The following is a 263,326-nucleotide window of genomic DNA, read 5'->3' as shown; positions in this document are numbered from 1 at the left end:
ATAATTACATGGTGATGAGGTGTTTTTAATTATGTGGTGGTGAGGTGTTTTGAATTAGTTGGTGATGAGGTGTTTTACATTATGTGGTGGTGAGGTGTTTTGAATTACTTGGTGGTGAGGTGTTTTTAAATCACATGGTGGTGAGGTGTTTTGAATTACATGGTGGTGAGGTATTTACAATTACATGGTGGTGAGGTGTTTTTAATTATGTGGTGGTGAGGTGTTTTTAAATCACATGGTGGTGAGGTGTTTTGAATTACATGGTGGTGAGCTATTTATAATTACATGGTGGTGAGGTGTTTTTAATTATGTGATGGTGAGGTGTTTTTAAATCACATGGTGGTGAGGTGTTTTTACATCACATGGTGGTGAGGTGTTTTTAAATCACATGGTGGTGAGGTGTTTTGAATTACATGGTGGTGAGGTATTTATAATTACATGGTGGTGAGGTGTTTTTAATTATGTGGTGGTGAGGTGTTTTGAATTAGTTGGTGATGAGGTGTTTTACATTATGTGGTGGTGAGGTGTTTTGAATCACGTGGTGGTGAGGTGTTTTTAAATCACATGGTGGTGAGGTGTTTTGAATTACATGGTGGTGAGGTATTTATAATTACATGGTGGTGAGGTGTTTTTAATTATGTGGTGGTGAGGTGTTTTTAAATCACATGGTGGTGAGGTGTTTTGAATTACATGGTGGTGAGCTATTTATAATTACATGGTGGTGAGGTGTTTTTAATTATGTGATGGTGAGGTGTTTTTAAATCACATGGTGGTGAGGTGTTTTTAAATCACATGGTGGTGAGGTGTTTTTAAATCACATGGTGGTGAGGTGTTTTGAATTACATGGTGGTGAGGTATTTATAATTACATGGTGGTGAGGTGTTTTTAATTATGTGGTGGTGAGGTGTTTTGAATTGTTGATGAGGTGTTTTACATTATGTGGTGGTGAGGTGTTTTGAATTATGTGGTGGTGAGGTGTTTTTAAATCACATGGTGGTGAGGTGTTTTGAATGACATGGTGGTGAGCTATTTATAATTACATGGTGGTGAGGTGTTTTTAATTATGTGATGGTGAGGTGTTTTTAAATCACATGGTGGTGAGGTGTTTTTACATCACGTGGTGGTGAGGTGTTTTTAAATCACATGGTGGTGAGGTGTTTTGAATTACATGGTGGTGAGGTATTTATAATTACATGGTGGTGAGGTGTTTTTAATTATGTGGTGGTGAGGTGTTTTTAAATCACATGGTGGTGAGGTGTTTTGAATTACATGGTGGTGAGCTATTTATAATTACATGGTGGTGAGGTGTTTTTAATTATGTGATGGTGAGGTGTTTTTAAATCACATGGTGGTGAGGTGTTTTTAAATCACATGGTGGTGAGGTGTTTTTAAATCACATGGTGGTGAGGTGTTTTGAATTACATGGTGGTGAGGTATTTATAATTACATGGTGGTGAGGTGTTTTTAATTATGTGGTGGTGAGGTGTTTTGAATTGGTGATGAGGTGTTTTACATTATGTGGTGGTGAGGTGTTTTGAATTACTTGGTGGTGAGGTGTTTTTATTACGTGTTTTATGGCTGTTACGTGTTTTTATTACGTGTTTTATGGCTGTGAGGTGTTATAAATTTTGTGGTGGTGAGGTGTTTTTATTACGTGTTTTATGGCTGTGAGGTGTTTTTATTACGTGTTTTATGGCTGAGGTGTTTTCAATTTCGTGGTGGTGAGGTGTTTTTAATTTTGTGGTGGTGAGGTGTTTTTAATACGTGTTTTATGGCTGTGAGGTGTTCTAAATTACTTGGTGGTGAGATGTTTTGAATTACTTGGTGGTGAGGTGTTTTGAATTACTTTGTGGTGAGGTGTTTTGAATTACTTGGTGGTGAGGTGTTTTTAATTACTTGGTGGTGAGGTGTTTTGAGATAGGTGGTGGTGAGGTGTTTTGAATTACTTGGTGGTGAGGTGTTTTGAATTACTTGGTGGTGAGGTGTTTTTAATTACGTGGTGGTGAGATGTTTTGAATTACTTGGTGGTGAGGTGTTTTGAATTACTTGGTGGTGAGGTGTTTTGAATTACTTGTTGGTGAGGTGTTTTGAATTACGTGGTGGTGAGGTGTTTTGAATTACGTGGTGGTGAGATGTTTTGAATTACTTGGTGGTGAGGTGTTTTGAATTACTTGGTGGTGAGGTGTTTTGAATTACGTGGTGGTGAGGTGTTTTGAATTACGTGGTGGTGAGGTGTTTTGAATTACGTGGTGGTGAGGTGTTTTGAATTATGTGGTGGTGAGATGTTTTGAATTACTTGGTGGTGAGGTGTTTTGAATTACGTGGTGGTGAGGTGTTTTGAATTACGTGGTGGTGAGATGTTTTGAATTACTTGGTGGTGAGGTGTTTTGAATTACGTGGTGGTGAGATGTTTTGAATTACTTGGTGGTGAGGTGTTTTGAATTACGTGGTGGTGAGGTGTTTTGAATTACTTGGTGGTGAGGTGTTTTGAATTACTTGGTGGCGAGGTGTTTTGAATTACGTGGTGGTGAGGTGTTTTGAATTACGTGGTGGTGAGGTGTTTTGAATTACGTGGTGGTGAGGTGTTTTGAATTACGTGGTGGTGAGATGTTTTGAATTACTTGGTGGTGAGGTGTTTTGAATTACTTGGTGGTGAGGTGTTTTGAATTACGTGGTGGTGAGGTGTTTTGAATTATGTGGTGGTGAGATGTTTTGAATTACTTGGTGGTGAGGTGTTTTGAATTACGTGGTGTTGAGGTGTTTTGAATTACGTGGTGGTGAGATGTTTTGAATTACTTGGTGGTGAGGTGTTTTGAATTACGTGGTGGTGAGATGTTTTGAATTACTTGGTGGTGAGGTGTTTTGAATTACGTGGTGGTGAGGTGTTTTGAATTACTTGGTGGTGAGGTGTTTTGAATTACTTGGTGGCGAGGTGTTTTGAATTACTTGGTGGCGAGGTGTTTTGAATTACGTGGTGGTGAGGTGTTTTGAATTACGTGGTGGTGAGGTGTTTTGAATTACGTGGTGGTGAGGTGTTTTGAATTACGTGGTGGTGAGGTGTTTTGAATTACGTGGTGGTGAGGTGTTTTGAATTACGTGGTGGTGAGGTGTTTTGAATTACGTGGTGGTGAGGTGTTTTGAATTACTTGGTGGTGAGGTGTTTTGAATTACGTGGTAGTGAGGTGTTTTGAATTACTTGGTGGTGAGGTGTTTTGAATTATGTGGTGGTGAGGTGTTTTGAATTACGTGGTTGTGAGGTGTTTTGAATTACTTGGTTGCGAGGTGTTTTGAATTACGTGGTGGTGAGGTGTTTTGAATTACGTGGTGGTGAGGTGTTTTGAATTACGTGGTGGTGAGGTGTTTTGAATTACGTGGTGGTGAGGTATTTTGAATTACGTGGTGGTGAGGTATTTTGAATTACGTGGTGGTGAGGTGTTTTGAATTACGTGGTGGTGAGGTATTTTGAATTACTTGGTGGTGAGGTGTTTTGAATTACGTGGTGGCGAGGTGTTTTGAATTACTTGGTGGTGAGGTGTTTTGAATTACGTGGTGGTGAGGTGTTTTGAATTACGTGGTGGTGAGGTGTAATCGTCCCAAACTTCCAGTCTGCACCTACCCCTCCCCTATGTATGTGCTGAGGGGTTCTTTCTTGAAAAAAAAAACATTGAACCTGAATCTTCAACCTAAATTGCCTATAAAAATGTAATATCACAAACACAACAAATACAATTGTGCAAAATAATTGTTTGTATTATGATTGGTGTAAATCATGACAACACAGCAACTCAGGTACAGTCATTATCCTCAGCTAAAACAAGCCCGTTCCTTAGTAACGGCTCTTGGTGAGGCGAGCGCAGCGAGCTGAGGCACGCTCGTATATATAAATATATTTATATATATAAAAATATATTTATATATATATATATATATATATATATATATATATATATATAAATATATATATATATATATATATATATATATATATACATAAATACATACACACACACACACACACACACACACACACACACATACATATAGTATATCAATCATTGTAAAAGGACTGTAATTCCAAGCTTATGACACTTTTGTTCTCTAAAGCAGAGACATTTAGGCGGCATGCGACTCAGCAGGAAAGGTCCTCTCACCTCCTTACCCCTCATTACCCTCCATGCCACCGTCATCTAACCTCCCCCCCCCCCCAACATTCCCATCAAGACCCCCCCCCACCCGCCCCCCCCCCCCCCCCTGACAGTTTACCACTTTCAGCGGCATTTATAGTAAGGCTTCTGGTGACCTTCGATCTCATGCCACGCACACCATTTTGAATAAAGTCATATACTTATTAACGACGGTCACAAACAGGACTGCACAGTCTTATCATTATTTGCTCGTCGTTTGGAGTGAAAATAATTCCAAGTTGTCGTAAAACACGTGGATGGTACCAAACCAAGCTGGTATTATGAGGACTACCAACCCTGGTAAGTAGGTGATTGATATACTAATGACATACCAGGTTGGGTTTTGATGTGCTCTTTCTTAGCTATCTAATCCTAATTCAAATGCGACAAATTTATACATTTGATTAAGACTGCTACTTGGGCCAGTGCCAACAGGAGGTGTTGCACAAAGTCACTCTCAGGGTACAATCTTAGCTTGCATGTCACCTTCACTTACAGTAAATCTTGAAGATCCCACAGTCGGCCATTGCTGTTGTAACCCTGATCAAATACTTTTTTTGTATCAGTCGAGTCCACGCAACGACTTGAGCACATTAATCGGACTCCACAAATAATGAATCTTCAAACAGAGTATCAGATCGGACGCCTCCGTATGGTACACAGCAAGCTGCAGGTCGGACGACCGGGATTTCGCTGCAACTTCAGTCGACGTCAGGACAATGTCTTATGGGACTTTAAAAACGCCGTTTGTTGGCTATGGGAAGCGAAAAGAGAAATATACTGCACGCCGCAAACGATGCGCTGTGGCCAGGGATCGATTCCCGCGCGGACACTTCACACCACTCCGAACCCTGCCAGCAGTCCACAAAGGCCTTCAGCGGTGGGTAATTGAATTTCGGACATGCCGTCTCGGCAGCCAAGGCGACCCTAAATGATTTTTCCCACCCTGCCCGTCGTCCTGCTGTCCAGCGGCCCGACACCATGTTTTCAATCTCGACCGCTGAATCTGGCTGTAAATCTGTGCGAGGGTGCGCCCGTGTTAGTGGGATTGTGCACCACACCCCTAACCCTAACCCCCTTGAACGGTACCAATTTCTAATTAGCCTGTCAGTTATTGGTACTTTGGCATTTAAATCCAGTAATATCTCATCCACACCTGAGGAGACTGCATAATGATAGAGTACCAAAGGTTGGACAGGAGAGATAGCGTCCCCTAACGTTAAATTTCGGTGGCCTGTTTAAGGTTCTCATCTAAACTCAGCTGGCTCATGATTGCATGCACTCCAGCAAACCAGGTTCAAATTCCATATACCAGATGTCTGTCCATCTACCAATGTGCTTGTAGAAGTACACTGATGTCCACTAATGTATTTGTCCTGCATGTGAGTTATGTGCAACTTCCTCCATTAGCCTTGGATCACTTCAAATAAAAATTATATCCAAAATCCCTATTTCTTGAGAATCCGGGCCAAGCCAGAACCTGATTGATTACGTAGGCAAGTATAGCACTATTATTGAACCCCACCCTCAAAACCAATGTACGAAGTTCACTTTGGAACCTTGTGTGGTACAGTACCCCCATCCCTCTGCCAGGCAGACAGCAGCTGAATCTCCCTCTGTTGATCAGGAAATGAATTGATGCTTCATCTGGTCTGATAAATGAAACAAAGGGTTAAGAGAAGTGTGGATCCATTGTGGAATAGCGCAGGAGAATCGGTGGACGATGAGGGTGAAATGTCAGGATTATTAGATCATTTATTTGCTTCCACATTTACACAGGAACAAACAGGGGACTTCCAATAGCAGAGAGTATCCATCACCAAGGTGAGCAAGGGCTTTTAGAAGAGAATAGAGATGCAGGTGAGAGTGTAGGAAGTGCAGAAGCAGCTATAAATATAAAGCGATGACAAAGCTTCAGAGCCAGATAACATACATCCAAGAGTAATGAGGGAGGTGGTAGCTCGAGCAGATAAGCAAGATATTAAAGGGTACCTTTAATGGCTCGTTGGAGTCAGGACAGGTGCCAGAGGAATGGAGAGTAGCAATTGTAACACCGTTATTTAAGAAACATGCTGGAGAACAATTGGGGAACTATCGACCTGTTAGCTTGACTTCAGTTGTGGGAAAGGTGTTGGATAGATTAATTAATGAATTAAGGAACAGAATAATTAAATTATAACTGGAGCACAAAAATTGGGCAAAGCAAATACAACAATTTGGAATGTCTAGAAAACGAAATAAATCACTAATGTACTTAGCAATAGACAATGTCTAGGCGGGCCAAGGAAAACAACTGCAGTCAATGGTTGCTGGAAGTCAGGGCAGCATGTACAATCATACTAACAAAATAATAAGACTTTAAACAAACAAAGAAAAAAATACCTATAATTACCCCCCCCCCCCCCCTCCACCCCCGTAGACCCCCAAAATGGCAGATTTTTTTTAATGCCATCAGCAAACTTTGGTACATCACGGGTGGTGAAGGTTGTGGTGAAGTTTCATCGAAATAGTGTGTGTAGTTTCTGGGAAGAAAGCAAATACCTATTTTGGGGGTCAAACCTGGATCCACTTTGACCCCGGTAAACCCCCTTACACCCCGATTTTTTTTTCATGCCGTGAACAAACTTTAGTCACAACACAACAAATATAATTTGTGTCAAATTTGGTCGCAATCCCATAAGCAGTTTCGGAGAAGAAGTTTCAAGTGTTTATGGACTGACGGACTGACGGACTGACAGACAACGCGCCATCGCTCCCTTGAACTTCGTTCCAGGTGAACTAAAAACCGATATGGACCAATCGCTCAGGAAGAGAAAGATGGACCTGCAAAAGCAGGCAACCTATACGAGCTACCACCACCAAATCAATGGGAATGGGAACAGGACCGAGCAGATGTAACGATATGTTAAGCCGCCCTGTTCTCTTTGCTCACAGTGTCACGGTACAAACAGATGTAACATCAAGTCACGCAGACGGTGTGGGGCGACAACGTGTTGTCGTCCACCTGCTTCCCTTTGGGCCACTTTTTATCCCGCGCGCACGCAAGGTGAAAAGCCGGGTTAAGCAATATTGGTTCACTTCTGTCTGTCTGTCCACAAACGTCAGTTTATGATGGAGCAACAACTTGATTTCAACTGAATGTTATATTTTGGAAACAAATTGGAATAATAATCGGAAAGCAAACCTGCAGATTACCAACTACTTCAGCTCTGAATTTGTTGCGATCGCATATGTGCAGATAGGAGCGAGATAAAATAAACTCCTCTGTCTACCTGTCTGGCAGTCAAACAAAATTGAAAATCAATCCAAACAAGAAATGTAGTGTTTTAAAGGATGTCATAAAGGACACAAACACCAGGCACGAAGTATTGATAGAATGTGTTAAATAAGGTGGTGTGAAAGACGCTGCATTAGCAGCATGATGTAAAAGCTAGAAGACAGGGCAGCATGTAGAATCATACTAACACAATCATAAGACTTTAAACAAACAAAGAAAAAAATACCTATTTTGGGGGGCAACCCTCCCACCTCTTCCCGCCCACCCTCAACCCCATATACCTCCTCAGACCCCAATTTTTTGAATGCCGCAAACAAACATTGATACATCACGGGTGGGGAAAGTTGTGGTGAAGTTTCATCGACATAGTGTGTGTAGTTTCAGAGAAGAGAGCAAATATCTATGTTGGGGGGGGGGGGGGGGGGAGGGTCAAAACTGGACCCACTTTAACCCCCCGTAGACCACTAAAGAGGCAAAACAATTTTAATGCAGTGAACAAACTTTGGTGCATCACTGGTGATGAAGGTTGTAGTAAAGTTTCATCGAAATAGTGTGTGTAGTTTCAGAGGAAAAAGCAAATTCCGATTTTTGGGGGTCAAACCTGGATCCACTTTGACCCCCGGTAGAACCCCTTAGACCTCAATATTTTAATGCCATGAACAAACTTTAGTCACAACACAACAAATATCATTTGTGCCAAATTTGGTCGCAATCCCATCGGCGGTTTCGGAGAGGATGTTTCAAGTGTTTACGGACGAACTGTCGGACTGACAGACTGACGGATGGACGACGCGCCATTGCATAACCTCCCCTGAACTTCATTCCAGGTGAGCTAAATATCATCAGAGCTGTGAAGAAAATTCCGAAAACAACTGTCAGTGACATCACCAACAACCTCCAGAGTGCAGGGGTGAAAGTATCACAATCTACAGTTCACAGAAGACTTTAACAGCAGAATTACAAAGGCTACACCGCAAGATGCAAACCACTCACCAGCACCAAAAATAAAAAGGCCAGATTAGAATTTGCCAAGATGTACAAAGGTGAGCCAGTAGAATTCTGGAACAAAGTTTTATGGACATGTGAAACCACGATAAACCTTAACCAAAGTGATGGAAAGGCGAAAGTGTGAAGAAAGAAAGGAACTGCATATGATCCAAAGCATACTATCTCATCTGTGAAGCATGGTAGAGGTAGTGTCATGGATTGGGCTTGCATGACTGCCTCTGAAAGTGCTCACTCATCTTTATTGATGATGTAACTAATGATGGCAGCAGCAGAATGAATTCGGAAGTGCACAGAAACATTTTGTCTTCCTATGTTAAAGAAAATGCCTCCAAACTCATATGGGCGGCACTTCACCATGCAGCAAGACAATGACCCAAAACACACTGCTGACGCAACCAAGGATTTCATCAGGGGGAAAAGGTGGAGGTTTTAGACTGGCCAAGTCAGTATCTTGATTTAAATCCAATGGAGTATACATTTCATGTTCTGAAGAGGAGACTAAAGTCAGAGTCCCCCCAAAACAAACAACTACAAATGGCTGCAGTAAAGACAAGGCAAAGCATCTCAAAGGAAGATACCAAGAGTTTGGTGATGTCAATGGGTCACAGACTCGATGTGCAGTAGTTATTGCATTCAAGGGATATGCATCCAAATATACTACTTTAACTTACTTTCAGTTCATCTGTTCCAATACATATGCTTACCTAAAATGGCAGGGGGGGGGGGGGCTGAACATAAAAAGTGCTATTGTTCTACAATGGTAACACATACACTACCAGTCAAAAGATTTAGAACACCTCAATTTTTCCAGTTTTTATTGAAATTTAAGCAATTCAAGTCCAGTGATTAACCTGAAATGGTACAAAGGTAAGCAGTAAACTGCTCGAGGTTAAAAAAAAAGTTTAGGCTAGCAAAAACGGGAAAATAATGTAAATTGCACAGTTATATTGTAAAAAAAAAAAGGCCTTCTTCAGGGAACAAGTAATGCGTTAACAACTTACAGCTGTTCTGCAGCAATGTAAGTAAATTAAGCCTTGAAAGTTGATGCAAACAATTCCTCCAGGTGTCCCAATCTCTGCTGATCACTTGATTACAAACCCCCTGTCTGTTTTAAAGCAGTATTGTAACAGACTGTTATTACAGCCTCTGAAGCATTATTTGGACAATATTGCACTGCAGGAAGTAGTATATTGCTATCATAATGGTGAGAAAAAGGCAATTAACAAAGGAAGACAGGCAGACCACTATAACCCTTAAAAGTGTAGGTCTTTCCTTTAGAGAAATTGCAAAGAAAGCCAAGGTGTCAGTGAGTACAGTTTCCTACACCATCAAAAGGCACTTGGAAACTGGAGGAAACTGACAGGAAGAGGTCTGGCAGACCCAAAGCCAAAACAGAATCAGAAGACAAGTTTCTGAGAGTCAACAGCTTGCATGATAGGCAGCTCACAGGACAACAGCTTCAAGCACAGCTTAAGACTGGTCGAAATAAGCAAGTCTCAGTTTCAACTGTGAAGAGAAGACCTCGAGCTGCAGGTTTGACTGGTCGAGTGACAGTAAGAAAGCCATTGCTAAAATGTCAAAATAAGAAAAAGAGGCTTGCCTGGGCCATGAAGCACCGCCAGTGGAATAATGAAGACTGGAAGAAGGACTTATGGACCAATGAATCAAAATTTGAAATCTTTGGTTCATCACGCAGGGTTTTTGTATGCCGTCGAGTAGGCGAAAGGATGGTTCCTGAGTATGTGACACCAACTGTGAAACATGGAGGAGGAAGCGTGATGGTCTGGGCTCTTTTGCTGGATCCAGAGTCGGCGACTTGCACAGAGTGACTGGCACCCTGAACCAAACGGGCTACTACAGCATTTTGCAGTGCCATGCAATACCCTCTGGTATATGACCAGTTGGTCAGGGGTTCATCCTACAGCAAGATAATGACCCTAAACACACCTCCAGGCTATGTCAAAACTACCTTCGAGGAAAAGAACAAGACGGTAGGCTTCAAATCATGGAATGGCCAGCACCGTCTCCAGACTTAAACCCATCGAGCTGGTTTGGGATGAACTGGACAGAAGGGTGAAAGCAAAGCAACCTACAAGTGCAACACATTGGTGGGAACTTCTGCAACAGTGTTGGGAAGAACTTCCCGAACAATATTTGATTTCCATTGTAGAAAGAATGCCACGAGAGTGTTCGGCGGTTATATCTGCAAAAGGTGGCTACTTTGCTGAGTCAAAAATTAAAATTAAATTTTGTTATACAAAATGATTCTATGATTTCTTTTTTACCTCCAATTGTTTATTTGTTCTATGCTTAATTTCAGAGTACATTGAGACATTAAACTGCGTAAATTTCAATAAAAACTGGAAAAATTGAGGTGTTCTAAAACTTTTGACCGGTAGTGTATATGTTTAAAATACCAAGAAATAAAATCAGACCTTTTCTACTTTTGCCGCATATTCATCTTTGTATCTCAAATCAGCTCTCAATTTGTATCTCAAATTTGTATAAATTTATTGAGTATGCAGCAATAGTAACAAATTTGCTTCACTTTTCCAATACTTATGGAGGCCACTTCAGGAGGTTCTTAGCTAAGGTGAGGCTTTGTAATGTGGTGAGTCGGGTCACTAACTGGATTGGAAACTGGCTTAGTGATAGGAGGCAAAGAGTGGTTGTGAGTGGGAGGATGGCTGGCTGGGAGGATGTAAGTAATGGATCAGTACTGATAAAATTATTGTTCATAATTTACATGAATGATTTGGACAGTGGTGTTAAGAGTAGGTTTTCTCAATTTGCAGATGACACAAAGCTTGGAGTTAAGGTGTATAACGGAGAGGGGGATGATCAGATTCAGGAAAGTATTGATAATTTAAGAGATTGGGCAGAAATTGGTAGATGCCATTAAACATAAAGAAATACAAGAAACACAATCTGGATCTGGACCTAAACCAAAATCTAATCGGCTTGTTCCTGTCAACTACCTAACTCATCCATCAAGTTTTGTCATAAGTCGTCCGCAACTTTTTTGAAATATCATGCAATGTATCCTTTTTGGCCCCATCTCTCAACCGTTTACAAGGAACTTCAACACAGAAGGAAGCTATTAGGCCCATCAAAGTATGTGCTTTGGTTGTCAGCATGTGGTTGTTTCTCAACGGAAATGCATTTTTGTTTTTGACATAAATGACTCATTCTATAAAAGCAGCATGGTATACTTAGATGCACTATGCTATCCACATCGTGGTAAGAGAGGTGCTGCAACCACTCACAGTTATGAGTAGTCCCGTCAAGCTCTCATGACAACCCTAGTAGAATATCCAAAATAGGTCGATGTTCTGCACGTGCATTGTAGTTGTTTGGAGGACATTTTATTGTTTTAAAAACTAATTTTCTCAATGACTGCAGAGGGCTTTACTCCTACAAATGTCTTCTTCCTCCTCGTATTGACTTCTTCCTGATGTTGAGTATGTTGGCTTACTGACAATTTATATGTGTACATGATGGGAGAAACAAAGATCTGCCTTGCTACTTGTGGCATCCCGTTCTTCCACCTCCAAGAGAGCAGTTGAGGAATGAAGACATATGCAAGAAAGCTGAAGTTGCAAGTATCACAGAAATTATTTGAGAGACTAGGTTGTGGTTGTTTGGACACGTGATGATGAAAAAAGGATGAAGAATCAATCAATAAAGCATGGAAAGAGCCAATTAAAGGGAAAATATCAAGAGGACGACAGAGATTAAGGTGGAGGGAGGTCATGGCAGGAGATTTGAAGAACTTGGGATTCAGAGAGGAAGGTGCAGAGGACAGAGGGGAATGAAGAAGGCGGAGTCAAGTGTCCGACCCCTAACTTTTGGGATTAAGAGGCAGAGAAGAAGAAGAAGTTATTGCACCTCTTGATTGCTCATCTCGGCGGCGTTCACTCACCTTTTTGGATCCATAAACTATTGAAAATTGCAATGAACGAACGAACTTCCCATTCTCCAATCTGTATGTGTGCGCCCCCTGGTGACATTTTGATACATTCCAATCATGGTCGCAAATCTAGCTCTTTTTCTCTGATGAAGGTCTCGTAACGCCAAAACGTCAGCTGCACCTTACTATCGATGTGGTTAACAAATTCTTAAATTAACTTTTTGTTGATAAATCCATTCTTCAGAGAGTAGGTGATGCATGGAATTGTCTTCCTGGAAAGATGGTGGCGGCAGCAACAGTAGATAGGTTTTGAATTGGAATTATATAGATGCCTAGAAACATTGTATAAAGAGGGGTACATGGATATGAACAGGACTCGTAGGTAGCTTTGGTGTATATGGGTGATTGTGACTGATTGAGCACAGGCATGGTGAGCCAAATGGCACCGTCCTGTAACTAAGAGAGAGAGAAAGAGAAAGAGAAAGAGAAAGAGAAAGGGAAAGAGAAAGAGAAAGAGAAAGAGAAAGAGAGAGAGAGAGAGAGAGAGAGAGAGAGAGAGAGAGAGAGAGAGAGAGAGAGAGAGAGAGAGACTTTTTTAGACTTTTTATTACAAAAATATAAAAATACAAGCCAGTCGGTGAAGATACTATTCAATACAGGCACAATAATCAAAAATACAGAAAAGAAAAAGAGATAATGACAGGAAATCAAAACAGTACAATGAACTAGAAAAGAAAAACAACAACAGAAAAACCGACCACACACTGATTCAATCCAAACAAACCTACAAATATATCATTACTTAATTCTCCTGCACCATGCAGATCCCATCAAAACACCAGATGTTCATAAACTCATCAATACATTTCGTTCTTTCAGAAACACAAAATTCAAGTTTGAGTCTTGCAGATGTCAAGGCATTAAAAAAGAACAAGACATCACATTGCCCAATCGGCTTTCCTTTCAGTTTTTCCCTCCTCGATAAATAAATTGCCATTTTCGCCATGGCCACTAAAAACAAAAACAACATATGTACATGTTCTTTCATATCATTGAAACCAAAAATAAATGATCGCAGAGAAAAAGTGATCTTCATTTTTCCAGCCATGTAGTTCAGCCATTGAAATAAAGGCACAAGCCTTGCACAATCAACATACGCATGGAACACATCCTCTGTGTAAACACAGAACGGGCAACACGTAGATGTGGGCGCGAAATGACTCACTAATTTATTAGACGGAATGATCCAGTGTATCATTTGCCACTGGAGATCACCTGTCCTTTTGCTTACCAGCTTACTGTATATGGATTCCCATGCAGGCTCAGATGGGAGTCCTTCCAGCATTAGCCCTTTCCACCTGGCCACTCCATTTAATGGTGAGTTCCCAAGCAGAACTGCAGTGCATAAACGATACAGGTCTTTACTAACTGCATTTCTTAAAAATGTTTTGTCCCTCACTAATTGGGGGCAAGTCTCCGTGACTAGGCTGTACCAATAAACCAGGAAAATGCCAGTCATTGGATGTCACCAAAACTTCCTGGGTCCATCTTAGTCCAAGTTGGAAGCTTTTCTTTACTATTTCCTTTAGGACTCTTCCGATTATTCTGTTTGACCATATTCCAGTCATATCAGCTATCTCTTGCACCGAATTCCACCCCCAACCAGAATCATGGCGGAGGTCCAACACTTTGATTATGCCCGCTGTAATAAAGTGTTGATAAAAGTCTCGGCTTCTTGGAATTGCAGGAAAAAGCGGGTTGTAAAAAAGGGGTTCTTCCACAAACATGTGTGTAGCATAGGTTTCTTGCTGGCGACTAGTCGAAAGGCTTTGCCAGGCATTCAGAAGGCTCTGATAGAATGATGGTAGATGAGATGTGTCGACATGTTGGAGTTGGACTAAGAAAGGTTCAAGGCCGTATCCGAGCCCGCTTGCTTTTCGCAGCACGTGATAGGCCAGAAGTCGGCTTGGCAGTCGTTCCTTGTACAGCAACTGCTGTATGGTACACAGCCGAAAAGCCATTATACGACTTTTTATGTCGATCAATCCCTGGCCACCTTCAGACAAGGGGCTACATATGACATTTGGTAGCAACCAATGGTGACCACTCCAAAAAAAATCCACGAGTAGCCTCTGCACTGCCTTTAGTAGTGCCTCTGGCGGCTGAAGGCAGATAAACCTATGCCACAGGGAAGAAGCCACCAAATTATTAACCACTAGAACCCTGCCTTTGTAGGAAAGGTGGGGCAGAGCTCGTTTCCACAGTTCCAGTCTTTTTTTGACATGCTGAACAATCCCGTGCCAATTTTTGAGGACGTAATGTGGAGATCCCAGAAAAACCCCAAGGTATTTGACTCCGTCTTCCACCCATTTTAACTTTGTTGGTAGATGCACAGGTGGTACCAGCACTCTTCCAGGTGGAATGTTCTTGAGACAGGGAATCCATAAGGCCTTACTCTTGTCCCAGTTGCACTTCAAAGAAGAAGCGAGGCAAAAAAGATTTAAACATTCAACAAGTGCTGGGATATCACTCTCCTTCTTAACAACCACACAGACATCATCTGCATAAGCCGATACAACCTCTGAAGGACTCCCAGGGGATACAGTCACTCCTGAAATATTTTTCCCAAATAAAATTAGGAGTGATTCCATTACCAAGGAAAATAATAACCCAGAAACCGGGCATCCTTGTCTCACCCCTCTTTGAAACTGTACCGGAGAGCTGAGTTCGTTATTTATTTTAAATAAACTAAATATATTGTTGTACAACAAAGTCACGTAGGCCCTAAAATTGACACCAAAGCCACATGCTTCTAGCACACGATACAAAAAAACATGATCCACACTGTCAAAAGCCCTTTCCAAATCAAGGAATATTAACCCAAAATCTTTTTCCAAGCAATCACATTCCATTAAATCTCTAATCAAAAAAATATTATCATAAATAGATCTGTTTGGGATGCAGTAATTCTGATCATGGTGGACTAGATCACCGATTACCGTCTTCAACCGACTGGCCAACACTTTTGACAATATTTTATAGTCCGTACATAATAACGAGACCGGCCGCCAATTCTTTATCTGTCGTAGATCCCCAGTCTTTGGAATCAGCGACACCACTGCTCTTCTGAAGCTTAGTGGGAGTTCTCCAAGCACCAAGGATGATTCCAGGACATTCAATAATTCAGGGCCCAAAAGGTCCCAAAAAGCCAAGAAAAATTCTGCCGGTAGGCCGTCAATCCCAGGAGCTTTCCCCGAGTCCATTTCACTTAGGGCCTGCGTTAGCTCAGGCAAAGTAATTGTTGAATCCAGGCCCAGGCACTGAGGCTCAGTTAGAGATGAAAGGTGAGAAGTTAAAAATTCCATGGTTTGCTCACAAACATTTTGTTTTGCATAAACTTTTGAAAAAAACTCTCTAATGCACAACCTTACATCTCCAGGGTTGGCAACCATGTTTCCCCTAAAGTCTTGTACAGAGAAAAGGGTTTTGGGTGACTTATTTACAAAATCCATTTGGAAAAAAGATTTACTCGGGGTGTCTGATACCTTTAAATTGTTTATTCTTAATCTGATTAACAGGCCTGCTGCTTTCTCCTGAATCAGCTCTCTCAGTTGAGCCTTCTTTTCAACCAATAACCTGTGGTCTCTTCTGTTATTATCTTTAGCCAGTTTACACTCTAACCGTATAATATCAGCTTCTAAACAAGCCATTGTTATATTTTTTTTAACGTCAGTTTCATTTGAAACAAACTGCTGACAAAACACTCTAATCTGAGCTTTTGTGTTATCCCACCATAATGCTAAAGAAGAGAAAGAGGGCTTTTTTGAAAGTTGGATGACCCAAAAAGCGCGGAAGGCGTCTTTAAACAAAGCATCTTCGAGAAGACTGGTATTGAATTTCCAGTATGCACTTTTGCGTAAGGGTTGAGGGACAAAGAGGCCCATGGTAACTAAATGATGGTCAGAAAACAAAGATGGAAAATGATTTGGAGAGATAACCGCATTCCTGAACCGTGAGTTTATGTACCAACGGTCAAGTCTAGCGAAAGTCATTCTCCCATTGGCACATCGTCCCCAAGTATACTCAGATTTGTTGGGGTAATGCAGTCTCCATGCATCTAGCACACCCACTGCCGAAAAATAATTTAACAAATCAGTACTACCTTCGGATGATGTTCTGCTGTATTTCGGTCTATACTGGGTTTAAAGGTGCAATTAAAGTCACCCCCCATGCAAATACAATTATTGAGATCTATCGACTGCATGTGTCGAATTAAAGATGAAAAGAAAGCTCTTCGTTCCACACTCTCACTTGGTGCATAAACGTTGAATAGTGTAAACCGAAAATTATTAATGACCAGTTCCAATGAAATAAACCGGCCTTTAATCACCTCCTGGAAGAGGCATGACTCAGGTACTAGGCCTGGTCTGAGTAAAAAGGCTACACCAGCAGAAGAAGAAGACAAGTTACTAAAAAAAATACTGCCCCTTAAACTGGATTTCTCCCATCCCTCACTTCTCCCATCTATGGAACCACCTTCCAGAGGGTGCTTTGTCGCACTCTTTGTTCCAGTGCTTAAGCAGGCAGTGCACCACCACCTCGTGGCATCCTCCATCCTGAACCATGATCTTTATGACCACATTAACCCTTCCCAAGTCAACCCTCTTACTTGCTGATTTCACTGTTTCCTCCATTCCACTTCTCTGTCTCTCTCGCTTTCTCTTTCTCTTTCTCTTTCTCTTTCTCTTTCTCTTTCTCTTTCTCTTTCTCTTTCTCTTTCTCTTTCTCTTTCTCTTCTCTCTCTCTCTCTCTCTCTCTCTCTCTCTCTCTCTCTCTCTCTCTCTCTCTCTCTCTCTCTCTCTCTCTCTCTCCTCTCTCTTCCTTTCCCGTTCTTTATCTCCTTGCCAGTTGTAGCCAATTGTTGCTTCATTACTCCACTGTCAATTTAGCCTTGCTCTTACATGGGCCTCGCTCTTGTAGGGGAAAAAAAATACTGTTTGAGGTGCAGAGTGAAACAAGACTGCACTGTGGTCACAGCCTGCGACAAAATCCGGTAACGGGCCGATTGGGAAACGCACTTTTAAAGCACTCTTAAAAGATGAACAGCACGATTGGGAAACACATTTAATGCACTATTAAAACATTAACTCAACACCTCTCATCCATGTTACCCTCCCCAGGGTTATATCAGATTAAGCTGATTCATCACATGGTAACGGGTTGCTTAACCCCAATATAGGGCCATTCAAAATTACTTAATGCTTTTGTTTTTAGTAATTTGCAAAATGTAAGGCTTGATTACGGTGCGTTCTGACATACCATGCGTTCTGACGAGCTTGATTAAACCTAACTATTATGCAACATATTATTTGAATTTTGGGGCCCCCTCATCATAAATGACTAAATGACACTCGACCCAAACAAAGCAAATAGATTTAGTAATTTGCATGACGTAACACTTGATTACGTAAAGTAACGTAATGCTATATTACTATGCATTCTGACATTCCGTGCATTCTGATGGGTTTGACCTTAAACCTTACTATTATTCGACATATGCTAAGATTTTTCAGGGTTCCTCATCGTGAAAAACACTTGACCCAAACGAAGTCAATGGAAATTTGATGCAACAAAGCTGCACAGTGTATAATCAGCAGATGCCTACAGGCCTATTGTGTTAGGCCTACCAGAAATCCAAGATGGCAGCCAAATCATTTGGTCTCTGTGCTATGGTTGGTGGAGTCAAGCAACAGATGTGGGTGTGGTCCAGCAGCTGTCCGAGCAACGGGTGCGCAATTCAAAAAACGATCCACAACAAGAACCCCAACAACAGTAGCAACACAAAGCTCTTGTAGACGTACCGACTCTGTGACCATCCGCAATGGGCCAACATATGTGGATGCAACAATGGGGATTGTACTTTCCATAATCTATATATATATATCTGTGCAGTGTCTGTGTTGTGTTGTCTTGTCACTGAACTACTCCCTCAAACTTTTGTGAAATCGTACCAAACTTCTGGTATGCACTTATCTCTCCCGTCGGTATGTCCTCAGGGTATTCTTTTTGAAAAAATTTCCATTTTGTTTTTATTTTTTGGGGAATTTTTTTGGTAAAATGTTTTTTTTTCAACTTAGGTTTTCAACTTCATTTGTTTATAAAAGGTAATATGACGTATATTACAAATACATTTGTGCAAAATAATTGTTTGAATTATGATTGGTTTAAACCATGACAAAACGGCAAATCGGCTATGGTCATTTATCTATATATCTACATATCTGGGCAGTGTCTGTGTTGTCACTTAACGACTCCCTCAAACTTTTGTTTCCGTGGTTGTGAAGTGTTTTTAATAACGTGGTGGTGGTTTTGAATCACGTGGTTGTGTGGTATTTTGAATTATGTGTTGGTGAGGTGTTTTTAAATGACGTGGTGGTGAGGTGTTCTTAAATCACGTGGTGGTGAGGTGTTTATAATTATGTGGTGGTGAGGTTTTTTTTTTTTGGTTTTTTTTTTGTATACAGAATCGAGGCTCGTGAAAGAGCTAACATTTATGACACAAACAAATCAAACAGACAAACAAAATATATAAAAAGAGGGAGCGGTAGACAAGATGGGGAGAGAAGGGGAAGCACACAAACACAACATTTGAGAGCAGGGACATCGGGAGATGTGTGGGAGGGAGAGGGCTTGGGGGGAGGAGGCGTGGGAAGGGCTGGGGGTGGGAGAAGTATAAAACACAAGGACACCAAGGACTTCCAGGAAAGAAGTTGGTATTTCAAAAAAGTGGATTTGGGGTGACATTAGCGGGGGTAGAAAAGATCAAGGTTTTGGATGGGGGAAGATAAGAGATGGTGGTGAACAGCTGTTTTAAAGACCTGGAGGGAGGAGTGGGATTGAAGAGAGTGAGGGAGTTTGCTCCAGAGGTGGGAAAAAAGAGGAATGAAGGGGTGAAGGTGAGCAGAGAGTCTTGATTTTGGCAGTTTAACCATAAGAGGGTTGCAGGCAGATCTTGTGGTTTTTAATTATGTGGTGGTGAGGTGTTTTTAATTATGTGGGGGTGAGGTGTTTTGAATTAGTTGGTGATGATGGGTTTTGAATTACTTGGTGGTGAGGTTTTTAAAATTACGTGGTGGTGAGGTGTTTTAAATTATGTGGTGGTGAGGTGTTTTAAATTTGGTGGGGGTGAGGTGTTTTAAATTACTTGGTGGTGAGGTGTTTTGAATTACGTGGTGGTGAGGTGTAATCGTCCCAAACTTCCAGTGTGCACCTACCCCTCCCATATGTATGTGCTGAGGGGTCTTTCTTGAATTTTATATATTTTTTCAACCTAAATCTTCATCCTAAATTGCTTATAAAAATGTAATAGCACAAACACTACAAATAAATTTGTGCAAAATAATTGTTTGTATTATGATTACTGTAAATCATGACAACACAGCAACTCAGGTACAGTCATTATCCTCAGCTAAAAGTAAAATAAGCCCGTTCCTCAGTAACGACTGCGCTCGCCTCACAGAGCTAGTTTGATAATATATTTTGCAATTCGTTGCATTGTATCTGGCAAACTGGTGTTTTATTAAAGTCTGAAAACTATCTTTCAGATTTGCTTTTTCTACATTGTTCGAGCGTTTACATTGTGGTGTTTGGTTATTTTTAAGTTTGCTTCTGTAACATGTGTAGTGACCATGGCAGTAAAATGCGTGGCTGAACAAATATTTTTCTTTTTTGTAACGACCGTCTTCCTCTCAGCTTTTTCTTCCTCCAAAGTCCAAACTCTGCCGAGCCTATTTGACTGAATATTTCAGAGGGTTAGCGTTACAGGTCTGAAAACTCCAAAAGTAAATTTAAAATAGATTAATTTGTCTGGATCATATGGAGTAACAAATAATTTCAGAGATGAGAAGAAAATGATGAAAAGCAATATAAAGAATAAGAAGTTCAGAGTTGCAGAAAAAGAAGTAGAAGTAATCAACAACGGAAAAGAGGAGGAAGGTGAACTGGTGAATTTGTAAATTGATGAAGAAGAAGAAGAAGGGGAGGAAGAAGAAGCATAAGAGGAAGTGGAAGAAGCGGAAGAGGAAGAAATCGTTACTATGTACTTTGAGAAGAGGCGTGTATAGTGGGTTAAGTCAGACAAGAAAACGGGTGATTGGAATATTGCAAATGTAGTGAAAAATATTTCGAGTTGAGGCTCAAGCAAGATACCTTCGGTCTTTACGGCTTCTCGGCCACGAATCTGGGTCTGGAGCCCGAAACAAAGGCCGAGGTTGAGTCGGTGTCCGACTCCGAGCAACATGCCGCGAGCCTCGGCCTTGACGTTTCTTCAAGCATGCTTCGCCGCTGTCTTGCGGCTCTTTGCTACGGATTCAGTTCGTTCCTCATCGTCGTACTCAACAAGAACGTGTTATCGGGATACAGGTAGGCTTGTCCAGCCGGGAATGCTTCATGACGTACCGGTAGTCGTTTTGTACAAGCTCACGGTGCGTGGGAACCGTTCGTGGCAGGTATATACTATAGAATTGGAATACGTGTCACCTTAGCTTTAGCTTAGGTGAGCAGATGTTGCGATGAGAGGTAAGGAGGGAAGAGCAAGACCCGAAGGAGTCACCATATCGTTATCCTCACGCCGGGCGATTGTATTTGTAATCGGCTCTGTCTGTCCCTCTGTAAACTGTTGGGCAGAAATTCTCCAAACTTGGTACTCATGATCACCACGTGGCGAGAAGAAGCGGGAGCGGTGTCATTTTTTGGCGGGACGGGGCCAAAAATTCAAATAGCAAAAGATGCAATGGTTTGCTCCCCTCCGTCTGCCCGTCCCACCTGTGGTTTTCTGCACTTTTCCCAAACCCTTTAACATCTTCAATTGCTTGGGACAATAACATTCTTTGGTACTGGTAGGGGACATGTAAATTGCAAAGGTTGTGGTGTTGGAAAGGAGGAAGATGTTAGGGGTGTGGTACATAATTGCATGAGAGGTGTGACTGAGAAGAGTCAAAATCTCGGCCATTGTGGCGTACGTAATTTGTAGATTTCCCATCCTCCCCTCCATCCCCCAATAAAGTGATGCATGTGCAACCTCTGCTATATCAGCCGCTGATGTGCTCCTGCCATTACGCGTGATAATCCAGAACATACCATTCTCTGATTGTTCCCAGTTTGTTGTAGGTGATGATACGATTCGGGAAGTTTTCATGGAGAATTCTTGATAATCGTTTCATCCATTCCTTGTTTTTCAGGTTTCCCTCATCATTATGCCTTGGACTTGGTCAGGTCAGTGGAATATTTTGACGGAACTTATTGCACAAGTTTTTTTTGGTCTGTTGATACAAGTCTTGCCCGTGTTGTTTGCGAGAGATTGCTCTTTCTGGATCGCTGCATGGCTGAAGCGCATTTCTGCAGAAGGACCACAATAATAATAAACGTCATTTTCCGTCACTTTTTTTTTTTTTTTTTTTTTGTATACTGAATCAAGGCTCGTGAAAGAGCTCACATTTATTTCACAAACAAATCAACCAGACAAACAAAATATATAAAAAGAGGGAGCGGAAGAAGATGGGGAGAGAAGGGGAAGCACACAACCACAACATTTGAGAGCAGGGAGAAGTGTGGGAGGGAGAGGGCTTGGGGGGAGGAGGCGTGGGAAGGGCGGGGGCATTTGTACTGTCTGTCTGTCTCCTGTCTGCCTGTCTGTCTCCTGTCTGTCTGCCTGTCTGGCTCCTGTCTGTCTGTCTCTGTCTGTCTGTCATACTGTCTCCCTTGTACTGTCTGGATTTTTCGTATCTACTCGAATCAACACAGGCCTCACCTGTTTCAGAATTTTGCTGCATTTTGCCACAACATTGTGTTTAATGGATTTCTCTTTTAAGAATTTGTTTGCGGGTTGTCTGTTGGGCAGAAATTCACCAAACTTGGTCGTTATGATCATCGCATGGTAAGAAGGCACAAGAGCGGGGTCAGGGCCCAAAGGTCGTTAAAAAAAATCCAATTTTACGGGCACATTTTAAGACATTTTTTAATGAAACTTTGCGTAGGTAATCAACACTGGGGGATGCATGAAATATGTAATGCTTTTTGTTTTTTTACTTGTATTTGCTCCCCGGTTCATGCCCCAGTGGGTGGAGACAGCGTCACGGGTCAAAACAGGCAAAAAAATTTAACTCAAAATTTAGTATTGGTTCATTCCTGATGGAACTTTTTGCCATCTTTAAATTTTGCTTTTTTAGGGAAGTGTGGGGATTTGCGATGGCGCACCATCGACCATTCTAGTTGTTGTTGTTGTTGTTGTTGTTGTTGTTGTTGTTGTTGTTGTTGTTGTTATTATTATTATATGGTGTTCTTTACAATCTCTTGTTGCAGATGTTAGCCACACTGGTGGTCTTGTACTCAGCCAAGCAGGTCGGTGCTGTCGCATTTGCAGACTTGAATGTAGACACGTCCCGCAAGGTAGGATTGCCACCTGCTTCCTTCAACCTCTTCATTGCCTTCGGCTGAATAATTGGTTCATAACCACACAAAACGATAGCGAGCTTCATTTGATGGCCTTTGGCGTTTCCTCAATCTGGCGGCTTCTCTAGTCTGTCCAAATTAGCCTGGTCCACCACCCTTCTCATCCTTCGTCAAGCTGGCATGCTAGAATATTCATCTGGTTTATTTCTAATGAATGTAAAATGCATGGATCTGTCCTTGCCTCCACTTTTTTACGCTCGCCAGAGGAGATGGTATTGCATTTGGGTCCGTTATTTTTTTTTTTTTTTTACTTGCAAAATCGAAGATTTCTTGGGTATGTTGCGTTTGTTATTCTGTTTATTTGTTTGTCTGACTGCTCCTCGCCTACAGGTCAAAATTCTAAACCGATCGTCATGAAACTTCAAGTTGTAGAGGTTGTCACAATTGAGAAGCCTTTTGATTTTGAGGTCAAAGGTCATCTGGAGGTCAAATTGATAAAATCGCCATTTTTCATCCGATTGACTTGAAAATTGCACAGCATTTGTAGATCAAGTCACAAAAATAGGAAGCCAACTAATTTTGAGGGCAAAAGGTCAAAGGTCAACTCGAGGTCAAACCTCCAAATTCATCCATTTTATCAGAAAAATCATAAATTTTCATCCGATTGACTTGAAAATTTAACAGCATTTGCATAGTGCCTCACTGAATTGGGAAACCAACTATTTTAAGGTTAAAAGGTCAACTCAAGGTCAAACTTTCAAAATCAACAATTTTCATCTGAAAAAATCATCGCTTTTCATCCTATTGAACAAAGCTTTGATCAAGATCGTCAATTTTAATCTTGATGAAATGGACCATTTGATGGATCAATGGCAACATTTTTTGGGGGGGAGGGGGGTAGATTTTGCAAGTATCATTCTCTGCATGACAACGTATTGTTTGTATGTTTGTCTGCACAGAATAAATGGCTGTTTGTTCTCACCGTTGGTCCAATTGACAGGGGATTTTCATCATAGGTGCAACTCCGGCATAATTTTATTTTAATGCTAATTTTGACATCATAGGTCAAGTTGTACGGGCGCCATCTTGGAAAAAACGAAAAACTTTGCACCTCTTAATCTCCGAAAGCACTGCATCGAAAAAAATTAAGACATGGCTAATTGTAAAGAACTCTCCATGGGGAATAACATATGTTAATGATGATGTCATAGGTGCCTCCATTAAGACGTCATTCGACAAGTACAAAACTTCTTCCGATCAAGATGAAATTTCTTTAGCATCATCTCTGGATAAATTGGTGGATAGGAAAAAATAATGACATCGGTCACGTGGTTTGGCCGCTATGTTTGTTTTAACACAAAAGCCTTAAAAACCACAAACATGTCCTGGTGAGGGTCTGCAATCGGATTGCTCTTTCTTGTTATAATAGTATTTTAAATGCTTGCCATGTTTTATTTATTTATTTATTTTTTGATTGTTTTGGTTCACCATCATTATCTTTCTTCCACCAAAGATGTTTTTTTAAATGAACTTATTTTTTACAATTCTCTTTTTAAAATAACAAGAACGGAATGTTCTTTTTTAAATTATTATTTTGTCCAGAGTGGTGTCCGTCGCATTGTCGATCTCGTGATCGATAACACAAGATGCTTGATTGTTACAGTACCAGCGACTAAGGTCGGCATGTGGTCCAACCTCGTAATATCAATTTTATTTTGCGAAGTACTTAACATGTACCACAGAGTTAAGGTGCACTCGGAGCAATCTCCTCACACTGGTGATGGTTCAATTGTGAGTCAAACCCTTGTTTCCCATATCTAGAACTCACTTCCACTGTAATGAATTCTGGTCCAATCATTAAATAGCTACCAAAAATACATTTTGGAATTACCTCACCAGTACGTCTGGAAAATCGCCGCAAAGTGTACTATGCCTGCTTTAAAGCAATTCCATCCTCCTTAGGAACTTGGCAATTAAGGAAGTGGCACGATTGCTTGCCTCCAGAATACCCCTTCGAATCTAACTGGAAAGTGTATTATCATGTGCTCATCCCTAAGAAAACTGCCGACTGGTCTCGGAGGTTGGCACTGTGTATTACCCACCAATAACCTCTTGCATGTTGTTTTTTTTTCTTCTGGAATATCTGACTAATGTCCTTCCTGTGGAGCTCTCGAGACCTTGTCGCATGCTTATGTTGAATGTGCATTAGGCTTGGGCGATGATGTAAAAACCCATATCACGATAATGGGCCTGGTTATCATGATTATTGCGATAATATCACGATCATATAATGGAATTTGTGATCACGACACAAAGGTGATCCTGGGAGAGGAGGCTGTTTCACAGCACCACTTGGTTGTCTGCGACATAAGGGTGAAAGGTGCGAGGCGAGCTCGGCGGATGAAGTACCAACCGAGAATGAAGATGTGGAGGTTGAAAGAGGTGACAGTAAGGGAGGCATTAAAAGAGAGGATGGTGTGGTTGAGCTTGAAAGTGGTTGGATGTCGATGAAAGATAGTCTGTTGGGAGCCGTTTGTGAGGTATGTGGATGGACAAAAGGACCACCGAGGCATTCGGAAACATGATGGTGGGATGATGAAGTTGGAAAGAGGATTGACGAGAAGAGGAAGAAGTTCAAGGAGTGGCAGAAGGCGAAGGGTACGGGGGCAGAAGAGGCAGATCATGAAAGTTATAAGGCAGCCAAGAAGGCTGCAAAGAAAGAGGTAGCAAAGGCACAGGAGGCATGTAGGCAAAAGTTCGGAGAACGCTTGGATTTGGAAGAGGGTCAGAGAGCGGTATTCCGGATTGCAAATCAAATGGTGAAAGAGGTGCGATGTGATGGGGGTGAGTTGCTTGAAGGATGAAGTGGGACAAATCGTTGTGGACCCAGATGGAATTGAAGCAAGATGGAAGAGATATATGGAAATGCTGTTGAATGCAGAGAATGAATGGGATGGCAACATGGAGTAACTCAGTTTTAGGACCGGCAGAGCAGATCACTGAGAAGGAGGTTGAGGAAGCGATAAAAGCAATGAAGAGTGGAAAAGCGGGAGGGCCGACGTGAGTTGTGGGAGATGTGTTGAAGGCAGCGGGAAATGGGGGTGTGAAGAGAATGACAGAGATCTGTAATCTGGTGGTGAAAGAAGGCTGCATTCCAGTGGATTGGGAACTGAGTACCCTTGTAACTCTATACAAGGGGAAAGGTGACCCTCTGGACTGTGGCTCGTATAGAGCGATAGTTATTAGAGCATGGAATGAAGGGATTGGAAAGGGTGTTGGAGCAGAGGATAAGGAAAAAAGTGAAGATCGACGAAATGCAGTTTGAATTTATGCCAGGAAGAACAACAGACGTGCTTTTTATTGTAAGGCAGTTCCAGGAGAAGTACATGGAAAAGAGGAAGAGGTTGTTTCTTGGGTTTGTTGATCTGGAGAAAGCATTCGATAGGGTTCCACGCGAAGTAGTGACATGGGCATTGAGGAAGTTCGGAGTGGAGGAATGGTTGATCAGAGTAGTGATGGCAATGTACAAAAGAGCGCGCACAGCTGTAAGGACGAAGGACGGGAACAGTGGTGAGTTTGAGGTGAAGGTGGGAGTGCATCAGGGGTCGGTACCAAGTCCACTACTATTTGTAGCTGTGATGGGGGTGCTTGCTCGGAACGTAAAGGAGGGTTTACCGTGGGAGTTGTATGCAGATGCATACAGATGTATGCATACATACAGTTGTATGCAGATGTATCTGCATACAGTTGTATGCAGATGCATACAACCGTGGGAGTTGTATGCAGATGCATACGATGTTGATTGCGGAGAGTATGGATAGACTGAAGGAGAAGATGAACAAATGGAAGGAATGTATGGAGGCAAAAGGTCTGAAGGTGAATATTGGAAAGACGAAGGTGATGGCAAGTGGTAAAGCATGTGGTGAGGTGGAAAAAAAATTGGGAAGTGGCTATGTGCTGTGTGCAGGAAGGGTGTTGGAGTGAACTCGATTCAATGTACAATGTGCGCTGAGTGGGTTCATCAAAAATGTAGTGGTCTGAGAGGGTCATTAACCAGTGTGGCTGCTACATTCAAGTGTAAGGTATGCACAGAGGGAGCTGCAGATGGAGGAAATGTTGAGTTGGATCTTGGAGACGGCGTGAAGCTGGAAGGTGTGAAAACACTTTGCTTCCTCGGAGACATGCTGAATGGAGAAGGTGGATCAGACTCGGCAGCGGTTGCTAGAGTGAGATGTGCATGGAAGATGTTTCGGGAACTGAGTGGCGTGCTGACGAGGAGGGGAGTCGTTGAAGCTGAAGGGAAAGGTGTATGCTGCATGTGTGAGAAGTGTTATGATTTATGGGAGCGAGACATGGGTAATGAACGTAGAGCAGCAACGAAGGCTGGAAAGGGTGGAAATGCGAATGGTTCAGTGGATGTGCAGAGTATCGTTCGTTGAGAGAGAGGAAGACAAATGATGAATTGCGAAAGATGATGGGAATAGAGCCTGTGATGGATGCTGTGAAGAGAAACAGGTTGAGATAGTTTGGTCATGTGTTGAAGAAGGATGAAAGTGACTGGTTGAGAAGAGTGATGGAAATGAATGTAGTGGGAGGTGGAGGACGGGGAAGACCGAGAAAGACTTGGGTAAAGGTGGTGGAAGAAGAAATGCGGTCAAGGGGGTTAACAAAGGGAGATGTAGAAAATAGGGCAAAATGGAGAAGATTGTCATGGGGACCGCAAGGCTAACCCCCGCTCCAGCAGGGGAAATGGCTTTAAAATGCCTGTTGTTGTATATAATATAATTGGTGCGCTGAGAAACATGTACCATATTAGAACAAGTTGAATAGCCACAGAGTTACGTGTGCGTTCATGCTCTTTATTTCCTTAATTCTGTTGCATTTTGGTTAAAGTTAAACCTCATTTTTCCTCGACGAAATTGCATGCTCCATGGTCGAGTGACAAGCCATGCAGTTTGCAATGTGGTTTATACGGAACGTCTGGCTTGGCAAGAGATAGAAAGCTGCTTGGTAGCTGAAAACACCTGTAACCTGCTTGCTAACGCAGGGACCCCACGCATTTCTTATGAAATAATTTTCGATTTTTCCAGGTAAAATTTTCATTTTTCTAAAGAAAATACGGCGAATAAGTTATTACCATCAATATTCCAAGCTCGTGACACAAACAGTAACACACACCATAATAACATGTTGATGCACAAGAAGAGGTTGACGAGGCGCACGTTAACATTAACAGTTCAAAGTATCGTTCCTGAGGTAAATATACTGAAACGCAAAGAAACTTACCACTTGTTTGAAATGTAATAAAATTGTAACAGTTCAAAATAAAACAAACCAACAATTGCTAATTAAAACATTGGCATTTTATTGATGACATGTCAAGTTTTTGACCAAGATACACCATCTCATCAGTTTGTTCTACAGTACAGAACAGCACAGGGTGCAATGTCAGTCCCCTTTCAATAGCGTGTGTGGCCACCATTGTTTTGGATACAGGCAGTGCATCGTCGGCGTATACTGCCTACCAGTCTTTGGATGGATTGCTGCTGGATTCTGTCCCACTCAGTCCTCTGTCTGAAGCAGCTCTGCCCGTGTCCAGGCCCTGCCAACTACGCGTCTCCCAAGCTCATCCCACAGGTGCTCTATGGGATTCAGATAAGGGGAGAGCGCAGGCCACTGCATGGTGTTGATGTTCTCGCCTTGGAGAAATGCAGTGGTAAAGCGAGCAGCATGGGGACGAGCGTTGTCATGCTGAAAGGTTCTCAGTTCTGGGTGGTCTAGCAGGAATGGCAGCAGATGAGGTCGCAGGATGTTATCCACATACCGCTGGGCGTTAAGATTCCCATCCACAGCCACCAGTGGCGTCCTGTACCGGCCTGATATGGCGGCCCACACCATCACACGTGGGCCACCCCACCTGTTGGCTTGACACACGCAACAATCGGCATATCGCTCGCCAGTTCTTCTCCAGACACGCTCACGCCCATCAGGACTGTCCACACAGAACCTTGACTCATCGCTGAAAGCGACCTCGTTCCACTGCGCCAAGGTCCACCGCTGATGCTGCTGGCACCATCTCTGTCGGTTGCGGCGATGGGCAGCCGTCATCACGGGGCCTCTATGGTCTTCTGGCAGTCAGACCATAGTCATGCAGTCGTCTTCGTACAGTATCATTGGAGACCCGTGGGTTTGCACGCCCCGGAGTTCCTGCCGCAGTGCGGGATGCTGGACGGAATCGATCCCGCAGGTGACTTCGGACCATCTGCCTGTCCTGCCTTGCAGTGGTGACTCTTGGCCTCCCTGATCGAGGTCTGTCATCTGCAGAGTTGTGGAGGATGTCTCTGTACACCAGGGCCGATATCATCTGGTGTGAACAGCCAAGGCGACGTGCCACCTCACGGTAGCTCAGTCCGCCTTGCAGCATGCCCAGGGCACGCTGCCGTTGATCCCTTGACAATCGTGGCATGTTGATTGAAATGCCCATTTTGCACTGGCCTTTTTAAAGCCAATATCAAGACATCACGTGCAGCTCATTAAAATCATCCTGTACCCCTTGGCTAATCACTGACAGTCAAAACGGCTGTTCAACAGCTGTGCTATGAAGTGACCATTGAAGGTTCAAGTGACCATCCGTGACCATTTTGTCTGACAGTGAGGACACTATTGTCCACAAATAAGTTCACACATTTACTACCCGCAGTGTTATTGTTGATATTTAAAGGTTTCAAAGGTGGTAAGTTTCTTTTGCGTTTCAGTCTACATAAACGAGGTAGTTTTGCCTTTTTTCATCAAATTCACCTTTACGCTTGTTTCTCTGCTTCAAGTGAGTCTTGGGCGAGCTGTTGTTGCTAATCCGCCAAGATAAAACTATACACGTGACACTTGATTAATGCATACATTATTAAAAACAGCGACATGAAATACAATGTCAAGATTTAAGTAAATGTTGCTCAGCTATGAAAATTTACCACAGTTCGACAAAAACGATTTGCATCGAAACGTTAAGTCAACACTGTGCACATCTTCCAACACAAAATTGTCTGAACTTGCTCGGTCTACACATACGAGACCTCAAGGTAAGAAATGATAATGGGAAACGAGTAACATTCTTGATTATCACCATCCATATTCCTTCTGCACTCTGTACATAATAATGAATGCACAAACAAGTCGAGTCAAGTCACTTTATTGTCATGTGTTTAAAAACCAGGGTTTATAAACAATGAAATTCTTATTCACAACCAACCATCTCGCTTTATCCCCACATCTATACAACAATAGTTATCAGCTTGCTTATAAATTATAATTTTAAAATTGTATTGAATTAAATTTTTAATTTTTACATTAAATATATAAATAAACCACTGTAAAACTTCGACTATAACGCGCACCCCCAACTGGGACTTTTGTTGCGGTGTAAAAATCTATAGACCTATATATAATACGCACCCCCATTTCAGAACGCAAATGAAGAAAATATCGACGTAAAACATGTTATTACATGTGTCAAATACAGCGAAGTCCATCTCAACCCAGACTGTCGGCCACGATTTCGTAATAGTTGAACAGAGCGGCGCTAATGAAAGGATATCGCAGCAGGTCAAGGAACTAAATTTACAACAGTTGTAAATCGTATGAATCTCAATCACGATGTTGATTGCGCAAAGTTTAAACATAGCAGCACATATTAAATAAACTGCGGAAGTCTGATAGCAATCCAACGAAGCAACCCATAGCCTATTGTTGGATGACAATCATGAGGTTGTAGTCGACGTTTGACGTTTCAGTCAAACGTTATAGTCGAAGTTTTATGGATGGTATTCATCGAGTACTTCCCCTGCGCAACCTGGTGCGAGCCAACTTGTTTTTGAAGGTTTTTTTTCCTTTGATCCAATATAGCTACCAGACCACGTGACCGATGACATCATAAATTTATATTCTCTAATACAATTGATGCATAGATCACGCTCAATAAATTTCAAATTGATCAGACCAAGCGTTGTCCCTGTGGAATTATTACGTCATAATTACAGAACCAATGACGTCGTTAACAAAACCTATTCCCCATATGGTGTTCTTTTCAATGAGCCACATTTCAATTTTTTCCATGGAGCGTTTCAGAGATAGAGGTGCAACGTTTTTCGGTTTTTCCAAAATGGCGTCTGTACCACGTGACCCATGACGTCATAATTATCATTAAAATATACAGGAGGAGGAGCTCCTATGGTGAAAATTTCGTGTTCATTGGACTAACATTTGCAGACAATTTTTTTTTTTTCATACTGAGCGGTGTACTTGTCGAATTATGGCGTGATAATGAAGGCACCGGTGATGTCATCATCAACATTTCTTATTCCCCATGGGTTGCACTTCACAATGGGCCTTGTTTCAAAATTTTCCATTGAGTGGTTTGGGAGACATGGAGGTGTAAAGTTTTTTCCCAAATGGCGTCCGTACCTGACCTATGCCGTCATAATTATGAATAAAAAATTATATAGGCGGAGGCAATTTCGTGTCAATCGGACCAATTGTTGCCGAGAAAATGAATTTTTAAAATGCAGACACACACACACCACACGTACGCACCCAACCGAATGCCTAACCCTGCTTTGCGCTTCACGAGCGCAGGGTAATTAAAATTTCAATTCTACAATTTACAAACAGTATGACATAATTGCATGCGTAACACAAAACAGCAACAGCAGCAAAGTCCAATTCAGTGGCTGTTCAAAATGCGGACAGCCTTGGGGAAGAAACTATTGTTGAACCTGGTGGTTTGAGTTGGAAAACTACGGTTCCACCTGCCTAATGGCAGGATTGAGATCAGATCGAGTGTGGGGTGGGTATAACCTATTATGATGCAAAGGGCCTTTCTATGGCAGCTGCCTGAGAAAATAGAGGCGTTGTTGTGCTTTTGTTATAATGGATCAGTTGTTGTGGGAGCATGTCATATAATCAGAGATTTGAATGCCCAGAAATCAAAACCCAGATTTCATAAAACCTCATTTATCCTGACAAATCTCACACTCCTATGTCTTTCCGAAAAGACTGACTGGACAACCCTCCCATATACTTTCTCAACAATCCTCTACAAGAAGTTCTGTCACTCAAGCTTTTGGGTCTCACTATCTGCCATGATCTTTCCTGGGAAAACCACATTTCCAAGCTGGCCTCCAAAGCCAGTCGCCGACTGGGCATCCTCCGCCGTGCAAAGTCCTTCCTTGGCACACCTGAGCTCCTCACCACATACAAGGCTCTCATCCACAGCTCAATGGAATACTGCTCTCCCCTCTGTGCTGGTGCACCTGTCTCACACCTAGCTCGGCTTCATGAAGTTGAAACCAAATCTTTCAGAATCAATGGAATCTCCCATGATGAAGCTGATTGTGAGGGCCATCTTTATTCACTCACTCACCGCAGGCAGGTAGGTGGTCTTTCACTCACTCACCGCAGGCAGGTAGGTGGTCTTTCACTCACTCACCGCAGGGAGGTAGGTGGTCTTTCTGTCTTCTATCGACTCCTATCCGGCCTAGCTCCCCCAGCTCTATCTGTGCTCTGTCCCCAAAATACTCCTTCAGGTCGCACAAGATCTGCCAGCAACCCTCTTCTGGTGAAATTGCCAAAATCAAGACTATGTGCTCACCTTCACACTTTCATTCCTCTTTACTCCCGCCTCTGGAACAAACTCCATCACTTTCTTCAATCCCACTCCTCCCTCCAGGTCTTCAAAACAGCTGTTCACCACCATCTCTTATCTTCCCCCATCCAATACCTCTGATCTTTTCTACCCCTGTTAATTCACCTCAGAACTACTTTTTTGAAATACCGACTTCTTTCCTGGAAGTCCTAGCAGTGTCCATGTGTTTGATATCTCTCCCACCTCCCTCCCCCCCTTCCCATGCCTCCTCCCCCCAAGCCCTCTCACTCCCACAGATCTTCCGATGTACCTGTTCTCTGCTGTTGTACTTGTGTGCTTCCCTCTCTCTCTCTCTCTCTCTCTCCCCATCTTGTCTCCTACTCCCTTTATTGTATATTTTGTGTATTGTTTTTTTTTGTGTGTGATTAATGTTAGCTCTTACACGAGCCTCGATATTGTATACAAAAAAGAAAAGAAAACCAAAAGTTGTTCACAACCTCCACAGCTGTCCCATCGATGGTGATGGGGAGATGGCCTGTGCTATTCCTCCGAAAGTCAACAATAAGTTAATTGGTCTTAACATTTAGAGCCAAATTGTTGTTTTGGCACCTTGCTGGATCTGCTCACACTGCCAGATCCTGCACCTCCTTCCTGTAAGCGCTATCATCATTGTCGGTTGTCAAACTAATCACAGTGGTATCGTCAGCAAATTTTATTATACAATTGGTAATTTGCTTTGCTATACAATCACAAGTGTGCAGAGAATAGATTAATGGGCCGAGTACACAGTCTTGTGGGGCACCAATGTTAAGAATAAGTGTGGATGAAATAGCATTGCCAACCTGCACAACCTGTGGCTTGCCTGTTAAAAAATCACATCCGACACGAGCTGAAGGCTCGGTCTATCACTTTTAAATTGGGCGATGAAGACTTGCACAAGAAATCAAGGTACGACCTGGAAAAGGCAATTAAGGCCACAGAGGAACAAGAACGGCACTCAGGAGAGAGCATATACCTCCGCCTGGTTGGCCATATCACTCTATGGTGAAGAATTACTTAAGAAATTCTACTAGCTGTATCCGGTTCTGGATCTTCACCAAAATTGAATCGATTCTTGTCACACACACAACCTGTCCAATAAGTTTCGTCCAAATCCGTCCACAACTTTTTGAGAAATCCTGCTATGTATCGTTTTTGGCCCTATGTCCCAATGGTGAAGAATCGCTTAAAAAATTCTGGTAGCCGGATCCGAATCCGGATCTTCACCAAAATCTAATCATTTCGTCCTTGTCACATATGCTAAATCCCTGCCAAATTTCGTCCGAATCCGTCCACAATTTTTTGAGATATTTTGTTCACAGACAGACGGACAGACAAACATAACCTCCATCCACTTTTGGTGGTGGAGGTAATCACACTGAACGAATGGAGAGGAAGTACAACGGACCCGATGCGTCACACATGGCAGGGACTACAAATCCAAATCCCAGGGAATTACCAACGCAGCCGTCGATTTTTCCAGATGAGTTGAACACTTTCTATGCACGTTTTGAGATGAATAACGGTGAGATATTCTTCAAGGGCCCGGCTCCCCCGAGGACTTTGTGCTAAAACTCACGGAGGCTGATGAGGAGAACCTTCAAACGACTTCAGGCTCGCAGATAAAACGAAATCAAACAAGTAGACATTTAAACGTGAATTTTAGAAATTGGATGAATTTAATGAAAATTGTATTCAAAATATAAACTCACCTCCTTTATTTTATAGCGCTGCATTTAATACGGGCATATCTTTTGAGAGAAGATAAACGCAGTCAATGTGCTTCAATATCCGGATTCAAGGTGTGATTTACCGACTACATCATGAGCAGCAGTTATCGCGATAATTAATCTCCATTACATTTGCAGACAATTTTGTTTTCATACTGATCGGATCAAGTGGTGTACTTGTCGAATTATGACGTGATAATGAAGGCACCGGTGATGTCATCAACATATCTTATTCCCCATGGGTTGCACTTCACAATGGGCCTTGTTTCAAAATTTTCCATTGAGTGGTTTGGGAGACTTAGAGGTGTAAAGTTTTTCCCAAATGGTGTCCGTACCTAACCTATGACGTCATAATTAAGAATAATATTTATATAGGCGGAGGTGCTCCTATGGTAAAATTTCGTGTCAATCGGACCAATTGTTGCCGAGAAAATGAATTTTAAAAATGCAGACACACACCACATGTACACACGCAAAAGAATGCCTAACCCTGCTTTGCGCTTCACGAGCGCAGGGTAATTATAATTTCAATTCTACAATTTACATACAGTATGACATAATTGCATGCATAACACAAAACAGCAACAGCAGCAAAGTCCAATTCAGTGGCTGTTCAAAATGCAGACAGCCTTGGGGAAGAAACTATTGTTGAACCTGGTGGTTTGAGTTGGAAAACTACGGTTCCACCTGCCTGATGGCAGGAGTGAGATCAGATCGAGTGTGGGGTGGGTATAACCTATTATGATGCAAAGGGCCTTTCTATGGCAGCTGCCTGAGAAAATAGAGGCGTTGTTGTGCTTTTGTTATGATGGATCCGTTGTTGTGGGAGCATGTCATATAATCAGAGATTTGAATGCCCAGAAATCAAAACCTCATCAAAACCCAGATTTCATAAAACATCATTTATCCTGACAAATCTCACACTCCTACTATGTCTTTCCGAAAAGACCGACTGGACAACCCTCCCATATACCTTCGTCCAAATCCGTCCACAACTTTTTGAGATATCCTGCTATGCATCGTTTTTGGCCCCATCTCCCAATGGTGAAGAATCGCTTAAAAAATTCTGGTAGCCGGATCCGAATCCGGATCTTCACCAAAATCGAATCATTTCGTCCTTGTCACATACGCTACATCTCTGCCTAATTTCGCCCGAATCCGTCAACAACTTTTTGAGATATTTTGTGGACAGACAGACAGTGGTGAAAACATAACCTCCATCCACTTTTGGTGGCGGAGGTAATCACACTGAACAAATGGAGAGCAAGTACAACGGACCCGATGCGTCACACGTGGCAGGGACTACAACTTATCACGGACGACAAAGCCAAATCCCAGGGAATTACCAACGCAGCCGTCGATTTTTCCAGATGAGTTGAACACTTTCTATGCACGTTTTGAGATGAATAACAGTGAGCTATTCTTCAAGGGCCCTGGCTCCCCCGAGGACTTTGTGCTAAAACTCACGGAGGCTAATGTGAGTAGAACCTTCAAACGAGTTCAGGCTCGCAGATAAAACGAGATCAAACAAATAGACATTTAAACGTGAATTTTAGAAATTGGATGAATTTAATGAAAATTGTATTTAAAATATAAACTCACCTCCTTTATTTTATAGCGCTGCATTTAATACGGGCATATCTTTTGAGAGAAGATAAACGCAGCCAATGTGCTTCAATATCCGGATTCAAGGTGTGATTTACCGACTACATCATGAGCAGCAGTTATCAACAACAACAACAACAACAACAACAACATGCATTTTAAGGCCATTTTCCCTACTAGAGCGGGGGTTAGCCTTGCGGTCCCCATGACAATCTTCTCCATCTTGCCCTATTTTCTGCATCTCTCCTTGTTAACCCCCTTGCCCGCATTTCTTCCACCATCTTTAGCCAAGTCTTTCTCGGTCTTCCCCGTCCTCTACTTCCTTCTACATTCATTTCCATCACTCTTGTCAACCAGTCACTTTCATCCTTCCTCAACACATGACCAAACCATCTCAACCTGTTCCTCTTCACAGCATCAATCGCAGGCTCTATTCCCATCATCTTTCGCAATTCATCATTTGTCTTCCTCTCTCTCAACGATACTCCGCACATCCACCGAACCATTCGCATTTCCACCCTTTCCAGCCTTCGTTGCTGCTCTACATTCATGACCCATGTCTCGCTCCCATAAATCATAACACTTCTCACACATGCAGCATACACCCTTCCCTTCAGCTTCAACGACACTCCCCTCCTCATCAGCATGCCACTCAGTTCCCAAAACTTCTTCCATGCACATCTCACTCTAGCAACCGTTGCCGTGTCTGATCCACCTTCTCCATTCAGCATGTCTCCGAGGTAGCAAAATGTTTTCACACCTTCCAGCTTCATGCCGTCTCCAAGATCCAACTCAACATTTCCTCCATCTGCAGCTCCGTCTGTGCACACCTTACATTTGAATGTAGCTGCCACACTGGTTAATGACCCTCAGACCACTACATTTTTGATGAACCCACTCAGCGCACATTGTACATTGAATGGAGTTCACTCCGACACCCTTCCTGCACACAGCACATGGCCACTTCCCAGTTCTTTCCACCTCACCATATGCTTTACCACTTGCCATCACCTTCGTCTTTCCTATATTCACCTTCAGACCTTTTGTCTCCATACATAAGTTCCTGCCAAACAGGAAATTAGAGCAGTCTCCCTTGACATATCACGTGCCTTCGATACGGTCTGGCACCCTGCTCTGCTCACCAAACTCTCCTCTTTTGGTATCCATGGAAATCTCCACGCATGGCTGGCGGACTTCCTCTCTAGTCATAGTCAACGTGTGGCCCTGAATGGGTTTCTCTCATCTCCTCTTCCTGTTCAGGCTGGAGTTCCACAAGGCAGTGTTCTGGGCCCTGTGCTTTTTCTGGTCTTCATCAATGATCTCTCTGACTCTCTTGAAAATCCTCTGTATCTCTTTGCTGATGACTCTACTCTCTGTCGCTCCATTCTTCATCCCTCAGATCAGCAGTCTGCAGCCTCCTCACTCTCTGCAGACCTGGACAAAATCAGACTGGGCAAACAAGTGGAACATGTCTTTCAATCCTGACAAATCTCACACTCTTACGATGTCTCTCTGAAAAGACCGACTGGACAACCCTCCCATCCACTTTCTGAATAATCCTCTCCAAGAAGTTCTGTCACTCAAGCTTTTGGGTCTCACTATCTGCCATGATCTTTCCTGGGAAAACCACATTTCAAATCTGGCCTCCATAGCCAGTCGCCGACTGGGCATCCTCCGTCGTGCGAAGTCCTTCCTTGGCACACCTGAGCTCCTCACCACTTACAAGGCTTTCATCCGCAGCTCAATGGAATACTGCTCTCCCCTCTGGGCTGGTGCTCCTGCCTCACACCTAGCTCGTCTTCACGCTGTTGAAACCAAAGCATTCAGAATCATTGGAATCTCCCACGATGAAGCTAACTCCAAGGGCCTCTCACTCACTCACCGCAGGCAGGTTGGTGGTCTTTCCGTCTTCTACCGACTCCTCTCTGGCCTTGCCCCCCCAGCTCTCTCTGGGCTCTGTCCCGCAAATATTCCTACAGGTCGCACAAGATCTGTTTGCAAACCTCTTATGGTCAAACTGCCAAAATCAAGACTCTCTGCTCACCTTCACTCCTTCATTCCTCTTTTCTCCCGCCTCTGGAACAAACTCCCTCACTCTCTTCAATCCCACTCCACCCTCCAGGTCTTTAAAACAGCTGTTCACCACCATCTCTTATCTTCCCCCATCCAAAACCTTGATCTTTTCTACCCCCGCTAATTTCACCCCAATTCCACTTTTTTGAAATACCAACTTCTGTCCTGGAAGTCCTTGTGGTCCTTGTGTTTTATACTTCTCCCTCCCCCCCCCCCCCCCCCACCTTCCCACGCCTCCTCCCCCCAAGCCCTCTCCCTTCCACACATCTCCCTGCTCTCAAATGTTGTGTTTGTGTGCTTCCCCTTCTCTCCCCATCTTGTTTTCCGCTCCCTCTTTTTATATATTTTGTTTGTCTGGTTGATTTGTTTGTGAAGTAAATGTTAGCTCTTTCACGAGCCTCGATTCAGTATAAGAAAAGAAAAAAAAAAAAAAAAAAAAAAAAAAATGAAGGTGAGCAGAGAGTCTTAATTTTGGCAGTTTAACCATAAGAGGGTTGCAGGCAGATCTTGTGGTTTTGAATTAGTTGGTGATGAGGTGTTTCGAATTACTTGGTGGTGAGGTTTTTAAAATTACGTGGTGGTGAGGTGTTTTAAATTATGTGGTGGTGAGGTGTTTTAAATTTGGTGGGGGTGAGGTGTTTTGAATTACGTGGTGGTGAGGTGTTTTGAATTACGTGGTGGTGAGGTGTTTTGAATTACGTGGTGGTGAGGTGTAATCGTCCCAAACTTCCAGTGTGCACCTACCCCTCCCATATGTATGTGCTGAGGGGTTCTTTTTTGAATTTTATATATTTTTTCAACCTAAATCTTCATCCTAAATTGCTTATAAAAATGTAATAGCACAAACACTACAAATAAATTTGTGCAAAATAATCGTTTGTATTATGATTACTGTAAATCATGACAACACAGCAACTCAGGTGCAGTCATTATCCTCAGCTAAAATAAGCCCGTTCCTCAGTAACGACTGCGCTCGCCTCACCAAGCTAGTTTGATAATATATTTTGCAATTCTTTGCATTGTATCTGGCAAATTGGTGTTTTATTAAAGTCTGAAAACTATCTTTCAGATTTTTCAGAAAAAAAATAAATACATTCCTTCCACTTGTTCATCTTTTCCTTCAGTCCATCCATACTTTCTGCAATCAACACCAGATCATCTGCATACAACAACTCCCATGGTAAACCCTCCTTCACGTTCTGAGCCAGCACCTCCATCACAGCTACAAATAGTAGTGGACTTAGTACTGACCCCTGATGCACTCCCACCTTCACCTCAAACTCACCACTTACAGCTTACAGTCCTTCGTCCTTACAGCTGTGCGGCGTGCGCGCTCTTTTGTACATTGCCATCACTACTCTGATCAACCATTCCTCCACTTCTAACTTCCTCAATGCCCATGTCAATACTTCGCGTGGAACCCTTTCGAATGCTTTCTCCAAATCAACAAACCCAAGAAACAACTTCTTCCTCTTCATGTACTTCTGCAACTGCCTCACAATAAAGAGCGCGTCTGTTGTTCCTCTTCCTGGCATAAATCCAAACTGCATTTCGTTGAACTTCACCTTCTTCCTTATCCTCCTCTCCAACACCCTTTCCAATACCTTCATTCCATGCTCCAATAACTTTATCGCTCGGTACGAGCCACACTCCAGAGGGTCACCTTTCCCGTTGTATAGAGGGACGAGGGTACTCGGTTCCCAATCCACCGGAATGCGGCCTTCTTTCACCACCAGATTACAAATCTCTGCCATTCTCTTCACACCCCAACTTCCTGCTGCCTTGAACATATCTCCCACAACTCCCGTCGGCCCTCCCGCTTTTCTACTCTTCATTGCTTTTATCCTTCCGAGGTTGGCTAATTGAGTACCAGTTCACTGGTAATTCCCTGTTTGTCGTTAAAGGCGGCAAAAAGGGTTGGCGTCAGGAAGGGCATCCGGCCGTAAAACATTGCTTCAAAAAGGGGACCAAAAAACAACAACCACGGTTCCCGAAAAAGGCCAACCCCCGCTTTGTGGGGAAAAATGGCCTCTAAAGGTGGTTTTTTAATTGCTTTTATCGATGAGCAGCAGCAGTTATCGCGATAATTAATCTCCATTATCGTCACTGCGATAGTAAATCTGAAGCACGATAATTATCTAATGTGTATGTTTGACTCCTTTATTAGTTTCCTACCCAGAGGGGCCTATAGGTTTGCTGTCCGTTCGTCCATCTGTCCCACCTGTGCTTTTCTGCACTTTTTTTTCCCCGATACCCTATAAATAACATATTCACTGAAACCTGGTACACGGCTTTATTATGATAAGTTACACAACAAGTTTGAGTTTCGGGGCGTTTTCCAATTTTCCACAGTTATGCCCTTTATGCTTGGAAGAAAAACTAATTTGGAGCAGCATGGGACATGTTAGTCAGGTTCACTATGTTAACAAATATAATTTCGTTCAAAATTTTGGGAGATTAGCAAACCTGTACATTTTTGTAGTCATCAGAGCATGGAGAATCCGACAGCTGCATGGCCGCCATTTTGGATTTAAAAAATGGCCGCCATAAAATACATATTTTGCGCTATCTCGGCTTCTAGTCAACCTAGAAACTTAATTAAATATGCTAATACTATATTTTTTGGGTCAAGGAATCCAATATCCAATAAAGGCCTCAAAATAGTGCTCAGGATTATAGAAAAGCAACAAACAAAGGTAATTGAAAACCATTGTCTTTATATTTGTGATATAACTGTATTACATAATACATGATATTGCAAGTCCTTTGAAGTTATAGGTATGGGTTTATAAAGCAAGAAAGCAGCCTTGTTAGTATCAGATTGAACTATAAGTCCGATACACAGGATCTACTCGGTCTATACCGTTCAGGAATATGCTTTTACAGATCTTCATCAATGTCCTGAGTGTCATCTGGAAAGTCCTAAAAGTGAAGCAAGTGTTAGGATTAGAAGTCTAATGATCCCACCAATGGTTTTCTTGACCCAGAAAACATAGGATTAGCATATTTAAATAACATTCTAGGTTGACTAGAAGCCGAGATAGCACAAATTATGTATTTTATGGTGGCCATTTTGAAAATCCAAAATGGCGGCCATGCAGGCGTCTACGCAAATGCCAACATTAATTTTTGGATTCCTCATGCTCTGAATATTCCAAAAATGTATAGTTTTGCTAATCCAAATTTTTTTTACGAAAAAATATAGTGAACCTGACGATGTATTGCAAAGCAATTCTCTCTCTTGTTTAGTTTGCTTCATGAAATGTGCACTAAGCTTTCTTTAAAATTCACTTTCAAAGTTTTTCTTTTTGGTTTTGTCTCTAATACACATCCAATAGAAGTGTTTTTAGCCAACTTTCTAAGCGAATGTTTTCAGCCACAGCAAAGAGGGCAATACATCGTACAAGGAAAAGGCAAATTTAAAATCCTTTAAGGTGTACAGATAACCATTTATCCTTGTTTAAGGGATTTGTATTCACCTGTATTAAAATGTAATTTGGTTTCTATACATCATCTAGACGACCCATGACCCGTTGGGTCAATGTTATTATATATAATTAAGGGGTTACCATGGTTACAGTGGGGGTCAACGGTCAACCTATGGCAAAGATATATAATTTTCTCACACTTTCTAATAGAGAGGCAAAATGCCATATAAAACTAAATTTACTGGTTCTAATTGCTTTTATTTATCAATCCTCACAAAGAAGAGCAGTTTTTAGTAATGAGCAGTGAGGAGAAGACCCCTCAGCCAATGATGCCACCCCGCAGCCAATGATGTCGCCCCTCAGCCAATGATGTCGCCCCTCAGCCAATGATGTCGCCCCTCAGCCAATGATGCCGCCCCTCAGCCAATGATGTCGCCCCTCAGCCAATGATGTCGCCCCTCAGCCAATGATGCCGCCCCCTCAGCCAATGATGTCGCCCCCTCAGCCAATGATGTCGCCCCCTCAGCCAATGATGTCGCCCCCTCAGCCAATGATGCTACCCCTCAGCCAATGATGCTACCCCTCAGCCAATGATGCTACCCCTCAGCCAATGATGCAACCCCTCAGCCAATGATGCTACCCCTCAGCCAATGATGCTACCCCTCAGCCAATGATGCTACCCCTCAGCCAATGATGCGACCCCTCAGCCAATGATGCTACCCCTCAGCCAATGATGCTACCCCTCAGCCAATGATGCTACCCCTCAGCCAATGATGCTACCCCTCAGCCAATGATGCTACCCCTCAGCCAATGATGCTACCCCTCAGCCAATGATGCTACCCCTCAGCCAATGATGCTACCCCTCAGCCAATGATGCTACCCCTCAGCCAATGATGCTACCCCTCAGCCAATGATGCTACCCCTCAGCCAATGATGCTACCCCTCAGCCAATGATGCTACCCCTCAGCCAATGATGCTACCCCTCAGCCAATGATGCTACCCCTCAGCCAATGATGCTACCCCTCAGCCAATGATGCTACCCCTCAGCCAATGATGCTACCCCTCAGCCAATGATGCTACCCCTCAGCCAATGATGCTACCCCTCAGCCAATGATGCTACCCCTCAGCCAATGATGCTACCCCTCAGCCAATGATGCTACACCTCAGCCAATGATGCTACACCTCAGCCAATGATGCTACACCTCAGCCAATGATGCTACCCCTCAACCAATGATGCTACCCCTCAGCCAAGATGCTACCCCTCAGCCAATGATGCTACCCCTCAGCCAATGATGCTACCCCTCAGCCAATGATGCTACCCCTCAGCCAATGATGCTACCCCTCAGCCAATGATGCTACCCCTCAGCCAATGATGCTACCCCTCAGCCAATGATGCTACCCCTCAGCCAATGATGCTTCCCCTCAGCCAATTATGCTACGCCTCAGCCAATGATGCTGATGATGCTACCCCGAGACGACCCATGACCCGTTGGGTCAATGTCAGTTTGAATAGCTATGAGAATAGAACTAAAGCGAACGCTGGACATCAGGGAGATTATTTGGGCCAGCAAGCCATAAGGCTCGGCTCACCTCTCCAGCGTTCTAAATCACTTACCTGTGACACGTGATTTCGGCCCTTATCTCCGATCACGTTGACGGAAATCACCACAGCATATCGTCAAGATCCCTCCAAAAGGCTCGTCGTTGTCACATACATCACGCAACGTGCGATCCACAGCCTCGAAACTCTCTCTCTCCTGATCATAGGACACTCATCCCACACGATGAGTTTTGTACTTCGAAAGAGGTCTGCGATAGTGGAATTTTTATCGATGTTGCATACGCCATCTTCCCTCGGTGTCAGAGGGATTTGGAACCTTGAGTGCGCTGTTCTTCCACCAGGCATGAGGGTAGCAGCTATGCCAGATGAGGCCGCAGGGGGCAACTTCTCCACTCGCTCTCACTTTAGAGAGAATCAGGTTAATAAGAAACGTTTTCCCTGTGCCTCCAGGCGCGTCAATGAAAATCATTGATGACTGATTCGTGCGGATGTTGCTATTCGTGTGCATAGACGTGAGGTGTGATTCGTTGTCCGCGTCCGTAGCGCCGTCGGAGGGTTGATACGACATTCTTCCTGCAAATAGTATTGTGTTTGTGCTATCGTTTTGCCGATCATCAAATGACAAATAAATTACATTGTGAAAATTAAAGATTTCAAATAAACCTATTTAAAGTGTATGCGCATATAAATAATAAAAAAAATCGAAGAAATATCTCTCGGTAATTTCCTGAAACATATTTTACTTCCGGGTAATAATGTTGAATGAAATGACGAAGATATATACTGTATGCCTGTTATTTTAGGCGGTGTATTTTCGTATATCAACGTGGCGCGATTTTTAAAATATATCTCTGCAATTTCCCGTGTGTGCATGAATGTTCTCAATTTCTTTTACCGAGTCTAAAACCATCGATAAAAATGAAATCAGATGGTGACTTAGATTGAAGATAAAGGCGTGAAACAGACTCAATGGCCTTGAAGATACAAGCCTTTCAGAATTCATTTCGTTCTATAAACGGAAACTTTCATTGGATTTTCTTCCCGTTTTTTTTCAACTGAGTCTAAAACTATGTTAGCGACTGTGAAAAATGAAATGATATATCGAATTTGATTTGAAATAAAACTGAGAGAGAGAGCAAGACACCACGGGCCTACAAAACAGGCCTCAAAGCTATGCGAGTTAATAAAATGGTGGATATTACTACTCTCTCAAAGGGGTAAGCCACGCCCCCGGACCGATCGAATGTTACATACAAACACGCAAGATTTCAATTTTATAATTATATAGATGGATAAAAAGCTGATAAAATATATAAATATGGGTGTTAAATAATGCACTTTGCACTGTTCAAACGGTGTATTTGATTACATAGTGATCACTTTTTTGAACACATTATGTAATTTCGTCTTTGCATATGTAACGTTTGTCTGTTTCACCACTTTTGCTTTTTCTACTGCTTTACAATAAAAGATACAAAAGTCTCTCTCCTCTCTTCTACCCTTTCCCCTCTCCCTTCTCTGTCTGAGGAGTTGTGGGAAGGAGATTTGAAGGCTTGGAGTGGGGAGGGGATTGATGCCTTCGGGTTGGGAGGGGAATGGGGATGGTGATGACTTGGGGTTGGGAGGTGGAGGTTTATAATTGGGGTTTTGGGAAGGGGGTTGATGACTTGGGGTTTGTGAAAGAGTGGACGGCGGGAGTCGAGGACTTGAGGTCGGTCACATTTCACCTTGCGTGGATGTTCTGCAGATCCCTGCTAGTACCAAAATGAAACAATGTGACATGATTAATGGGGAAATTAAACTTTCACAGCAATTTCTGCAATGACTGTCTTGGCTTACTTTTGTGGGCCCCTGAGTGTCTGTCTGTGATGAGTGTGTGACGTTTCATGGCATTTGAGGCATTGTTTGGAAATCTTTGCTTGTATAATCTCCTGTTTTATGTCCAGCTTGGTAATATTCCGTGTGCTCACTGCTTCCAGGCTCCAGAGATTTGGCAAAACTGTCAGGGTTGCAACTTGAAAGCCTGAAATGGAAGGAGGCAACTCACATGTGGAGTGAATTGGATAATGATGATCACATTTGCCAAATTTCACTTTCTCTGGAATTTTATTTGTTGTTTCTGTTTGTAGTTCAGCACATGGAGGTATGAATTTGTTAGCATAAGGATGAACTGCATCCCTAATGTTTTGAAGTTGCAATGGTGAAAACAGTCATGTGCACAAACCTAAACGTGTTAATTTGTTGCCGTTCAGATATTTCCGTTGCCATTGATTTACGTTGGGAATCTACTTACCGGTCTCCTCAGCACCAAGAAGCTCAGGTGAGCTCCAAACTCGGCGTGTATGTTGTTTTCTTGACATTCTCGTGCGCCGTGAACTCGGAAAATGATGCAATATGAACTCGAGGAATAAAGCAGCGATCCGATCTCCACCTGGGTGAAATTGCATCGGACTTGCTCAGGCCATCATAGTAAATAAAGCACGTGACCTGATGTGGCAATCATTGGGTCATTTGTTTTGTTGCTTGCAAAATCTAAGATTTTTCAAATATATTCGTTGGTCTTGTCACTCTTGTGTGTTATTAGTCCCCTACCGGTGTACACTGGAGGGGACTATAGGTTTGCACTCCGTCCCTCCGTCTGTCAGTCCATCAAGCAAAGAACAGTTTTCCGGCCTTTTTTTCTAAACTCTTAATGCTAATGATTTCAAACTTGGTACATGGTTTCCTCATGATAAGTTACAGATCAAGTTCGAACTTCACGACGTTTCGATCATTTTTGACAAAGTTATGGCACTTTGAACTTTGGGAATTTCCCCAACAGTTTTCCGGACGACAGAATGCCGGTAGGGGACATGTATTGCAGCGCAATACTCAGAATGCTTGTTCTGTCTGTCTGTCGTTTGTCTGTCAATCGCCTGCCTGCAGGTAACAATTTTAAACCGATCTTCACAAAACTTCACCAGATGGTAGAGTTGGTCATAAGGAAGAAGCCTATTGATTTTGAGGTCAAAGGTATTGAGGTTATATTTATAAGTTATCTTTTATCTGATAGACTTGAAAATTGAACAGCATTTGCATACTGAGTCACTAAATTTGGAAGCCAACTATTTTTGAGGTCAAAGCTCAACTCAGTCAAACTTCCAAAATCATAAATTTTCATCTGAAAAATAAATTTTCATCCGATTGACCCGAGCTTTGGTGAATTATAGTAAGATAATAACAATGATTCTTGGATTTTTTTTTTCCCGGCATTTTTGACTGTCTCTGGCAAAGGTGAAAGCCAACTATTTGTAGGATTTGGGAGTCATTCTTGGTCACAGGCTGACAAAAATGCCAGTGCCACAACACTGCCTCTGTCTTGCCATAGGCCACAAAGAAGCGATTATTTTGAATCCTCGCTGGCAATGACAGAACAAATATTGTGTAATTCGCAACCGACCTGAACCAGAATGTCTAAACACAAAATAACCACGGCGGTTTCTTCATTCAAAAGCATCCAAGTGGGTCCCAGAAGTTTTATTTGCTTCCGGGAGCGTGGCCAGTATTTCCCTGCACGTGACGCGTTGTTTCTTGTCTGTCCCACAGCCTGCCCATGTTTACAGTGTTGCGCCGTTTTTCGATCCTCTTCACCATGCTCGCCGAAATGCTCATCCTGGGGTCAGTTTATTTATTTTTGATTCACAGTGCTGCTATCTGTCTGCTTACCATTTACACTGTCCAGAGTGCTTTAACTTACTCCGTCTTGTTTGTCAGAAACCGCATGAGCTTCCCGGTCAAAGCAACCGTCTTCACAATGATTCTGGGAGCACTTGTGGCAGCCAGGTAAACAAAAAATTGTGCAGTTGTATGACAAGACGATGGCTTCATCTGTGTGGAAGGATGACTAGATACCGTAGTCATGCGTTTGCGTTTAAGCCACCCTGTCCTCGGTGAATTTCCTACTTGCATTCATTTATGGACTTTTGAGATCCCATCTCTCTTTAAAATTCATTTATTTATTTATTATTTTATTTTATTGTTGAAGAGATTGGTTTTGGGTACATCAGCACCTTCACTGCCATTTCTTCTAATTTTCCTGTTCACCATCTCGAGTTGCAGATGTATATTTATCTACTATATCCTGTTGCCCACCCTGTTGTTGTTATCTACCATATCCTGTTTATATATTTTTATAAATTCCAAAATGGGCAGCGAGCTATTTTATGATGCTAGAGTAAAGCCTCCACTTGGAACGTGATTATGGTTCGGTTGTTTACTGTCGTTCCTTGAGAACTTTCTGCTGACTGTCCCATTTGTTTTCCTATTGCCTCCGCAGCTCTGACCTGGCGTTTGACCTGTTTGGCTATGTGTGCATCCTGCTGAATGATGCATTCACTGCAGCCAACGGTGTTTACACCAAGCAAAAGCTCGAGGACAGAGTTCGTACTGCGACGGCAATGTGCACACATCTGCTTAGCTCGATTGTTTGATGTATACCTTTAAAACAGTGTGTTGTGTCAGTCATGCATTAGTTTTGGACTCCAAGGAGAATTACCAAAGGAAAGGTTCATGGGTTACTTCAAGGGTCTCATTTTCCTGTTCCTTTTTATTTATTTATGGTGATCTAAAGCTCATGGTGGAGCTCGTATACATTTCGTACACAGGACAACAACATTTCGTACACAGGAAAAGGATATTAATTTTGTTTATCTTCCTCGTGCTATTTGGTGCATGAGTCTGCCGAAGCTTAATTGTCAAGTAGTTGCAATACTGGACACGTCAATCTTCCGACATGAGGTACTCAACTGAGTGTGCAGGAATTGGGAATCTTAGCAAAGGACACCATGGGATCTTTAACCTCAACCAACTCATGCCAGCAGGTGGGACACCCAGTTTATTTTTTTATTTTTTTATTTACAAGATCCAGGCTCGTGTAAGAGCTAACATTAATGACCAAAAAAAAAAACGGACACATACAATAAGACAAAATAAAGGGAGCGGGAGACGAGATGGGGAGAGAGGGGGAATCACACAAGTACAACATTTAGAGCAGGGACATCAGGAGATCTATGGGAGGGAGAGGGCTTGGGGGGGGGGGAGGAGGTGTGGGGGTGGGGGTGGGAGAGGTTAAAAAAAACACATGGACACGGCTAGGACTTCCAGGAAAGAAGTCGGTATTTCAGAAAAGTGGATCTGCGGTGAATTAACGGGGGTAGAAAAGATCAAGGTTTTGGATGGGGGAAGACGAGATGGTGAACAGCTGTTTCAAAGACCTGGAGGGAGGAGTGGGATTGAAGAGAGTAAGGGAGTTTGTTCCAGAGGTGGGAGAAAAGAGGAATGAAAGGGTGAATGTGAGCAGAGTCTTGATTTTGGCAGTTTCACCAGAAGAGTCCAATGGCGGCGAGCTTTACACCACTCCAGCTGACGCTTGGCATTGCGCATGGTGTTCTTCGGCTTGTGCGCAGCTGCTCGGCCATGGAAAACCAATTTCATGAAGCTCCCGACGAACAGATGTTGTGCTGACGTTGCTTCCAGAGGCAGTTTGCAACTCTGTCGTGAGTGTTGCAACCGAGGACAGACTATTTTTATGCGCCTCAGCACTTGGCGGTCCCGTTCTGTGAGCTTGTGTGACCTATCACTTTTGCGGCTGAGCTGTTGTTGCTCCTAGACGTTTCCACTTCACAATAACAGCACTTACAGTTGACCGGGGCAGCTCAAGCAGGGCAGAAATTTGACGAACTGACTTGTTGGAAAGGTGGCATCCTATGACGGTGCCACGTTGAAAGTCACTGAGCTCTTCAGTATGGCCCATTCTACTGCTGATGTTTGTCTATGGAGATTGCATGGCTGTGTGCTTGATTATATATACCTGTCAGCAATGGGTGTGGCTGAAACAGCCAAATCCATGAGAAGTGGTGTCCGCATACTTTTGGTCATGTAGTGTATCTGCACTATAATACTCTCCTCCAATCTGTCCAACCTTCAGGTGGGGCGCCACCCATTCAGGGAGTGACTTCAAAATCGAATCGCCTTTTTGTTCGCTCTGCATAGTTCTGACACTCCATAGGCCTCTGGCGTCTACTTGAAGACAGAATCAATGCTTCTTTGATCATAAAATAAGAAGTTACCTTTTGAAGAAACAAAGGTACATTTTGCTTACAATTCATGCAAAGGAAACAAGTTTTCTAAAATTTATCAACGCAATTATGATTTGCAGTTTCCACCCGGACGAAGCTGCTCGCTCTCTCCTCATATAAACTCATTCACGGGTTCAGCTTTAGCAGTTTGGACACTTGACGAATGTGGAAAAAAATTCGCTGGTTCGGTATTCTCAATACAATTGAGATTTTTAGTTTACACCCGTATGTCGCCGATCTTTCTCCCAAAGGTGGGGGGAAAAAAGATAAAGAATGCAGTCTATCGAGAAATTTTGCAGTGAATTAAATTGTTCACGTGTAAACACATCAGGGGGTTCGGTATACATTATCCGTGTATCGACTTTAACGTCAACAGCACACCACCGTTCCCTTGAGATTTTTTGCAATTTTTCTGTAATATACAATTTCCTTCATCATTTCACTTAAGAGGCAATAATCCCCCTTCCGTAGCCATCACCGTCATCATTGTCTTCAGCTTAACCATCATTATTAAAGGTACATTGATTTTACACAGTTTTTGGGCAGCCCACCAAATTTCCTGTGCAGCTTTTGGGGTCTATCCATGTGTCTTAAAGTGGGTGGGAGTTTTCATAAAATTTCTCAAAACGTCTTTTTTTAATTTTTTTAATTAGAGCTCGGATATGTCACCAGCACACATAATTATATATATATATATATATATATATATATATATATATATATATATATATATATATATATATATATATATATATGTATATATATGTATATATGTATATATGTATATGTATATATATATATGTATATATATATATATTGTTGCGGACGCGGTTAAAGATGTTATTTACCGAGCGGTTGGTATTACCGCGACCGAACAGTTCCCCCGATTCTTCCCCAACTCACCCGATTCCCCCAGACGTTGGCCAAATCACGCTATGCCAAATCAATGAGAAAGGACACGACGACTGGGAAAGAGGAAACGACGCAAGGGGTACAGTTCTCAAGACCTCCGGAGGAGGGTATAATTACAGTGGTGGAGAAAAGGGGTAGATTACAAGGCAGTGAGGTAAAGACACAGAAGAGATGGGCACTTAATTACCGTCTTATCTTAGCCCAGACAGACCACAGACAAACGGAACAAGGCTGTCTTACACAGGGATTGATGGCAGGAAGGGACAGGTAGGTCGATAGCACAAGGTGCACCTTGGCTCGGGGACAGGATAAAGCACGGTCCAGAAGATGCGGGGAGGCCTCACAGCGCTCGGAGGGGACGTCTTTCTTGCTTCAAGCTCAGCGCGCATCTGACGTCACCTCCCTCTCACCGCGCATGCTCAGCGGGGAGTGACATGCCCTCGGCTGGTTGGTTCCGCCCCACTGGGGCCGGTCCGCCGCTTCCATTGGGTGCGGGGGTTACCGGGCTCCGCCCTTGACGAGGAGCTGACAGGGAGCCCCTATTTGGTAACCCCGTCGAGCACATGTTTGATGGCGGCTCGTTGGGAAGGCCTGGTGCCCTCCCAACACCCCCTACCAACCAAGCCGGAGTGAGGACGTGCACTTCCTGCGCTCGTTGTTGTTGTTGAACTGTGAGGAAGAGCTGCGGGGAGGTATTGGGAGGTCCTAAACTTCCTAACGGTGCCATACAATCACATTCTGGTGCAACAAAGGGTCAGAATTAATGGAAACCAGTCCTTAACTGACATAGACTAAGAATAACTAGCAAGATGTCCTATAGTTGTCTTACATGAGATGCGGTGAACCTGGGCACGACATTTAATGGGGGAAATAGGGGGAGGTCGGGTCGACAGAGTGTTGTTTACAGAAAATGGGACTAGGGAATGGGGAATGGGGGATTGGGGATAGTTGGGAAGTATTGAGGAAATAGGGGAATATTTACAAGCGGATATGGATGGATGCAAATCCCATATCCGCAACAATATATATATATATATATTGTTACGGACACGACTTAGATGTTGCTTGACCGAGCGGAATGGCCGGCGTGTTCGCACAGTTTACCCGATTACACTCGAACGTTGGCCGAATCGCGCTATGCTAAATCAATGAAGGAAAGGACACAACGGCTGGGATTAATACAACGACACAAGGGGTACAGTTCTCAAGACCTCCGGAGGAGGATATAATTGGTGATGCAGAAACGGGTAGATTACACGGTAAGAGGTAAAGCACAGAAAAGATGGGCACTTAGACACAGTCTTATCTATCCCCGACAGACCACAGACAAACGGGACAAGACTGACTTACACAGGGATTGATGGCAAGGAAGGGCAGGCAGTCGATAGCACAAGGTGCACCTTGGCTCTGGGGCAGAATCAAACGCGGTCCGGTCCAGAGATGCGGGGAGGTAGTCAGCGCTTGGAGGTGGCGTCTTCTCTCTCCGTGGTGTGGGCGCATCTGACGTCACCTCCCTCTTCCTGCGCATGTTCAGCGGGGAGTGACACGCCCTCGGCTCGTTGGCTCCGCCCCAGATGGAATCGGTCCGCCGCTTCTATTGGGTGCGGGGGGTTACCGGGCTCCGCCCTTGACGAAGAGCTGACAGCGAGCCCCCGCGTGGTAACCCCGTCGGAGCACATGTTCAATGGCGGCTAACCAAGCCGGAGTGAGGACGCACACTCCCCGCGCCGCCGCCGCTGTTGTTGCTGTTGTTGTTGTTGTACCATGAGGAAGAGCTGCGGGGAGGTATTGGGAGGTCCTAAACTTTCTAACGGTGCCATACAATCACATTCTGGTGCAACTAAGAGTCAGAATTAATGGAAACGAGTCCTTAACTGACATAGACTAAGAATAACTAGCAAGATGTCCTATAGTTGTCTACGTGAGATGCGGTGGACCTGGATGCGACATTTAATGGGGGAAAAAGGGGGAGGTCGGGTCTACAGAGTGTTGTTTACAGAAAATGGGACTAGGGAATGGGGGATTGGGGATAGTTGGGAAGTATTGGGGAAATAGGGGAATATTTACAAGCGGATATGGATGGAGGCCAATCTCATATCCGCAACAATATATATATATATATATATATATACACACAGTGAAACCGACTTACGAGTGCACCAACTTACGAGTTTTCCGAGATACGAGCCGTCGCTCGGTCGATTTTTTGCATTGTGATGCGAGCCGAGATCTGAGTTACGAGCGAGCGAGCTTGCATATAAAACACGTAATCGTCGAAAAACATGAGCGAGGTGTGCGTGTTGTCGACTTGGCGAGGCAGTACAATCGTAGTACTTATACGATATGTACGATTTTGAAGCAGAAGGAGTCGATAAAGGCTATAACGCCAGCCAAGGGCGTTAAGATTATTTCAAAGCTCCGGACCTCTGTCCATGAAGAGATGGAGAAGTTGTTGTTTGTGTGGTTGACGGAGAAGTAGCTCGCAGGAGATACCGTGACCGAGAGCATCATCTGTGAGAAGGCACGAGACATTTACGGGGATTTGGTGCAGCAGACGGCGGGAACATCAACGGACGAGGCATCGGAAGAGTCATTCAAAGCCAGTCGGGGATGGTTTGATAATTTTAAGATGAGGACCGGCATTCACTCCGTCGTCAGGCATGGTGAGGCAGCAAGCTCGGATGTGAAGGCAGCTGAAGATTTTATTATAACTTTTGCCGAACTGATAGAAGCCGAAGGATACATCCCCCAGCAAATCTTCAACTGTGACGAGACAGGGCTCTTCTGGAAAAAGATGCCGAGGAGGATGTATATAACGGCAGAGGAGAAGAGCATGCCAGGCCACAACTTGTTCACAGTCCCTGCGATAGCTCGCCTTCTCTTTGTGGAAGACACGGTGAGATCCTTAACATCCAACAACTAATGGGACGCAAACGGGGCGCACAGTTTAGCGTTACACACATTGATGAATCGCCCTGCCTGTGAAACACCGACATGACAGGTTATAGCTGGGTCGGGATTCAAACCCAGGCTGGACAGTTTAGAGTCAAGTGTGCGTACCTCCAGTCCAGGCCATCCTGCCAACTTGTATGCTGCATACAGGTGAAATATAAAGCGTGAGATATTTTTATATATATATTTCAAAAAAATTTGGTGTGGTTTTTGGGGGGCTGGAACGGATTAATAGCATTTCAATTCATTTTAATGGGGAAATTTAATTTGAGAAACGAGCAAATTGAGTTACGAGCTCGGTCACAGAACGAATTAAACTCGTAAGTCAAGGTTTCACTATATATATATATATATATATATATATATATATATATATATATATATATATATATATATATATATATATATATATATATATATATATATATACAGTGGTACCTCGGCTTACGAGTGCCCCAACGTACGAGTTTTTCGGGATACGAGCCGTCGCTCGGGCGGTTTGTTGCTTTGGGATACGAGCCGAGATCCGATGTACGAGCTCAAAAAATTTATTTTTTTGAATTTTCCGGTTGTGGCTTCCGGTTCCGGTCACGTGGTTATCTTGCCGTGAAAGCATCTCTGCTTGGATATAAAACACGCAATCGTCGAAATACATGAGCGAGGAATCTCCTTGCTCCAGCCGGTGACGTTATCGGCGGGGATCCCCGCCTCCAGAGTGGCTGGTCACGTGACCGCCAAAGCGTGTCGCGCGTGCGGGTATAATGAGCTACACCTGTGGATCACGTGACCACGGAAGCACACCTCGCTTGAGAGGCATGGCTTTCGGTTTGCGTTTTGCTTTATAAGGCGCGATAAATGGGCTTTTGAGTGTTAGCGGTTCATGGCGTTGACGGTTCATGACGGTTCATGACGGTTCATGGCGTTGACGGTCAAAAACCCATTACATCAATTTTACCAGGCACTGTACAGTAAGTACAGTGGACACCAAATGCACGGTGGAAGGCTAGAAGTAGAAGATCGTCCAAGACAAGTGAGAATAAGCCATACTTTGGAGATGACGTCATTCGCTGGTCCGATAACCAAAGATGTGGTATAAAAAACCAGGTGAGCTAACAATGCAGCAATGAAGGAATTCGGCCAAGGCACCGGCACACAACGACCTACCTACATCGAAAGACTCAATGCCAATGGTGACAGAAGCCAAGACGGCCGGCTTAAACACCGCCGAAAGACCACGGTGTACCAACTTACGATGCAGAACATCTTGCACTTAATATGATGACAACAGGTGCCATCCTCTGACGTACCATTACAGGTACAGGTACAGTACACGTGAGCACAGAGCAAAAGTTCACTGAAACCGAGATTAAGAAAAAAGAAAAAACACCTCGTGGTCCGTGCTCGATATCCGAGTTTCAATCTTTTCAAACACATGATGCTCTCGGTCACGGTATCTCCTGCGAGCTGCTTCTCCTTCAACCACACAAACAACAACTTCTCCATATCTTCATGGATAGAGGTCCGGAGCTTTGAAATAATCGTAACGCCCTTGGCTGGCGTTATAGCCTTTATGGACTCCTTCTGCTTCAAAATCGTACATATCGTAGAAGGAGTACGATCGTACTGCCTCGCCAAGTCGACAACATGCACACCTCACCTGGCATGCTCTTCTCCTCTGCTTAATAAAACCAGTTTATTTCTTTACATTCTCTTGTATTATGTACAGTATATACGAGGTCGTGCTTGTTTATACATTATTTGTTATTTATAAAGTACATTTTTGTTATTTAAAAGCACCTAACAAAAAAAATTGGTGTTTTTTTTTTGAGGCTGGAACGGATTAATAGCATTTCAATGCATTTGAATGGGAAAATTTGCTTTGACTTACGAGCGATTTGGCTTACGAGCTCCGTCACGGAACGGATTAAACTCGTAAGCCGAGGTACCACTGTATATATATATATATATATATATATATATATGTATATATGTGTGTATGTATATATGTGTGTATGTATATATGTGTGTATGTATATATGTGTGTATGTATATATGTGTGTATGTATATATGTGTGTATGTATATATGTGTGTATGTATATATGTGTGTATGTATATATGTGTGTATGTATATATGTGTGTATGTATATATGTGTGTATGTATATATGTGTGTATGTATATATGTGTGTATGTATATATGTGTGTATGTATATATGTGTGTATGTATATATGTATGTATGTATATATGTATGTATATATATGTATATATATATATATATATATATATATATATATATATATATATATATATATATATATATATATATGTATATATAAATATATATATATATATATATGTATATATATATATATTTTTTGTGTGTCGTGTGGTTCCCTCAGTTAACACTGAAAGAACCACGGAAGGCAAACGAGCGTTAATGGAGGCGTATTGAATCCAACTATGTGGCGGATTATACGCAAGGAGGTAGAAGAATACCGACTTACCTGGACGGGTCTTGCCGACGTCTTCACCCTGCAAAAATAACTCGAACGAAAACGGATTTACAAATGTACAGAAAATAACGAAAGGATTTATTAAAACGGAATGCCGGGACAAAGAAAACGTGACTATAAACTAAATTCCTAAATGGAGCGCTCCCTCGCCAGACTTAGAAACGCAGACACAGGGGAATATAAACTGGATGAAATAAATTAGGTGGTGTGTAACTTAATTGTGGCACTTAGCTCAACTCGCTCGGTGCGTCGTTAGCAATCATCAGGCCCCGAGTGCGCAGTCCGGACGCGGCTCCGGTGTTAGCGGGAAACCGCTCGTCGTTTGGCGCGCGCGCACAAAGTCAGTCCTCCGTCCTCCTCGCACGCCAAAGGATGGTGTCGGCAAAAGTGTTGAAGACCAGGGGTGAGCGAGAGGCAGGAACGTCGAGGGCAAGATCAAAGCGTGAAGGGTGAAAGGTAAGCAAAAAGCAAAAGTCCAGGGTCAGCGAGCAAGAGAGAAAATGTCCGTCCTCAAGTTATTTTATCATGGGGGTCGTGACGTCATCAGCGTTTCTCCACCAATCAGCGCGCCCCCTTCTTGCTCGCCTCTGATGTCCTCGGTAGTCCTTGCCAATCGGCGCTCTGCTTCCTCCTCGACCTTCCTTCCACCAATCGGTGGGTAGCTTCTTGCTCTGCCCTGGCCAATCACAAGTCCCTTCTTACCCCGGCCTTTCTGTTGGTCAATTCCCGCCCAATAGCGAGTCGCTTCTTGCTCCGCCCTGACCAATCACGGCTCCTCGAGGCGTGTCTTCGGCCTGCTTGTCTTCCGTGGCGATGTAGCTGGTGCTTCCAAATGGCAGTGTTCAGAACTAACTTCTGGTTGGTTTTATGGTTTATTATTTAGTGCAATTAATGGCCATTTCTCACCATGTCTATGCTACAGTGCCAAAAAGGACAAAGGATAGATCACATAGGGTAAGACTTACAAGAGATAATTATTTATTCTTATGCCCTAAGGTAGTTAACATGCCCCGCCCCCTCATGACGGGGCCGAAGATACACCTTACTCCGACATTAGGCGAAACAGAACTTATTACATGGTGATGGTTCTTACCCAACATCCGGAGCATGATACCTACACAAATCTACCTGACTCTACATAACACTACCCCCACAAACATAACAATATATATTGTTATGGATCCGGGGGACGGCACTCCCGTTAGCAAGGGGGGGGGTTAGTCCCCTTGTCTTGTTAAGCTGGCCGTCCGACCGGTCCTGGTACTTTTAACGCTCTTTTGCGGGGTGGGATTGATCAGGGTTATTAGTCCAGGTATTAGCCCGAATACCGTTATCAATCCCTCCGCAAAACAGGGACACAAGTACCGCTCGAATCCCGGACAAGATGGAGTTTGCCGAGCGGTTTAGCAATCCGGAATCCGAGCCGTTAGCAATTGACTAAACCCGATTATAAAGCGGTTCGGCCAAAATCGTGCCACAGGTACTCAATAGGGAAAACACGAAGACGATCGGACGAGAATGAAAACCAAAGAATAAGGAGGAACAGGTATTTATTATTAACTATACAAAAACCAAAGGAAGAGAGGAAATAAAAGTAATATACAGGAAAAGAAGACACAGTGCAATGCTTAAACAGGCTTACTTATACCCACAAGACAATACAAACAGACTCACACGACTAGGGAATTGCAGGCAGGAATATATATATATTGTTGCGGATCTCCGAAGCCCGTTCCCGTTACAAAAGGGGGATTAAACCCCTTTTTCCCCCCTGGGTCTTCGGGTCCACGAGGCCGAATCGCCATTTCCAGAGCAAACATGAAAAAGGGTATCGGGTCAACGTCGCACGTACCTTTAACCCACGCTGCCACGAAAGCGGGGACCGAACTTCGCACAAGCCATGCTCAAACGAGTACGCCGAGCGGTATGCGTATCACGTGACTCGTGCCGTTACTTTTATGGAACCCGATTCGAGCGGTTCTATTCGTACCATGCGAAGCCAATTGATGGAAGGGACGAGAACGGTGAAATCAAAGGAATAACACGATTTATTATTTATGTACAATGATTCGCAGAAGCCTGTGATTGATGCTGTGAAGAGGAACAGGTTGAGATGGTTTGGTCATGTGTTGAGGAAGGATGAAAGTGACTGGTTGAGAAGAGTGATGGAAATGAATGTAGAAGGAAGTAGAGGACGGGGAAGACCGAGAAAGACTTGGCTAAAGATGGTGGAAGAAGAAATGCGGGCAAGGGGGTTAACAAGGAGAGATGCAGAAAATAGGGCAAAATGGAGAAGATTGTCATGGGGACCGCAAGGCTAACCCCCGCTCCAGTAGGGAAAATGGCCTTTAAAATGCATGTTGTTGTTGTTGTTGTTGTTGTTGTTGTTGTTGTTGATTCGCAGAAGGAAAGGGGACACAGAGCAGAAGCTTAATCGATCTTAACTTATCGCCAGACACAGGGCCCACTCACGCACACGGGGAGAAGAAGTTCGCGCGCCAAACGCGCTTTGCCGTCGGTCGCTCCGGGGCAGCTCGCCCGGCGTGGCTCTCTGGCGGTCACGGCACGTATGCAGGTGAAGGCAGGCAGGAGGAAATTGCGCGTCTGTGGCCCGGCACAGGTCGTCCTCTCGAGCACGCGATTAATACAGCGCATGGCACGGGGAAAGTTCGTGTACAATCTCGATAATCGGCAATTCAATACACTCGTTCTGTGGCGCGTTCTCGTGCGTTCTCAAGCTCAACTCGACTCCACTCACTTTCACAGGGAACTTCACTCTCGTCTCACAGGGAACTGTAACTCAGAACTTGAACTCACGATACTCCGGCTCTGACTGAGGTGGGTGGGGGGGGGGGGGGGGGGGGGGGGGGTTCGGAGCAGGGTGTTATGGCCCCGCCCCAGAGTCTCACTCGAATGTTCCAAACCCCACCTCTCATCGTCGTGGTTAGCCACTCCCCTCGAGCTCTGATTGGCGGCTCATGCTTACCGGCCACTCCCTCCTGCTGCGCCTCCCTTCGGCCTTGCCAGACTTGTTCAGGCCTGCCACGTGGCATGCTATCGCCAAGGACCGCCCTACTCATGGGCCTGCTCAACACAAAACTAACACAGGACAGGACTACGCTTACATTCACGAAGAAATAACAACTATCGCGAGGCTTAATGTTGTGGTGCATCTACCTACGAGGGGGGAATTATCCTTTATTCCAAAATCACATATATATACAGTCACGTGAAAAAGTAAGTACACCCCATGTAAAGTTTTGACTTTTTCAACATATTTCAACATACAGATATTTGATCTTCATTTCAACAATATTGACAGATAAAGGTGATATGATATAACAAATATGATGAAACATTTACATTTTGTAGTCCATTGTATAATTTAAATAAACATAAATGCAAATTTCGCATGTGGAAAAAGTAAGTACACCCTTGGCTCTAATAGGTGGTATTGCCCCCTTTGGCAGAAACAACCTCAAGTAGTCGTTTCTTATAACTGTCTACCAGTCTCTGACATCGACTGGGAGAAATTTTTACCCACTCCTCCATGCAGAATTCTTTCACTTGTGCGATGTTTGAGGGGTTTCTTGCATGCACAGCTCGTTTCAAATCCCCCCACAACATCTCGATGGGTTTTAGATCCGGGCTTTGACTTGGCCATTCCAGAACCCTCCATTTCTTTCTTTTCAGCGATTCCATGGTGGATTTACTGGTATGTTTAGGGTCATTGTCATGTTGCAAGGTCCACCTTCGGTTGAGCTTTAACTTTCCGACAGATGGCCTCACATTATCCTCAAGCACCCTCTGGTACAATGAAGAATTCATAGTGGATTTTATGATTGTGAGCTGCCCAGGCCCTGATGCAGCAAAGCTGTCCCAAACCATAATATTTCCACCACCATGCTTTACAGTTGGTATCAGGTTCTTGTGGTCAAATGCTGTCTTTGGTTTTTGCCAAACATGTCTTCTGGTACTGTGGCCAAATAGCTCTACCGTTGACTCATCTGTCCAGAGCACATTGTTCCAGAAGTGCTGGTCTTTGCCGAGGTGTTCATTAGCAAACTTTAGTCTTGCCCTGATGTTCTTTCTGGAGAGCAAAGGTTTCCTCCTCGCACACCTCCCATGTCGATCAAATTTGTGCAGCCTCTTTCTAATGGTAGACCCGTTCACTTTGACATCAACAGTGGTAAGAGCTACCTGTAGGTCCCGTGATGACATTCCTGGGTTCTTCGAGACTTCTTTCAGCATCTTGCGGTCTCCTCTCAGGATGAACTTGCTGGGGCGGCCTGGCCTGAACAAGTTGGCAGTTGTTTGGAATCTTCTCCACTTGTAGATGATCTTCCGGACAGTCGAATGATTGATTTCAAATTGTTTGGAGATATTTTTTAATCCATTCCCAGACTCGTAGGCATCTATAACCTTCTTTCTGAAGGCCTCAGAGAGCTCTTTTGATCTCGGCATGGTGACGCCGCACACTTCAACAACAAAGAGCAAACCAAACGAAATGTCTGAGGTTTAAATAAGACAGGTTCCTCCAAGATCCTCTCTAACGATGTTCTAATCATTTGCACCTGAGCTGGTGCACCTGATTCTAATTTTAGGTATTTGAAGTAGTGATAAATGTAGGGGTGTACTTACTTTTTCCACGTGCAAAATTTGCATTTATGTTTATTTAAATTATACAATGGACTACAAAATGTAAATGTTTCATGATATTTGTTATATTATATCACCTTTATCTCACAATATTGTTGAAATGAAGATCAAATAGCTGTATGTTGAAATATGTTGAAAAAGTCAAAACTTTACATGGGGTGTACTTGCTGTATGTATGTATGTGTATATATATATATATATATATATATATACAGTCATCCCTCGTTTATCGCGGGGGTTACGTTCCAGAACCCCCCGCGATAGGTGAAAATCCGCGAAGTAGAAACCATATATTTATTTTATTATTTTTATATATTTTAAGCCTTTAAAAACCCTCCCCATACTCTTATAAACCTTTCCCATGCTCTTATGAACCCTTTCTACACTCTTAAACACACTTTTGAGACCCATCCTTAGTCCTTACGTATTAGAAAAATATTTGTACGTGTGTATATATAGCTGTACAGTACATTGATGCAAGTTCTTTTATAATTGCAATTAATTAACAAACAAACATACACATATGATCATGGAACTACACAAGTACAGTACAACAAAGTATTTACATTGATGCAAATTGTGTTTTTGAAAGCAAAAGGCAATAATTGACAAAAGTGCCTTTAATCAAACCTGAGGCCTAAGCATAAAGAAGTCTTCATGAGCTATTCAAAATAGAGATGATGATTAATTTTGAAAATTAATAAGAAATGCATTAGCTTCCTCTTGCATATGCAGCAGCTTCCTGATGGTTAATATGTAGGAAGCAGTGGGGGGTGGAGAGGAGGTGAGGGTGGTTATTCCTGATCTGATGCAGTGATGAAGCAGATATCTCATCTGTATCAAAAGGTAATGACCGAAAAATCCCATCCTCCACAACCTCGGTCATTCATGTTACTCAGCGACTTCATTTAATTGCAGCTTTAGACAACATCATCGAAATCGTCATCATGATCATGTGTCTCTAAGTTGTAAACATAAGTTATTGTAAATTAGAGGTTACCCAAAGTATGATGACTCTTAAAACCATATTGATCATTAAACTGCAGGACACAGTTTGGCATCAACCTTGCAAATTACTTAAAGTAGCGAAGAACCGTCCAAGAACCCTCCTTACGGATGGGTTAATTACCCCCAGAATCATGGACAAGTTAATTACCCCCAGAATACGGGACTTTCAAAATGCGCGATTCTTTGTCTACTCATTTATAATGCGTATTTTATTTCGATTTACTGTAATATTCTTTTAATATAGGTTTTAATTAATGTGTTATATTTTTATTTATATTATTATTAATTTTTTTAGGCTAGAAAATGCTTATTTTACCGCAAAAATAATTAAAATCTAAAAAAATAAAAATACCTATAGGCCGCAGAATCCCGCTATATAATGAAAAATCCGATATATAATTTTACATATACTAGCGAGAAAAACCCGCGATGTACCGAAGCCGCAAAAAGTAAAGCGCGATATAGAGAGGGATTACTGGTGATCCCTCGTTTATCGCGGGGGTTACGTTCCAGAACCCCCCGCGATAGACGAAAATCCGCGAAGTAGCGACCATATTTTTATTTTATTATTTATATATATTTTAAAGCTTTATGACCTTTCCCACACTCTTATTAACCTTTCCCACACTCTTATTAACCTTTCTCACACTCTTATTAACCTTTCCCATACTCTTATAAACACTTCCTATACTCTTAAACACTTTTTACACTCTTAAACATACGTAATTTTAACAACATATAAAATTATAATGGGTACTCACCATTGAAGATACTATAGCGACCCATGGGTTCCCCAAGCAAGACCAGCATTAGAATCTCCTTGCTCCAGCCGGTGACGTCACTGGCGGGGATCCCCGGCGCCAGAGTGGCTGGTCACGTGACCACCGAAGCACGCCACGCTTGAGAGGCGTGGCTTTCGGTTTCGGTTTCTGGTTGTGCTTTATAATGCAGCCCGATAAATGGGCTTTTCAGTGTTCCCGAGTTGGTTTTGAGAATAAAAAGCTTCTCGGACGAGTTTGTGTCTTGCCCGTCATTTCGTCCGTATCAAGCAAGAGCCCCGGCTCTTCAATACTACAACTTGCGTGATGAAGATGATGAATTAGCTGTGCAGTACTGATGACGATGAAGGTGATGACGATGATGAATGTACTGCACAGCCAGAAAGAGCATTACAGTTACCCATTACGTGGGTAACTAGCGCAAGTGGAAGCTGCCGCATCTGCGTTTTCCATACGCACGACTCTTTGTCTCTTTGTCTACTCTTCTACTGTATACTATGTACAGTATTTTATTTCTTGTAATATGTTTTAATCACTGTATTTTTCTTATTTTTTTACGTTTTTTAATTTTTTAGGCTAGAAAATGCTTATTTTACCACAAAAATATTTAAAATAATAGTATATAAAAATACATTTATACCGCAAAATCCCGCGATATAGCGAAAAATCCGCGATATAATTTTACATATACTAGCGAGAAAAACCCGCGATGTACCGAAGCCGCGAAAAGTGAACCGCGATATAGCGAGGGATGACTGTGTATATATATATATATATATATATATATTGTTACTGTCGCGGTTAAGATGTTATTTTTTGACCGAGCGGTTGGTATGACCGCGACCTAACAGTTCCCCCGATTCTTCCCCAACTCACCCGATTCACCCCAAACTTTGGCCGTATCGCACCGCAGCTGCCCAATCTGGAAAACTCTAAAACGACCGAATGCAAAGAGGAAAAGGAATAAGACGAGAAGACGGACAGAAGAGTAATTGGATTTATTATACACACAAGCAAAAAGAAAGCAGTCACGTTTATTTACAGACGAGATTAGATACACAGTGCAACGCTAGCTTACCTACAGTCTTAATTAACCCAGGGACAGAACAAACAAAAGACAGACTCACACGGGGAATGATGACAGGAATTGGCTGGAAGGAGAGGATGGCTTGGAGTTGTATTGTGCAGCACGATCGGCGCGTTTAGCAGCCGCCGTTCCTTCGCGGCCCTGCTCAAAACCGCCGTCCAGGCCCCATGCGGCTGTTGAGTGTGGTTGCTGCTGTGGCCGCCGCTGCTGCTGCTGCTGCTGTGGACGTCGCGTGCTTTTCCAGGATTACAGCAGGCTTTGTGCTTTCTGGGATGTCCTCTCCTTGGATGTTCTCTATGTTCTCTTGGTCCAATCACTCCTCACCACCGACAACTCAACGCAACCAACGCAACCACTGACCACCACAACGCAACCACTGACGACCAAAACCACACAACTCAGCTCTGCTTCTTGGACCCTCTCTCTTCTCGACGGCTTGGGCTCCCTTTTCTCTGCCGGTAAAAGCTCATCTCCCTTGGGGGCGTCTTGCCTTGGGTTATATATAGCCCCACCCTTGAACCTTTGCGAACCTCCCCGATCGCTCTTCCTCCGCCCTCTCAAACCAAACCCCTCGTGCTCGGTTGGTTGTTTGGGGCTGGCTCACTCCTCCCCTCTATGACGAGGTGGAGACACGCCTTTCTTCTCCGACCCTGCCTCGTGGTCAATGGCGGTAATTGGAGCGGAGGTAGTTTCTAATCGACGAAAAGGGGGAATGGAGGTTTTGGGAATGGGAATGAAGGGAATCTATCTCTTTCACTGGTGCAATGGAGTATTTCAATTAATGGGAGACACAGCCTTACCCTAAAACACAGAATAAGATATAACTATTGAACAGGGGTATTCTATGATTGGCTGTGGTGTGGATGCTTTATGGACTAATTATGGGATGCCCTTTTACCTTTACACAGCTCCGGAGGCAGGAGGCGCAGAATAAACAATAATAATAATTCACACAATCAAAAAAATATACAGTCCTCATATCCGCAACAATATATATATATATATATATATATATATATATATATATATATATATATTTAAATTATACAATGGACTACAAAATGTAAATGTTTCATGATATTTGTTATATTATATCACCTTTATCTACCAATATTGTTGAAATGAAGATCAAATAGCTGTATATTGAAATATGTTGAAAAAGTCAAAACTTTACATGGGGTGTACTTACTTTTTCACGTGACTGTATATATATATATATATATATATATATATATATATATATATATATATATATATATATATATATATATATACATACATACAGTGGAACCTTGACTTACGAGTTTAATTCGTTCTGTGACCGAGCTCATAACTCAAATTGCTCGTTTCTCAAATCAAATTTCCCCATTAAAATGCATTGAAATGCTATTAATCCGTTCCAGCCCACCAAAAACCACACCAATTTTTTTTATAATATACAGTATATATAAAAATATCTCGCGCTTTATATTTCACCTGTATGCAGCATACAAGTTGGCAGGATGGCCTGGACTGGAGGTACGCACACTTGACTCTAAAGTCTAAACTGTCCAGCCTGGGTTTGAATCCCGACCCAGCTATAACCTGTCATGGGTGAATCACAGGCAGGGTGATTCATCAATGTGTGTACCGCTAAACTGGGCGCCCCGTTTGCGTCCCATTAGTTGTTGGATGTTAAGGATCTCACCGTGTTTTCCACAAAGAGAAGGCGAGCTATCGCCGGCACTCTGAACAAGTTGTGGCCTGGCATGGCATGAACATGAAAACATGAACATTGAACATGAAATGTTCGACATGAACATGAAATTTTCCAAAATAACCAAAATGCGAAAACAAAAATGCAGCGCTATACGACAGAGATACTGTACGTGCACGGCAAGATAACCACGTGACCGGAATCCACCTGGCGGCGTAAACTCAAAATAACCAACATGCGAAAACAAAAATGCAGCGCTATACGACAGAGATACTGTACGTGCACGGCAAGATAACCACGTGACCGGAACCCACCTGGCGGCGTAAACTCAAAATAACCAACATGTGAAAACAAAAATGCAGCGCTATACGACAGAGATACTGCACTTGCACGGCAAGATAACCACGTGACCAGAACCCACCTGGTGGCGTAAACTCAAAATAACCAACATGTGAAAACAAAAATGCAGCGCTATACGACAGAGATACTGCACTTGCACGGCAAGATAACCACGTGACCGGGTGGCGAAAGCTCGTAACTCAGATCTCGGCTCGCATCTCAAAGCAATAAACCGCCCGAGCGACGGCTCGTATCTCGAAAAACTCGTAAGTTGGGGCACTCGTAAGTCAAGGTTCCACTGTATATATATATATATATATATATATATATATATACATACATATATATTGTTACCGATCGCGGTTTAGATGTTATGATGGGCCGAGCGGATGGTCCAACCGCGACCGTTACAGGATCCCCAATTGGCCCGATTCCACCCGACGTTGACCAGATCGCACCACAGATATTCAATCGGGAAACCTCTAAAGCGACCGAAAGAGCAGGAAAAAGAGAAGAAGACAGAGTACGGAGGAAGAACAGATTTATTATACACACACAAGCAAAAAGAAAGAGCGACCAAAATTATTTACAGCAATGGATGGAAGAAGCAGTCACACAGTGCATCGTTAGCTTACACTATTCAATTTACTTAACCCCAAGACAACGATTAGGACAGACGACGTTCACACTTACACGGGGGATATTGCAGGCAGGTATGGCTTGAGGTGGATTGCTGGAGAGGGAGGCAGGGTCGGAGGCAGCAGCTCTCAATTCCTCGCGTTTTTGGCGGGAAAACCCTCCGTCGCGTATCCGCTGCCGATGCTGTAGACGTCACGCGCTGGCTCGGGCACACCTGCTCCTCTCCTTCTGGTGGAGCCGTCTCCCTCCTTTCAGCGCGTCTTTTTAAAGCTGGTTTCCTCTCCGAGTACCTCTCCTCTTTGGCTTGGAGCGTCTCGCATCTCACCGCTCACAGCTCAGCTCACAGCTCCTCTCGTATGTCACCTCTTCGCTCATCTGCTGAAGCAGTCCCTTCCAGTCCCTTTTATTACTCCGGGCGGAATCAAGCCGCCGGCTGCGAGGGCACGCCTACCGGGTCGCTCACCGCGGTGCTGATTGGCTGTTAGGGCTGTCCGATTTCCCCCTTTGATCATGACGACGTGCCACGCCTGTGAGTTGGCGGCTCCTACCCCCCTCTTCTCCGAGATTAGCACATGGGCAATGGCGGCTTGCGAGATTGAACACCACTCGCACCGCTTTTGAAAGGAACTTTGGGAGAGCGGAGATGATTGGGGAAATTGAAAGGGCCTACGCTTATTTTGTTTGATACAATGCAGAGTCAATCTAGTGGGAAACACATATTTAACCTACATAGAATAAGGAAATAAACTATTTAAAAAGATATATCGTGGCCTGTGTGTAAGTTTCATGGAATTAACTAGGAGGACGGCTGCGACCATTATTTACATTACGAGGGTGTTACACATAACAAAACCATACTTTTCACATTCGTTACACTTCCTCCAAAATTGTTACACTTCCCAAAAACCGTTACACTTCTCAAATTCGTTACACTTCTCAAAACCGTTACAATATATATATATATATATATATATACAACAATATATATATATATATACATATATATATATATATACAGAAATATATATATATATATATGTATACATACATACATACATACATACATACATACATATACAGTTTCACTCCAGTGCAAGATTTAAGCACCAAACAGGCCATTTAGCTTTCCATAATGTTGTCCAGTCTCGTGTTGGAACTGATTAAATTAATTGCCCTTCCATAGCTTGCTGATTCTCACTGTCTTGTAAATTAGGAAAATATATCACAGGGTATGTTTTGCAGAGCTGGCCATTGTGTATCAGCACATTGGCCGTATTTCCTGCTTACGGTTGGGTGAATAATTAGTACTGCCTGCAGTCGGTGAAAGTGCTGGGATGCGGATTTGGAATGGGCATTATGAGCTCGGTGACCTTCCTGCATCTTTCGCTTATCACCTGTGAAATTGAAAATTTGGCACTCTGCCAAAGCCAGTTTTGTGGTGATTGGTTCGTGGGCCATCGTGTCTAACCACAAAATTTCTGAAGCACTACATTTGACAATTTTCTCCTTGCTTCGTCGTCCAATTGATGCTCCATTTGTTCACTTGGTTAAGAATGCAGTGCACTGTACTTTTGTTGCAATCGTTGTACATTATGCAGTACACTTGGATATCATAAAATTGCCAGCCATTTTGTTTTCATATAATGTTCTTTTTTTTCTTATTTTTAAAAAAAAAGGTGGAACTTTGTTCTGGCTTTTTACCTTCGCAAAAGCGGAAGGTTATGTTTTGATCGCTGTGTATTTATTTGTATGTCTGTGTGTGTGTGTGTGTGTGTATGTTATTCGCATAACTCAAAAAGTATTCAACCGAATTGCATGAAATTTGGTGGGATGATTGGTTATTATACGGGACACATTTGATTAGATTTTGGGAGCAATCGGGTCAAAGGTCAAGGTCAAGGTCACGAAAAGGTCAAAATCGTATTTTTACCATAGCGCGGTCAATTTTTATCCAATTGGCATGCAACTAATGCCAAAATGTTCAGAATTCAATGCCCGATCTTGTGATATACGACATGACCCAGTGAAGACATTACCCTTGTTAGCGGTTGGGGGTCAAAGGTCAGGGGGGTCACGACCTTGCAAAATGTGCGTTTTTTGTCATAACTCGGTCAATTCTTATCCGATTTGCATGAAATCAGCACCAAACTGTTCACTGTTCTGTTCCCTACACTCCCATGCCAAGTACAGAACAGTAGCTGCGGCGAAGGTATGCGCTCTACCGAGTGCCCGTTCTAGTTTCTGTTATGTTACGAAAATGGTTTCATATCAGCTGCAACTGTTTGGTGTTATGCTGTCGCAGTTTTGTACAAGTGAATTTGCATGATTTTTTTTTTACGTGGTACTTCGTGGTACAACTCTGAAAGCAGTTGTGTTTGTACTCCATATTTGTGTAAAAAATGTTGTTGTTTTTTAGTTTGAAAATGATCTCTGCTCCTTGCCAGGTGGTTGCAGAATATTTGTGTGGATTTGGGAGTGTTACATGTTCCATCCTTCTCTCACCGACAGGACCTAGGGAAGTATGGGTTGTTATTTTATAACGCTCTGTTCATGATCGTTCCTACTCTGGCCATTGCCTACTACACAGGGGACTTTGCCAATGTAAGTAGTAATGAAATGAGGTTCTTTGATAATTATTAATTAATTCTTCCATCCGATGTTTGTTAGTTTTTGGGGTTTTTTCCATGATCGGTTCATTTGGCATTTTCAGGCTGTGAACTACGATGGCTGGAAAAGTCCAGGATTTTTGCTGCAGTTCATTTTGTCTTGCATTATGGGGTGAGTATAGGAGGGAATTTGAGAAACGGCAGGTCATTTGCATGTATGGTTGTTCAGCAAGCCTATTACTCGTTTATTTATTATTATTATTATTATTATTTGTTTTGGAATGGTGTGGAAGCTCAGTTCGTTGGTGGCATGCTTGCCATTGAGCTGTCAAGTCTGGGTTCAATCCCCAGTCAAGCCAGCCTTGGTGCGATGCTATTGGATTAAAAGAAATAATAAATGATCGCAAAGCATTCCTTGATTGAAACATTGTCAAACTTTTTAATTTGTTATCTTGTAAGGAAAAATGCACTTAAAAGCAATATATTTATCCCAGAATTAATTTCAATTTGTCTGATTAATCATGCCGCTGGAATGTTCGTCATTCAGATGAATTTGCTTGAGCGACACTGAGTTATCTATTTGAATCTCTCAAAATACGTTTATTTATTTATTTATTTTTGTATACATGGTCGAGGTTCGTGGAAGAACTAGATTACTCGAATTAGCACATTGAATGGATCAGACCAAAAGGATCAGTTGAGAGGGAGGGACATCAACAGCAGAGTTGAAGGCCAAGATAAAGGTAGACTTGCACAAACCATGGGTGTGAGGAGGAATGAGGGGCAGGAGAGGATGCATGGGGGGGTGGACAAGATTGATACAGAAGGAAACGCTCAGGAGGGAAAACTGGAAATTTGGAAAGAGGTGGAGTTTAGCGGGTGTAGGAAATATCATGGTTTTGGATGGGGGTGATCTGGGATGGTGATTAACAACTGTCTTGAAGACTTTGAGGGAAGAATGAGATTGAAGAGAATGTGGATGTTGGTTCCACAGGCAGGGAAAAAAATGAGGAATGAATGAGTGGAGAGGTTAGTCGTGATATTGGATTTGATGAGTCTCACCAGAAGGAGGTTGATGGAGCACCAGGGTGCACCCTGTGGATTCCACGTTGTGCCGGTTAATTTTCTACTATTTCGGCATCCAGTACAGCTGATCTTGATGACTGTAAGCACGTAGATGATTGTATTTCTGAACATTAAAATGGTCCTGAGTATCGAAACCATGTTGATACAGTGCATTCTGCAAAGGGAAGTGGGTCGCATTGACTCCAGAATTGGTGAAACAACACAACCGGGAACAACTTTTACTGGCAGCCTGTACTGTATTTGAAGAGGAATTGTTGCATACAGTGCTTTCAGAAAGTATTCAGACCCCTTGACGTTTGTCACATTTTTTTGTTACAGCCTGAATTTAAAATGGATTAAATTGAGATTTTTTTTGTCATTGATCTACACATAATACATGATAAAGTCAAAGTGGAATTTTTTTCATACATTTTTACAAAATTATGAAAAATGAAATACAGAAATATCTAATTTACGTAAGTATTCAACCCCCTACAATACTGTACTTCGTCGAAGCGCCTTTGGCAGTGATTACAGCTTCGAGTCTTAATGGGTATGTCTATCAGCTTTGCACATCTAGATTTGGGGAGTTTCTCCCATTCTTCCATACAGATTTGCTCACACTCTGTCAAGTTGGATGGGGAGTGTCAGTGAACAGCAATCTTCGTCTTTCCACAGACTCTCAATGGGTTTCAAGTTTGGGTTTTGGCTGGGCCACACAAAGACTTTCACATTCTTGTTATGAAGCCCTTCCAGTGTTTCTTTGGCTGTATGTTTGGTGTCATTGTTCTGTTGAAACGTAAATGTCCACTGTAGTCTAAGGTCTTTTGCACTCTGAAGCAGGTTCTCCTCAATGATTTGCCTATATTTGGTTCTATTCATTGTTCTCTCTATCCTTACAAGTCTCCCAGTTCCTGCCGCTGGAAAGCTCCCCATAGCATGATACAGTGCTTACATGATACAGTTTTAATGTCTTCTCAATAACCATTTCCTCTAGCATCTTGAATCCCACAGTCTTCTATCTGACCATCAATATGGCCTTCGCAAGGGAATATCTACCGGTGATATCCTTTCTTGCATTACAAATGTCTGGGCCTCTTCTCTGAGAGACATTGGGGAATCCTTTGTTGTAGGCCTTGATATCTCAAAAGCCTTTGAAAGAGTTTGGCATTGGTGTCTGATATCCAAGCTTCCCTCTTTTGGCTTTCCTCCTTCACTCTGCACTCTCATATTGAGCTTTCTCTCCAACCGCTTTATCTCTTCTTGTCCATGGCTCAATATCTCCCTCTTTCCCTATCAACAGCGGTGTCCGTCAGGGCTCTGTCCTGTCTCCAACACTCTTCCTTCTTTTTATCAATGACCTTCTTTCTTCTACAAATAGCCAAATGCACTCATATGCTGATGACTCAACGTTGCATTCCTCCATGTTTTTCCCATCTGATTCATCTTCCCTCAATCGATCTTCATCTCGTTTGATCACAGCCACCTCATTAAATTCGGATTTGCACAAGATTTCCCAGTGGGGCAAATGTAATCAGGTTAAATTCAATTCATCTAAAACTAAATTTCTTCCCATCTCTCTCTAAAACTCCTCTCAACTCTCCAATCTCCTTTGAAAGCTCCACAATTACACCATGTGATACAATAAACCTACTAGGTATTACCCTAACTTCAAATTTATCCTGGAATCCGCACATTACACAAATAGCTAAATCTGCCTCGAAGAAACTGGTAGTCCTGTTCAGATGTCAAAGATTCTTCTCTCAACAGTTGCTTCAACTATATAAAGGATTGATTCGTCCTTGTATGGAGAACTGCTCTCACATCTGGGGAGGTTCTAGCTCCACATACTTAATGGACAGAATTGAATTCAAAGTAATTTGACTTATCAACTCTCCCAATATGACCTCAACTCGACCCGCTCAAATTACGTCGCAAAGTTGGCTCTTTCTCTTTTCTACAGATATTACTTCGGTTTCTGCTCCCAAGAACTTGCTGCCTGTATACCTCCGCCATTAGCCCGATTTAGCCTGTATACCCCGATTCAGAATAGGCACACTGTATCCCTGCGCATCGTAAGAGCGTGACCAAGGGTTGGCGTCAGGAAGGGCATCCGGCCATAAAAACATTGCCTCAGACAGGGAACCATGATTGTCATGAGGCCCGCAAGGCTAACCCCCGCTTTAGCGGGGAAAAATGGCCTTAAAACGATCATTAATTCATTCATTCATTAGCGAGACCACGGATTACTCGACAAGCCACTACATCTCATGATTATTGTGTGGCCATTGGCAACTCAAGGGTGGGCCGTTATGATGTTTGTTTCTTCCCCTCCACTGCCAAACTCTGGAACTCTTTACCTTCCCATGTTTTTCCAAACACTTATGATCTCCCCCTTTTCAAAAAGCAGATTTTCTGCTTTCTCAAAAACTTGGACTATTCTCTCCTTCACTTTTCTAACAATGCAGCTTTTATTTAGGACTGGCCTCGATGAGGACTATATAATCTGTGCCTGGAGCCTTCGACATAAAAAAAAAAAATGATGCTGCCACCACCATGCTTCACGGTAGGGATGGTGTTCGATGGATGATGAGCTGTGCTCTGTTTTCGTCAGATGTAGCGCTTTGCATTCAGGCCAAGGAGTTAAATTTTCGTCTCGTCAGACCACAGAATCTTTTGCCTCATGCCCCGAGTCTTTCACGTGCCTTTTTTCAAACTCCAAGCGTGCTGTCATGTGCCTTTTTCCTCAGGAGTTGCTTACGTGTGGCCACTCTCACATAAAGCCAAGATTTGTGAAGTGCTGCAAAGACCATTGTCCTTCCGGCAAGTTCTCCGATCTCAGCCAAGGAACTATGTAGTTCTGTCAGAGTGGGCATTGAGTTATTGGTCACCTCCCTGACCAAGGTCCTTCTTACCTGGTTACTCAGTTTGGTCAGATGGCCAGATCTAGGAAGAGTCTGGGTAGTTTCATATTTTTTCCATTTCCTAATGACGGAGCTCACTGTGCTCTTGGGAACTTTCTACACTCTAGCAATTGTTTTATACCCTTCCCCAGATCTATGCCTCCTCACAATTCTGTCTCGGAGTTCTACGGACAATTCCTTGGACTATGGTAGAGTTTCTGCTCTGACGTGCACTGTTAACTGTGGGACTTTGTATAGAAAGGTGTGTTTCTTTCTAAATAATGTCTCGTGAATTGAATTGGCCACAGGTGGACTCCAATCAAGTTGTAGACATCTCAAGGATGATCAAAGGAAATTGGATGCACCTGAGCTCGATTAGGAATGTCATCGCAAAGGATTGAATACTTATTGACTCGAGACATTTCAGCTTTTCATTTTTAATTATTTTGTTAAAATTTATTTTTAATAATTCCACTTTGTGATTATGGGGTATTACATGTAGATCAGTGACCAAAAAAATCTCAATTTAATCCACTTTAAATTCAGGCTGTAACACCACAAAACGTCAGTCGAGGGGTGTGAATACTTTCTGAAGGCACTGTAAGTGAAAGTTATTGGCACAAAAGGGAACTACAATGGTGTGAAACAGCGTTTGTAAACTGATGAAGAAAAATCGGCACAGACATATGATTCACTCAATAAGGAATAATCGGTGTCATCTCAATGTCGATTCCAATGAGCTGTGGAGGGTGAGGGAGGGTGGGATTAGTTTTTAGAGTTCATTCGTAACCGTGCTCGTGCACAGTTCCAAAAAAACTGATGTGTTAAAATCAGAATACATGTAAAAGGAAGATGAAGAATCCTTTTCTATTAGTGCCTTGTTGTGCTTTGGTTTGCAATTACAGCAAACCCTTAAGTATCATTGTTTACAATGATGGGGTTTTGACCAATCGTGGACAACCTCTATGTACTAATTGTGACCAAGCTCGTTTTTTGAGCTGAGCTGTGATTGCTTTCACGCACCATGAATTGATTGAAGGGTGCCCAAGTGTAAAACAACAGATAAAAGCGATTCTGTGATTCTTTTAATTTTATTTATTCGCTGGTTTATGGAGCTGCAGGGCTGACAGGATGACCTAGAGGTAGGCACATTCGCCTCTAAGCTGTCTAGCCTGGGTTTGAAATCCTGACACAGCTATTATAAACTGTTAGTTTGGTGTTTCACAGGCACGGTGATTCATCAATGTGTGTGCCATCCCTCGGATGGACGTCAAACTGGGAGTCACGTCTGCTAGCATGGGTTGGTGGACATAAAAAATCACATGGTGTTCTTCGCAAAAAGTAGGCGAGTATTGCCGGCACCATGGCCAAATTCCAAATTCTTGCCTTAACAAGGCGAATGTCAGGCCTGGCCAGGCCAGTTCGTGAAAGTTTTGGGCCAAGCTTACCCCGGCTGACCCCACAGGGTGGGAACAAGGTGGCTGATCCCATAAGTGGCCGTTAAAGAGCAACATTGCTGGAGCAATGCCCAAAAGTTGCATTTGCCCAAAGAGCAACATCAATCTTAATTTTTATATACCTGTGATAGTCAAGGGTTTGCTGTCCTATTTCCTGCTGTAATATGATTTTGGTACCCAATTTGGGCTTTGTCTTGATATTGGTGATCACCTCCCATGTGCTGTATTGTAACAGTAATGGAAACCACATATGTATCCTTCTTTTTTTTCTTCTTTTTTTTCTTTTTCCCTACAGATTCATTCTCATGTATGCCACGGTAATGTGCACCCACTACAACTCTGCCTTAACCACCACGATCGTGGGCTGCATTAAGGTTTGTATCCGGCTTACTCGAGTGGCTCGGACTTTGAATAAGCCTTTTCTTTTTTGGTGACCTCTGTGCATTCATTGGTCCCACAATCTGTGTTGCAGAATGTCTTGATAACGTACGCTGGTATGGTGCTTGGTGGAGATTACATATTCTCTTGGACAAATTTCTTTGGCTTGAATATCAGGTGAGATGCAATGTTTCATGTGCTTGGAAAACTCTCAAATTTTGCTCTTTGTTTGAGGGTCGATGTTTTCCTAAGAAATGCTATTCCGATTCGAATAACTACTGTACTAATGTCAGAACTGGTACCTCTGAGGCTATTATTATATAACTAGCCCCAGATTTAAGTTTAGCAATATAATCACTATTGCATCCACAAAACCCCCTGGGTTGGCATCCTATGGAATGAGGAGAGAGGGGAAATTGTCACTTCCTCGTTTCCCCCACCCAAGGCTAGCAGCTATGTTTGTCTAAAGTGAAGTCCTGTCTCATCCCATGCATTTGTCTGCACGTGTGTGCATGAATTTTGTTGTAGCCACAAGCCTTTGACCAAGCAAAGTAAAAAAGGCTCTTCGTATACTTTGGGTCACAACAGCCTAAAACCGATGGATGTAATGGGGTACGTTTTACATGATCATCATATGTACCAGGGTTTGAATCTTTGCTGGGAAAGGTCATGTGAAGGGCCTCTCCCTACAACCTGAACCACCTCTTGCTGTGGACATTTTGCTGGTCAATGTCTTTGTGACTTGCAAGAAGTTGCTGCGTGGGGAAATTCCACTATATTTGGACTTTAGCTCAGGTGTCTGTGTACGAGGAGCAAAATATATCGTGAATCATGAATGTACACAAATGATTGCCAAAGTAGGACAGCTGGATGAGAGCGGTGTAATTCCCCCATTACCCATGTTCTCTAATGCACAATACCTGGCAAGTGAAGCTCCAGGATGACAATTTGTAGGCCAATCCTATTCTATTGGGACAACTCGCATCTCCAGCGACTTGAGATTCATAAAACAGGCCCAATTTGTTACTTGTCATGAAGAGACTTTTGGTTTAAAGGTGTAAACACCAGCGCAAGCATTTCGTGTTTTTCTCCACCAGATGTCGAATAAATAGCGCATTACTTTGGCAAAAAAGAACATGTTTTATAATGTTGCGTTGACGTAAAAAGCAGTGGACCACATATTATTTTATAATCACATCGATCAATATTTTAATACCATTCGGAACTGCATCAATCAAAACGCTGATGTGCTATCGGCATCGGTGCCATGACCACGTACCGCTGCATGTGAGAAGATTATGGGAGAGCGGTTCGGGATACCCCGCATGACATGTTGTTGAATTTTAAATTTGGGACAGCCAGGATATTCTGGAGATATGCACACTTACCTCTGAGTTGCTTAGTTTAAATTGTATTTTCCATCCAGCTATAAAGTGTCAGACTGGCATTTTGCAGGCAGGGTAATTACCATACGCATGCGAATCAAAAAGCGGGGTTCAGCAATTGGTTCACTTTGTTGTCCCCCGTCGCACAGCGTAGTGAAAGGGGGACTATGGCTTTCCCCTCCGTCCGTGGGTGCGTGTTTGCGTGCGTGCGTGAAGGACCGCATTCGAATTTGGTGTGTGGGTGCAACCCACGTCAAAATCCAAGATGGCCGCCGCCATGTATGTCTGATGCCATGTATGTCTTAACCTTGAGATGAATATCTTGAAAAATAAGCGAAGTACCAACTTCTAATCTGGTGTGTGGGTGTATCTCGGCATAAGGAAGAACGCTATTGAAAATTGGGCCGCCACGTCAAAATCCAAGATGGCCGCCACCATATATATATATATATGTCTGAAACTTGTGAGCGAAATATCTCGAAAAATAAGCTAAGTACCAACTGCTAATCTGGTGTGTGGGTGTATCTAGGCACAAGGAAGAACGCTATTGAAAATTGGGTCGCCACGTCAAAATCCAAGATGGCCGCCGCCATGTATGTCTGAACCTTGTGAGATGAATATCTTGAAAAATAAGTGAAGTACCAACTTCTAATTTGGTGTGTGGGTGTATCTCGGCATAAGGAAGAACGCTATTGTAAATTGGGTCGCCACGTCAAAATCCAAGATGGCCGCCACCATATATATGTCTGAAACTTGTGAGCGTAATATCTTGAAAAATAAGCAAAGTACCAACTTCTAATCTGGTGTTTGGGTGTATCTAGGCACAAGGACGAACGCTATTGAAAATTGGGTCGCCACATCAAAATCTAAGATGGCCGCTGCCATGTATGTCTGACCCTTAGGAGCGGAATATCTTGAAAAATAAGCAAAGTACCAACTTCTAATCTGGTGTGTGGGTGTATCTAGGCATAAGGAAGAACGCTATTGAAAATTGGGTGGCCACGTCAAAATCCAAGATGGCCGCCTCCATGTATGTCTGAACCTTGTGAGCGAAATATCATATCATAGCATGTTTTCTGCGTCTTCCACTTTGTCAACTCACATCACTTCACCGACGGTGGACCTAGGCGTAACGCTTGTTTGTCTTCAAATGTCCGTTTATGATCGAGGAAGAACCTGATTTCAATTGAATGTTATATTTTGAACACAAATAGGAAAATAAACTTGTAGTTTAGCAGTACTTTGGCTCTGAATTTGTCCCAATCGCACATATGCAGAGGAGTGACGTGTTTACTCTGTCTGATTGGAAGTTAAACAAAATTGAAAATCATTGCAAACAGGAAACCTACTCTTTAAGGATGTCATAAAAGACACAAGCAACAGGCACAAATAACTAACGTAATGTGGTGTATAAGATGCTGCATCAACGGCGGTAAAGTTCTGAAAAATAAAATTCTACAACCTTTAAAATATTTTATTTCAGTTTAATTTGATACTTGAAGACGAGAGCACAAATCGCCTTTTTGGCACTACCAAAGTCCTTCCGTTTAAGCTGTACTCGGACAAAATATCACAGCATTTTGCATCATCGCGATTGGTCAAATTTTCCGCTTGCACACCCTGGCCATGTCCTTTCACAAGACTGCGCAGGGTAAGGTGTTCTATGAACTCTCTGGTTCATTAGTTCGTGCTGTGCTGTCTCATTAGTTGGTGGACGTTACCCCTAATGTGACCACTGTGTCCTTCACGAATAGCAGGCGAGCTATCACTGGCACCATGAAAAGCAGTGTTGCCCTCCGCCTCCCCCTATCCAATCAAATGATGTACCCACAGCCATGTACTGTGTAAGAAAGAAGAATCTTAAATTTTATTTTGTACATTTCAAAAAGATAAATAGCTAATTCCAAACTTTTCAAGGCTTATGATAAAAAATACATAGTGTACATTGTACAGCATTGAAGAGATTTATCTTGGCCTGGGACCGGACCGGGGCAGGGCCAGGCCATGAAGGAGGGGTGGGGGGGGAGAGGTCCTGGCCTAGAAGGGTGGAGGGGTGGGGGTCCTGGCTTTCATCTCCATCAAGCTTTCTGTGCAAGATGAAGGTAACTGGACATTTTTGTAATAAGTGTACCGAGACATAGACATCTCTCACTCAGGTGTTGAGGGAGATGACTTAAAACTGCTTTTGGTCACCGTGAAAGGAACGGCCTTTAATATGTATGCTGATGTAAAGTTGTAAAAAAAAAAAAAAAAAATTGCCATTACTGTTCCTCTGTCGACTGTAGGGTTTCACATTTAGCTCAGAGCAATTTTGTGCTTGTTGATATTGGCTCGACCGCAGGAGTTACTGCACAGGTATGGTAATGTCCCCTTGAGCTCGTGGGTGTTGCTCTTGCAGTGTTGCCGGGAGTCTCGCTTATTCCTACATCACCTTCACAAGCGGGCACACACCGGCTGGCAAGAACCACGCACGCTCGTTGGTGTAAGGCTACCGGGACGAAACTCAAGGTCTATATCCATGCCCGCTGGCTGTGGACATGGTAACGCTCACAACGCTATCAACCGAAGAACCAAACAGCCATTGGCCCGTGCTCCAGATGTTGCAACGATGCAGGGTGAAAGAGCGACTTCTTCCTGTCGGAACTCTGATGCGCTTTTTTTTCTCTTTCCTTGGCATCGCCTCTTGCTGCCCACCCAACTCGGCAATGTTATTGAAAACATAACTGACACTTCAGTAGCATTCTCACAATTTTTAAGTACAAAGTTGAAATGTGTGAGCTTCGTTACTTGGGCCCCAAACCAGAAGGTCAGATAAGCAAAATATTTGTAATGCACTTAAAAAAAAAAAAAAAAAAAAAAAAACATTACTGCTTTTAGTACCTATTCATTGGGCTCACCTCATAGCACTTGCAAAAAAAGGTTGACTCATTGCCCTCATCATTTTGTGGAGGTTGTGTTCATGTCAACAATGTTTCTTTATAATCGGGCATTTTCTAATTGTTATTACAAATGTCATGGTTATTAAATTTTGTTCAAATACAGGTTTTCTACTTTGGTTGACATTTCTCAAATAATATCTTGCCCAAATATACGGCGAAGTCTCCCCATCAAGTCATGTGCTCTCAAGCGAGGAAAGGAGCTCGCAGGATAGCCTTGACGTACAGGTCAGGTGAGACGTACAGGTCAGGTGAGACGTCATTGTGTGCACTGTCCCTTAAATTGATGTTAAACTGGGCGTACCATCTGCCAGCATTACATTAAAGATCCCATGGTGTCCTGCGCAAAGATTGGTGGGCCATCACTGGCATCCTGAAAAATTACTTTTAACCTTCAAGGGGCACTGTGCCGTATGCTCTATATGGAAGAAGCATCAGGAGTAGCCAAAGTCAGAGGGAGGATGGGATTGTCATTTTCAATACTACCAATCCACAACTTATCTTGGCCACCAAAGATGGACATAGTTTGTTTATACCAATGTTTGTATGAGCAGAACAGGATATCAAAATAGTTACCCTGCACTCCCGAAGTGAAAAGCAGGGTTAGGCATTTGGTTGTGTACGTATGTGTGGCGTGCATGTCTGCATTTTAAAAATTTATTTTATCGGCAACCATTGGTCCGATTGACACAAAATCTTTCTGTCGGAGCACCTCCACCTGCAGACATTTAAAATTCATAATTGACATCATAGGTCATGTGGTACGGATGCCATCTTGGAAAAACTTTGCACCTCTATATCTGAAACCGCTCAATGGAAAAAATTTAAACATGCTCATTGTCAAGTACTCCCCATGAATAAGATATGTTAACGTCATCAGTGCCTTCGTTATGACGTCATAATTCGAAACGTACAACACTGATCTGATTTATAGTATGAATTTTTTTTTCTCTACAACTGTTGGTCTGATAACCCAAAATTTTCACCATAGGAGCACCTCCTGCAGCATATTTTGATAATTATGACGTAATACGATAATTATGACAACAGGTGCCATCTTGGAAAAAACAAAAAAACATTGCACCTCTGTTTCCAAAACGACTCTATGGAAAAACATTGAAATGTGGCTCATTGTAAAAAAAACTCCCCATGGGGAATAAGTGTTCTTAACAATGACGTTATTGGTTCCTTAATTATGTCATAATTTGACAGGGACAACGCTTAGTCTGATCAGTTTGAAATTTCTTAGCGTGATATACGCAACAATTACATTAAAGTATAAAAATTTATGTAATCGCTCACATGGTCCGGCAGCCATATTGGATCGAAGAACCCCCTCCCCCCCCCCCCCCCCCCCCCCAATTCAAAAACAAGAGTTGTCACACAAAGTTGACTGCCCAGGGTAAGTATTCTATGAGTACCATCGAGTTTTGGATGGATTAACGAAACTTGGTGGACAGGTTCACGGTATGTCAAGGACGAATTGATTTGACTTTGGTGAAGATCCAAATGCAGATCCGGCCTATCAGTGAAATCTAAAATATAAACTTCAACATATCGAAGTTATGCGCTGTATCTACCAAGTGCTGTTCTAGTTAATTATAAGGCTACCATATTTACAAATGAATGGATTTCTTATTGCACTGAGGATTTAAGGAATTTTGTTTTATCTGTCCATTGGAATACAGGCAAAAAAAAAAAAAAATTGACGGTTGTGAACGTTTTAATCAACCAAGATACAAAACAGGCAGTCAGGTTTACAATATTACTGGCAGTGTTTGTCAGACAAACAGCTGGTGTACATAAAATGACTTTCCTACACCGTTCAGATTTAACTTGCAATACAAAATCAAATTTTGTAATATTCTTTTCCCCGCCCCAAATGGCATAGCTCAAATGTACAGAACAAACAAGCGGTGGAATAAGCAGAAACAACTTTTGCTTAGTGTCACGATGTGAGCGGAGGACGAAGACAACTTAACCCGACCCGGCCTGACGATATACAAAAACCTCTAAACATATAGGGGTGGAAACAAGAGCCAAATGTTTGTTTAAAAAAAAAAGAAAGTGCACGAAGTAGAGAAAGGAAACTTCAAGAAAAGGAAACCGGGATAGATTTGCCGGCTTGCACATGTGCTCGCACTCAAATATATTCCGTCCGTACTCGGAACATCGGGATCCGTGAAAATTACAACTTGGCCCTAAAACCAATCAAGTGCTCTTCCAAAATACGATTTCGTTGTGAGCAAATAGCTTGCCAGTGTCAGACACCACAAATAGACACTGGCAAATTAAAAATATCAACATCCTGTGCAAGGAGAGAATTGCCACGTTTTCTCTTGCTGGTAGGTTAATTGAAAGTCTGACTCCACTAGGTCCTCCAGCTCCAGGCACAACCTTCCGCCTTGTACATGATTTTGAAATACATATTGAAAAACCAACAGGTGATAGTCATTGATTTTTTTTTTAAAACAGTCCAATTTCAATTCATACTCATCCAAGTGTCAGATCGATAGCAGCTAAAAAATGGGTGATTCTCCACAAAAAAGTGAAGCATGCAATATGGGATTGCATGTGCTCAAATCGAAATGTATGTGGCCGTTTTGGCCTTGCCCGAAGCAATTGCAATGAGAAAAAAATACCTGCAAAGAGATCATTCCAGGGTGAGCTAAGAATAATGACAAAGATGTGCTGATGGTGAGATGTCAACGATTGCCGTTACGGTCACGGTACGAGCAGTAGTTTGGAATTGCAGAGTTCTGGATGTACACTTTTACGTTGGTGCACACCTCGTTTTCTCGTGAGCCCGGAGGAGTGATCTAGAGACTGGGCATTCCAGCCGCCAGGTCAGCGAGCTGGGCAAGTGCCGACACACCTTGCCAAGAACAGGGAGAGATGGACCCTGACGATGGCTGCTGCCAACACAGCGTGCCGTCTACTACGCCCCCTTCGAGCCTTTTGATTGGACCGTGAGCAACTGCTGCTCCTTGCCTTTTCCCCCAGCGCCTGCAAGCAGCAGACATGATGGAAAAAACTAGTTAAAAACAAATTATGGATCCAAAAACACAACAAAAACAAACACGGGACTTGGCAAACTTCACATCTCATACGATACTTGTGAAACAGAAGTGGTTCAATTCAATTTCATGATTTTACTATTCACCCCCCATCAGAAAACATCTTCGTAACGTAGTTGGTATTTTAAAACCTTTTTTTCCTTTTTGTATTCAAGATCGAGACCCAACATCAATCACAAAAAAAACAAACGGACACATAAAACATAATAAAGGGACCGGGAGACAAGACGGGGAGAGAGGCGGAAGCACAGAAGTACAACAGTAGGAAACTGGGACATCGGTAGATCTGTGGGAGGGGGCAAGGGAAGAGGGGAGGGGTGAGGTATGAAACAAGTGGACACTGATAGGACTTCCAGGAAAGAAGTAGGTATTTCAAAAAAGTGAATACCAGGGTTCTGGAATACCAGAACGGCTTTACTGGAGGCAATGATCAATATGGATTTTACTATCAAACGCGGGAAGAGGTTCAAGATTTCCGTTTAAAATTTGAAATTTCTGGTTCAAGGTTTCCGTTTCCGGTCCGGTCCCTCGAGCAAGGAAGCGACTTCGACCTATGCACGGCAGCAAAGTTAAAGTATTTTCTCCATTCGTGTCTTCCTCAAATTTCTTCTCGTTATTTTATTGTGCATGTGTTGCAGTGTTTTCTAGTTGATGTTGATTTGCAATTCATGCAAACTTTTGTAAAATTAATCGTTTTCTGTTACCACCGCGTGCGCGGCCTGGTTTCTCTCGGCTTCCCTCCCCCCAGTGTTTTGTGAATTTAAGTTCTTTCCTTTGCTGTATTGCTTATTTCTTAGATGTTCTCTTCTCCCTCAAACTTCCCCGAACATCGACCACTTGTCTAACGTTTTAAATACCGTCTGGCAAATGTCGTAATTAATCGTGTTCTGCTCCTCGTGTGCGGCCTTGTACCCCCGTCGGTGTTTAACTGAAGTCCCCTACTTCGTGTTTTTCTTGGCTCTTAAATTTTTCCCTTCTACCCCAAACATAATACTCTTTGTCTAACGTTTTAAATCCCCACCCCAAAAAAAAAAAACAAACAAAAAAATCCCAAAACATTTATTTTCCTTTCTCCATGTGTGCTGTTGTCTCATCCTGTACTTCTGTCCAGGTGTGCTGTTCGCCCCACCCCCATTAACTCCTTGCCATCCATCTTTTGCCCTGTTCACGTGACGGGGTTGTCCCTCTCGGCCGTCCCCCCGTTGGTATTTTGTGCATATAAGATTGTTCACGGTTCTGTTTAAATATTATTTAAATATGTTTAAACTTTCCCCTTCAGTGTTTTATTCAGTGGTATATTACAACATGCTGTTTTTCTTCCTATTTAAAAGGCTTTTTTCAATTTCCTCTCCAACTCATTCCACTTAAAAAAAAAAAAATTCAATCTCTTATATGTCTCCCTCACTACATGTTCTAAATTCACATTCATTCCATCCCTCCTCCATCGTTCTTAATCGGATTGCTAACTTGAACATCACAATAAACCCAATTTGTTATCAATGTTCGTCTTTCATTAATCATCCACTTTCTAAACTCCCCTCTTGCCCCTCCCCTCCAAATCCCCCCTTGCCCCTCCCCTGCAAATCCCCCCTTGCCCCTCCCCTCCAAATCCCCCCTTGCCCCTCCCCTGCAAATCCCCCCTTGCCCCTCCCCTCCAAATCCCCCCTTGCCCCTCCCCTCCAAATCCCCCCCTTGCCCCTCCCCTCCAAATCCCCCCCCTTGCCCCTACATTCCGAAACTCCCCCCTTGCCCCTCCCCTCCTAAACTCCCCCCCTCACTCCTCCCCTTCAAAACTCCCCAACCCCTCCCGTTCAAATCAACCCCCATACCGTTCCTTTCCAATTCTCCCTCCTCCCCCCACCTCCTCAAAGCTCCCTCCTCCCCACTTCGTCTCCCTTCGTCTCTCATACCTCCACCTCTCCCAACCTTCTACTTTCCTCTGCCCCCCCTCAAACAACCCCTCACTGTACCTCATCCCTTCACCATCAAACCTTTCGTTCTCCTCATCCTTCCCTTTCTTGCAACTCTTCTGTAATCTCTGACACTATCAACTGCTCTCCCTACCCCTCCCCTGTTCTGTACCCGATGCTCCCCCTCTCTCTTCATTAACGGTATGGACCTCAAACATCCGGGGCCTTCGCTCAAACCTGACTGATCTCTCCATACAGGTTGCTTCTGACAATCCAGACTTGATCTGCTTAACATAAACTTTCCTCCTTCAAGATGTCTCTGATTCCTTAATATCTCTTCCTGGTTACTCCCTCCTCCGGTATGATAGACCTGAGCCTCGTCCTGGTGGTGGGGTGGCCATCTTTATCAAAAACTCTCTTCCACACTCTCCTTGCACTGCCCTCTCTCCACCTCACCCCCAGGAGTACCTCTGGCTATGGCTTCCTCTCCGCTCCCACCTTTTGTTCATATGTGTTCTGTACCGTCCTCCAAACAGTGATGACTCCATTTACATTTCACTGTCTGACAACATGGACCAACTTCTATCCACTCATCCCAACTCTCTCTTCCTCATATGTGGCGAGTTCAACTGTCATCATGCCAGCTGGCTGGGTGTGGGTTCATCTCTCACCAGCCATGGCACCTCAGCAAAGGACTTCTGCGACTCACTGGGATTGACACTGTCAATTTCCCGACCCGGATCTCAGCCAATGGTGTATCTTCTCTTCTAGACTTGGTTATGACAAACTTCCCTGCTAATGTCTGCTGCTGTTCTTCTGCTCCAATCGGTTCTTCTGATCATGTGCTTGTTAAAGTGGACATCTCTCTGGCCATTCTCAGCGTCGACGAGTCTGGCATTTCACTCAGGCCGACTGGCACAGTCTTCAAGCAGCCATCAATCATCTGGACTGGTCTCCCATCTCCACTGCCTCTGACATCAATTCTTCCTGGGAATTCTTCCAAAGCAAACTGCTCTCTATCATGCACAGATTTATCCCATCTCATCTTCAGTTGTCTTACCCTTCCTCCCATCCATGGTACACTGAATCTTGTGGTGAGGCAGTTGCGCTGAAACAACTTGCCTTTGCCTCTTGGAAGGCTAATCCAACTGAAGGCAATCTCAGTTCCTTCCACCAAGCTCGGAACAAGTGTGTCTACCCTCGAGTGCCAGGAAGCACTATCTCTCCAAACTCAAACCCGTCTCCTTCCTCCAAATCCTGGTGGCGTCTGGTCAAATCCGTTTCTGGTGTTTGTTCCCCCTCCATCCCCTCCCTTACCTCAAATGACTACACAGTTGACACCGCACGTGACAAAGCCGAATGCCTCAACTCTGTGTTTGCCTCAATATCTTGTGTCCCAAACGAACCCATCTCTCTGTTCCCACCTTACCCAGTCGAACCCAACTGCTCCTGGACTCTTTGTCCTTCTCTCCTGACAAGGTGGAGGAGTTTTTGTCAAACCTCGACTCTGATTCTGCAACTGGACCAGATGGCATCAGCCCACGGGTCCTAAAATCCTGCTCTGCCGCTCTATCTCACCCTCTCTCTGTTCTTTTCATCCTCTCTTTTTCTCAAGGTCATCTCCCAGCATGCTGGAAATCAGCAAACATTACCGCTTTACACAAAAAATGTGCAAAAACAGATCCTTGCAACTGCAGACCAATCAGCCTGCTCCCAATTATCAGCAAAGTCATGGAATCCATCATTGCTTCGGATATCAAATCTTTCCTCTTCTCCAATGGCTTGATCTCCGATCATCAATTTGGTTTCAGACCAGGTCATTCTACTCTGGACATGCTGCTTCTGCTGTCTCAACAATGGGTGGAGGTCCTCAATGCCAAACAGGAAATCAGAGCTGTCTCCCTTGACATATCACGTGCCTTCGATACGGTCTGGCACCCAGCTCTGCTCACCAAACTCTCCTCCTATGGTATCCATGGAAATCTACATGCATGGCTTGCGGACTTCCTCTCTGGTCGTAGTCAACGTGTGGCCCTGAATGGATTTCTCTCATCTCCCCTTCCTGTTCAGGCTGGAGTTCCCCAAGGCAGTGTTCTGGGCCCTGTGCTTTTTCTGGTCTTCATCAATGATCTCCCCGACTCTGGAAAATCCTCTATCTCTTTGCTGATGAGTCCACTCTCTGCCGCTCCATTCCTCTTCCCTCAGATCGGCAGTCTGCAGCCTCCTCACTCTCTGAAGACCTGGGCAAAATCAGACTGATCAAACAAGTGGAACATGTCTTTCAATCCTGACAAATCTCACACTCTTACTATGTCTCTCTGAAAAGATCGACTGGACAAACCCTCCCATCTACTTTCTCAACAATCCTCTCCAAGAAGTTCTGTCGCTCAAGCTTTTGGGTCTCGCTATCTGCCATGATCTTTCTTGGGAAAACCACATTTCCAAGCTGGCCTCCAAAGCCAGTCGCCGACTGGGCATCCTCCGTCGTGCGAAGTCCTTCCTCGGCACACCTGAGCTCCTCACCACATACAAGGCTTTCATCCGCAGCTCAATGGAATACTGTTCTCCCCTTTGGGCCGGTGCTCCTGCCTCACACCTAGCTCGGCTTCACGCTGTTGAAACCAAAGCTTTCAGAATCATTGGAATCTCCCGTGATGAAGCTATCTCCGAGGGCCTTTCACTCACTCACCGCAGGCAGGTCGGTGGTCTCTCTGCTCGCTACTGACTCCTCTCCGGCCGAGCTCCCCCTGCTCTGTTCCCCAAATATTCCTTCAGGTTGCACAAGAACTGCCAGCAACCCTCTTCTGGTGAAATTGCCAAAATCAAGACTCCCTGCTCAACTTCACTCTTTCATTCCTCTTTACTCCCACCTCTGGAACAAACTCCCACACTCCCTTCAATCCCACTCATCCTTCCAGGTCTTTAAAACAGCTGTTCACCACCATCTCTTATCTTCCCCCATCCAAAACCTTGATCTTTTCTACCCCCGCTAATTCACCCTAGATCCACCTTGTTTGAAATTCCAACTTCTTTCCTGGAAGTCAGTCCTGGAAGTGTCCATATGTTTTGTACCTCTCCCACACCCCCCCCCCCCCCTTCCCATGCCTCCTCCCCACAGATCACTCGATGTCCCTGCTCTAAAATGTTGTGTTTGTGTCCTTCCCCCTCTCTCCCCATCTTGTCTACCGCTCCCCATGTTATATGTTTGATGTTTGTCTTTCTGTGTGATTAATGTTAGCTCTTTCATGAGCCTCGATCTTTTATACAAAAAAAACCCCCAAAAACGTGGATCTGGGGCGAATTAACGGGGTAGAGAAGATCAGGGTTTTGGATGGGGGAAGATAAACGATGGTGGTGAACAGCTGTTTTAAAGACCGGTAGGGAGGAGTGGTATTGAAGAGAGTGAGGGAGTTTGTTCCAGAGGTGGGAGTAAAGAGGAATGAAAGAGTGAAGTTGAGCAGGGAGTATTGATTTTGGCAATTTCACCAAACGAGGGTTGCTGGCAGTTCTTGTGCAACCTGAAGGAATATTTTGGGAACAGAGCAGGGGGATCTCGGCCGGAGAGGAGTCAGTCGAAAGCAGAGAGACCACCAAACCTGCCTGCCGTGAGCGAATGAAAGGCTCTCAGAATCAGATTCATCGCGGGAGATTCCAACGATTCTGAAAGCTTTGGTTTCAACAACGTGAAGCCGAGCTAGGTGTGAGGCAGGAGCACCAGCCCAGAGGGGAGAGCAGTATTCCATTGAGCTGTGGATGAAAGCCTTGTATGTGGTGAGGAGCTCAGGTGTGCAAAGAAGGACTTCGCACGATGAACGATGCCCAGTCGGCGACTGGCTTTGGAAGCCAGCTTGGAAATGTTGTTTTCCCAGGAAGGATCATGGCAGATAGTGAGACCCAAAATCTTGAGTTACAGAAACTAGCAACGGTACCCGCCCTACAGGCGGGGCTTCAATTAGGAAGCCCAAATGAAAAGGCAAAATATCGGAAATTTAAGGCTTTTTTTATTTTAAACGATTTATATAAACATCCGTTGAATCATATCACACGCAAGTCATCAAAATCTAAACGGTATTTGTAGAATTTCAATAAAAGCCACATCACTGTTCATATCGGTAAATATTATTCCGTCGTGTTTCAAATTTGGGCAATGGGCTCTCCAATATTCGATGTGTTCACGGTTTGAATTATGTAACGTAACGTTTGTGACTGTTTTCATTGTGACGATGTTTGTGTTCAAGGTAGTGTTTGATGTGACGGTGTGAACGTAATTTCGTAATGTTTTTCGTTTTTATTTTCGTAATCGTTGAATGAACGTTTCATGTTTAATGAACGTTTAATGAGCGTAATCATTAAATGAAAAAAAAAAAAACCAAAAAAAAAAAATCTTTAGAGGCCATTTTTCCCCGCAAAGCGGGGGTTGGCCTTTTTCGGGCACCGTGGTTGTTGTTTTTGTTGGTCCCCTTTTTGAAGCAGTTTTACGGCCGGATGCCCTTCCTGACGCCAACCCTTTTTGTCGCCTTTTACGACAAACAGGGATTTACCAGTGAACTGGTACTCAATTTGCCGACCTCGGAAGGATGACAGGCTGAGTCAACCCCCCTGGCGTTAATTCAGCGATCGACCGGGATTCGAACCCAGGATCCTAAGCTGGCACCCTAGCCGCTAGCCCAACACCAGGCTAAATCATTAGATCATTAAATGAATGTGATGAATAATTTGATGCGAAGCGAAAGACGCCTCAGAGCTGTCACATTCACAATCGCTATGTCGTATGTACTCCCGATACATGTTTCCTTTACGTATGTACTCCCTCCCGATACGTATGTACTCCCGTTCCTGTCATAACGAAAAACATTACGAAATTACGTTCACACCGTCACGTCAAACACTACCGTGAACACAAACATCATCACAATGAAAACATCGTCACAATGAACGTTATGCAAACGCGAATGTTATGCAGGAGTCCAAACCTGAGAATGCTGGAGACCAAAGCTGAAATCGGAAAAATGTAATAGCCTATTTTACTCCTGGAGATCCCAGGATTATCCACCCAAAATATCGTTGCGATCAGTTCAGCTGTTTTTGCGGTACCTTCGAACGGACAGACAGACAGACAGACGGACGGACATTTGGTGAATTATAGTAAGATTATTCATGAGGATTGTTGAGAAAGTATGTGGGAGGGTTGTCCAGACGATCTTTTTCAAGAGAAAAGTGAGGGTGTGAGATTTGTCAGGATTGAAAGACATGTTGCACTTGTTTGACCAGTCTGATTTTGGCCAGGTCTGCAGAGTGAGGAGGCTGCAGACTGCCGATCTGAGGGATGAGGCATGGAGCGGCAGAGAGTGGAGTCATCAGCAAAGAGATAGAGAGGATTTTCCAGAGAGTCGGAGAGATCGTTGATGAAGACCAGAAAAAGCACAGGGCCCAGAACACTGCCTTGGGGAACTCCAGCCTGAACAGGAAGGGGAGATGAGAGAAACCCATTCAGGGCCACACGTTGACTATGACTAGAGAGGAAGTCCGCAAGCCATGCGTGGAGATTTCCATGGATACCATAAGAGGAGAGTTTGGTGAGCAGGGCAGGGTGCCAGACCATAATCGAAGGCACGTGATATGTCAAGGGAGACAGCTCTGATTTCCTGTTTGGCATCGAGGACCTCCATCCATTGTTGAGACAGCAGAAGCAGCATTATTCAGAGTGGAATGACCTGGTCTGAATCCAAATTGATGATCAGAGATCAAGCCATTGGAGAAGAGGAAGGATTTGATATCCAAAGCAATGATTGATTCCATGACTTTGCTGATAATTGGTAGCAGGCTGATTGCTCTGTCGTTGCAAGGATCTGTTTTTGCACCCTTTTTGTGTGAAGCGGTAATGTTGGTTGATTTCCATGCTGATGGCAGATGACCCTGAGCAAAAGAGGGTTAAGAAAACAGAGAGATGGTGTTAGCGGCAGAGCAGGATTTTAGGACCCGTGGGCTGATGCCGTCTGGTCCAGTTGCAGAATCAGTCGAGGTTCGACAAACTTCTCCACCTTGTCAGGAGAGAAGGACACAGAGTCCAGGAGCAGCTGGGTATGACTGTGTAAGGTGGGAACAGAGAGAGATGGGTTTGGGACACAAGATTTTGAGGCATTCAGCTTTTTCACGTGCGGAGTCACTGTGTAGCCATTTGAGGTAAGGGAGGGGATGGAGGGGTAACAAACACCAGAAACATATTTGACCAGACGCCACCAGGATTTGGAGGAGGGAGACATGTTTGAGAGGTCACATGTTCTGAATGTTTGTGACTGACGCAGCTTTGACTGCATTTAAACATGCAATACTTAAAATATGCACCAACACTGTACACCATCAGTGAATGATAAATGTTTACAACTTCCAACCGCTCACTGTATATCATTCATTAATGACAAAACCCACAGACACCTTTTTAATTATACCCACATAAAATCGAGAAATGCCAGCTCCGTTGCCATGGTCTTCAGTCACACGAGCAGAGCACGGAAACAAGGGCCTGGTCCTTGTGTCGATATTTTTTTTTCTTCTTGGAATTGTGGTTTCAAATTAAATCAGTATGCTAAATTTTAAATATTTTTTTATTTTACTAAACATTTATTTGAGTGAGTCAGTGAGTGGTTAGAACGAGCTTTACATATTAGCAAAAGTACATTGATGTGTCGTAATGTCTTCTCGGAATGGCCGTGTGGTGTATGCACTCCTTTGAGCTGCATTGGCTGGGTTTGAAATCGGATAGATGCTAAGTGGGAGGACCTGGGTTCGATCACTGGTCGTTGGTTGACGTTAAAGATCCAATGCTGTCCTTCGTGAAGAGTAGGTGAGCTATCGCTGGCACCCGGAACAACTTACAAATACAAATGCCTGCCACTTCCGCTCGAGTATCCTGCGACTATGTGCGGACCTGTCCATGACTGGTTCTAGCCTGGAATCAGGTCTTTGTGCTGCATGCTCTGACATCAGTGTCAAATAAATAAATTACCCCCCAAAAGCACACAATAGGCCATTCTTTGCATTCTGGTGACACCAATGGTTTCTATGACATGGGCAACGTTTAATTGTGCGAGACTGAAGTACAGAAGTTTTTTTTGTGTTAAGTCTATGGCGAGAATGTGCCCCCACTGCTGACCTCTCACTCAGTTCATATTGATCCATAATCGGCTGTTTAGTAAATGTTGAGGTTCACACTATCCTCAAGTTTTGATAAATCTTGGAAGATGACCCAGAACTGCATGTGAGGAAATTTTGAGTCATCCTGTTTGGCATTCCCATCTGAACACCACTCATGATGCTGGGATCCTATGTTCCAAATCTCATATACTGGTGTTTTGTCCAATGTTGATCAATGTCCTTGTCATTCACATGTACATTGATGCCTCCCAATTTCCTCGTCCATGCACACGGCACACCTGGATGCTGATTGCTGGGTAGCAGTAGTGCCTGACGGTAGGGTTAGGACAAACGGATCGTTGAGGGGCAAGATTGTGCGAAACTCGCATGAATGGTTAACGTGTGCACGAAGCGGGGGTACGGGGTGGAGGACGCGAGAGGTGCGCCGTCATGTGGACCCCCCACAAGTCTGACAGCACTGAAAAAATATATATTTTAAATCCTCATTCCTGGAGCAGGAATGAATGCCTGATGATACTCACGTGTTGAGCCAGGGTGCTGCATGGTTCTCCTGATTGGCCTTTGGGACATTATCTCGTCTCAGCCGAGCCAGCGGGTGGACAGGGCAATGCCTATTGGCGTGAGCAAAGCGGCTCTTGCATCCTGGAAGGGAAGGACGGGGAGAGGAGGAGGTGACGTGATCAACGTAAAAGTCTTAACTATCACTGAACGGGCAGTTCGCAGGTGCTTCGAAACATAACCATATTCTGATTCCAGAACATCGGCCTACAGCATCCATGACAGGGTGTGAACATTTCCATTGCTGAGAACAAACCCTGGACAGGGTACTGTAAGTTAGGACAGGAATTTTTATTCCTCCACCTGTTTCCCCAGAGGGGACTATAGGTTTGCTCTCCGTCTGTCCGTCCGTCCATCCATCCGTCCATCCATCCATCACACCTGTAGTTTTTCAGACATTCTTCCCATACCCTTTAACATATTCAACTGAAACTTCGTACATGGCTTTATTATGACAAGTTACAGAACAAGTTCGAGTTTCAGGGAGTTTCGTCATTTTAACAGTTGTACCCTTTCTGGACTTAAAATATCACACTGGTAGGGACATGTATTGCAAAGCAATTCTAGCTCTTCTTATTTTGGACAGGGTACTCGAACACTGTGGCCCACTCTTTTTGAAACGTATTGTGAGATCTTTAAAGTCATCCCGAGAATATGGACAGGTGGGGCACATTGCTCGATGCCCCTCAGAAGGTATACGCACGCACTCACTGGTGTAATGCCTTGCCTGCGAAACACCAGTCCGACCGTTTATAATCATAACTTTTATAACCAGACTCGGTGACAATGTTGAGAGCGTCCGCTCTAGGTTTGGGAGGTCGGAGGTTCATACTCCGGCCGCGTCGTATCAACGACTTAAAATGGTACGTGCTGCTTCCTTGCTTGACGCTCAGCATTTAAATAGGATAGAGCATGGACAAACAACCATATGTTGGCAGCAATAACACAGGTGTTGATGGGCCTCATGGTCTCCTCCACCATTTAGGTTTCTGGTGAGGGAACTCCTATTATCCCGGGAATCAAATCCGCACTGGGTAGCCAAAATGTGAACGCTACCTCATCATGTCATCATGTCAGCAAATAATGCAGAAATTCAAAAACAAAATATGAAACATTTCACGTTTTCACTCCAGTGGAGGTGAGTTTCCATTAGATTGATCTTATATGAGTTGCGGAGGGAGATGACGACGAATAAAGATGAAAGAGGTACCTTGCATGGAGCACATGAAAGGTTTTTCCCCAGTGTGGAGCCGTTTGTGAGTTTTCAGCTGCCCACTTTGTGCAAAGGCCTTTCCACAGTTTGGGAAGTCACAGCGATAAGGACGTTCCCCTGCACAGAGATTGGGAAGGTAGGTAATGTCTGAGATGGGGAGCAGTTGGAAGATATAAACATAGGGGCAATATCCCAGCCGCTCACCTGGTAAAATAAACAATATACTGCACCGACTAAAGGTATTTTAAAACAATTTGAATGGTTGCGAGAAGACAGGGCAGCATGTAGAATCATACTAACATAATCATAAGCCTTCAAACAAACAAACAAAATACCTATTTTGGGGGCAACCCCCTCCTTTCCCCCCACCCCATGTACCTCCTCAGATCCCAATTTTTATTATGGGGGCAAGCTACCCCCCCCCCCCCGCCCCCATAGACCACCTTAGACCCCGATTTTTGAAATGCCAGGAAAAAACATTGGAACATCACAGGTGATTATGGTTGTGGTCAAGTTTCATCGACATGGAGTGTGTAGTTTCAGAGGAAAAGGCAAATTCCTATTTTTGGGGGTCAAACCTGGATCCACTTTGACCCCCGATAGACCCCCTTAGGCCCCGATTATTTTAATGCCATGAACAAACTTTAGTCACAACACAACAAATATAATTTGTGCCAAATTTGGTCACAATCCCATCAGCGGTTTCGGAGAAGAAGTTTCAAGTGTTTACGGACGGATGGACGGACGATGCGCCAAACTTCGTTTCAGGTGAGCTAAAAATGAATTGAGCTCCGAAAGGTGGAGTTTTCTTCCATCAAGGTACTGTGCAAGGTATAATCTGTCGTGGATTGGAGTAAATCGTGAAGCTCTTTTACTCTGAGGAAGGGTTCATGCCTGAAACGGCAGCTTCTCCACGCTTCACATTGTGCTTGGCATACCTCAATCAATGTCCTGTCAATTCCATCCAATAACCTGTCATGGCCCACAAGCAGAAAAAGTGGACACAATACGGAGGCATACCCATGCAGACAGATAGGAGACGACACATACCTGTGTGTGTGCGGAGATGTGCCTGCAGGGACTTCTCCCGCGGAAACACACGACTGCAGACAGAACAGCGGATACGGCTCGCCGAAAGAGTGCCTTCATTGATGAGTTCCCGGATCGAGTCTTGTGGGGGACGACCTCGTCGACTACTATCTGCAGCTTGTCCACCCTGGAGAACAAACACCCTTCTTACAACACAAAATGACAAGACTGCACCCTTCCTGTTTTATTTTCCAATTGGCTCAATGTTGATGTAATTCTACTTCAACAAAATCCAACGCTATCCCATGATTATTTTTTTTAGCTGCGACGAGCAGCTCTATGAGAGGACCGCGTTGTTGTTCATGTTGTTGGGGTGCCTTTTTGAATAGCGCATGCGCATACACTCGGACGTGTGTTGGTATGAGGTAAGAACATCGCTGACTAAAATCGCGATTTGTTTGAAGAAACCAGAATAAATTTAGCAACAAAGACAACATGAATGTTTTCATATCAATCTCGTTTCACAGAACTTGACACAAATTAGGTGTAATTATTGAATAGCGCATGCGCATACACTCGGACTTCCCTTACCGACCAAGCCGTTTCAAATTATCCCTCTGCCACCCAGAATTAACATTAATAAATAACATTGATGAATTAACATTAACAGAAATAATATTCACGTCCATACATTATATGTAATCAGTTGATGAAGCATGTTGCGTCGCAAAACAAAGGACAAGATCAGAACTGAAAGACAAAAAGACGCCAGTGCATGCGTATAATTTAATGACTGGTCGAATTTGGTAGCGCATATTGCAACGGATATCCTCGTGATTCTACACGTCGCAGCTGGTGACCACACTGGTCATTTTTCTGACCAAGCCTGTGGAGGGACACAACATGTCTGTCTCCTGCAATCTACCAGCTGTGCCACGCCGGCACAGCTCGGGTACTTCCTGTCTCGTCTGCCTCTTATCTGTGTCTCTATCTCCTGTGGTACGTGTGTGGGCCCATTTAAGGCCTAGGTAATTAATGTTCCTGATTGTTCATTGGCACATATGATCAGTAGTGGGTAAGGGGCTGAATCGGATGGCACAAATCTGGAGATAGAGCTGCTGTATTTATTTATTCCATACTGGTTATTACCTCCCCAATCGAAGGTGGATGAAGGTTATGTTTTCACCCATCTGTCTGTTTGTTTGTTTGTGAACAAACAAACCTCAAAATCTCAAATGTGATATCTCAAAAAGTTGTGGATGTATTTGGACAGAATTTGGTGGAGAGGTTGGGTATGTAACAAGGCCAAAATTATTAGATTTTGGCAAAGATCCGGATCTTTTTTGATGTGATTCTTCACCATTCAAAGATAAGGTAAAAAAACGATATATAGCATAATAATTCAAAAAGTTGTGGACGGATTCAGATGAAACTTGGTGGATGAATTGGGTGCTCAAGGACGAATCGAGTCGATTTTGGTGAAGGTTCAAATACTGATCTGACAGTTTTTTTTATTTTTAAGAGGTGAAGCTGCTTCAACATTAAGATCGGGCCAAAATTCACCATTAATCTTCATCATTAAGAGATGAGGCCAAAAACAACATATAGCAGGATATTTCAAAATATTGTCGACCAATTTTTACAACTTGGTGGATGAGTTGGTTAGGTGACAACAAGAAGCCGATGAGATTTTGGTTGAAGTCCGTCCGGATCCAGATCCTGCCTATCAGTGGGATACAAAACGTTAACTGTTCAGCCTGACGGAGGAAGCCACTCTAGCGAGTGTCGTTCTCATTACCCTAGCCTGAGGAGAGGGTATTGCATTTGCGTCCATTTGTTTGTCTGTCTGTCTGTCTGTTTGTTTGTCCGCACAGAATAAATATTATTTCATCTGAAACCGTTGGTCCGATTGACAGGAAATTTTCATCATCGGTGCAACTCCACCTGTATAATTGTTTAATGATAATTATGACATCATAGAGCATGTGGTATGGGCACAATCTTGGACAAAACGAAAAACTATGCACCTGTATATCTCCGAAAGCGTTGCATAGAAAAAATTGAGACATGGCTCATTGTAAAGAACTCTCCATGGGGAATAAAATATGTCAATGATTACGTCATAGGTGCCTCCATTATGACATCATAATACGACAAGTACAAAACTTCATCCGATCAAGATGAAATTTCTTGAGCATAATCTAGGAATAAATTAGTTTTGAAAACAAATAATGATGACGTCATCGGTCACGTGGTTCGGCCGCCATCTTGGAAAAAACGAAAAACTTTGCACCTCTATATCTCCGAAAGTGCTGAATAGAAAACATTGAGACATGGCTCATTGTAAATAACTCTCCATGGGGAATAAAATACGTTAATGATGACGTCATAATTCGACAAGTACAAAACTTCATCCGATCAAGATGAAATTTATTGATCGTCATCTCGGGATAAATCGGTGGAGAAAAAAAAAGAAAAGGATGACGTCATTGGTCACGTGGTTCGGCCGCCATATTTGTTTTACCTCAAAAGCCTTAAAAACCACTGAAAACACGTCCTGACAAGGATCTGCAATCTGATTGCTCTTTCTAGTTTGTTCTTGCTTTTGCTTTGTGTAATCCTTCCCCTTGACCATCGTTTCTTTTATTAAATGTACCTGGTCTCCGGGGTGAATTCTGGCTGTGGTGGCTGCTTTAATTGGTGGTTCGAAAGACCTGTTAAGGGCAACAATTGGTTGCGGTTTCCACACTGCATAGAAGACAGCGTCACATATCTTAGGTTGCTCGGCCTAATTGCATTAAGACATGCGACACCTATCAGTGTGACACTGATCTGTTTTGGGGCTCTTAATCTGTGCGGCAACATGGAACTTAGACACGAGATCTGAGAGGGGGGTCTTCATAACAGTCAACCCTTGCAGTGGCTTTGACACGTCCCACTGGATTCAAAGCAGGCGACTGGGACGAGTCCGACTGCTGCAACAATACCTTTACATGGATGACAAGGCCCTGAAAAGATCGACAAATGGATACGGTATTTTAGAGGGCCATCTATTTATTACATACGCACGTATTGTGGAATCTTCATCTAATCTATTCCCGTTCTCTCTCCCTCTACTGCGTTAACTTAAATTGTCTCAAATTAAATTTATCCCCCTTAACCTGCGTCGGGGCCAGAGTGCGTACGTAATAAGTAAATTGCCCAAACAGGATATTTGACTTCAGGGACAGTATGCTCTTTAAAGTTGCGGATACTGTAGAGCAAATGCAGTGTCGGTTCGAATCCGACGTCGTTTACGTAAACGTTAATATTTCCACAATGGAGATTACATTCAAAAGTTCGAAGACGAATGGATTTAGTTGATATTTAAAATTATGCTTCATCGGTGTGGACTTTCCGTTTCGATTAAACTGAAATAAATAAATATATATTTTAATCCGTCATTGTACAATTTTACATACATATATATATATATATATATATATATATATATATATATATAATAATAAAACACGGGAATAAGAGTCAATTAAAGTTTATTTCAATAAATAGACGAATTCGGCAGATTACCTCAAGCCCAAAGCCGGAAGCACGTGGAGCGCGTTTAAAACCCAACTTTCCCGCGCTTTGACCTCCTTCTCCAAAGTCACGTGACGCAGTGTTTAATCCTCGGTCTCGCAACAACAAACACCTTTACTTGTGGACGCGCGCCTCGCCAAACACGTTTAACCCGAACGGTCCGACGCAACAGGTAAAGCACCGAGACGCACCTGCGCGATCGGGGAGCCTCACCTGCGTATCGCTCGCGCGGACCTGCTGCGGCGATGAACTCGGGCTGATCGAAATGAGCTGGGCACTTTCACCCCATCGCCACGGATACACCACGAAGTCGCTGAGACCGGGACTCACAGAGCCGCTGTGCGCGGTTCGCGGCGCCGTGCGAATCACCGACACCACGGCTGCCTTACGAGGAGTCTGAAACTGTGACTCCAACTCCATGACTCGTCCTCACGCCGCTACAACAAACGTCTTCACGCTGTCCAGTGTCCACCCAACCCAAACGTTCAACCGATACGCTTTCCCGCTTAATTGTTCGCGCCTTTTCCTGGTGCATTGTGGGAAACCGTGTAACTTTTTTCGCCTTTTTCCACCCATGAGGTAAAAACTTCCTTGTGGTAGCGATTTTTTCCTTCAAATCTTTCTACTTTCAGTAATTCGTAAACAAAGTTTAAAAAAAAAAAGCTTTCACGTTATTGAAACGTTTAAAGAGAAACTGCGCCAACAAAGTGCGGTGACGTCACTTCCTGAAAGCACTGATCTTATTGGTGAACTGTCACTGGTTGTTTCTCGGTTGTTGCTGTTGTTTGCTGTTGTTTTTAAACAACTGCTGCTGTTGGCTATATCAACATCTGACACAGCCCAGTATTTGTTTAAATGTCTTTTTCAATGACATTAGGACTGCTATATTCAAATAAACTGTTATAAAGCTCAACACAACCGGTTTGAATTTACGAAACAAAAGCTGTTGAGTGAAGATATTGCACTCAGCTTGTATTAAAAAAAAGTAAATACAATAATTAATCTGGAGAATACAATACTTTATCCATCACCATATGTAATTATTTATGACCAAAATGTTAAAACAGCGTATTTTCATAGACCAGCCCAACTGAACGGAATAATATAAATACACCACTTAGACCTGACCGCGTCCACTTTGGAGGAAGATCAATTATTTAAAGGGAGTTGAAGCTGTTAAGAGTGAAACCGATGATGAGATCAGTAAACTAGAACGGTACTCGGTAGAGAGCATACCTCTGGTAGGGTGAACAGGTTACCGGTACGTGTTTTGTATCTCACTGGCAGTGATACTTGATAGGCCGGATCTGGATTCGGACATGAACCAAAATGTACCTAATGTAATGGGCTTGTTCTTCCCGCCGAACCAACTTATTATCTGTTTTATCAGAACCCGTCCACAACTTTTTGAAATCTCGTGCTATATATTGTTTTTACTCTCATCTCTCAATGGTGAATGGTGAAGAATCACTTAAAATTAAAAAAATTCTTGCATCCGGATCCGTTTTCAAATCTTCACCAAAATCGAATCGATTCGTCCTTGTCACACACCAAACCTGTCCGCCAAGTTTCGTTGGAATCCGTCCACAACTTTTAAAGGCACCTACTCAGACAAACACACAGGGGGTGAAAACATAACCTCCGTCCACCTTCGGTGGCCCAGGTATAGGCCCCATAAAAAAAAGTATTATGTTATCACGTAACGCTACGCTATCCAAGCTAGAGAAGTGATGAAGGAGGGCGTTTTTTTTTGTTTTTTTTTAACACAAGGGATTGAACAGTCATTATGGTAACTGCGCATGCGCATAAAGTAAAAACTTCGGAGCGCGAAAGGAATCGGTCGTTGTTATTCGGAAGGAATCGTCCAATTTTCGAGCAAAAAAAAGTCCGAAAAGGCGATCGAAAAAATATATATATATATATCGGAATTCTACCAAAAGTGATGCGCGCGAGGGTGATAAGCTAATACTTTTTTATGGGGCCCAACTACTACTAGGTCTTAATACGAGGTTTGCCGTGCAGTCCTTTCAGAGAGATCGAGTGAGAGTGCGAAACCTATCAGGATTGAAGGACAAGATTTGGACAAAGATTGGATGAGGAGGAAGATTTCATCAGTTGGGGTGAGATTGGGATGCAGAAAGAGGGAATATGAAGTGTGGGGATGCTGAAGAGGAGGACACGTAGAAAGGGTGGGATTGGAAGGATGCATGTGGGAGTGGGGCTGGGTACTGACATGAAGGGACCTGTCACCTGTAAAATAACATCAAGGAGATTTAATTGTCATGTGCAGCCAACCTCTGCACACTGCAGGACTTCTTAGAATTCCCAAATTTAACATTCTGAGGTAAAGATCACGGGATGGCTGGAAGGAATTGTTGTTGAAGGTACGGAAAAGGTCATGCTGTATGAAAGGGACTAGGGTTGATGTGCAAAGCGCTTCGGTGAGAGCCATGTTTGCAAAATATGCATTGTGAAGAAGAAGAAGAGGAGTAAGAATAGGACGTCATGAAGAAGAAGAACATGTGTAGTACCCATGACGGAGAAATAAGGAGAGTGAATCATTTTGATGTTTGAAAAAACTTTTAAAGGAAGATGCGTTTCCTTCAATGAAGATTCAGTTTGGAGCTGTTGAGAAAAGGCAGAAATAAAGAAAGATACCGGAAGTAAAGGTAGAATGTAGAATGATATCGTGCTTGGAGGGAAATTGGGGTTTTGTTTATTTGTTTTTGGAAGCGAGGAGGAGGAATCGCAATCGGAAAACGTCTAAGATGTAGAAAGGACAAAATTTGGAGGGGGAAAAAAATGGTACCACAAATAACCTCAAAAGCGAGACGACTTTGCAGGTTAGCAGGTACATAAACCTGTACAGGTACATTGGAGCGACCCATGGGTCCCCCAAAGCTCGAGACCAGCAACAGAATCTCCTGGCCCAAGCCGGTGACGTAACCGGCGGCCAAACCGCGGCGCCGAGGTTATAATCCTTTGCACCTGTCGGTCACATGACCACCAAAGCGTGCCTCGCCTGAGAGGCGTGGCTTTGGTTCTGATGTATGCTTTTTGGTTTGGATATATATATGCGAACCCGATAAACGAGCTTTCAGACTTCCCGAGATGATTATACAATAAACATCTTCTCGGACGATTTTGTGTCTTGTCCGTCACTTCGTCCGTCTCAAGCAGGAGCGCTGCTCCTTCACTGGTGACCCCGAGTTTACGACACGCGATGGACACGGCAGTGTCCCTCAAACTGCCCACTTTCTGGGAAGCACATGCCGCCGTCTGGTTCGCTCAGGCGGACCCACAGTTCGCCCTGCGTGGCATTACGTAGGACACCACGAAATACCATTACGTGGTCGCCGCGCTCGGCTCCGTGACCGCCGCCCGCTGCCTGAGCCTCCTCCAGAGCCCGCCCGCTGACGGCAAGTACGACGCCATCAAGGCACTTCTTCTGGGCGCTTTCGCCCTCTCCCCGGCTGAACGCGCACGACGCCTGCTCGACCTTCCTGAGCTCGGCGATACGCGCCCATCCGAACGTATGGACAACATGCTCGCGTTGCTCGGCGAGCATCCCTCGGATTTCCTTTTCCAAGAGCTTTTTCTCCGCCAGCTCCCGGCCCAGGTCCGGGTCGCCCAGGCAAGCACGACCATCACGAACCCCCGCGACCTCGCCAGGGAGGCCGACAAGATCGATTCGGCAAGCCAGCTCGTCGGAGTGGCGAGCCAGCTCTTCGGGGTGGCTGCTGGGAGCCCGCCCGCCGCCCAGATACATCAAAGTCTCAAAACAAGACATGGTTTTGGGAATCTGAGAGCAGGAAGTGAATGATCCAACAATATATGTTAGAGGATTAAGAGACCATACATATTGTTGCGGATCTGTCGCCGGCCTTCTCCCCTTATCAAGGGGGGATTAATCCCCTTGTCTTTACTGACCTGGCGCGACCCAGGTCAGTAAAGACCCGAGACCTATTACGTCCCTTCCAGACAGCGCCAAATAGGGTTTCGGGACCAAATTCGCTTGTACCTAAGTACTAGCGTTGCCCTGGAAGCGAGGAAATAAGCCTCGCACGAACCACGTGTGATGGTGATACGCCGAGCGGTTTGCGTACACGTGATCCGCGCCGTTATAGATAGTGGAACCCGATGCAAGTGGTTTTATTCGTGCCACGCTTAGTCAATGGAGAAATCACAAAGACGATCGAATTCAGAAGAAAAGGAAGAACAAATAGATTTAATTATTATGGCACATATATACAGTACAGGACGAAGAGACACAGGGAAGCTTAGACAGCCTTATTTCTTAATACCCAAGGACAAACGGGCCCGTCTGACACACTCACACGGGGATTGCAGATGGGCAGGAGTTCTCCAGCGCCATGGTGGTCGTCCAGGATCGGCCCCGTCTCACTCTCCACGGTCCCCGGCACGTCCCGCAAAGATGGAGGTAGGCAAAGGCAGGAACTCGTATTGTGTCGCTCGAACAAACGGGTAATCTCGGGGCGAACGGTAGAGGGCGGACTTAGCGCGGCTGGCGGTTATTCAGCCGCGTTCACTCGCTTTGGCTGAACCGCGCAAGTTATCAACGCCCTGGCTGTGCCCACGTATCCCTCGTAACCAAGTTCATACAGTGCGAGTGATCCTCTTCAAGCGCGTCCTCTCTCTCCTCTGCCAGTCCTTTCAAGCGCCTCTCCCTTCTCAGAACTCAGAGCTCGTAACTTCTTTCAGCGCACCTCTCCAATAACTGGGGTGGGGGCTTCGCGCAAAGGGTTTTATTGCCAACCCTCTTATCCCGATCGATGTTCCAACCACGCCCTGTGAATCAGTGCTGCAGCCACACGCTGTGAACCCTGATTGGTGGCTCATTCTTACCGTCATCGCCTCGCCGCTGCGCCGACCTCAACCCTCCACCTTCCGAGGCCCACCTCGTGTTAACTCGTGCCCAGCATAACCAGGGCTTTTAAGCCGCAATGGATCGAGCCTATGGACGTGGAATGGTTTGTAGAAGTAGGGCCTATCCTCCTGTCTTTACACAACGCAGGATTAACACTGGAAGGGGCCTACTCTCACATATACTAAGACATAACTATACTACAAATGAGGCTACATGTTGCTCGTGTGACTAACTATGGGGGGCAAACCTTTAACCTTTATTGAGTTTACTGTACAAATCTCAAAACCGTAGCAATATATACCTGTTGGAAGGAGACCAGTTTGATTAACCTGTTGGGGGTGAGAAAGCAGCAAGCCCAGTGCATTGGCTGTTGGAGACAATAATTTGCAGAGTTTTAGATACTGGCTCCCTCCAGGAAGCCATTATGGAGGACTGGTCAGTCCTTTTATTTATTACTTGCGAAAATCGCAGATTTTTCAAGTACAGATTTGGCATTTAATATGGGAATTTTTTTTTTTCTTGACTTGGGTTTACTTTCTTAACTCAATATATCAATCTAGTGAGTTTCTTTTACACTTTGGTGATTTATTTGTTAAAAGAACCATGTCACTGATTGTCTGTCGCAGCAAGAAGTCAACAACAGGATTATATCACAGGTGGCGTGGCAAAATGTACGGACAGGTGCATTTGATGATTGGCTTCAGTCGGGTATACAAGGGTTGTTGCGTTCTGTATTAGTGGAAAACAACTGCTGCACGTCTTCAAAAGTTATTTCCGGTTCCTCTGGAGATGGTCCGTCAACTCGACAATGCTGTTTGTCATGGAGTGGTGGCTTTACGAAATTACGGCATGAAACAGCGTGCTATTGCTCGGCAGTATGGCATCACTCAAGGTCAGGTGTCAAAGATCCTGAAACGAAATGCTCAGAGGGGTGTCCCTACTCCAATACCGAGGCCAGGACGTCCCCGCAGAACCACAAGGAGGGATGATCGCCAGCTGCACCGGTTAGTCCGCAATGGCCGTACCAAGTCAGCTAATCGGCTTAGGGCTGAGTGGCAGCAACTGACAAATGTGCCTGTATCCAGAAGGCTAGTCAACCAACGACTGGTTCAAGCAGGCTATCGTGCCAGGCGTCCCCTGAGAAAGCCATGCCTGACCAGACAACACCGCCAGTGCCGATTGCAGTGGGCCAGAGAGCACCGTCAATGGCAGCCAGGACACTGGAATCACGTGATCTTCAGTGATGAGTCTAGCTTTCTGGTCTATCGTCAAGATGGCCACGTCCGAGTGCGCAGACAAGTGCATGAAGCCTACAACAAAGATTGTATGGAGAATCTAAGAGTCCAAGTGCTAAGAGTCCAAGCTGGAGGTGGTGGGGTGACCGTTTGGGCTGCTTTTCATGCAGGGGGCAAAACTGACATGGTTGTTCTGAATGGAAACCTGAACCAGTTCAAGCACAGGGCCATTCTGGAAGAAACATTGCTTCCATTTGCTCGTGCAGCCTTTCGAGGAAACTTTGTCTTCCATGATGACAATGCACGCCCTCATCATGCTCGCATGATCCAACACTTTCTTGCTGACCGTGGTGTAGAGCATATGGAGTGGCCTGCCATGTCCCCGGATATGAATCCGATAGTGAAGTTGTGGGCAGAATTAATGCGTCAAATCGACCACTTGGACCAGCAGCCGACCTCTGTGCGTGAATTTCAGCAGGCTATTGTCACTGCATGGCAAGTGATTCCTGTCCAAACCTTGGCAAATCTCGTGAACAGCATGCCTTAACCGTTAAGGCTTAACGTGTACGTGCTCTCCTGAATGCTCGTGGGGGTTACACGAAGTACTGAACTGTAATTTTACTGTCCGTAATCCCAGTCGTAATTTAACTTTTGTTTTTGTTAAAAAAAAATTTGGCTAATGTGCAAAATAAAGAGCTACTTCTGGAAAACGTACAGAAGTTTAACACTGTTCTGTCCATGAATTGAGTTCGATATCAGTTTACATCACTTTCAAGGATCAATTTATTTGTTTAGAAATGTCAAATGTGGTTTTTGTTTCTTTTAAAGGTCACATTAACAAAATCTAGAATAATTTCAACATAATTCCAATGAACTTTTGGTTCTAAGACATCTTGAAAAGTAAGTTCACCCCCACAAAAAAAATATTCCATATTAAATGCCAAGTCTGTATATTGGTTGGTCTTGTGTGTCTGTCTGTCTGTCTGTTTGTTTGTCTGTCTGTATGTCAGTCGCCTACAGGTCAGACTTTTCAACCGATCTTCACGAAACTTCACAAAGTTGTAGAGGTCGTCACAATTGAGAAGCCTATTGATTTTGAGGTCAAAGGTCATCTGAAGGTCCAATTTCTAAAAATCCCCATTTTTTATCCGATTGACTTGAAAATTGAACAGCATTTGTATATCGAGTCATTAAATTGGGAAACCAACTATTTTTGAGGTCAAAGGTCAACTCAAGGTCAAACTTTCAAAATCATCAATTTTCATCTGAAAAACCATCAATTTTTAATACAATTGACTTGGAAATTGAACAGCATTTGCATAGCTCCTCATTGAATTGGGGTACAACTATTTTTGAGGTCAAAAGGTCAAAGGTCAACTCAAGGTCAAACTTCCAAAATCATCAATTTTCATTTGAAAAATCAATTTTCATCCGATTGACTTGAAATTTAACTGCATTTGCAAGGTGCCTCACTGAATTTGGAAACCAACTAGTTTTGAGGTCAAAAGGTCAAAGGTCAACTCTAGGTCAAACTTCTAAAATCATCAATTTTCATCTGAAAAATCATCAATTTTCATCCGATTGACTTGAAAATTTACCAGCATTTACATAGTGCCTCACTGAATTGAGAAACCAACTATTTTTAAGGTCAAAAGGTCAAAGGTCAACTCTAGGTCAAACTTCTAAAATCATCAATTTTAATCTAAAAATCATTCCTTTTCATCCAATTGACCTGAGCTTTGATCAAGATCGTCAATTTTGATCTTGATGAAATGGACAATTTGCTGGATCAATTGCAACCTTTTTTCGGGCTTTAAGGGGGTGGATTTTGCAAGTATCATGCTCTGCATGACATCTTCTTGTTTATTTTTTTTTACAGGAGCAAGGCTAATAGAAGAGCAAGGTAGAACTGACAGTGGGAAAAACATCAAGGGAATAAATTAACAGGAAAAGAGGAGAGGAAACTGAAACTAGCAAGTAAGATTTTTTTTGATTTTTTTTTGGTATACAGGATCGAGGCTCGTGAAAGAGCTAACATTTATCACACAAAAAAATAAAACAGACACACAAAACATATAATAAGGGGAGTGGTAGACAAGATGGGGAGAGAGGGCGAAGCTCACAAACACAACTTTTGAGAGCAGGGACATCGGGAGATCTGTGGGAGGGAGAGGGCTTGGGGGGAGGTGGGAGAAGTATAAAACACAAGGACATTTCAAGGACTTCCAGGAAAGAAGTCGGTATTTCAAAAAAGTAGATGTGGGGTGAAATTAGTGGGGGTAGAAAAGATCAAGGTTTTGGATTGGGGAAGATAAGAGATGGTGGTGAACAGCTGTTTTAAAGACCTGGAGGGAGGAGTGGGATTGAAGAGAGTGTGGGAGTTTGTTCCAGTGGCGGGAGAAAAGAGGAATGAAGGAGTGAAGGTGAGCAGAGAGTCTTGATTATGGGTTAGGAAAGATGGCTGGGTTAGGAAAGGTTAACTGGGATAATAAAGATCTTGGGTCAGAATTGGGGATGACAAGAGATTGCACTGTTTGGTTGAAGTCCTGGAGGGAAGAAGAGTGAGATGGAACAGTCTCTTGGAAGGTGGTTCCATAAATTGGAGAAGCAACGCGTAAAAGAGTTGAGGTGTGCAGTGGGTTTGAATTTCGGAAGTTTAACCAAAAAGGGGTTACTGGAAGAACAAGTCTGTTGTTGGCTTAACTGTTAAAGTAGCTGGCTTAATATCTTAGGGTCTTGAGTTTGAGCCCCTGTCGTGTCGTTGAAATAACACCAGGTGGGTTGACTCAGCCTGTCATCCTTCCGAGGTGAGCAATGCATGAGTACCAGCTTACTGGTAAAAGAGCCACAGCCGTGCTTCCAGAAATGATTCAACCAGCAGCCAGGCCAAAGGTTGCATACAAAACAGCAATTGGAAGAACGTATGTATCCAGAGGATGTGTTCCATTACCAAGAAGGAGAATTGTTTTGCAATACATGTTCCCTACTACCGGTCCCCATGCGATTGTTCTTGTTCCAAGTAAAAAGGGCATAACTCTGCGAAAACTTGGCGGAACGCCGAAAACTCAAACTTGTTTTGTAACTTATCATAATAAATCCATATATCATGTTTCAGTTGACAATATGTCAAATGGTATGTAAAAAAAAAACTCTAGAAAACCACAGGTGGGACAGAGGAACGGACAGAAGGTCAAACGGAGAGCAAACCAAGAGTCAGTCCTTTTTGGGTCGGGGACTAATAAGCCTGTGGAGCGCTCGCCAAGCGGCTTAAGCACTCCAATGAAACTGTTGATAAGGGACGGCCTGCTTGGCAAGCGATAGCAAGCTGCTTGGTAACTGAACACACTCCTCGAGTTGCTGGGGAGGATTGGAGGACCGAGAGAGCAGAGATGTTAAACATTAGACTGTAAATAAAAACAGCTTGTAATTGGTATCCTATGGTATGGTATGGTATGGTATGGTATGGTATGGTATGCCAGAAGCAAATGGTAAGTCAATAGTTTAGTCTACGGTACAAAAAAGGAACTTGCCCATTGTCAATGGTACCGAATGGTTTACCCAAGGTAAACATTTATGGTAAATCTTTATGGTAAATCTTTATGGCATATTTGTGCCATTGGGCCCTTGAAACCTGAGCACCGCTTGCCAACCTATGGTTATTTTGTTTGCTCAAGTCGTTCATGTTCACTCGGCCGGGGTTGGAACCGCGTCCGTCGCAGACTCGGGGTGAACACTTCAGCGATGAAGTCCCCGAGGCTGGTTACCTGGTTACTTGCCATTTTGTGTTCACGACGCTGAAATGTACATTGTACAGTCACCAAGTACAAGTCAACGGGTTATTCGGTGCAACCAACAATTAAAATAAACTTCCCATCACCTCAAAGTTATCAATTCAAGATAAGAATGAAGTTAAAGGAACAACAACAACCAAAAAATCTCTCTGAGCAATCAGAAGCCCAAACCTTTAGTGCGATCAAAGTCAAATCGAGGCGAAGAACAATCCCAACGTAAAGTTCGCAGCGATCGTTAAAGCACTTTTTAAATGTATCGATAATACCCAGAATCCCCCGCGCACGTCCCTCCCTCCTCCTGGCGCCGCCATCTTGCGACGGACCAAGGAAAGCGCGGCGTTTAGCCGAACGCGCTGCATCGGAGCGCAATCCGGTGTTTTAGCGAGGCATCATGCCGGGAAACATGCAGGAAGGCTTCGGCTGCGCCATCACGAACCGTTTCGACCAGTTATTGGACGACGAGTCGGACCCCTTCGACATCCTCAAGGCCGCCAAGGCCAAGAAGGAAATTAAAGCGGCGAACAAGGCAGCGGCCGCAGCTAAACTGCCTCCGAAGAAGGAGTCGCAGAAGGACAGGAAGGTTCCTCTACCGAGTCCCGTGGTCGAACCGAAGCCGCCAATTCAGCCCGCCCTACCTGGGCCCAGGAAAGAAGGTACGTCGTCCCGATGTGCCGTGTGCTTGTGTTGTGGGTCGGTGCGTCGTTTCGGGCATGGCGGCGGCGAGCACGTTGTTTGTAATGGGGAGGCCTAACGGGGCACGGGTCTCCGAGGCTTTGGGCCTGGTAAGGAGGTCCTATTTTGGCGGGAGTGCGACGCAAGGGGACGTCGGGGTCGTTGTGCGATGTTTTAGTGGTCTGACGTTCATCTCGTGGTGCGAACTTTACCCGACCCTCGAACACCTCGTCCCTCCCGCTCCTCGTGCTCTTCGAAACTTTCAGTAGGGTCAGTGTTTGTGAGTAGTTTCGGAAGGTGGGAGGGTGTTTGGCGTACCGCTTCGCCATCAGGTAAATGCGATCGCACGAGGAAAGCGAAATGTTCCTGTGCTCGTGCTCGAGTTTTGGAGGGAAAAAGGTCGTTCGTGACACCTGGTCGTGACTGACGTGCTGCTTTAATACTCGAATCGATGTTTCCAGAAGCGAACGAAAAGTTATCCACATGTGACGTCATGGCTCTGAATGTCCCTTCAACAAGGTTCAAGTGTTCACTCGGTATAAAGCACATTAATTAATTAACTCCGAAGCACGTGTCTGCTAGTGAGTGGCGTTGGCGAAGGGGACGTCTATTTATTACGTACTCCTCAAATGTAACATCACCATCTCCCCTCCCCTCCCCCACCGCCGCCGCCGCCGCCTCCTCTTCCTCTTCCATTTATTTTGCATCGTGTCTGAAAATAAATAAACAATGGCGGTTCCTCCTCACTCAAACAACTTTCGCGTATTTAACCCCATTTGGCATTAAGTGTTTACCAGGCACTTGCTGACTGCGTGCTCCGTGATGCAGCACCCTGCGTGCACGATGACAGGAAGCCTTCGGACGGAATTTTATTCTCACTTGTCTGGTATTCTTCTTCTTTTCCCCACCTCATCTGTCACCTTGCAGTTCTGAAAGGTTGATCGGTTGGCCAAGGTGAGTCGTTCCTACCTCGGAAGACCATCGGTTTCTGTCTGACCACGACATATTCGGTCGTTACTTATCCAATCGCAACCAAATTTGAAAGGAGGACTGAGGGTCGCAAGATGGGGGTTGTAGCGGCTTAATTTGCCCCCCATTCCAAAGGGGGCTTCTGTCTTGGTAGAAAGCAGTGTTAAGGTGTTTATCCGTATTGGGATAAGCTGTTGTGTGCGTTTTTCCAATTCCACTTCTAATACCAAAAGTAATAACGCTTATGTTATGATGACAGCACGATATGAGCCAATAATCTACTGTAATCTATATACCCCACAGAGGATAATAACATACCCTTACCTGTCGTGGGGATTTGGTGTTCTGGTATATGAATATACAGATCGAACTAATTAAATAAATATAATAGGTATATCGTAAATAAATATTTGTCGAATGTAGAAGAGTACTGGAGGTTCTGCGTCGGTACCTGCGCTCGCCTGTGGTTGAACGTGACACGTGAGCTGGGAAAAGCGTTTGGCGATCCATTATTTAATTTGTTAAATGACGCTTGTTTTAAAAGTTTGTGCCTCGGGGCCACGCCCATTAGCAATGCCATTCGACGCTGGTGTGCCATTTGTTTTTGCTTTGTTTATTTACCTTTTCCCGATTGCATCCCAAGTAGGGGAAGCTGGTGAGAAGCAAAAGGAGGGTTTGGACCAAATGGCAATTTCCATTTTTGACTTTGATCGAGCATGCATGCCCTAAGGTTTCGAGCACGGTAGCTCGTTTCCCCTACTCAAAATGGCGTTTTTAATTGTTTTTTATTACCTGTAAGTGTTGTTTTCGTACCCTACTTAATGCCGGGGTTTTGCGTAGTTGTTAAAAGTAGGATGAGGAATACTTAAAATTATCCACTTCTAATTGTTGGTGAAACGTTCTCCACTGAGCCCTGTCGCAACAGCCGCCCCCCCCCCCCCTCCCCCGAGTAGTCCCATGAAGCGTGGATGTGCCGAAGAGCGTTCCAAGACTACGAGGAACACCATGCAGCGAAGTTCAAGGCTTGTCGACTTCTTATTAGTCAATGTAGTGTCACATGACATCGAACGGTTTTTGTTTGAAAAATCTTTACTTTTTCAAAAACTTTTTTGAAAAAGTCGAAAATATAATGAAAGTCGGAGGCCAAGTTTGCCTCTGAAATGCCTGAGGAGACAATCCTGACCTCTTGTTTGAGACTTGCGGCCTTCGTCCATGGCTGAGTAAGAGACGGCAGTGTTGCCGTAGTCGAGTGACCAGGATGGAATGCAAACGAATGCTTAGAGATCCGGTTGCTTCGTAAGAGGAAAGACTGAACTTGCGATCCAGAGAAGTAATCCCATTTTGTTGCGTTGCTGAATGGTGGCCCTTAACCCCGTCATCCATCCACAGGCCGACAGCCGTGCCCATCCACCCGCCCCCATTCCTCCCTCCCTGACAGCTTGGATCACCCACCAATAGTCCATGTTCTAATGTTACTGATCTCTCGATTCATGTTATTGCTGCTGCTCCAGTATACATTGTCCTTAACAGAAATGTTCCTTCCACACGATGTCTCCGATTGCGCTGCGCATCTCCCTAGCTATTCTCTTCCGCTTTGACGGACCCCTCCGCTGTCCCGGTGGTCCAGATGGTATTGCTGTGCATGTCAATAACTTCATTCCTCACTGTCCATTGTCCACATTGGAATAGTTGTGGCTGTGCAACCCTCTGTGCAACCACCTCTTTATTTGTATGTGCTGTACCGTCAACCTCATAATGGTGACTCCGTGTGTTTCCCATTTTCTGCTCACACGGATCAACTCCTCACCATTCATCACAACTCTATTCCTTAAATACATGACCATGCCAGCTGGCTGACAAAGCCCTTGCTCCACTTGTCCTTCAAACTCTACATTTCTTTGAAATTGCCGTTTTTGGATTGGTTGCTTTGGCTTCGGTCAATTCATCAGCCTGTTCTGTAAATTGGTGGCCATACACGTGGGACTAGTCACTGGGGGCAGGTCCAGGCTGGAAAACAGCGATTCATCCGCTCAACGCCACGGGCACACGTGGTTGCCTGCCATCACAAATGGCCGTAATGAAAAAGCGAGCGAGCGCGCACACACACACACACCCGTCGGTGTTTGTCCTTGATGGGATGCCACAGTCTTTAGGATACTTGAGATGTCCTTCACTATGCACGGGCACCAAATGGGTAGCTCACCTTGAACGAAGTTCAGGGGGGCTTATGCGATGGCACACCGTCCGTCCGTCAGTCCGTAAATGCTTGAAACCTCTTCTCTGAAACCGCTTAAGGGATTGCGACCAAATTTGGCACAAATGATATTTGTTGTGTTGTGACTAAAGTTTGTTCATGGCATGAAAAAAATCTGCCCCTTTGCGGTTCTAGGGGGGCTCTCTCCTCCCCCCAAATCATTTTTTGCTTTCTGCTCAGAAACTACACCCACAAGGTCGATGAAACTTGACCTCAACCATAATCACCCATGATGTACCAATGTTTGTTCAAGGCATTAGAAAAATTGGAGTCTGAGGAGGTATATGGGGTTGGGGGAAAGGTATATGGGGCAAAGGGCTGTGGCCTTTGCGTCATTACCTCCCAAATGGTGTTGGCTGGTTAGTTTTCTTCCTTCATTCACCAGAGGGTTTAGATCTAGTTGCCTGTACTGCACTTCCCTACATGTGGAGCAAAAATAGTATAACTTTATTTTTTGCATCAGTTCTTAACAGACACGACACCCTATATTTGAACCTGTTCTGCCGGCTCAAAGGAACTACGCTATGTTGCCCTAATTTCACCTTGACGGAAAGAAATATTGATGGTTTGTTAGGGTTCATATGGGGAGCTTTGTACTTTTCACTTGTGCAGGGTGAGGATCAGTGTGCTTTTGTATGGATAACCAGAGGATATTTTGGTGTTTTTTTGTGTCTGTGTTTGTGTATGTGGGATTTGAACCTGTGATCACTGTCATGATCCAATTGTTGTGATGGGAATGCCAAAGCACTTTGCTTTTGTTCGTTTTTTAAAAAACATGGTGGAAGGCTCTTAGTTGTGCAAAATTCATCATAAATGAAAAGTGAAACGCTGGAATGCTAATGCACCAGCAACAATATCGACATCAAAAAGGCACCCCTGCTCTGCCAGCTGCAAATTGGTGTGTGTGTGTGTGTGTGTGTGTGTGTGTGTGTGTGTGTGTGTGTGTGTGTGTGTGTGTGTGTGTGTGTGTGTGTGTGTGTGTGTGTGTGTGTGTGTGTGCGTGTGTGTGTGTGTGTGTTATTGATTGTGATTGTGATTTATCTGCTAGTATGTACAGGGTTTCCGCTGGCGTTCACCGTCATGGGTAAAATATAACTATTGCCAACACTCCCCCCCCAACACCATACACCCACACCCTAAGTAATTTTTGGCAAAAGGTTAATGTCACTACAGCTTTCATTTTTGTCTAATTTAGCAATAAATTTGTTTATTATTGGAATGAGTCATCAGAATCAAAACACCTGGTCTTTTAAAATGTTGAACACTACTTTGTTCTAATGTCATCCTAATGCAAGGTAGATGAATGTGCGCACTGTCAAAGTCAGTCCAGCGCTGAAGTTAAGCTTTTGTTACGAAAAGTGTGCTCGTCTAGATATAAAGTATACGACAGTAAATTATTCCATGTGTGGTATTTCCGCCGCTATTCTCAAGATTGTTGTTGATATTTTGCCCTTCCACCTTGAGCAACGACGTTGAGATGAGTACATTAGGAAGACAGACAAAAGTAACAAGGTTTATAGAAAAAAAAAATTTTTTTAATTTTATAATTTTAATATTTTAATAATAAATATGTAATAATAATAATTTAATTTTTTTTTTTTTTTTTTTTAAATTATACTTCTAAAAATTTTTTTTAAAATTTTATAATTTCAATATTTTAATAATAAATATTTAATAATAATAATTTAATTTATAATTTTTTTTTTTTAATTATATATATATATATTTTTTAAAACATTTTTTATAGAAAATAGTCTGTCTGCAGTCGGATGAAGTCTCCTGTACTGAGAGCTTTCAGGAACCGGACAAAATGGGGTCCTAATAATTGCTGGCAGATACTTATCGAGGCTCATTAAGTGTGAGTGAAAGCCATTTTTGCAAAAAAAAAAAATATTGATTAACACTGATGTTTCTTTGATAAAAATGATTGTCATATTGAAAGAAGAAAAAGGAAGCCACAACTAATTACTGAGAACAGGTCCTGTCCCTTGGGCGAAGACTGGTCAGATTTGTGTGTGTGCACGTGTACATTTGTTTCCAGACTTTTGACTTGTGCTCTGTATATGCACACACGCACGCACACACCCAGTAAAACAATACGGGAGCTGGACAACGAAGCACAGCAATACCGGAGTTATCAAAACGAGGAAACTCCTCACGGTCCACAAAATGTTCTGGAAAAATCGATGTACCGGCCGAGACGAGGAGGTTGCGGCCTAATGTTGCACAGAATGACAACTGGAGGCTTGGCCGAGTATGTGAAAAGTGCAACAGACTATAGAATCCAATTTGTGCACAAACACAAATACAACAAACCAGAGAAGGTATCCTGAACCTAATGAGCAAAAAAAAAACTTTCCAAAGACAGGTGTGCATGGAAAATGTTCCACAAGAAACCAAATTTTGATTCTGCAACTGGTCCTGACGGCATCAGCCCACGGGTCCTAAAATCATGTTCTTCTGCTCTTTCACTCCCTCTTTCTGTTCTCTTCACCCTCTCTTTTGCTCAAGGTCATCTGCCATCTGCTTGGAAATCAGCCAACATCACCGCTTTGCACAAAAAAGGTGCAAAAACAGATCCCAGCAACTACAGACCAATCAGCCTTCTCCCAATTATCAGCAAAGTCATGGAATCCATCATTGCTTCAGATATTAAATCTTTCCTCTTCTCCAATGGCTTGATCTCTGATCATCAATTTGGTTTCAGACCTGGTCACTCTACTCTGGACATGCTGCTTCTGCTTTCTCAACAATGGATGGAGGTCCTCAACGCCAAACAGGAAATTAGAGCTGTCTCCCTTGACATTTCACGTGCCTTCGATACGGTCTGGCACCCTGCTCTGCTCTCCAAACTCTCCTCCTTTGGTATCCATGGAAATCTCCACGCATGGCTGGCGGACTTCCTCTCTGGTCGTAGTCAACGTGTGGCCCTGAATGGGTTTCTCTCATCTCCTCTTCCTGTTCAGGCTGGAGTTCCCCAAGGTAGTGTTCTGGGCCCTGTGCTTTTTCTGGTCTTCATCAATGATCTCTCTGACTCTCTTGAAAATCCTCTCTATCTCTTTGCTGACGACTCTACTCTCTGTCGCTCCATTCCTCATCCCTCAGATCGGCAGTCTGCAGCCTCCTCACTCTCTGCAGACCTGGACAAAATCACAGACTGGTCAAACAAGTAGAACATGTCTTTCAATCCTGACAAATCTCACACTCTTACAATGTCTCTCCGAAAGGACCGACTGGACAACCCTCCCATCTACTTTCTCAACAATCCTCTCCAAGAAGTTCTGTCGCTCAAGCTTTTGGGTCTCACTATCTGCCATGATCTTTCTTGGGAAAACCACATTTCCAAGCTGGCCTCCAAAGCCAGTCGCCGACTGGGCATCCTCCGTCATGCGAAGTCCTTCCTTGGCACACCTGAGCTCCTCACCACATACAAGGCTTTCATCCGCAGCTCAATGGAATACTGTTCCCCCCTCTGGGCTGGTGCTCCTGCCTCACACCTTGCTCGGCTTCACGCTGTTGAGGCCAAAGCTTTCAGAATCATTGGAATCTCCTGCGATGTAGTCAACGCCGAGGGCCTTTCACTCACTCACCGCAGGCAGGTTGGTTGGTGGTCTTTCTGTCTTCTACCGACTCCTCTCCGGCCTTGCTCCCCCAGCTCTCTCTGTGCTCTGTCCCCCCAATATTCCTTCAGGTCGCACAAGATCTGCCTGCAACCCTCTTATGGTTAAACTGCCAAAGTCTAGGCTCTCTGCTCACCTTCACTCTTTCATTCCCCTTTTCTCCCGCCTCTGGAACAAACTCTCCCACTCCCTTCAATCCCACTCCTCCCTCCAGGTCTTTAAAACAGCTGTTCACCACCATCTCTTATCTTCCCCCATCGAAAACCTTGATCTTTTCTACCCCCGGTAATTCACCCCAGAGTCCTTGCAGTGTTCATATGTTTTAATCCTCTCCCAAGTCCTCCCGATGTCCCTGCTCTCAAATGTTGTGTTTGTGTCCTTCCCCCTCTTCCCCCTCTCTTTTGTGTCCTTCCCCCTCTCTCCCCATCTTGTCTGCCGCTCCCCTTGTTTTTTGTGTTTTGTGTGTCGGTTTGTCTTTTTGTGTGATTAATGTTAGCTCTTTCACGAGCCTCGATCTTGTATACAAAAAAAAAAAAAAACAACAAAAAAAAAAACAGCAACAACAACGAATACAACCCAAACAATTGGAAAAAAGACAAAATAAAAATATAGAACGAAATATCAACAGATATACACAGACAACTGAGCAAATGACAAAATAGCAGCGAGGTATACAAAAAAGAATTGGACAGAATGAACATGGACAAAGAAGGCCCTTTAGAATGGATAAGACGTCAGCTCACCTGCGATGGAGAACAAATCTAAATGCCCAAGGATACTATATGAATGACTTTATAAAAATGGCGGGGCTGAGTCAATCGGATAGGTGTAGGTTCCGCAAGGTAGAAAACAAAGTACGAGCCACCTCGTATCAGGATCAGAACAGCTGTACGCACAAAGACACAACAATGTATGTGGAGTAATCCACTGGCACATTTGCAAAAGTCTCAATATTGCAGTTGCAGAAAACTAATCGAAACATGAACCAAAGGCAATCACTGCAAACAAGGAAGTAATGCTCACGTATGACCTAATGATCCCATCAAGCGCGAACATAGAAAACAAAGCATTGTGAACAGATAAATTACTGACGTACAAATAAAAAGAAAATAAGGCATTGCTAATTGAGGTGTCTACCCAACAATTTTGTCGGTGCATAACTCAAGAAAATGACCAAATACCAAGACCTAAAAAATGAAGAGAAAAGATCTTGATAGGTGAAGAGCACCAAACTAGTACCAGTGATTTATTGGAGCAACAAGAATGATGAAGAAGAACCTTGCAGAGATCTTAAAAACCATCCTTGGGAATATTACAATAAAATAACTGACATCGAGGTTGTTGTAGTTATTAATGCTTGCTTAAGGAATGTGAAAAAGGTCTGTGTTATTCTTGCATTGTACTTCTATCCCATACCCCCTCCAACCTCTCCTTACAGAGTACATGCTGCCGACCACCCTCTCCTCACCTCCCCTCCCTCCCCCCCCCCTCCCCACTCAAACCCACCTCACAGAGTACATGCTGTCGACCACCCTCTCCTCACCTCCCCTCCCACCCCCCCCCCTCCCCACTCAAACCCACCTCACAGAGTACATGCTGTCGACCACCCTCTCCTCACCTCCCCTCCCTCCCCCCCCCCTCCCCACTCAAACCCACCTCACAGAGTACATGCTGCCGACCACCCTCTCCTCACCTCCCCTGCCACCCTCCCCCTCCCCACTCAAACCCACCTCACAGAGTACATGCTGTCGACCACCCTCTCCTCACCTCCCCTCCCACCCCCCTCCTCCCCACTCAAACCCACCTCACAGAGTACATGCTGTCGACCACCCTCTCCTCACCTCTCCCACCCCCGTCCACCCCTCCCAAGTTTCTTCAGGGTACATGTGGTGTGTTGGCAACCAACCTCTGAACCTCCCAAAATCCAGGCTCACTGCTCACCTCCAACCATTTGTCCACCCACACTCATGATATTTTCGTCCCTCCCCTCTCTCTCCCACCCCTACTTTTCAGGTTATTGTGCTCTTCTCCCTCACTTTACTTTTCTTTTTTTCGTCCATTGCTCCTTTATCCATTTATTTTCCTTCCTTCCTCTTGTATATCAGCTTCCATTTGACTTGTCTATTCTTCCTCCATGTTTCCCTCTTTCCTGCTGTTGGGTGTTTCTCCCTCTTTCCACAAGCTCTCCTTGTTCTGTGTTCTAGCTCTTCCACCCACATCGACTTGGTGTCCAAAAGAAGAAATGGCTAATTAACGTCCTGAACTCTGCCCTGCCTGGTCCACGTGTACCCATGGGTTCACCTTTACGACTGGGATTATTGGGTCAGATCTGTCTCACAGCACAATTACACATCTTAAAATATATTAAATTTAATCCGGAGTTTAATCCTCCCCTCCCCGCCCCCTCTCCACCCACCAGAAATCGATATTTGCTCTCTTCGCCAAAACTACACTCACAATTTCAATGAAACTTGTCCACAACCTTCATCACTAATGATGTACCAAAGTTTGTTCAAGGCATTAAATAAATCGGGGTCTGAGGGGTTGTACGAGGGGGTTGATCCCTCCCCCCACCCCCCAAAATAGTTATTTGCTCTCTCTTCAGAAACTACAGACACACTTTCAATGAAACCTGATGATACCCTTCATGATTTTGTGCCAAAGTTTGTTCACTGTATTAAAAATAACAGGGTCTGGTGGGGTTTGCGAGGGAAATAAGTATTTCCTTTCTTCTCCGAAACTACATACATGATTTTGATGAAACTTTACCACAATCTTCATTGTGGAGGGGAGGGGGGGGGGGGGTGGTTGAGTGACTATTGCTCCTGATCCACGTGAGCTTCAGGAACCGCGGTCATATTTTTGTTGCTGCGATAACTTGAGAACAGTTGAAGGGATACAAGTCAAACTTAGTAAAAGTATGTATTATGATGCAAAGATGAACTGGTTATATTATGGGGTCAAGAGGTCAGAGGTCCTGTGAGGTAAATATTTGGTTACCAAGTTAACTCGTGAACCAGTTATGGGATTTTGACCAAACTTAGCATGTGTATATATTATTATGCAAAGATGAACCGATTAGATTTTGGCATCAAGAGGTCAGAATACAAAGGTTAGTGTCTGAAATAGGTTTTTGTTACTGCGATAACGTAAGAATAACGGCTGAAGGGATCCAAGTCGAACTTGGTAACAGTATATGTACAATGATTTAAAGATAAATGGATTAGATTATTGAGTCAAGAGGCCAAAGGTCAGAGGTCCCGTTGGGTAAAAATTCTGTTACTGTGCTAACTTGTGAACTAGTGATGGAATTTTGACCGAACTCGATACGAGTATATACAGTATTATGATGCAAATATGAATTGATTACATTTTGTCATCAGAGGTCATTTCAGATAAAACTGATACTTGAGAATAGCTGAAGGGATTTAAATCAAAGTTGATTCAAAAAGTTAAGTCACTTCCCCAAGCTCATCGACCGTGTTTATCTGAAGTCAAGTTCTGTGTTGTCATGTGTATTTTTTGTGTGAACGCAAGATTTTTGTTAAAGCTTCTTCATGAACCCCTAGTGTTGGTGTTGGTGTTGGTGTCTGGTTGGTTTACTGGCAGCCTGGTGTTGGCTTAGCGGTTAGGGTGCCGGCTTGGGATCCTAGGATCCTGAGTTTGAATCCCGGTCGATCGCTGAATTAACACCAGGGGGGTTGACTCAGTCCGTCATCCTTCCGAGGTCAGCAAATTGAGTACCAGCTTGCTGGGATGAATGATCACGGTGTGTACCCCGGTTTAGGGTAGGTACACCGTATCCCTGCGCATCGTAAGAGGCGACCAAGGGTTGGCGTCAGGAAGGGCATCCGGCCATAAAAACATTGCCTCAAACAGGGAACTATGATTCCCGCAAGGCTAACCCCTGCTCTAGCGGGGAAAATGGCCTTAAAACGATCATTCATTCATTCATTCATTCATTCTTCATGAACCCCACATTAATTTTCTGAACGCAGGATGGTTCAAACTTGATGTGCCCTTGTATATGTATACCTCAGCTTGTGTGTACCTACGCTTAACGTGGGTGTTGTTTTTGTGGGGGTGTTGTTTTTGTCTGTCCGAGTTTGGGGAATAGCTTGTCCCTCCCATCAGGGTGGCATACTTGTACCCTTTCAGCTGCCGTAGAATTATTTTATGATGTCTGCTTAACCAGTGTAAGAAATTATATTGCAAACGGCCTTATTTGTCAAATTCATCCTCCCAAGGTGCTCTCTGATAGCGATGTGCTTGACAGGTAAACATGACCGCACCACAAAGCCAATCGTCTAAAATTACAAGAAGTCATGGATGTATTTAGGTGCCAGTCGGTGGTCTTTTTACCCGCCAAGTTTGTATGTTAGACCGGCAACTTTGACGGGGTTGCGTTGGGGGTGGGGGGAGGGGGAGTTAAATGCAAGGGGAGATGTGGGATGTTGGGAAAAAACATTTTTTCTGACTAAGATTTTATTGAAACGTTGTACGATTTATATGAAAGCCCCATCGACATGTAATCGACAATGATGCATAACTTGCCTTTTCCAAATGGTCCTCCTCTGACACCCGCTTGCATTATTATTGAGATAAGTCCCGAACGTCGATTTGTCCAATCAGAAGCCTTCGCCAAGTCAGCCCGCTGGCTGACTAAACTGTTTAAATAATCGGTTGACACCAAAGCTAGCTGCGAAGTAAATGTTTCCTGGGTAATGGATAACCCAGTTATTGAATGACAACAAACATCACAGAGTGAAATCCAATTATGAATTATTTTATACAGTATATGTAACCCTGGTGTTGGGCTAGCGGCTAGGGTGCCAGCTTAGGATCCAAGGATCCTGGGTTCGAATCCCGGTCGATCGCTGAATTAACGCCAGGGGGGTTGACTCAGCCTGTCATCCTTCCGAGGTCGGCTAATTGAGTACCAGTTCACTGGTAATTCCCTGTTTGTCCTTAAAAAGGCGGCAAAAAGGGTTGGCGTCAGGAAGGGCATCTGGCCGTAAAACATTGCTTCAAAAAGGGGACCGAAAAACAACAACAACCACGGTTCCCGAAAAAGGCCAACCCCCGCTTTGCGGGGAAAAATGGCCTCTAAAAGGTGGTTTTTTTTTTTTTATACAGTATATGTCAAGTTCAAAAACGAAACACACTTGAACACATGTCAGATTTACAAATGAGCCAAAAACTGCACAGGTTTAGAATGCCATCGTCAATTTTTGCATTCTTCTCTTTGTTTTCATGTGGTATCCAAGACATGTTATTGTTAAAGCGTTGTTGAAACACAATTTTGTCTTTTAAAATTAGATTATGTTTAAAAAAACACACCCGTATTTGAAGGAAGCGGTTCAGTTTGGTATTTTAATACGAAATAGGCGAAGCCTAGAAATTAACAAAACTCATTTGAATTACCCCCTTAGAATTACCCTTTAGAACCCTCTAGAATTACCCTTTAGAGTTACCCTATAGAACCCTTTATAATTACCCATTAGAACCTATTATAATTACTCTTTACTAGGGCATGCCCGTACGTGGGTGCAATGCCCGTACGTGGGTACGTGGGTACGTGGGTGCGAGTACGGTGACAATCCCCCCCCCCCCCCTCTATTTACATGAAATGGTTTGGTCCATGAAATGGTTTGGTCCATTCGCAACGCCAAAGCGAACGGCGAACGGCTTGCGAGTACGGTGACAATCCCCCCCCTCTATTTACATGAAATGGTTTGGTCCATTCGCAACGCCAAAGCGAACGGCGAACGGCTAAATCGCCATAGCTCGGTAACTACTTGTCCGATTAATTTCAAACCTTGAAAAGGCACATCCTCGGGTCCCCAGCAATATACCTGGCAAGTTTCAAGTATATCGGACCGGTAGTTGTCGAGAAACAGCGGTCGCATACAAACATACAAACATACAAACATACATACAAACACACACACAGAGATTAGTGGAATTATAGATAGATAACACATTGGAATTACCCTTTATAACCCTTTACAATTACCCTTTAGAACCCATTAGAATTACCCTTTAGAATTACCCGTTAGAATTACCCTTTAGAATTACCCTTCGGAATTATCCTTTAGAATTACCCTTTGGAATTATCCTTTAGAATTATCCTTTAGAATTACCCTTAGAATTACCCTTAGAATTACCCTTAGAATTACCCTTAGAATTACCCTATGGAATTATCCTATGGAATTACCCTTTGGAATTATCCTTTAGAATTACCCTTTAGAATTACCCTTTGGAATTACCCTTTGGAATTATCCTTTAGAATTATCCTTTAGAATTACCCTTTAGAATTCTCCTTTGGAATTACCCTTTGGAATTACCCTTTGGAATTACCCTTTAGAAATATCCTTTAGAATTATCCTTTAGAATTATCCTTTAGAATTACCCTTTAGAATTACCCTTTAGAATTACCCTTTAGAATTCTCATTTAGAATTCTCATTTACAATGATGCTTTACAATGATCCTTTGGAACCTATTAGAATTACCATTTAGAATTACCCATTGGTAGTGGGGCAACTTAGCATAACAATTGTGCATTTTGTGAGGAAAGCACCAAATTTGGCACACTAGTAGACTATCATATTATGAAAAGATCTGGATATTGGGCCATCTCAGATTCAGAGATTTGATTTTTGCAAGATTTCGATTCGATTGGGATCGAAGAGAACACCTTCTTCGTCTTCTGTACAGTGAAGTTGCCAGCCCTGAATTCTCTGGCTACATCTGGGTGCTTCATTGGGAGTGCAACCATGTCCCTCAGGTGAACAGGGACCCACCTGGCATAGTGTGTGTGGTCTAAGGCATGGAACCATGGGACCAGTTCCGTCAGGGCATCAAGGTACATCGTGAATGAAGCCTGCCGCAGAGAACGGACGTAGACCAGTACCAACATCTCTAGTTCCAGCACAGTTGCCCAGTACTGAAAGTTGGGAATGTCTTCTCCTCTCTGGTGACCCCAGTCTTCGAACTCAGGCAGGTCTTCTGCATCATCAGCATATGTCATACAGTGGCGTTCATACGCACTGTGTTGCAGGATGTGCAGTGCCGCTGCAGTGATTTGATGAGCTCTTCTTGTGCGGGTGACGTGGGCAGCTCGCAGTAAGGAGTCGGCCATCCCTGGCGTTGCAATCTCAGCTTGCAAATCTGCAAAATTTGCAAATCTTGCAAAAATCAAATCTCTGAATCTGAGATGGACCAATATCCAGATCTTTTCATAATATGATAGTCTACTAGTGTGCCAAATTTGGTGCTTTCCTCACAAAATGCACAATTGTTATGCTATATTTAGCTTAGCTGCCGGACTATGGAGTTATCCTTTATAATCCATCAGAATTACCCATTAGAACCCATTATAACCCTTTATAATTATCCTTTAGAATCCATAAGAATTACCCTTTGGAATCCTTTAGAACCCTTTAGAAACACCCTTTAGAACCCCCTAGAATTACACTTTAGAATTAAACACGGTGGATTAGAAATGTTCTTCCTCTTCATTTTTGACGGACGGATGGACAAAGCCAAATATGGAAGCGGCTTCACTGCTTAAAAGTATCATAATGTTGGCATAATTAAAGTCGTTTTCACCATCAGAAATGGCTGAGAAAATGTGGGATCTGGCATCTGGGCACCCTTATGGCCCCAGATTGCCGGGCTGTCGTGGTAGGATCCTCAACCGTAAATATTCAATTTAGATCCGCAACTGAAAATACTGAATACATCACTGGAAGCTCCATAATATAGGTTTTGCGTAGTAATACCACGAATTTCCGCACTATTACTCCACATTTGCTTTACTTTGTGTTTCATAAGCAAAAGCCTTAGTCAAGCTTGCACCACTTAAAAAGACAATACCTAACTTGTGCTCAGCCGTAATAATGCTTCTGGTATGTTGCTTTGATGGCGGGATGATCATTTCTCTTTGCGACAGGTCAACGGCGCCTTCCTCGGCGGCCTGACCAGCAGGTATCTGGCACTACAGCAGGGCCTCCCATTGGTCCTGACAACAGGACGGAGCGCGTCTTCACTGAAAGCCGCCCGGAGCGGCAGTCCGACGCTCGTTCTGACAGGCGCATTGAGCGGCCAGAGCGGAGAGGTTTTGGGCCCAGGCCTGAACGTCGGACCTTCGAGCAGCGTCCGATCGAAGACAAGGGTGAAGGGTCTACAGAGTTCTCCACTGACAGGTGATGTGAAGCATTATTGTATGTGAGCCCTTTGCTCATTAACTCTATGGGTACATCTGGAAGGCGGCACATAATTGTCGCAAAGCATTTGGTTGTTTTCTATATTGTTGAGAAAAAAATAGAAAGTTGAGGTCTTATTGCCTGCCAGCTAAATAAAGGAATTTAAAACCAATTAGTAAAATATAATTGCTTAAAATCTGGAGAGTTCATTTCAGACATTACCCCGCATAGTTTTTTGGAACAAGGACATGAGCCGATTCCACGAGCGGCAAATTTGATTGGTCGTGATCATTTAAAATGCTGTAATATTTTGTCGAAGTACTGCTAAACAGAAGGGTTTTAAAAGTGCCAAAAGCCGATTTGTGTTCTCCAGTGTTCAAGTATATTATTTGTCGTAGAAAAAAAACATTCTCGAAGTTTACCGCCGTTGATGACTCACACCGAGTCTTTTACACCACGTTGTTTAACACGTTACATCAGATGTTCGTGCATGTTGCTTGTGTGCTTTATGACGTCCCTAAAAACAGTAAGTTTCCTGTTTGGAATGATTTTAACATTTTGTTTGACTACCAGACAGGCAGACGAAGCAAAAAAGTTTTCTCACTCCTTTCTCACTGTGCATGTGTGATCGGGCCAAATTCGGAGCCAAAGTACTGTTAAACTGCAGGTTTTCCGATTCATATTCTGATTCGTGTTCAAAATACAACATGCAATTGAAATCAAGTTGTTTCTCGATCATAACGGTATGAGTCGAGAAACCTTCAAAGATTAGATTGAATATGTTGTTATGAAAACCTCTTATACAGTTGGCAAGACTGCAAATTAATGTCAAGATTGTTTGTGCCAAGCTTTGGAAAAGCCATATGCAAGCACACAATTATCATAAGGAAACACACCAAGCACTCGCTTCAATGCCTCCGCGAGCATCTGGGCATGTGTTGGCGTGCTTTAACAATTATTGCGTAACCTGTTTTTAAATATATATAAATAAGTTAAAGCTTTGCTTGCCTGCATCAAAGTTTGATGTGCACTTTGCGTTAAGTTTGCTTTCATCATAATTTGACCAAATGTTGTTCCCATTTTAAATAATGATGTAGGTGACGGGGATAGGCAGTCGGCATGTTGATGTCTTTTTATTGCTGAAGGTATTTGAACAGCCTTCATAAAGTGTAGCTAGTTGGTAAGCTTCTTGCAAACAGTACTTTAAATGTACATTTTTGGTTGCTCGGTCTGTCTATTGGCGTTGACAACCAAAACTTTAAAAAACAAATACCAAGAACCTCTAATTTAAGCTGAGCGTCAAGCTTTATCCAATCCGTTTTGTTGCGACAAAATGAAACGCAATTTCTTCCTCATCCGATGGGACGTTGAGATGCGGAGGAAGCAGGTGGAAGTCTTTGCTTGCATATTGTGCCAAAGGAACACACCCAGCAAGCTGTTTGCTAACAGAACCCGCCGAACAAGCTTCTTGCTAATGGATCACACAGAGCAATCTGCTTGCTAACGGAACACATCGAGCAAGCTGTTTGCTAGCTGAACACACCGAGCAGGCTGTTTGCTAACAGAACCCACCGAGCAAGCTTCTTGCTAATGGATCACACAGAGCAATCTGCTTGCTAGCGGAACACATCGAGCAAGCTGTTTGCTAGCTGAACACACTGAGCAGGTTGTTTGCTAATGGAACGCACCGAGCAGGCTGTTTGCTAATGGAACGCACCGAGCAGGCTGTTTGCTAATGGAACGCACCGAGCAGGCTGCTTGCTAATGGAACGCACCGAGCAGGCTGCTTGCTAATGGAAAACACCGAGCAATCTGCTTGCTAACGGAATGCACCGAGCAATCTGCTTGCTAAGGGAACGCACCGAGCAATCTGCTTGCTAACGGAACGCACCGAGCAATCTGCTTGCTAACAAAACGCACCGAGCAAGTTGCTTGCCAACGGAACGCACCGAGCAAGTTGCTTGCCAACGGAACACACCGAGCAATCTGCTTCCTAACGGAACGCACCGATTAGGTTGCTTGCTAACGGAACGCACCGAGCAAGCTGCTTGCTAACGGAACGCACCGAGCAAGCTGCTTGCTAACGGAACGCACCGAGCAAGCTGCTTGCTGACGGAACGCACCGAGCAAGCTGCTTGCTGATGGAACGCACCGAGCAAGCTGCTTGCTGACGGAACGCACCGAGCAAGCTGCTTGCTGACGGAACGCACCGAGCAAGTTGCTTGCTGACGGAACGCACCGAGCAAGTTGCTTGCTGACGGAACGCACCGAGCAAGTTGCTTGCTGACGGAACGCACCGAGCAGTTGCTTGCTAACGGAACGCACCGAGCACGCTGCTTGCTAACGGAACGCACCGAGCACGCTGCTTGCTAACGGAACGCACCGAGCACGCTGCTTGCTAACGGAACGCACTGAGCACGCTGCTTGCTAACGGAACGCACCGAGCAAGCTGCTTGGCACCAAGCTGCAGGCTGTTTGCTACTGCAACACACGCCAGGTTCAAACTTAATAATCTGCGTGGCTTTTGCAAATATTCAACCAATGACTTTTTGAAATCTATGTTGTGCAATGACTTCTTAAATGTTTAATGGGGACGTTTGTGAAGAAAGTCATGTATGACTATCTTCAGACATTAAAAAAAAGAAGCTTTTGATGTGTAACCTTGTAAGTAATAAATGCCAGGCAATCCCATGATGTGACAAATGGGATAAACAACTAAATAAATAAATGAAACATTGTCTTGCCCGCTCTGTTTGGCCCAGCAAGATCATTAAGAGCAGAGAGGAAAGAGAAGACCTGCTTGTCCTTGTACTTGGTGCCAAAACTCCACACACCGATGACACTCATCTTCTCAATCTTTGGACGAGGACGTTCACCCAGGACGCTCATCTATGATGTTGCCTTGAGTGATTAACTTTGAGCACAGACAAATCACAGTCAAACGGATTGCCGATTTCAAACCCGGAAGCACTTTTGGCGCCTTGAGTAGTTGGTTTTTCTTTGATTTTTATTGCTAAACAATATACTTGTACCATTTGAATTGCATCTTGGAGAATATGCATTGCATATTATAACACTTGCTTTATTTTATATTGCTCCATTTATTATGGGTATATATTTTGAGTGAAATTAAACGCTAAATGCAGCCGATATCCGGTAACTATATGGGTTCAAGGTGGATTTACCTACTGTGCATACGCAGTGGTTAAGTAAATTTCATTGTTGTCACAATAGCAACTGGAAAGCACGATAATTGTTCCATCACGATTATCGCCCCTGGCCTAATGCACACCAAAATAAATAACCACTACTTTTCAACATACCAGTGAGTTCGGAGTGCATAAAATATGGAGAATGCATCGTACATTAGCCAAAAGTTTTCAATTCTATCAGGTTTACATTTTACATGGAGATACTATTATATTACAATAAGATAAACCGCTGGGAGTTGTAATACATTCTCCCACTGGGAGCAGCGCTACACAATACACATTTACAAAGAGAATTTGCATCCATCTCCCTCCCCAACCCCGACTATGGATTTTAATGCCTAAAACTGTTCAGTGGACACGTAAAGTACAACCCCCAAATTTCAACTCATTCTGTCCACCAGTTTAAGACAAACCAAAAAAGTCAAACCCACATCACCCACGCGAAATTATATGTAGTTATGATGATCTATTTTTTAAGAAAAGGGATTGCAAATGAACGATAATTGAACAGTACTGGAAACATCGACCCCCTAGGATAGAGATTATTGGAGGCCGCTTACCTTCAAGTTCAACCTGAAGCCCCATATCATACCTGGATTAGCTGTTGTTGCCGCTTTCCGCTACACTAATTTGCCGAGCAAGCTTAATTTTGTTTGCCAATGTGAGGTAGGCACTTGGTCCAGTTTACGAGTGACATTTGCTTTCATCGGAAGTCGAGCGAACCCCAGCTCAATTATTCTGCCATCTCTAAACAGCTACATGTGCCCGTTGAGCTAATCAGAAGAAGCGTAATACAGTATAACCGGTGCCCTATAAACCCAGCAAACTCGGCTAGAAATCAAATGTATGGCCTAACATCAGGACATTTGAGAAAAGGAAGGATTTGATGTCAACTGCGATAGTGGTTTCCATCATTTTGCTTGCATTTGGAAGTAATCTCATGGCTTGTTGGTTAAGAGGATCTGTTTTTGCCCATTTTTGTGGAACGCAGTGATGTTGGCCTTCTTCCAAGTCGACGCAAGGTGACTCTGTTGAACAGAGCAGAAAGAGGTGTGTAGGAGCAGTCGAGCAGGTATTCAGAATGCGGGTGCAGATGCCCTCTCTGGACCTGTTACAGAGATAAGTTTAAGGTTGGCAGACGCTCCCACCACCATCTCGGTTGAGAAAGACATGATATTTGGAAGGAAACGCAGAGTTGAGACAACAGGCTTTCGTACCAGTAGATTCCACTGTGATGCTGTCAGAAGTGAGTGAAGGGATGTTGGGGTAGCACACACACCAGAGACAGATGAAGACAGCATATGGTAACTGTGGTTGGATGGTCTCTAACGACCAACACCCGCCAGGCAGATATGGGACGGGAGGTCACCACATCCGCCCTGTAATTTGCATATGCCTCAGCGATGATGACCATTGGCGAGTCCGCCTGTTGAAATGGCCGGGCAAACCGAGCATCTTAATGTGTGAATCCCAATCGGCCCTTCTACGGGTTCATGTGCCTATTAACTATGAGCGCCCCGGAGCTTCCCATCCCCCCCAAAGGCCACAAAACATTCTCATTAACAAAGATGATTTTATCAGTGGATACAAAACGTAAACTGTTCAGCCTGGCAGAGGTATGCGTTCTACCGAGTGCTGTTCTAGTTTTGTACCTGTTTTATAGCAGCAACACCTTGTGGTATATCAGGGGACATGTACATTTTGGGTTCTTGCTTTTATTTTTGCACACCTTAAACTTAGAGGCTCAGACACTTCACAACATGTCGGCCTGTCGTTTTCTTTCATTTTTATTTCCCGTGTACATCAGCTTTTTTGATGCTTTGCAAAACTCACGTTACAAGATATATCAATTTTATTTTTTAAGAAAAAAACTTTAGATTTAACCGGCGCAGTTGCAACTCTGCACTTTTGTGTGCCGCCATGCCCTCAACGAGATCGAGTGGTTTTGCTGATTTATCATCCCAATTTATTCCTGCTTCAAATGCATATTATTATTTTTTTACCAGCAAATTTTATGAAGCTTATAGGTACTCATCCCAAAGTAATGCGACATTTTTTATTTCTCACTAACTGAAATCCAATCATATATATGTATATAATTATATAATATAATTAAAATTACAGGGAACATGCGCACACATCTAGATGGTAAATTGAAGTAATAGTTCCGCACATTCTCCATCAACTTCAATGCACTTTAATGAGCGCATCAATCAGGCTCTTGCTTTCTGGTGTTACTGCGGTTACAGACCGACCATTTTGAGGATTGTCATTGATAGCGGTTTCCCCACTCTTGTAAAGCTTTGCCCAACGTTTTAAAGGTACTCACCTCAATGGTAGAGTGAATATCCACTGGAGGAACCTCTTCCGCAGTAAGAAATTCAATAACTGTTCTCTGCTTCGTACGCACATCTCGTGGGGTAGCCATTTTGAAAATGTGGTGTGATGTTGTCGCATGACCGGTAACAGTGCCGCTCACCTTGAAATGGGTGGGAGATGCAAACCTTTCATTGTGATCTCACACAGCTTTCTTACGACGCTTTGGTTACAAACTGAAAAATAAGAGGTATTACTTTCATGCCAACCTGTGTAGTTAGACCGTTAAATAACGTCGAGGTGCATTACGCTGGAAATCATCTGGCATTACGCTGGAAATCAAACGGGTCATATGTGCCATTGTAAGTATGCACTCTTCCTTCAGGGGTCGTATGCACCATTTTGAGTGTTAATGAATCCCGTTTTCCCCGATTTCACGACATCTTGAAGTGTGAAAGTGGAAATGCTAATATGTCTTCCTTTTCACATTTCCACAAGGTCTTGATCTCCAACAAGTTTGAATGTTTTTCGCAGGGCGGAATCTAAAATACCCCCTTCCTGTTGGTATCTTCATATATATGCAACAGTTGGAAAGAGTCAGATTCCTGCGAGCTCTGTTATGATATTGTAAATATTGATACGTCTCGGAAGTTGTAGGGATATATGAGGGAAGTTGAATCTTTGTGCGGACTTACGCACGTCATACAGGGAGGGGCGTTAATAAAACTTGACTTTTCACCTTTTGTTCAAGGTATTTCTCTGCGACACGTACACACTTGTTTCCATTGATCTGGTAGCCCTTCAAGGCCATTTGATTAGCTGCTTCAGGGTGTGTTTTGACGTCTTTTTTCTTTTTTCTTTTCTTTTCTCAAAACTTAAGTCTGTAATAGGTCTATAACTTGAGAACGGCTGAAGGGATCCAATTCAAACTTGGTCAAGGTATGTATAATGATGTAAAAAAATAACTGATTTGATTTTGGGGTCAAATGTCAGACGTCCCGTCAGGTAAAAATTCTGTTACCGAGCTAACTTGTGTACCAGTCATGGGATTTTCACCAAACTTTGGATAATTTTAAATTATGATGCAATGATAAACTGATTCGATTTTGGGGTCATGAGGTCAAATGTCATGCGAGGTAATAGTTATGTTGCCACACCAACTCATGAAGCAGTGATGGGGTTTTGAACAAACTTGGTATAAGTATATATGATGCAAAGTTGGACTGATTGGATTATGGCATCAACAGATCAAATGTCAGAGGTCATGTCAGGTAAAAATGTGATGACTTGAGAACAGCCGAAAAGATTTAAATCAAACTTGGTACAAATATGTATGATGGTGTAAACATTATCTGATTGGATTTTGGGGTCGATGTCAAAGGTCAGAGGTCATGTTAAGTAAAAAGTATGTTGCTGCACCAACTTGTGAACCAGTAATAGGATTTTGAACAAATTTGGTATAAGTTTACATGATGCAAAGATGAACTGACTGGATTATGCCATCAAGAGGTCAAAGAGCAGAGGTCATGTCATGTAAAAATGTGATAACTTGAGGACAGCTGAATGGATTTTAATACAAGTATGTATAATGATGTAATAATGTGGGCGGAGACATATCGGTCAACGTCTTGAGGTCGAAGAGTGTCGTTCTAGTTTTGTGAGGGGTCTTTGACTGTCTCTACTCCCTGTTTGACTCACTTTGGGTGTGGCGTGAAATGATGGACCGATATCTCATCTGGTGTCACAACCTTCAATAAATCGTCGTTTATTTTCCTCTCCTGTCCCCTCTCTTGGTAATGTTCCAGGAGTTTGATTACAATGACCACACTTTTCTTGCTTTCTTTCTCTTGGGATACAGAGCCGAGGCTTCTAACCGACGTCCAATTCTTCGGCAATTTTTTGTTGGGTAATCCGGCATTTCTCCAAAATGCTCTGCTTGCCACGTTTATTCTTTGTTCAAGTCACATCAATCTGTTGCATGCAAATTCAACCTATTTGTTGCATGCAAAGTCACAGCAATCCGTTTCACACCTATTTTGAACTATCTGTACTATTTAAACACATGACTACATAAAACACGTATGCATCAACAAACTGCCAATCGTCTACTGTGAATTTTAGCTGCTTTTGATGTGTGCCTTAATTTAGGAACTTGAAGATCCTGAATATCATTTCCACAGCACATATTATTTGTTGTCTGCCGTTTGTTTTACCCTGAATGTTTTGACCAGTATTGACGTCACTTCCTGTATATAACTTGCTCAGGGCGGAATTTCAAGATCAAAATTTTTTTGCCCACACCCTCAGCAAAAAGTCCATGTCATCGATGAATTGCCCATGCATTTCTGATGTGCGGCCGGTTTGTGTGTTTCACTTTCTGCTTGTTTTATTGCAGTGGTAGGAGGGCGTGCGAACTCTTCATCTTACTATAATTCACCAAATGTCCGTCTGTCTGTTCGTAGGTACCGTAAAAACTGCTGAACCGATCGCAAAGATATTTTGGGTGGGTGATCCAGGGACCCCTGGGAGTAAAATAGGCTATTTAGTTTTCCCAATTTCAGATTTGGTCTCCAGTATTCTCAGGTTTGGTCTCCCGCATAACATTCGCGTTCACATAATGCTCATTGTGACGATGTTCTCATTGTGACGATCTTCTTACAATAATTCAGCAAATGTCCGTCCGTCCGTCTGTTCGTAGGTACCCTAAAAACTGCTGAACCGATCGCAAAGATATTTTGGGTGGGTAATCCTGGGATCTCCAGGAGTAAAATAGGCTATTTAGTTTTCCCAATTTCAGCTTTGGCCTCCAGCATTCTCAGGTTTGGACTCCCGCATAACATTCGCGTTCGCATAACGTTCATTGTGACGATGTTGTGACGATGTATGTGTTCACGGTAGTGTTTGATGTGACGGTGTGAACGTAATTTCGTAATGTTTTTCATTTTGTAATCCTTTAATGAACGTTTAATGTTTAATGAACGTTCAATGCCCTTCGATGTCCGGGGCCGCACACGCGCCACACTGGACGGGCCAGCGTGTACCTTGCCCTTCGCCGTCAGGCTCGGGTAAACCGCTGAGCCCCATCCGTGATGGGGACTGGGGCTTGAGACAGTGTCCCACGAACGAGGAATTCCCAGTAAGCGCGAGTCATCAGCTCGCGTTGATTAAGCCATTGCCCTTTGTACACACCGTCCGTCGCTACTACCGATCGGACGGTTTGATGAGATCCTCGTTTCAGCCCCTGCACGGGCCGTTCTTGGCTCGTGCCGGTGCACCGAAAAGATGAGCGAACTTGACTGTCTAGAGGAAGTAAAAGTCGTAACAAGGTTTCCGTCGGTGTACCTGCGGAAGGATCATTATCGGGAAAACATGAGAGCGAGCGAGACGCGAGACGTTCGTGGTACGTGATCGTCCATGTACTGTTTAGCCATGTACTGTTTAGATTTTGTTGTTTTGCATGTGATATGATTCAACGGATGTTTATATGAATCGTTTAAAATAAAAAAAGCCTTCAGTTTCTGATATTTTACCTTTTCATTTGGGCTTCCCAATTGAAGCCCCGCCCGTAGGGCGGGTACTGTTGCGAGTGAGCAAAATACGGGAAGATAAATATTGATGAACTGCCCATGTATTTCTGATGTGAGGTCGGGTTGTGTGTTTCACTTTCTGCTTTTTTTATTGCAGCGTTAGGAGGGCGTGAGAACTCTTCATGAGCAAAATACGGGAAGAGAAATCGTTTCCTGCGATGTGGTTAAAAAAGGCACCTGCGAGCCCTTAACACAAGGAGAAATTATTCCTCAGGTTTTGTTCTTGAGGAGATAGAGGGAGATGGACCCATGTGTCAATAAATGAAGTGAAGCTTCTGCCAGCAAGGTACAGTATTAAAAAGAATGAGGTCCACTAACTTCCCTGAAAATGTCTGCTGCTCTTCTTCTGCTCCAATCGGCTCATCTGATCATGTGCTTGTTAAAGTGGACATCTCTCTGACCATTCTCAGAGAGCCTCCTCAGCATCGACGAGTCTAGCATTTCACTCAGGCCAACTGGCATGGTCTTCAAGCAGCCATCAATCATCTGGACTGGTCTCCCATCTCTACCGCCTCTGACATCAACTCATCCTGGGAATTCTTCCAAAGTAAATTGCTCTCTCATGCACAGATTTATCCCATCTCGTCTTCAGTTGTCATACCCTTCCTCCCGTCCATGGTACACGGAATCTTGTGGTGAGGCTGTTGCCCAGAAACAACTTGCTTTCGTCTCCTGGAAAGGAGACGGAAGGAAATCCAACGGAAGGAAATCTCATTTCCTTTCACAAAGCCCGAAACAAGTGTGTCTCCTCCCCCAGGAGAGCCAGGAAACAATATCTCTCCGTTCTCAAGACCGAACTCTCTTATCTGTCTCCCTCTTCCAAATCCTGGTGGCGTCTGGTGAAATCTGTTTCTGGTGTTTGTTCCCCCTCCATCCCCTCCCTCACCTCAAACGGCTATACGGCTGACTCCGCACGTGAAAAAGCTGAATGCCTCAACTCTGTGTTTGCCTCTAAATATTGTGTCCCAAACCCATCCCTCTCTGTACCCACCGTACCCAGTCGTACCCAGCTGCTCCTTTCCTCCTGACAAGGTGGAAAAGTTTCTGTCAACCCTCGACTCTGATTCTGCAACTGGACCTGACGGCATCAGCCCACGGGTCCTAAAATCCTGTTCTTCCGCTCTTTCACTCCCTCTCTCTGTTCTCTTCACCCTCTCTTTTTCTCAAAGTCATCTGCCATCTGCTTGGAAATCAGCCAACATCACCGCTTTGCACAAAAAAGGTGCAAAAACAGATCCTAGCAACGACAGACCAATCAGCCTTCTCCAAATTATCAGCAAAGTCTTGGAATCCATCATTGCTTCAGACATGAAATATTTCCTCTTCTCCAATGGCTTGATCTCTGATCATCAATTTGGTTTCAGACCTGGTCACTCTACTCTGGACATGCTGCTTCTGCTTTCTCAACAATGGGTGGAGGTCCTCAATGCCAAACAGGAAATTGGAGCTGTCTCCCTTGACATATCACGTGCCTTCGATACGGTCTGGCACCCCGCTCTGCTCACCAAACTCTCCTCCTTTGGTATCCATGGAAATCTCCACGCATGGCTGGCGGACTTCCTCTCTAGTCGTAGTCAACGTGTGGCCCTGAATGGTTTTCTCTCATCTCCTCTTCCTGTTCAGGCTGGAGTTCCCCAAGGCAGTGTTCTGGGCCCTGTGCTTTTTCTGGTCTTCATCAATGATCTCTCTGACTCTCTTGAAAATCCTCTCTATCTCTTTGCTGATGACTCTACTCTCTGTCGCTCCATTCCTCATCCCTCAGATCGGCAGTCTGCAGCCTCCTCACTCTCTGCAGACCTGGACAAAATCACAGACTGGGCAAACAAGTGGAACATGTCTTTCAATCCTGACAAATCTCACACTCTTACGATGTCTCTCCGAAAAGACCGACTGGACAACCCTCCCATCCACTTTCTGAATAATCCTCTCCAAGAAGTTCTGTCACTCAAGCTTTTGGGTCTCACTATCTGCCATGATCTTTCCTGGGAAAACCACATTTCAAATCTGGCCTCCAAAGCCAGTCGCCGACTGGGCATCCTCCGTCGTGCGAAGTCCTTCCTTGGCACACCTGAGCTCCTCACCACATACAAGGCTTTCATCCGTAGCTCAATGGAATACTGCTCTCCCCTCTGGGCTGGTGCTCCTGCCTCACACCTAGCTCGTCTTCATGCTGTTGAAACCAAAGCGTTCAGAATCGTTGGAATCTCCCGCGATGAAGCTAACTCCAAGGGCCTTTCACTCACTCACCGCAGGCAGGTTGGTGGTCTTTCCGTCTTCTTCCGACTCCTCTCCGGCCTTTCCCCCCCAGCTCTCTCTGGGCTCTGTACCCCAAATATTCCTACAGGTCGCACAAGATCTGCCTGCAACCCTCTTATGGTTAAACTGCCAAAATCAAGACTCTCTGCTCACCTTCACTCCTTCATTCCTCTTTTCTCCCGCCTCTGGAACAAACTCCCTCACTCTCTTCAATCCCACTCCACCCTCCAGGTCTTTAAAACAGCTGTTCACCACCATCTCTTATCTTCCCCCATCCAAAACCTTGATCTTTTCTACCCCCGCTAATTTCACCCCAAATCCACTTTTTTGAAATACCAACTTCTGTCCTGGATGTCCTTGGTGTCCTTGTGTTTTATACTTCTCCCACCCTTCCCACGCCTCCTCCCCCGAAGCCCGAAGCCCTCCCACACATCTCCCTGCTCTCAAATGTTGTGTTTGTGTGCTTCCCCTTCTCTCCCCATCTTGTCTTCCGCTCCCTCTTTTTATATATTTTGTTTGTCTGGTTGATTATTTGTGAAATAAATGTTAGCTCTTTCACGAGCCTCGATTCAGTATTCAAAAAAAACTAAAAATTTTTGGCACTGTTTTGAGAAGATAAAAAAAGGAAAACAAAAAAGGTTGGCTCACGCAGCTGCCTGTATAACAGAAGGCAAGACAGCCTGTGCTTGTAGTCTAGTAGGAAGACTAGGTCCCCCTGCACCCCCCGGAGATATACTTCTAATCAGTGTTTCTAGATTGGAAAAAATGTGTAGAAAATGACTAGCTATGGCCCCAAGCTGAAAAAATGTCCCACATACCATTTTTATGCAAATTACTGCTGCCATTATCAAAAAAACGATTTTTGACATATCTCAGCCAATATTGCAGATAATTGAAAAATGAAGGTGTCTAGACCCATGTTTTGAAGGGCATAGATCATGATAGAACTATTCATAACATGATTACATGTGTCTATGGTATACTAGTATGCATATTAATGCTGTAATTACAAAATAATCAGTTTTACAAATGATAAGGATACGTTAATACTGCAGATAACTTAACATGGTACATAAGGGGTCTAAACCCAGGTATTTTCAAGGTTAAATGTCAACAAGATGCTCCTGAGTCTTGCATAGGGGCGGGACATTGGCAGTAACATTGGTACCACTCAACTTTTCTTCCCACCATTGACTTTGTATTGCGAGAGATTTTCACTTGCTTATTTAAAGGTTTCTCACCCAGCCCACGTAAAATCTACCAACTCCTGCTGTTAACTCCCAAACATATTTTTTTATGTTATCCAATCACAGTGCAGAAATGACAGACTAGAGATCCAAATTAGTGCTGCTATAGCTGCCATTTTACATTTCCATCCATGTAACATGCGCGCTCGCGCGCTCGTATCAATTGGTAATGTCGCGCGCTCGTATCAATTGGTAACGTTGATGTTATTGAATACCTCAGTTGAAAGTTCAGTCTTCCATTCCATCTGTGTGTTGTTCTTGGTATTCATCCTCCAATCTAGCCAGGTAAGATGCTAACTATAATGTTACTCACACTCTTGACTTCAGTTTCTGCATGAAATCATAAACAGGCAGAATAACAGCTGAGCCAGCTAGCACCATGTTAGCTAACGTTAAAGCTAGCCTCATCTATGTACAGTATGTTCCTAATGTCGGTGTAACTTAAACTTTTGTTAATGCCAAACATGAGACATATCTGTTGACTTCTGTATATGAATTGAACCAGAAAGAGGCACGACAGCTGAGCTAGCTACAGTAACTTAGCACAATGTTTCATTGGCCTAGATAGCTAACGTTAGTGTGGAAGAATTTAGATGTTTTAGCTATTAGCACTTTTGATGCCACTAAACATGGTTTAGTCAGCTAAAAAGTACCCTAGTGTAGAACATGACTCAGAACCTCTGTTACCTCACTGAAAACTCAGAGCCTCCTTTCACAGGCACTTTTAACATCATTCGTGATTTCTTATTTGTCATTTAACAGTGATGGTAGACATCGACAGCAAGCATGCCCAAAAGAAAACGGAGTGTAGAACCTGCAGCCCAAAGCTCTCCTCCTACATGCATCCTTCATGTACCATCCATGTCTGATCATGGGGATTTCACGCCCCTCCGTAAAATTAAAGGATCTGCTTCAGAAAAACTGCAACTGCTTCAAAAGATCCGGGATAGACGTCTCAACCAACCGCATGACTCCCCATGTCGTATGCAATCAGTATGTGATCAGATCCCGGCAACTCTTCCTGATGACCTAGAAAGAGTTCCTCCAGCACTGTTTACAATGTTGCTGCCGTGCACACTGGTAGTGGTTTTATTCAAGTTGTCCCACTCACAGTGGAATACAAGGTTGCCCTCTCCTGTCACAATTTGTGGTGTACGATAAGTTGAGACTTCATCCAGGACCTTGGCGAGAGCAGTTTCCAACTCCAAGGCGAAATCGTAGCTCTCAGAGTGTCCAAGCCTGTGTAGTATTGTGGTGAGCTGTTTGCTTCGGAACAGGTGCCTTACAGTCACACAGAGGAGAATGTGCTTTGGTAACTTCCATTTTCCATCTGACACTGCACGGCACAGATCTTGTCCAATGGAGAAGACCAGACGCTTCACCTTTTCTGTCTCGATGCCCTCCTTGCCAGTCATTAGCACGCTGAGAAAGCGGACAAGGTCTGGAGGTAGGATGTCTTCAGGATTGAGCTCCATGTCTTCAGCTGTTGGTGGCCATGGTTGGTCTTTACACTCTCTGAAAGCCTGTAGAATACCCTGGCGAAGTTGGAGGGCAACATTTTGGTTCTTGTTTGTGCTTCCGAGTGTGAATGCTCGTGCGAGAGCATTGGAAACTGTTATGTTTGAGCTGTGCACAAGCCAGAAAGAAATGACATCACATTTGTCATGATCAACCTTCGTGAAGTGGATATGCTCCTTGATTGGGTCATTCTGTAGGCGTTTCAGTAGTTTCTCTGACCGATAATTTGAGTTCTCATATCCATTCAGTTTCAGTTCCTCGACATAGAGCAAGCGCAAGGAAGAAAGCTGTAGAACTTTATTCTGCTGGATGACCTGGGTTTGAATGTGTTCCAGTACTGAGTTGAATGCCTTTTCATGGGCGGCTGACATGCAAGCCTGCTCCTTTGGTGCTTCGGCTCTGTGAATCGCACGCTCATAGTTGTAGAATGCTGTGCGGAAAGCTTTAAAACATGACGGATGGTGTTTGGCCTCACATGCAAAGAGGTCTTTGTTTTTCACCTTTCGATGGAGTCGATAGAGACCCATTTTCTCAGCCCGTGTTTCGATTTGCTCCCATGCATTTTCTTTGTTTTTAAAGGATGGGAAGGTTGTAGGCCTCTCAGTATTGCGATGAGCATCTTTGGTCTCAACTTTCTCACAAAATATACACTCTGGCGGGAAGATGGGTTCAGCAGAACCTCCTGGTTTACGAGGAGAGTGATGCCATGATGAGGTTGATGGCCCTGGTTCTGTATCATCTCCCAGACGATGAAAGTGGCGGACAAAGTGCTTATAACACTTGCTGTGATATCCTACTCTTTCTAGGTCATCAGGAAGAGTTGCCGGGATCTGATCACATACTGATTGCATACGACATGGGGAGTCATGCGGTTGGTTGAGACGTCTATCCCGGATCTTTTGAAGCAGTTGCAGTTTTTCTGAAGCAGATCCTTTAATTTTACGGAGGGGCGTGAAATCCCCATGATCAGACATGGATGGTACATGAAGGATGCATGTAGGAGGAGAGCTTTGGGCTGCAGGTTCTACACTCCGTTTTCTTTTGGGCATGCTTGCTGTCGATGTCTACCATCACTGTTAAATGACAAATAAGAAATCACGAATGATGTTAAAAGTGCCTGTGAAAGGAGGCTCTGAGTTTTCAGTGAGGTAACAGAGGTTCTGAGTCATGTTCTACACTAGGGTACTTTTTAGCTGACTAAACCATGTTTAGTGGCATCAAAAGTGCTAATAGCTAAAACATCTAAATTCTTCCACACTAACGTTAGCTATCTAGGCCAATGAAACATTGTGCTAAGTTACTGTAGCTAGCTCAGCTGTCGTGCCTCTTTCTGGTTCAATTCATATACAGAAGTCAACAGATATGTCTCATGTTTGGCATTAACAAAAGTTTAAGTTACACCGACATTAGGAACATACTGTACATAGATGAGGCTAGCTTTAACGTTAGCTAACATGGTGCTAGCTGGCTCAGCTGTTATTCTGCCTGTTTATGATTTCATGCAGAAACTGAAGTCAAGAGTGTGAGTAACATTATAGTTAGCATCTTACCTGGCTAGATTGGAGGATGAATACCAAGAACAACACACAGATGGAATGGAAGACTGAACTTTCAACTGAGGTATTCAATAACATCAACGTTACCAATTGATACGAGCGCGCGACATTACCAATTGATACGAGCGCGCGAGCGCGCATGTTACATGGATGGAAATGTAAAATGGCAGCTATAGCAGCACTAATTTGGATCTCTAGTCTGTCATTTCTGCACTGTGATTGGATAACATAAAAAAATATGTTTGGGAGTTAACAGCAGGAGTTGGTAGATTTTACGTGGGCTGGGTGAGAAACCTTTAAATAAGCAAGTGAAAATCTCTCGCAATACAAAGTCAATGGTGGGAAGAAAAGTTGAGTGGTACCAATGTTACTGCCAATGTCCCGCCCCTATGCAAGACTCAGGAGCATCTTGTTGACATTTAACCTTGAAAATACCTGGGTTTAGACCCCTTATGTACCATGTTAAGTTATCTGCAGTATTAAGTATCCTTATCATTTGTAAAACTGATTATTTTGTAATTACAGCATTAATATGCATACTAGTATACCATAGACACATGTAATCATGTTATGAATAGTTCTATCATGATCTATGCCCTTCAAAACATGGGTCTAGACACCTTCATTTTTCAATTATCTGCAATATTGGCTGAGATATGTCAAAAATCGTTTTTTTGATAATGGCAGCAGTAATTTGCATAAAAATGGTATGTGGGACATTTTTTCAGCTTGGGGCCATAGCTAGTCATTTTCTACACATTTTTTCCAATCTAGAAACACTGATTAGAAGTATATCTCCGGGGGGTGCAGGGGGACCTAGTCTTCCTACTAGACTATTGTAAGAGGAGGTAAGAATGATCTGCCCATGCAAAAAGGGAATAGGAGTGTTGAGGGGTAGGGCCCTCCCATTATGTAAAAAGGAGGGGGTGAGGGGGAGTGGTGTCTGCGACTGTGCGAGAAGGGAGGGGGTGTTTGCCTGCATATCGCAAGACCTGTGCTGCTTGTCCACTGTAGTGAGACTGAATGGGGAGGGGTTAAGGGGGTAGATGGTTGAGGTTTGCAGGCCTATGAGTGTGGCAAGATGATGGCTGGCCGTGCGTATGGGATGGGAGGTGGTGGTCTGCCTTGTGGAGAGATGTGGCTGTGGGGTGACTTCCATGATTATTTCTCGAGGTGGTCAATGTCCAAGTGAGAATGGTGGTTTTGGCAAGCTGGCATCATTGGAACCTCTTACAGGCTGCCTGGGCTGAACACCAGCTGCCGCACCGTACTGCTCAGTTGTTCACATATGCTAATCCTCCACCCCACAACCCCCACTTCCCTCCCCCCCCCCCCCCCCCCCCCACACCCTCCAAGTCCACCTTCCAGCCACAGGGCAAGCATATAACTGTATGGATAAGTGTCTCGCCAGAAGAAACAGCTCGGTGCTTCCTTGACTTTCTCTGTGCTATTCCCTTTCCTTACATGTCCTGGAATTTTTCCAACCTTTACCATCCAAAGGGAGGGGGTAGCTTAGCAGCATATTTATCTAAAATGGGGAACGGCTTGACAAAAGCGCCATTTTTATTTTGGTGGTCCATTAGACCATATACAATAGATTTAGGACCGGAGGCAAGAAATATACAGTGTTACTTTACAAGTCACTTTACAAGGCTACCACTGGCTGCACTGCCAGATGTTCGTGTAAGAAGGCAGGCTGGAGCTGCACAGAACTATGTAGTTGTAAATGTGAAAAGTGACTCGTTCCTTTCATAACCAATCTTGAATGTTCAATGACAAAAATATTACGTATGTATTTTCAAGGAGGAGGCTAACTTTTATTTCATTACATGCAGTGTTATTTGTAAAACTTATGCATGCCTGCATAATAAATCTTACGCTTCCATGTAATAATAATTGGTAATATAATACCGAGTGTTTATACAAATGTGTTATACTTGTGACTCGCGCACCTCTCATATATCTAACATGTATGCAACTACAAGGATGTAATGACAATATAGCTTTAGAACAGACAACATGTTGTTCAAGGTAATTTGTCCAGCAATTTATGTATTTACGATTTTAGTCTAACTCCAATAGCTGATGATTTATTTGCATAAATGTATTGCTAGATATTATGCTGTGCGAGTCGTATTTGCGCAAAAGTGCGATTTTTCGTTTTTGTCCAATAAAAAGATGAAAAACACTGTATATGTCTTGCCTCCAGGTCCTAATTCTATTGCATATGGTCCAATGAACCACTAAAATAAAAATGGTACTTTTGTAAAGTCGTTCCCCCAAAAATTGCTAAGCTGCCTAACTAGGGCAGTGGGTGGAAGGGGGATGAAGGTTGAGGCAATAATACACATTTAGAAGTCATGATAACTTATGTGCCTGCTTCCTGGTATTCACATACTTGTTCCAGTTTGAAGCGTTAACTTAATTGTGCAAGATATCAATAACGCAAGACATAAGACAAAGTGCACTTGTATTATAAAATTACTAACAGATGAAGACCCATACACAAGTTGCACTGTTTTTCTCTTCCTATGCTCATTGCGGCATGTCAAAGTTTGTCCCAATTAAGATTGAACTGTATCATAATTTGTGCATTTTGCAGGTCTGAGCGACCTCCAAGAGGCCGTGGGGTCTTCCGAGGTGCGCGAGCCCGAGGCAGGGGTTTCAACCGCACAGATGGCTTTGACATCCGCGGAAAGCGAGAGTTTGATCGGCATAGTGGAAGTGACCGCATGTGAGTTTATCATCACATTCATAGCACATCACGGTGCATAAATAGCATGGTCGAGTGTTTATGCCTTGTGTCCATTAACAAGCTTGTGTCGGCCAAGGTGAATGGGCAGTTCAAGCCCTACACATTGATTCGTATTCCCAACACCTCTCCCCCATCCCCCCACCGTCCCTCGTGCCTCTTACAACTCCGCCACCTCAGGCCGATCACCTTGAGGCTTATACTCTTGTCCATGTGCGTTGTTGAATTTGCTGCATTTCTTTTGGAGATGTACATATTTATTCCAGTGATTGTATAATTCAACACAAATGTTTTTTTAGGCGTCAAGTATAAAAAGAATGAAATAAGTACGTAAACGAATCCCGTTTGAGTTGCTAGATGGTTGGATCAAAAATGGTCATGGAAGGCGATCGATCAAACTCGCCCGACAAAGGGTCTTTGGCATACATGGGTCAAGCTCGTAATTTATTTCGCGAGTTTCCGTTGTGCGAATTGTGCTTCAATAATTTATCGTTGGAATGGAGAATTGTACAGTTGATGAGATAATTGGAAAAATAAAATTGGCCGCTGTGGTAGTTGAAAAGTCATGCCCACCAAACAAACACTGAATCAAAGCATAGACTCGAGAGCTGGAGGGGCAAACCTCCAAAGAATGGAAATTAGTTGATCATTGAACACAAAAGGCCCTTTGTTTGCAAAGTTGTGCGATAACATGTGGACAAGGAAAAAGGTGTTGGGCCTATGTGAGTGCAGCTGTGTTTGTCCAACATCACCAGGCAATGCAGAGTTTGCAAGGCTTATTTATTAGCTGTTTTGCGTACTTTAGGGTGCACGCGTCTCAGTTGAAACGAGGACCCCTCATGCACGTGGGAGTCACAATTAATGGTGTACAATCTGCTCGTACTTCAGTGTGTGGCCAACATGGTCGATAGCCAAAAGGATCAAAGGAAGGTCGAGCACTGACATTCACGACACAAACGTAATGGTGTCATCAAATATGCCATCTGAGAGCAAACCCAAACGCTTGGTCCTGCTCGGTCTCACGGACCAGCTTTTTGTTATGCATATATGTTGCTGAAAATATATATGTATGTATGTATTGCGAACTAGCTCGCGCAGCCATTCCGACGAGTCGACACTACTGAGCCGTACACACGACAGGAACCTCTGCAAACTTGCTGGTGGATACAAGGCATTGTTTTGCATTTGCTTGGACTAACCCATTGTTATTTCAACATACTTGAGCATTGTTTTCTTTTGTTTTGGAAACTCATCCAATCGATCGGTCATCCTGTATGGGTGGAAAATGTTCTAACCGGCAAATGATTTGCAGACTTGCGGCATGGGAGTTTGTGCCGTTATTTGGCCGATTGGGATGTGCCAAACGGGAGCTTCGTGAAATTGTGTCGAGATCGCATTTGGTTTGCAATGATGTTAGCCATAACTCCAAATGTAACAGCTGCCTCCTATTGTGCTTTATTTTGGATAAAGTGATGATCCTTCAAAAGAACTGATTGGTGTAATTTGACTCCTTGCCGTCTGAAGTCTTGGTTTGTCAAGGTGCTGTTTTACTTTTTTTTTGTCGGGGTTGGTAAAGAATCAAACTTTAGGGGGTTTTTATTTGGCATTAGCTCCTGTTCCAAGGTTATGGACATGCCACAGATTAGAGGAGGATTAGAGGATTTGGATGGGCTCGAGTAAGCAGAACCGAGAATGAAACCGCTGTGTTTTGCCTCCCTAGCGGGCCGAAGTTGGAGGAGAAGCGTCGGGGCAACGGGCCACACAACTGGGGCTCTGTGAAGGATGAGATGGGGTCAGTGGGGGTCGGTTCTCTTTTCTGTTCTCATCCTTAGAAAGCCACACTGCTTCCCCACAATCCTCACCCAAGGCTATGAAACAACTGATTAATTCCATTTTAGCCCCATCTGTGAAGGCAGGAGATGTTAGACCTGTGAGCTGGGTGGAAGTTTGCTTGAGCCATCGATTGGTGTGTCGGCATTTAATGACTGTAAGTCATCCATGCCGCTTCATTTTGGTGTGTTTCTTGTTCGCTCCGAAACCCAGTTTCACGTGTTATCTGGATTTCCATCCAAAGGACCGTGCCATTCTTCACAAATGTTTCGTTACCTCGAACATTGCACCACCACCAGCACCACCTCTGCGATGTGATGCAAGGCATTTGGCCATATTTGTGTGGGCTATTTGCCCACACCGTGCCGTGTCGTTTCTGATGGTGTCAGCCAAAGGAGATCCGCATATAGATCCCCAACACCTGACTAGTATGTCATCCACTCTAGGGCAGCTGGGCTAAGGTCTGTGATGGTTTCGGTGCATCTCTTTGTGTTTATTAAATCTGTTACATTGACACTGGCCTTCTCCTTTCCCCTGCTTTGCCAACTGACCTACGCTGCTATCTGAGCCGTACACGCGACATTCCCTTGGCTCTCTTGCCACACTGTTTCTGGAAGTGCCATGTTTTATTTTTCTGCTCACGGCTGGCGTCACTCGCGTTTAATAATTTGAGAAGCATGACCGTTTTGACGAAAGACATCAGATAAACAGCCGAGTTGATTGTGGGTTTTGTAGTCCCAGGTCGAGAGATTTTCTCAGCATAAGTATGTCTTTATTTTCTTCGAGATTCTCGGCAGCAGTCGCTCTTGCACACGTCTTGCGTCTTTACTGCGTCTGCTACCGAAGGTGGACGGAGGTTTTGTTTTCACCTCTGTCTGTCTTTGTCTGTGAGCAAGATGTAGCAAAAAGTTGTCGACGGATTTCGACGAAACTTGGTGGACGGGTTGTGTGTGTGACAAGGACGAATTGATTTGATTTTGGTGAAGATCTGAATCCGGATCCCGATACTATAATTTTCAAGTGATTCTTCATAATTGAGTGATCGGGCTAAAAACGATATATAGCACGATATCGCAAAATGTTGTGGATGGATTATGACGAAACGAGGTGGATGAGTTGGTTAGGCGACTAGAACAAGCCGATTAGATTTTGTTTCAGGTCCGGATGGAGATCCGTCCTATCTGTGGGATACAAAACGTAAACTGTTCTGCTTCACAGAAGTATGCATTCTACTGAGTGCTATTCTAGTTTTCTGTGTAATTTGCTCATGAGCATGAATGGTCGTCTCACGAGACCACCCCAGGGGTCACGTGGTTGTGTCTTTGCTGGCAGCAAATGTTTGCAAGCCTCGTGCTTTAACACCAAGCACTCACCGTGTTTTGCACTGTGCATGGATACCTTGATAGTTCTGTTAATGGGAAGGTGTTTGCTGTGAAGCAGACTATTTGTGTTTGGCAAAGCATGTGTGGTGTCTGCTTGTTTGCTGTTATTTCTCAATCCATTGCATGTGTGCTCTGGCTGTGGTTGCCCTTTGTGCCCGTCATGCGAGGTGGTGAAACCATACCTCTGCTGCTTTATTCATGACTCTAGCTCTCTCTGACCCCCATCGCCACCACCTCCCTGCCCTTGGGCTTTCTCCCCTTTGCTCTTTCCAGTGGCCTGAAACCGGAGGACAAGCGTGGAGGGAGTGGATCCCACAACTGGGGCTCCCTGAAGGATGATATCGGGTCAGTGGGTTTCCTTTGTACATTATTTTGAGCTGGCCGTTACAAATTATTGATAGTTTGCAAAAAAGGAAATCGCTGTCATTGCAAACCTCTACATGGTTTACATATTCTGATTTGTACGTTTAACTTGCAATGCATGGACATGATGTTGGTTCTTCTGCTTGAGTGACATCTTATTTACTTGGTTTTGTTATATTACGTTTATGGGGGAGGATAGAGATTACCTTAGAAGAGATAGAACTGTGTAGGAATAGCATGGACCGCGTGCGAGTAGAAAGCCAATCTCGATGTAAAGGAAGAATAGGAATTTGTTAGCTTAAGGATTGTGTTTGAATGTGCACGATAAGAGGGTCGTGCTTGTGATAAGATAGAGAGGGATTAGAGTTAAGGAAACGTGTGTAAAACCTCATGTAAACTTCCACCGGGTGTGCCGGGTGACATCTCTTTTGAACAATATTCACAAAAGCCCAGAAAATCGAGGCGAAAAGCCATCGCACTGAGAGAGGCAAGGAGATAGGGGGGCGGAGCTGTAATCATTCCCTGGATGGAGGTGGAGCCAAGCATTGTCAAGGGAGACGAGGGAGGAGCAAACATGAGTCGGTTCTTTGAGAAGAATTGGGCAGGAACAGTGTGGTGTGGAGCTCGCTGTGTTTTGTGGAGAGGCTGTGAGGAGTAGCCAGGGCGAGCGGAAAGGGTGCAGATGAGCTCTCAGGAGAGGCTGAAGAGGAGAAGGAAAGAGGTGTGTGAGGAGAATGGTGGTGTTCACAGCATTCCTGAAGAGAACTTAAGGAGTTGTGAGGGGAATTGAAGCAGGAAAACTTTAAGGAGGCCATCCTGTCTGCCTGCCTTTGCCTCCCCCCCCCCCCCCCCCCCCCCCATTGCTGGTGGTTCCTCCAGCTGGCTCCTCACCTTTCCCATTGTCCTGCCCATCTCAACACCAGCTCCGTGACCATCCTCCCGCTCCCCCGCTGTCACACCACAGATAAGTTGCTCGGTTTTGTGTCCCTCACCCCGTCTGTGTTTGTGACTGAGAGTGCCGCGCCTTCGTTTTAATAGGATTTATTTCACCCAGGTTTACCTCATTATATATCGTGGTAATTGATTTTATTCTCCCTTGTTGTTTGTTCGTGAATAAACCCGTTTGGTTTTAGTAAAAGCTTTAAGGTTGTTGTGATTCTCCTCTGCGGCACGCGTGAGCTTATATCGCTACATTTCGGAATGCCTGGGCCCATCCGTTCACGGGTCTCGGTGTTAACCACCGTGAACACGACAGTTATTTTCAAATTTTTATATGACAAATTAATGTTTTTCATGCTCCATGCAGGATTTACTTTTTGAAACCATCATGAAGATAACTTTATGGCATAGCAGATTGTACTGATGAATGCTGCCATTTTTTCTGTTTGCAGAGAAATGGACCACTCAGCCGTGAATGACGAATCTACTGAACACGATGATGCTCAACCCACTACTGATGACACAAAGTGAGATGAAGGACTTTTACTTGTGGCATGCTTGTGGTGTATGGCTGTTGTAAGCATTGCATATGGGTCACATTCACATAATCCGAAGATAGTTTAATGTATTGCAGCATAATTGTTATTTTTTTTCAATTTGCATGTATGGCTAGTTTGTAAGAAAATATTTCAAACTGGCGGAGTAATTTGTCAACTTGGTGACGAGAAAGAATGGCATTTGAGGGGACCGGAGAGCCAAAGAAGAAAAAGAAGAATCCCATGACATAGAATAAAATGAGGTCATGATGCCATGATGCTTCCCTCCCCCGCATGATGCTTCCTTCCCTCCCTTTCAAATCTGGCCTCCAAAGCCAGTCGCCGACTGGGCATCCTCCGTCGTGCGAAGTCCTTCCTTGGCACACCTGAGCTCCTCACCACATACAAGGCTTTCATCCGCAGCTCAATGAAATACTGCTCTCCCCTCTGGGCTGGTGCTCCTGCCTCACACCTAGCTTGTCTTCACGCTGTTGAAACCAAAGCGTTCAGAATCATTGGAATCTCCCACGATGAAGCTAACTCCAACGGCCTTTCACTCACTCACCGCAGGCAGGTTGGTGGTCTTTCCGTCTTCTACCGACTCCTCTCCGGCCTTGCCCCCCCAGCTCTCTCTGGGCTCTGTCCCCCAAATATTCCTACAGGTCGCACAAGATCTGCCTGCAACCCTCTTCTGGTTAAACTGCCAAAATCAAGACTCTCTGCTCACCTTCACTCCTTCATTCCTCTTTTCCCCCGCCTCTGGAACAAACTCCCTCACTCTCTTCAATCCCACTCCTCCCTCCAGGTCTTTAAAACAGCTGTTCACCACCATTTCTTATCTTCCCCCATCCAAAACCTTGATCTTTTCTACCCCCGCTAATTTCACCCCAAATCCACTTTTTTGAAATACCAACTTCTGTCCTGGAAGTCCTTGGTGTCCTTGTGTTTTATACTTCTCCCACCCCCCCCGCCCACCCCCCCCCCTCCTTCCCACACCTCCTCCCCCCAAGCCCTCTCACTTCCACACATCTCCCGATGTCCCTGCTCTCAAATGTTGTGTTTGTGTGCTTCCCCTTCTCTCCCCATCTTGTCTACCGCTCCCTCCTTTTATATATTTTATTTGTCTGTTTGATTTGTTTGTGAAATAAATGTTAGCTCTTTCACGAGCCTCGATTCTGTATACAAAAAAAAAAAATCTGACATGTCGAACACTTTGACAAAAGTCTGACTTTGTATATGGAGCAGTTGGAAGTACATTTTGATGCCGTAAGCAGAATTGGAAGACACTAGCAAAGAACCCAACCTTATTGGCTTATTGAGGGGGCCAGCTCCCCCACTTCTACGATGTCTAGATGCATACACAATTTTTAGATGGTCACGTATTAATGTGGTTATATGGCCCTCTGGGCTTTCGTGAGCGATCGTGGACTTGTGATGCACACACATTCGGTAGATGTATGCACAACTTGTAGATAGCTGCATGAGCAAGTGTGTTCTCCAGGATGTTCAAGAATTATGTACAAAACTGACAGATATCTTTTTGGGGATACCATTAGGGGCTTAAGTCATGATCTAGGTGGTCAGGTTAAACGATCCCACTCCAACAAGGCGGTGTCGATACACATTTCCATAGAGAGGATAGGGGTCCTCTCCCCACCCTGAATCCCTGGGACTATTAATTTTTTTCAAACCCCCTGAAACATTATTGAGCACCACTCTGCCCACCACCCCCAAGTACAACCACCAGCTTTCATGTCATTCTGTCCAGTGGTTCAGGAATGCATATAAACCAAAAAACACATGCAAACATGCACGCATAAACACACACTTCCTAAATTATATGTATTATTATTCTTAATCGTGCTTTTGAAGTTTGGCAGTGATGTGAAAAGCAGTGAATGTGGAGCCTATGTTCATCCAAAGAATGTGGTTTTGATGAGTAAACAACAGTTTTAACATAGCCCCATAAATGGGAACAGGTCTTGCATTGCAAATGAGGTGTTCAAGCAATACGGGACTTTCAAAAGAATGCGATCGCCCCGCAACGCATGGCCGCACGGCGGCATGCGGCGCCCCATAACGAAGTATTGATGGCTGTTTAAAAAGCATGAACATTACAAAATAGACGATTTATCCTCATCAAGAACAGTGATCCAATCCACTATGTCAGTTCTTGTATTACCAAACAAATCTTGTATTACCTTGACATGATCCCCTGCCCGCCATCCTCCTCCCCCCCACCCCACCTATAAAAAAACAATCAAGTACAATAGCCCGATACTAATTATGGAGAGGAAAGTTACCACATTCAATGAAAAAATAATATGGCTAATTTTCTCACCTCTAACCCTCTGAGGATTTGTGGGCTGCTCCAAATCAACTTCTTCAGCCTGACAAGTCATGGAAATACAACGATCCTTCCCAGTCGGCATAGCATGAGTGTGATCCGCCATTGGCATTTATTGACTCTGCCGGCAGCAAAGCATTGTGAAAGCTCACTAGTTTTTCAGCAAGCTGACTGCATATTTGCGATTTCCAATGGCTGAAAGATCCAACGTTTGCCAGAAATTGGACGAGGTTTGTACAAAATACCTGAGTGTGGATAGGGCCTACAAAATGTTCGCTTTTGTGCTCGGAACATTTTACAGAGCATTGTTGTGAAACAACAGAGGTGGCTGTAGATCTTGTGGTTATCCACCACGATAGAATTAGGTTGCCATCCCCACGATTAAGCAAAAGAAACGGCCCTTGCTCTAAACTACAGGGCCATCTCTACCAAGCTACCAGCATATGGACATGGGCCACTTGAGCAGTGAATCAAACACCTGCATTTGCCTGCCGGTGCTCAATCTCACCTCGCCCCACCCCTCCCTTTCCACTCCACTGGGGTGGAATATCAGCACAACACAGCACAGATACGACATGGACACGGCGGTGCGTCACGGCACGGATATGACACAGCATGACGATTTATCCTCATCATAGCATAGACCACAGTTGTTGGGCTAGTTGTTGGGCTGATACATCAACACAACACATCAACACCACAAACCCTGGTGTTGGGCTAGCGGCTAGGGTGCCGGCTTAGGATCCTAGGATCCTGGGTTCGAATCCCGGTCGATCGCTGAATTAACGCCAGGGGGGTTGACTCAGCCTGTCATCCTTCCGAGGTCGGCAAATTGAGTACCAGTTCACTGGTAATTCCCTGTTTGTCGTTAAAGGCGGCAAAAAGGGTTGGCGTCAGGAAGGGCATCCGGCCGTAAAACATTGCTTCAAAAAGGGGACAAAAAACAACAACAACCATGGTTCCCGAAAAAGGCCAACCCCCGCTTTGCGGGGAAAAATGGCCTCTAAAGGTGGTATAGCATAGACCACAGACACAAATGGCGTCCCGGGATAGTATGAAACTGGGCAATCCTGTAACATACAGGACACCGGGTAAGCCTGCTTCGGAAGGATAAAGCATTCGTCTCCCATTTGGTCATTGGTGTCCAAGTGTGCCTGGGCATCGTCCGTGCTGTGTCGTGTCCATGCTGTGTCGTGTCAGTGCCGTATTTCTTCTGCAGGACAACAACAACAACAACATGCATTTTAAGGCCATTTTCCCTGCTAGAGTGAGTGGGGGTTAGCCTGGCGGTCCCCATGACAATCTTCTCCATTTTGCCCTATTTTCTGCATCTCCTTGTTAACCCCCTTGCCCGCATTTCTTCTTCCACCATCTTTAGCCAAGTCTTTCTCGGTCTTCCCCGTCCTCCACTTCCTTCTACATTCATTTCCATCACTCTTGTCAACCAGTCACTTTCATCCTTCCTCAACACATGACCAAACCATCTCGACCTGTTCCTCTTCACTGTTCCTGTTCCTTGTTTCTGCAGGAGCATAACTGATTTATCAATTCATCCAAAATTCCTGATAAACCGTCAATTGAACGGAAAAACAAAACCTGCCAATCATTAGTGAACACGTGACCTGCATTTTCATCTTCACAAACACTCAATTGTCGCCATATTCGTCTGAATTGCTCACATATGGCTCAAAATGATACTGCTCCATAATTCCCCCGAAAGCGTTTCTATCACTAATTTTGTCTCCAATAGTTTCTTCAAAATCCCACTGATCCGTTTCAACATACTGAGAACCTTCACAGAGTTGCTAATGACGGATGGATCAGTATCGGAATCCGAGCTAGACATGCACTGTTTCTCTATGTAAACCACCATTTGGATCAAGGTTGGGTTCATCGTGTGGCATCACTGATGAAATAGAAAATCGACAGTTTAGGGCTCTTTTTGTCCCCCGTCACACAGCGGAGCGAAAGGGGGACTATGGTTTTCCCCTCCGTGCGTGTGGCCGTGCGGGCTTGCGTGCGTTAGCGAAGGACCGCATTCGAATTTGATGTGTGGATGCAACCCACGTCAAAATCCAAGATGGCCGCCGCCATGTATGTCTGATGCCATGTATGTCTGAACCTTGTGAGATGAATATCTTGAAAAATAAGCGAAGTACCAACTTTTAATCTGGTGTGTGGGTGTATCTAGGCACAAGGAAGAACGCTATTGAAAATTGGGTCGCCACGTCAAAATCCAAAATGGCCGCCGCCATGTATGTCTGAACCCTGAGATGAATATCTTGAAAAATAAGTGAAGTACCAACTTCTAATTTGGTGTGTGGGTGTATCTCGGCATAAGGAAGAACACTATTGAAAATTGGGTCGCCACGTCAGAATCCAAGATGGCCGCCACCATATATATGTCTGAACCTTGTGAGCGAAATATCTTGAAAAATAAGCGAAGTACCAACTTCTAATCTGGTGTGTGGGTGTATCTAGGCACAAGGAAGAACGCTGTTTAAAATTGGGTCGCCACGTCAAAATCCAAGATGGCCGCCGCCATGTATGTCTGAACCTTGTGAGATGAATATCTTGAAAAATAAGCGAAGTACCAACTTCTAATTTGGTGTGTGGGTGTATCTCGGCATAAGGAAGAACGCTATTGTAAATTGGGTCGCCACGTCAAAATCCAAGATGGCCGCCGCCATGTATGTCTGAACCTTGTGAGATGAATATCTTGAAAAATAAGCGAAGTACCAACTTCTAATTTGGTGTGTGGGTGTATCTCGGCATAAGGAAGAACGCTATTGTAAATTGGGTCGCCACGTCAAAATCCAAGATGGCCGCCACCATATATATGTCTGAACCTTGTGAGCGAAATATCTTGAAAAATAAGCGAAGTACCAACTTCTAATCTGGTGTGTGGGTGTATCTCGGCATCAGGAAGAATGCTATTGAAAATTGGGTCGCCACGTCAAAATCCAAGATGGCCGCCGCCATGTATGTCTGAACCTTGTGAGATGAATATCTTGAAAAATAAGCGAAGTACCAACTTCTAATTTGGTGTGTGGGTGTATCTCGGCATAAGGAAGAACGCTATTGTAAATTGGGTCGCCACGTCAAAATCCAAGATGGCCGCCACCATATATAGGTCTGAACTTTCTGAGTGAAATATCTTGAAAAATAAGCAAAGTACCAACTTCTAATCTGGTGTTTGGGTGTATCTCGGCACAAGGAAGAAGGCTATTGAAAATTGGGTCGCCACGTCAAAATCCAAGATGGCCGCCGCCATGTAAGTCAACCTTGTGAGCGGAATATCTCATAAAATAAGCGAAGTACCAACTTCTAATCTGGTGTGTGGGTGTATCTAGACATAAGGAAGAACGCTATTGAAAATTGGGTCACCATGTCAAAATCCAAGATGGCCGCCTCCATGTATGTCTGACCCTTGTGAGCGAAATATCATATCATAGCATGTTTTCTGCGTCTTCCACTTTGTCAACTCACATCACTTCACCGACGGGGGACCTAGGCGTAACGCTTGTTGACTGTGATTAGGAAAATAATTTCAAAATATTTTCCCCTTCAAATTAGAACATGGTTAATGATTTTCAATGGTTTTCAGGAAAAAAAAAAAAGTGTTTGGGTTCCCCTTTAAGGATGCCGCTATATACTCGGCCTTTGTAGCATTCCTTTCAGAACTGCTTCCCATTCTGCTGGCGAGGTAGTGTTCTTCCAAGCTCTCCATGTCATCAAAGTTAAGAATTTTCCCGTTTGTGTTTTTTGAAAACTGTACACTTTATTAGTCCCCTACCGAGGGGACTATAGGTTTGCACTCCGTCTGTCAGTCTGTCAGTCCGTCACGCAAAGAACAGTTTTCCGGACTTTTTTTCTAAACTCTTAATGCTAATGATTTCAAACTTGGTACATGGTTTCCTCATGATAAGTTACAGATCAAGTTCGAACTTCACGACGTTTCGATCATTTTTGACAAAGTTATGGCACTTTGAACTTTGGTAATTTCCCCAACAGTTTTACGGACGACAGACTACCGGTAGGGGACATGTATTGCAGCGCAATATTCAGAATGCTTGTTTTACTGTGTATGTGTCTACTGTGTGTTTCTCGTAAGATCTCGGTTGTAAATCGTGCATACCTGTGTGTAAAAGTCGTGGGGACATGTATTGCAGCGCAATATTCAGAATGCTTGTTTTACTGTGTATGTGTCTACTGTGTGTGTGTTTCTCGTAAGATCTCGGTTGTAAATCGTGCATACCTGTGTGTAAAAGTCGTTTTTTTTTCCGTGCCGTATTTTGCGCCTGGTTCCTTGAGGCTTCCCTATCTCCTTGGTGGTCGTTTGTTGTCGATTTACTTTGGTTCTCTGACTGTATTGCTTTTTTTTTTGTCTTTCTTTTCAACCCATACTTCCCCCGAGCATCCTACCCTTTGTTTAAAGTCTTAATAAAAAAAGAAAACGAAATTTAAAAAAATATTAATAATAATTTCCTTCTCTCCTCGCCCCACCTGTTTTCTCTCCTTCCTTTATATCTCAACCCTCTCCAGGAGATACCTTTCCAATTCTAGTTTTCACCATACTCCTTCAACCTCTCTCCTTCTTCCTCGGGTCCACTTTAACCTCACCTTCAATATATATATATATATATATATATATATATATATATATATATATATATATATATATATATATATATATATATATATATATATATATATATATATATATATATATATATATATATATGTGTATGTATGTGTGTGTATGTATGTATGTATGTATGTATGTATGTATGTATAGTTACGGGTTTCCACCGCCCTTCTTACCCTTACCAAGGGGGGATTAAGCCCCTAGTTCTTTCTGGGCCTGGTGTAACCGAGACTTGAAACGCCTCTTCCGGGCAAACGCAAGGTATGGTTTCGGGACCAAGTCTCGCTCGTACCTAAATACCTGCGCCACCACGGAAGCGGGGAACCAAGCCTTGCACGAGCCACATGTAATTTGAGTACACCAAGCGGATTGCGTGCCACGTGGTCCGTGCAGTCACCGTTAATATTGGACCCTGATTAGAGCGGTTCTATTCGTACCACGCTTAGTCAATGAGGGAAAACACAAGGCGGTTGAATAAAGAAATAACAGGATTTTATTATTATTATTTACACAATGTACAAGTCGGTAGAAAGCAGACACAGAGCAGAACTTAATCAATCTTATAATAACCCAGACACGGGCCCGATCGCACTCACACAGGGAAATTGCAGGTAGGCTGGTGTCCACACGCTGCCTTGGTCGTCCAGGAACGGCTGCCCGGCGTGCTCTCCACTGTCCCAGCACGTCCCGCGAAGATGGCAAGCAGGCGGTGGAAGGATCCTCGTAGCGCATCTCAAACAAAAGGGCAGCAGATGAGGCAGGAAGGAAATGTACGCGTCTCTCAGCGCGGCTGGGCGGTTCCACAGCGCGTTTAGTAACCAGCGCACTATCACGCACGTAACCCAATGCAATATAGGCTCGGCCTTAAGCTCAACCGGGCGCCACTTTAATACGAGCGCGTATCTTGGTTCATGCGCGTCTTTCTCCGATCTCGTAACTCTATACTCTGCCGCGCTCTTCAATGCCAACTGCTCGATGCTCTCCAAAATGCCAACAACTCGAGAGTCCTTTTCAAATGCCAACAATTCGAGAGTCCTTTGTGGGGGGGCTTCGCGTGAAGGGTGATATTTGCCATGCCCTGAGCCTTCTCGGACGTTCCAACCACCCCTGTGACGCATTGCCGCAGCCACTCCCTTTGAGCCCTGATTGGCGGCTTGCGCTTCCCGTCAGCTTCTTCGCCGCCCTCATTCGGTCCCGACCCGACCCGCCAGGCCTGCCTCGTGCTAATTCGCGCAAAAAGCCAAAGGCAGCACAAAGAGGCGTAAGGCGGCATAAGGCAATGGAAGTATGAAGGACCTATTCTCATTATTCTACTCAACGCAAGACTAACACAGGAAAAGGACTATTCTTACACATACATGTTATGAGATAACTGAACTACCACGAGGCTACATGTTGTGTGACTAAACTACAACAACAACAACAACAACAACAGGCATTTTAAGGCCATTTCCCCTGCTAGAGCGGGGGTTAGCCTTGCGGGCCCCATGACTATCTTCTCCATTTTGCCCTAAGTTTTTTGCATCTCCCATTGTTAACCCCCTTGCCCGCATTTCTTCTTCCAACACCTTTAGCCAAGTCTTTCTTGGTCTTCCCCGTCCTCTACTTCCTTCAACATTAATTTCCATCATTCTTCTCAACCAGTCACTTTCATCCTTCCTCAACACATGACCAAACCATCTCAACCTGTTTCTCTTCACAGCATCCATCACAGGCTCTATTCCCATCATCTTTTGCAATTCATTATTTGTCTTCCTCTCTCTCAACGATACTCCACACATCCACCAAACCATTCGTATTTCCAGCCTTAGTTGCTGCTTTACGTTCATTACTCATGTCTCGCTCCCATAAATCAAAACACTTCTCACACATGCAGCATGCACCTTTCCCTTCAGCTTCAACGACACTCCCCTCCTCGTCAGCACGCTATTCAGTTCCCGAAACTTCCTACATGCACATCTCACTCTAGCAACCGTTGCAGAGTCTGATCCACCTTCTCAATTCAGCATGTCTCCGAGGTAGCAAAATGTTTTCACACCTTCCAGCTTCATGCCATCTCCAAGATCCAACTCAACATTTCCTCCATCTGCAGCTCCCTCCGTGCACACCTTTCACTTGAATGTAGCTGCCACACTGGTTAATGACCCTCTCAGGCCACTACATTTTTTGATGAACCCACTCTGTGCACATTGTACATTGAATGGAGTTCACTCCGAAACCCTTCCTGCACACAGCACACGGCCACTTCCCAGTTCTTTCCACCTCACCACATGCTTTACCATTAGCCACCACCTTTGTTTTTCCGATATTCACCTGCAGACCTTTTGACTCCATACATTCCTTCCACTTGTTCATCTTCTCCTTCAGTCCATTCATACTTTCCACAATCAACACCAGATCATCTGCATACAACTCCCACAGTAAACCCTCCTTTACGTTCTGAGCCAGCACCTCCATCAAAGCTACAAATAGTAGTGGACTTAGTACCGACCCCTGATGCACTCCCACCTTCACCTCGAACTCACCACTGTTCCCGTCCTTCGTCCTTAGTCCTTACAGCTGTGCGCGCTCTTTTGTACATTGCCATCACTACTCTGATCAACCATGTTGTGAAAATCAATCAAGTCCACAACTTTGTCCCATAGGTAGGTTTAATGACAATCAGATCTCTGGCATCATCCTGTAAAATACAATCATGCAATATAAATCAGGATCTTGGCATAATATAGGAAGGATCGATAATATTAGTCAATGCAAGCAAGCCTAGAATATGAGCGGGTACGTACCATCCGAGTCTACATGTCATAGTATAATGTCGCAGGAGTGGCCGAGAGTCGCGGACGTCCGAGATCTTATAGACGCCTCTCAGTGGTTTAAGTGAGCATCACACCTGGGTTCAACTTTGATACATTTTCACTACAAACCATTCCTCCACTCCTAACTTCCTCAATGCCCATGTCACTCCTTCGCGTGGAACCCTATCGAATGCTTTCTCCAGATCAATAGACCCAAGAAACAACTTCTTCCTCTTCTCCATGTCCTTCTCCTGCAACTGCCTTACAATAAAAAGCGCGTCTGTCGTTCCTCTTCCTGGCATAAATCCAAATATATCTTCTTCTTATATCTATCTATCTATCTATTATCTATGTATATAAAAGAAAGTTTTTGTTTGTCTGCATGCGCTAATCTCCTGAACGGTGAAAGATAGGAGGAAACCTCTGAAACAAAAAATGTCGGGACGGGCCCCGGGAAGGTTGTAGGCTCGGTGGCAAGGCCGGTCGAGGCCGCCTCGGCCGGGCTGGGCCCATTTCGCAATAAATCTTCTTCTTTAAAAATTATCTTGAAGTACAACTTATGCACTTAATAGGAATATCTGACTGATTGCAACACATGCTTTCAAAATTTTCTCTCGCGGGGCCCGACAGAAGAAAGAACAAGGAATCGTTGAGCACTAACTGATACTGGGCTCGCGTCAGACCTATGTACAGAAGATTAAATTCATTCAAAAAGAACCCGGGCAACGCCAATTCAGCTGGATGTAGTCGAAAGTATTCAGCTGATGGCTTGTGCTCAGAACCGAGGTTCGAATCCCAAACACTGTGTATTTGCCCATTGTCTGCTCATGCCCTAGTAATTCGCATTCAGCTGCACTGATCGCTACGAATTAATTTGTTCTGCATGTGATTTGCATAAAGCCCGAGTATGAGCCTGAGATCAGTTTATTTAAATGAAAAAAGACGCCCTTGGCTTTGTCGATTTTTTGGAAGAGGTTTAAACAGTCCCATTCCTTTAGCTTTAATGATTCGCATGATTTGATATTGATGCATCAGTTCGTGAAGTCATGCTGCTATTTGATGGCAGAGAGAATTTCGTCGGTCATTTTGTTGCAATTATAAATTATGCTCTCATTCAGTTAGTAGATGCATGCCGGTATCATTTGATTTCCAGGGAAAACAAGCCTGAAGAGTTGAAAGAAGAAGAAGACGATGGGGCTAAACAGATGACACTAGATGAGTGGAAGGCCATGCAAGAAAAAGTGCGCGTTAAGGCTGCATTCAATATCCGCAAGCCAGGCGAGGGCTGTGACTCACAACAGTGGGGCAAGGCCTACATGGTGCAGAAGACTAAGCCCAAGGATGAGGTAATAATGTTTTGAGCCTCTAGGGGGAGCATGTGCCATTGAAGTGGGTTGTGTTGACAGTGAATTATGTAATGCTCTGTAATATATGGTGAGTGATAGCCTGATGGCACACCAGACGTTGATTGGTCAATGTCATTTTGCTCTGCAGATCCCGAGCGGGCTAATTGGTGAGCACCATGTGAGACGCCCAGCAAATGACATCACTTCACAACTCGAGATCAACTTTGGCGAGCAGTCTAGACGTGGCCGTGGTGGCCGTGGTGCAGGGATGGGCCGTGGACGAGGCATGGTCGAGAGTCGTGGAGGAAGAGCCATGCCCCGTGGAAGTTTTGGTCGTGGAGAGAGGATGGTGAGTGGTCTTCCATATCGTAATTGATGGATTATTTAGGCAATAACTTTGAAGAGGATGCGACCCTCTTGTTTTTCTTCCTCTTCTTCCTCCAATAATGTTATTTTTATTTTTTTTCGCAGAATGCCACTTCCGCACCTAACTTCGATGATCCTGAGGCTTTCCCGGCACTCGGCGATGCCAGGCCCTGAGGCCTACGGCCCATTACTGCATGCTTGTCATTCGCCAAAATGCACCGTTCTCGATTTTATTTCTCCTTTGGTTAAATACGCCCCACAGAGCTTGTCCAGCAATTTCCCTGGTTACCTGTTCCCCGTTTTTTAAGTACCGTCAAACTCCGACTTCAACAGTGACTGTCAGCTGTGCCTTGTGGCTAGCTTAACCGTATACTCAAGTGGAATGCAATGCGGTGGTATTTTGTTTCTCCCCTCTCCCCTCTTTCCTTGATATTTTCCTTTCTGAAATTTGGAGTTAGTTTTTTTTTTTTTTTTTTTTTTTTTTTTTTGGCTGGCAAAGGCACCAGATGGGAATAAAGACATCATAAGGTGGGTTTGAGAAATGTTTGTCACGTTTATAAAAGTGCAGCTTACCTGAATGGAGGCTACAGAGCTGGTTTGGTGGTGTTTTTTTATTTTATTTTAACTAGCTCAAAAAGTAGTCGACATTCGAAAGGACGTGGCCATTTTTGGTGCCCTAGGCACCCGCCTACTCTCACCATGCTGTGCTTTTGGGTGTTTTATTTTTTTGTTTTGATGAGATGCCCTTTATTGGTTGTAGCACTGTGGTTGACACCGAGTCGGAAACTATCCGGCTATTCTCTAGTGAAGTTTTTCTTTAGTCGCGTACTTCTTTGGAGTGAAAACCGGACGACTTGTCATCGGTTTTATTGCCTCCATCAGTTTCCCTGCAAGCTCGTCATGGGCACGTTGGTTAAAGAGAGTGGTTTGATACCGGGATCTGTTGGAAAACGACGCTGTACATTTGAAGCTGCTACGTCTTTACGTTCTTGTATTTTTTTTTTCCTTCCTGGTGCTTTGTCTGCTCTCTACGTCCGTGCATTTAGCGTGAAAATGGTGCGCTGCCTTCGACCCAAGTTGTGCTATTGGACCTGCAAATCTGTTTGCAAGCACGTGTGAAGGAATATTGTTTTTCCACTCGAAGCCTGTATTGAATACCAGCCACGAGATATGAAAAGCAAACCGGTAATTTTTCATTTTCTTTTTTTCTTTCTTCTTCTTCTTTGAGATTCTCAAACTGTCAGATTATAATGGAAAGGATTGTTCTTATTGTCCCTTTTCCTCCTTTCTTCCATAAGTATGTACAAGTGAAAAGTTTTTTCAGGCCTGGATACTTGCTGCGAGTTCTGTACGGTATTCAACATCGCTATTCTGGACTTCTGAATGGAGCAAAGTTTCGGGAATAAAACCTTGCTATGGACAAGTGGGTGGAAATAAAGGATGATGTTGGTTGAACATTTGAGCAATAAAGCGTCCAAAGGCCCTTGCCACACCCTTTCCACTTTTGATTACATTTTGGAGGACTAATGGTGGTGATAGAGGTAGGTGGTAGTTTGGTATTTGATAACAATTGTTCCATTATTACCAACAACTTCCTCTAGCTTTGTGCTTTCATTGCTGTTTTAATTTTAATTTTGCAACCATCATTGTTGGGCTGAACACCTCTGAGCTCTCTCTCACCTAAGTTAGTCCATTTGTCACCTTGGCGTTTTGTATGCAAGGTGAGACATCCATGCATCGTCCATTACAAGGATGTTAAAGCTGGAAGACCTGTCTGTCGGCACTGGGGACTTTGGTTCCTGTTAAAAAAAAAACTCTCGGCTTCTTTTGCGAAGAGTTGTCACCGGAACAAGGAGGAACCCTGAGCCCTCAACAAATTAAATTCCTGCCACCAACTGAATGCCAGGTCCAGTCATCTGGTTCATGTGACATGTGGGAACAACAAAATGTTTCCTACACCACCATAAGATGTGAATAATTGGGATCATTAAATAAGGATTCATTGGATACAACAACAACAACAGGCATTTTAAGTCCATTTTCCCTGCTAGAGCGGGGGTTAGCCTTGATGGCCCCATGACAATCTTCTTCATTTTGCCGTATTTTCTCCATGTCCCATTGTTAACCCCCTTGCCCGCATTTCTTCTTCCAACACCTTTAGCCAAGTCTTTCTCGGTCTTCCCCATCCTCTACTTCCTTCTACATTCATTTCCATCGCTCTTCTCAACCAGTCACTTTCATCCTTCCTCAACACATGACCAAACCATCTCAACCTACAGTCACGTGAAAAAGTAAGTACACCCCATGTAAAGTTTTGACTTTTTCAACATATTTTAACATACAGCTATTTGATCTTCATTTCTACAATATTGAAAGATAAAGGTGATATAATATAACAAATGTCATGAAACATTTACATTTTGTAGTCCATTGCATAATTTAAATAAACATAAATGCAAATTTCGCATGTTGAAAAAGTAAGTACACCCATACATTTATCACTACTTCAAATACTTAAAATTAGAATCAGGTGCACCAGCTCAGGTGCAAATGATTAGAACATCGATAGAGAGGATCTTGGAGGAACCTGTCTTATTTAAACCTGACATTTAGGTTGGTTTGCTCTTTGTTGTTGAAGTGTGCGGCATCACCATGCCTAGATCAAAAGAGCTCTCTGAGGCCTTCAGAAAGAAGGTTAGAGATGCCTACGAGTGTGGGAAGGGATTTAAAAAGATCTCCAAACAATTTGAAATCAATCATTCGACTGTCCGGAGGATCATCTACAAGTGGACAAGTTTCCAAACAACTACCAACTTGTTCAGGCCAGGCCGCCCCAGCAAGTTCTGCCCGAGAGCAGAACGCAAGATGCTGAAAGAAGTCTCTAAGAACCCCAGAATGTCATCACGGGACCTACAGGTAGCTCTTGCCACTGTTGATGTCAAAGTGCACGAGTCTACCATGACAAAGAGGCTGCACAAATTTGATCTACATGGGAGGTGTGCCAGGAGGAAACCTTTGCTGTCCAGAAAGAACATCAGGGCAAGACTAAAGTTTGCCAATGAACACCGAGGCAAAGACCAGCACTTTTGGAACAATGTGCTCTGGACAGATTAGTCAAAGGTAGAGCTATTTTGCCACAGTACCAGAAGACATGTTTGGCGAAAACCAAAGACATCATTTGACCACAAGAACCTGATACCAACTGTAAAGCATGGTGGTGGTAATATTATGGTTTGGGACAGCTTTGCTGCATCAGGGCCTAGGCAGCTCACCATCATAGAATCCACGATGAATTCTTCATTGTACCAGAGGGTGCTTGAGTATAATGTGAGGCCATCTGTCAGAAAGTTGAAGCTCAACCGAAGGTGGACCTTGCAACATGACAATGACCCTAAACATACCAGTAAATCCACCAAAGAATGGCTGAAAAGAAGGAAATGGAGGGTTCTGGAATGGCCAAGCCAAAGCCCGAATCTAAATCCCATCGAGATGTTGTGGGGGGATTCGAAACGAGCTGTGCATGCAAGAAAACCCTCAAACATCGCACAGCTGAAATAATTCTGCATGCAGGAGTGGGCAAAAATTTCAAATTTAAATCCACGAGTGGGCAAAATCCCCCCACAACATCTTGATGGGATTTAGATCCGGGCTTTGGCTTGGCCATTCCAGAACCCTCCATTTCTTTCTTTTCAGCCATTCTTTGGTGGATTTACTGGTATGTTTAGGGTCATTGTCATGTTGCAAGGTCCACCTTCGGTTGAGCTTCAACTCTCCGACAGATGGCCTCACATTATCCTCAAGCACCCTCTGGTACAATGAAGAATTCATAGTGGATTCTATGATGGTGAGCTGCCCAGGCCCTGATGCAGCAAAGCTGCCCCAAACCATAATATTTCCACCACCATGCTTTACAGTTGGTATCAGGTTCTTGTGGTCAAATGATGTCTTTGGTTTTCGCCAAACATGTCTTCTGGTACTGTGGCCAAATAGCTCTACCTTTGACTAATCTGTCCAGAGCACATTGTTCCAAAAGTGCTGGTCTTTGCCTAGGTGTTCATTGGCAAACTTTAGTCTTGCCCTGATGTTCTTTCTGGACAGCAAAGGTTTCCTCCTGGCACACCTCCCATGTAGATCAAATTTGTGCAGCCTCTTTGTCATGGTAGACCCGTGCACTTTGACATCAACAGTGGCAAGAGCTACCTGTAGGTCCCGTGATGACATTCTGGGGTTCTTAGAGACTTCTTTCAGCATCTTGCGTTCTGCTCTCGGGCAGAACTTGCTGGGGCGGCCTGGCCTGAACAAGTTGGTAGTTGTTTGGAAACTTCTCCACTTGTAGATGATCCTCCGGACAGTCGAATGATTGATTTCAAATTGTTTGGAGATCTTTTTAAATCCCTTCCCACACTCGTAGGCATCTCTAACCTTCTTTCTGAAGGCCTCAGAGAGCTCTTTTGATCTCGGCATGGTGATGCCGCACACTTCAACAACAAAGAGCAAACCAACCTAAATGTCAGGTTTAAATAAGACAGGTTCCTCCAAGATCCTCTGTATCGATGTTCTAATCATTTGCACCTGAGCTGGTGCACCTGATTCTAATTTTAAGTATTTGAAGTAGTGATAATTGTATGGGTGTACTTACTTTTTCAACATGCGAAATTTGCATTTATGTTTATTTAAATTATGCAATGGACTACAAAATGTAAATGTTTCATGACATTTGTTATATTATATCACCTTTATCTTTCAATATTGTAGAAATGAAGATCAAATAGCTGTATGTTAAAATATGTTGAAAAAGTCAAAACTTTACATGGGGTGTACTTACTTTTTCACGTGACTGTATATATAAAGAAGAAAGTTTTTTTTTTTTAATGGCGTATCCCATCGGGCAGAGCCATCTAGAACAGTGTTTGTCCGTCTGTGTGCATGTCCCCTCAAACATATATAAATCAGAGCTTAGAATCTGGTCACATGACAGGGTGATGTCATTACGTCTGATGTCATTACGGCGGTGCTCTGGCTGACTCCATGCACCGCCAATTTTGATTTATATGCCACTCATGTCGTCGAACCTGTCATATATCACAATCACCATGCTCTACCTTAATGCTTTTCATTCAGTGTGAAACACAACCAAAACGATTGTTAAAATTATCATCAAATATCGAAAGCATCGTTGTTAGGTCCACAATGCAGGTATTATGCAGGCTAATCTACAATGCAGGTATTATGGTTCATGGAAGAGCTGTTAAATGCAAAAACTAGAACAGCATGTTGTCGAGCACATACCACTGCCAAGCTGAACAGATCAATCACACTTTGTATCCCACCGATCTGAACCAAAACCGAATTGGCTTGATCTTGTCATTTAACCAACTAATCCAACAAGTTTTGTCATAATCCATCCACAACTTTTTGAAATATTGTGTTGTATATCCTCTTTGTCCCCATTTTTCAATGGTGAAGAATCACTTATGAAATGTAAAAAAAAATTCGTATCCAGATCTTCACCGAATTTGAATCAATTTGTCGCACACACACACACACACACACGCACCTCATTTTTTCATTTCTGTTCCTCAAAGTTCTCTCTTTTATACACACACACACACTCTCTCTCTCTCTGTCCACCAAGTTTCATCTGAATCCATCCGTCAATTGAGATGTCGTGCCATATATATATAATTTTTAACCCTGTTACGCAATGGTGAAAAATCACAAAAAAAAATTATCGGATCCGGCTCCAGATATTGACCAAATTGAATAAACTCTTCTTTGTCAAACACCCAACCATGCCATGCTCTCGCCACAAGGACAACATGGATGCTCTCATCCCAATGCCACCTAATCCGATCATTATTTTCAGATTTACTATTCACTTTATTTCAATTTAATGGGGGCCCAACTATCGTAACTTATTCCAGGCACTCTTGCTTTACTTTGTTTACAATAATAATGACTTCTTTTCCTTTAAAAAAAAAATATATATATTGTTTTATAGACAGAATCGAGGCTCGTGTAACAGCTACCACATTGAACATGAAAACATGCACAGACACATAAAACATACAATAAAGGGAGGGAGAGACAAGATGGGTTGAGAGAGGGAAGCACACAAGCACCACAACAGCAGAGAAAAGAGACGTCAGTAGTTATGTGGAAGGGGAAGGGCTTGAGGAGGAGGAAGGGGTACACAATATAAAGCAAAAGAACACCACTAGGAATTTCAGGAAAGAAGTTGGGGGTTGAAAGTGTTGGATTTGGGGTGTTTAGGAATATTTGGGGGACAGCACAGAGAGCTGGGGGATCAAGGCTGGAGAGGAGTCAGAAGAAGACAAAGACCACCAACCTGCCTGCGATGAGAGAGACAAAAGGCCCTCACAATCAGCTTCATCGCGGGAGATTCCAATGATTCTGAATGCTTTGGTTTCAACCGCGTGAAGCGGAGCTAGGTGTGAGGCAGAAGCACAGCCCAGAGGGGAGAGCAGTATTCCATTGAGCTGCGGATGAAAGCCTTGTATGTGGTGAGGAGCTCAGAAGTGCCCAGAAAGGACGTTGCACGACAGAGGATGCCCAGAGGGCGACTGGGTTTGAAGGCCAGATCCCAATTTATGATCCTTATCCAATGAATCTTCATCTTGAAGGATGAAGTGGAACAAATCGTTGTGGACCCAGATGGAATTAAAGGAAGATGGAAGCGATATATGGAAATGCTGTTGAATGCAGAGAATGAATGGGATGGCAACATAGAGAGTAACCCAGTTTTAGGACCGGCAGAGAAGATAACTGAGAAGGAAGTTGAGGAAGCGATAAAAGCAATGAAGAGTAGAAAAGCGGGAGGGCCAACAGGAGTTGTGGGAGATGTGTTGAAGGCAGTGGGAAGTTGTGGTGTGAAGAGAATGACAGAGATCTGTAATCTGGTGGTGAAAGAAGGCCGCATTCCAGTGGATTGGGAACTGAGTACCCTCGTCCCTCTATGCAAGGGGAAAGGTGACCCTCTGGACTGTGGCTCGCATAGAGCGATAGTTATTAGAGCATGGAATGAAGGTGTTGGAGAAGATGACAAGGAAGAAAGTGAATATCGACAAAATGCAGTTTGGATTTATGCCAAGCAGAGGAACGACAGACGCGCTTTTTATTGGAAGGCAGTTGCAGGAGAAGTACATGGAGAAGAGGAAGAAGTTGTTCCTTGGGTTTGTTGGTCTGGAGAAAGCATTCGATAGGGTTCCACACGAAGTAGTGACATGGGCATTGAGGAAGTTAGGAGTGGAGGAATGGTTGATCAGAGTCGTGATGGCAATGTACAAAAGAGCGCGCACAGCTGAAAGGACGGGAACAGTGGTGAGTTTGATGTGAAGGTGGGAGTGCATCAGGGGTCGGTACCAAGTCCACCACTATGTGTAGCTGTGATGGAGGTGCTGGCTCAGACCGTAAAAGAGGGTTTGCCGTGGGAGTTGTTGTATGCAGATGATCTGGTTTTGATAGCGGAGAGTATGGATGGACTGAAGGAGAAGATGAACAAGTGGAAGGAATGTATGGAGGCAAAAGGTCTGAAGGTAAATATCGGAAAGACAAAGGTGATGGCAAGTGGTAAAGCATGTGGTGAGGTGGAAAGAACTGGGAAGTGGCCGTGTGGTGTGTGCAGGAAGGGTGTCGTAGTTAACTCCATTCAATGTACAATGTGTGCTGAGTGGGTTCATCAAAAATGTAGTGGTCTGAGAGGGTCATTAACCAGTGGCAGCTACATTCAAATGTAAGGTGTGCACAGAGGGAGCTGCAGATGGAGGAAATGTTGAGTTGGATTTTGGAGATGGTGAGAAGCTGGAAGGTGTGAAAACATTTTGCTACCTAGGAAACATGCTGAATGGAGAAGGTGGATCAGACTCGGCAACGGTTGCTAGAGCAAGATGTGCATGTAAGAAGTTTCGGGAACTGAGTGGTGTGCTGACGAGGAGGGGAGTGTCGTTGAAGCTGAAGGGAAAGGTGTATGCTGCATGTGTGAGAAGTGTTATGATTGATGGGAGCGAGACATGGGTAATGAACATAGAGCAGCAACGAAGGCTGGAAAGGGTGGAAATGCGAATGGTTCGGTGGATGTGAGGAGTATCGTTGAGAGAGGAAGACAAATGATGAATTGCAAAAGATGATGGGATTAGACCCTGTGATGGATGCTGTGAAGAGAAATACAGTCACATGAAAAAGTAAGTACACCCCATGTAAAGTTTTGACGTTTTCAACATACAGCTATTTGATCTTCATTTCAACAATATTGACAGATAAAGGTGATATAATACACCAAATATGAAACATTTACATTTTGTAGTCCATTGTATAATTTAAATGAACAAATGCAAATTTCGCATGTGGAAAAAGTAAGTACACCCTTGGCTCTAATAGGTGGTATTGCCCCCTTTGGCAGAAACAACCTCAAGTAGGCGTTTCTTAAAACTGTCTACCAGTCTCTGACATCGACTGGGAGAAATTTTTGCCCACTCCTCCATGCAGAATTATTTCAGCTGTGTGATGTTTGAGGGTTTTCTTGCATGCAGAGCTCGTTTCAAATCCCCCCCACAACTCGATGGGATTTATATCCGGGCTTTGACTTGGCCATTCCAGAACCCTCCATTTCTTTATTTTCAGCCATTCCTTGGTGGATTTACTGGTATGTTTAGGGTCATTGTCATGTTGCAAGGTCCACCTTTGGTTGGGCTTCAACTTTCCGACAGATGGCCTCACATTGTCCTCAAGCACCCTCTGGTACAATGAAGAATTCATTGTGGATTCTATGATGGTGTGCTGCCCAGGCCCTGATGCAGCAAAGCTGCCCCAAACCATAATATTTCCACCACCATGCTTTACAGTTGGTATCAGGTTCTTGTGATCAAATGCTGTCTTTGGTTTTCACCAAACATGTCTTCTGGTACTGTGGCCAAATAGCTCTACCTTTGACTCATCTGTCCAGGGCACATTGTTCCAGAAGTGCTGGTCTTTGCCTAGGTGTTAGTTGGCAAACTTTAGTCTTGCCCTGATGTTCTTTCTGGACAGCAAAGGTTTCCTCCTGGCACACCTCCCATGCAACAACAACAACATGCATTTTAAAGGCCATTTTCCCTGCTAGAGCGGGGGTTAGCCTTTCAGTCCCCATGACAATCTTCTCCATTTTGCCCTATTTTCTGCATCTCTCCTTGTTAACCCCCTTGCCCGCATTTCTTCTTCCACCATCTTTAGCCAAGTCTTTCTCGGTCTTCCCCGTCCTCTGCTTCCTTCTACATTCATTTCCACCACTCTTCTCAACCAGTCACTTTCATCCTTCCTCAACACATGACCAAACCATCTCAACCTGTTCCTCTTCACAGCATCAATCACAGGCTCTATTCCCATCATCTTTCGCAATTCATCATTTGTCTTCCTCTCTCTCAACGATACTCCGCACAGCCGTCGAACCATTCGCATTTCCACCCTTTCCAACCTTCGTTGCTGCTCTACGTTCATTACCCATGTCTTGCTCCCATAAATCATAACACTTCTCACACATGCAGCATACACCTTTCCCTTCAGCTTCAACGACACTCCCCTCATCATCAGCACGCCACTCAGTTCCCGAAACTTCTTCCATGCACATCTCACTCGAGCAACCGTTGCCGAGTCTGATCCACCTTCTCCATTCAGCATGTCTCCGAGGTAGCAAAATGTTTTCACACCTTCCAGCTTCACGCCGTCTCCAAGATCCAACTCAACATTTCCTCCATCTGCAGCTCCCTCTGTGCACACCTTACATTTGAATGTAGCTGCCACACTGGTTAATGACCCTCTCAGACCACTACATTTTTGATGAACCCACTCAGCGCACATTGTACATTGAATGGAGTTCACTCCGACACCCTTCCTACACACAGCACAGGGCCACTTCCCAGTTCTTTCCACCTCACCACATGCTTTACCACTTGCCATCACCTTCGTCTTTCCGATATTCACCTTCAGACCTTTTGTCTCCATACATTCCTTCCACGTGTTCATCTTTTCCTTCAGTCCATCCATACTTTCCGCAATCAACACCAGATCATCTGCATACAACAACTCCCACGGTAAACCCTCCTTTACGTTCTGAGCCAGCACCTCCATCACAGCTACAAATAGTAGTGGACTTAGTACCGACCCCTGATGCACTCCCACCTTCACCTCAAACTCACCACTGTTCCCGTCCTTCGTCCTTACAGCTGTGCGCGCTCTTTTGTACATTGCCATCACTACTCTGATCAACCATTCCTCCACTCCTAACTTCCTCAATGCCCATGTCAATACTTTGCGTGGTACCCTATCAAATGCTTTCTCCAGATCAACAAACCCAAGAAACAACTGCTTCCTCTTCTCCATGTACTTCTCCTGCAACTGCCTCACAATGAAAAGCGCGTCTGTCGTTCCTCTTCCTGGCATGAATCCAAACTGCATTTCGTCGATCTTCACTTTCTTCGTTATCCTCCTCTCCAACACCCTTTCCAATACCTTCATTCCATGCTCCAATAACTTTATCGCTCGGTACGAGCCACACTCCAGAGGGTCACCTTTCCCCTTGTATAGAGGGACGAGGGTACTCAGTTCGCAATTCACTGGAATGCGGCCTTCTTTCACCACCAGATTACAGATCTGTCATTCTCCCATGTAGATCAAATTTGTGCAGCCTGTTTCTAATGGTGGACTCGTGCACTTTGACATCAACAGTGGAAAGAGCTACCTGTAGGTCCCGTGATGACATTCTGGGGTTCTTTGAGACTTCTTTCAGCATCTTGCGGTCTGCTCCCGGGCTGAACTTGCTGGGGCGGCCTGGCCTGAACAAGTTGGCAGTTGTTTGGAGTCTTCTCCACATGTAGATGATCTTCTGGACAGTCGAATGATTGATTTCAAATTGTTTGGAGATCTTTTTAAATCCCTTCCCAGACTCATAGGCATCTATAACCTTCTTTCTGAAGGCCTCAGAGAGCTCTTTTGATCTCGACATGATGATGCCGCACACTTCAACAACAAAGAGCAAACCAAACTAAATGTCTGAGGTTTAAATAAGACAGGTTTCTTCAAGATACTCTCTAACGATGTTCTAATCATTTGCACCTGATTCTAATTTTAGGTATTTGAAGTAGTGATAAATGTAGGGGTGCACTTACTTTTTCCACATGCGAAATTTGCATTTATGTTTATTTAAATTATACAATGGACGACAAAATGTAAATGTTTCATCATGATATTTGTTATATTATATCACCTTTATCTATCAATATTTGTTGAAATGAAGATCAAATAGCTGTATGTTAAAATATGTTGAAAAAGTCAAAACCTTACATGGGGTGTACTTACTTTTTCACGTCACTGTATATATATATAGATATATATATAGATATAGATATATATATAGATATATATATAGATATATATATATATATAGATATATATATATATATGGATATATATATATATATAGATATATATATATGTATATATATATATATATTGTTACGGACACGGTTTTTGGATGTTATTTTACCGAGCGGTGGTGTATTTAACCGCGTCCGAACAGTTACTCCCCGATTAGAACCCGATTCCAACCGAACGTTGACTAATCGCGCTACAGATATTCAATTGGGAAACCTCTAAAGCGACCGAAAGAGAAGAAGAGAGAAGAAAGACAGAGTTTGGAGGAAGAACAGATTTATTATACACACACAAGCAATATTTTAGAGCGACCAATATTATTTACAGCAATAGATGGAAAAGAGCAGTCACACAGTGCATTGTTAACTTATTCTATTTCATTTACTTAATCCCCAAGACAAACGAGTAGGACAGGACGTTCACACTCACACGGTGGATATTGCAGGCAGGTAATGGCTCGAGGTTGATTGCTTGAGAGGAAGGCAAGGTCGGAGGCAGCAGCTTTCAACCCCTCGCGGTTTTGGCGGGAAAACCTCCGTCGCGTATCCGCGGCCGTCACGCGCTGGCTCGGCACACCTGCTCCTCTTCCTGGGGTGGAGCCGTCTCCCTCCGTTCAGCGCGTCTCTCCAACGACAGGGGATATTGCAGGCAGGTAGGTAGGTAGGGCTTGCGGTGGATTGCGCTCCTCTTCCAGGTCATCCCCCAGCGTATCTCTCAAGGCCTCTCTTAAAGCAGTTCCTTACATTCGCTTTTATCACCTCCGGCGGAATTAAGCCGCCGGCTCCGAGGGCACGCCTACCGGGTCACTCACCGCGGTGTTGATTGGCTGTTAGGGCCAGTTCACTCCTGCCCTCTTCTGACGAGGTGGAGACACGCCTTTCTTCTCCAACCTTACCTCGTGGCCAATGGTGGTTGAAGAGAAAAACCGACCAAAATGCGGAAGGCAAATGGAAGGGAGGTTTTGGGGAAATTGGAAGGGCCTACGCTTATTTTGTTTGATACAATGCAAAGTCAATCTAGTGGAAAACACATACTTAGCCTACATGGAATAAGGAAATACACTATTTAAAAGATATATCGTGACCTGCGTGTATGTTCTATGAAATTAATTAGGAGGACGGCTGCGACCATTATTTACATTACCAGGATGTTACCATACCAAAACCATACTCTTCACATCCGTTACCCTTCCTCCAAAATTGTTACACTCCTCAAAACCCGTTACACTTCTCAAAACCCGTTACACTTCTCAAAATCGTTACACTGCACCCTCCTTTCTTCAGGCACGTCCTCGGGCCTACTAGACTTAACTGAGTGTGACATGTAGGTGTAATTCCCTCTACAATTAACCTGACCCTGAGTGTGACAATTTTAAAACACAAATAAGTATGTCCCCCTATTGCATTGCATCCTGTCTAACAGACTCAAGCCCACAGCTAACCGAATTACGGAATTATTCTGAAACTATACATTTACGGTGGGGAGCATTATTTACAATGACGTGATTTCTTATTTACAACGCAACCCAGGACCTGTGTGTTTTTTTCTTTTCTTTTTAGGGAACAAGAGAAAGAAATTCCTGTTGGGAGGGAGGAGACAGCACGCATTGCATCGATGCACCAGTACCAATACCACCAAAGCACCCAAAAGCACCCAAAAGCACCACAAGCACCACAAAGCACCACTCGGTGCGCAGTCACCATGGTTCATAATAGACACAACAAAACAACTGGTGGTGGTCTTCTCCTTGTCTGCTGGGCCGATGTTCTTCCTGACGTCTTCTGGCTTCATGCGGCCTATTTGGACATAATAAAAAGCACAACTTGTGTTCGTTTTTTATTATTATTTAGGGCCTCAGGGGCCAACTAAGGGTGGTCCACCTGTTTGGCATAGGTGCCACCTTACCGAGGTCCGCAAGCAAGATTCCCTGGCCACTATGGCCGGTCTCCAACAGAGGTGCTCTGCCCCAGAACCTGGGGTCCATCAAGTGGTACTTGGCCGCCGAACAGCGGTCCATAAAGTGGTACATCAACGCAATGCGTGCTGGTTCTGGGAATCTCGGGCGCACAATGGCCACCTCACGCACGCTCCCCTCGGCACCCAATGGCGCACAGGTCATGTGGGAGACAAAAGAAAGACAATTGAGCGAGGGGTAAGGTCACAAGGGTACACGTCAAACAAGGCAATGCAAGGTGAAATGCGTACGGAGGGCGAAGTGAGAAAGCTCGTCCCTACCGTACGTCACCCCCCTGTCACCTACACTACCCTTGCTCTTACCCCATATTTACAAAATCTACCCATTTACAAATTCGTCACTACTGTCACGTCTTCCCCATATTTCCCTTATACCAAATTCGTCACCACAATCCCTCTACTTCAAAATTTGCCATCATCAAATTCATCATCAATCCTCATAAGGAGGCAGAGATGGAACATCAAAGCACAATGTCACACCCACGTCATGATGCGTCTCACAATCCAAACATTTGCATCATAAAAAATAATCAAAACATGGCATGGTGTGGAGTACCTGTCACCTCAGGTGAGTGGATGCAGATGGTGCGAGGAGATCCTTCATCCTAACTATCCTCTAAATGACTTTAACACACTTTACACTACCCGGGGTCTTTCCCTGCCAATCCATTGGCCAACTTACACGATGGGTTCTAATAACCAATTCCCATTGGCCAAACTGTGGTGCTCCTCAATTTTGGGGTCTCACTCCCCCGATTCATCTCCCGGTGCTCTAGCACAATTTCTGGGCTGCGACGTGTACCTCTCCCAACAGGTCTACCCACCTGCACACCTCCACCACTGTAGTTGCCACCCGAGCTTACCTAGCTCCTCACCCTAACCTAACTAACTGGGGACAGCCCCTCTCCTGGCTCTGTCACCCCTTGGTGCCCTCTGGCACTGGGCTACCCGGGTCCGTCCTCCGGATCCTCGGGCCCCATCCACACAACTACTACCGGCTCCCAGAGCCCACCTGCGGCCTCACCTGGCCGACATCCTTACAGTGGTGGAGTGCCCAAACCAACTACACACACTAACAGGCTACACGCCCAGCCATTTCCACAACACCAACGCACCCATCCACATACCATTCTGTCACCCGCACCACAGATGCCAATATCCAACCACAATTTACCTGTACCCTCTACCTAACACTTACACTACCCGCCCCGGGTATCCGTGATGGGGGTCCACTCTTCCCCCATTCACACCTTCGCACCATCCACTCCACTCCACAATTTCCACCATACCCACTCCACGACCATCCATTGGCCAATACTCCATACCATTTATTCCATACACCTGTCCTCCATTCACCTGTCGTTGCACACCTGTGCAATCTCACCTGGTGCCACCTGCACCCTCCTTTCTTCCTGGACCATTTGGTCAACACAACACGCAATCACCACTACTCCCTCATACACTGCTCCACACACCTGTTCAGTTGCACACCTGTGCAATCACACCTGTTCCATTCTCACCCGTTCAATCCTCACACACACGGCATCATCTCAGCTAACTACTCCCCTCTGAAACTTGCGCTTCCCAGTCGTCCCTTTAAACTATTGCGCTCCCACGTCATTATAATCCACACTAATCTACCTGTGTCCCCACTACAGGTATCAGTCACTAACTAATCTTAACGTCCCCTAAGGTCATCTTCTCTAGATCCCTACACACCATATCCTAACCCACCCGGGCTAGTTTTCACTGCCATACACCCCATAATCTAGTGCTCCTTTGCCCCCACCTGTGAGGGATGGTGGATTTGCCATCCCACCACATCGGGGGGTCTCTCACTACCAATTTCGCTCGTCCAAATCCAACAATTCAAAAATTTTCCATTTACTGCCAATTCCATTCACTTTTCTAAATTTCGTTTTAAATCACTATCACTATCACCATCACCCGTCTACTTATTACATCCTCTCGGTGCGCCAATTCACATCTACAGCCCGGCTTCGTACAGCCGAGCACTGAACGCGGATTCTTTTGTGCTGGCGGCTGAATGCGTCCCGCATTCGGGGCAGGGGCGGGGGCTTACCCGGGCCGAGATCCCACGCATCACCTCGGCGTGAAGCCATCCAATGTCCCGATCTCGACCTGCCGGCACGTCTCAATAGAAAGTGGTCGCCATGACGACCCTTCCTATCGGGCGGCCCGCTCCGCCTAGTGGAGCCCGGACGCGGCCGCTCCACGCGAGGCCCAGCGTGGATCGCGCACGGCGGTCCTTTCGAACCCGCCGTGGCTCGGATCTCCGCTGGTTCTCGCGGCACGCGAAGCCCGGCACGCACCGAGGGCCCGATCCGGCTAAAAGTCGACCTAACCTTTAACCCGGTTACCGTCGACGCTTCACCTGCAGGCTTACATGCATACGCTACCTCTTTCTTGCTCATACATGCAGCCGTTCCCATTCTCCTCGTACCTTTTCTTTCACACCTCGGTACACTCACTCCGCCCACCGACTTGGTCACACACCTGACCACCGAACACTTTGGCACACATTCGTTGCTCGCACACCTCACCAATACACCGCTTCGCGCCCCCTCCTCGGTCACCTCCTCTGTGACAATCACAGGTGTGCCCTCATTCGCACACCCAACCACGTGCCTCACCACCAACTCCAGCGTGCATTCCCACTCACGCTCTACCATTCCAGGTGTGCATCCTTCCATCCCAGGTGTACATCCTCGCTCCCCTGTCACAACCAACTCACCCTCCTTGTCACTCTCAATACTCTCACCTCCATTCTTGACAGCGCACTCACCCTTACTTTCGACGGCACACTCTTTCCTCATGCACCCGTCCGTTATACACCTTTCTCGCGCACACCCTCCCGTTACATCCTCTGTAACACTCACCACAGGCGTACACTTCCTCGTTACATCCTCTGTAACACTCACCACAAGTGTACACTCTCTCGTTACTTCCTCCGTAACACTCACCACAGGTGTACACTCTTTCGTTACTTCCTCCGTAACACTCACCACAGGTGTACACTCTTTCGTTACTTCCTCCGTAACACTCACCACAGGTGTACACTCTTTCGTTACTTCCTCCGTAACACTCACCACACCGCGCTTCCATGTACCCCCTCGCACACGCGCTCCGACCGGCTCACTCCTGACGGCACACTCACTCCTCGGCGTGCACTTTTTCCTCACACACCCCAGAGTCGGACTTTCTCGCACACCTCCTCTTTCGCACACCAGACCTGTCACACACCTCACCAACGGCCTTTCACGAACACCCGGATCCAAACCAATCCCCAAGCCGACTGAATCTCCCCTCACATCATGTACATTGCCACTCACCTCCGTACCTCGTCGCACCTCCTCCGTCACCTGCAAACTTTTTATTTGGTTAGTGAGCACCGCATCATGATTTGAACACAGACCTTGTACATATTCCATGACTTCCTCCTTTATCTCCCTCTTAGCTTCCCTCCGTCTCTTCTTAATTTCACTCACCCCTTCTTCCACCTCCTCTAATTTTTCCTTTACCTCTTTCAGCTCCCGGTGCGCCCCCTCGATTTCTTCCTCCATTGCTACTTTAACCGTTTCTATGTGCGTCCTTACCTCCCGGTCCTTCGTCTCCATTACTTCTGTCACCTCTTCCAACCTCTTCGTCAATCCCTCATGTACCATTTGACATTCCTTTTGTGTCGCTATTAATTCATTTTTAATGTCCTTTTGTGTTGCTTTTAAACCCCCGATGATTGCAGTGTTCTTTTCCACTTGGTCCGCTAGTTCTTTTTGTCCCACCGTCAGCTGTTCTACTCCTTTCGTCAGATCTTCTATTCCCCCCTGTAACTTTACCGTATTATTTCTCACCTCTTTCTCGATACGCTTTTCGCCTCGCTTTACCTCCTCGCGTAGCCCCGAGACCTCCTCACTCACCCCTCGTCGTATTTCCTCCATCTGGTTCCCCATCTGTTCGATTTCCCGGGCGGATTGTTCCCCTATTTCCCGCAATTTGTCCTCCATCCTATTTTCTAACCCCATTAACCCATTTTTCACCCCCTCTAACTGATTCTCTTGAGCGGCCATTCTGTTTTCTACCCCCATTAACCCATTTTTCACCCCTTCTATCCCATTGTCTAATCCCTCAAATTTCTTGTCTAACTCCTTAAAATTATTGTCTAATCCCTCACCGGTACCCCTCGCTTCGTCCCTCATTACCCCCATTTGGTTTCCCATTACCCCCAATTGCTCACTCTGAGCATCCATCCGGTTCCCCATTACCCCCATTTGGTTTCCCATCCTGTTTTCCATCCCTTTGAAATTATCGTCTGTTTTTACTATAAAGGCCATCATCTGTTTCATAAACAGGTTCCAATTCATTGGCATCTCGGGTTCGGCTACCGCGACCATGGGCGTGGCTAAATTTGGTGCCGCAACAACCATGTGCGCGAGGACGCCATCTTGTGCACCTGATACACCCTCAACCGCCTCCTCATTGCTCTCCTCCTCCCTTTCTTCCACATACATTTCCCCTGGTTCCTGGGTTACCCCTAACCCGTCTATCTCCCCCACCGACATCCGATCGCCTTGATTGTCCATGGCGCGATCTCAAAATTCGGGTTTTATAAAACAACACAATTTCGGCAGCTCGTAATTTTGACCAAGATTTTTTTTTTTTAAATTTGGGCCTAACAAATTTAGTCCCGGGTCCGAATCCGACTCCTCGACACCAATTGTTACGGACACGGTTTTTGGATGTTATTTTACCGAGCGGTGGTGTATTTAACCGCGTCCGAACAGTTACTCCCCGATTAGAACCCGATTCCAACCGAACGTTGACTAATCGCGCTACAGATATTCAATTGGGAAACCTCTAAAGCGACCGAAAGAGAAGAAGAGAGAAGAAAGACAGAGTTTGGAGGAAGAACAGATTTATTATACACACACAAGCAATATTTTAGAGCGACCAATATTATTTACAGCAATAGATGGAAAAGAGCAGTCACACAGTGCATTGTTAACTTATTCTATTTCATTTACTTAATCCCCAAGACAAACGAGTAGGACAGGACGTTCACACTCACACGGTGGATATTGCAGGCAGGTAATGGCTCGAGGTTGATTGCTTGAGAGGAAGGCAAGGTCGGAGGCAGCAGCTTTCAACCCCTCGCGGTTTTGGCGGGAAAACCTCCGTCGCGTATCCGCGGCCGTCACGCGCTGGCTCGGCACACCTGCTCCTCTTCCTGGGGTGGAGCCGTCTCCCTCCGTTCAGCGCGTCTCTCCAACGACAGGGGATATTGCAGGCAGGTAGGTAGGTAGGGCTTGCGGTGGATTGCGCTCCTCTTCCAGGTCATCCCCCAGCGTATCTCTCAAGGCCTCTCTTAAAGCAGTTCCTTACATTCGCTTTTATCACCTCCGGCGGAATTAAGCCGCCGGCTCCGAGGGCACGCCTACCGGGTCACTCACCGCGGTGTTGATTGGCTGTTAGGGCCAGTTCACTCCTGCCCTCTTCTGACGAGGTGGAGACACGCCTTTCTTCTCCAACCTTACCTCGTGGCCAATGGTGGTTGAAGAGAAAAACCGACCAAAATGCGGAAGGCAAATGGAAGGGAGGTTTTGGGGAAATTGGAAGGGCCTACGCTTATTTTGTTTGATACAATGCAAAGTCAATCTAGTGGAAAACACATACTTAGCCTACATGGAATAAGGAAATACACTATTTAAAAGATATATCGTGACCTGCGTGTATGTTCTATGAAATTAATTAGGAGGACGGCTGCGACCATTATTTACATTACCAGGATGTTACCATACCAAAACCATACTCTTCACATCCGTTACCCTTCCTCCAAAATTGTTACACTCCTCAAAACCCGTTACACTTCTCAAAACCCGTTACACTTCTCAAAATCGTTACAATATGTATATATATATATATATATATATACAGTGAAACCTTGACTTATGAGTGCACCAACTTACGAGTTTTCCGAGATACGAGCCGTCGCTCGGTCGATTTTTTGCATTGTGATGCGAGCCGAGATCTGAGTTACGAGCGAGCGAGCTTGCATATAAAACACGTAATCGTCCAGGCCAGTCCAGGCCATCCTGCCAACTTGTATGCTGCATACAGGTGAAATATAAAGCGCGAGATATTTATATACAGTATATGTATTTCAAAAAAAATTGGTGTGGTTTTTGGGGGGCTGGAACGGATTAATAGCATTTCAATTCATTTTAATGGGGAAATTTAATTTGAGAAACGAGCAAATTGAGTTACGAGCTCAGTCACAGAACGAATTAAACTCGTAAGTCAAGGTTTCACTGTATATATATATATATATATATATATTGTTGCGGATCTCAACGTCGGCCCCTTTTCCCCTTACCAAGGGGGGATTAATCCCCTTGTCCGCCACTGACCGACGTGAGTCCTGGGGGTCCCAACGCTCCTTCCGGTCGGGAGCAGCCAGGGTATTTGGTCTACGAAAAGTCCCAAGGACCTGAGTGCCACTCCTGACCGCGAAACAGGGGAGGGACTCCCGCTCGAACCACGGTTTTAGATGGTCTAGTTGCCGAGCGGTTTTTAGCAACCCGAAGTTCGAGTCATTAGCATTCACTAACCCGATTCCGAAACGTTGGCCAAAATCGCGCCACAGGTACTCAATCGAGAAATCACTAAAACGAAACGGATGTAAAGGAAAGAAGGCAAGGTAGGAGGAACAGGGATTTATTACTAATATTTACAAGACCAAAGAAACCAAGGAAGAATACGAAAATAATGACAGAAGCAGAAGAAGGCACAGTGCAATACTAGCTTACCTATACAGTCTTACTTATTCCCAGGGACAACACAAAGGACAGACGACAATCAGACTTACACGGGGAATGAAGCAGAAATGAATGGCAGGAGGTGGATGGCTGGACGGACGAGAAGGTGGGATCACAGGGTGGGAAGGATGCGGGTCCGGTTGGTGTGACGGCGCGGCTCGAGGTGAGCAGCCGCCGACCCTCCTCAATCGTGTTCGCACGGCGGCGTTGCTTCGCGGCCGCGGTCGAAACTGCCATTAAAGCTCAAAGCTGCGGTGGACTCAAAGCTGCGGTGGATTCAAAGCTGCGTTGGTCTCTCGCTTATCTGTGGTGCATCTCGCGCATCTCACCCATCTCACTCCGCAGTCCTTCCCCACCCCCTTTTATGAGGCCCGTGGCGATCAAGCCGCCGGCCTGTTGGAAACGCCCATCGGTGAGCTCGCCTCGGCCTTGATTGGTCGCGAGGGCTCACCGATCCCGCCCCTTGAGGAGGCGTTGGCAAAGCCACGCCTTGTTCCTGGCGCTCGGCTGACTCCTCCCACCTTCTGCTCCGAGATGACCGTGTTCAATGGAGTCTTGGGGTGAAGGTGATGCCAATAACCCCACCCAAGGGCAGTGAACGCTGCCGGCAATTGCGTTTTTATGGTGGCAATTGAAAGGGGATTCTATCTTATCTGATTCGGTGCAATGCAGTGTCAATTAATGGGAACCAGAGCCTTAAGTTAATACACATAATAAGGAAATAACTATTTAGAAGGGTATATGATTTTCTATGTGCATGCGATGGATTAACTAAGGGGACGACTTTTGATCTTTACACTTAACGGAGGTATTTACCAGGATCATTACATTTACACATGGTGATATTTACAACAAAGGATTCTCAAATCCGCAACACTGCACCCTCATCCTCTAGGCATGTACCGGGCCTATAAAACTTTACTTAGTGTGACACGTAGGTGTTGTTCCCTCTACAATTAACCTGACCCTGAGTGTGACAGTTTTAAAACACAAATAAGTATGTCCCTCTGCTGCATTGCACCCTGTCTAACAGATTCACGCCCACAGGATAACCGAATTGCGGAATTGTTCTCAAACTACACATGAACGGTGGGGAGCATTATTTACAAGTGACGTTACTTGGACTATTTACAAAACGCAACCCAGGTCCTGTGATTTTTCTTTTGGGGGGGGAGACAGCCTGCGCTGCATCGACGCACCAGCACCAATAAAGAGCACCATAAAGCACCAGTCAGTGCACAGTCACCACAGTTCAAAAAAATAAAAAACAAAACCCTGTTGGTGGTCTTCCTCTTCGGCTCCCTCTGCCGGCCGTTGTTCTTCCAGATGTTGTCAACTTCATCTTCTTGGTTGCGGCCTATGTGGTGGATAATAAAACTGAAAAATGCACAAAACGTGTCCGTTTTTATTTATGGCCCACAGGGGCCGACTATGGGTGGTTCACCTGTGGGCTTGGTGCCACCTCACCGGGTCCGCAAGCAAGATCTTGGGCCATCGTGGCCGGTCCCAGCAGAGGGGCCATGCCCCAACCCGTGGGGTCCATGAGTGCTGCTCAGCCACAGACATGTGGTCCATAAGTGGTGCGTGGATGCAGGCAGCTGGTTGCGAGGATTCTGGCACACCGACGTGGCCCCCCGCACGCTCCCCTCAGTGCCCAGAGAGCACGATCCATGGGTCGGGGAAGGAAGACAGAGAAGACAGGTGAGTGAGGGGTAAGGTCACAAGGGTACACATCAACGAAGGCAATGCAGAGTGAGGTGCGTCTGGAGACTGAGCGGAGAAAAGCTCGTACGTCCCTGTACGTACGTACGTCACCGTACGTCACCCCCCCCCCTGTTACCTACTCTACCCTTGCCCTTACCCCATATGTACACAAAAAATCTACACAATACCAATTCGTTGCTACTGTCACGTCTTCCCCATATTTCTGTCGTGGAAATCAATCAGGTCCACAAATTTGTCCCACAGGTTGGTTTAATCACAATTAGATCTCTGACATCATCCTGTATAAAATACAATCATGCAATAGATATCAGGATCTTGGCATCATATAGAAAGGACCGATAATAATAGTCAAAGCAAGCGAGTCTAGCATATAGGTGCGGGTACGTACCATTCAAGACTACAGGACTACATGTCATAATAAATGTCACAGGAGTGGCTCGGCGTCGCGGATGTCCCAGGTCTTATAGACGCCCCTCAGTGGCTTAAGCGAGTATCACTCCTGGGTTCAACTTTGGTATAATTTCACTACAATTTTCGCTATACCAAAATTCGTCACAATCCCACTAATCCAAAATTTGCCATCACCAATTCATCATCAATCCTCATAAGGAGGGAGAGATGGAACAACAACACAATGTCACACCCACATCATGATGCGTCTCACATTCCAAGCATTTGCACAAAAATACAAAAACAAACCATGGCACGGTGTGGAGTTTTGTCACCGCAGGTGAGTGGATGTAGATGGTGCGAGGAGATTCTTAATCCTAACTATCCTCTAAATGACTTTAATACACTTTACACTACCCGGGGTCTTTCCCTGCCAATCCATTGGCCATCTTACTCTATGCGGTTTTAAGAACCAATTCCCATTGCCCAAACTGTGGTGCTTCATCAATTTGGGGTCTCACTCCCCCGATTCAACTCCCTGTGCCTTTGCACAATTTCAGGACTGGGTCGTGTGGCTCTCCCAGCAGGTCTACCCACCTGCACACCTCCACCACTGCAGTTGCCTCCGAGCTTACCTGCTCCTTACCCTAACCTATCTACCTGGGGAAGGCCCTCTGGCGCTCTCCCCACTCGGTGCCCTCTCTGGCACTGGGCTACCCGGGTCCGTCCTCCGGATCCTCGGGCCCCATCCACAACAACTCTACCGGCTCCCAGAGCCCACCTGCGGCCTCACCTGGCCGACATCCTAACAGTGGCGGAGTGCCCATTTAACTACACACACTAACAGGCCACACGCCCAGCCATTTCCACGACACTAATGCACCCATCCAAACACCATTCTTCCACACGCACCACAGATGCCAATATCCAACCACAATTTACCTACTCCCTCTACCTAACTCTTAAACTACCCTCGCCGGGTATTCATGATAGGGGTCCACTTTTCCCCCATTCACACCTTCGCACCATCCACTCCACTCCACAGTTTCCACCATACTCATTCCACACCATCCATTCCATACTCCATATATTCCAGACCATTTATTCCATACAACCATGCTCACCTGTATTTGCACACCTGTGCCATCACTCCTGGTGCTTCCTGCACCCTCCTTCCTCCCAGGCTTCTTCAATTATTCAATACAATGCACAACCACAATTGTTCCTCATACACTGCTCCATACACTTCCACGCTCAATACAATCTACAATCACCATTACTCACTCATACACTGCTCCATACACTTTCGATTCTCAAACACATGGCATCATCTGATCTACCTGGTTTCCTTCTAACTTGGTGGTCCCCGTCTTCCCTTTAAACTAAGCACATACCACGTCATTATCATCCATTCTAACCTCTCTATGTCCCCGACTACCTGTCCAATGTCGCTACTTACCTCTACCGTTACCTATGGTCATCTCCAGGTCCCTATACATTATCCAAACCCTCCCTCGGTGAGCTTACACTGCCATAAACCCCATAAAACTATAGCTCATGTGCCCCATGTGTGAGGGATGGCAGAGGTGCCATCCCACCACATCGGGCATCTCCCACTATCAATTTGGCCCATCCAATTCCAGCCAATCAAAAATTTGCCAATCACTGCCAATCCTTCTACCAATCATCAAATTTTGCCAAGCACTTCTGCCAATCCTATTCACTTCCAAAATTTCGAATCCAAAACACTATCCTCATCACAGTCCACTATATCTGAGCTTCGGTGCGTCGTTACATCATTAAAACTCGGCTTCGCAAAGCCGAGCAATGAATTCGGGTGGTTTGGTCACCTGCAGGTTGAATCCGTCCTGCATTCGGTTCAGGGGAGGCGGTTTGGTCGGGCTGAGATTCCACGCACCATCTCGGCGCGGATCCTTGCGGTCTCCGGCCCGATGGCTCAATCTCGCCCGGTCGGAACCCCGCTCCAGCCAGGGGGCACCGCTCCGCTTCCTCCTACCTGCCCTTGAACCGGACCGGTCGCCTTGCCCGGCGAGGCCCGGACTCGACCGTGCGGGGCGGGACCAGGCCCGAATCGGCAACGACGCTTCGAAGAGAAGCGACACAACACCGACCCGCGCCGAGCCTCGCATCCAACAAAGCGCGCCGAGTGTTCGCGTCGGCTAGCCGTCGCCCTAAACGCTGCCCCGTTTAACGTCGATGCCTTACTCGCATGCTCACACGCATACGCGACCCTTTTCACACTCACAAAACCCGTCGTCTCGGCGCCTCCAGTGCATCCCACACACTCCGTCCATTCCACCACCGCACTCCCTATTACACACACCTCTTGCGCATACTCGTCGTTCGCACACTTCTCCGTTACGTCCTCCGTAACACTCACCATGGGCGTGCACTCTTGCATCCACCCACTCACGCGCTTCAATGGGCTCTCCCACACCCGCGCCACAACCAACTCAGGTGTGCTTCCTCGCACACTCATCCCAAGCGTGTATCCTCGCACCCGCTCCTCTACCAACTCACTCTTCGGGTCACTCTCACCCTCGCACGTACACTCCGTATCGCTCTCACTCTCTGTGTCACACTCCGTACACTCCGACGTGCATTCCCGCTCGCACTCGGTTTTACTCCCACACTTTATAACACACTCACTCGCCGACGCACACTTTTTCCTCACACGAGTGCCATTCTTTCGTACACCACGCCCCTCGGACCTCCCACAAACGCCCGGGTGCCATATTGACCCCAATCGCGCGACAATTCTTTCTGCGCCAAAAATCCTCCTGCAAAATCTTCCCGCACAATACACAGCACGATTCACCTGGGCGCTTCTTCTTCTTCGCTCCAACACCACCTGCAAACTTTCATTGGTGTTATTAAGCACAGCATCGTGATGTGAGCAGGGACTTTGCACATTTTCCATCTTTCCCTGCTGCGAGTGCTTTTCTAAGTCCCCGGTCTCTCCAATTTCAATTCCCACTACTTCTTTTTCTTTATTCACCTTGACGACCGCTGGCTTGATTAAAATTCCTTCTTCCACCTCAGCGGTCGCCGGCTTCCCCAAGCCCCTGGTCGCGATTTCTACCCCGGTCCAGTTACCTGTGCTTTTCTCCACTTCGCTCAACCAGCGCCTCTCAACCCGCTTTACCTCGTCGTGTACCCCTGGGACCTGCTCGCCCAACCCATACGCCGATTTTATGGTTACCAGTACTTACGCCAAAAAGCTCTGCAGGTCCACAACCCCTACTTGCGCAGCGGGCGTGGGCCTCGCTGCCATGTGTGAGGGGCCATTTTGTGCGCCTCCCACCTCATGCGAGGCGCCGCCATCTCATGTGCCTGAAACCTCCGCGACCACATCCTCATTGCTCTCCTCCTCCATTATTACTCCTACCTCCTCCATGGGGTCCTGGGTCGATTCTACCCCCCCCCCCCCCCCCTTCTAACTCATCCACCGGCATCCGGTCGCCTTAACTATCCATGGCACGATTTTAAAATTTAGATGTTTTAATAAAATTTTGGCCACTCATAATTTTGAGTGCGCTAAGCACACTTCAGGTCCGAATCTCGCTCCTGACACCAATTTGTTGCGGATCTCAACGTCGGCCCCTTTTCCCCTTACCAAGGGGGGATTAATCCCCTTGTCCGCGACTGACCTGGTGAGTGAGTCCTGGGGGTCCCAACGCTCCTACCGGTCGGGAGCAGCCAGGGTATTTGGTCTACGAAAAGTCCCAAGGACCTGAGTGCCACTCCTGACCGCGAAACAGGGGACTCCCGCTCGAACCACGGTTTTAGATGGTCTCGTTGCCGAGCGGTTTTTAGCAACCCGAAGTTCGAGTCATTAGCATTCACTAACCCGATTCCGAAACGTTGGCCAAAATCGCGCCACAGGTACTCAATCGAGAAATCACTAAAACGAAACGGATGTAAAGGAAAGAAGGCAAGGTAGGAGGAACAGGGATTTATTACTAATATTTACAAGACCAAAGAAACCAAGGAAGAAGGAAGAATACGAAAATAATGACAGAAGCAGAAGAAGACACAGTGCAATACTGGCTTACCTATACAGTCTTACTTATTCCCAGGGACAACACAAAGGACAGACGACAATCAGACTTACACGGGGAATGAAGCAGAAATGAATGGCAGGAGGTGGATGGCTGGATGGACGAGAAGGTGGGATCACAGGGCGGGAAGGATGCAGGTCCGGTTGGTGTGACGGCACGGCTCGAGGTGAGCAGCCGCCGACCCTCCTCAATCGTGTTCGCACGGCGGCGTTGCTTCGCGGCCGCGGTTGAATCTGCCGTCAAAGCTGCAGTGGTCAAAGCTGCGGTGGTCTCTCGCTTATTTGTGGTTCATCTGCCGCATCTCACCCATCTCACTCCGCAGTCCTTCCCCACCCCCTTTTATGAGGCGCATGGCGATCAAGCCGCTGGCCTGTTGGAAACGCCCATCGGTGAGCTTGCCTCGGCCTTGATTGGTCGCGAGGGCTCACCGATCCTGCCCCTTGAGAAGGCGTTGGCAAAGCCACGCCTTGTTCCTGGCGCTCGGCTGACTCCTCCCACCTTCTGCTCCGAGATGACCTCGTGTTCAATGGAGTCTTGGGGTGAAGGTGACGCCAATAACCCCACCCAAGGGCATCGAATGCTGCCGGCAATTGCGTTTTTATGGTGGCAATTGAAAGGGGATTCTATCTTATCTGATTCGGTGCAATGCAGTGTCAATTAATGGGAACCAGAGCCTTAAGCTAATACACATAATAAGGAAATAACTATTTAGAAGGGTATATGATTTTCTACGTGCATGCGATGGATTAACTAAGGGGACGACCTTTGATCTTTACACTTAACGGAGGTATTTACAAGGATCATTACATTTACACAGGGTGATATTTACAAACAAAGGATTCTCAAATCCGCAACAGTATATATATATATATACTAGCTTGGCTCGGCTCGCGTCGATACTGAGGAACGGGCTTACTTTAACTGAGGCTAATGACTGTACCTGAGTTGCTGTGTTGTCATGATTTTCACCAATCATAATACAAACAATTACTTTGCACAAATGTATTTGTTGTGTTTGTGATATTACATTTTTATAGGCAATTTCGGTTGAAGATTTAGGTTGAATGTTTTTTTTTCAAGAAAGAACCCCTCTTCACATACATAGGGGAGGGGTAGGTGCAGACTGGAAGTTTGGGACGATTACACCTCACCACCACGTAATTCAAAACACCTCACCACCAAGTAATTCAAAACACCTCACCACCAAGTAATTCAAAACACCTCACCACCACGTAATTCAAAACACCTCACCACCACGTAATTCAAAACACCTCACCACCACGTAATTCAAAATACCTCACCACCAAGTAATTCAAAACACCTCACCACCAAGTAATTTAAAACACCTCACAGCCATAAAACACGTAATAAAAACACCTCACCACCACGAAATTAAAAACACCTCACCACCACGAAATTGAAAACACCTCACAGCCATCAAACACGTAATAAAAACACCTCACAGCCATAAAACACGTAATAAAAACACCTCACAGCCATAAAACACGTAATAAAAACACCTCACCACCACGAAATTAAAAACACCTCACCACCACGAAATTGAAAACACCTCACAGCCATCAAACACGTAATAAAAACACCTCACAGCCATAAAACACGTAATAAAAACACCTCACAGCCATAAAACACGCAATAAAAACACCTCACCACCACAAAATTAAAAACACCTCACAGCCATAAAACACGTAATAAAAACGCCTCACAGCCATAAAACACATAATAAAAACACCTCACAGCCATAAAACACGTAATAAAAACACCTCACCACCACAAAAATAAAAACACCTCACAGCCTTAAAACACGTAATAAAAACACCTCACAGCCATAAAATACGTAATAAAAATACCTCACCACCACAAAATAAAAAACACCTCACAGCCATAAAACACATCATAAAAACACCTCACAGCCATAAAACACGTAATAAAAACACCTCACCACTACGAAAGTAAAAACATCTCACAGCCATAAAACACGTAATAAAAACACCTCACAGCCACGAAATTAAAAACACCTCACCACCACGTCATTTAAAAACCCCTCACCACCAAGTAATTCAAAACACCTCACCACCACATAATTCAAAACACCTCATCACCAACTAATTCTAAACACCTCACCACCACATAATTGAAAACACCTCACCACCACATAATTATAAATACCTCACCACCAATTAATTCAAAACACCTCACCACCATGTGATTTAAAAACACCTCACCACCATGTGATTTAAAAACATCTCACCACCACATAATTCAAAATACCTCACCACCACATGATTCAAAACCACCACAACGTTATTAAAAACACTTCACAACCACGGAAACAAAAGTTTGAGGGAGTCGTTAAGTGACAACACAGACACTGCCCAGATGTGTAGATATATAGATAAATGACTGTACCCGAGTTGCCGTTTTGTCGTGGATTAAACCAATCATAATTCAAACAATTATTTTGCACAAATGTATTTGTAATATACGTGATATCACATTTTATAAAAATTGAAGTTGAAAAAAAAAAATTCCCCCAAAAATTCCAAAATTAAAAAAAATTGGAATTTTTTTCCAAGAAAATACCCTTAGGACATACCGACGGGAGAGATATGTGCATTCCAGAAGTTTGGTACGATTTCACAAAAGTTTGAGAAGGTAGTTCAGTGACAACACAGGACAACACAGGACAGGACAGATGCTGCACATATATATATATATATATATATATATATATATATATATATATATATATATATATATATATATATATATATATATATATATATATATATATATATATATATATATGCATAGATATATATATATATATACATACATACATACATACATACATACATATATACATATATATACCGTATATATATATTCTGTGTTTTGCATGAAGACTATAGATGTGTGTGTGGTGTGTATGTAAATGGATCTCGATGGCTTAAACTCTAAAGGATACATTCCAATAGTTGTTGGTGTCTGAGAGGTCTAATCTCAATCATTTAAAAAGTGTCCAACAAGGTCCAAGTGGTCTGAATCTCTAAATGGTCAAGGGTCCAAATTGTCTAATCTGTCTGAAAGGTGGAAGTGGTGTTAAAGTCTAAGGGGTATACAGGTGTAAATGGATCTAAAGTGTTGAAAGGGTCTTCAAGGTAATGAGGATCTTCAAGGTCTTTGAGGGTCTTAGGGATGTTTGGGGTGTGAGGGGTCAAATCTCTAAAGCATGTAAAAAGTTTTTCTCTCAAGCATGTGAAAATGCTCTTTGAGGTCTTTTAAAAGGGGTCTTTAAAGGTTGAGGTGGTGGATGAAAAATGCCTTTTGACAATCCCCGGGTGAGACTTTTGGTGGTTTGTCGGTCTAGCGGTCGTTGCAAAAAACGTGAATACACAGACAGATGACGAATGGTATTTACGAGCAAAGAGTACACGCCCTCCGTGCGATCTTGTTCTAAGCCTGCAACATGTTCTTCTGACACCTTTATTTGAGCGGTGTATCGGTAAACTGATAGCTCCCTGAATCGCTGCCAAAAAAAGAAACCTGATTACGTTCATGAAGCAAAAACATACTTGCTTATAATTCGCAACACTTCAGTCATCACTGCACTGGAAAGCGTGGGCACAGGACTGTAAAGGGTAGGAACTTGTGGCGCCACCTACAGGTGGCGCTACACGATTATTATTATTTTTGTATGAAGGATCGAGGCTCATGAAAGAGCTAACATTTATCACACAAAAAATCAAAACAGACACACAAAGTACATAATAATGGGAGCTGTTTGATAAGGGGAGTGGTAGACAAGATGGGGAGAGAAGGGGAAGCACACAAACACAACATTTGAGAGCAGGGATATCTGTGGGAGGGAGAGGGCTTGGGGGGAGGAGAAGGGGGTGGGGGTGTGAGAAGTATAAAACGCAAGGATACTACAAGCACTTCCAGGAAAAAAGTTGGTATTTCAAAAAAGTGGATCTGGGGTGAAATTAGGGGGGTAGAAAAGATCAAGGTTTTGGATGGGGGAAGATAAGAGATGGTGGTGAACAACTGTTTTAAAGACCTGGAAGGAGGAGTGGGATTGAAGAGAGTGAGGGAGTTTGTTCCAGAGGTGGGAGAAAAGAGGAGTGAAGGTGAGCAGAGAGTCTTGATTTTGGCAGTTTAACCATAAGAGGGTTGCAGGCGGATCTTCTGCGACCTGTAGGAATATTTGCGGGACAGAGCCCAGAGAGAGCTGCGGGGGCAAGGCCGGAGAGGAGTCGGTAGAAGACAGAAAGACCACCAACCTGCCTGCAGTGAGTAAGTGAGAGGCCCTCGGAGCTAGCTTCATCGCGGGAGATTCCAATGATTCTGAAAGCTTTGGTTTCAACAGAGTGAAGCCGAGCTAGGTGTGAGGCAGGAACACCAGCCCAGAGGGGAGAACAGTATTCCATTGAGCTGCAGATTAAAGCCTTGTATGTGGTGAGGAGCTCCGGTGCGCCAAGGATGGACTTCGCACGACGGAGGATGCCCATTGCCCAGTCAGCGGCCAGATTTGAAATGTGGTTTTCCCAGGAAAGATCATGGCAGATCGTGAGACCCAAAAGCTTGAGTGACAGAACATCTTGGAGAGGATTGTTTGACCAATAGAGATAGAGAGGATTTTCAAGAGAGTCGGAGAGATCATTAATGAAGACCAGAAAAAGCACAGGGCCCAGAACACTGCCATGGGGAACTCCAGCCTGAACAGGAAGCGGAGATGAGAGAAACCCATTCAGGGCCACACATTGACTACGAATAGAGAAGAAGTCCACAAGCCATGCGTGGATTTCCATGGATACCATCGGAGGAGAGTTTGGTGAGTTGAGCGGGGTGCCAGACCGTATCGAAGGCACGTGATATGTCAAGGGAGACAGCTCTGATTTCCTGTTTGGCATTGAGGACTGCCATCCATTGTTGAGACAGCCAAAGCAACATGTGCAGAGTCGAATGACCTGGTCTGAATCCAAATTGATGATCAGAGATCAAGCCATTGGAGAAGAGGAAAGATTTGATATCCGAAGCAATGATGGATTCCATGACTTTGCTGATAAATTGGGAGAAGGCTGATTGGTCCGCAGTTGCAAGGATCTGTTTTTGAACATTTTTTTGTGTGAAGCGGTGATGTTGGCTGATTTCCAAGCTGATGGCAGATGACCTTGAGCAAAAGAGAGGGTGAAGAGAACAGAGAGAGGGAGTGGAAGAGCAGGATTTTAGGACCCGTGGGCTGATGCCGTCAGGTCCAGTTGCAGAATCAGAGTCGATGGTTGACAGAAACTTCTCCACCTTGTCAAATAGAGATATATACTTTTGCATGGAGAATTTGTGACACCTTGCCCCTATTCTTCTTCAAGAAGAATTCCTATTGTTCAAATTATTCATTTACATCGAGACCCCTATTCTTCAAGACCACCCTCAAACATAAAACACCCCTGTTCGCTAATTGTGGCTAATCCTACAGAGCAAGTCTGGATGTAATCGGGCCAGAACTTTTGAGGAGTAACAAACACCGGCCCGTGAATTATAGTAAAGATTATTTTTCTTAAAATCGAAGTTGAATTCCTTTTCTTAAAATTCTTTTAAAAGTTCTTTCAAATTCTTCAATCTTAAAAAATACTTTTAAAATCTTCAGTTTCTTAAATCTTAAAAATTCTTTAAAAAGTTCTTAAAATGTAATTTTTCGTTAAATTTAAGTATTGACACACGCTTCAAGCACGAGATGGCCAGTTTTTAGCTCGTCACCAAAGCTTTGAGGATCCAGGGTTTGGTCGTTCATGTGCTCCTGTGATTGGCGACTTATTCACAGGGCGAGGCTTAACCTGTTGTGCACCAATGGAAACCCGGTGCCCCCTTTAAGTTCCGGCGGTGTTGCTGTCCGCGGGAGACTGGCCCACATTGTGGACCGTTGTCCCCTCTCCCCGAATAAGGTACCAATTTGCCGCCAGCATGATACCTAGTCGCTTGGTCAAGGCCATTGGTCACAGGGTGGGTCCCCTTGACAAAGACCTCATTAGTACCGTGGTGGATGGCGACAAAATTGTCAAACAAATATCCAAACAGGAAACACTGGTTTTTAAATTTAGGACGTTATAAAGAACACAAATAACGAATGTGACGTGTTAGATGAGGTGGTGTAGGTGTGCTTCAGTTATATATACGGCTCACTGCTCTAGAAACATTCAGACTGGGCATGTTTTTTTGCTGAAGTCCTTCACGAACTGTCTGTCCATGCCTGACGCTCGACTGAAGGTGGCACAGGAATGTGGAATTTATTGATTCCATTGTTGAGCATTCACCGTTTCCGCATTGTTTGTTTCCTTTTGGCTTCCCACCTGTGCAGCACAGGTACCTCGCTCGTATTTATATATTACTGAAACGGAGATGGATACTTCCACGTCTTGAGAGAGCTCCGTTTCACCTTAAACCTGGACATGGAGATAAGAACGAACGAAAAATACACACAAGTACGTCGGAGACGGATGGGACCGAAGACCGCGCCGAATACAACTTCGATGGGAGTGAAGACCACGAGGGCGGAGGCTTCGGTGAGACAATCAAAGGACTGCGCACGCAGCACCATGCAGGTGTCACACCATTGTCCATTCGACATGCGTTTGCGACGCGGCCGAGGCCTGCAGCTTGGTGGCAGAGCCGGATTTATGGGAGGACCAACGGGACATTCGTGCTGGGTTCTGTCGACTCCCTGAGAACAAGGGACAGCTAAAAGCTTCGGTGGGATCGAAGACCGTGCTGACTATAAGTTTCGATGAGGCCGAGGACCGTGTTCGTGACGTCCAGCACACACACTTGATTCGGACATCGCAACGGTCGCACACGTACATTGCGGGAATGGTTTATGTGGAAACACTTCGTTCACGTTTAAATTATCAGTCTATCTGTGCATAAAAAGCCTGCAGACGTCACGTATCGTTTGCTCGCTTTATGCAGTACATGTTGGTTTAGTCTTTGGACGGTATAGTTTGCATATGCATCTTCGGCGCGAAATATATTTTATACTGCACTGCATTTTTTTTTTAAAGTTGCGTTCACCTTTTCACATCGCTATGGTTATATTAATAATTTTAAAACACCGTTATAAGTATTAACATCGAATCTAGCAGTGAAATAATATGTTGATTTTAAGACGTCCTATCTATCCGTCGTGTTCACGTCGATGTTATGAGTGGATTTCTAAAAAGTCGGTTATTGCGACAGCTCGGCGAACCGTCATTGTCACCCCTCGGATGGATCGTTAAGCGCCTTTTTGAACGGAGAAACATCATTTTCGAGCAAGCTGCTGTGCGCCTCGCGGTCTTGGAGCCGGACCACCAGGTCTTTTTGCACCTCACACAATGACCTCTCGGTTTTCTTTTGAGCTGGAGGTATTGGTGATCGATCTTCTCACGTTCAACAGGGCTTTCTACCTCTTGTCCCTCTGGCGTCAGTTTTAGTGGGTAAACATCGTTCCCACTGCACTGACGGATCCTGTTGGCTGTTTGGGTCTATTTATCGAAGTCCTTGAGTTTTGAGCTCGCAGTGCGGCAAGCACGAGATGGTCTGTTTTTAGCGCGGCAAGCACGAGATGGCCCGTTTTTAGGTCGCAGCGCGGCAAGCACAAGATGGCCTGTTTTTAGCCCGCAGCGGGGCAAGCACGAGATGGCCCGTTTTTAGGTCGCAGCGCGGCAAGCACAAGATGGCCTGTTTTTAGCTCTCAGTGCGGCAAGCACGAGATGGCCCGTTTTTAGCTCGCAGCGGGGCAAGCACGAGATGGCCCGTTTTTAGGTCGCAGCGCGGCAAGCACAAGATGGCCTGTTTTTAGCTCTCAGTGCGGCAAGCACGACATGGCCCGTTTTTAGCTCGCAGCGGGGCAAGCACGAGATGGCCTGTTTTTAGCTCGCTGCGCGGCAAGCACGAGATGGCCTGTTTTTAGCTCGCTGCGCGGCAAACACGAGATGGCCTGTTTTTATCTCGCTGCGCGGCAAGCACGAGATGGCCTGTTTTTAGCTCGCTGCGTGGCAAACACGAGATGGCCCGTTTTTAGCTTCGCTGCGCGGCAAGCACGAGATGGCCCGTTTTTAGCTCGCTGCGTGGCAAGCACAAGATGGTCTGTTTTTAGCTCGCTGTGGGGCAAGCACGAGATGACCCGTTTTTAGCTCGCAGTGGGGCAAGCACGAGATGGCCTGTTTTTAGGTCGCAGCGCGGGAAGCACAAGATGGCCTGTTTTTAGCTCTCAGTGCGGCAAGCACGAGATGGCCTGTTTTTAGCTTGCAGCGGGGCAAGCAGGAGATGGCCTGTTTTTAGCTCGCTGCGCGGCAAGCACGAGATGGCCTGTTTTTAGCTCGCTGCACGGCAAACACGAGATGGCCCGTTTTTAGCTTCGCTGCGCGGCAAGCGCGAGATGGCCCGTTTTTAGCTCGCTGTGTGGCAAGCACGAGATGGTCTGTTTTTAGCTCGCTGTGGGGCAAGCACGAGATGGCCCGTTTTTAGCTCGCTGCGCGGCAAGCACGAGATGGCCTGTTTTTAGCTCACTGCGCGGCTAGCACGAGATGGCCCGTTTTTTAGCTCGCTGCGCGGCAAGCACGAGATGGCCTGTGTTACGTGTTCCTCCCCGACCTCCTTGTCTCGGTATACCTCCGAACCCCGAGAGGAGCCAAGGCAGAAAAATACGTTACTCTGGGTTAGAAATCAATAGTGAAACCACACCCATGATTATAAACAAACAAATATTGTATTGAATATCACACCAGAATAACGGTACAACCAATGCAATAGCAATCAAAATTACACTTCATACATCTTATGATGGTACCATCAGCTAACAGGCATAAGGTAACTCACTGCGTTCCCAGTGAGTGAAAAAGAGCGCTCCTCAATGTCTCTATAACTCCCAGGTGATATGCTCCTGCGAGTAGTGATGAGGCGATTACTGAAGCGTCGACAAAGCGCAGACAGTCACGTGGTCCAAACCGAAGGTAAACTGGCAGCAGGATGGGAAGTCCCAAAGGCCCCCTCCAGACGTGCATGTTCACAGCTCAATCAGCAAACCGCAACGTAATTGGAGACGAAGCGGTCGCACACACACGTCCCCAACAGACGGTAGGATGTTGGGGTAAAGCTGACGCGAAGCAAAACCTTTGTAGGTGTCCGAAGCGCGAGGTTCAAAATGGCCGACGGCTCTTACTTGAGTCGATGCGACGAGGCGAGGATTCGTTGAAATCTCAGCGCCCAAACCTGACCGCAGATTTCTCAATTCCAGCGATAATTCCTATCGCCGGATGTCCTTTCAAGGAACTCAAAATTCCCTCGCGACTTTCGGTAGACCACGCTCGCTACGAAGCCTCGACGTCACCCGTCTTCTCCGACTTTGCTCGCCACGCCTCTTCTTCTTCTTCTTCGTCCTTCCGGTTCGGTTTCCTGTATCATTTAAAGTTAACCTTTTTAACTTTTGATAACTGTTCATGAATGCTAAACCTTTTGAAGATAATAATATTACATAATATCAGAAATATGTCAAGTGGGTGAAAACCACAACAGCAGAAGTGACGAATCCGTAACACCTGTTTTTAGCTCACTGCGCGGCGAGCACGAGATGGCCTGTTTTTAGCTCGCTGCGCGGCAAGCACAATATTGGCCCGTTTTTAGCTCGCTGTGGGGCAAGCACGAGATGGCCCGTTTTTAGCTCGCTGTGCGGCAAGCACGAGATGGCCTGTTTTTCGCTCACTGCGCGGCTAGCATGGAATGGCCCGTCTTTAACTCGCAGTGCTTCAAGCAAGAGATAGCCTGTTTTTAACTCGCAGCATGGGAAGCACGAGATGGCCCGTTTTTGGCTTGCCGCGCTTCAAGCATGAGATGGCCCGTTTTTAGCTCACAGCACTTCAAGCATGAGATGACTCGTTTTGAGCTCGCAGCACGGGAAGCACGTGATGGCCAGTTTTTAGCTCACAGTGCGGCAAGCCCGAGATGGCCCGTTTTTAGCTCGCAGCGCGGCAAGCACGAGATGGCCCATTTTTAGCTTGCAGCGCGGCAAGCATGTGATGGCCCGTTTTTATCTCACAGTGCGGCAAGCATGAGATGGCCCGTTCTTAGCTCGCAGCGCGGCAAGCACAAAATGGCCCGTTTTTAGCTTGCAGCGCGGCAAGCATGAGATGGCCCGTTTTTAGCTCGCAGCACGGTAAGCACGTGATGGCCCGTTTTTCACTCGTAGCGCTTCAAGCACGAGATGGCCCCTTTTAGATCTCAGCACTTCAAGCACGAGATGGCCCGTTTTTAGCTCGCAGTACGGTAAGCACGTGATGGCCCGTTTTTAACTGGCAGCGCTTCAAGCACAAGATGGCACCTTTTAGATCTCAGCACTTCAAGCACGAGATGGCCCGTTTTTAGCTTGCAGAGCTTCAAGCACGAGATAGCCTGTTTTTAGCTCGCAGTGCTTCAAGCACGAGATGGCCCGTTTTTAACTCGCAGTCCTTCAAACACGAGATGGCCCATTTTTAGCTCACAGCGCTTCAAGCATGAGATGGCCCGTTTTTAGCTTGGAGATGGCCTGTGATGGCCCGTTTTTAGTTCGCACCACGGCAAACACGAGATGGCCCATTTTTACCTCGAAGCACTTCAGGCACGAGATGGCCTGTTTTCAGCTCGCAGCATGGTAAGCACGTGATGGCCCGTTTTTAACTCGCAGCGCTTCAAGCACGAGATGGCCCCTTTTTCGATCGCAGCGCTTCAAGCATGAGATGGCCCGTTTTGAGCTCGCAGCATGGTGTGCACGTGATGGCCCGTTTTTAGCTCGCAGCGCTTCAAGCATGAGATGGCTCGTTTTTAGCTCACAGCGCGTCAAGCATGAGATGGCCCGTTTTTAGCTTGCAGTGCGGCAAGCACGTGATGGCCCGTTTTTAGCACACAGCGCTTCAAGCATGAGAAGGCCCGTTTTTAGCACACAGCGCTTCAAGCATGAGATGGCCCGTTTTGAGCTCGCAGCACGGTAAGCACGTGATGGCCCATTTTTAACTCGCAGCGCTTCAAGCACGAGATGGCCCCTTTTCAGATCGCAGCACTTCAAGCACGAGATGGCCCGTTTTTAGCTCGCAGCGCTTCAAGCATGAGATAGCCTGTTTTTGGCTCGCAGCGCTTCAATCACGAGATGGCCCGTTTTTAGCTCGCAGCACTTCAAGCATGAGATGACCCGTTTTTAGCTCACAGCGCTTCAAGCATGAGATGGCCCTTTTTTAGCTCGCAGCGCTGCAAGCACGAGATGGCCCGTTTTAGCTTGCAGCACCTCAAGCACGAGATGGCCCATTTTGTGCTCACTGCACGGCAAGCACGAGATGGCCCGTTTTGAGTACGCAGCATGGCAAGCACGAGATGGCCAGTTTTGAGCTTGCAGCGCGGCAAGCACGAGGTGACCAGTTTTGAGCTCGCAGTGTGGCTCACTCCTCTCCACCTCTTACTCCTCTCCACCCCTCATGCCTCTCCACTCCTCTCTCTTATCTCCATCCTCACTCCTCTCCACCTCTCACTCCTCTCCACCTCTCACTCGTCTCCACGTCTCACTCGTCCCCACCTCTCTCTCGTCTCCACCTCTCTCTCTTCTCAACCTCTCTCTCGTCTCCACCTCTCTCTCGTCTCCACCTCTCTCTCGTCTCCACCTCTCTCTCGTCTCCACCTCTCTCTCTCGTCTCCACCTCTCTCTCGTCTCCACCTCTCTCGTCTCCACCTCTCTCTCGTCTCCACCTCTCGCTCGTCTCCACCTCTCTCTCGTCTCCAGCTCTCGCTCGGCTCCACCTCTCGCTCGACTCCACCTCTCGCTCGTCTCCACCTCTCGCTCGTCTCCACCAATCGCTCGACTCCACCTCTCTCTCGTCTCCACCTCTCTCTCTCTCTCTCTCTCTCTGTCTCTCTGTCTCTCTGTCTCTCTGTCTCCACCTCTCTCTCCTCTCCATCTCTCACTCTCCTCTCCATCTCTAACTCTCCTCTCCACTCCTCACTCTCCTCTCCACCCTCACTCTCCTCCACCTTTCCTATTATTTGTACAACCATGAACATATTGTAATAGTCATCGGTCTCATCCCATTCGCCTGGTTAGAATTCAAAAGTGTTATGTCAAAGAGACCGTCGAGGTCAGGTGATTCAACGGCTCCGCTACCGGATTGGTGAACTGCTGAGCCAACCAAGCCCTACTCTGCTGGGCAATTACATGACTTATCTGATATGTGCCGAGTGCGCCTTCGTCACATGACGCCATGTTGTCCACTGGTACGGAGACTGTGACAAATCAACTCTTAACGGGACTTACCAGAACCACCAAATTAAGCTACCAGGACAATGAGAATTCACCCGAGACCAAGTATATTTAAAAGTGATGGCTCGGGGAGGGAATTTACAAGAAGCAATCAATGACAATTATAATGCAATAAAAAACCCCTTGCCCTTATTGATCACACATGCCCACTAACCAAATGACAAATGTGAGCCTTATTTATTTATGCCTTATCTGGGCCCTCCAGACATGCCACTTGGGATAGACAGAGGGAATCGCAAGACAGAAATACCTTGCGTTGTCTGACAGGGCACCGCAGGATGAGCAACATTGTGGGTCGCTTTTGACTGCCGCAATGCTTTTGTCAGGAGCCCGACGTGAGTTGTGGGAGGGGAGTCATGGCTGGCTGTATGGGGGCGTGGCGTTACGTCACATCTCTGGAGATTTGCCGCAGCCTCTCCAACGTCATCGGTCCTAGGCATCTGCTTTGTCGTTACAATGCCGCATACCTTTATCTACTTGGGCATGTACGTTATACGTGACGCACCACACCCCATCAATCTCTCTCTCTCTCTATCTCTCTCACCATTGCCTGAGGGAGCCAGTTGATGGGCCCATAGACCACCCCACGCTACAGATGATGGGATGCCTTGGAGGAACTTGGAGCTGTGGCGTCTTTTCCTGAAAAGATAGCGCTATACTAACAAAACACTAAAAATAACATTTACGACTGATAACAGAGTGGAGAAGTATCAAAGAAAGGATCAATAGGATTGAGACGTTTAGACACACACAATAGGGAAAGGTGGACATCTCTGTCCGGACAGAATAGGGACGGTTATCTAATATCACATTTAATTACTTTTACGCTTATTCTGAACACTCATTAAGGAAATAACTACCCTACATTGAGCATTTATTAACCCATTGGAGTAACTTCCACAGCGATATATAGTGTTGGATGACGCCCTAGATCGGAGCAACAAGCAGACAAACTGAAATAGATTGCACTTTATTGTGATATTCCAATTTCACTGTTATTGCATTTCAGAACTGATGTTTGTTCTTCCATCTGATCGTTTTATTTTTGCAAAAATGTATTTCCAATACTGGACTTGATATTTACTTGCTTTGCAAAATGACCTGGTTTGTTTGTTCAATCATTCGCAGAGCCACACCATTATTCTCTATACCTCCTGCCCCTATATTACCTCATAAATGAGTAAATACGCAGTGAATTAACTTGGTTAATATTGTTATGTTTGTGGGGGTAGATGACGTAATACCATAGTGAAGGCACGATTGTATAGGTATAGTATGGACCGTGGATGCGTTGGAGACGTCTTGATGTAATTAAGTGTGGAAACTGGAGCTTAAGATTGTTTACGTATCTTCACACGGGGGGTGGAGCTGTGTTATCGAGGTAGGGATTAAAGTTAGTTCTACCCAGTATGTGATTGCCCCCTGTGGTTTTTCCCCTACGTTTTTACATTTGCAAGGTCAGCCATGCAACCACCTCCATTAACCAACAATAACCGACATAACTGCCGACAGAACCCAGAACATTCCTGATTGGGCTAAACCCTGCCTCCACGAGGAGATTGTAACCGGCAGGCCACGCCCTGAGCTTTGTGATTGGTCGTGGAGACACGGGAGGGGGGGGGGATCGGTGGAGCTCGGTCATTGGTCAGTGTTACGTCAGAGCGAGGAGCTTCGAGCAGGAAGAAGAAGAGCGTGTCCTCTTGGCTTTTTCTCAGTCGTGGTCTTGTTGTATGATTTTTATTTTTTTTATCACACATGCCCACTAACCAAATGACAAATGTGAGCCTTATTTATTTATGCCTTATCTGGGCCCTCCAGACATGCCACAGGGGATAGACAGAGGGAATCACAAGACAGAAATACCTTGCGTTGTCTGGCGTTTTCTTCTTTTTTTTTGTATACAAGATCGAGGCTCGTGAAAGAGCTAACATTAATCACACAAAAAGTCAAACCGACACACAAAACACAAAAAATAAGGGGATCGGCAGACAAGATGGGGAGAGAGGGGGAAGGACACAAACACAACATTTGAGAGCAGGGACAACGGGAGAAATGTGGGAGGGGGAGGGCTTTGGGGGAGGTGGGAGAGGTATAAAACGTATGAACACTGCAAGGACTTCCAGGAAAGAAGTTGGAATTTCCAAAAAAAAAAAAGTGTATCTTGGGTGAATTCGTGGGGGTAGAAAAGATCAAGGTTTTGGATGGGGGAAGATAAGAGATGGTGGTGAACAGCTGTTTTAAAGACCTAGGGGGAGGAGTGGGATTGAAGGGAGTGGGGGAGTTTGTTCCAGAGGCGGGAGAAAAGGGGAATGAAAGGGTGAAGGTGAGCAGAGAGCCTAGATTTTGGCAGTTTAACCATAAGAGGGTTGCAAGCAGATCTTGGGCGACCTGAAGGAATATTGGGGGGACAGAGCACAGAGAGAGCTGGGGGAGCAAGGCCGGAGAGGAGTCGGTAGGAGCTAGAAAGACCACCAACCTGCCTGCGGTGATTGAGTGAAAGGCCCTCGGAGTTAACTTCATCGCAGGAGATTCCAATGATTCTGAAAGCTTTGGTTTCAACAGCGTGAAGCCGAGCTAGGTTTGACGCAGGAGCACCAGCACAGAGGTGGGGAACAGTATTCCATTGAGCTGCGGATAAAAGCCTTGTATGTGGCGAGGAGCTCAGGTGTGCCAAGGAAGGACTTGGCACGACGGAGGATGCCCAGTCGGCGACTGGCTTTGGAGGCCAGCTTGGAAATGTAGTTTTCCCAAGAAAGATCATGGTAGATAGTGAGACCCAAAAGTTTGAGCGACAGAACTTCTTGGAGAGGATTGTTGAGAAAGTAGATGGGAGGGTTTTCCAGTCGGTCCTTTCGGAGAGACATTGTAAGAGTGTGCGATTTGTCAGGATTGAAAGACATGTTCCACTTGTTTGACCAGTCTGTGATTTTTTTCCAGGTCTGCAGAGAGGGAGGCGGCTGCAGACTGCCGATCTGAGGGATGAGGAATGGAGCGGCAGATAGTGGAGTCATCAGCAAAGAGATAGAGAGGATTTTCCAGAGAGTCGGAGAGATCATTGATGAAGACCAGAAATAGCACAGGGCCCAGAACACTGCCTTGGGGAACTCCAGCCTGAACAGGAAGAGGAGATGAGAGAAACCCATTCAGGGCCACACGTTGCCTTCGACCAGAGAGGAAGTCCGCAAGCCATGAGTGGAGATTTCCATGGATACCATAGGAGGAGAGTTTGGTGAGCAGAGCTGGGTGCCAGACCCTATCGAAGGCACGTGATCCAGTCACGTGAAAAAGTAAGTACACCCCATGTAAAGTTTTGACTTTATCAACATATTTCAACATACAGCTATTTGATCTTCATTTCAACAATATTGAGAGACAAAGGTGATATAATATAACAAATATCATGAAACATTTACATTTTGTTGTCCATTGTATCATTTAAATAAACATAAATGCAAATTTCACATGTGGAAAAAGTAAGTACACCCTTGGCCCCCTTTGGCCCATAGGTGGTATTGCCCCCTTTGGCAGAAACAACCTCAAGTCGACGTTTCTTATAATTGTCTACCAGTCTCTGACATCGACTGGGAGAAATTTTTTCCCACTCCTCCATACAGAATTATTTCAGCTGTGCGATGTTTGAGGGGTTTCTTGCATGCACAGCTCGTTTCAAATCCCCCCACAACATCTCGATGGGATTTAGATCCGGGCTTTGACTTGGCCATTCCAGAACCCTCCATTTCTTTCTTTTCAGCCATTCCTTGGTGGATTTACTGGTATGTTTAGGGTCATTGTCATGCTCCAAGGTCCACCTTCGGTTGAGCTTCAACTTTCCGACAGATGGCCTCACATTATCCTCAAGCACTCTCTGGTACAATAAAGAATTCATCGTGGATTCTATGATGGTGAGCTGCCCAGGCCCTGATGCAGCAAAGCTGCCCCAAACCATAATATTTCCACCACCATGCTTTACAGTTGTTATCAGGTTCTTATGGTCAAATGCTGTCTTTGGTTTTCGCCAAACATGTCTTCTGGTACTGTGACCAAATAGCTCTACCTTTGGCTCATCTGTCCAGAGCACATTGTTCAAGAAGCGCTGGTCTTTGCCACGGTGTTCATTGGCAAACTTTAGTCTTGCTCTGATGTTCTTGCTGGACAGCAAAAGTTTCCTCCTGGCACACCTCCCATGTAGATCAAATTTGTGCAGCCTCTTTCTAATGGTAGACTTGTGCACTTTGACATCAACAGTGGCAAGAGCTACCTGTAGGTCCTGTGACGACATTCTGGGGTTCTTCGAGACTTCTTTCAGCATCTTGCAGTCTGCTCTAAGGCTGAACTTGCTGGGGCGGCCTGGCCTGAACAAGTTGGCAGTTGTTTGGAATCTTTTCCACTTGTAGATGATCTTCCGGACAGTCGAATGATTGATTTCAAATTGTTTGGAGATCTTTTTAAATCCCTTCCCAGACTCGTAGGCATCTATAACCTTCTTTCTGAAGGCCTCAGAGAGCTCTTTTGATCTAGGCATGGTGACGCCGCACACTTCAACAACAAAGAGCAAACCAAACAAAATGTCTGAGGTTTAAATAAGACAGGTTCCTCCAAGATCCTCTCCAATGATGTTCTAATCATTTGCACCTGAGCTGGTGCACCTGATTGTAATTTTATTTGAAGTAGTGATAAATGTAGGGGTGTACTTACTTTTTCCACATGCGAAATTTGCATTTATGTTTATTTAAATTATACAATGGACGACAAAATGTAAATGTTTCATGATATTTGTTATATTATATCACCTTTATCTGTCAATATTGTTGAAATGAAGATCAAATAGCTGTATGTTGAAATATGTCGAAAAAGTCAAAACTTTACATGGGGTGTACTTACTTTTTCACATGACTGTATGCCAAGTGAGACAGCTCTGATTTCCTGTTTGGCATTGAGGACCTCCATCCATTGTTGAGACAGCAGAAGCAACATGTCCAGAGTAGAATGACCTGGTCTGAATCCAAATTGATGATCAGAGATCAAGCCATTGGAGAAGAGGAAGGATTTGATATCCGAAGCAATGATGGATTCCATGACTTTGCTGATAAATTGGAAGCAGGCTGATTGGTCTGTCGTTGCAAGGATCTGTTTTTGCACCTTTTTGTGTAAAGCGGTAATGTTTGCTGATTTCCAAGATGCTGGCAGATGACCTTGAGCAAAAGAGAGGGTGAAAATAACAGAGAGAGGGTGAGATAGAGCAGCAGAGCAGGATTTTAGGACCCGTGGGCTGATGCCGTCTGGTCCAGTTGCAGAATCCGTCGAGGTTTGACAGAAACTTCTCCACCTTGTCAGGAGAGAAGGACACAGAGTCCAGGAGCAGTTGGGTTCGACTGGGAAAGGTGGGAACAGAGAGAGATGGGTTTGGGACACAATATTTTGAGGCAAACACAGAGTTGAGGCATTCGGCTTTGTCACGTGCGGTGTCAACTGTGTAGCCATTTGAGGTAAGGGAGGGGATGGAGGGGGAACAAACACCAGAAACGGATTTGACCAGATGCCACCAGGATTTGCAGGAAGGAGACAGGTTTGAGAGTTCAATCTTGAGTGTGGAGAGATAGTGCTTCCTGGCACTCCTGAGGGTAGACACACTTGTTCTGAGCTTGTTGGAAGGAACTGAGATTGCCTTCAGTTGGATTTGCCTTCCAAGAGGCAAAGGCAAGTTGTTTCAGGGCAACTGCCTCACCACAAGTTTCAGTGTACCATGGACGGGAGGAAGGGTAAGACAACTGAAGATGAGATGGGATAAATCTGTGCATGAGAGAGAGCAGGTTGCTTTGGAAGAATTCCCAGGAAGAATTTATGTTAGAGGCAGTAGAGATGGGAGACCAGTCCAGATGATTGATGGCTGCTTGCAGACTGTGCCAGTCGGCCTGAGTGAAATGCCAGACTCGTCAGCACTGAGGAGTCTCTCTGAGAATGGCCAGAGAGATGTCCACTTTAACAAGCACATGATCAGAAGAACCGATTGGAGCAGAAGAGCAGCAGACATTTGCAGGGAAGTTAGTCATAACCAAGTCCAGAAGAGAAGATACCCCATTGACTGAGATCCGGGTCGGGAAATTGACAGATTGTGTCAGTCCCAATGAGGCGCAGAAGTCCTTTGCTAAGGTGCCATGGCTGGTGAGAGATTAACCCACACCCAGCCAGCTGGCATGATGACAGTTGAAGTCGCCACATATGAGAAAGAGAGAGTTTGGATGAGTTGATAGAAGTTGGTCCATGTTGTCCGACAGCGAAATGTAAATGGAGTCATCACTTTTTGGAGGACGGTACAGAACACATATGAACAAAAGGTGGGAACAGAGAGGAAGCCATAGCCAGAGGTACTCCTGGGGGTGGGGTGGAGAGAGGGCAGTGCAAGGAGAGTGAGGAAGAGAGTTTTTGATAAAGATAGCCACCCCACCACAAGGACGAGGCTCAGGTCTATCATACCAGAGGAGGGAGTAACCAGGAAGAGTTATTAAGGAATCTGAGACATCTTGAAGGAGGAATGTTTCTGTTAAGCAGATCAAGTCTGGATTGTCAGAAGCAACCTGTATGGAGAGATCAATCAGGTTTGAGCGAAGGCCCCGGATGTTTGAGGTCCATACCGTTAATGAGGAGAGAGGGGGAGCATCGGGTGCAGGACAGGGGAGGGGAGGGGTAGGGTCAGATGAAGGATGAGAGGGGGAGGTAGGAAGAGCAGTTGATAGTGTGGCAGAGATTACAGAAGAGTTACAAGAAAGGGAAGGATGAGGAGGACGAAAGGTTTGATGGTGATGGGATGAGGCACAGTGAGGGGTTGTTTGAGGGGGGGCAGAGGAAGGTCGAAGGTTGGGGGAGGTGGAGGTATGAGATAGAAGGGAGACGAAGTGGGGAGGAGGCAGCTTTGAGGAGGAGGGGGGAGGGGGGAGAATTTGTGAGGGATGTTTGGGGGGGTAGATTTGAAGGGGAGGGGTTGGGGGGGAGATTTGAAGGGGAGGGGTTTGGGGGGGGAGTTTTGAATGGGAGGGGCAAGGGGGGAGTTTATGAGGAGAGGGGCAAGGGGGGAGTTTAGGAGGGGAGGAGCAAGGGGGGAGATTTGGAGGGGAGGGGCAAGGGGGGAGATTTGGAAGGGTGGGGCAAGGGGGGAGTTTAGGAGGGGAGGGGCAAGGGGGGAGTTTGGGAGGGGCAGGGGGGGAGATTTGGAGGGGAGGGGAGGGGCAAGGGGGGAGATTTGGAGGGGAGGGGCAAGGGGGACGTTTAGAAAGTGGATGATTAATGAAAGATGAACATTTATAACAAATTGGGTTTGTTGTGATTTTCAAGTTAGCGATCCGTTTAAGAACGATGGAGGAGGGGTGGAATGAATGGGAATTTAGAGCATGTAGTGAGAAAGAATTATAAGAGATTGAATATTTTTTTTGAAATGGAATGAGTTGAAGAGGAAATTGAAAGGAGCCTTTTAAATAGGATGAAAAACAGCGTGTTGTAATTAGAGTCCCTTTATACAGAGAGTTACGACAACTGAGAATACGCCGCCATTTTGGGGCCAATTGTGCGGAACCACTGAACCGGCACATGCACAGTATAATGCAATGCACCACTGCACAAACACGGGGCGGGTTAGGGAGTACGGTGAATGTTTTTATTTTTTATTTTTATTGTATCTAGATTTAGGTCTATGAGTATTAGCTCCATTATGTTCCAGATTGCCTATAATGGGATATTAGTTTGTCTGAAAAAATGAGCGGTTGATGAGAAGTGAGAAAATGGGTGATTTCTGAATCCTCATTATCGCGATGTTGGCAATAATAATTTGGGTTACTCACGATGCCTGGAGAGAATTTGAGCATACTATGTGACAAAGTAGTCTTGTAACCTAAAATAATCTTAACCTCTTCGATTGAGGGGATAGGAAAAGCGGGGGGGAGGGGGGGGAGGGGGGGCATTAAAACACACGTGTGTTTTGTCTGGAAGAAATGACTTTAATGTAAACATTATCAAACTGTAACAAATTTAATGAGTTTTCAGAGCCAATAAACTCATATATATACACACAAACATCAACACATTAAAACACACATGCACACACACGGGATAAACACACACACACACACACACACACACACACACACGCACACACACACACACACACACACACACACACACAGGCTCTCGGTCAATGCACACATACTGTAAATTAACCTTTTCAGCTTTCTTTTCATCAGTTAACCACATTCAGCAACAGATCCAGGTACAATCAGAATAAATGAAACGTAGTCCAGCTGTCAAAATTGCAATATGTGATGATTTTTTTTTTTAGCATTTATCTCTACCATTTTGAAGAACGATACAAATTTGAGGTCTTGTGAGGGTTGAGACCCCAATATGAATAGCAACTTCCTGCTTTTTATCTTTACAATCATTAAAACTTTCATTGCATTATGTGGAATTTTTTGAGAACTTTTGTGTTCCCCTGAAAAAAAAAAATGGCAAGACCAAATACAGGGTAAGTGGATATGCAACATGGGCAAGCTATTTCTTAAGATGCATGCACGGAATACACAATAATGCCAAACAGAGACTTCTTCTTTTTTGTCCAGCCCTGTTGAATTTACAACATAACCATTCATAAGCATCCTCTAGAAATGATTCCTAATTCTAGCTATTATCAAACTGTTGGCATATTGTGAACTGAACGTTCTTTTTCTAAATAGAAATATAGAAAATACAGTACAATGTACTGTCAAGCAATGTATCCAATGTTTCCAAACAAAAAAATTAACGGTTTTCACTATGATACAATGACAGCTATTGACTACTTGTTGCGGGAATCACTTGTAGTCTCTATAAGGTGAAAGTTAAATAATTCACTTTACTTTCTTGGCCAGTTTCCTCATCGCCATACTCTTGCTCCCAAGCTCTCCTCCTTTCTTCTTTCTTTCGGCTTCCTTTTTCAATTCACTTGTTTTCTTCTTGCAATAAAAATGCAGTCGTGCATTGATAAACTTATTAATCAGTTTTTCCTTGAGATTGTGACATACTGGTCGAGAAATGTCAGAACTCAATTCCTGTGCCTTTTCCATCAACATTTTCTTGACATTGTTCTTGTCCATGAGGTCATTCTCTACCTTACGAAACATAAGTTCAACTCTGTAGACCATGTCGAACACAGAATCAGATACCTTAATAAGGCTTCCTTCTTTGTATTCTTTTAGTTGGGTAAGCTTTGAGGCCTGGTGTGCTTTGTCATGTGAGTTTTTTCATCACTGCCTGGATGCATGAGTCACACGTTTTTTCGTTTACCTTTACACTCCTTACACAGGAGTGTACACTGTGACGACTTGAGTACCAGTTCACTGGTAATTCCCTGTTTGTCGTTGAAGACGGCAAAAAGGGTTGGCGTCAGGAAGGGCATCCGGCCGTAAAACATTGCTTCAAAAAGGGGACCAAAAAACAACAACTACCACGGTCCCCGAAAAGGCCAACCCCTGCTTTGCGGGGAAAAATGGCCTCTAAACGGTGGTTTTTTTTACACTCCTTACACAGTATCCTGCCAAGTTGTACAGGCTATCACGCTCAGCTTGGCCAAGTTCAGATACCCCTTCTTGGTCGACTGAGAAGTGGATGCTTTCAATGTTCGGTTCAGAAGGGACCCGCACATCTTGGTCAAGGAAGTCAGTGAGAAATTCTCCATCATCCTGTTGGTAACTACCTGTTCGCTTGTGGGTCAGCAGCATAGCTATGGTCTACAAGGAGAGATGTCTCATGTTGCTTGGGTGGACACATTTCTTTTGTAGGCTGGTCACGCTTTTTTGGAGACTTTCGTGACTTTGTGGTCCTTCGATGGCAAAAAATGGTAGGCACTGCAGAATTCTTCAGCTTCATTTTCTGATCAGCACGTCCACATTCAAACTGATGAGGATCAAAATGTGCCTGTTTATCAAGAAAGAAGAAAGAAATAGAAAGAAATATGTAATCAAGATTGTCTAGGCTGCATCCCATTACAGGTTAATAATTCAATTTGTTAACCCGTTCTCTACGGGAACCGGGTGCTCCCTGTGTTAAAGGAATACAATACACTAGCCGAAACCCATGGAACATCCACGGAAGGGAGGATGTGGTGTATGGATAGAGTGTACCATTATGGATGGCAGAGGGGAGCGCTCATGGGATCTTCTTCTTCCGTTAAGCTCCAATTTTTTCTCTTTAAGTTAAGTCCAATCAGTCCTCTCTGCTCGAAGTGCTCAGGCCATGCCTTCCCGCTCTCATACCTTTATTGCCGTTCGGTGGAGAAAGAGATTGACATATCGTTCGTCTGTTTTCAGCTCGTTATCTTTAAGCTTCCTTACGTCTCGCCACCTGCTACACCTCTCTGAGTTACGAGGATTTATGCAACGCACCCCGAGTATCACAACGTCACTCCATTTAACTTCATTAAAATGACGATAAAGACATTTCCTTATATATCCTAATTTAAAATGTTCAAGGGAATAAAAAGACCATTTGGTTCACACCACCCATGTTCACACCACTCGACTGTCCAATCAGCGGACGGCTCGCTTCGCCTTCGCCCAGCAGACGCCAATACGATGGCATCGTAAGATGGCGTTGTATCTGCAGTTAATCGGATGCTTTTGGGCCCCAACGTCGGCTAATTCAGATTTTTCGAGTATGGCTGTACGTGATAAACAAAGAGTGCAGTTCGTAGATCGTAAATCCATGAGTGCCGTGGGCATCGGGTCACTGGGTGCGGCGTAAAAGGGATAACAAAGTCGAGTCCTTACGCTATTATTATATAGATGGGACTGAACAGTAACTTGACCTACCTCGCAAAGCTTTGAAGACGAAGCCGGCTTCCAGCCCACATGGCTGACTTTATTCTCCCATATTTTACGTCTATTGGGATCTGAAGGGAATCTGTACATCTTGAAACCCTTGTCATGTCTATTTGTGCATCCAAATGCACAACAACCCGGCATTTTCAGTGAACTAAGGCTTCCGTAGGTAGTCGAATCGATTGTACTTGCATAACACGCGAACGCGAGAAGTTAAGCGAACGTGAATTTGGCCCCAAAATGGCTCCCTGAGTCACGTGACCGTATTTTTCCGGATCGTCATGTCGTAACTCTCTGTATAAAGGGACTCTAGTTGTAATGAACCACTGAATAAAACACTGAAGGGGGAAAGTTTAAACATATTTAAGCAGAACCGTGAAGAACAATCTTATATTCACAAAAATACCAACGGGGAGAGCGAGCCGAGAGGGACACCACGAGTCACTTGAACAGGGCAAAAGGTGGAAGGCGAGGGGATAATGGGGGCGGGGCAGGACAGCGCACATGGACAGAGGCGCACGATGGAACAAAAGCACACGAGGAGAAAGGGAAATAAGTTTTTTTTTGTCTTTTTTTTGGGGTGGGGGGAGGGGTTTACAACGTTAGACAAAGAGCAGATGTTTGGTGAAGTTTGGGGGAGAAGGGAAAATCAAAAAACCTAGCAAAACAGCAAAGGAAGGAACAACCTTCGACGGGGGAAGCCTGAGGCTGCAAGGCCTCGCTCGCGATGCGGCAAACAAACGATTAATTTATGAAAGATAAACACCGAGAAACTTCCAAGGGGCACACTATAGGTTCAAGCACTGAAAGATAAATACAGTGTCGACAAAATACAATTGTGAACAGACTTAACTTTGAAAATGTGGAGACCGTGTGGAGCTTCAAAAATCCCTGCCGTCATCTCCAAGATCTTGCGAGATCTGTGATTGAGGAGGAAGGCGGTGCCATTTGGTGTGTGTGGACCTGGTGCTGAGAGAGACTGGTGTCGACAATTTTGATCGTTAAAGAGAAGCAATAAGGCAGCGGTTTGTGGGGCTCTAGGCCCTTCGGATGCAGTGGAGAGCGAAAGAGGACCACCCGCACGAATTACCTGACATTCGTGACTCCGTGCCATCTTGTGAGCTTCCCACGTGGTGACTTTGAGGTTCGACTACCACCAGGCTCCTTACGGCCATTTCTGGATACAAAGCTGAGTGCCGGCATAAAGGGAGGATTTTATTTTATTTTATCTTTCCCATTGTCCGTTTTTGTGTCTGATGGAGGATCCTCAAAGTACACTACTCACAATAAGTTAGGGATATTGGCAGGTTCTTCGGTGTGGTTGATTTTGTGTATTAATTATGTTGAAAAAAGTTGTTGGTCCTAATTCTCTGGTTATTAATGAGTGTGAAAAAACACAGCATTCTTGATTTCAATACCCTAACCCTAACCCCTATAAAAAAATTAACTCACTCCCACAATATCCCTAACTTATTGTGAGTAGTGTATGCGTTTCAATTAGTTTTACCACAACTTTATTTAGTCTTTGATTCATATTCATTAAATTAATTATTGTTGCATTTTATTTGTCGAGTTTGTTTATTCATTGTGGGTTCAGGAATAAACCCGTGTGCTTTTGTGTTGATAAACGTCTCGCCGCATTCCGTCCCCCGCACGCCACAAAAATACTGCTATGTATTCCGATGATCGCCTCGGAAATTAAGGACCGTTTCGGCTATCCGTCACCCAGTGGTCTTAATCACTGGGCGACACGACAATATCATTATGTTCCCTTATCTGTAATCAGGTGTTGGAGCTGGGCTTTGGACCAGGAGTTGGCCTGAAAGACGCACTGGCAAAGCTTGGACCGCATGGCCATTTATATGGAGTTGACCCATCAGAATACATGCATTCTGTGGCCAGCCGACGCCTTGCATCCGGAATCCAGGTACAAGTGGTGTTCAAAATGTTTTTGGAATTGTGGTATTCATTCGCACCCTTATAACAGGTGATTTGCTCATACATGTGCTTGTATGATTATTATAGGGCGTGATGATATTGATGTTGTTTTTGTTTTTTTCAGAATACAGTTCAGAGGTTTACTACGTCATATAATTATGGATCTTACTAAAATTGAGCGTTAAGGTCTCATCAAAGTTTTGTGCTTCAACGTGCCAGGTCCAAGGAAAGATACGAATGCATGGTTACTATGTCTAGTGCCGATGCACACTCATGTTCTTCAGTAGCCAAATCGGTGGATGACTTTAAGGGTGTAGTACTGGTGAAAAATTGAGAAAACTACATAGGTACCTTTGAGAGGCCTTTACACAAAAACAAAGTCAAGTTAATATCTAATTTTCAGTTTTTCTTGAAAGATATAATCTTGGCTTTAACTCAGACCAGTTTCAACGCTTCTTTGTCATATTACATGCATATAATTTGCATAAATTAGACCATCAATAAAAAACAAGGAAAAACAAAGAACACATTTCTACTTCTATCTTCTATGTCAACTATCATTCTTTTCACACAAAACTTGGTACATGTATTATACATGTGTTACTCTACTACCTGATGAGAGGATTTTGTGAAATTATGTCAAATGTTCACTAATTAGCTAATTATGCCAATTACCAGATAAAACTTGATTGTCCTTCAATAAATCCACAATGGCTACTCCTATAAACAAAAGCCTTCATCATTTTAAAGGAAGTGATATTCTGAATATCCTGTCCAAATTTCAGCCCAAAAGAATGATGCAAATTAAAGTTATAACAAATTTCATGCATGCAAAATGCAAAATATTATATTGAATTGAATTGAAATTTGAATTTTTCAATATTTAGGGGTACTTCTATGACCTCTAATAGCATGATTCTTGTTTATAAGACTATAAGGAAACTGTTCAGCTAAAAAAAAAAAAAAAAAAAAAAAAAAAAAAAAAAAAAAAAAAAAAAAAAAAAAAAAAAAAACACCTGTTCACCAGTACTACACCCTTAAGTTTGAACTTAGGTTTCTTGAGGACCACCCAACATCAGGCTGGCAGATGCAACCTACCGACAAAACTATTGCCTGGTTATGGCATTAATCATGGTCCATGGGAGATTTCTGCATTAAAGTTGCCAAAATATCCACTGAATCTGGAAGTGTTTTCATATCCATGAACATTTGGGCCTGTATAAGATTGCAGGTGGGTTGTCAACACTCATAATAAACAACTGTAGTGAGGTGGCATTGCATAACAACTGTGCATTTCCTTAAAAAAGCACCAAATTTCCCACGCATGATCAGAAATTAGATATATAGAGGTTTCTGGAAATGTTTTCTATAGTTAGCCATTTTCCATGCCTTATTTTCCATGCTTTGCTCTAGCTGTTCCTTTAGGCTGTCTCCAATATAGCTAACCCAAACTAGGCCCAGGCGTGAAGCATTGCATAACTGTGTTAAGATGGAAGAAATGAACGCCAAATCTACATTGTCGTTAGAAGTCTTTGCATTCACAGCTTCCAGCATTTGAACGTTCGAAGCCCCGTCAAGCATCACAGCAGTCAGCTCGGGCGCTTCTGTTTTTTGGATTGGCAAGATCTTTCAGACAAGACAATAGATCACTCTTTCTACCAAGATGCATTTTTCCAGCATTATGGAGGGGTGGAAGGAAAGCCTGATTCTCATGCATGAAAAAATTGTCTAGATCTCAAGCAGTAGGAATAACTAATTTCTTTCCAATATGGCTGCCTCCAACCTCTATGTCTATAAGGATGAGTCAAAATGTCACTGACGATACATTTATGAATTTGTCAAACATGAAAACATGTATTTAGCCATTAAGACGAGGAAAATAAACAAACTACTAGCCAATTATATTTGAACTATTAGTTCAAACCTCAGCGGAGTCATACCAAAGACGTTATTTAAAAATGGAATGTGCTGCTTCCTTGCTTGACGCTCAGCATTTAAAAGGATAGAGCATGGAGAGCCAACACTGGGAAGACAATGGCAAACCACCTAGCATAACCCTTACCAAGAAACTGATTTGGCAACACCAATGCTTTGGGATGAGTATGGTACATCAAATCAAATGAGATGTTTTGTGTCCATCTTGGAAAATAGCAGCACAGGATTAATTTTCAAGAGGCCTCTATATCTAAAATCATTCAGTATAAATTCCTGAACATGTGTAACAAATTTGGTGCTTTATGAAGAAATGCACAATTCTTACAGTATATAAAGTGTCCTTCATAAGTATTGGAACAGTGAAGTCAAATTTGTTATTATTGCTATATAGATGTACTCAAGATATTTAGATTTGAGATCAAAAGATGAATATGAGGCAAGAGTACAGAAGGTCAGCTTTTATTTCTTTGTATTTCTATGTGTACATGTTTTACCATGGTAGAACAATAACACATTTTATGTTCAGTCCCTCCATTTTAGGTAAGCATAAGTATTGGAACAATGACTGCCAGGTGTTTCTTGTTGCTCAGGTGTTTCTTATCGCATGGATTGTTCACACATAAAATAACTGTGAATGTCTAGTCTTGGTTTTAGCCTTTGATATTTTCCTTGGGGGTCTGCCATTGGAGTCAGTACGCATAAACCAACATGGCAGACCAGAGACCAGAGAAGTGTCTACGAAAGAAAAGCAAGAAATTTGGAAGCTGAAAGAACAGAATAATTAAATTAGAACCGTAGCAAGAAAGAAACCACTAGTGTACTTAGCAATAGACAACAGCCAGGTCGGCCAAGGAAAACAACTGCAGTTGATGATAGAAACATAGGGGCAATACCCCTGGCATTCACCTGGTAGAATAAACAGTATACTGCACTGACTAAAGGTATTTCAAACCAATTTCAATGGTTGCTAGAAGACAGGGCAGCATGTAGAATCATACTAAGATAATCATAAGACTTTAAACAAACAAACAAAAAATACCTGTTGTGGGGGGAAACCCCCCCCCCCTCCCCAACCCCATAAACCTCCTCAGACCCCAATTTTTCTAATGCCTTCAACAAATATTGGTACATCACGGATGATGAAGGTTGTGGTGAAGTTTCATCGAAATTGCATGTGTAGTTTCTGAGAAGAAAGCAAATACCTATTTTGGGGGGGAACCCCCCCCCCCAATCCCGTTGACCCCTAATGGGTCAGATTTTTTTTAATGCCATGAGATGAAGGTTGTGATAAAGTTTCATCAAAACAGTGTGTGTAGTTTCAAAGGAAATAGCAAATTCCTATTTTGGGGGGTCAAACCTGGACCCACTTTGATCCCCGGTAAACCCCCTTATACCCCGATTTTTTTTTTAATGCCGTGAATAAACTTTAGTCACAACACAACAAATATTATTTGTGTCAAATTTGGTTGCAATCCCATCAGCGGTTTCGGAGAAGTTTCAAGTGTTTACGGACTGACTGACTGATGGCCTGACTGACGGCCTGACTGATGGCCTGACTGACGGCCTGACTGACTGAGTGACGGACGGACGACACGCCATCGCATAAGCTCACCTGAACTTCGTTTCAGGTGAGCTAAAAATCATCAGAGCTGTGAAGAAGAACCCTAAAACATCTGTGAGTGACATCACCAACAATCTCTATAGTGCAGGGGTGAAAGTATCACAGTCTACTGTTCACAGAAGATAGTGGAATTACAAAGCCTACATCACAAGACGCAAATCACTCATCAGCACCAAAAATAGGCCAGATTAGAATTTGCCAAGAAGTACATAGGTGTGCAAATATAATTGTACTTGGCAATAAACGGCCAGGTCGGCCTGGAACAAAGATTTATGGACAGATGAGATCAAGATAAACCTTTACCAAAGCGATGGGAAGGCGAAGGTTTGGGGAAGGAAGGAACTGCATTTGATCCAAAGCATACCACCTCATCTGTGAAGCATGGTGGAGGTAGTATCATGGCTTGGGCTTGCATGACTGCCTCTGGAACTGGCTCACTCGTCTTTATTGATGATGTAACTAATGAAGGCAGCAGTAGAATGAATTTGGAAGTGCACAGAAACATTTTGTCTTCTTATGTTAAAGAAAATGCCTCCAAACTCATATGGGTGGCACTTCACCATGCAGCAAGACAATGACCCAAAACACACTGCTGACGCAACCAATGATTTCATCAGGGGGAAAAAGTGGAAGTTTTAGACTGGCCAAGTCAGTATCTTGATTTAAATCAAATGGAACATGCGTTATACTGTGTGAAGAGGAGTCTGAAGTCAGAAACCCCCTAAAACAAACAACAACTGAAAATGGCTGCAATAAAGGTTTGACAAAGCATCTGAAAGGAAGATACCAATAGTTTGGTGATGTTGATGGGTCACAGACTCGATGTAGTTATTGCATGCAAGGGATGTGCATTGTAATACTAATTAGTATACTACTTTAATTTACTTTAGGTTAATATGTTCGAATACTTATGTTTACCTAAGATGGGGGCACTGAACATACAAAGTGCTATTGTTCTCCAATAGTAAAACATATATCCATAGAAATACCAAGAAATATAAGCTGACCTTTTGTACTCTTGCCTCGTATTCATCTTTTCATCTCAAATCCAAATTTATTGAGGATACAGCAATTAGAGCAAATTTGACTTCACTGTTGCAATACTTATGGAGGGCAATATATGGTGATTATAGGTGGCTTCACCAATGGGATCCTGAAGCCAAAATGAAATCCATGCAGTGAATCACTGTAACCCAAGACAATTTGAATCCACCAATCAGCTGGTAAAGTCATGGCCTCGATTTTCTGTGCTGCTAAGGGAATCCTCCTAATTGGCTACATGAAACGTTTTTTTTATTTTTGCATTTGAGGTCACACCTGCATCACCACAAATTTCCTTGATAATGAAGAACTATTTCAAGCAAGAGAAGCGTGGCTGTAAGTGAAATCTGACACTTGTTTCATTGTTGACATTTTTAGGACAGTTAGTGCATTGCAGTCGGTGAACCTTATTTTAGTAAGATAAAACAAAAGTCGGCATGTCCTGGATGTTTGTTCATTCTCATTTCTTGAACATTTTGAGCCAATTCCCTGACTTGTTAGCCTTATCCCGTCATGACTGTCTCACCTGAATGCACATGTGTGGTCAGACAGGACAGGTGCAGCTGTTTAGTGGAACTGCAGAAAGCCTGCCACTACCTGATGGAATCATTGATCGTGTGTTCCACTGCAATTGCTACTACTTCTGGCCAGACTTGGACAAGGCGTGCAATGAAATCAAAAGAGTCATGAAACCAGGCAGGATGAACAACCAACATCTTTTAAAATTAATTACAGCATTGATATTGTTACAGATTCGGCACACGCTCATGAAGTGCGCACTCGGACCCACTGCCACTACCGACCCTGAGGCCCCCCAGACCACGGATAACTCCACGGGTGGAGAGTTGTCAATCTCCCCTTCCTGTTCAGGCTGGAGTTCCCCAAGGCAGTGTTCTGGGCCCTGTGCTTTTTCTGGTCTTCATCAATGATCTCTCTGACTCTCTTGAAAATCCTCTCTATCTCTTTGCTGATGACTCCACTGTCTACTGCTCCATACCTCATCCCTCATCCCTCAGATCGGCAGTCCGCAGACTCCTCACTCTCTGCAGACCAGGACAAAATCACAGACTGGTCAAACCCAAATGGAACATGTCTTTCAATCCTGACAAATCTCACACTCTCACTATGTCTCTTCGAAAAGACCATCTGGACAACCCTCCCATCCACTTTCTCAACAATCCTCTCCAATAAGTTCTGTCACTCAATCTTTTGGGTCTCACAAACTGCCATGATCTTTCCTGGGAAAAACACATTTCCAAGCTGGCCTCCAAAGCCAGTTGCCGACTGGGCATCCTCTGTCGTGCGAAGTCCTTCCTTGGCAAACCTGAGCTCCTCACCACATACAAGACTTTCATCCGCAGCTCAATGGAATACTGCTCTCCCCTCTGGGCTGGTGCTCCTGCCTCACACCTCGCTCGGCTTCACGCTATTGAAACCAAAGCTTTCAGAATCATTGGAATCTCCCGCGATGAAGCCGATTGTGAGGGCCTTTCACTCGCTCACCACAGGCAGGTTGGTGGTTGTCTGTCTTCTACAGACTCCTCTCTGGCCTAACCCCCCAGCCCTGACTGTGCTCTGTCCCCCAAATATTCCTACAGGTCGCACAAGATCTGCCTGCACCCCTCTTCTGGTGAAACTGCTAAAAACAAGACTCTCTGCTCACCTTCATTCTTTCATTCCTCTTTTCTCCCACCTCTGGAACAAACCCCTTCACTCTCTTCAATCCCACTCCTCCCTCCAGGTCTTTAAAACAGCTGTTCACCACCATCTGTTATCATTTTGCCATCCAAAACCTTGATCTTTTCTACCCCTGTTAATTCACCCCAGATCCACTTTTCTGAAATACCGACTTCTTTCCTGGAAGTCCTAGCAATGTCCATGTTTTTTTTTATTTTACCTCTCCCACCCCCACACCCCTTCCCACGCCTCCTCCCCACAAACCCTGTACCTCCCACAGATCTCCCGATGTCCCTGTTCTCAAATGTTGTACTTGTGTGCTTCCCCCTCTCTCCCCATCTTGTCTCCCGCGCCCTTTATTTCCTCTTATGTGTCGGTTTTTTTTTGTTTCTTTCTTTTTGTCATTAATGTTAGCTCTTACACGAGCCTCGATCTTGTATCCAAAAAAAAACTTTAAAAAAGCACAGACGAGCAGGGACCTCACGTCCACAGTCGCTTTACCTATTCATTGGTATAACTACCTGAGCTTGCTTCCACTACCTCAGAATGTAACTGTCTGCCAACTACTGCAGCTGAGCGAACCGTGGCTGAATGCTATCTAAGCACTACTGATGTGAAACAGTGGGGCAGAACTCCCATCTATATATTACGTGTACACTATATCGGATCAGTGGAAGGGCATAAAGGAGCTTGTCCGGAAAATAACAATTGTTTATTTTTAAAACACAAGAAAACAAACATGACATAATAAGAATAACCGAAGCTTTTCATGCTGTAACTGTACTCCTTAAGGTAAGTCACAGCAAGAGAACGAAAAAGGTGAAGGATCGTGGACATGTAAGCATGTCTATGTAAGAGCGACACCGATTGGTTCATCAGTCATGACGTAATTGGTAATCTGAACACACATTGGTTGACTCAGTCACCACTATCTCTGCCTCCGATTGGCTGGAGTGGAGTTGAGAGCGATGATTCACCAGCATCAGTACCTTGGAGGATGGGGTTCCCCCAAAGCTGAGGACTTAGCATTTGCATCATTACCTTGGACAGCGGTCGGGGAAACACCTTTCATCTTTCCATGTTGAAGGAGAATGATAGAATGTACAAATTCCTTTAGACCACACAATTTCGGGTCCGTGGAACGGATGAAGGTTGCTTCCAACGTACGTGGATGTAACGTACTCCGACCTCGGCTCAATATCTTGAACATATCTGCATTCATTGTACTGGTGTGTACAACCGGGGTTGGCAACCAAGTGTCCTGCAATGGCAGACGGACAAGAGGAAATGGCTGACGGTCCTTGAATGTTCCTACATGCTCGCACCGGTTTTGTCCTCACTCCCCAGATCCACCAAGTTTTGTCATAATTCGTCCACAACCTTTTGAAATATGCTACATATCGTTTTTGGCCATATCACTCAATGGTGGTCTCAATTTTTGGTGGTCTCAACCTGGTGGTCTCAAGCAAAAATCACTCAATTTTTGGTTATGACTAACTTCCCTGAAAATGTCTGCTGCTCTTCTTCTGCTCCAATTGGCTCATCTGATCATGTGCTTGTTAAAGTGGACATCTCTCTGACCATTCTCAGGGAGCCTGCTCAGCGTCGACGAGTCTGGCATTTCACTCAGGCCAACTGGCACGGTCTTCAAGCAGCCATCAATCATCTGGACTGGTCTCCCATCTCTACCACCTCTGACATCAACTCATCATGGGAATTCTTCCAAAGTAAATTGCTCTCTCTAATGCACAGATTTATCCCATCTCGTCTTCAGTTGTCATACCCTTCCTCCCGTCCATGGTACACGGAATCTTGTGGTGAGGCTGTTGCCCAGAAACAACTTGCCTTCGTCTCCTGGAAAGCAAATCCAACGGAAGGAAATCTCATTTCCTTTCACAAAGCCCGAAACAAGTGTGTGTCCACCCTCAGGAGAGCCAGGAAACAATATCTCTCCGTTCTCAAGACCGAACTCTCTTATCTGTCTCCCTCTTCCAAATCCTGGTGGCGTCTGGTCAAATCTGTTTCTGGTGTTTGTTCCCCCTCCATCTCCTCCCTTACCTCAATCTGCTACACAGCTGACTCCGCACGTGAAAAAGCTGAATGCCTCAACTCTGTGTTAGCCTCTAAATCTTGTGTCGCAAACCCATCCCTCTCTGTACCCACTGTACCCAGTCGTACCCAGCTGCTCCTGGACTCCGTGTCCTTTCCTCCTGACAAGGTGGAAAAGTTTCTGTCAACCCTCAACTCTGATTCTGCAACTGGACCTGATGGCATCAGCCCACGGGTCCTAAAATCCTGTTCTTCTGCTCTTTTTCTCCCTCTCTCTGTTCTCTTCACCCTCTCTTTTGCTCAAGGTCAACTGCCATCTGCTTGGAAATCAGCCAACATCACCGCTTTGCACAAAAAGGTGCAAAAACAGATCCTAGTAACTACAGACCAATCAGCCTTCTTCCAATTATCAGCAAAGTCATGGAATCCATCATTGCTTCGGATATGAAATCTTTCCTCTTCGCCAATGGCTTGATCTCTGATCATCAATTTGGGTTCAGACCAGGTCACTCTACTCTGGACATGCTGCTTCTGCTGTCTCAACAATGGATGGAGGTCCTCAATGCCAAACAGGAAATTAGAGCTGTCTCCCTCGACATATCATGTGCCTTCGATATGGTCTGGCACCCCGCTCTGCTCACCAGACTCTCCTCCTTTGGTATCCATGGAAATCTCCACGCATGGCTGGTGGACTTCCTCTCTAGTCATAGTCAACGTGTGGCCCTGAATGGGTTTCTCTCATCTCCTCTTCCTGTTCAGGCTGGAGTTCCCCAAGGCAGTGTTCTGGGCCCTGTGCTTTTTCTGGTCTTCATAAATGATCTCTCTGACTCTCTTGAAAATCCTCTCTATCTCTTTGCTGATGACTCCACTCTCTGCCGCTCCATTCCTCATCCCTCAGATCGGCAGTCTGCAGCCTCCTCACTCTCTGCAGACCTGGACAAAATCAGACTGGGCAAACAAGTGGAACATGTCTTTCAATCCTGACAAATCTCACACTCTTACGATGTCTCTCCGAAAAGACCGCCTGGACAACTAGGCCTCAAGTTGACACCCTGTATCGTTCAATCCCGTTCCGAGGTCAGAGAGACTAAAAAAGAATCACTGGTAATCTGAGTACGTGCCGAGTTGTCGCACATACAAAAAGTTTAACTAACAGATCCTGCCAGTTTGAAAGTTTTCCACACGTTTATGTCGCACTGCTTTGTCTTGCATCGAAGGCACTGATTTTGAATCTAGGCCTATCAGAACACTTGCTTGGGTCACATGACATACAAAATGGCGGCGCCCATGTCGCGCTGAATGTTTAGTCATGGCCTCGGGAAAATCGCGTTTAAAGTGCTTCATGCACTTTGAACACATCGTGAATGACTTAACTTCGCCGTTTACGCCTCTTAGATGGAGTAAATATCGTGAATGCCTGCAGACGTGGCTGCAATTGGACGGTGAGTGTCACAATCTTGCCAACAGACACCAGCATCTGGTCAACGTCGAGTTCACCAACACCTCCACGAGTCTATGATACACCTCCACGAGTCTAGGGTCTACCTCCACGAGTCTACGATACACCTCCAGTCTCCACGAGTCTACGATACACCTCCACGAGTCTACGATCTACCTCCACGAGTCTACGATCTACCTCCACAGGTCTAGGATCTACGTCCACGAGTCTAGGATCTACGTCCACGAGTCTAGGATCTACGTCCACGAGTCTAGGATCTACCTCCATGGGTCTAGGATCTACTTCCACGAGTCTAGGATCTACCTCCACGAGTGTCGGATCTACCTCCACAAGTCTAGGATACACCTCCACGAGTCTAGGATCTACCTCCACGAGTCTAGGATCTACCTCCACGAGTCTAGGATCTACCTCCACGGGTCTAGGATCTACTTCCACGAGTCTAGGATCTAGGTCCACGAGTCTAGGATCTACCTCCATGGGTCTAGGATCTACTTCCACGAGTCTAGGATCTACCTCCACGAGTCTCGGATCTACCTCCACGAGTCTAGGATACACCTCCACGAGTCTAGGATACACCTCCACGAGTCTAGGATCTACCTCCACGAGTCTAGGATCTACCTCCACGAGTCTAGGATCTACCTCCACGAGTCTAGGATCTACCTCCACGAGTCTAGGATCTACCTCCACGAGTCTAGGATCTACCTCCACGAGTCTAGGATCTACCTACACTGCTAATTATACCCCAAGTTATTGTGCAGGGTGGGACGAAACGAGCTCTGTTGTACAATGTCTGCATCGGTGGGTGATATTGGATATGCGTCCGCCTGCATTCGATGTCAACCCACTGTTTACGTTTGATCTCGATTAAAGGTCACATGACAGAGGTAAAACCTCAGATGTTTCAAACTCGAGTTATGATCTGCAAAAATATTTTCAAAGGGCACATGTCCTGTTACACCCAAAAATTTAATCTGTCCATCTTTGCACAGCAGGCCATTGTGGTGTCAAATTTGGTTGTTGTTGTATCACTTCGGACAGTTCTCTCGAACAAGCCCGTGACACAAAGACAGCGGTTCGATCTCCCAGAAACGACCCAGAGATCCCCCACATCGAGGATGGTGTGACCCACCTTCACGAAGTCAGGGCCACGTCAGAGTTGGAGAAAGAGAGAAACAGGGACAAGAGGGAAAGGGACGGTCCATGGGGACCAATCGGCACTCAGACCCTAATAATGCGCTGACCTGACGAATCCGGGCAGCAGGACAGAATGGGGAAGATTTTGCCCCAGTATTGCATTGGGGGGAGGAGGGGGAAGGGTTCGACCACCATGAAGAAGCATCCGCGATATTTACTGTCAAGTTTGATTGAAATCCCTTCTCTCGTCCACAAGTTGTGGTAACCAAGATTTTAAATTAAAGGTCACATGACCATGGTCCCTTTGACCTTTTCAACCCAAAATCGAACCAGTTCATCTTTGCATTACAGTTCATACCAATTTTGTTATCATACCAATTATTACAGTTCATACCAATAACCCAATCCCATAAGCGGTTATTCTGGAAACGAAAGTCTGGTACGGACCGACAACCGGATGGACAACCGTCCTGCGGAGGCATAAAAACGTGCACTGTATACTAATTTTAATAATAAAATGCTCACGATCACCTTGCTGTTCTACCTGAGCTAAGTAATTGCTGATTAATTCTTCCTGAGATTTTTCAAGTATATTGCTTGATCAAGTATATCAGGCTAACCCCCGCCCTAGCGGGGAAAAATGGCCTTAAAACGATCATTCATTCATTCATTCATTCATTGCTTGATCATGTGCGTTATTCTGTCTGTTTGTCTGTCTGTTTGTCTGTCTGTCTGTCTGTCTGTTTGTCTGTCAGTCAGGCGCCTACAGGTCACAATTTTCAACCGATCTTTACGAAATTTCGCCAAATGGTAGAGTTGATCATAAGCAAGAAGCTTATTGTTTTTGGGATCAAAAGGTCAATAGGTCAACATAGGCCAAAGTTCACCAACTTTGTCGAATTTCTAAAATCCTCAATTTTCATCCGATTGCCTTGAAATTTTAAGAAGATTTGTGCTACTTGAGCCCGTGGACATTCAGAATTTTCGCATACATCGAAGCCTGCATCTTTGCATATTGACACGACGGTGAATAAACTATCATGCGATTTACTTCAGGTGTGTGCCTTATTATTATCTATGCATTGATACTTATTGTTTCAATGGATTATCATGTATTCATCGGATTCATACCGCCGACCATAATACCAAGCTTCCCTACTCCACATCCACTATGGTATCGCTGGTCATCATGCGGTCCCCATATGCATCTGGAGGCATTTTTAGTGTCGCCCCCTTCATCCGTTGTTTTCCGGACAACCACGAAACGTCAATAAACAGTATCCCTTCCATATGCCAAGCTTACCCATTTTCGAGAGGATATCTCTGATGGTTTCGAAAATATTTTGGGTTAATTTCGGAGAAATTCATTGAATTTTACAGTAGGTACGTACGACAAAAGTACATTTTTTACATTTCCACTGTATGATGCGCACGTAAGTAAGAGCCTTCAAAACTGACAGGGCCACAGAACCATGGGAGGTCTGTGCTTAGCATAAATTCCGAGGCTGAATTATATGTGCTGACGGAGATACCACGCCGCAAAGTCGGCACCGGAGCTAAAAAAAAAAATCCTCCTTTTTGACTCTACATGACCCAGTTTGACGTGGTCGTTCACGGAAACTGGCAGGATTTCAGAGTTAAACTTTTAACACAAGGTCAGGCATGTTATATACCATAAAAAAATGCATAGAAATCGTAGTCCCACGAGTTCGGAACGAAACCCATTTTTTGGTGCTATTTCAGGCCTCAGCTTGAGGCCTAAACCCTCCCATCTACTTTCTGAATAATCCTCTCCAAGAAGTTATGTCACTCAAGCTTTTGGGTCTCGCTATCTGCCATGATCTTTCCTGGGAAAACCACATTTCCAAGCTGGCCTCCAAAGCCAGTCGCCGACTGGGCATCCTCCGTCGTGCGAAGTCCTTCCTTGGTACACCTGAGCTCCTCACCACATACAAGGCTTTCGTCCGCAGCTCAATGGAGTACTGCTCTCCCCTCTGGGCCGGTGCTCCTGCCTCACACCTAGCTCGTCTTCACGCTGTTGAAACCAAAGCATTCAGAATCATTGGAATCTCCCGCGATGAAGCTAACTCCGAGGGCCTTTCACTTACTCACCGCAGGCAGGTTGGTGGTCTTTCCGTCTTCTACCGACTCCTCTCCGGCCTTGCTCCCCCAGCTCTCTCTGGGCTCTGTCCCCCAAATATTCCTGCAGGTCGCACAAGATCTGCCTGCAACCCTCTTATGGTTAAACTGCCAAAATCAAGACTCTCTGCTCACCTTCACTCCTTCATTCCTCTTTTCTCCCGCCTCTGGAACAAACTCCCTCACTCTCTTCAATCCCACTCCTCCCTCCAGGTCTTTAAAACGGCTGTTCACCACCATCTCTTATCTTCCCCAATCCAAAACCTTGATCTTTTCTACCCCGGCTAATTTCACCCCAAATCCACTTTTTGAGGTGGCGACTTCTTTCCTGGAAGTCCTTGGTGTCCTTGCGTTTTATACCTATCCTGCCCCCTCCTCCCCCAGGCCCTCTCCCTCCCACACATCTCCCGATGTCCCTGCTCTCAAATGTTGTGTTTGTGTGCTTCCTCCCCTTCTCTCACCATCTTGTCGACTGCTCCCCTTTTTATATACTTTGTTTGCTTGTTTGTTTGATTTGTTTGTTTGATAAATGTTAGCTTTCACGAGCCTCGACTTTGTATACAAAAAAATATATTAAAAAATGGTGAAGAATCACTTTAAAGATAGCACCCGTGTCCGAAGGAAGTGGTTCAGTTTGGCATTTTTTTAATAGGCAAAGCCGAGAAACGAACGAAAATCTCATGATGTCGTCCGTGTCACAGACCCAACCGCTCCCTCCACCAAATTTCGTCTGAATCCGTCCACAAATTTTTGAGAAAATCTGCTCACAGACAAACAAACAGACATGGGGTGAAAACATCACCTCCATCCACATTCGGTGGCAGAGGGAATAATAAAAGAATGAGGGGACGGAATGGTGAGGGACGGATGAATGGATGGTTAATTGTGATGGAATAACCCAGTGAGTGGATCGAATGTACAGACGGACCGAAACACAAGAATAAACTAGAACATACCTCCGCCCGGTGAACAGTTTACGTTTTGTATCACAGAGTAGAACAGAAAATCACAATACAGAATCACATTTAATAAAAATCATCCGTCCATAACTTTTTGAGATATCCTGCTTTGCACCGATTTTGACCAAATCTCCCAATGGTGAAGAATCACTTAAAAAATTCTCGTATGTGGATCCGAATCCGGATCTTCACCAAAATCGAATCATTTCTTCCTTGTCACATACGCTACATCGCTGCCAAATTTCGGCCGAATTCATCGACAACTTTATGAGATATCTTGTTCAAAAACGGACAGACAGACAAACAGACAGACAGGTATGAAAACATAACCTCCATCCACCTTTGGTGGCGGAGGTAACAAACTGCGGGATTGAAGGAAAGATCTATGAGGTCAAGGAGGGGTTGTTGAATTGAGGTTGGGTGAATTGGATTATTGGTGGATTGAGGAGATTGAAAGCGGCAAATGGGGAGACGTCACACCAGGAATACACAGACTAACCTCACAATGCATTCCCCCCTTCCCCCTCAATCCAATGGACAAAGGGCAAACAACGGTCTACCTACCACATAAACTAATGAAAGAACTCATTCTGGGGAACCCGATATGTACATGGATGTCCTCCCCGTGTGCATTCCCACAACAGTAACAATATTATGATGATGCTTGCAGCAAAATGTGGATTGATGAAAGTGACTATGATTTATGGAATAAAAGCAGTCAGATGTAATGTACGTATTGCTATATGACTTTTATGATTTTTGGATACAAGATAAACACTTGTGCAATATATTTGAAGATTCAAGAAAACAAAGCAATACAGATCACTGGAAGTTTATATGCCCCTTATATTTCTACCTGAATTAATTATTTCATATTTTACCTTCCTTTAGGAGCATTCATGGTGACAACACTGAGCATATCTGTGCTGCGTATGCTTGAGGATTATGGCGTCTTTAAGGATGTGAAGTGGCAGCCACAACCGTATATGGAGGCTCTGCAAAGGGCCAATTTCACAGATGTCAACATGAAGAGCTTCCAACAAGGCTCATTTAAATACCAAGCAATTTTTGCTGCCGTTAAATAAATTAGTAATAAGCGTCCACCATCCTTGACCATGTTGTAGAACGTCAGGCGAGGACCTCAATTACTCCCCTTTATTCAATTTTGAGTTCGTTTTATCCGCAACGGTTTGATTTATTGACATGAAACTTTCAACTTCGGAGCGCCTAACCTTGGAGACTTTTAAAATAAAATTACATGATGATTGGATGGAAAATATACCCGGCGTTCTAAAAAGTCTGTTTTCTGCAAGCATGGGTTGCAGGGTGTTTCACTTATCAGGAATAAACGAGCCAAATTAATTTTCTTAGATAACAAAATGGTCTATGATGATGACTTGACCATTAAAAGAAAATCCCAACCTGAATTTTTTATATTTCCAATCTATATTTTATTTATTTATTTATTATTTTTGCAATATCATTATTGTTATTTATTTATTTATTACCTCCGTCACCAAAGGTGGATGGAGATTATTTACAATATTTATTTATTTTTCCAATCTGTTATTTCTAACCTGCCATGACAGCAGCATTACAATTAACTGGTCCTTCTATCACCCTATCTGCTTTGCCACTCACTGATAGCACCATTGCTTCATATTACATCTTGATCTGTGTTTGCAAATGGGTAGGGTTTGCACCGGTATAACTCTTTGAGGCTGCAGGACAAGAAAATAATATTAAAATAAGGTTTAAAAAATGCTCTTTTTGGATCAGCAAACTAAATCACAGTGCTTACAATATCAACAATGAGAAAAAGGCATAAAATGTCATAGACCACGTGGTTTTAGTAATTCTGCTATATGGAGTTAAAGGCCATCAGTCGGCCGTCTTTGGTCGGATTACAAAAAAAAATCTTCTGCATATGTATACTCTCATGTGTTGTCTTTGTGCCAAGTATGAACAAAATCGGTCCATGCATGTCCGAAAAATGGTTGGGGACACGTTTAAGCAACCAAATGGCTGCCAGTCCGCCATCTTGGATCTATTCTCGAAAGAAAATGACCCACATGCATGTCCAAGAAAAGGTTGAGGACGTGTTCAATATCAGGTTTTTTTTACAACTAAAATGGCCGCCAGTCCACCAGCTGGCCATTTTTGATCAGGTCACAAAATGAAGTGAGGTGCACGTGTATGCCATCATGTACTGTGCTTGTGCCAAGTTTGAACAAAATTGGACCATGCATGGTCAATAAATGGTTGGGGACACGTTTCGGTAACAAAATGGCCACCAGTCAGCCATCTTGAATCTGATCTCGAAAAACGATGACGTGCATGTTGTTACGTTTATGGGGGTAGGCAATGCAATACCTTAGTCCAGGTAGAATTGCATAGATAGTGTGCTTCGACTGTCGTGAAGAGGAAGAAACCCCATGTACCATAAGTAGGAAATCCGTTAGACCGGATGTCGTGTAAGAGTGTATGTAAGTGTTTTTCAACGTATTGTGTAAGAGTAATTCAAAACACCTCACCACCACGTAATTTAAAACACCTCACCACCACGTAATTCAAAACACCTCACCACCACGTAATTCAAAACACCTCACCACCAAGTAATTCAAAACACCTCACCACCAAGTAATTTAAAATACCTCACCACCAAGTAATTCAAAACACCTCACCACCAAGTAATTCAAAACACCTCACCACCACGTAATTCAAAACACCTCACCACCAAGTAATTCAAAACACCTCACCACCAAGTAATTCAAAACACCTCACCACCACGTAATTCAAAACACCTCACCACCAAGTAATTCAAAACACCTCACCACCAAGTAATTTAAAATACCTCACCACCAAGTAATTCAAAACACCTCACCACCAAGTAATTCAAAACACCTCACCACCAAGTAATTTAAAACACCTCACCACCACGTAATTCAAAACACCTCACCACCACGTAATTCAAAACACCTCACCACCAAGTAATTCAAAACACCTCACCACCAAGTAATTTAAAATACCTCACCACCAAGTAATTCAAAATACCTCACCACCAAGTAATTCAAAACACCTCACCACCAAGTAATTTAAAACACCTCACCACCAAGTAATTTTAAACACCTCACCACCAAGTAATTCAAAATACCTCACCACCACATGATTCAAAACCACCACAACGTTATTAAAAACACTTCACAACCACGGAAACAAAAGTTTGAGGGAGTCGTTAAGTGACAACACAGACACTGCCCAGATGTGTGAATATATAGATAAATGACTGCACCCGAGTTGCCGTTTTGTCATTGTTTAAACCAATCATAATTCAAACAATTATTTTGCACAAATGTGTTTGTAATATACGTGATATCACCTTTTATAAACAATTGAAGTTGAAAAAAAAAAATTCCCCAAAGAAATCCCCCCCCCCCCCCCCCCAAAAAAAAAATTGTAAATTTTTCAAAAGAAATACCCTTAGGACATACCGACAGGAGAGATATGTGCATACCAGAAGTTTGGTACGATTTCACAAAAGTTTGAGAAAGTAGTTCAGTGACAACACAACACAACACAAGACAACACAGGGACTTACCAGTGAACTGGTAATCACTTTGCCAACCTTAGAAGGATGACAGGCTGAGTCAACCACCTTGGCGTTAATTCAGCGATCGACCGGGATTCCAAACCCAGATCCGAGGATCCAAAGCCAGCACCCTCACCACTAAGCCAACACCAGACTTCAATGTATCAAGTATCTTGGAAGAAATTAGAAGGAACATCGTTGGCAAGCAAACCTTTCGTTGTAGAAGACCCTGACCATTGTAGAGACAGCAGAAGCAACATGTCCAGAGTAGAATGACCAGGTTTGATACCAAATTGATGATCAGAGATCAAACCATTGGAGAAGAGGAAGGATTTGATATCCGAAGCCATGATGGATTCCATGACTTTGCTGATAATTGAGAGCAGGCTGATTGGTCTGTTGTTGCAAGGATCTGTTTTTGCACCTTTTTGTGTAAAGCGGTGATGTTGGCTGATTTCCAAGATGCTGGCAGATGATCTTAAGTAAAAGAGAGGGTGAAGAGAACAGAGAGAGGTTGTGAAAGTTCGGCAGAGCAGGATTTTAGGACCTGTGGGCTGATGCCGTCAGGTCCAGTTGCAGAATCAGTGTCTAGGTTTGACAGAAACTTCTCCACCTTGTCAGGAGAGAAGGACACAGATTCCAGGAGCATCTGGGGTTGACTGGGTAAGGTGGGTACAGACAGCGATGGGTTTGTGACACAAGATTTTGAGGCAAACACAGAGTTGAAGCATTCGGCTTTGTCACGTGCGGTGTCAGCTATGTAGCCGTTTGAGGTAAGGGAGGGGATGGAGGGGGAACAAACACCAGAAACGGATTTGACCAGACGCCACCAGGATTTGGAGGAAGGAGACAGTGTTACGTGCTCCTCCCCAACCCCCGGTCATGGTGTACCTCCGAGCCCCGAGAGGAGTCACGGCAGAAAAATGTGTTATTCTGTATGTCAAAGATCAATGGTGAAGCCACACCAATTGTTACCAACAAACAAATATTGTATTAAGATCACACAAGAATAACAGTACAACACAATAGTAATCAATTGTACAACCAATATATATTTCCTATGATGGTACCATCAGGTTCGTACAATATAACTCACTGTGCTCCAAGTGAGCAAAAAGAAGAACATTCCCCAATGTCTCTATTCCGGCATCAAGCCCAAGTCGATCCGCTCCAGCGATCGTCAGAACGATGTCCAATCGAGATCAGAATCCCGTTCGGATGACAGTCACAGTCACGCGGCCAAAGCTACGCAAAGGCGCCCTCAAGGCGACCGCGAAATCACACCCTCGGGTATGGACGTTCCACGGCTCACAGTCGGCGAACCGCAAATTAACCTTCAAAAGCCACGTTGCACACACACACCAGATTAACGTCTGAATGCGGTGAAAATGGTTGAAGCGAGATGAAACCATGAGCGAAGCACAAATCCTGCGCGAGGTAAAAATGGCCGACGGCCCGTTCTCGTGGCGTAACGGCACTCCAACGATTCTCTTCGGAATCGACCGCAAAACCTGAAACGCAGGTTGATCTGTCACAGCGATAACAACTCTGTCGCAGGAATCCCTTTCCTGGGAAACCCAAAGTTCACTCGTGACTTTCGTTCGCCAATCGTTCGCTCCAGACCTCAAAGCAGCTAGGCTTCTTGTCCGACTCACTCGCTCTGCCTTTTTCTCCTCCTCTTCCTCTTCGTCGTCGTCCGGTTCCGGTTTCATTTAAAACATTAACTTTTTACCTTTTGAAAATAGTAATTTCTATCTCCCTTAAACGACAACAATAACAGTACATGGAATCAAAAATGTTTACAGTGGATGAAAACCACAACAACGGAAGTGACAAATCCGTAACACTCCCCCCCCCCCCCCCCCCTCAAGAAAGAAAGTTTGAACATAGTGAAATCTTTCTTTGCAGGCAAAAACTCTTTTAACAAATAAAAGTAAAACTCACACCCAAATCATCAATTTACGTGAGTAACAATAATTAATATTCCCCAAAATAAAGCAACAAACTTCCAAACAACCTACAGAAATTTCCAAAGTTAGTTCACTCTGGACAAAGCATCAGCAACGACATTGTCCCTGCCCTTTACATGCTCAATTTCCAAATTGAACTCCTGCAAAGCCAAACTGCATCTCATCAACCTCTGGTTTTTATTTTTCATTTTTTGAATGAAGGTTAAGGGGTTGCGATCAGTGAAGACTTTTATAGGAAAGGTAGTTCTTCCCAGATACACCTCATAATGCTGAAGCGCCAGCGGGAGAGCAAGGGTCTCTTTTTCCACAGTGGCATAATTTGCCTGATGTTTGTTAAACTTTCTGGAGTAGTAGCACACCGGGTGATCCACTCCATCCTCTTCTTCCTGTAATAGAACTGCCCCAGCCCCCACATCACTTGCATCAATGGCCAACTTGAAAGGTGCTTGAAAATCCGGGGCTGCTAGGACAGGAGAGCTCATTAATATTGCTTTGACGTGGGCAAAGGCAGCCTGACATTTGTCATCCCAAACAAACTTGGTCTCTTTCCTCAGCAAATTCGTTAAAGGGGCTACCACATCAGAAAAATTCCTGCAGAACCACCGGTACCAACCAGCCATACCCAAGAATCTCATAAGCTCCTTCTTCCCTCTTGGAACTTGGAAGCGATCAATGGCTTCTGTCTTGGCTGTCACCGGTTGCACCTGGCCCTGACCTACTACATGGCCTAGGAACACCACCTGTGCTTTTACAAACTCACTCATAGATAAGTTGATGGTCAACCCCGCCTCGGTCAGTTTCTTGAAAAATGCATGGATTTGTTTAATATGATCTTCCATGGTCATGGTGTGGATGATGGCATCATCCAGATAAGCCTCCACCTCCTCAAGGTCTGCAATAAGCTTATTAATCAGCCGTTGAAATGTAGCAGGCCCGTTTTTCAATCCAAAGTGAAGAACCTTGAACTGAGACAACCCATTTGGTGTGACTAAAGCCGAGATTTCCTTGGCTCTATCAGTAAGAGGAATCTGCCAATACCCTTTCAGCAAGTCAAACTTAGTTACAAATTTAGCTGGGCCTATTCTATCAATACAGTCATCAATCCTCGGGATGGGACATGAGTCGGTCTTGGTCACTGCATTAACCCGTTTTAAGTCCGTACAACAGCGAAAACTGCCATCGGGTTTCGGAACCAACACACATGGTGAGCTCCATTCACTGTTGCTTGGTTCGATGATGTCATTTTCCAACATATACTGAACCTCCTTCCGAAGATACTCCATCTTCACAGGGTTCATCCGATAGGGGTGTTGTTTCACAGGAGTGGCTTCCCCCACCTCAATATCATGATGTACCAAGTCAGTACGACCAGGTACATCTGTGAACAAATGTGCAAACTCAAAGATTAGGCTGGATAGTTGTCCTTGTTGTTCCCTCGTCAAATGACCTAATTTCTCATCTAAATGACTCACCATTTCTGTGTTCGTCAATCTGGGACAAGCCTGGTCATCAAAGTTATCAAACTTCACACCGGCTTCAACCTCTGGATTCTCTTGCACCCCGACTACAGGCACGACAGGTGAGACAGGAACCATTTCTTCCACAGGCTACCTCTTGTGGGAGCTATGCTCGCACAATAAAACCGGACAAAATGGACGACGCCAGGAATGAAGTTTCACTGAGCTATTTATTTCCAGCTCACTCGAAAGAACTCAAAAGCACTCAATCAGCCAATCGAACGGGCGGCAATTTATAAGTCAAGTTCAACACACAAAAGCTACGCCTCTCAGGCGGGGCGTGGTATGCAAACAGGTAAGCTACGCCTCTCAGCGGGGCATGGTATGCAAGTCAAGTGTTCGCCCGGGAAAGGCAAGTCTGGACACGCCCGGGCGAGTCCGGACAAGTAACCGCTCGCCGGTTGCGTCATCGTCCGGTGCAAGGTGATTGTGTATGCTTCCGGTAACCGCTACATGTGCCCCCCCAGAATTAACTTGCACCGGCAGAGTCAGTTTGAGGGGGATCTTGATGACCCGGCCGAAACGACCCTTGGTGATTCGTGTGGGGGTGGTAGGTGGCATGGCGGTGGATGGTCGGGCGGGGGGCTTGGTTGACGCGGGACGGCCCCGCCGTGGAGGAAGGGCCAACTGTGGAGGTTGGTCAAGGTCCAAATGGGCCGGTTTGAGGCGGTCCACGGAGATGTGGTCTGGTTTGCAGCTGATGTCCACGATGAACGACTTGTCGTCCCTCTTCAGGACCCGGAAAGGTCCATCATATGGCAGCCGTAGCGGTCCCCAGTGTGCTTCGTTGCGGATAAAAACGTACTCCGCAGTGCGAAGTGCTGGGGGGACGTGGGGTTGGGGGCAGCCCTGATGGGACGTGGGCACGGGGGCGAATCTCCTGGCAGCCTCTTGGAGGACCGAGCGTTGGCGAGCCACGGACCAAGGGCCGGTGGCATCAGGGATGAACTCGCCCGGCACGCGCAGTGGCTGGCCTTAGACCAGCTCGGCGGTGGAAGCCTGGAGGTCCTCTTTAGGGGCCGTTCGGAGGCCCAATAGGACCCACGGGAGCCTGTCGGCCCAACCATCGTCCTGGAGGCTGGCCCTCAGAGCGGCCTTCATTGAGCGGTGGAACCGCTCGCACAAGCCGTTGGCTTGGGGTGGTAGGCCGTGGTGCGGTGAAACTTGACCCCCAAGGCCTGGGCGTCCGCGCCCCAAAGCACGGAGGTGAATTGCGGGCCTCTGTCGGAGGAGATGTCCGAGGGGGCGCCGAAACGGGCAATGCAAGTGCCAATGAAGGCCTGCGCCACGTCGGCGGATGTTGTTGATGCCAGCGGGACGGCCTCCGGACACCTGGTGGTCCTGTCCACCATCGTGAGGAGGTTGGTGAAGCCCCGCGAGGAGGGAAGGGGTCCCACCAGGTCCACATTGACGTGGCCGAAGTGCCGCGCGGGCACGTTGAATGGTGCCAACAGGGCCTGGGTGTGCCGGTGGACCTTCGCGCGCTGGCAGGCGACACAGGCATTGGCCCAGTCACGGACATCTTCACGGAGCCCGTGCCAGACGAATTTCGCTGCCACGAGCTTCTGTGATGCTTTCTGGCCCGGGTTGGAAAGGCCGTGGAGGGCGTCAAAAATGTGCCGCTGCCATCCGGTGGGCACGATGGGGCAAGGTTGGCCCAGGGAAACGTCGCACAGGAGAACTGTGCCTGTGTCCTCGAAGGGGACGTCGGCCAACCGCAGGCCTGTGTCCGCTGTCCGGGGGGCTTGCACCGTGGGGTCGGCGGTCTGGTCGGCCGCCATGCGGGCGAAGTCCACACCCAGGTGGACGGCGTTCGCGCCGGACCGGGAGAGGCAATCGGCCACAACGTTGTCCTTGCCCGCGACGTCCAGGATGTCCGTCGTAAATTCGGACACGGCGGAGAGGTGGCGCTGCTGGCGGGCTGACCACGGCTCCGTAACCTTGGCCATGGCGAAGACCAGGGGTTTGTGGTCCACAAACGCCATGAACGGGTGGCCCTCTAAAAGATGGCGGAAGTGGCGAATGGCCAGGTAAAGGCCGAGGAGCTCGCGGTCGAAAGCGCTATACTTGCGCTCGTTAGGGCGAAGCTGCCGGCTGAAGAAGGCCAGCGGTTGCCAAGCCCCGTTCACGCACTGTTCATGCACGGCGCCCACCGCATAGTCGGAAGCGTCCGTGGTGAGGGCGATGGGTGCGTCGAGCGCCGGGTGCGCCAGCATGGTCGCGTCGGCGAGGGCCTGCTTAGCGCCCGTGAACGCCTCGTCCATCTCTTTGGACCAGGCGATGCCGTGCTTGGCCGGCTTGCCCCGAAGGGCTTCGTACAGGGGGCACATGAGTTGGGCGGTGCGAGGCACGAACCGGTGGGAGAAATTTACCATCCCCAAAAATTCCTGTAGGGCCTTGATGGAGCGGGGGTGCGGGAAACTTGTGACTGCCTCCACCTTGGTAGGCAGCGGGATGGCCCCGCGCTTCGTGATGCGGTGCCCCAGGAAGTCGACGGCCGTTACGCCAAACTGGCATTTCGCCGAGTTGATGATGAGGCCGTGCTGGCCGAGGCGCTCAAAAAGCGTGCGCAGGTGGATGAGGTGCTCCGCCCGGGAAGTGCTGGCGACGAGAATGTCGTCCAAGTAGACGAAAAGGAAGGTGAGGTCGCGCAGCACGCTGTGCATCAGCCGCTGGAAGGCCTGGGCCGCGTTCTTCAGGCCGAACGGCATGCGAAGGAACTCGAAGAGGCCAAACTGTGTAATTACCGCCGTCTTCGGCACGTCGGCCGGCCGGACGGGTACCTGGTGGTAGCCCCGAATGAGGTCGACCTTGGAAAAGATCACCCGCCCCGCCAAACGGGCGGAAAAGTCCTGTATGTGTGGTATCGGGTACCGGTCGGGGGTGGTAGCATCGTTGAGGTGGCGGTAATCGCCGCTTGGTCGCCATCCGCCACCCGGTTTGGCCATGATGTGCAGGGGCGAGGCCCACACGCTATTCGAGCGCCGCACAATGCCCAATCGCTCCAGCGCGTCGAATTCCGCCTTCGCTATGGCGAGTTTGGTCGGGTCGAGGCAACGAGCCCTGGCATAGACCGGTGGACCTGTGGTCAGGATGTGGTGTTCGACGCCGTGTTTGACGGCGACGGTCGAAAACGTCGGCTGCGTGAGGGCGGGAAACTCGGCGAGCAGGCGGGTGAAATCATCCGCGGCCGGGAGTGCGCAGGCTAGCTTGGTTGGTGCGGAGCCACTCAATGAGCAAGCGAGCGAGCTGAAGGTCTCCGCGCTGATGAGCCGACGCCATTTGACGTCCACCAAAAGCCCATGCGCGCACAGAAAATCTGCACCCAGCAAGGCCATGGGCACGTTCGCCGTGATGAAGTCCCACCTGAAGCACTGGCCCCCGAAGCAGAGTGCGACGCTGCGCGAACCGAAGGTGCGGATGGAGGAGCCGTTTGCGGCGACCAAGGCGGGGCCGCAAAGCACGGCCTGTTTGTCCTGCACCGAGGCGGGTATCACGCTCAGCTGAGCGCCGGTGTCACACAAAAAACGCCGCCAGGACGCTGTGTCCGTGATAAACAGAAGGCTGCCTGAATGGCCGACACCTATGGCAGGCAGCGAATGCCGGCCTGGTCGTTTCCTGACATGTCGAAAGTGCATGGTGGGCGCACGTTCTGGCCTTCTGCCCGAACCTGGCGTGGTAGTAGCACATGGTTCGGTCTGGTGGAGGCTCCGGCGGTCGCGTCGGGTTCGGTCGACGGGGCGTTGCGGCGGCGCTGCCGCCAGTGGCGCTGACTCGGCCGGTGGTGGCGAGGGTGTTGCCTCGGCCGGCCCAGGGTTCCAGGCGGCCGCTCTGAAGTGTCGCCTGGCCAAGAAAAATTTATCGGCCTCCTTGGCCAGGGCGCGAGGGTCCGTGATGGGCGAGTTAGCCAAAGCTAACCATACCTGCCCGGGTAGCTGCCGGAGGAACAGCTCGCGGAAGAGGAAATCCGGGCTGTGGTCGCCGAGTAGAGCCAGCATGTGGTCCATGTGCTCAGATGGACGGGCCTCACCCAGCTCCGGGAGGTCGAGCAGTTGTCGCGCGCGTTCGGTCTCCGTGAGTCCAAACACACCGAGGAGTAGGCCTTTGAGCGCGCAGTATTTGTTGACGTTCGGCGGGTTCTGTAGGAAGCTCAGGACCCGGGCAGCAGTGGAGGCGTTGAGCATGGAGACCACATGGTGGTAGCACGTCGTGTCCTCTGTGATGTTCCGCAGGGTGAAGAGAGAATCTGCCTGGGCGAACCAGACGGCTGCGTGTGATTCCCAGAAGCCAGGGAGCTTCAAAGCTACAGATGACTCCATCGCCGTGTTCTCGAAAAGGGGTCACCAATTGTGGGAGCTATGTTCGCACGATAAAACCGGACAAAATGGACGACGCCAGGAATGAAGTTCAAGCAGTAGTTGTAGTAGTAATAGTAGTCGTAGTCATAGCAGTAGTAGTAGTAATAGTAGTAGTAGTCATAGTTGTAGTAGTAGTACTCATAGCAGTAGTTGTAGTAGTAATAGTAGTAGTAGTCATAGTAGTAGTGGTTGTAGTATAGTATCTGTCATAGTAGTAGTTGTAGTAGTCATAGTAGTAGTGGTAGTAGTATAGCAGTAGTAGTGGGTAATAGTAGTAGTAGGCCTATATTATTATTAGTAGTACAGTACTTGTAGTATAGCAGTAATAGTAGTATAATAGTAGCACCATTATTTATTTGCATACACTTTACCATCTCCACTATCAACTCCACAACTACCTTCAGTTATAGGCCAATGTTTATTCATATACGTACCGTTAGCTATTTCCATTCTACTAGTACCGACTGCAAAGCCGCAATGAGCCGGCGAAGCCAAAGCCTCTTGCCACTATTTTACCCATCACTATGGCATCAGTAGGTTAGGTAGTTGGTAGTAGGTAGGTATAGTAGGTACCGTACCTGGTAAGACTTGGTAAAAGAGAAGAGCAGACAGTCCTCCCCAATACCTGCATACAATAAATGTCACAAGAAGCTTAAGGAAGTAACTATACGATGTGCTAGCTTAAGGCCTATTTTTAACTGGGCTTAACATACGTTTTCACAGTAAGTGTGTAGTCTTCTAACTTCAGTCGCTGTCAGGCGCCAGGGCTGGTTCTCTGACTCTCCGGGCACGGCGGCTTCGTCCACCAGAAGAAGTTCGCTTGCAGTGATTAATTCGGTGAATTCCGTCTCAACTTCGGATATTTCCGGCCGTGAAACACTATCCGTATTTCTAAACTAAATATGTAAACTGCTTATACCATATTTCTGGCCGTGAAAAACTATCCCATACGGCCACGAGATTTCTAAAAAATAATTCTTCGTCAATGTTCGAATATTTGATACCGTTTTCACCGTCCGAAACGCGTAATAATATTTTTTCAAATGCTCGAATCTCATTGGTTCTGGTATTTGATGACGATTTTCGTTGAAGATAACGAGGTTGGTCTTAACGTATTTTAATTACTAATGAGAGGTTTCATTAGATTGTGAATCAACGAACGACGGGTGAAACAAACTCCTATTGAACTTTTTCGCAATTGTTTTATGCAAACTTCCACATCCGGTCGATGGCACCCACCGGCCACCATTGAGCGCTTTCATTTTAGAAATATTTTTGCAAATGCTCGACTCTCATTGGGTCCGGTGTTTGGTGACGCGTTTTGTTGAAGATAACCAGGCCCGTGCGGGCCGATGTTGGTCTTAACTTATTTTATTAATACATCGGAGGTGCATAAGATTGTGAATCAAGGCCGCGAGATTTCTAAAAAATAATTCTTCATCAATGTTAGAATATTTGACGCCGTTTTCACCGTCCGAAACGCGTTATAATATTTTTTCAAATGCTCGAATCTCATTGGTTCTGGTGTTTGATGACGATTTTCGTTGAAGATAACGAGGTTGGTCTTAACGTATTTTAATTACTAATTAGAGGTTTCATGAGATTGTGAATCAAAGAACGACGGGTGAAGCACACTCCTATTGAACTATTTCGCAATTGTTTTATGCAAACTTCCGCATCCGGTCGATGGCTGTCTCCAGCACTCCATCCAATGCGTGATTTCATTTAAGAAATATTTTTTCAAATGGTCGAATCTCATACCGTATTTCTGGCCGTGAAACACTATCCCATACGGCCGCGAGATTTCTAAAAAATAATTCTTCATCAATGTTAGAATATTTGACGCCGTTTTCACCGTCCGAAACGCATAATAATATTTTTTCAAATGCTCGAATCTCATTGGTTCTGGTGTTTGATGACGATTTTCATTGAAGATAACGAGGTTGGTCTTAACGTATTTTAATTACTAATTAGAGGTTTCATGAGATTGTGAATCAAAGAACGATGGGTGAAACACACTCCTATTGAACTTTTTCGCCATTGTTTTATGCAAACTTCCGCATCCGGTCGATGGCTGTCTCCAGCACTCCATCCAGTGAGTGATTTCATTTTAGAAATATTTTTTCAAATGCTCGAATCTCATTGGGTCCGGTGTTTGGTGACGCGTTTTGTTGAAGATAACCAGGCCTGTGCGGGCCGATGTTGGTCTTAAATGATTTTATTAATACATCGGAGGTGCATAAGATTGTGAATCAAATGACGACGGGTGAAAGAAACTCCTAATGAACGTTTTAAATTTGTTATGCATACTTTCGCCTCCGCAAGATGGCTGCGCCCACTGCGCTTCGGATTCGGTGAAAGGTGAAAGGTGAAAGGGCAAATGACAGGGTGAAAAGGGCAAATTACAGGGTGAAAAGGGCAAATGACAGAGTGAAAAGGGCAAATGACAGAGTGAAAAGGGCAAATGACAGGGTGAAAAGGGCAAATGACAGGGTGAAAAGGGCAAATGACAGGGTGAAAAGGGCAAATGACAGGGTGAAAAGGGCAAATTACAGGGTGAAAAGGGCAAATTACAGGGTGAAAAGGGCAAATGACAGGGTGAAAAGGGCAAATTACAGGGTAAAAAGGGCAAATGACAGGGTGAAAAGGGCAAATGACAGGGTGAAAAGGGCAAGTGACAGAGTGAAAAGGGCAAATGACAGGGTGAAAAGGGCAAATGACAGGGTGAAAAGGGCAAATTACAGGGTGAAAAGGGCAAATGACAGGGTGAAAAGGGCAAATGATAGAGTGAAAAGGGCAAATGATAGAGTGAAAAGGGCAAATGATAGAGTGAAAAGGGCAAATGATAGAGTGAAAAGGGCAAATGATAGAGTGAAAAGGGCAAATGATAGAGTGAAAAGGGCAAATGATAGAGTGAAAAGGGCAAATGATAGAGTGAAAAGGGCAAATTACAGGGTGAAAAGGGCAAATGACAGGGTGAAAAGGGCAAAGAGAGGATGTGCAAGGGCAGCACAGCAGGTGTTTCAGACACGTGAGCTGATGCCATCCAGTCCAGTAGCAGTGTCAGAGTTGAGGATTAAATAAATCTTCTCCACCTTCTCAGGTGCAAACGCCACAGTCCATGAACAGTTCAGTATGACAGGGAAGGATGGCTACTGAGAATGAGGGATTGCAGACATAAGATTTGGAAGCAAACACAGAATTGAGGCATTCAGCCTTCTTTCAAGCGGAGTCGGCTGTGGTGCCATTTGAAGAGAGGGAAGGGATGGAAAGGGGAGCATACACCGGAGACAGACAAAACAAGGAGCCACCAGGTTTTACAGGAGGGAGACAAGTTTGAAAGTTCATTCTTGAGTTTGGACAGATGTTGTTTTCTGGCTCTCCTGAGGGTGGACACACACTTGTTGCGGAAGTTTTGGAATGAACTGGGATTGCCTTCGGTCAGATTCGCCTTTCAGGAAGAGAAGGCAAGTTGTTTCAGAGCAACTGCGTCACCACAGGATTCAGTGTACCATGGGTGGGAGGAAGGGGTAGGATAATTTTGACTAAAATGATAAATTAAAATGATAATTAGTGTCCCGTTATTTGTAAGAATATATCGATATGATTCTCGAGAAGTACTTGATTGTGTTCATTTTGGGGATCGGAAGAGTATATGTACAGCTTGTGGCGAATGGTTCTGTCCATTTCCCCCCACAGCCCCCATTCCACCATCGTGGCTTGTTTTGGTTTAGTGGAATTATTTTCACTAGGGCATGCCCGTACTATATATATATATCTAAAATTATATCCCCCCCCCTCTATTTACATGAAATGGTTTGGTCCATGAAATGTTTTGGTTCATTCGCAACGCCAAAGCGAACGGCGAACGCTTTACATGAAATGGTTTGGTGCATGAAATGTTTTGGTCCATTCGCAACGCCAAAGCGAACGGCGAACGGCTTGCGAGTACAGAACTGCTACCATCATCAAGTAGAAAGAGAAGAGAAAAAAAATGGAAAGGAAAAACATTCCAAACCGCGAGGGAAAACAACACGGCACGTCGACACAACAACGTGTCCTGTGATTGGCCGTACGTGGCTGCCAGTAGCTGCCCCCAAAAAAAAGCTTTCACCGTCCGGCGACTGAATTTAAGGGGAAAAATAAAACGCTCTTCGCTTAAAACAACGCCCTTCGCTCTGACTGAATTGGGACAATGTTTTTATGTTTTTAATTGAATTACTATCCGTAATGGCGCACGCTCTCACGGGAGCTCCGGAAGGTCGTATATCGCAGTTACGATGAATCGCAAATTCGTTTTTATTAGTTTTAAAACATAGTTTAACGCCAACATAGCGGCAACATAGTTTGCAAACGTGAAATAAATGAATACGCTCTCAAATGTGCCATCCGAGGCAGAGTGTGTTCGCCACGTTCGGCACACGCGATAGCTCGCTGCTCTCTGATTGGTTGAATCGTTTTTTGGACATAGCTCGGTAAGTAATTGTCCGATTAATATGAAACCTTGAAAAGGCACATCCTCGGGTCCCCAGCAATATACCTGGCAAGTTGCAAGTATATCGGACCCGTGGTTGTCGAGAAACAGCGGTCACAGACAAACAAACAAACGTACAAACAAACACACAGAGATTACTGGAATTATAGATAGATGAAACGCCAAGGGCTGAATTTACGAAAGGCGTTTCGTGAGCGTCTTGCTAACACAAGTCTTACCCTTAAACGCTGACCAAACATAGTTGTACGTGCACAGCTAATCGCACGTGTAACGAACAATTTACAAAGGGAGATAAACAGCCGTTTCGTTGTGCACGTGTAAACAGCTGATTAGCCTGTGAAACCCCGCCCATATCTCCAACAACCAATTGAAATGATGCACTTGCACAGAATCAAAGCACCAGGAACAATTGTTGGAGGGGAATCAGCGCATTGCTACTCATCGAAGGTTGATTCAGGACATCTTGCATTTGATTAAGCAGCCAAACAAATGATTCTTTTGAGAGTCTGTAACTCCGGACAAATTTGATATTGTCAAGCTTTTTCATTGCATATATCCTCAGGTTATCAATGCACGTCGGCAAACTATTCTTATCCTCTTCCCGGTTGTGGATTAACGCACGGACACACAGGGCACGTGCCCCGGGCCCCGGAATTCAATGGGGTCGTGCAACCAACGCAGCCCGAGATCACGAGAGATGAGTTAACGAGAGAGCGATCGTGGTACATAATCTTTCGAGATGAGACCGAGGGTGGGTCTCACTTTGCCGACAAAATAAATCACCTTGTGAGTGGTGATAAACACAGCACAAAGGGCTGTGTTTATCACCATCTATCACGATGTCGATGCTCCATCTCAAGGAAAGAAAGCATCGTCACGTGATGAATTGATTAAAAAATGTTTTCCCTGATGTTTAGGCTGGTTAAAAAAAATTCCTGTTTATCATCGCTTTTTTTCAAAAAAGTGGGTCGGGAGGGAGGGTTTTTTTTTTTTGGTTTTTTTTTCAGAGTGAAATTTTAATGGATTATTCACCGCACAATATGTTTTTTTCTTAAATATACTTGATCGGAACATACATGATGAATCATGTTATGATTTCTACACTCGTAAACCTTCGTATGTCCGCACTGATATGATTCAAATAAAGAAAATAAAGAAACCTTTGTCACATTGAGTTCTGTTTACTTTTAATATTTGCTGATACATAAAACAATGGTAGACCAAAACTTCGGCTTTTAAGAATAATGTCCGGTTGCCATACATGTATCTATCAGCAGCTATTGCCATCACATTCATACATATTTGACTGGAATTCCTCGCCACGAAATATCACTTCATGGTACCGGTACATGCATATTGAGCAGTTTGGTAGACATGGAAGAGGACATTAACCACATCAAAAGAATGTCTGATTCGCGTTTATACATCTATCTATCAGCAGCTACTGCTATTATAGCACCCATAGATGTATCTATCTATCAGCAGCTACTGCTATTATAGCACTCATAGATGTATCTATCTATCAGCAGCTACTGCTATTATAGCACCCATAGATGTATCTGTATATCAGCAGCTACTGCTATTATAGCACCCATAGATGTATCTATCTATCAGCAGCTACTGCTATTATAGCACCCATAGATGTATCTGTATATCAGCAGCTACTGCTATTATATTTATAGCACCCATAGATGTATCTGTATATCAGCAGCTACTGCTATTATAGCACCCATATATGTATCTATCTATCAGCAGCTACTGCTATTATAGCACCCATAGATGTATCTGTATATCAGCAGCTACTGCTATTATAGCACCCATATCTGTATTTATCAATCAGCAGCTACTGCTATTATAGCACTCATATATGTATTTATCAATCAGCAGCTACTGCTATTATAGCACTCATAGATGTATTTATCAATCAGCAGCTACTGCTATTATAGCACTCATAGATGTATTTATCAATCAGCAGCTACTGCTATTATAGCACTCATAGATGTATCTATATATCAGCAGCTACTGCTATTATAGCACTCATATATGTATCTTTCTATCAGCAGCTACTGCTATTATAGCACTCATATATGTATTTATCAATCAGCAGCTACTGCTATTATAGCACTCATAGATGTATTTATCAATCAGCAGCTACTGCTATTATAGCACTCATAGATGTATCTTTCTATCAGCAGCTACTGCTATTATAGCACTCATATATGTATTTATCAATCAGCAGCTACTGCTATTATAGCACTCATAGATGTATCTTTCTATCAGCAGCTACTGCTATTATAGCACTCATATATGTATTTATCAATCAGCAGCTACTGCTATTATAGCACTCATAGATGTATTTATCAATCAGCAGCTACTGCTATTATAGCACTCATAGATGTATTTATCAATCAGCAGCTACTGCTATTATAGCACTCATAGATGTATCTTTCTATCAGGAGCTACTGCTATTATAGCACTCATATATGTATTTATCAATCAGCAGCTACTGCTATTATAGCACTCATATATGTATCTTTCTATCAGCAGCTACTGCTATTATAGCACTCATATATGTATTTATCAATCAGCAGCTACTGCTATTATAGCACTCATAGATGTATTTATCAATCAGCAGCTACTGCTATTATAGCACTCATAGATGTATCTTTCTATCAGCAGCTACTGCTATTATAGCACTCATATATGTATTTATCAATCAGCAGCTACTGCTATTATAGCACTCATAGATGTATCTTTCTATCAGCAGCTACTGCTATTATAGCACTCATATATGTATTTATCAATCAGCAGCTACTACTATTATAGCACTCATAGATGTATTTATCAATCAGCAGCTACTGCTATTATAGCACTCATAGATGTATCTAGCTATCAGCAGCTACTGCTATTATAGCACTCATAGATGTATCTTTTTATCAGCAGCTACTGCTATTATAGCACTCATATATGTATCTATCTATCAGCAGCTACTGCTATTATAGCACTCATAGATGTATCTTTCTATCAGCAGCTACTGCTATTATAGCACTCATATATGTATCTATCTATCAGCAGCTACTGCTATTATAGCACTCATAGATGTATCTATATATCAGCAGCTACTGCCATTATAGCACTCATAGATGTATCTATATATCAGTAGCTACTGCTATTATAGCACTCATATATGTATCTATCTATCAGCAGCTACTGCTATGATAGCACTCATAGATGTATCTATATATCAGCAGCTACTGCTATTATAGCACTCATAGATGTATCTATCTATCAGCAGCTACTGCTATTACAGCACTCATAGATGTATCTATATATCAGCAGCTACTGCTATTATAGCACTAATAGATGTATCTATCTATCAGCAGCTACTGCTATTATAGCACTCATAGATGTATTTATCAATCAGCAGCTACTGCTATTATAGCACTCATAGATGTATTTATCAATCAGCAGCTACTGCTATTATAGCACTCATAGATGTATTTATCAATCAGCAGCTACTGCTATTATAGCACTCATAGATGTATCTATCTATCAGCAGCTACTGCTATTATAGCACTCATAGATGTATCTATCTATCAGCAGCTACTGCTATTACAGCACTCATAGATGTATCTATCTATCAGCAGCTACTGCTATTACAGCACTCATAGATGTATCTATCTATCAGCTGCTACTGCTATTATAGCACTCATAGATGTATCTATATATCAGCAGCTACTGCTATTATAGCACTCATAGATGTATCTATCTATCAGCTGCTACTGCTATTATAGCACTCATAGATGTATCTATCTATCAGCAGCTACTGCTATTACAGCACTCATAGATGTATCTATCTTTCAGCAGCTACTGCTATTACAGCACTCATAGATGTATCTATATATCAGCAGCTACTGCTATTACAGCACTCATAGATGTATCTATCTATCAGCAGCTACTGCTATTACAGCACTCATAGATGTATCTATCTATCAGCAGCTACTGCTATTACAGCACTCATAGATGTATCTATATATCAGCAGCTACTGCTATTACAGCACTCATAGATGTATCTATCTATCAGCAGCTACTGCTATTACAGCACTCATAGATGTATCTATCTATCAGCAGCTACTGCTATTATAGCACTCATAGATGTATCTATATATCAGCAGCTACTGCTATTACAGCACTCATAGATGTATCTATCTATCAGCTGCTACTGCTATTACAGCACTCATAGATGTATCTATCTATCAGCAGCTACTGCTATTATAGCACTCATAGATGTATCGATTTATCAGCAGCTACTGCTATTACAGCACTCATAGATGTATCTATCTATCAGCAGCTACTGCTATTATAGCACTCATAGATGTATCGATTTATCAGCAGCTACTGCTATTACAGCACTCATAGATGTATCTATCTATCAGCAGCTACTGCTATTACAGCACTCATAGATGTATCTATCTATCAGCAGCTACTGCTATTACAGCACTCATAGATGTATCTATCTATCAGCTGCTACTGCTATTACAGCACTCATAGATGTATCTATCTATCAGCAGCTACTGCTATTATAGCACTCATAGATGTATCGATTTATCAGCAGCTACTGCTATTACAGCACTCATAGATGTATCTATCTATCAGCAGCTACTGCGATTACAGCACTCATAGATGTATCTATCTATCAGCAGCTACTGCTATTACAGCACTCATAGATGTATCTATCTATCAGCAGCTACTGCTATTACAGCACTCATAGATGTATCTATCTATCAGCAGCTACTGCTATTATAGCACTCATAGATGTATCGATTTATCAGCAGCTACTGCTATTATAGCACTCATAGATGTATCTATATATCAGCAGCTACTGCCATTATAGCACTCATAGATGTATCTATCTATCAGCAGCTACTGCTATTACAGCACTCATAGATGTATCTATATATCAGCAGCTACTGCTATTATAGCACTCATAGATGTATCTATCTATCAGCAGCTACTGCTATTACAGCACTCATAGATGTATCTATCTATCAGCAGCTACTGCTATTATAGCACTCATAGATGTATCTATCTATCAGCAGCTACTGCTATTATAGCACTCATAGATGTATCTATCTATCAGCAGCTACTGCTATTATAGCACTCATAGATGTATCTATATATCAGCAGCTACTGCTATTATAGCACTCATAGATGTATCTATCTATCAGCAGCTACTGCTATTAGAGCACTCATAGATGTATCTATCTATCAGCAGCTACTGCTATTATAGCACTCATAGATGTATCTATCTATCAGCAGCTACTGCTATTATAGCACTCATAGATGTATCGATTTATCAGCAGCTACTGCTATTATAGCACTCATAGATGTATCTATATATCAGCAGCTACTGCCATTATAGCACTCATAGATGTATCTATCTATCAGCAGCTACTGCTATTACAGCACTCATAGATGTATCTATCTATCAGCAGCTACTGCTATTATAGCACTCATAGATGTATCTATCTATCAGCAGCTACTGCTATTATAGCACTCATAGATGTATCTATCTATCAGCAGCTACTGCTATTACAGCACTCATAGATGTATCTATCTATCAGCAGCTACTGCTATTATAGCACTCATAGATGTATCTATCTATCAGCAGCTACTGCTATTAGAGCACTCATAGATGTATCTATCTATCAGCAGCTACTGCTATTATAGCACTCATAGATTTATCTATATATCAGCAGCTACTGCTATTACAGCACTCATAGATGAATCTATATATCAGCAGCTACTGCTATTATAGCACTCATAGATGTATCTATATATCAGCAGCTACTGCTATTATATCACTCATAGATGTATCTATCTATCAGCAGCTACTGCTATTATAGCACTCATAGATGTATCTATATATCAGCAGCTACTGCTATTATAGCACTCATAGATGTATCTATATATCAGCAGCTACTGCTATAATAGCACTCATAGATGTATCTATCTATCAGCAGCTACTGCTATTATAGCACTCATAGATGTATCTATATATCAGCAGCTACTGCTATTACAGCACTCATAGATGTATCTATCTATCAGCAGCTACTGCTATTATAGCACTCATAGATGTATCTATCTATCAGCAGCTACTGCTATTATAGCACTCATAGATGTATCTATATATCAGCAGCTACTGCTATTACAGCACTCATAGATGTATCTATATATCAGCAGCTACTGCTATTATAGCACCCATAGATGTATCTATCTATCAGCAGCTACTGCTATTATAGCACTCATAGATGTATCTATATATCAGCAGCTACTGCTATTATAGCACTCATAGATGTATCTATATATCAGCAGCTACTGCTATAATAGCACTCATAGATGTATCTATCTATCAGCAGCTACTGCTATTATAGCACTCATAGATGTATCTATATATCAGCAGCTACTGCTATTACAGCACTCATAGATGTATCTATCTATCAGCAGCTACTGCTATTATAGCACTCATAGATGTATCTATCTATCAGCAGCTACTGCTATTATAGCACTCATAGATGTATCTATATATCAGCAGCTACTGCTATTACAGCACTCATAGATGTATCTATATATCAGCAGCTACTGCTATTATAGCACCCATAGATGTATCTATCTATCAGCAGCTACTGCTATTATAGCACCCATAGATGTATCTATGTATCAGCAGCTACTGCTATTATAGCACCCATAGATGTATCTATCTATCAGCAGGTACTGCTATTACAGCACTCATAGATGTATCTATCTATCAGCAGCTACTGCTATTATAGCACCCATAGATGTATCGATCTATCAGCAGCTACTGCTATTATAGCACTCATAGATGTATCTATCTATCAGCAGCTACTGCTATTATAGCACTCATAGATGTATCTATCTATCAGCAGCTACTGCTATTATAGCACTCATAGATGTATCTATCTATCAGCAGCTACTGCTATTATAGCACTCATAGATGTATCTATATATCAGCAGCTACTGCTATTACAGCACTCATAGATGTATCTATCTATCAGCAGCTACTGCTATTATAGCACTCATAGATGTATCTATCTATCAGCAGCTACTGCTATTATAGCACCCATAGATGTATCTATCTATCAGCAGCTACTGCTATTATAGCACCCATAGATGTATCTATCTATCAGCAGCTACTGCTATTATAGCACTCATAGATGTATCTATATATCAGCAGCTACTGCTATTACAGCACTCATAGATGTATCTATCTATCAGCAGCTACTGCTATTATAGCACTCATAGATGTATCTATCTATCAGCAGCTACTGCTATTATAGCACTCATAGATGTATCTATATATCAGCAGCTACTGCTATTACAGCACTCATGGATGTATCTATATATCAGCAGCTACTGCTATTATAGCACCCATAGATGTATCTATCTATCAGCAGCTACTGCTATTATAGCACCCATAGATGTATCTATGTATCAGCAGCTACTGCTATTATAGCACCCATAGATGTATCTATCTATCAGCAGCTACTGCTATTACAGCACTCATAGATGTATCTATCTATCAGCAGCTACTGCTATTATAGCACCCATAGATGTATCGATCTATCAGCAGCTACTGCTATTATAGCACTCATAGATGTATCTATCTATCAGCAGCTACTGCTATTATAGCACTCATAGATGTATCTATCTATCAGCAGCTACTGCTATTATAGCACTCATAGATGTATCTATCTATCAGCAGCTACTGCTATTATAGCACTCATAGATGTATCTATATATCAGCAGCTACTGCTATTATAGCACTCATAGATGTATCTATCTATCAGCAGCTACTGCTATTAGAGCACTCATAGATGTATCTATCTATCAGCAGCTACTGCTATTATAGCACTCATAGATGTATCTATCTATCAGCAGCTACTGCTATTATAGCACTCATAGATGTATCGATTTATCAGCAGCTACTGCTATTATAGCACTCATAGATGTATCTATATATCAGCAGCTACTGCCATTATAGCACTCATAGATGTATCTATCTATCAGCAGCTACTGCTATTACAGCACTCATAGATGTATCTATCTATCAGCAGCTACTGCTATTACAGCACTCATAGATGTATCTATCTATCAGCAGCTACTGCTATTATAGCACTCATAGATGTATCTATCTATCAGCAGCTACTGCTATTATAGCACCCATAGATGTATCTGTATATCAGCAGCTACTGCTATTATAGCACCCATAGATATATCTGTATATCAGCAGCTACTGCTATTATAGCACCCATAGATGTGTCTATCTATCAGCAGCTACTGCTATTATAGCACTCATAGATGTATCTATCTATCAGCAGCTACTGCTATTATAGCACCCATAGATGTATCTGTATATCAACAGCTACTGCTATTATAGCACCCATATATGTATCTATCTATCAGCAGCTACTGCTATTATAGCACCCATAGATGTATCTGTATATCAGCAGCTACTGCTATTATAGCACCCATAGATGTATCTATCTATCAGCAGCTACTGCTATTATAGCACTCATAGATGTATCTATCTATCAGCAGCTACTGCTATTATAACACTCATAGATGTATCTATCTATCAGCAGCTACTGCTATTATAGCACCCATAGATGTATCTATCTATCAGCAGCTACTGCTATTATAGCACTCATAGATGTATCTATCTATCAGCAGCTACTGCTATTATAGCACCCATAGATGTATCTGTATATCAGCAGCTACTGCTATTATAGCACCCATAGATGTATCTATCTATCAGCAGCTACTGCTATTATAGCACCCATAGATGTATCTGTATATCAGCAGCTACTGCTATTATAGCACCCATAGATGTATCTGTATATCAGCAGCTACTGCTATTATAGCACCCATATATGTATCTATCTATCAGCAGCTACTGCTATTATAGCACCCATAGATGTATCTGTATATCAGCAGCTACTGCTATTATAGCACCCATATCTGTATTTATCAATCAGCAGCTACTGCTATTATAGCACTCATATATGTATTTATCAATCAGCAGCTACTGCTATTATAGCACTCATAGATGTATTTATCAATCAGCAGCTACTGCTATTATAGCACTCATAGATGTATTTATCAATCAGCAGCTACTGCTATTATAGCACTCATAGATGTATCTATATATCAGCAGCTACTGCTATTATAGCACTCATATATGTATCTTTCTATCAGCAGCTACTGCTATTATAGCACTCATATATGTATTTATCAATCAGCAGCTACTGCTATTATAGCACTCATAGATGTATTTATCAATCAGCAGCTACTGCTATTATAGCACTCATAGATGTATCTATCTATCAGCAGCTACTGCTATTACAGCACTCATAGATGTATCTATCTATCAGCAGCTACTGCTATTACAGCACTCATAGATGTATCTATCTATCAGCTGCTACTGCTATTATAGCACTCATAGATGTATCTATATATCAGCAGCTACTGCTATTATAGCACTCATAGATGTATCTATCTATCAGCTGCTACTGCTATTATAGCACTCATAGATGTATCTATCTATCAGCAGCTACTGCTATTATAGCACTCATAGATGTATCTATATATCAGCAGCTACTGCTATTACAGCACTCATAGATGAATCTATATATCAGCAGCTACTCCTATTATAGCACTCATAGATGTATCTATATATCAGCAGCTACTGCTATTATATCACTCATAGATGTATCTATCTATCAGCAGCTACTGCTATAATAGCACTCATAGATGTATCTATCTATCAGCAGCTACTGCTATTATAGCACTCATAGATGTATCTATATATCAGCAGCTACTGCTATTACAGCACTCATAGATGTATCTATATATCAGCAGCTACTGCTATTATAGCACTCATAGATGTATCTATCTATCAGCAGCTACTGCTATTATAGCACCCATAGATGTATCTATCTATCAGCAGCTACTGCTATTATAGCACCCATAGATGTATCTATCTATCAGCAGCTACTGCTATTATAGCACTCATAGATGTATCTATCTATCAGCAGCTACTGCTATTACAGCACTCATAGATGTATCTATATATCAGCAGCTACTGCTATTATAGCACCCATAGATGTATCTATTTATCAGCAGCTACTGCTATTATAGCACTCATAGATGTATCTATCTATCAGCAGCTACTGCTATTGTAGCACCCATAGATGTATCTATCTATCAGCAGCTACTGCTATTATAGCACCCATAGATGTATCTATCTATCAGCAGCTACTGCTATTATAGCACCCATAGATGTATCTATCTATCAGCAGCTACTGCTATTACAGCACTCATAGATGTATCTATATATCAGCAGCTACTGCTATTATAGCACCCATAGATGTATCTATCTATCAGCAGCTACTGCTATTACAGCACTCATAGATGTATCTATATATCAGCAGCTACTGCTATTATAGCACTCATAGATGTATCTATCTATCAGCAGCTACTGCTATTATAGCACCCATAGATGTATCTATCTATCAGCAGCTACTGCTATTATAGCACCCATAGATGTATCTATCTATCAGCAGCTACTGCTATTATAGCACTCATAGATGTATCTATATATCAGCAGCTACTGCTATTACAGCACTCATAGATGTATCTATCTATCAGCAGCTACTGCTATTACAGCACTCATAGATGTATCTATCTATCAGCAGCTACTGCTATTATAGCACTCATAGATGTATCTATCTATCAGCAGCTACTGCTATTATAGCACTCATAGATGTATCGATTTATCAGCAGCTACTGCTATTATAGCACTCATAGATGTATCTATATATCAGCAGCTACTGCCATTATAGCACTCATAGATGTATCTATCTATCAGCAGCTACTGCTATTACAGCACTCATAGATGTATCTATCTATCAGCAGCTACTGCTATTATAGCACTCATAGATGTATCTATCTATCAGCAGCTACTGCTATTATAGCACTCATAGATGTATCGATTTATCAGCAGCTACTGCTATTATAGCACTCATAGATGTATCTATATATCAGCAGCTACTGCCATTATAGCACTCATAGATGTATCTATCTATCAGCAGCTACTGCTATTACAGCACTCATAGATGTATCTATCTATCAGCAGCTACTGCTATTACAGCACTCATAGATGTATCTATCTATCAGCAGCTACTGCTATTACAGCACTCATAGATGTATCTATCTATCAGCAGCTACTGCTATTACAGCACTCATATATGTATCTATCTATCAGCAGCTACTGCTATTACAGCACTCATAGATGTATCTATCTATCAGCAGCTACTGCTATTACAGCACTCATATATGTATCTATCTATCAGCAGCTACTGCTATTACAGCACTCATAGATGTATCTATCTATCAGCAGCTACTGCTATTATAGCACTCATAGATGTATCTATCTATCAGCAGCTACTGCTATTATAGCACTCATAGATGTATCTATCTATCAGCAGCTACTGCTATTACAGCACTCATATATGTATCTATCTATCAGCAGCTACTGCTATTATAGCACTCATAGATGTATCTATCTATCAGCAGCTACTGCTATTAGAGCACTCATAGATGTATCTATCTATCAGCAGCTACTGCTATTATAGCACCCATAGATGTATCTGTATATCAGCAGCTACTGCTATTATAGCACCCATAGATATATCTGTATATCAGCAGCTACTGCTATTATAGCACCCATAGATGTGTCTATCTATCAGCAGCTACTGCTATTATAGCACTCATAGATGTATCTATCTATCAGCAGCTACTGCTATTATAGCACCCATAGATGTATCTGTATATCAACAGCTACTGCTATTATAGCACCCATATATGTATCTATCTATCAGCAGCTACTGCTATTATAGCACCCATAGATGTATCTGTATATCAGCAGCTACTGCTATTATAGCACCCATAGATGTATCTATCTATCAGCAGCTACTGCTATTATAGCACTCATAGATGTATCTATCTATCAGCAGCTACTGCTATTATAACACTCATAGATGTATCTATCTATCAGCAGCTACTGCTATTATAGCACCCATAGATGTATCTATCTATCAGCAGCTACTGCTATTATAGCACTCATAGATGTATCTATCTATCAGCAGCTACTGCTATTATAGCACCCATAGATGTATCTGTATATCAGCAGCTACTGCTATTATAGCACCCATAGATGTATCTATCTATCAGCAGCTACTGCTATTATAGCACCCATAGATGTATCTGTATATCAGCAGCTACTGCTATTATAGCACCCATAGATGTATCTGTATATCAGCAGCTACTGCTATTATAGCACCCATATATGTATCTATCTATCAGCAGCTACTGCTATTATAGCACCCATAGATGTATCTGTATATCAGCAGCTACTGCTATTATAGCACCCATATCTGTATTTATCAATCAGCAGCTACTGCTATTATAGCACTCATATATGTATTTATCAATCAGCAGCTACTGCTATTATAGCACTCATAGATGTATTTATCAATCAGCAGCTACTGCTATTATAGCACTCATAGATGTATTTATCAATCAGCAGCTACTGCTATTATAGCACTCATAGATGTATCTATATATCAGCAGCTACTGCTATTATAGCACTCATATATGTATCTTTCTATCAGCAGCTACTGCTATTATAGCACTCATATATGTATTTATCAATCAGCAGCTACTGCTATTATAGCACTCATAGATGTATTTATCAATCAGCAGCTACTGCTATTATAGCACTCATAGATGTATCTATCTATCAGCAGCTACTGCTATTACAGCACTCATAGATGTATCTATCTATCAGCAGCTACTGCTATTACAGCACTCATAGATGTATCTATCTATCAGCTGCTACTGCTATTATAGCACTCATAGATGTATCTATATATCAGCAGCTACTGCTATTATAGCACTCATAGATGTATCTATCTATCAGCTGCTACTGCTATTATAGCACTCATAGATGTATCTATCTATCAGCAGCTACTGCTATTATAGCACTCATAGATGTATCTATATATCAGCAGCTACTGCTATTACAGCACTCATAGATGAATCTATATATCAGCAGCTACTGCTATTATAGCACTCATAGATGTATCTATATATCAGCAGCTACTGCTATTATATCACTCATAGATGTATCTATCTATCAGCAGCTACTGCTATAATAGCACTCATAGATGTATCTATCTATCAGCAGCTACTGCTATTATAGCACTCATAGATGTATCTATATATCAGCAGCTACTGCTATTACAGCACTCATAGATGTATCTATATATCAGCAGCTACTGCTATTATAGCACTCATAGATGTATCTATCTATCAGCAGCTACTGCTATTATAGCACCCATAGATGTATCTATCTATCAGCAGCTACTGCTATTATAGCACCCATAGATGTATCTATCTATCAGCAGCTACTGCTATTATAGCACTCATAGATGTATCTATATATCAGCAGCTACTGCTATTATAGCACCCATAGATGTATCTATTTATCAGCAGCTACTGCTATTATAGCACTCATAGATGTATCTATCTATCAGCAGCTACTGCTATTGTAGCACCCATAGATGTATCTATCTATCAGCAGCTACTGCTATTATAGCACCCATAGATGTATCTATCTATCAGCAGCTACTGCTATTATAGCACCCATAGATGTATCTATCTATCAGCAGCTACTGCTATTACAGCACTCATAGATGTATCTATATATCAGCAGCTACTGCTATTATAGCACCCATAGATGTATCTGTCTATCAGCAGCTACTGCTATTACAGCACTCATAGATGTATCTATATATCAGCAGCTACTGCTATTATAGCACTCATAGATGTATCTATCTATCAGCAGCTACTGCTATTATAGCACCCATAGATGTATCTATCTATCAGCAGCTACTGCTATTATAGCACCCATAGATGTATCTATCTATCAGCAGCTACTGCTATTATAGCACTCATAGATGTATCTATATATCAGCAGCTACTGCTATTACAGCACTCATAGATGTATCTATCTATCAGCAGCTACTGCTATTACAGCACTCATAGATGTATCTATCTATCAGCAGCTACTGCTATTATAGCACCCATAGATGTATCTATCTATCAGCAGCTACTGCTATTATAGCACCCATAGATGTATCTATCTATCAGCAGCTACTGCTATTATAGCACCCATAGATGTATCTATCTATCAGCAGCTACTGCTATTATAGCACCCATAGATGTATCTATCTATCAGCAGCTACTGCTATTACAGCACTCATAGATGTATCTATATATCAGCAGCTACTGCTATTACAGCACCCATAGATGTATCTATCTATCAGCAGCTACTGCTATTACAGCACTCATAGATGTATCTATATATCAGCAGCTACTGCTATTATAGCACTCATAGATGTATCTATCTATCAGCAGCTACTGCTATTATAGCACCCATAGATGTATCTATCTATCAGCAGCTACTGCTATTATAGCACCCATAGATGTATCTATCTATCAGCAGCTACTGCTATTATAGCACTCATAGATGTATCTATATATCAGCAGCTACTGCTATTACAGCACTCATAGATGTATCTATCTATCAGCAGCTACTGCTATTATAGCACTCATAGATGTATCTATCTATCAGCAGCTACTGCTATTATAGCACCCATAGATGTATCTATCTATCAGCAGCTACTGCTATTATAGCACCCATAGATGTATCTATCTATCAGCAGCTACTGCTATTATAGCACTCATAGATGTATCTATATATCAGCAGCTACTGCTATTACAGCACTCATAGATGTATCTATCTATCAGCAGCTACTGCTATTATAGCACTCATAGATGTATCTATCTATCAGCAGCTACTGCTATTATAGCACTCATAGATGTATCTATATATCAGCAGCTACTGCTATTACAGCACTCATAGATGTATCTATATATCAGCAGCTACTGCTATTATAGCACCCATAGATGTATCTATCTATCAGCAGCTACTGCTATTATAGCACCCATACATGTATCTATGTATCAGCAGCTACTGCTATTATAGCACCCATAGATGTATCTATCTATCAGCAGCTACTGCTATTACAGCACTCATAGATGTATCTATCTATCAGCAGCTACTGCTATTATAGCACCTGTGGAAGAATTTCGTGTATGACTCACAGGACTCCAATGACCGGACACAGGTTACAAAAGGTCTCGTTTATTAAACTGTATTCACTTCATCCAATTACCAAAATGATACCGCATAATATAATGGATCAGGTTAACTCTTTTCGCTGGTCCTTCTCGTTCATCCGACACTCCCGTTCGGTCAGCGCTTCACGTAGCAAGTACTCGTTCATTCCATCGTTCCGTCGGGCAGGGCTCCTGAGGACAAGTCTACTTTACTCAACGTTTGCTCTCGTTATATCGCCAAACTGGACTTAATCTCCTCTCCGCTAATGTCCCGAGGTCATGCATCGCACCGAGTCCTGGCATCAGCTCGCTCCCCTCCTGCTGTGATTTCCATTTACACAGCAGGGGGGGGTGCTCTAGCCTGGGGCCTTGACCAGGTGTTTCAAGAGATTACATTGTTCATACACATAAAATGTATCTGCTTTGTTACCAGGTTAATTAATAAGTTACCAGGGCCAATCAATATGTTACACTGAGTTACACTTCCACAATTCCCTCATCTTTTTGTTTTTGTTTATATTAACCATTAATCTAAACATCAATATAAGTAAACAATCAATCACTACTAGTAAACATCATTACAAGTATAAGTAAATAATCAATCACTTTGGTAATCAAATTCCCTTAGGCATACACCGTCATCCTGCAAGAATCACAAAACATTTCGTTGGTCATTGACTTCTTCCATATCGTTCAATCTATTGCATTTGCATCACAAATATATTTTCAAAACAACACTTCACCATCACCAAGATACAACAATTTCACTTCATTTTCAAGTTTTGTACAGCATCTGCACCATCTGGCAAAAAACGTTTGCCTCCACACAAATGTTGACTTTGTTTGAAAGGAAGGGCTGATCACTTGTGTTTGAATCCAGGTATGAAGCATTTTCTCCTAATATCTTCATAGCTCCTGCACTACTTCGTGTAGGATTTCGCTGTTGTGGTAACACTGCGGAGTCATAGACTGACCCTTCTCTCCATGTAGCATTCTTGCCACTTTTTGCTGTGAACCATGATTGGCCAGCAAGATGTGGAACAGGGATGCCGGATGCATCCACACTGATGTTGGGACCATGGTGTTCAGGTCATTCATGGTCCTTACCAGGAGCAACCAGCAGAATCGTGCACAGCTGTTGTGACAAGGGCACAGCCGTTTTTGCAGCTCCATGCTGGTTCCCCGGACGTTGGTGAAGTAATAACATATGTCCCCGCATTTCACAGAGGTTGCAGGTAAAATGTCGTTGTCCTGCAACTTCTGATGTGGTGAATGTTCGAAGTCTTCGACCAAGAGTAAGTGATCGCCTTTCTTTCATATGTTGCAGTGTGATCCAGGCAAATGGTCACATAAATTTCCTTGGTGAAGGTAAGCATTCATCTCCAAGTTACACGGGAGAATGTCTTCATCATTCTTTGAGAAAGAGGGTGTATGCCACGATTAACTTCATTTTTTAGCCACAAATTTTCTTTCTCGAACTTCTTCCCAATTCCGTTAGCAATCCCTCCAAAATGTGATCTCGTCTTATCTTTATGCTCAGTCATATCTGAATCTGCTTTCCGCACACACTGAATCAGATAGGGTACATCTTACCATGAAATCAGCATAATCATGTATATCTTCCGACAGTTTCACATTCAACAATTTGTTGTTTTTCCTTAACTCAAAAAGTTATATTCATTTATATGCGTCACACAAATAATATTCAATCAGGTATGTATTTTATTACTAAACTAAGAATAGCATTGTATATGATTACAATCACAAACGGGAATACCTAATTCCCAACAACAATTTTTCCAAACCAACAAATTAAGCATAATGTATTATTACCATAATTCCTCTCCACTTTTTCTTTTCCCTCTTTTTTTTTTTTTTTTTTTTTAACAGTGTGTCACTCGTGGTGATATGAGTTCATTGATATTGTAATTGACACAACTCATAACATTGTCGTTATGCCATTATCTTAATTCTACTGTTTATGTCGCCATAAAAGTCTTCCTTTTCTGGTTCCACATTTCTTTCCTCATTTGTCACTTCATGCGTTATCATCGTGTTGTTGGTTACCTTATTCAAACACACCGTCACTAAGGCTTTCAAGCAAGCCACCACTAAAACAATTGCCAATATAACTACTTAACCAACAAACAAGTCTGCTACTCCTTGTATATATTCATATCTATGACATAGTTATATGTCGATGACATTTAACATTATATACCAAACTAACAAGCTTCCTAAAAGGTAAATAAAGAAAATCCCTTAATATGTAACATAATCAGATTATTTGTCTTACCCTGATCCCCCTATCTCCCGGGGTTGAACTCAATCCCCTGATCATGAGTGTAGTTGTGATACATTTTTCACTCATGTGGTGTTAATATCAGCAGGTAATTGTATGTCATGTAGGCAAATAAATGTCACTATTCCAAGTAGGAATATCACATGTTGAAAATGTAATGTTTATCAATGCAAGGGGTGTTAAAATGTAATTCAAATGACTGTAAATCACGACTATCATTTATCTACCACTGAATGTTCTGCTGGGCTGCTAGGTGCAGCCTCATTTTCTGTGGGATCGTCCACCTTAGCCCCATGTGCTTGTTTGCAATGAGGGGCATGAATCCAACTTTCTATTTTGGGTCCATATTTTTTCTATTCTTATCAATCTCCTATGGTTTATCATTTCGTTCCAAGATACCGCAACCAAAGGTTTTAACCAAAGCTCTACCAAACTATTTCCAATTTGAACAAAAATGCCAGTGAAACAATGATTCGAAGGATTAACTTCAAGGGGTCAATAAATTTATTCTATAGCCAGATCTTATTTTCCCATCCAATAGTTTGCCTTGCCACATGTCATATTATAACACCTTAATAAACCTTCGAAAAAATGTTTCCCATCTCAACAAATTTCCTTTTTTACAAATAGCCATGTGTAACTTACGTATTTAACTACAATTTCCTCTCAATTTGTTTGGCCTAACTGGCCGCAAAAGTGGCTGCCAGCATGCAGTACCGTTTTTTATCTACCAAGGAAGTGTTCCACACAAGACCTCTACCAAAATGTTGTTTGTAAAAACAAATCTGGGATTTCTGATTACATGGATGCACACTCTCAGGACATTTTCAGGCTGCTGTTAACAATCCACTACGATGACTTAATTCCTTTACCCACAATCAAATAATTAGTACAAATTGAGGATATTATCCCTATCACATTCTTTTATAGATTCATTATGTTGGATCTAATTTTTTCCAATAATTTTCCACTGCTGTAAGGCGGAACAATAGCTCTCATAAGTCTTAGTAATATCGTACTTAATTTGCCCAGCAGAGAATAATTTATTTACTATCCTTTCTCATCTGTTAACCAGTGACTTTGTTTAAACTCCAGAACTGAAAAACCCACAATGGTTCAAACCAGCAAAATTTTCTTTACTCTTTTCCCATATCATCTATGCCTAAAACACATCCATACATACAGCACAATTTATATGCTGATAAAATTCAAGTTTATATATATAAAATCCATGAGCAGAGTATTCTGGGAAGTCAGTGTAAGACCTCTCCCAAATTTGGATGATTTTGTACTTCCTCATTTCCTTTTATGAAGCTCATATCCATAAATAGATGTTATTCTCATATACATTCTATCAAAAATGGAATCCCAAAATTACTCACAATTTTACTATTAATTAATGGCTGCTCATAACCCAGCACATCAAATTTTTTTATATTCCATTTCCCTTGACAAAAGAGATAATGTTCATAATCAAATTATATTTCTATTTTATTTTACGGATTCTCTGGATATTCAATCCCATCCACATATTCCAATCCCATCCACATAAAACTATCCATTTCCAGACAGGCACACTGTCGGTGTCAACAATCTTGTAAGATTGATACACAAAAACACACACACACATGCATTATGCATATTTGTTTGCGTTGGAACCATTATTTACAGATCAGATGGGTGTCAATTTTATTTCAATTTCATAAAATTTGTCAATCAAATTCAAAATGCTTATAGACAAATAAACCAAAAGTCCATTCTTAGAAAACCCTTATGATGTCAAATTGAAATTACCCTTTCTGCCTTCACAATAATCTATCCAAATTTTGACTACACACCCATTTGCATGTCAGTCGACCATTGACCTATCAATCGTGCGGAACAATAGTCCGAAATTCCCACCTGATCATCATGTGACTCTTGTTACTTGGTTTGCCAACAATTGCAACGCAATTGTTCCAAACTTTGTAAATTTAAAATTGCTGTGCCCAAAATAGAAGATCCAATTTTGGCATTTGATCAATTAATTATTAATTTGTTAACAAGCAAAAAGAAAAATGAATCATTCTTGCTCTGAAAACTTTTCAGACACAAGAATCATCGACAGTTATTCATGTTTGTCCAGTAATCTAATTTGTTGAGGCCAATCGTCATTTGGGATTTGTCGCAATGAAGGCCTAATCATTGTCTGAGGTATCGGTCAGCACTGGTACCCTTGATCTTGGTTTCTTTGTCCTTGGTTTCTTTGTCCTTGGTTTCCCTGTTGAAATTGTCTTCTGCTCAGATATGGGCATCTCCTTATCCAGTGTCCCATCTCTCCACAGTTGAAGCACCGGCTTCTGTCGTTACCTGGGCTGTGCACCTGTGCACTTGTATTGCTGGGCTGCATCTCTACATCCCTGAGTTACCACTGCAATCTCTCGTTATCTCCTGAAACACGAAAAAATTCTCTGTACCGTCCTTTTTGGGGAGACAACTGGAAATCAGATGGGACAACTGTCACTTTCATTCCTAATTTCGAGGGCAGTTGTGCATTTGTCTCCTCCACTGTATCCTGTATCCTTTTTATTTTAAATTCTACATCCGTTATCTGTTCTTGCTGTTCCCGTTGTCTGGATTCACCATCCCAAAGATGGAATGCAAGCCAGTCTACCGTTAGATTCTGTCTCTTCCTGGCTTTCAATCTTTGTTCCAATCTTTCCAATCGACTTCGCTCGAATGTACCATCTCTTGGAAACTCCTCATCATGTCCCTTTGTCCACAAATACCAATTCTCGACCTGCCTTATAGCTTCGGCACCATAACGGTCGTACATATGATGTGTACAAGTACCTTTTTGTGGAATTTCTGGTTGTCCTTGTGTATTCTTGCAGGCTCCATTTCCCATTCTGCCTTTTATCAAAGTAGCGTTGGATGTGTTGTAGCTTGTTCCAGGTTCCTCTAAAGCTTCACTCGTACCTCCAGGAAGGATCTCTCCACCTGTTCACACGGTGATTTCCAGAGAATCTCCCTCAGCTGTGGCTTTTGCACAATCCAATCTCACAGATCAGTATTTGCAGATGAGCCGGAGGGTCAGTATGAAATGGGTGAATCCTCAGGTGTCCGCTCTGTTTGACGGGGAAATCACACAATGGTAACCGCACATATATATCTGTATATAAACTCACCACCTTGCTCAATTTTCCCAGGTTGTCTCCACATTGATAATCTCTCGCAAATATATCAAAGCTTCTTTCTTGAGACCGCATTTTCATCAATCAAACAATCAATATATTCAATTCAATTTATTCAGTTCAATTTATGCAATTAAATTCAATCAATTAGATTCAATCAATTAACAATTCAATCAATTATTCAATTTCAATTAATTCATCAATATTCATCAATAAATCAAATTAATCATTTTGGATGTCTCCTTGCATAAGCCCTTTCCCCAATGATGTCAGGACAGGTCCATCCATTGACTGAGATCGACTCATCGGTCGTCACCTCTGGTTCGTACCTCATGTCAATTGATGAATCACCGTCCTGTCCTAGGGTCATATCTGACATATTTCCCCATTTTGCCTGGTCTCCACAAATTTTCTTTGCAACCACTGAAGGCAACTCATCCTTCATTCGTGAGACAGCCAAAATGGATGGCAGATATTAAAGTTCATTGGGAAAAATATCTCATCATTTTTCTTTTAATAGTATCCAAAATCTCTTGGCAATATAAATTTCGTAAAACTCCTGAAATAAGACTGTAAAATTTCTTCAATCATGCTAAATTTTGAAACTCCATCGCTTGTAATACCCAATTTATCCCATAGGGCTTGAAAGTTCTTTCCCAAGTTCATGCAGCATTCTGCATTTGAACCCTATGATATCATTCATAATAATCATCATGATTTTATAGTCATGGTCCTATCATAATCATCTATTTAAAACGAACATTTCCTTTATCACCACAGCTATGTGGTATAATCAACAATAGAATAAAACTGTACATAGCAACAGGCTACCTCATGGCCACTTAGTATACCTATTGACAATAAGTCATAACAATATCGAATAATCACTGAACAATTCAAAAATCGCTTCCCCTGCTCCAGCCGCAGCATCCGTGATATTTGTTTGCTCATTCACTATTCCTGATTCGTCATCAAGGATCTCCATCATCACACAGCGTACTTAATTCCGCATTCTAATGAGAATTCAACAGGATTTTACGACTCAAAGGAAAAGAACGAGCAGACCTTTTGCAGGATGATCGTTACAAAATCGTTACATATATTAAAGTATTTATGATGTCGACAAATCATATCTTAATTCTTACAAGATTTTGGTTCTTTGAATAAATCACAGCACCGGGAGAACCAGCTCCAAAAATGGATCTTTGTGTTTATTCAGCACCCTAGTAATTGGTTCTTTGTGTACTAATTACACAGCACCCAGGCCCCGCTCATATGGATCTTTGTGCAGCGCTACACAGCACCTGAGCAAAAGGGGTTTCATCTACATTTTCCCTATCTGGTGTACCATCCGTGATATTTGTCTGCTCATTCACTATTCCTGATTCGTCATCAAGGATCTCCATCATCACACAGCGTACTTAATTCCGCTTTTTAATGAGAATTCAACAGGAATTTACGACTCAAAGGAAAAGAACGAGCAGACCTTTTGCAGGACGATAACTGGAATTAGTCGTGAAAATATATCCAAAATACTCAAAAATAGACACCCACAAAAATAAACAACAAACCCAAACAAACCCAAGGTCGACCATATTACACAATAAATTACATCATTTCAGCATCGTATTGATTGCTGAAATATTCCAGGGTTTATACACACCTCAAAAGAGGTATGCGTGGTGTTGCCCCCTCCCACGTTTATTCCTCATTAAATTCCTCATTAAATTCCTTATTAAATTACTCATTAAATTACTCATTAAATTACTTATTAAATTGCTCATTAAGTGACTTATTAAATTGCTCATTAAGTTACTTATTAAATTGCTCATTAAGTTACTTATTAAATTGCTCATTAAGTTACTTATTAAATTACTCATTAAGTTACTCATTAAATTACTCATTAAGTTACTCATTAAATTACTCATTAAATTACTCATTAAATTACTCATTAAATTACTCATTAAATTACTCATTAACTTAACTTACATAGTTTCAGCATTGTATTGATTGCTGAAATATTCCAGGGTTTATACACACCTTAAAAGAGGTATGCGTGGTGTTGCCCCCTCCCACGTTTATTCCAGGGTTTATACACACCTTAAAAGAGGTATGCGTGGTGTTGCCCCCTCCCACTTTTAATTACTCATTACATCGTTTCCATTTTTAAAAAAAACATCGCTTTTACTGCTCCAGCCGCAGCATTTGTCACTTTGTTTGCTCATCCGCATGGCCAAAACGAAATAAAGGGAGCTCAACCATTACACAGCGCTTTTAATGGCGCATGCCATAGAAACTCAACGTAATTTCGACTCGGCCAGCAAACGAGCAAATTTTGCAGGATGTTAACTGGAATTAGTCGTGAAAAATATATCCAAAATACACAAAAATACACCCCCACACAAATGAACAACATTTATTCCGTTTAACAGAACAAACATTTCCTCTATCATGACATGCATGTCTTCAAAATTATATGCCCAAGAGAAAAAGTAAAATTAATTAAAACTGCGGGCAGTGATGATCCGGGGACCATACCGCTCCATCCTGATTGGACGAGTGCGTGCTAGAGTCGTTAACAACGACAGTCCAGATCCGATTGTTCAAAATTTCAACTCAATCGATCGAAAAATGAACGCAGGGATGCATTTTAAAGGTGCAGTGGCACTAACTGAGTTGCCACGAATATGGCCACGAAATTGCCAATATGGCCATCACAAAATATTTTCCTTAATCAATTGGCTCATAGCATAACCAATCTGCAAGTATTTCATCCGAAGATGTATCTCTCAGGAATTTTAATTAAATAAGTCATTTATAAATCAACGAGTTAATTTATTAAATGATTAATCAATAAATCAATATTTTCCTTGACAGCCACATCACTTGGTCAGTGTCATGTCCAAATATCAGCTTCCTTACTCAAAAGGTGCCTGAGTTAATGTAATGTAATTACTGTAATAAGATTACTGCAATTACTGTAATGATTACTGTAATTACTGTAATTACCGGAACTGTAATTACTGTAATTACCTCAGGTAATTACTGTAATGTAATTACTGTAATGTAATAAGAAATGTAATTAATTAAATAAGTACGGGTTCCAACAACAAGTTCCAACAACAAGTTCCAACAGCAAGTTCCAACAACAAGTTCCAACAAGTTCCAACAGCAAGTTCCAACAGCAAGTTCCAACAACAAGTTCCAACAGCAAGTTCCAACAACAAGTTCCAACAGCAAGTTCCAACAACAAGTTCCAACAACAAGTTCCAACAACAAGTTCCAACAAGTTCCAAAAACAAGTTCCAACAGCAAGTTCCAACAACAAGTTCCAACAACAAGTTCCAACAACAAGTTCCAACAGCAAGTTCCAACAGCAAGTTCCAACAACAAGTTCCAACAGCAAGTTCCAACAACAAGTTCCAACAGCAAGTTCCAACAACAAGTTCCAACAACAAGTTCCAACAACAAGTTCCAACAGCAAGTTCCAACAACAAGTTCCAACAACAAGTTCCAACAACAAGTTCCAACAACAAGTTCCAACAGCAAGTTCCAACAACAAGT

The 263,326-nt window shown here is 44.0% G+C and overlaps 4 protein-coding genes and 1 long non-coding RNA gene across 8 annotated transcripts in view; 3 read left to right on the top strand and 2 right to left on the bottom strand.

The window, feature by feature from the left end:
* The first annotated feature begins 20,124 nt into the window (after window positions 1-20,124).
* SLC35D1 (solute carrier family 35 member D1) lies at window positions 20,125-78,436 on the top strand. The gene is made up of 12 exons (XM_068112289.2): window positions 20,125-20,800; window positions 21,619-21,652; window positions 22,739-22,825; window positions 45,154-45,221; window positions 46,487-46,558; window positions 46,655-46,723; window positions 47,217-47,319; window positions 68,110-68,202; window positions 68,312-68,379; window positions 73,928-74,006; window positions 74,105-74,187; window positions 77,794-78,436. The coding sequence occupies exons 1-12, from the start codon at window positions 20,712-20,714 to the stop codon at window positions 77,879-77,881; spliced, it is 933 nt and encodes a 310-aa protein (XP_067968390.1). The 5' UTR covers window positions 20,125-20,711; the 3' UTR covers window positions 77,882-78,436.
* Window positions 78,437-80,036: 1,600 nt separating this feature from the next.
* Window positions 80,037-97,402, bottom strand: LOC137424634 (zinc finger protein 367-like). The gene is made up of 5 exons (XM_068112303.2): window positions 97,066-97,402; window positions 93,295-93,460; window positions 92,242-92,361; window positions 90,995-91,115; window positions 80,037-81,337 (listed from the first exon to the last, which is right to left on the bottom strand). Exons 1-5 carry the CDS (start codon window positions 97,270-97,272, stop codon window positions 81,151-81,153), a joined length of 801 nt encoding a protein of 266 aa, XP_067968404.1. The 5' UTR covers window positions 97,273-97,402; the 3' UTR covers window positions 80,037-81,150.
* A 9,648-nt stretch (window positions 97,403-107,050) lies between these two features.
* Window positions 107,051-158,975, top strand: LOC137424620 (SERPINE1 mRNA-binding protein 1). Of its 2 annotated transcripts, XM_068112256.2 has the most exons (9): window positions 107,051-107,419; window positions 122,237-122,489; window positions 140,784-140,915; window positions 142,654-142,725; window positions 144,419-144,490; window positions 145,900-145,974; window positions 156,927-157,119; window positions 157,268-157,468; window positions 157,591-158,975. In XM_068112256.2, the coding sequence occupies exons 1-9, from the start codon at window positions 107,158-107,160 to the stop codon at window positions 157,657-157,659; spliced, it is 1,329 nt and encodes a 442-aa protein (XP_067968357.1). In that variant the 5' UTR covers window positions 107,051-107,157; the 3' UTR covers window positions 157,660-158,975. The 2 variants fall into 2 exon arrangements, with proteins under 2 accessions (XP_067968357.1, XP_067968366.1); XM_068112265.2 differs by lacking the exon at window positions 142,654-142,725.
* Window positions 158,976-190,347: 31,372 nt separating this feature from the next.
* Window positions 190,348-224,461, top strand: LOC137424605 (putative methyltransferase YdaC). 3 transcript variants are annotated; one of them, XM_068112245.2, is made up of 4 exons: window positions 190,348-190,491; window positions 208,869-209,009; window positions 214,166-214,313; window positions 223,926-224,461. In XM_068112245.2, the coding sequence occupies exons 1-4, from the start codon at window positions 190,378-190,380 to the stop codon at window positions 224,117-224,119; spliced, it is 597 nt and encodes a 198-aa protein (XP_067968346.2). In that variant the 5' UTR covers window positions 190,348-190,377; the 3' UTR covers window positions 224,120-224,461. The 3 variants fall into 3 exon arrangements, with proteins under 3 accessions (XP_067968346.2, XP_067968329.2, XP_067968336.2); XM_068112228.2 differs by lacking the exon at window positions 190,348-190,491 and adding an exon at window positions 191,066-191,278; XM_068112235.2 differs by lacking the exon at window positions 190,348-190,491 and adding an exon at window positions 196,509-196,726.
* A 29,840-nt stretch (window positions 224,462-254,301) lies between these two features.
* LOC144890720 (uncharacterized) overlaps window positions 254,302-263,326 on the bottom strand; it is a 12,259-nt gene continuing 3,234 nt past the window's right edge. Inside the window, exons 2-3 of the long non-coding RNA XR_013622494.1 lie at window positions 259,422-259,696; window positions 254,302-254,479 (exon numbers count right to left, since the gene is read on the bottom strand). This is a non-coding gene — a long non-coding RNA (uncharacterized LOC144890720). The remainder of the gene's footprint in view (window positions 254,480-259,421; window positions 259,697-263,326) is intronic.

This window comes from Myxine glutinosa, chromosome 1, assembly GCF_964187855.1.
Source record: "Myxine glutinosa chromosome 1, kmMyxGlut1.1, whole genome shotgun sequence".
NCBI classification, from domain to species: domain Eukaryota; kingdom Metazoa; phylum Chordata; class Myxini; order Myxiniformes; family Myxinidae; genus Myxine; species Myxine glutinosa.
This window is presented reverse-complemented; position numbering and strand designations above follow the sequence as displayed.

Bases quoted from the DNA above. Each gene is read 5' to 3' on its own strand.
- SLC35D1 (XM_068112289.2), top strand. From the start codon at position 20,712: ATGCTTCGCCGCTGTCTTGCGGCTCTTTGCTACGGATTCAGTTCGTTC. The intron at 46,724-47,216 runs GTAAACAAAAAA...TTGCCTCCGCAG, and splicing joins GGAGCACTTGTGGCAGCCAG to CTCTGACCTGGCGTTTGACC. The intron at 74,007-74,104 runs GTTTGTATCCGG...TCTGTGTTGCAG, and splicing joins CGATCGTGGGCTGCATTAAG to AATGTCTTGATAACGTACGC.
- LOC137424634 (XM_068112303.2), bottom strand. From the start codon at position 97,272: ATGGAGTTGGAGTCACAGTTTCAGACTCCTCGTAAGGCAGCCGTGGTG. The intron at 93,461-97,065 runs GTGAGGCTCCCC...TTTGTTCTCCAG, and splicing joins TCCGCGCGAGCGATACGCAG to GGTGGACAAGCTGCAGATAG. The intron at 92,362-93,294 runs GTATGTGTCGTC...ATCTCTGTGCAG, and splicing joins ACATCTCCGCACACACACAG to GGGAACGTCCTTATCGCTGT.
- LOC137424620 (XM_068112256.2), top strand. From the start codon at position 107,158: ATGCCGGGAAACATGCAGGAAGGCTTCGGCTGCGCCATCACGAACCGT. The intron at 145,975-156,926 runs GTGAGATGAAGG...TTTGATTTCCAG, and splicing joins CCCACTACTGATGACACAAA to GGAAAACAAGCCTGAAGAGT. The intron at 157,120-157,267 runs GTAATAATGTTT...TTTGCTCTGCAG, and splicing joins AGACTAAGCCCAAGGATGAG to ATCCCGAGCGGGCTAATTGG.
- LOC137424605 (XM_068112228.2), top strand. From the start codon at position 191,126: ATGAGTGGATTTCTAAAAAGTCGGTTATTGCGACAGCTCGGCGAACCG. The intron at 191,279-208,868 runs GTCTTTTTGCAC...ATCTGTAATCAG, and splicing joins TCTTGGAGCCGGACCACCAG to GTGTTGGAGCTGGGCTTTGG. The intron at 214,314-223,925 runs GCAGGATGAACA...ACCTTCCTTTAG, and splicing joins CAAAAGAGTCATGAAACCAG to GAGCATTCATGGTGACAACA.